General features: G+C 34.3%; 2 protein-coding genes across 6 annotated transcripts; one reads left to right on the top strand and one right to left on the bottom strand.

Moving 5' to 3' along the window:
* The first annotated feature begins 5,657 nt into the window (after positions 1-5,657).
* On the top strand, positions 5,658-66,910 carry SCAF11 (SR-related CTD associated factor 11). Of its 5 annotated transcripts, none has more exons than XM_088798944.1 (16): positions 5,658-6,085; positions 30,120-30,201; positions 32,557-32,717; positions 42,659-42,736; positions 45,813-45,910; positions 47,816-47,874; positions 56,540-56,595; positions 56,753-56,859; positions 58,304-58,405; positions 60,046-60,152; positions 60,781-61,380; positions 61,414-63,561; positions 64,288-64,634; positions 65,635-65,805; positions 66,210-66,329; positions 66,590-66,910. In XM_088798944.1, exons 2-16 carry the CDS (start codon positions 30,141-30,143, stop codon positions 66,734-66,736), a joined length of 4,362 nt encoding a protein of 1,453 aa, XP_088655070.1. In that variant the 5' UTR covers positions 5,658-6,085; positions 30,120-30,140; the 3' UTR covers positions 66,737-66,910. The 5 variants fall into 5 exon arrangements, with proteins under 5 accessions (XP_088655070.1, XP_088655067.1, XP_019603965.3 ...); XM_088798941.1 differs by having other exon boundaries at positions 65,635-65,853; XM_074325804.2 differs by adding an exon at positions 38,484-38,652 and having other exon boundaries at positions 5,887-6,085; positions 60,781-63,561; positions 65,635-65,853.
* Positions 66,911-80,998: 14,088 nt separating this feature from the next.
* On the bottom strand, positions 80,999-230,465 carry ARID2 (AT-rich interaction domain 2). Its single transcript, XM_074325806.2, has 21 exons — positions 230,043-230,465; positions 229,834-229,927; positions 228,675-228,772; positions 151,827-151,960; positions 146,945-147,163; positions 143,746-143,813; positions 137,438-137,504; positions 137,100-137,350; positions 136,635-136,731; positions 136,330-136,539; positions 135,396-135,563; positions 129,555-129,636; positions 127,473-127,607; positions 126,642-126,838; positions 123,538-126,395; positions 112,609-112,757; positions 93,745-93,883; positions 93,564-93,649; positions 90,902-91,025; positions 90,721-90,812; positions 80,999-81,360 (listed from the first exon to the last, which is right to left on the bottom strand). Exons 1-21 carry the CDS (start codon positions 230,132-230,134, stop codon positions 81,216-81,218), a joined length of 5,505 nt encoding a protein of 1,834 aa, XP_074181907.1. The 5' UTR covers positions 230,135-230,465; the 3' UTR covers positions 80,999-81,215.
* Between the last annotated feature and the right edge of the window lie 32,638 nt (positions 230,466-263,103).

The following is a 263,103-nucleotide window of genomic DNA, read 5'->3' as shown; positions in this document are numbered from 1 at the left end:
TAAAGAGTTCACTGTATTTGGTAAGTATGAGGTCACTGGTGACTTTTTCCAGGAGTAGTTTCAATGGAGTGGTAGTGATGTAAGCCTAATTGCAGTGGGTTTAAGAATGAATAGACAGATTTGACAATATAAAAAATAAAACCTTCTTATGACCAAAAAACACCACAAGCAACGTCAAAAGATAATTATGGGGGGAAAAATACCTATATGTACAGAACACCAAGAGTTAAGAGCTCTAAATAAAAGGGATCCTATAAAAAAAATCAGAAAAAAGACGAAGAAAAACAACTTAATATAAAAACATGTGAAGGCTATGAACAGCCCAAAAATACACATATAAAAAGAAGTCGAATCTCACTAATGGTCAGGGAAACACTAATTAAAATAACAGTGAATTAGCATTTAATGCAAATTACACTAACAAAAACGTAAAATTCATGCTTCAGTCTTGGCAAGAGATGGAGAAATAGACATTCTTTTACCTTTTAGTTAGAGTGTAAACCACAATAATTTTAGAGGTAATCTGCCAGCGTGTCATTCAAGACATCTTTGGTCACAAGTAGCAGAAAACCCAACTCAACTGTTCTCTCCAAAAGTCATTTATAGTCATACAACTGAAAAGCTAGACATAGCTGAATCAAATCTATCTAGATGTTATCATTAGACTCTAGTTTCTTTCTTTGTCTTAGTTCTTCCTCAATAGAAGTTATTTTCAGTAAAGATCTCTTCACGAAGAGAGCTTATATCCTTACAGCAACAAGCTCAGCAGAGAAGAAAAGTCCTTGATCTAATTCTTATTGGCCTGAATTGTGTCTTGCGCCCATCTCTGAACTATAAAACATTAAACTAGTGGGATAATATACTCTTATTGACCAAATATAGAAGCCAGTGGAGGAGTCATACCATTTGTAACTCCACAGATTAAGAGAGAAGGGGGACCAATTCATCTAAACAAAACTGAGGCGCTGTTACCCAGTAAAATAGGAGATGAACACTGGGTGGCAAAACAAAACAAAACAAACCAATATATACCCTCTACAGGCAGTATTTATTAAAATAAAAAATGTACATATCTTTTGTCTCAACAATCTCACTTTAAGGATTCAATTCTATAGAAAAAAATCATACAATTTAAAAAATATACATAAAAGAAGCTTTTTCAGCATTGTTTATAATGGCACAAAATGTGGACAAATCTGCATTAATCAATAAAGGAATGGCTTAAAAATTATAGTACATTAACACTATATAATATTGCTCAGTTAGTTAAAAGAATGAGCTAGCTAATAGTATCCATGATAAACTGTTGAGCAAGAAAAAGAAAGTTGCAGAAAAATATATGTGGTGTGATTCATTATTTGTAAAAATAAAAACCAAAACCACCCTTTATGTGTTTCTATAACCATTGGAAAAAGTATGGACAAAAACATCAATCTTTTAACATTGGTGTTTATCTAAGATTGAGATGGGGAGCAGAAAGCTATAGTTTTCTTTATATAATTCTGAATATATTTTATATACTTGTGTTGTGTGAATGGTTAAAATTATGCCTATTACTTTTTTAAAAAAGACAACAGAAAGTGAAATGAGGAAGCAGTCTTAAAATGTAAACTATTTTTAGGTTTGGAGAGAAGAGAAATTAATTTCCAGTAAAGAAGAGATAGAAAATATTGAAGACAGCATAACCCCTGGAGCGGTCCCTGAGGGGGTGGAGGGGATCTGTTTCAGAGCAGAGTCCCAGATGTACCAGGGCTGTGATGGCTTCACTGTTCCACAAGGAAATGCAAATAAACAAATGGAGTAGTTCATAAAATTTAGTTTTTTGGGGTTGCACATGCATTTCTCTTAGAAAATCATGGTGATAAGAGATGAGAGGACTGTAAAAGTATATACTGTTATTTGTCAAGATTAAAAAGCCAGCAGCCCTATGTCAGTTCCCAAACTGTTAGAAATGTTAATGGTCCATAAATCCCAAAGTATGGAAGAAACAGATCTACAGCCCATGTAGAAATCTAAGTCTTAAGTGAGAGAAGAGTTCATTCTTCCTTGGTGATGGAAGAAAACAAGTGTGTATGGTTATAGACATTACAGACAGACTTTGTAAGTATAGGGAAATAAGTTGAAGAAGTTATTTCCTATAAAGATTGTGGTAAGATCTTTTGCTGGGTTCAGGGTTGAAGGGCTCAGCAGGAGTATTGTGAGGTTGAGACTTGAGGGGAGTGGTAAAAATGTGGAGAGGTGCTGTGGGGACTAGGAGACCAATCTGAGAGAAAGTGAAGTCTTCAAGTTCAGAATAATATCTGACTATATAGTTGACTCTTGAACAACATGAAAGTTGCAGGCACCAACACCCCACACTGTTGACAATCTGTGTATAATTTTTGACTCCCCCCAAACTTAACTACTATTAGCCTACTGCTGACAGGAAGTCTTACCGATAACATAAACAGCCAACCGGCATATGTTTTGTATGTTAAATGTATTATACTGTATTCTTAAAATAAAGTAAGCTAGAGAAAAGAAAATGCTATTAAGAAAATAATAAGGAAGAGAAAATATGTTTACAGTACTGTGTGTATTATTGAAAATAATCTGCATATAAGTGGACCTGTGCAGTTCAAACCTATGTTGTTCAAGGGTCAACTGTATTTTGTTCAGATTTGCTGTTATGAAATTGTCCCTTGGTCCTTTTTATAGTCTTTCCCTCGTTTGACACCCCTTGCCCTTGACCCAGAACTTTGTTTTTATTCTTTTTATGGCATTTATATTCTTCCTTAGTTTGTTTTTGTACTTGTCTTATCTGTACCCACTAAGCTGTCTCTGAGATACTGTTCATTCATCTATAACCACAGCACCTCCCAGATAGTAAAACCCAATAGATTACTGATGAAATAAATTTAATTCCACAGAGAAAATAATTGGATAATAATCAGTATCATCCCGGTTAAAATTCTTCACAGTTGTGAACACAGAAATAAAACATTGGCTTTAATTCCTGTAAATTAACTTTTCTTAATAGCATGCATTTTTCATTCCTTACAAAGATATTGTATATTTGGTTATGTTTTGTTCATAAGAGTCTTAAACTATACATCTGTCAAATTTATACACTTCTGCTACAAAAGTGCTACAGAGGTCATTAAAATAAAAATTACTACAAGATATGGAAACTGAGGACCAGAAAAATTAGGTGATTTGTTCAAAACTGCTCAAGTCTTAAGTGACAGAGTCCATATTAAAACCACTTAATCCAGTGTCTTTATACCACGATTCCCATCTTAATTTGAATTTTGTTTTGTATTCAATGCATAATACTTAAATTAATAATAGCCGTTATCTCTGATAAAGCTCTGTCAAAATTAATACTGATTATCCTTCATTTGTAAAGATGCCACTATAGGTTTCTGTTTCTCTGTGACAGGTTTGATATTTTAAGTGTTGGGTAAAATGCAACATGCCAATTGGGCATTCATTCGAAGGTTATTTTATGATGCGTATCATTTGTGTGTTTTTTAACGGTTATAATAAAATCTAAAACGTTGATGGTGATGGTTGATATAGCGATCTTTACTCCTGCGTTTTATAGTTCATTTTTTGTTTATTTAAAACTCTGTATCTCTCTATTATAAACAAAAAATATTGAAACCGAGAGAATAATAAATTTTCACCATGCAAACATAATTAGGAGGATGCTGTATGTTCAGAAATATATATGTTCTTTTCCCTGGGGAGGCAAGAAAAGGGCTATTACAAACCACCACCCTCTTTTCTATTTGCACATGAAAGTAGAAACCACTAGTACATTAGCATTAAGAGCTTTTTTCTCTTAAAACATGCTCACATAATACCTAGGAGGCCAACTATAAAACAGTGAAAAATTTATGATCTGCTAGTGAATAAATATACCAAAAGATTCTCATTGTTTAGTTTTGCTGAAACAGTATACTGTTATTTTTAATTTAAAAACTATAGTTTTCTATTTGACAAATGTTATCATTTGACCTTTAATTAAATTTTAAGAGAGAACATTTTCCCCCAAACAAATGGATTTTTATATAAAACACAGACAGAAGAATGCTGCAACAGAAGCCTCTGTCTGGAGTTACACTAGTAGAGGTCAGATTCCCTAGGGTGAAGGCAAGCCATGTGTCTAGAACAAAGCTACACCCTTGTGCTGGATAGCTCCTAACAGTGCTTTTGATCTGATTACATCACATAATTCTTTGAACAAAGTTTTCGGTGACCGTCTTAGTCATCCTTTACAACATTTCTTATAATGTACTGTTTGCTCTGACAGTGACAGGGAAAGGCCCATCATAAGAATTTAATTTTTTTCCATCAGAAGAAAGCATTTTAACTCATCTAGATCTTTGTTCCTTCAAATATCCCAAACACATTTAATTAATGGCCATTTAATTCCCAAACTTCATATCAAAAACTATACATTGTAAAGCTCCAAAGACTTTGAAATAGAAAGACAGGCTGCCATTCATTCATTCCTTCAGCAATTAACTACCAAATCCTTATTGACAGGCACCGAGCCAGCAGCTGATGTTACACAAGTGATGAGACATTGTCCTGTGCTCACGGTGTGACACAGACACTGTGCAGACCAAACACCATGCACAGGATGAGGGTGCCAGAGAAACGACCTCACAGTGCGGGGAGCAGGGGACACGGCAACCAGCCTGGTCTGGGCGAGTGTGGCAAAGAGGTGACCAGTTGGCGGGGTCTGGAGAAAGTGGGGAGGAAAGTCATCGTGGGCAGGGCTCAGGGTAGCTAGCAGAGAGCACCGCGCACAGAAAGGGAGGAAGAGAACAGACGACAGGAAAAGGTGCGAGTGGCAAGGCTGGCTGTGACAGAGAACTGGGTAAGCCAAGTCGGGGGTCGGGGGGCAGCCCGGGGGCGACTTCATCTCATGGGAGCTGTTAGCTGGACAAATGGCCTTGACTGGGGGACCGGTAAAAGGGGTGGACACCGAGGGCAAGACAAGCCAGGAGCTTGAACAAAGTGTCCAGAAGGGAAAATACGAGTTTAAAGAGTCAGTGACTTTTAAAAAGTATGTAGAGGTATTTCTGAGGTAAAACAAAAGATTGGACAACCCAACAGGGAAGGAATAGACAAGGGCACACACGTTCCCCATCGCAGGCTCCGACAAATTACTGAATGAATAGTCATATGTTACTATCGGGCATTGTTTAAATGCCCACCAGGAGGGAAGAAAGAGGAGGGCTTACAAAAGTTACGGGCACTTCAATCTCCCCGCAGGATGTATTTCAGGTGGGCAACGCTGCTGGGTGAAAACTCAATCCGCCGCCAAACAAGATTCACATTAACACTCTTTTCAAAATCAGATTACCATAAAGATAGGCTAGCAAATGCTGCGCAAAGCCCCTCACGTCCAGGTCCACAAGAGCCTCCTGCATTGTCCTCATCAACTTATCCAAACAGCCGCCCAACAGGCGCCTACTCCAGCGCTACACGCACGGCGCATGCGCACACTCCACATAGTGTGTGGGGGGGGGGGCGGGGAGAGGGGCAGGGAGAATGTTTCCCAGAAGCCCTTGCCACTCGCCGCCTTTCTCCCTCCCGCTCTTGAGCCGCGTGACGTGACTCCGCCCGCCACGTTCCTCTGTCGCAAACAGTGGTTTGCCGGCGCCCCCCTGCGGTCTCGTCGAGCGCTGCAGCTGTGCACGCAGGGCCAGAGCAAGCGAGCGGGGAGAGTGCGGCAGGTTCTGCTGCCGCCGTCGTCACCGTAGCGTGTCGACAGTGGCGGCGCGGCTGAGCGGAGCGAAGGGAGGGAGGGGGAGAGTAGAGGAGAAGAGAGGGAGGAGGCCAGACAAGGCGGGGGGAGGGGGAGCAGTGGTGGCGCAAGCCGCGCGGAGCAGCGCAGCCCAGGTCCGCTCCCTTCACTGCGGCCGCCTCCCGACCCGGCCGGCACAGCCGGCGCCCCAGCGGCCCCCCGGAACATCTCAAAGCAGCCGAAGGAGTCCTTGTTGGGGAACTTGGCGGCGGCGTGACGGGGACCTAGGGACCTGCATTGGGGCCGCCGCCGCCGGAGCAAGCTCCTCGACCTCGGCCTGAGGTAAACACGGGCCGACCTCGGGTGGATGGGCTTGCGCAGCTGTCGGGGCGAGGTGGAGGTTACAGGCCAGCGCCGAGCGGAGGAGCGGGCCCGGGGCGACGGGAGGGCGGACAAAGTTTTGGAATCTTGGGCGGCCCAGGCGGCGTCCTGCGCTTGGAGGAAAGTTGGAGCTGCCTTTCCAGGTGGGGGAAGCTTCGGCGGGGAGGACCCCCCTCCCGTCTCGCTATCCCGCGAGGGAGGCCTCGCTCCGGCCGCAGCCGCCGTCTCACTGTCGGCACCCTGTCCCATTTCCTCCTTGTGGCCTACCCGTCTCCCGTCGCCTCAGCGGGCGAATCCTGTCCCCGCCCGAGTGTGGGGTCGGGAGTGGGGGTTTTGAGGAAGGAGCCTCCACGACTGAGTCCCCACACATACACCCCCTCCCTGCAGTGGAAACGTGTCCAGCTGGGCTTCCGGGAGCTCCCCGACCCCTGTGTCCGCTTTACTTGGGAGACTTGGCTTTTGTCAATTGCGTCCATGCCCGCCTGTGAAACCAAACTTTACTACGCCGTGACCTCTCACAAAGTGCGCGAATGGGGAAGAGCCGGCGCTTGCCTCCAAGCACCAGCGTTTACCCGATGCCCTGAATTTCAAACTCTTCTCCCACCCCCAATTTTTCAACCCGTTTCCTGGCCTGACAACAAAAGGCCCAGGAGTTCTAAACTTAGCTTAATCAGTTGCCTCTCCTCAGACCTACTAGGCGTTTTGAACCATTGGAGATATTCAGATTGCTGGCTGGCGGTCGTGTCACTTACACACACATTTTGAAAAATTGTTTTAAAACGAAATGCCTGACTTAGAGTAGTTGATTAAAATATTCACAGATTCAAGTGTTGAATTGTAACGTACCCCCAATATATTTCTGTCCCGTATTACGTAGTGTCTACGAGTTGAGCGTTTTTCATTCATTTTGGATTACATTTTAACCTCTTTATCATGCTAGTACCGGTGAGCTGAGATATTTAAACAAAATTGATCAAAAAGTTGTAATGGTTTGGCTAGGAGATGCTGATCGTAAATTTTCCCAGTTTGGGCATTTTTCACTGAATTTTCGAAGAAGCGTATTAAAATGTTTTTTCTTGTTTTAAAAGTTAATTCATGTATATGAGTACCTTAGCTTAGTAACAGAACATTGAAGGCAAAACGGTCTTAAATAACTGATTTCTTTTTTGTACTTTACTGGTAATTGTATTGAAATTTTGGTATGTAATCAAGTCTCTTTCCATACCATTACTTTCTCTTTCCTGTTTCTTTAGCAGTTAGCTTCATCGTCTCACTTTGTTTTGCTATTTAAGAACTGCAGTAAAAAGTTTGTGGGACTTTTGTTTTTGTTGCTGATCTTTTAACTTACTGGGCAGAAGAAATGAAAATTTGAAATTGTCTTTGAATTTTTTGTTTTATCCTATTATAGCACAGATAATTTGAATTTGTGTTTATGCAGTATGTTTTTTTTAAGTAGCAATTCTAGTTGCTACACTTATTCACTATTTTTTGGTGTTTGAAGTATATTAATAATCATTCAGTTTTACATTCAGATAGTGACTTTTTTGCCTGAGAATTTGAGTATATTTTGAGATTTGGGTGGGGTAAGGTTTGGGTATTTACTTAATCTAAGTGTACTCATGCTGTAAAGACATTCTTCAGTATGTTAAGGGGGCAGAAAACTAAAAGAAAATGAAAAATTATTCCTAAATACTCTGCCTGAAATATGTGTCAGGAAAAAAATGTAAGGGGAACTGTTTTGTCTTTCGGTGGTGGTCCATGGGTTCCATGGGTTAAGACAAACTCTTCAGGGGTCACTCACTTTTCTTGAAAAGCTGTGCTGTTAATTAGCAGAGAGAGGATGAATCAGTGCTATTACATGATGATGTTGATTTGTCATCAGTAGCATCTTTTAGTAATAAATAAAAGTGTGCAATATTATACTACTCTTTAACTTCATACTGAACTTTTAGGTACATCAGTGAGAGATGTAAAACCCAACCAAAGAGAGTGGCAGGCATAAATAATACAAAGTCAGCCCTAGAATGATTCATTGTAACGTCCTTTTAGCAAGCTCTCCCCTCTGTCCTTGTCTTTTAGTGATGTAAATTGGATCTTAACTTACTTTGCCCAGTGAAATAACAAGCTTAAAACCTAAATTCTTAATTATATCCTCTGTCCCAAAGAATAAATTAATAGCCCTCCACCTTATCTTGCATCTGAGTGGTGATAACTTAGTAGCACTGAGTAGAGCCCAGAGTTAAAATACCCAGTATTATTCTGTTGCTATTCCCAAGACTCATCTTTGCATTGTCTTTTTTTTTTTTTTTTTTTTTTAAGCTGTGGCCTTCTTAATTCCTAGTTCTTAGGGGCATAAAAACTCAATATAAAATGTGAAAACACCACCATCCTCTCTCACTTGCAAAATAGCATCTAAAAAGTCTCACTATGACCTTTGTTCACCTGTAGTCTTTTAACATTCAACAGGAGTGATCCTGTTAAAATCTGCCAGATCATGTCATTTCTCAAGTGGTTCTCTTCTCAGTCATGGTAAAATTCATAGCCCTTAACTATGGTCTACCAGGCTCTGACTGGTTTTTTAAAAAAAAAAAAACACAAAACACTTTTATTTATTTTAAGTGTGTTTTTCCAGGACCCATCAGCTCCAAGTCAAGTAGTCTTTTTCAATCTAGTTGTGGAGGGTGCAGTTCACACTGGCCCATGCGAGGAATCGAACCAGCAACCCTGGTGTTACTTGGGCTCTAACCACCTGAGCTAACTGGCTGCCCCTGTGTTTGTTTTGTTTGTTTGTTTTTTTAATTGGGGAATATTGGGGAACTGTGTTTCTCCAGGGCCCATCAGCTCCAAGTCGTTATCCTTCAACCCAGTTGTGGAGCACGAAGCTCAGCTCCAAGTCCAGTGGCTGTTTTCAATCTTTAGTTGCTGGGGGCGCAGCCCACCTTTCCATGTGGGAATCGAACAGGCAACCCTGTTGTTCAGAGCTGGTGCTGAACCAACTGAGCCATCTGAGTGCCCCTGAGTGTTTTGAGCCTCTACTTTCTTTCTGACTTCATTACCTCCCTCTTTGTCCAGCTTCCCTCCACTACCTCCCTCCACTCTTCTCTGCTACTGAGGTTTTCTCTGACTACTCTGTATAAAACAGCAGGCCGTCCTTCCACATTTCCTAATCCTTTTTAAGCCAGATATTTCTCCATAGCACTTATCATTTTCCAACGCACTGTATAATTTACCTGCAAGTTTATTGTATTTCCTCATCACTCTAATGTAAGTTCTATGAGAATAGGATTTGTCAGTTTTGGTTACTGTTTTGTCCCCAAACACCTGAACAATGTGTGATACATAGTAGGTATTAATATATATTTAAATGATTAACTGCTTTCAGCTGGAAACATTTTTAAAACATTAAAAATAGTAATTGGGGTTTGAAACTTTAGACTATGCAAGTCTCAGTCTTTTGCATAAACTACTAAGTTACTTAAATCCATGCATTATGTTTAGTTCAGGGGTCCACATTTTTAAAGGAGAATATGACAATATGACCTTTAAAAAGATTTGTCAGAATATAGAAGGAACTCATGCTTAGCTAAAAGGAGAGTGGTATAACTATCTTACTGTTTAAAATGTCATTTAGAAGCCAAGTTAGGCTTAATTTTGATAGTTCCAGAAGGCAGAACTAGTATTGTGGTGATGTGTATTGAGGGGAAGGAAATTAAGGGTGGATGTGGGAAAATTAGTTAAGGCTTTGCAGAAGAGATGAGAATAGCTTCAATTAGGATAAGAAATGTGGAGATAGGCAACAGTGAATGGGGATTTGGGATTAGTAGGTATCGGGATGGAATGAAGGTAAGAAAAATTTCAAAGATGACTTCTGAGTTAACTGCTGAGTTGATGATGGTACCAAATAAGGACCATGATTCCATTGATTCTGACATAAGGTTTGAAAGTACCTTTGCAACTTTCAAGTGGAAATTTCTGTAAGCAATTAGAGATATAGTTACAAAATTCAGAATAGTAGTATGGAAATAGAAATTTGGAGTCACATAGGTAGTTGAAACTATAGGTGGAATTACTTAGGGAAGGGTATATAACTTAGAAAAAAGAGACACTAGACTGGAATCATAATGGCTTCTAACATTAAAAAAAAAAAAAAATTGCTGGAGGAATATGAGCCCCCAAAGAATACTGTGAAAGAGAAGTAGGAGATGAGTGTGGTATTGCAGAAACCAAAGGAATAGAATATAGGCATACCTCAGTTTATTGAGCTTCACTTTATTGTGTTTCACAATTATGTTTTTTTACAAATTGAAGAAAAGACCGTCCACCAGCAAAAATATTAATGCCTCACTTTATTGCTGTGGTCTGGAACTGAAAGTGCAATTATCTCTGAAGTGTGCCTGTATTTCAAAGGGGAGAGGAGCCAGTAGGATCAAGTGTTGATGAGAGTTAAGTAAGGTTAAGAGCTAAAAGATTTTTTTCTTTGAATTTAACAACATGGAACTCTTTGGCCTTTTGAACAAACAGGATAGTAAGCTGTTTTCGTTTTTTCAAACTGTTGATCCTGTAATTGCTTAACTAAATTTAAGAAATTATCCATCCACATTACGGAAGAGACCTAATATTTATGAAACATTTATTGTGTGCCAACTGCTCTAGTCTAGACATTTTGCATACGTTTTTATTTGATCTTTTCAGTAGCCTTGTAATATTGAGTATGTCAGTCCATTTTACAGAATGAGGCTCTAGAGAACTTAAATGACTTCCTAAGACTCTATACCCAAGTCCATCTGACTCTTTTGCCTCTAGTTATCATCATATTAGTTGGCCTCCCAAACTCCAGACCAGTGTTGTGTAGTAGACCTTTCTGTGGTGATGAAAGTGTTCTGTATCTGTACTGCCCAATCCAGTAGCTGACAGCAACAGGTGGCTGTCTTTTGAGCACTTGAAATATGACCGAGGAACAGAATAGTGGTTACTGTATTGGACAGTGCAGATATAGATCAAAAGTTATTAAAAATGCCATAAATAATAAAGCAGTCTTTTCTTATACAGTAGTCCCCCCTTATCCACGGTTTTGCTTTCTGCGATTTCAGCTGGTCATCTGTGGTCCAAAAATAGTAAGTGGAAAATTCCGAAGTAAACAATTCATAAGTTTTGACTCCCATGCCGTCCCTCTCTGTATGCCTAGGACACGACATGAATCATCCCAGCATATTCACGCTGTATACGCTCCCTGCATGTTAATCACTTAATAGCGTTTTGGTTATCAGATCAATCACAGTATTGGAGTGCTTATATACCAATAACCCTTATTTTACTTAATAATGGCCCCAAAGTGCAAGAGTAGTGATGCTGGCAATTTGGATATGCCAAAGAGAAGCCATAAAGTGCTTCCTTTAAGTGAAAATGTGAACGTTCTCAACTTAGTAAGGAAAAAAAATTGTATGCTAAGGTGTACAGTAAGAACTGATCTACCTGTGAAATTGTGAAGAAGGAAAGAAATTCGTGCTACTTTGCTGAGAGATGACATTTACATAACTTGAATTACAGTATATTGTTATAATTCTACTTTATTGTTGTTAATCTACTGTGCCTAATTTTTAAATTAAACTTTATCATAGGTATATATGAATTGGAAAAAAACATAATATATATATACATGTCTATATATAGATTTGTATGTCTATATATGTGTATATATATACACATATATATGTATATATATATATATGGTTCTGTACTATTCATGGTCTCAGGCATCCACTGGGGAATCTTGGAACGCATTCCCCGCAGATAAGGGGTGACTACTATAATAATAAGCGGTGGAAACACATATTTTTTTTGAAAGGAATACTGTTTTGCTTATATGCTACTTTTAGGTGCTGTAAGTGAATATTGTAGGTAATCTTCGTTTTAACAATCTCAAACTTGCAGAAAAGTTCCAAGTGTAATGCAAAGAACCTTTTCCCCCTGAGTCATTTGAGAGTAAGTTGCAGATGCATTTGGACAAGAACTTTCTGTTACATAAACTATATCAAAATCAGGAAATTAAAATTGCTATATTACTACCACCTAACCCTCAGGCTTCATTCAAGTTTTGCCAGTTTTCATAGTAATTTCCTTTGCAACAAAAGAATCCCCAATTTAGAATTCTGTGTTGCTTTTAATTGTAATGTCTTTTTACACTCCTTCAACCTAGAACAATCCCTCAGTCTTTCTTGATGTTCATGACCTTAACAACTTTAAAATATTACAGGTAATTTTGTGGTAAAATGTGTCTCAATTTGGGTTTGCCTGATACTTCCTTATGGTTGGATTCAGATTGTACATTTTTTGGCAGGATTTTTACAGTAATAATGCTGTTTTCTCATTGTATCCTATCAGATGACATACAATTTCTATTTGTACCATTACGGATGATAGGTACTTTGATCACTTAATTAAAGTGAAGTCTCCCTAGCTTCTTATTTTTTTAAATTTTTATTTATTTTTTACTAAAGTTATTGGAGATGACACTGGTTAATAAAATTATATAGGTTTCAAGTGTACAGTTCTGTAATGCATCCTCTGTATGTTGTACTGTGTGTTCACCACCCAAAGTCAGATCTCCTCCCATCACCATATATTTTACTTCCTTTACCCTTTTCTACCTCCCATCCTCCCCCCTTTCCCTCTGGTAACCACTACACTGTTGTCTGTGTCTGAGTTTTTGTTTTGTTTGTTAGTTGCTTTTAGTTTTATATCCCACATATGAGTGAAATCGTGGTTCTCAACTTTTTCCATCTCACTTACATTGCTTGGCATTATGTTTTCAAGATCCATATATGTTTTCTCAAATGGCAGTATTTCATCTTTTTTTATGAGTAATATTCCATTGTGTATATGTACCACATCTGTATCCAATCATCTATCGAAGGACACTTTGGTTATTTCCATGTCTTGGCAACCATGAATAATGCTTCGATGAACATAGGGGTACATATGTCTTTATGTAAATGTTTTCAAATTTTGTGTGTATATACCCAGAAGAGGGATTGCTGGGTCATATGGTAATTCTATTCTTATTTTAAGTTTTTTCCCCCCCTCTTAGTAATTAATAAATGTGGGGAATTATTTTGAGACTGTATAAATTCATTCCTTATCAGACTTGCTTTTTTTCTCAAATTGTCCCAGCTTTGGCCAGCAAAAGCCTTTTCAAGGTAGTTTCTGTGTTCTTTTAACTTGCTTTTAGCACTTCCTTACTTTTTGACACAAGAAAATGTTCCAGGCTTACCTGTACTTTTCCTGCCACAACCTAGAATCAACCATTTCTCAAAGGAGTGTTTGTTTGTTTGTTTGTTTTTTGTTTGCTTGTTGTTTTTTAATTTTTGTTTGTGGAGAAAGGTATTTAGAAACTAAGATTTGGATGATATATATATCTGTATATAGAAAACCATGAGTTGGTACCAATTATCAATCCACAGTGTTTAAAGTTTTCTCCTTTTCCAAATTTATAACTCCCTTTTCTTACAAAGAGAAACCTGGCTCCCATTATCCTTAGTGTATTTACTTATATGATCAATCCTCTGTAGCTATTTTCCATCGCCACTGCTGCTCCCTCCAGAGAGTCGCATAACATTTTCACTCAACTTAGGCTCTGACACCTTGTGCCAGGATGCATGGCTGACTTCAGATTTCTCATACCTCATGCTGAGGATCTCACCATTCTGCCTGGGTTCCAGTACCTCACGCTGGGTTCCCTCACCATCCTTATAATGGACAGCTTGCTCACTGACTTGGGCTCTACCATTTGTAGGCAGAATAGCAGCATATACAGACATGTTCTTTTAAAGATTATACTAACTTGTTTTTATAAAAGGTTATTATACCAGAATTTTTAGTGAAAATTGGTGATCAAATATGTTCTGAACTTTTTTTTCATTTAAACCCTCTTGAGATTCACATCTCTATTAGTGATAAGACTAATCTTCCTCATTCTCCCTTTTATCCTTAGAGTTCTCAGATACACTTTTAGGGGAGTCTTTGTAATATAATTTTGACAATAATATAAAAAATTAGTTTACTTTTTGTATATGGGCTTTGGAGTTACACCTGTCTTTGAATTCTGGTTGTCCCATATACTGATTATCACCTTTTATAGGTGACTTAATCAGTGTCCCAATTTCCTTACCTATTTTAACTAAGTAACATTTACCTAAGTCCAATGGTAATAGCAGCTAACTCTGTGTTTCATATCCTTAGGTTAGCTCTGTTTACTGAATGAGTTTCAAGCCTTTTTAACAGTGTTCTAGTGTTCAATGTTGGTGATGTTTTAGTTTTTAAAATGTACTGTGGTGTGCTTTTCTGAGGATTCAATGTGCAAATGAGTATTTAGTCATTGCCTGATATAAAGTATGCATTCTCCCTACCCATAATCCTGTGGTGTATGTTTGTTGATACCTATGTGCCTATTTGGTCTGGGGATGAAACGTGGTCTTTGCTCATGGGGAGCTTAGTCCTAATCAGGCCTTCTTTATTGCTCCCCAGTGTTCTTTCTGTTTTTTTCCTAACTAGTTTTCCATACTTTCCTCTCTTCCCTCACTTTGTGCTGTTGCATTATCTTCAAAACCCCCAATTTAAGCATCTTTGAAACCACTCTCAAAATCGATAAATAGAAGAGAGGTGTACTTTTCCTTAGTGATTCTCTGCTTCATACAAAACAAAATTTAAGTCCTACCTTGGACTTAAACTTTAAGTCCCTTTACATTCTGGCTCATAATTATGTCTTTGCCCTTATCTCTATTGCTGTCCTAAATGAATTCATTCTGACTAAATCTTGAAAAATGCCTGTACCTCATATTTGGTACTTAGCATATGCTATCTTGTTCATCTTGTATCCTATTTCTCCACCTCACTTTTTGTACCAGGAAGGGGTATACTATCTTAATATGCCTTGTATTCCAATGCCAGGCTCAATATCCTGACAGTAGTAGTTCAGCAGCTTAAAGTGAACAAAAACAAATATAAATATTAAAGACAGCAGCCACAGCCACACTGCTTTGAAAATTCTCTGGGATTAGTGAAACAGCTTACAAATCACACATAATCTGTTAACATGAATATAATTGCAGCACATTTTGTATGTCTAGATGGCCTGTCAAGAAAATTGTTTCTTTAAACTACTTTTCTAATGGGGAATAAAATATTAATAACTTAAAAAATTTGTAAGCTATCATTCACCTGAAAACTTTATCGTGGAAAAGGCTTTAGATAGGACAGCTTTAGTGCATTAGGCCATATTCTTTAGGAACTGGTGTACCTGTCCAGTTACTTAGACATCAGCATATGAGTAATATGAGGGAGATGCATGCAACAAAATATGAGATGTGATCAACAAATACGGTGACTGCTGCTGCTGAGTGCCATCCAGCAGAAAGGCAGGGATCTTCAATATGGGAAGTGGCGCATCGAACCTTAGTAACTGTGTGACAGGTTTCAACTTACTCGGTGCAGCCAGTCAGGTGTAAGCTACGATTGAGAGAAGGTGAGTTTTAAAGGGTGTCGTAAATCACGAATCACAAACAACGCATTAACATGAAATAGGCAAATGGTTTCATCCTCCATCGTGACTATGCTCTGTGTCACACATCGCTTCTGGTACGGCAATTTCTGTCAAATAAAAACATTACAGTGTGTCCTCATCCTCCTTATTCACTGGATCTGGCACTGTGTGACTTCTGGCTCTTCCCCAGAGTCAAAATGACCATGAAAGGAAAACATTTTTAACCGATTCAGGACATTGAGGCAGCCACGACAGTGTAACTAAACACACTCACAAAAGAGGACTTCCAGAACTGCCTCCGAAAGTGGCAAGAATGATGGGATACGTGTGTTCAAAGTATGTGTGTGTGTGTGTGTGTGGGGGGGTATTTGGAGGGAGATTAATGGCAATGTGTCTTACTGTAATAAAGTTTTTTTTAATTTAAACATTCACTGTATTTTTTTATCATACCTCGTATGTTCAAGGCTATAATCTCCACAGGCTATAGATGTGTGTTGTTTGTCAGAACTTTCAGTGCTGTAGAAATGCGGCAACCGGAGATAGAAAATTCAAATACCTCCTTTCCTTTCAATCTCATCTTTGGTGGTATAATTTGGGTGGCCACTGTGTGTGATAGTATAGAACCTTTGGAAAGACTGGAGACTATGAAGTTGTCAGTCAGAAAGTACCTTTTTTGAAAACGTTAACAATTTATATTCTAGCCCGTAATTGTTCTCTGATACTAGTCTTTTAAAAATGTTTTTAAATTTCATTAACATACAGTAAAATTGACCTTTTTGGGGTGTGTAGTTCTTTGAATTTTAATACATATACAGATTTGTGTTACCACCACCAGAATCAATATTTAGAATGGTTCCGTCACCCCTAAAAAACTCACTTATGCTATCTTTGTAATCAAACCTTCCCCTAACCCAGGCAACCACTGATAATAGTTCCTCACCACCAGTTTTGACCTTTTGAGAATGTCATATGAATGCAGTTGAGTAGTATGGAACTTTCTGAGACTGGCTTCTTTCACTCAGTATATTGCTTTTTAAATTCATCCAAGTTGTTGAGTGAAACACTAGTCCATTCCTTTTCATGGGTGAATGATATTCCATTGTATGGATGAATACCATAGGTTTAAAAAATTTTTTATTATAGTTTACATACAATATTATATTAGTTTCAAGTGTATAACATAGTAACTAGACCTTTATATACCTTACATTGTGATTACGCTAAGTCTAATAACTTTGTCACCTCAAAGTTATTACAATATTATTGACTAATTCCCTATGCTGTACATTATATCCCCATGACTTAATTCTATAACTGTCATTTTGTGTTACCAGTCAGTTTGTACTAGTTTATTTTTATAAAATCTAGTATAGCAATTTGTTTCTTGTACTATCTTCATCTGGTTTTGGTACCATGGTAATACTGGACTCATAAAATGAGTTGGGAAGTATTTATCTTCCATTTTCTGGAAGAGATTGTGTTGAACTCTTGTTATTTCTTCTTTCAATGTTTAGTAAAATTCATCAGGGAAATTATCTGGGCCTGGAGATTTCTTTTTTGGAAATCTTTTAACTACAAATTCAATTTATTTAAATAGTACTAGGGTTATTCAGTGCTATTCTATCTACTTAATCAGTCTTGCTAGAGGTTTACATTTTATTGATCTGTTCAAAGAAAGAGCTTTTGGTTTCATTGATTTTTCTCTCTTTTTCTGTTTTTAATTTCATTGATTTTTGCTTTCTCTATTTCCTTCCTTCTGCCTGCTTTGTATGTGTTTTGCTTTTTTCTAGTTTCTTAAGGTAGAAGTTTAGATCACTGATTTGAGACCTCTTCTGATACAAGCTCTTTAATGCTATAATACTTTCACTGCATCTCACATATTTTAACTACTGATATATTTGGGTTTTGGTTTGCCATTTTATTTTCTGTTTGTTTCCTCTGTTTTTATTCGTCTGTAACCTCTTTCTTTGGGCTATTTGAACATTTTTTTTAGTATTCTATTTAAATTTATTATTTTTGTCTGTATATACATTTTTAGTGGTTGCTCTAGGATCCTTATATTCTTCTATATAATCCATATATATTATACTTATATTTTCATTAATCTTAGAATCAGTATTTTACCACTTCAAGAGAAATGTGGAAAAACCATACCACCACGTAGGTCTCTATTCCCTTACCCATTTATGTTGTAATTGTCTTCTGCTATGTCTACATATATCGGAAGCCTTACTAGAAAGTGTTATAATACTGGCTTTTAAGTGCCAAACATATTTTAAAGAGTTCAAGAGGAGAATAGTTAATTATATTTACTCAGATATTTACTACTTCTGTTGCTCTTCCATTATTCCTCGTGTTCCATTTCCTCTGACTAAAGAACTTTGTTTAGCAGTTCTTTTAGAGCTCGCAACTAATCTTACTGTTTTTCAACTGAGAATGTTCTTCTATTTCACATTTACTCCTTAAGTATAATTTTGCTAGATGGCAGATTCTAGGTTTACAGTCTTTTCCATTTTAGCACTTAAGAATGTTGTTCCACTTCCTTCTTCGTACATTTTTTTCTGATGAGAAATCAATAGTTGTTCAGATCATTAATCCACTTTCCCCACATAAGTAATGCACTGTCTTTTCAGTTTGCTTGCAAGATTTTCCTTTGTAATTTTCAAGTTTGATTGTGATATGTCTACCCATGAATTTCGTGGGAAGTACCTTGTTTGGGGTTTGTGAGCTTCTTCAATCTAGAAGTTTATGTTTTTCACCAAGTTTGGGATGTTTCAAGCCATTATTATTCTTGTTTCTTTCTACTCCTCCTCCTCTTTCTCCTCCCATTGCACTCATTTTCCTCTCTTTCTTATGTTCTTGACATGAATGTTAGGGTTTTTGTATGTCCCACACATCCCTAGGGCACTAATAAGTTTTTTTTTTAAATATTTTCTCTACTGTTCAGATTGGGTAGTTTTTATTAATCTGTCTTCATGTCACTGACTTTCCATTCTCCTGTTGAGTGTTCAAGTGTATTTTCTATTTCAGGTATTGCATTTTTCAGTTCTAAAATTCCCATTTGGTGGTTCTTTATATCATCTGTTTCTTTGCTGTGATTTTCTAGCTTTCCATTTGTTTCAGGACTATTTGCGCTTACTTGTTGGAGCATTTTTATACCTGCTTTAAAAATCTTTGTCAGGTAGTTCACCCAGTGCTCTAATATCTGTGTCTTGTTGTTGGTTCTATTGATTATATTTTCCCACACGAGTTTGAGATTTTCCTTGTTCTCTCTATGCCAAGTAATTTTGGATTGTTTTGGACATTTTGAACACTAAGTCATAAAACAGTGTTTTTTTTAAATGCTATGGAGAATGTTGATGTTTTTGTTTTAGCAGTCAGTTGAGTTTAGGCCACAGTTCCAACTAGCTTTCTGTAAGTTGTAGTTTTAATTTTAGTTCTGTTTTCAAAATATTTGCAGTACTATTTGGATTTTTTTTTCATATGAGCACTACCCAGTAGCCAATCTGTGACCTGCATGGGGGTTTATCCTTTATTTTAGTTTTCAGAGTCTGTGGTATGCTGCTATGGTTAAATTTATATATGTGAAGCTCAGGTGAACTAGGAGTTCATAAACAATTTATAGGTTATTTTCTCAAGCTCTTTTCTGTTATATCCATGGTATTTTCTAGATTCTTGGGGCCCCTTTTCTGTCTTTTAGCTAGAAAGTGTGGTCTTCATTTACTCCACTTGGCACAATTGCATGGAGAGCCCAGTGACAGAAAAACAGGAGAAAAATCAATGAGATTAGGCCAGAGTTCCTTCAGTTAGTGAGGATGGTTCCTCTCCCTCAGAGCTTGAGGCTGTTGCTGGCCCTGATGCTGCCACTGTTGTAGGTGTCACCACTACATGATTGTTTGGGGAAAGGGACATGGGGGATGAAAAACGGGGAAAAAAGAGAGATTTCCCTCACTTTTTTTCTGAGCGTTAGGAGACCCCTTTCCCACTCCTAGGACAGAGCTAGAGAGGTTTTCCTAGAGTTCTTGCTCTCTGTTGTTACAACCAATGGTTTCAGGCTCCATTAAGCCCAAACTAGGGGTACAACTGGATGGGAAAAAAAGAAACTCACTGCCAGTTTGATAATATATCAGATTTTGGGCCCTTCCCGAATCCACCTGCTATTATTTACTTTCAAATTTTCAATTAGCTGCTTCATTTATTCTGTCTAGGCTTTATAGTTGGAGAGTAACATGGTGGAATGTGCTTACTCTATATTACCCAGAACTGGAACTCCCCAGTCTCATTTATTTTCTATTTTAGAATGTAATGGCTACTTAAGTCTCCTTATTTCACAGTTAAATATGGTTTGTCAATTATATCCTATCATTTTTTTCAACATACATGTGATCCTGCCATGTGTAACAGTGTAAGCCCTGTTGAGATGATGTTACATTAAATGTATTAGGTTAGTGCAAAAGTAATTGCGGTTCCTGCAGTTTTTAACCTTTTAAACCGCAACTACTTTTGCACCAATCTAATAGAAGGAAATGGGAAAATTAATTTCTTTTAGAGCACAGTTTTCATGAACTCTAATTTTCCATGATTATATTACATTTGAAAAACTATTTTTAATAGTTTAATCTCTGTTTTCTGCCTTAGGATTTCTGGCTTGCCTTTCACTGTGGAAATGTTTTATTCTTTATTTAAAATAACCTTTTGAAAATGATTTGTTTCAGTAGTTAGGTTACTGGTCATCATGGAGCATAGTATGAGGTGACATGCTTCATTATTAGTGGACTCTTGGAATTCACTCGCTATTGCAAACACTGTACGCAAGAATTTTAGATATTATATGGTAAGTCTATTCTTAATTTTTGGAGGAACCTCCACACTGCCTTCTATAGCGGCTGCACCAGTCTGCATTCCTGAAGTATACAAAGCAACTACTAACAGAACTAAAGGGAGAAATTGACCAAAACAATTACAATAGGGGACCTAAAAACATCATTGACAGCTATGGATAGGTCATCCAAACAGAAAATAAGTAAAGAAATATCAGCCCTAAATGACACACTAGATGAAATGGACGTAATTGACAAATAGAGCACTTCATCCTAGAACATCCCACTATACATTATTTTCTAGTGTACACGGAACATTCTCAAGGATAGATCGTATATTGGGACATAAAACTAGCCTCAGCAAATTTAACAAGATTGAAATCATACCGATCATATTTTATGATCACAAGGCTTTGAAATTGGATATCAACTACAGGAAGAAAGCAGGAAAAACCACAGATTTAAACAACATACTTTTGAAGGACGACTAGGTCAAGGAAGAAATAAGAGGAGTGAGAGATCAGAAGATACCATAGAAACAAATGAGAATGAAAATACATCCTATCAAAATTATTAGGATGCAACAAAAGCAGTAATAAGCCGGAAATTTATATCATTGGAGGCCTATCTCAAGAAAGAAGAAAAATCCCAGATAATCAACCTCATGTTACACCTTAAAGAATTTGGAAAAAAAGAACAAGTAAAACCCAAAGTCAGTCGAAGGAAGGAAATAATAAAAATCAGAGCAGAACTAAATGATAAATAGAGAACAAAAAGACAATAGAAAAAATTAATGCAACAAAGGAAATACCATCACTTTTAAAGGTTAAGATTTCAACATATGAATGGGGGGGATAATAAATATTCAGACCCTAGCGGCATGTAAATGATTCCATGAAAAAAATTGAAAGTCTTCTGAGTTTCATATCCATTTCAGTTTTGCTATTGATTGGTAGTTATAAAGTTGAGTGTAAGAATTTTATTTTTAACTGAAAAATGTGATATGGAAAAAATATGTAACTACTGTGATCATGAATAGAGAGAAATTGGTGCGTTGAAGGGACATTTTGTTTATGAAAGACCTGTGTTATTTTTTTTAATTCATGGTGTTCAGGTCATTATACTGAGATAATTGTGTGAAAACATCCTATTTCATAAAATTTGAAGAAAAAGAAGAGATACTTTCAGTCTGAAAAGCTTTTTCTGGGCATAAGCCTTTTATGACATGGAGTCAGGCACCGTGTATCTCTTATATTTACCTAATGGTCATTTCCATAGAGGAAGTCTTACATGGCCAGAGCATCAGCTGACCTTTGTGCTCTAATTTGCATGTATCCTTTGGTTTTGAAAATTAAAATCCTAACTATTATGTTAAAATTGACAATCCAGTTCTGAGTCCTTTAAAGACGGAAATGCTATAATGGTCGGGGTTAGAAAAATACATTTTTAATCCATCTGTTCTCAGTTGGGAAGCCTACTTTTACAAACACAAATGTTGAAAGAATTTGGTTCTTATTGTGTGCTTTAGTAATGTCTTGTTCTTACCTCCATTACTGCATGTGCAGTGATACAAATGTTGATTTTTGTTTTTGTCAGATGTGTCAGTGCTTAAGGCCTAGTGGTACTTAGAAAATTGTGAGAACTGACTAAATATTTATTGAGTGAATAAATAAATTAGAGACAGGCTGTAGAAATGTGGGGAGTCTGGTGTAGGGCCTATTTGAAAAAAAAAAAGTGATGACTGGTTAAGGATACTTAAGATCTTTAGTTCAGGAAATAATTTAAATTCTAGTAGTTGTTGAATTTCTGGGATGGTTAAATATCGTTTTGTGTATCTTTTTCTAAATTGCCTTCTTAGGTGATATGACCAGTCTACGTGTTGGGATAGATGTTTTCTAATTCTCCTTACTTTGTTTTAAATTGTTTTTTTCCTGTATGCTGAAAGTGACTTCTTGTGCTTCTCCCTCACTGAACAAATGTTTTCATTATTGTTGGCCTTCAGTACTTACTTGTGTCTTCACATTTGAAGGCGTAGTTCCTCTATCAAAATGTCTAACATTCTATATAAATTGTTCTCACATCCAGCTGCCCTCTGTAATAAGTCATTCTTTATACTTTTCCTATTCTGTTTTCTTCTGAACCTAAGTTAAGTAACAGGAGCAGCTGAGTGAAAGTGAAATGAAATGGGACTAATTTTCATAATTCCCTCCCCAGAATAGTTTGATGAAAACTGATTACTTGACTGCTCAACCTGAAGAATATTAAGGGTAGGAAGGCTTACGAATATTTGTATATTTACTAAATACTTTAAATGACATTCTTAGCTACCACCTAGGATATTGTACAGTCTCACTTAACCGTGACTTTTTTTTTTCCTAGAGTTGCCACATGTTACAACCATTTAAGTGTTTCATCTCCTATAACTATATAAAGTATAAAATAGGATACAAAAGTCCTAGGACTATTTACTTCCAGTCCTAGATTTTGTGTCTTGGTTCAACATTTTTATTTGCAGATAAACCAGAATCTTGATAAATATTATAACTGTAGAATGAAGAACTTATTTATGTTTATACTATAAGATCTGTTTGAAAAACTGACAGTTTACATTTTGTGAAACTTTACTCAGCTTTTTCTATATTGATATTTTTTGCAATACAGTAGTTTTTTTTGAATAATGAAAATCTATTCTTAGAGTCATACAGATTTATCATGATATATCTAAAATCCATTTGAGGTGGGGAGGTTTTCGTATGTTTGTACATGTATGCTAGTTGTTGAGTACTTCTTTTGTGCTAAGCACTTTAAGTGGATTTTGTGACTATGTAGTTTAACCTTTACAATTGACTGAAGTGGTTACTACTGTATCTTCATTTTATAGATGAGGAAACAGCCTTTAAAGAGGTTACTGTCACACAACTAGTGACAGCCTAGTTGAGATTTGAACTCAGAGTTTATCTCAAATCTGTGCTAAAGGAACATCCCTGTCTCTATTATGAAGAGTACTATCGTGTTGCCCCGAAAATAAGACCTAGCCGGACAATCAGCTCTAATGCATCTTTTGGAGCAAAAATTAATATGACCTGGTCTTATATTAGATAAGACCAGGTCTTACATTATAGTAAAATAAGACCAGGTCTTACATGAAGTTTTGCTCCAAAAGATGCATTAGAGCTGATTGTCCGGCTAGGTCTTATTTTTGGGGAAACGGTAGTATTAAAGTTCCAATACGAAACATGTAGGTGAAGGATATTCTAAACAAAAATGTGTCAGAATAGGCCACTTGAAGCAAAGAAGTCTTACAAAATTGTTATATGGTGGAAATCAGGTAAGAAAAAAAAAACTTTGGGAGTATTTTGCAAGGGATTAAAAAATGAACAGTGACATAGCAGAAGCAGGAGTCAGTTGATTATGTACCAAAGAAGCTGGAAAGGAAATAACTTTCAAGCTGAAGGAGTTAATTGCCTTAACCTTACTCTGAAGTAAACAAGTTGTAGGCAGTAGAGCAAATATTCATGATAGTTTATTTAAGCTAGATTGATAAAATAAATGTAGATAAATCAACAAAATCACATACCCTTTGGGGGATTTTAAAGGCAATCAAGGACTACATTGCAGAACTATTGACTCAAACTGTGCCCGAGTACAGGTTGAATACAAATGTGGATAGATGCCTATACTTAAGAAAGCTGGAGAGGCCCTCTGTGATGAGAGACTGAACCACATCTCCAAATTAGGCAATCTTCTGTAGTCTTTAATAGGGTTGGCAAACTTTTTGGGGCCAGATTGTAATTATTTTTAGGCTTTGCAGAGTATATGGTTTCTGTCACAATTATTCAACTTTGTCATTGTAGCACAAAAGCAGCCATAGGCAATGTGTAAAGGAATGAGCGTGGCTGTACTTCAACAGAACTTTATTTATAAGAAACAGCCAGCTTTTTTGACCACTGGCCTGTACTAGTGGATAGTATCCCTCCCTAGACATCAATAAAAAATAGCCTGTTTATGGTTTCTCCAAGAGAAAATAACATTCTTACAAGTAGGATCAAATTTTTGAGTAGATAATTGGGAGGCACTTACTGGTTTTATTTAAGACGGGTTGGGATGGAAGTCCCAGCATTAACAGTAATGGTTAACATTTGAATGCTTCCTATTGCTTGACAATGTCATAAGCACAGGTTTGCCTGACACCAGTGCCCCAGTCATTAATCACTGCAATAGACCACTCAGAGTACCTTACTGATGAGTGTCCCATCTTTTTTAATTGATTTTTTTGGACAGAGGGTTGAATTTGGGGACTGGTTTATCTTGAATAGAAGATTGGAAATAAAGGATAAAGAAGAATAGACTATCAGAGGTTCTGAGAGTCACTGTGGATTCTCTAAAGACCTGAGCCACACAGATCAGTACAGTATTGAGCATCTTCAGGAAGTGCCTTGTCCTCGGCTTAGTGTTACCAACAGAGTGACAGGCCTTACTTTTTCGCAACATTCCTTTCATTCAACCCTGGCTCCTGATAGCATATCAGTCAGTGTTCTTCTGCACAGAGTCTGTAGTGGCAGGACTGGGTTTGGGAATGGGGTGGGAAATATAATCAAACTTCCTCATGGCCATATGTCCCTCTTCTTCTTTTTTTGTACCCAAAGGATTTGATTGTACGCTTTTGACAAAATATTATTAGATTTGATTAGTTAATCAGAAATGTTGATTTCTGTTTTTTAAGTCCTGTGTTTGTCTTTGTCTTTCACTTTTATTTAGGGCAAACAACAATTTTATTACTTGTCCCTATTTTTCTATTATTAACAGTGGTATTAATAACAGCCATTTATTGCATAGCAATGGCGCTGGGATTTGAATCTAGGTCTTTCGGACTCTAATTTGTAGTCGTAACTAGGATGTTGATATCTTTAGATACTGTAGGTTTGCTTGAAGGACAGGAGGAAGCAAGAAGAGGAAGTTTGAAGCGAACTGGAAAGGAAAGGAGTTTTGTTTCGTAGTAGATGAAAGGAAACAGACTTTGAAAGAGGAAAAATTGGAGGTAAGGGAAGGAGGATAGGAATTTCAAATGGAGCCAGCCAAAGCTAAAAAGTTTAGTTTCTATTACCAGGAACCTTTGGTCCTTTCTCGGATTCCTTGAAGTGCCCTGGCAACTACTACAGTGTTGGTATCATCTGTATAACTTGAAACAATTTTCTTTTATAGAGGGTGGTGATTATATGCTAGAGCTGCACTGTCTAGTACAGTAGCCAGTAGCCACATTGGACTACTTAATTAAAACTTACATAAAAATAGAGTTCTTCACTTGCATTAGCTACATTTCAAGTGCTTGACAGAACAATTCCCTATTGGACAGCACTATTTTGGAGAACTGAACTGTCTTATACACTACTGTTACTTGAATGCGCTGTAATGGCTGGCCTGGGACTCTCATGTCCCTGTATTCCAGGGTTTGTGTGGGAAAATGAGTTCTAGGTTCCTGAAAACTGTTTCGTATCAATGCTTTCTTTCATTCCACATTCTAAAAGTTGATGGCTTTTATGATAAATAAAATTTTAAGATTAGGTCATTCATTCTTCCCAAACTGCTTTATGAACATATTTGTAATAGTATTTCCAATACATAACAGAGGCAATAGGAAAGTGCAACGTGGAAGACAGAAGTACTTTAAGATCATTATATTAGGTATAACAGAGTTAAACGATGTTTTAGCTTGGAAAGTTAGAACCTGGGAAGAAATATTAAAGAGTGAAATTTGTGAATTAAAGTCACCTGAAAAATAAACAGTTTACTTAAAATCTAGACTGAATATCCATTCTTTGAAATTTATTTGAGGTAAACCAAAATTAAAAGAATTAGATTTGACTTATAGAGATAATTATTTTATAGAACTTATTAGTAGAAAGTAGTCCAGGTAGAATATGACGTATGATTGTAGAGTCATAAATAGTTAATCATGAAATTGGGTTATATCTAACTTTTCAGGAAACCCACAGGAAGGATAGTTCTGGCCACCCACAGCTTATTTCTTAAGTCTTTTATTGACCATCAATTACTGGCTAAAACCACGAGCTTGTATTGTATTCCTATGTCCCCGTTACTACAAGTTCAAAGCAAAACTGGTATTAAAAACTCTGCATTCTTAGATTAAAAAGTGGCGTGCAGGTAGAGAGAACAGATAAACATGAACAAGTCACAAATTGTTGAATTGAAACTTGTGACTTTCGTCTAGTGAAATGCTAAGACCCCATCATTTTGAATGAGTAAACTTGTAATGTGGAATAATTGTTTTTAGATATGGAAACAGTTAATGTGTTCTGTGTTCCAGAAGAAGCACACAACTTGTATATATTTGGAACACAGAGTTTTTTAAGCCGATTTCTAACATATAAGACTGGTCAGTCTATAACTTGATTGAAGTTTCTTAGCTTCTTGTAATAAACTATTACGTACTTCATTGCATGAGTTAAAATAGAGAAGACACTATTTATTGTAAAACAAATTATAACATTAATATTTAAATATTGTAAGTTAATCTTAAGGGAGGAAATGTGAAAATAGCATAGATTAAACTATCCAATGGGATATACATTATTTACCTGCATAAAAGGATGGTATATTACATCTTCTGAAAACTTACTAGTTTTTTAAAATATTGTTAATTTGAAAATTGGCCATTTTATCACATTGAATTAACTCCAACTTAAATATTTTTTTTTATTCTCAGATATTTAGGATAATGGGTGAGAGGGTATAGTATGACTTTCCCCAAATAAAGGACTGCACTCAATTATAGATCATACAGGAGCACAGTCTGACTCTAAAATCAACTAAATTGGGAAGTTGTCTAAAGCAGTGTTTCTTAGACTTTAACATATGTATGAATGATGTACAGATCTTGATAAAATGCATATTCTTATTCACTAGGTCTGGGGTGGTGCCTGAGGTATCCTGCATTTGTAACAAGTTCCCAGGTGATACTGATACTCGTAACCTATGACTATTTGAATATTTTTAAAGTAATCTTCTGTTTCAGCAGTTCCATCGTTTCTAGTTGCTCAGCTCAGAATACTTTGGAATTATCCTGTACTCTTGCTCTCTAATGCATACCCCACATTCGATCTTACCAGCAAATCCTTATGGCTGTATTTTGAAACCACAGCTGGAATCTGAGTACTTGTTACTACTACTCTGGTACAAGCCACTGTCGTGTCCCCTCTAGGTTACTGCAGTACTCTTATTGCTGGCTGGCTTCTGCTCTTTCCTTTGTCTCCTGTGCTTAAAATTTCCTACAGGTGCATCTCACTCAAAGAAGCAAATGTATTTACCTTAGCTTACAAGGTGTTGCATGATTTTATGTTCTGTTATCTTTCTGTCCTCATCTATTACTTTTTCTCTTTCACTCTGTTCTAACCACTTTTATCTCTTTTAGTTTCTTGAACACAACACACCAGACATACTCTGCCTTTGGACTTCACATATGCTGTTCTTTCTGCTTGCAATGCAATTCCTGTAGATACTCATACAACTCTCCATTGCTTCTTTCAGATTTGCATTCCCCATCCATGTTATCAGACGGCTTTTCCTAAATACTGTGTGAAATAACAGCTTTTCCACTTTCTCACTAGTTAGCTATACTAGTATGGTTTTTAAAATAATTGCATTGTCTTTTTCCAATAGTACTTCTCAACATCTAACATACCAGGTATTTTACTTTGTTTATTTTACCTTCCCCACTAGAAGGTAAAGGTGGGAATTTCTGTCTTATTCAGTTCTGTGTTTAGGGCATTGCCTAATACCGTGTTTCCCCCAAAATAAGACCTAACCAGAAAGTAAGCCCTAGCATGATTTTTCAGGATGACATCCCCTGTACATAAGCCCTAATGCTTCTTTTGGAGCAAAAATTAATATAAGACTCGGTCTTATTTTTGGGGAAACACAGTAGTATACCTGTAGCACTCAGTAAATCTCTGAGTTTTTTTTTAAAAAAAAAACCCACAAGAGGTCATTGGACCTCTCTTTGAATACCTTCATTAGTAAGTTATTCTATCTCCCTTCAGAACAGCCCATTCCATTTGAAGATAACTGCTAACCAGAAGCTTTCTGTTCTTCCATGCTAAACATTCTTACTACTTTACCTTTCTGCATATTAATATGGTTTCCAGGGCTGTCACCATTTTAATCATCTTCCCTGGAAATTCATCATTTCTTTGTTTATCCCTAAAGAACAGCACTAGGACTAAAACAATGTTGTACAGATAGGCTAAGTGAGAAATTTTCCTCTTGTTTTGACTTTCTGCTTTTATTAAAATAGGCAGACTTTGATTGAGTTAACTTTTGTTTTAGTCACTCTAATCCTGACTCATTTCAAATTTTTAATCCACTAAAACCTTTAAATCATTCTTATATGTGCTACTAAGTTTCTTATCTTCTGCTTTACAGTTGAATGTTGAACCAAAGTCAGGCCTTTGCATTTCTCCTTATTTAACCTAATGGGGAATTTTCCTGTGCAATAGGTAATCTTCTATATAGAAACTAGTATGTGTAAATTATTTAAGAAAACAATAGAAAAATTACTTCATATATATATAATATATATATATATATATAGGAGAATGATAACCGATGAAATTAGTGATTTCTTGTGCCTAGATATTCCAAAATGTATTTGAATGGGTCATTGCAATCACGTCTTGCATCAATTCAAGAAAGAATTCTAAAAGTTGATTTAAAAAAACAATTTTACCTCATAAATTTGTTCTTGACTAACAAATTAATTTCCTTTCTCATTTCCCTCTTGTAATCACCACTTTTCTAGTCCTCTAAGCCAGAATAATCTTTGAGTCCGTCCCTGTATTTATTTAGTTACCAAATCTCAGAGATACTTCAGCTCTTCGCTTTTCTATTCTCTTCACAGCCAGTTACCCTAGCTATGTACATCTCTCTGCTTCTAATCTCTCTCCACTAGAATTCATTCTGTGCTTTGCCGGCAGCTCATTCTTTTAAGAGACTCATTTACATCACTTTTATCATGTCAGTCTTTTTCAGAGGAATCTATAAGATTGAATTTAAACCTCTCAGTCAATCGTTAGAGATCCCTCTATAATTTAACCCTACTTGATTTACATTGCTCTGTGTATTGCGTTCATTATCCTTCACTGTAATCTTTCAGATGTCTTGGCATCCGTGCCCATCCCTCCTCAGTACACACACATACACACCTTATACTTTCACTCACTGTTATTCTTATTGGCCTAGCTAAATGCTGTTTTTTCCCTTCATACTACATTGCTCCTTAAATGCCTTGAACTTCTCCACATATATATAACCTATCACCTTCAGTGAAAAATCCAGTCCAAATTGATCTTTTTGTGTCTAAACTCCAATTGTATTTATGTCTGACCATACGATTTATCATTTAGCCATTCTTGCTTAATACTTACATAAGGCTTTTCCTTTCATTAAGACTGTGTACTTGATGACAAGGAATATAAAAGAGTATTGGATTATCCACAAAAGTTACTGGCTTGGCTTGTACTGTGTTCTTCTACGTGTAAAATGATTTCTTACAATTCTTATTTTTTATATGTTATTGGGAGATGGCAAACATAAAAAGTCTCTATTATAATTCATCCTATAGGAAACCCCTTTTCAAGGAGAAATGAAGAAGAAAACTGTATATACCCTAAGTGTGGGAGATCAGGAATATGAAGATATGGAAGGTAACTTTTCATTTACATAAAGCTTGTATGTTGAAAGCAAAACTTACTGTTTCCAAACTATATATTTGTATACATTGCAAAATATACAAGGAGTTTTTTGTTTTTCCTTATTTTTATTCCTAAATTCTGAAATAAGCTGCCTGAATAAGAAGTGCACAGAGTTTTTCCCTCCTCCTGTGTTTTATTTTCGATTTATCAAGGTTTTTGGTTTGTTGAGCTCTTTTCTTTTTCTTAAATTTTTGCTTCCTACTTATTTGGGAATTACATACTTTTTCTGTTTTTGTTGTTGTCTTTTGTGTTTCAAAATAACATTGATACTTTCCTTGGCTTCTAAAGTTAATATTTTAATCTCTACTGCCAACAAAAGAACCTTAAAACACTTTAACTCTGATCATCCTACTCTAGATTTATAAATTATAGTTAGCCATCATTTTGGGTTTTTGTTCCCAAGCACCACAAATTAAGTGGTACTTGATAACACATAGTATTTGGGCAGGGGTTTCGTTCTTCCCCATTCCTTTTATTCTTCCTGAAAAACCTTAAGTCCTTTTAGTGAAAAGTCTGTTGGTAAACTCTTAAGATTTTATACTTATTTTATCTTCTTAAAAACTATTCAAAGATCGATACAGATATATAATTCGGGATTGATAGTTGTTGTTTTTCCCTTCTAGCACATTGAAGATATTATTTAAGCCATTTTTTTTGGTTTTCTTTCTTGTTGTCAAGAAACCTCTTTTCAGCTTTCTCATTCCCTTGTAGATGTTATGTCTTTTCCCTCTTTTGCTTTTAATATCCTGTTTTCATCTTTGATATTGTATAATTTTGCTACATAGTTTCTAAGCTTGAGTTATTTTGATTTTTCCTGTTTAGCATACCTTGTGTGTCCTTTATCTGTTGGATCATTTTTGTCTGTTTAGTTATTTCCCAGTCATTACTGCTTTATTCCCTCTCTTTTATTCTTTTCTTCTGAACTTCAATCAGTATGTTAGACTTTGTTCTGACCTCATTTCCCAATAACCTCTCTTTCACAGGTTACATCTACTGGTCTGTCTCTTACAGTCTAGGTAGTTTCCTCAAATCTCTCTTCCAGTTCACCAATGTTTTTTTCTTCTGGATCTAATCTACTGTTTAATCATTCTATATTGTATTTGAAAATTCTGATATTTGAAGCCAGTGTGTATCTCAGTAAATTTATAATTAATAAATATAATGTATAAAATATACATATAAAAAGTAAATCTAAATAAATTCTTGTTTCTGCTCATTCTTACTCAAGGCAGCTTATTTTCTTAGGTTTGGTAATGTTTGATTATGAGTTCATATTTGATAAATTGAATCTGTGGAATCCTGGGGACCTAAATTAGGGATGCTTTCCTCCAGAGGATTTGTATTTGTTTTTTCCTGGACCCAGGCTGGGACCATGTTAGCCTCATTTGAGGGTCTTGGCTTAACATGGGAGTCGCAGATACAGTTTCCTTACCTGGCTTGGTCCTAAGGGTTAGTCTCTAGATCTGAACACTAGTATGGACGTTTGCTCCCAGGATGATTCCAGCTTTTCCATTTGGTTGGTGTGTACTGTTCACATTTCAGCTGACCAATTCTTTATTTTTGTTTTATTGTATGTCGAATTGTGAGTTTCTTTTATTTACTTTTGAGCCAGCAATGCATACTTTTGTATATTGATTATATTGCTGGTGGGTATTTAAATTAGTACAAACCATAAGGGTTATAATTTGGTGTATGTATTCAGATTACAAATGTACATACATTTTGATCTAGGAATTCCATTTTTTGGAATTTATCCTATAAATATACTATTATAAATGTGAAATGACAAAGTTTTTTTTATTGCAGCATTGTTATAATAGCCAAAGGTTGAAAATGAGTGATCAATAGATTAAAACAAAACAAAGCAAACATATTGTGTGTAGTGTTTCTAGCATTTGTTTGAAGGAGGTTTGAAAGAATATTAGGATTTTCTTGTGTATGCATTAAAAACATCTTTGGAAGAAAAAAGTAGAAATTTACAGTTGTTAAGCACTAGGTGGAAATGAATGGATGGGGTAGATAGAAATGGGAGATTTGTCACTATAACCTTTTTTAACGTAAATTTTTGAACCAGGTGACTATTATTTTAAAATTAAATTCAAGAAAAATTATTTTTACTTCCCCATTAAAAAATATAAATTAGTAAATGTTGAGGATATTGTGCTCAAGGAGTATGTTTGTTAAAATGTATCTAAGATCTAATTACTTTGTAGAGAAAGGTTCTTTATAGTATCTATTCCATGTTAGTGCCACAACTGTAAGTCATTTGGTCTGGAGAACTTGAAAGCATGTATGGCTTCTTTATAGGTGAAGAAAACAAAGATGATACTACTACTACCACTGGTCTGTTGTACAGTGAAGCTGACAGATGTCCAATATGTCTTAATTGCCTATTAGAGAAGGAAGTTGGTTTCCCAGAAAGCTGTAATCATGTCTTCTGCATGACCTGTATTCTTAAATGGGCAGAGGTGAGTTTGAGAATAAGTATTAAATATTATTGTATTTTAGTTCCCTACCATGATTTCATTCTACCTACTCTAAAGAGTTGACACAGCCTTTCATAAATTATTTCACAATAATATGTGTTCCCATACTTTGGTAAATTTCCTGTATTATTCAAATCATGTCAGTGTATTTCCTTCTAATTTTCTTTTATTCAGCTTTTTGTTCTTTTATAAAAAATGTAAATACGTGCCTTAAGAAAACTTAACAACTTATAGGAATAACAGATTAAGCATTTTTTCTGGTAGAAATGCAGTTAATTCATCTTCAGTGTACTTGACCCTCTTGGGATAAGATCTGATTACTACTAATAATAACACCTTCTGTCTGCTTTGTGTTTTATATTTTTCAGAGAACTTTTACATAGATTATTTGATTTCTTCTTTATATCAGCCTTGTGGGATAACCAGAGCAAATGTAATAGTGTCCTTCCATTTTACAGATGAGGAACTTTGGATTTTGCATTCTATAACTTGGCCAAGGTCTCATAGCTTAAGAGGCAGAAATGAATTTAGAACTGCATTTTCTAATTTCTCTTCTTAATTTAGTATGAACTAATTTCAGAGTTTGAGTTAGAGATATTACTGAATTTCTTCATAGATAGTAAGTTATTAAGAAACAGGACATTTTGGACTTTAATGTATTATTGGGCCTGCTTAAGTAGATCACGTACTGGTATATTGAATATTCATTAATATAAGCCACATTGTTATGAGTTGTAAAATAAAAATTCATTGTCATATTAATTTGTCAGTGTGTAAATATTAGTAAAGGAGGTAAATCTCAAAAATGTTTTTAACATTAGTTGCTTTCAAATTGTTTGATGTCCCTAAGCACATTGGAATTAATCACTTACTACATAATTGGGGTTTTCAAAGTTCTGTGTTTTATATTTTCATTAATAGTGTGGAAAGGAGAGCATACCTGTATACTGACTATGGCTGAGATTTGGGAGGAGGAAAAACAGATTAGTACCAATTGAACCCATCATAGTATACTTGGAAACAGTTCTATTTAGATGAAAATCCAAACCAGTATTTGGCAAGAAGGGACTAAGGATCGGTGAAAATGTATTTGGGGGAAAAGTATTTTGAGTTTCATTTAATTATTTAATTAATAAAACTCTGTGTGTTTGCAGGAACATTGACTAATGAAATAAGAATGCATATTTTTCTCTGCCACCCAACTAAAGATTTCATCCGTGATGAATTTAGTGCATCTTGGCTTGCTTTGTGATTAAATATTTTTAAAGTAGAGGAGATTTTGCGTCCAGTAGAAAAGCAGTATTACTGGATGGGTAGAAGGCTCCAGTTCAGTGCTTCTCATAAGGCTGTATTCAGTGACTGCGTAATCGTGAGGTTTAGCAACATAATCTGAGTATGTGTTTTTCTCTACGAAAATTAGAACTTATAAAATAGACATGATTCTCCATCCTTCCTTACGCTCGACATACATCGTTCACACAACCGTAAACTTTATTATGGTGTACGTGTTCCTGGTTTCTCTAGGGTATGTATCTAGAAGTGCAACTACTAAGGTTGTACACTATGCACATATTCAACTACTAGATAGTGCTAAGCTTATCGATGTTTTTAATTCTTGTTGAATATTTTTAAGTTGAAAATATTTGATAATATACATACTGCTGCAGTCAACACCTTTCTTGCATGTAATATTTTCTTTCTTTTGTGTTACTCCTTTAGATATAAACATTTTGTTGAAGCCAAATTGCCTTTAAAAGAAGTACTTATCTGTTGTACTACTGTAAATTGTGATTGGGGTGGGGGTGGGGGTATTGTGGTATTGTTTAAACAAAAGTAATCTTGAAACGAGAATAAATAATATTCTAAATGATGTCATTGTCCCTAGTGGGGAAAGCAGCCATCAGTTAAATAAACCATTAAGTGAGCAGTAACAAGAGCACAATCTACTAATAAATTGTTCATTATAAATAATAAATGAATATTGGTTAACAAAGTCACTTAGGCTTTGAACTAAAATGTCAGTTTGAATCTTTTATTGGTATAAAAATTAGATGTGTTTTGAAGTATATATGTGCTTTGACAAATAGAATCAGATTTCACATTCATTAGTGTTTTTTTTTTCATGGCTATTAGTTATTAAGCTCTTTTATCTCATGTTCCTCAAATCCCGCCTATTTTTAAATAAAGGCACGTGATTACTTTGGATATTCAGAGTCTCTTAACCAGCCAAGCCCTATGTTAAGTCTTTCTCATATATTCTTTCATTTAAATTACTATATCAGTGTTTATCTGATATTTAAGGCAAGGATTCTGAACTATAATTTGTTTCTAAATACTTCAAGGGATAGCCTAAAATTAAAATACTTTTTAAAAGCTGATACAGAGTTTATTATTTTACTAATGTTCTCTTCCAGTAGGAAGGCAGAAATCAAAGTTAGACTTAAAGTGGTTGGAAATCTACATAGTAAAAAAAATACAAAATATATTTAGGATCATCTTCCAAGTCGTATGTGTCTTTCAAAAATTGAGCTTAGCTATCTGAAATTTGTATTTAAGGTTCACTGAAATATCATTCAGAATGGATATCAAGAACCAAAAAGAAGGACTCATTTACTTTCACCTTAATATTTTAGGCATTGAAGAAATTCTACTCTGTAAGAAACAAAGGTATATAGAAATCGATATTTATTTTCGACACATTTCTGAAATTTTTTATGCTCTTTAAGTATCTATATCCAAAGTCAAAGTTAGTTGCAATCTCTTCGAGCTCTAAAATTTTGGTTCCTTGGTTATTTAAAACGAAAGTCATATAAGGACTTTAAATTGATTAAGTAACTGAACTTAGTCTCTAGGTATTTCAAAGAATCCACTTTACCTAGGGCAAAAAGATTCAAGATAATGGAAGCTGTGGTGGTCTTCATAGCCCGTAGCCTAATTGCCTGCCCTTGAGGACATTAGAACAAATTGAAGTCAAGCATGTTCACTGTCACTATATTTGGTTTCAGGGAACTCATAATAGCTAAGCTTGTTGGTTTATAAAATCCTAATGGTGATGTAGAAATAGAATATTGAATTAAAGACACAGTGACATTTAAGGAAAGTTAAAATTTTTGTTAAAGCATCAATATTGGAGCTGAGAGTCCGAAAGTAAACAAAAGAAGGCTTTTGAACTGATGAAATATGTATAGAGCCAATACACTAAAGTTTGTCAGCTACTCAGAAAGTCATTTATTTTACCTATACTGGGAGCAAAAACCGTCTACACACATTGAGAGTTTTTAACTTGCGATCAATTTAACTTTGATCGTCTGATCTTGCATGTTTTAAAGTACAGTCCTGCGCTGCATAATGATGTTTCGGTCAACTACCGACCGAGTATGCAATGGAGATCCCATCAGATTATAATGGAGCCGAAAATTCCTATTGCTTTGAAGTCACAGCCATCATAATGTCATAGAACAACGCATTACTCACATGTTTGTGGTGATGCTGGTGTAAACAAACCTGCATTGCCAGTCAAAAAGAAGTATATCACTTACAATTATGCACGTAGTACTTGATGATGATAAGATAAACAACTATTGTTTATGATTTACTACACTACACTTTTTATAATTATTTTAGAGTGTACTCTTTTTATCTATTAAGTTTGCAGTAAAACAGTATACTGTGTTACACTGGCAGCAGCCACATACATCTTATGTGTATCTGGTCTCTTGAGTGCATCATTTTCTCTTGTGCTTGCTTTAATCTGTTGTTTTGTACAGAAAAAGCTTATAGCCTAGGAACAATAGGCTATACCATGGAGCATAGGTGTGTAGTAGGCTATACCATCTAGGTTTAAGTACACTTACGACGTTCAAATGAGGACGCAATCTCCTAATGACACAGTTGCCTAATGACGCATTTCTCAGAACATGTCCCATAAGTTAAGCAGCATATGACTGTAGATAATTAGGCAAAGGCTAGAGAACTTTGCCGCATGGCTATAGTAGTGACAGCTGATAGTAATTACGATTCTTGATAGACAAGAAGCTACCCCTTCCCACACACACTAAGAAAATAGGATTTATGATTTGGCACATTGCCAAGAAGTGGTGACCGTTTTGGCCTTTAAAAGGTTAAAGTTTGAGAATTTGGAAACATTCCATGTTTGAAGTGTTCAAGAGTTTTTATTTACAGGGACATGCAATATATTTAATTAGGAGGTTCTTGATATCCATCGAAGTTCTTTTATCTTTTAAATAATATAAAATATTTTTCTTTTAAGTAATTTTTGAAATGTGATTAATTTTCCTCCTATAAGCAAATTATCCTCCCTCAACTTCTTTATCTCAGTCTTCCATTTCATATCAACTGCTGACAGCTTCAGTTTGAGAAAGTAAGGTTGATGAAATCAAAATTGGACAGTTGGCAGAGGTATGTTCTCTCTCATGAGACTAGAAATGAAGAGTCATACTATGGTGACATACAGTTCTTGAAGAAGTCAAACAACAATGTTCAATGCAGACAGGTGAGGGGTATGAATTAATAATACATACCAAAAAAACCCAAAATATGACTAATTGACTTATATCTTAACTACTGATGTATTTTATATACAGATCTTCCTTTATGCAATGAGTATAAATATACACATCATACTGGTGATTAGACTATTTTTCAGTAATGTAATTCAGCAAAGTTTTACTGTCTGGATTTTTCAATCAGTTTTTTCTAAAATTTACATTTTCCTTTATTCCTGAACTAAACCAAACCTCTCTGTTATGTAGTTCTCTGGGAATAATAATTTAAACATACTTGTGGAACAAGTATAAAGTCTTTATGTTTATAAAGCATTGTCAAATATATTATTTCATTTATTTATTACAACCTGTGCAATAGGTGATTCAGGGCTGTCTGTCCTCATTCTTAAAGTGAGTTAAAGAGGTTGCTAGTTCTGACTCCTCCAGAACTTGAATTTGTGTCTTAATTTTTCCAAGTCCTCCATTGTTTTCACCTTGTGGATTAATCCTTTGGTAAAACTTTCGGTAGAACGAAGAATATTTTCACATTTTTAACACTCATTACCTAAAGCATATATGTAATAGGTTTTCATTTATTAGCCTATTTTTACCAGTTGGGTAAATTAATGTGTATTTCCGTATGGCCTAGTTTTAAATGTCAGAATCTGCAAACTGATTTATACAGGCAGTTTACAGAATTTTATGTTTTTATATTAGAAAAAGAAAGTCTTAACTATTAAATGTCAAAAGAAATTAAGATTAAAACTAATTCTACCCAACTGTTGTAATGTATCTTTGAGAAAAATGAAAGGATTCCCTTGAGTAGTTAGAAATGCTCTGTTGGTGTTAATTTTGTCTCTGACAGCCATTTGTGCTTTAGGAATACATTACTGAAAGCTGTTATAAAGAACCACAGTTTCACTTATATGGATTGACAAGGACTGTCTTGAAAGAATTGGTTAAATGTCATAGGGAACATGTAGGCTGACTACAGGTGAGCACTTTAGAGGTCCAGGCTAGGTATCTTGGAACCATCAATGTGAAAGGATCGGTCCTAGTAAATAGCTTTAAAATAAGTATCAACCTCTAATGGTGTGCATTCCTAAATCAAAATCTTTATTTTGAACTGCAGTTTTATATAATGTGCTCTATTTGTTAGTAGGAGAGATAGAACAGACGTGAACAGACAAACCTGCCTGTAAGCATAGGTACTGAGATTTAACACTTGCTTCTCTCTCTCTAGGAGGGTCTATCTGTAGGCAGCCTTTGTGATTGAGGATAGAGCAGCAACAGGAAGCAAGAAATATTAGAAATCAAGAATGCTGAATTCCCAAATAAGGAAGGCTTCCTGTTCTTACATTTAAATATGGGTTTGTCTGAGCTGGGAATATACAACGCTTCAGAATACTAGGGTATGTTTTACTGAAATCATTAGGAAGATTTTTTTTTTTCTCTATCAAATTGCCTCCTTAACTGATACAACCTTAGTACAGAGCATTCACAGTAAAATGTGTGCTCTGTTGTTAAGTACATACACACTACGTTGTAAAGCCGTGGTCATATTCTATTATATTTTGTAGCTGTATCACAAAGTTGAATGGTAATATTGGACTACTTTGATTATGAAACTAATTAAATTAGATATTTTAAAAAGTACTGAAATGAAAGCCATATTGATTTAAATAGCTGAATAATGAAGGGTATTTTTGTTGTATCTAAGGAATCAAAATGGTGAATAATCAAAAGGTATTTATTTTCATTGTATATAAGGAAAACAGAAAATTTGGGATAATTTTCTCCAAAACTAAAATCACATTTTTAAGCAGAATAGGTGTATTAGTTAAAAATTGTCTATCAGTTTCAAATGTGAATTTTTAAAACTTCACAACTTAAAAACTAAAGTAGTTTATTGACACAGACTCTGAAAACGAAGATTAAAATGTCTTTTGAGATTTTTCCGAATGAGTATCTGCTGGATATAAGGGTGAAATACCCTTGGGGATGCCTTAAATGAGGCCAGTACAAACAATTTTTTAGTTTCTATTTGTAAAACTTTTCCATTAAAGCTTTTGATCATCACATTATGTGCAAATTTATGTTTTAGTGTCTATTAATGATGATGTCTTTGAACTTTGGCATGTGTTAAAGTAGCTTTATACTTTTCTTACAGTATACATTAACAAAAAATTAAAGATCTTAATTTTTAAAAATCTGTTTTAATTTATTGAAGTATGCTATGAAAACTTTATTAAGGATAACCGAATTTTTCTGTTTCCCCTTTGAAATGCTTTGTTAATCTGTTATAAGGTCAGAAGTGGATATCATCATTTCTCAGTAGCTGTAGCAAAGATATTTTTTCTACTCTAGGTAGCTTGTTTTCTGCACTATGCTTTTGTTAACTTGGAGAGGATAACTTGGTTTTAAGAAATTTTTCTGATGGCTGAGCCTGAGACAAAGAAAATCTACTAACCTATTTTCTAATGTTAACTAGATTATTTTGGGGAAACGTAAGTACATGATAATATATAGCAGTGGTTTTCCAGCAACTACTCTTTCTTTCCATTTTCTTTGTTTTTGTAATAGCAGTGGAACCCTTTCTTCCAGTGAAACCTTAGACAAATCCATGGCAATTATGCTTAAGGAAAAAAAGAACAAAACCAAAATCTTATTCAGAACCCCATTATTTGAAACCAATCAAAATGGAATGGCTCAGGTTAAAACTGTCAGTTTGAACACTGTAAAGCGGGGTGTCCAAACTTTTTTCAACATTTTTCACCAAGGGCCATATGCGGTAAAATACACAAATAGCCGGGCCACTCACTCGAGGTGAAGTAGGTATTGCCTGGTTTATTTAAGTAAACTAAATATATTTTTGGAATTTGCTGCGGGCCAATTAAAAATGGATTGCGGGCCGCAGTTGGCCCACGGGCCGCAGTTTGGACACCCCTGTTGTAAAGGAAAGAGTGCCATGTAGCTGATGTCAAGCGAGGAAATTTAATAAAGAAGAAAATGGGATTGTGTAATGTCAGAGTTTTTGAAAGATTCAATACATCTGATATAGAATAAATTTCTTGAACATAGCCAGTGGCTTTCTTTGGATCTTAGTAAGTGTTACATATTAAATAGATATAATAAAGTGATATGCTTTAATTTCCATATGTCATGAAGTTTGCAAATTCCAACAAAAAGTCATTGAAAACTTATGTGTGTGTGTGTGTGTCTCTCTCTCTTTTTGTTAATATACTAGGCTTTTTTATTGTTAGTATAGTGAAGCTAGACGATGTTTAGAAGACTTTATACAATAGTATATGCCACACACTGTTCTAAGATTATTAATTCCATTAATGCACATAAATACCTTGGAAATAAGTTCTGTTATTCCCATTTTCACTAATAAGACACTGAGACAGAGAGGCTATGTAACTCGCTCAAGGTTACACACAAGGACAAGATATGAAAGTAGAATTTAAATCCAGAGCCTCTACACATCTGTCTTAATAGTTTTTGAAAAGACATTGAAGGAAACATTTACTGTTGTTTTATTTTTTTAGGAATGTTTGTCAAAATTTACCTTAAAATAAAAATATTTTGAAACTTCGATAAAAATACTTGAAAACACTTGAAAGTTTTTACTTTTATATATTCTTTTGCGTTAATAAATATATTAACATAACCTCTAGACTTAAGAAATTACATACAATAAATTCTAATGTGGTAAACAACAATCACATAGTTAGGATGTTGAGTTCTTTGACCTAGAATTGCTGTTTGCAATGCATTATTAAAAAGATGTGCACAGCTTTGTCGCTACCTGTAGTAAAGCTTCTTAGAGTCAAGTTTTTTGTAGGGAAAGTAATATCATCCTAAATCCATAGTACTTGGAAGTAAGCTGAGCTGGCTTATACCAGTCTGAACCGATTTAATATATAGTAAGGTCACATTTCCTAATTCAGATGTGGTTAAAGCATTTTATCAAGGCCTACTTACTAAACTTTAGCAGAGTAATAAAAGTAACTCAATTTATATTTTGGCTGCTCCCAAAGTGACTCTTGAGCTTTGTGAAAATGCATTACATGATCAAGGGCCACACACAGTCCGATCTACCTATACTTGTATAAGCATATCTTGATAACTGCTGAAGTCCATAAAGGCAAAAATCAACATTTTTTTAACTAGGGAATATAAAATAATTTATCAAAATTCCATTATTATTTTGTGGTCTTTTAGATTATTACTATTAAATTGTTAAAACTCTGTTTTAGTTTTTGAATTATTTTAAAATTATTATTGACCTATAGGTATCACCTTTTAGTATTTTCTTCATAGGCTACAGAATATTCCCTTCTACCCTAGTAGGCAACATATTCCATCTTAAATTGTTTAAATAATATAAACCTACTCCTATACAAATATTTAATAGTATATCAAAGAAATAATTATAGTTGCACATTAATTTTGAAAGTATAGGAAATATATTTACATCAAAATGAAGTTGATTTGGAATCACAGAGTGGTCAAAGGACAATTTTCCTTATTCTATAAAGAATGCCTACAATTCAATTTGAAAAAGACCAGCAACCTAATAAAAAAATTGGCAGAGGGTATGAATAGTTTTAAAAATTCAACTTTGAATAACTTAAAAATATGAAAATGTGCTCACCCTAACTCATAAAAGGAAACATAAAATTAAAACTATTATAGCATACTACTATGCTGTTAAGAATGAGGCAGCTGTGAAATACTTATACAAACTAAGGTATATAATTAAAACAATGCAGTTCAGCATATGAATTGTAATACATTTTATATTAGAAAGATAATATACTATATGTACATATATGCATTGGCTAGCTCCAAAAAGATATGTGAGAAACTAGTTGTGGAAAGGGCATCTAAGTGGCATGGGGGAAGGAGTGGAGGAATTCTTCATTTTCTTCTTATCTCTAAAATTTTTTTATTTCTGGTTTAACTGTTCAAAATAATTTTGGAAGAAAATATTTTCATCGAATATTAAAATCTGTAAGGGACCTTTTACAGCTGATTTGCCCAAGTGCTTTAGATCCACAGAGCTGTTGATTAAAGCCCAATTCTGCTTTCATTATACCAGTAGTTCTCAACTGGACAGGCAGGTCTTAATAGGTATTATCTCGATAACAGAGATCTTATCTCTCTTTATCATTGTATTCCACTTACCTAGCATATAGTTGGTGCTCAATGCATATTTGAAAAAATTAAACAAATTTAAGGTATTACTCTGGCATGATATAGACAGAAAAAAGTATTTCATCTTCGAAAGAAGAAAAAATTATTTTTCTATTTCCTGTTCCAGTGGAAAACTTAATGAGTTTGTTATAGTTTAATTTTGATCTCTTCTAAAGAAACATTTGTAAAGTTACAATTTGTTACTCATTTTTTCAGAGACTGGCTTCATGTCCTATTGACCGAAAACCCTTTCAGGCAGTGTTTAAATTCAGTGCATTGGAAGGTTGTGTTAAGGTAAGGCTTATATTTTATTTTGCAACAAGAACGGTATAAACTTCATTCTGTTTTGCTTTAAAAGATTTCCAGTTTGAGTAAATTTGTGAATTGTTTAACTTTAGTTTTAATATGTGATTATCGTTCCTTCCCAGTATGACAAGTCCAGACTTTTCTACAAGGATTCAGAACTTCTGAATCTTTTTTTTTCTTTGCCTCCTAAAGAGAACATATTCATGGTGGTCACCTTATGATTTTCCACAAAATGTGTTAGATCTCTGATGCTCTAAAAGAAGTTTCACATAAAGTCTTAATTATATAATATTTGAATTTTTAGAATATTTTTAATGTTAGGACATCTGTATTTAAAAAACATTAATTGGCTAGTGCTTTGAATACATTTTTCTATTGAAAAAAATGTTTGAAATGGAATTTTAGATTCAAAGACACAACCCCTATACACCTAAGTCCAAAATATCTGAAGTGTGTTTTCGTAAAAAACATTGTAATATTATTATTAAGCCAATAAAATTAAATGGAAATGGTTCTTTGTCCTTAAATTCTGGGGCTTGAAAGAAAATGAGTTAAAGTACAGTTTTATTGTAATGTTTAATCCTAATCAGGTCCATGAGATGCACACACTAATAACATACCATGTTGATGTTAATTATTATGAACCACGATTATGATTTATAAGCATTTATTTTTGGCTTACAAAAACAGAAGAAAAAAGAAATAGGAATGTATTCCTGAGTTAATGAGTAAAAGGTGAAAAGAGAAAAGGAGAATAGTTAAGTAAAATGTATGAGAAAGATTTCTTGAGGTATCTCTAACAAGTCACGAATGATATATAGCAAAAGATGAGAATATTCAGTATATACATATGTGATGCCATTGATGAGAAAATCAAACTGTAAGTCCATGACAACTTAGTTGCTATCTATACGAGTAGGAAGGGATATGGAAGCAATATACAAATGTTTAAACATTGGATGTTCTTATAATTTGTTTTGATATATTTTTAACAGATGAGTCTCGATGTACAGATATGACTGCAATTCAAATAAAATGACACATGAAAAGTGATTTTGCTTATTGTAATTGTGTAACTTTGGGTATCTATGCAAATCAGTATATATCTTGGAGAAAATATATAAATGTGTATATTATAATCAAAATTAAAACATAACTTTTCTAAAAGACATGTTCTGTATTTTTCTAGACTATATTATGTTGCTAAAGATTTCATTAGCATGAGCTAGTTTCCAAAGATATTTTCCTATGAAATTTTGTTCCATTGCTTAGAACAAAAGGGTTTTATTTAATAGGGTTTGTACTTAAATTGAAAGTTTGGTGCACTGCTAATCTAATTTTTTCAAACTTAAAAGGTATTTCTTATATGTGATACTATCCATGTACTCTTAATATCTTTCTTTGGTCTTTATTTCTTTTGAATTTTCACTTTATTAGCCCTTTCCCTTTACAACTAAACATGAATGAGACATCTGCACTTGCTTACTCCATTTTCTCAGTCAATTCCCAGTCCCATTGAACATTCACTTCTATCATTTAGTTTTACTAAAACTGTCCTCAGTAAGGGCCAGAATAATCCTCTGACTGGCCAATCCCATGGTTTCTACATGTAGTGCTGTTGAGTACCTTTTCTCCGTTGGCTTCTAGGACATAATTCTCTTATGGGTATGTATGTAAATATGTGTGTATGTATGTTTTACTTATCTCATCTTTTATAATCTTTGCCATCTCCCTGCCCTCCTTACTTTGTCTTAAATCATTAGGATGACTCAGAGGATCTTCCTTTTAGTTCTCTGGGTATACTTTCCTCCTAAGTCTTCTCAGCTACTTCAGTAGCTTTTAGCACTACCTGTATTTGTATGGCTTCTAAAATTCTGTCCCTAGGCTAGCCTAGATCTTTTTCCTTAGGACCAGACTTGTATTTCTACTTGTTGGGCATCTCCATCTATAATACCAAAGGAATCTAAACATTAACAAATCCAAAAATCATCTGGGAGTTTTCCATTTTTTTCTGTTTGCCCCATTTTGCTATTCTTCTCAATGTCTTAAATTTGTTCCTTCTTCATTCCTCTTCTGTTAACTCTTTGTAGGCCCTTATACTTCATCTAAGCTGGTTCTGCCAATAGAAATAATACTCAAGCCACTCTATAATTTAAATGTTTTAATAGCCACATTAAAAGAGTAAAAAGATACAGATAAAACAAATTTTTATAATTTAACCCAGCATATCTAATATATTATTTCAACATGTCATATTTTTAAAGAATTATTATTGAAAGATTTTACTTTTGTTGTTCTTCTAAGTCTTTGAAATCTTGTATATATTTTACACTTACAGTACATCTCAATTCAGATGAGCCACATTTCAGTTGCTCAATACATGTGGCGAGTGACTATTTTCTCAGACAGTGTAGATCTAGACTACATATTATAACAGCTTTCTTCTGGTTTCCTGGCTTTTATAGTCTCTCCTGAACTGTTTTATTCTTCATATCACTGCCCGAGTTATCCTAAAAAACAAATTTGATCATCTCATTCACTTGCTTTAAAAACCTCACTTATTCTCTGATTCCTATACGAGCATTACCTTCTTGTACAATTATTTTCTTATTCAAGGCCCTTTATAATCTGGTCCTAATACTTGACGTCAACTTCATATCCTGCTAATCTTCCCCATCTGCATTGGCTTCTGTGTGCTTTCCTCAGAGATTTTTTTCCTTAGACAAATTCCTACTCATTCTTTAAGACCAACTCATAAATCATCTACTCATTAAAGTCTTCTGTAAACTTCTCAGTCATTACTGTATACACAGATCTGTGCTTATATCTCTGTTATGAGCACTTAATCTGTTTATGTGACTGTCTCTCACTATTTTGTTTCCCCAGAGTTTGTATTAAATTTATGATTTGGCATGCTTGAGTGAATAAGCATATGTGTTTGGGCAACACTTTCATTGACAATTTCGTTTCTTTAATTTTTTTATCTTTTCAAGGAAGAAGTGATAGTTTATCATTTGTGATGCTGGATTATCACTCTAAATAGGTGATTTTGCTTTTCTCATAGGTTCAAATAAAAAGACAGTTGAGAGAAACAAAAGACAAGAAAAATGAAAACTCTTTTAAGAAACAGCGCTATCATGAAAATTCTAAAAGCTGCATGAGGTTAGTGATGAACTTTAGAAGTGGTAATGAAATGTGTAGAACCAGAAGGGAGCTAGTAAAAAAAAATGAGTCCTTTTTTTTAAATGATGCAGAGTTAAAATGTATTTAATTACTTCTTTAAAGCACATATTTGATAATTCAAGGAAGGACAAGCTGAAATCTGAGAATATAATTTGAGTCCTATCTTTGATGAATTGTTTTGTTTTAGTTTTTTTCTAATCTGTTTTAGATTGATAATTTTTGTAAAATAAAAATGTTAGAGCAGTGTAAAATTTCTGTAGAATTTTCTGAATGCTTACTCATTTTTGTACATAGACCTATAAAGGATGAGCAATGGTGCAGACCACAGCACTGCTCTAGTCTGTATGGACAAATAGTAGAAAGTAATCAATGATATAGCTCACCATTCTTCATGAGACGGTTATATTGAAATCACTTTTTGTCCTCATTTTGCTTCTTTGTATTTCGCTGGCACTTGCTACCTACTGTAACAAATGTTTGTGTTTAATATTTTTTAAAGTGTGTTTGGATTTGTTTCTTTAACTGCTCTTAAAACATAATTGCCTAGAAATGCAGTGCTTACTGCTTGAGTTTAATAGGTACTTAACATATTTTTAAACTAATTTGAATTAGTAATGTACTGGAAATTAATTTTTTATTAATACTTAAAATAATTGTGCTAGTACATTTAAAATTTAAGCCCATTTTGATCTGAAATACATTTAGAGCTGTCCAAAAGTTGTATTAAGTCAACATATTGAATTCATAATGAAATCTGTAATTCATTAGTACCTTTCATCAGAACACTAATTTCTTAAGAGAGTAAATTTATATAGTTACCAAAATAGTTGACAATAGTCCCTGAGAGTTATTGACTCATGTTGCTAATTTATAACACTGTAGCTCTTTAGAGCTTAACTTCTGGGAAGTTATAGACCTCTTTGAGAATCTGAAGAATGCTGTAGACTCCTCTTTCCAGAAAAACATGTCATAAAACACATACTTACAGACAAAACTTTGTATGTGATTTTAAGGGATTCATGAAACATCTATAAGAGCCCACCCATAAAACCCAAGTTAACTGCATTAGAGCAAATTTTATTTACATTTTCTTTTAACTGTATCTTAGCTTTCATTCTTGCATTTATATTTACATAGTGGATAGTAGTACTTTTCCCAAGCATAATGAAGAAATACCTTTTGCTATCTTCATTCTTAAGATAACTTCTATCGCTGGCTGTGACAGTGTCATGCACATGTATTTTTGTGCTTTCTCAGAATTACCCCAGTTCTCTTGGGTCTTGCTAAGAGTGCAGTGGCCATCACTGTATGACTTATAACAGGGTCATCCAGTGGGTCTAACACGGCTAAGATAGTCCATATGCTAATCTGCTTTTTCTCACGGATTTATGGTAGGGGGATGGTATACGAAAATAACATATAAAATGATAATTTGCTTTTGCCCACTAAGTTAGACTCTTAGTGATTTCTCCCAAGTCCGTCAGCTATTGAACATGTATACTACTTTCTTTTTGCAGTCTTTTGGATGTTTCTAGCATTCCTCTCAGTCTTAATGTTTGCTGCATATGCTTGGTCTCTATAGCACTTTGACAGTATCCATTCAGTGTTGCCTCCCTTCTAAAGCAGTAAAACCCTGACCATCCTTTCTTTGTGAAACTTTCCACCAGTTCTAGAGAATGGGATTGCAATGGTATTTTGTTTCTTAGTAGTGAACACTCCATTGTAAGTCACTGGAGTGGGAAGGGGCAACTAGTCATGCTTTCTTTGCTAGAATTTAAAACTCAGTGCCTAATGGGTTTCATTTTGGTGGGTAGTGAATTGAAAGTAAATGAGAAAAATGACAATTTTCTCTTAATTATTTCACCTCTTTTTTGATATTTACAGAAGAAAAGTCATAGGAGAAGAGCTACTAAGTGCAAAGCTTTATGACTTGAAGACGCATAGTAAGTGGCTTTTTACTTTTGTTTTCTACCTTTTTCTGTTTGTTTCTTACTTTAATGTTTGTGCCAGAGTTCTTACTAGTGACATTTTGGTTTGGAAAAACACTAGTGCAGAGAACTCTGCTGAGGTCTGTACATTGTGCTCAATCCTACATAAACTGCTTTCATAGAGTCACTTATGTTATTCCCTGCCCTTTTTGCTTTTATGCCAAGCTTGGAGGAAGGGAAGAGGAGGGAGGAAAGAATTGGGGAAGAAGGGAGGGAGGGAGGGAAAGAAAAAGAAGAAAAGTGTATTTTTCAATTACTTAGTGGTTAGCAATCTACACTGTGGTCTTAGTCCATTCATTAGTACAGAAGTCCTTAGGGGAAATGGGATAAAATACCTTGTGGGCCAGTAACTGGAAGCAGTAGCAAGGGAAGTCTATGACAGTGAGAAGTTAATTCACAGTTCCCAGAGGAAGTTGTGGTTTGGCTGCTAGCCACACTTCTAATTTGAAACTTTGGAAATAAAGCATCTCTTACGTATTTATCTACATGAGCAGTTAAATATTCCTGTCTTCTGTTCTTATCTAGTACATAGGTCTCCAATATAGGAAAGGTTTATGGCAGGGCCTGAGAAAAATGGTAGAGGAGTGCTTTGTGACTCCTCCTTGGAGCTCAGGCTATTTATTCTATTCTAAAGAACAACTGAGTCTGAACTATTTGTAAACAAGGAAGTGAGCATTAATTTCCAGGCTAGGTTACAATGAATTTCTCTTTGTAGATAGAAGTAACGAATTCATTATTCTTAAAAGTAAATGATAATCAACTTCATTTTTTTTTTAAACATTATGAATACAGTTTGGTTATGTTTTTTTCTGATTGGAATTAACATGATCTCTCATGTTGATAGATCCCCAGATTTACAGATTAATAAATGTCCTGTCTTTGATAATTTGCTATTAAAGTGAAATTGCACTAAAAGGACTTAGTGGTTAGATCAGCACTTTTCTTTTTTTAAAGAATCTTAAATATCAAACTTCTTTGTTTTTCTATGTCATTGCTGTACATTAGCATCCCTTTTTTATGGATAGACTTTGCACGGTAACTATAGGATCTGATATAAAATTTACTGCTGAGGGAGATTAAATGATGTTATAGATTTTCTCTACAGAATTTGGCCTGCTCTCACTATGTTAATCTTAGTTTTAAGGCTATTGTAATTTTCTTTAAGTATATGTCTCTTGCCCAGACTTATTTTTAGAGAGAAAAACATAGGCAAAGCTGAAACCTAAATTGCTTCAGCGTAGTGAAGACTATTTATAAGAATCTGTGAATTATTTGGATTTGAGAATTTGTTTTACTATTCAGAATATGAAATAACAAGTTTCTGGTGGATATCCTAAGCTAATTTAATATTGAATAGCTAATTTATAGTTCTTAAAAAAGTTTTTCTACGAGAAGGTTAACATTGTCGAAGGCCTGTAACCTACTCTTACTGTGGTATCTACTTAAAGGAAGATGCCCAAAGTCATTTATTTGGTTTAGGGCAGAAATACTCATTGTACTTTATGAGTGGGTGATAACAGAGTACTAATACCTAGGTAATTGTGTGAAAATGTCTTAACTGAATGAGTTTGGATTTGAGGGGTACTGGGTACTTATTGGTTACCTATTTTACGAATAGTTAGCTTGTATTTACGTATCGTGTTTAATGAAAATTACTCAGGTTTAAATAAACATAAAAACTAATTGGTCTATTTTGGAGGATGCTAGGAAGTAAACTCATTTTGAAAACCAGTACATATATGAAAGGAAAGATCCAAACATCTGTCTAGCCTTTTCTAAATAAACTAGACATCAGGAAAATTGAACAGGTAAAAAAAGGAAATTTAAAATTTTTAGAAGTATTTCAGCAAATAATTGAAGATGGAATTACAGAATTTGAACATCAGCATTTTGTAAACTAATGAGTTAATAGATCTAGGAGGTGATCAGCATCACCAAAGGAGAGAGAACCAACCATTAAACACACCCTTGTGAAAGTAAATAACAAATATTCAGTAGTGTCACCAAAAAAAAAAAAAAAAAAAAAAAAAACACACAAAGAGAACTATGCATCTGATTAAGAAATCTAACTACTAATTTACAAGAATATACATGCTCTATATAAGTGATAAGGGGATGCAATCAGCAAAATTTAGACCACAGAGAAATGACCTGGTTTCTTTAGTCAAAAAATTCCAAGGAGTTTAAAAAGGGTGGAGAACCTGTAGATTTAAAAGAGACAAACATTCAACCAATCACAATGTATGGCCTTATTTGGATTCATATTCTAGCATGTACAAAGGAAGTTAAAAAAAAAATGTAACTTTATGGACAATTGGAGAAAATGGAACATTAGGTATTTGATATAAGTAATTATTGGGGTTTTGTAAATTTGTATTTGATATTAAGTAATTATTGGGGGTTTTAAATTTGTTTTTCACTTGTGATAATATTAAGGATTCTTTTTCCCAGCGAGCATTTATCTTTTATAGTTATACACTGAAGTATTTATTTATGCATTAAATGACATGATATCCAGAATCTGTTTCAAAATGATCTTGAGAAGGTAGTAAATTAACATTGGACATGAATGAATAATTGTGGAGGTTGGGATATGGGTATATGGAGTTTCATTATGCTATTCTTTCTACTTTTATATTTAAAATTTTCTGTAATTAAATGTACTATGAGAATTTAATTGGCCATTTTCCCTCCATAGTGGTACATAATATAACTCAAGCTCTTACAGTTAACTAAAGTACAGTATAGCATATTGTTTTGTGTGTTTTTTTCTAGTTAAAGTTTAAGTTTCTTATGGGTAGTAATTGTGTTTTCTTGTGGCATTTTTTCATGTTTCATACAAAGTGGTAATGGTTATTAAATACTTATTTTTTTTATTGAGTTTGACTAGAATTCCCTGATAATAAAAGGTAACTGACCAACAGATGTAACAAACAGGAAACTGAGATTTGGAAAACATAATAAAAACGTGGGTGACAATGATACCACCAATTCCAAGAAAGTAATATCAAAAGAAAGACACAAAGGATTATTAGAAAGTAAAAATGGCTAAATATTAATTAAACCTACTCTATAGGTGTCTTTTTTTTTTTTTTTTTGTATTTTATGGAATGTTCAAAATTGTTCATAATTATAAGCTTTAAAACAATTTTAAAAGGCTAAATATCTTGACCCACATTGCAGAGCTAACAATTAGAGCAGCTGGATTTGATCCAGTTTTCTGACTGCATATCCAGGGCCTCTCCCACTACAGCATGATACTGTTGCTGTTATCCATGCTAAGCCTCTCACTTTGTGGTCGTCTGTGACCTTTATGGCAGTAAACTCAAATTACTGCCTTACTCTGATGGCTCTTGTGTAGGTGTACTTTTGAGCTGAAAAATAATTCTTAACATAAAATTTACTATTTTTGATAGCATAATGTCTACTCCCTACTTACTAGACTAATAAACCTTGATTATTTTGCCTTACCATTCATAAATATGATAGATACCAGTCTTTTTTTTTTTTTTAGGCTGAAGTTCATAAACCGTAGGTATTATTAAGTATTAAAGGTTTAAGAATTGTAACCTTTAATTTTCACATTTCTTATGAGATTTCTTAGGTATTATTAACAAATGGCCTCATTAGAAAACTAAGAGAACTTGTAAATGTTACTTATAATTGTCTCAAAGTTTTGGGACAGTAATGAACCTGTCATGCAAGAGAGATGCAACCTTGGACCCTTAAATGTAGGTATTTGATGACTGAGCGAGACATAAGACAAAGTTAAAGTGAAGGTAGAGTTAGTGGGAAGTGTTGCAAATATAAGTACATCTTTATTTACTCAGTTACACTGAACAGGAACCACGATATACTAAGGAAAATTTAAATTTCTTTTTATAAAAGAACTTCTTGAGGAAATGTCCATCTCTTTACCTAGAATTGCTTGGTGAGATTTTAGAAGAACTCAGTTTTCGCTTAATTTCTTACAGTTTTCTGAAGCAGGAAGGAAGGGGTTTTGAACATTTATTTGTGACTTTCTACCTGAAGTTAATTATCTTTATTTTACTCACAAACTAATGACTAGAGCACATTACATTATGAACTTTTATCTGGAGCATAAATTACTAGTATAACATTAGTTAAATCTTAGCAGGCATAGTAGACAATTTTATTGGAAGTAGGTTCCTTGGATTTTGTACTGGTTTTTCCATTAAACCATCTGTGACGCTAGGAAAATGATATAAACTGTTTAATGTAGTTTTTTCATTCAATGAAGATGGTGTCGCCTCACTACAAGTGTTATAAAAGGTTAACATACTTTTTGGCAAATTGGTTAAGGAAATATCAATTTCATTCTTCACTCATACTAGATAAAATGAATTATCGTGCTTTTAAAATTGTAACCTCCGTTATGTACTTTGTTCTTGGAATGAATATTAATCTTTAGTTTGGGCTAATAGTTTATAATTGATATAGTTTATGAAAAGTATCCCCTTTTCAGGTATTTCTTAATGGAGTACTTCTTTAAGTGTATGCTAGATCCATTTAATTGTAGCTTTATTAACTGGAATCAATTAATCAAACTTTAATTGGGTGCCTGCCAAGCACTCAGTTCTAAGCTCTGAGCTTTTATTATACTGGTTTATATTGTAGAAAAACAAACTACAAATATCTTTTGGGATTAGTGTATCATGAAACATGTTTGAGATATGCTGAATTCAAACAAATAAGACACACTTTCAGTGAAGCATAGCAGATTGAGCACCTGTTTAATTTTCTAATCCCCCCCAGAACCCTATTAAAATGACAATAAAGGAATGAAAAGAAAATTTTAAGAGAACCGGAGAGAAGAGACAACAGATAAGAGATGTCCACAAAATAAAAGCTTGAAAGTGATTGTATTACAAGTTGAATGGTAAACTATCTTAGCAGAAAGCTGAAACCTACACCTTTCATGGGGAAAAGTTAAGAATCAAATCAGTTCATGTACCAAAGAACCTTAGACAGTCTTGGGTCTCAAGGACTCCATTATCTCTGAAGGCAGGGATATGAGGTGGTGCCAAAAAAGAATTGATTAAAAAATTTTTAAGGAGCAGTTTATCTTGTATATTCCTGGCCGAACAGGGTAGGGGAAGGAGTCTGTCCAGACAAAGACTGGAGGCATACTCTCTAGAGTGACTGGTTAAACCAGATTAAAGTCTAGCATAAATGAGTAGAGGAAACAGCAAAGAGACGGAAATTAAGTCAAATGTTGAGGCCTCTAATTCTCTACCTGTGGTTATTTTTCAAAGCACTGGCAGTCTTGCTTGCTTCCAAAGTGGGAGATAGGCATCTTCTGAGATACTGTCTTGTCTAAGAGCAAAGACTTAGAGACACATTTGGGAGTCTCTGGATGAAATAGCTGGATCACCGTACAGTGAAACCAGTTAGTTGAAAGGCTGTGACCACCCATCCACACCATTTTCAATCAGTATTTTAGTGTCCCACAAACAATCAGGGATCACCAGATATTTGAGGGAAACCTTGGTCCAATATAATAGAGATCAAAACAAAGACAAAAGGAGCCTGATAGAACAAACCTAGCGCTGGGAAATGGAACACCTTAAAAATTAATATCCTCAGAGATAAGAGAAGGAATATTTCATCAATGAAGCAAAACTAAACTTTCAGAAATGAAAAATCTTATAGCAGAAATTAAAAAAATTCAACAGGAGTAGACGACAAACTGAGAAATCTCAGAGTAGGACAAAAAGTCAAAGAGATGATAGGGTATTAATTAGTCCACGGGGTTCAGTAATGAAAAATACAATTTCAAAAAGGAAAAAAAGCAAATGGCAGAAAGTTATCAAGAAAAGTACTACAAAGGAAAGTTTCCCAGAATACTAGGGTGTAAGTATCCGATAAAGAAGTAACCTAATACCTAGTAAATGAGGAAAGAACTACTCTAAGTGTTTCATAAAATTCTAGAACTTGGCAGATAACAATATCCTAAGAGCTTCTAGAGAGGGAAAACAGACCATGTGTGAAAGAATGTTATCAACAACAGATGGAACAGTGGAGCAATGCCTTGAAAATTTGGGGGAACATAATTTCTAACCTAGAAAATTCTGTACTTTGCCAAACTGTCAATTGAATGTTAGGGCAGAATAAAGACATTCTCAAACATAAGAGCTGAAAAATTCATTCTGTACTTTTTCTCAGAATTCTGCTAGAGGATGTGTATGCTTCATTAAATGAGAAAGTAAATGAAGGAACAATGTGTGATTCAGAAAATAAGTTTCAACCCAGGGAAAAGATAACGGATTATAGAGGACAGTCCCAGAATAACAGTTGAACAGCAGCTTTTAGAGAGTTACTAGTTCAGATTGGAGCCCGACAAAGGAAGAATATTTCCAAGAGAGAGGGGAACAGACTTGAAGTATGAGTTGATGTATTTGCGTGTATTAAGACGAGATTTATACTTTTGTAGAGTTAGCTAAATTAATGATAGGTAATACAGGAAAGCAAGGAAAAGAGAAAACAAAGCCGTTGTTAACCCTACAAAAAGCAAGAAATTGTACAAGAAAAGTAATCAGAATTCAGTACATGGCTCAGCTGTGAATAATGTTTATATGTAGTTATAATGTAATACTGCATATATCAAATGTTGATAAATCAAAAAGAACATAGGGGGAGGCAGCAAAGGAGATAGGTAGGGCAGTGGTATAAAAGTCTTTATCTTCTATAGTAAAGAAAACAATAGAAAAAAATCAGAAACAAAAAAAAATCAAGGTAGGATAGTACAAGCATGTGATGTAGAAATAAAGAGGCTCATATTAGAAGCAGCAGCTAAAGGATTTGATGAGTGCTTTTGGGGAGCCAAAAGCAAGAGGAGAGATTTCTGTAGTTCTTCTTTATAAGCCTAGACATGCTGTTTGACTTCTGAAAGTATGTGCATGCATTACTTTGATAAATATTAAAGGAAAAGGCGTATCACTGCTGTCCAAAGCAGATAGATTAGTAGGGTGGCTTTCTGACATGGTCTCTAGGAAACCAAAATTTAGACAAATCCATCAGTATTGAGCACTTCTAAGATTGTTATTGGGGCTACTCAGTAATTACCTGAGAATTACCCTGAAATATGTGAAATAGCTTTTGGACTGGATTTTCACACTTAGCATTGGCCAGAAAACTAACAGTTCTTCCAATCGGAGCATTTTGTCAAATGGTGGCTTCCTGAGATAGGCTTCCAAGTGAAAGAGTGCTATGTAAACAGTACATACTCGTTAAGTATTGAGTGAATGAAACCTGAGGGAAAACAATTCTGCACCCTCAGGGTATAAAAGACACTGTATAGTTACAACACAGCAATTCGTTGTCTAGCTAAGGAAGTAGTTGTTTTTAAGAAAGTGGCTGGGTACCTATCACATTTTTATTTCTGGCTTCTTTGAGCAATTTTAAAAACCTGTATCATCTTTTAAATATACATCAAAGGGTAGGAAATAAGTTCCTGGAACTCAGCCATCATTCCTGTCCCCAACGTTGAAATTACATTTGTTAACAACAGTTCTGGGTGGTACATGTGTGAAGGATGGATAATAGCACCAATCCACAGCTGTTGTAGAGTAACTTAAAAGGAAATTGGTATGCTATTAAGTAGAAAGTAGGCTATTACCAATGGACTGACAGAAGAAACCCCAAATACATACGGTCTTGCAATAGCAGGAAACAGGCCTCCTAGTTAAAGTGATTGATTTTGAACAGTCAGTAGGCCCTTTATGAGGCAAGCAAGGATGAAGACTGAAAGAGATCCGTTGCCATTTACACTGTATACTTTTTTGAGAGTTCTAAGGAGAGAGCATTGACAGTACCAGCTGCAGTTTATTGCGGACAACAAGTGTATTAACGGGTATAGATGACTAATAACATAGGCTTGATGGTAAAGAAAAACTAAGAACTGTAATCTGTAAAGATGCTAACACAATTTTTGTGGTAAGCAGAAACTACCCTTTATCTTACTTAACCTGGAAGTACATATCCATAGAAATAAATTTCCAGATGAGATAGGTAAAGTCAAAAAATGAATCATAAGCAATGCAGCCAAAAACGTGGCTTTAACAGAAAGCTGTTTTAATCAACATTTCTAGTTTTCCTAATTCTAATTCTAAAGTTTGGGGAGGAAGGAGGGTACTTACTTGAAGTTGGTGCCAGTGATTAAATGGTAATGTATAGGGCCGGCCCAGTGGCTCAGGTGGTTGGAGCGCCGTGCTCTTAACACCAAAGGCTGTGGACTCGATTCCCACATGGGCCAGTGGGCTCTCAACCACAAGGTTGCTGGTTCGATTCCTGGAGTCCTGCAAGGGATGGTGCAACTAAGATTGAACACGGCACCTTGAGCTGAGCTGCCGCTGAGCTCCAGATGGCTCAGTTGGTTGGAGCGCATCCTCTCAACCATAAGGTTGCTGGTTCAACTCCCACAAGGGATGGTGGGCTGTGCCCCCTGCAACTAACAACGGCAACTGGACCTGAGCTGCGCCCGCCACATATTTCTACCTATTTTAACTTTCTTTTGTCAGTATATCAGTATTAATACTTGGTTTTATAGCCTTATAAAAATTAAGACAAGGAAATCAAGTCTTTTTGTGTCTTTGTACAGGAAACTCTAAATACAGTGAAATGGGAGGAAAGAAAAATGCAACAATAAAGATAAAGGTTTGTTGAACACTTTTTCTTAGATAACACTTCATGGTTGTTTAGTACATAACTAGTGCCTCAGGTATATCAAAATATTTAAATATAACTGTTACCAACTATTATGGAGGGGTTTTTTGTTTGCTGTTTCATTAATAACCTCTTTTTACTTTTCTAGCCTCAAAGATCAAATCAGTGTACAAGTCAGTGCTTCAGAAATCTTTTCTCCAATATGTTTTCTTCTAGTCACACTGGAGAATCTTCTTTTACCTGTAGAGCTTACTGGTTAGTATTTTCTACTTTTAATTTATACTTTTTATACTTGATGTTTTAGTTGTAATTAACTTTTGGTAGAAATTTAAACTCAGGCTCAACAAACATCATGAAAGCCCACTTTGTTTTTGTTTTCTTGGAAAATAGCAAAAAAAAACAACCCTGTTGTTTTGTGACCCTCCATTGTGCAGTACCTGTACTAGTGGGCTTTGTTTTCATTAATAGTAAATTAAGTTGTTCTACACAGGCTTCTTATGTGATAGAGAAGTAGGCTACTTGTTAAATTGTGGAGGTAGTACTTAATAAAGCAGAACCCTTTCAGAATACATCCAGTCATCTTTGATCCATAGTGACTGGCGGTAGATATGTAGACATATAAGGTCTGACAATTAAGTTCGCGAACTTGTTGCAATGATGTTGTTAACCTTTTTTGATATCAGAGGGATTATTCATTATGAATTAGTACCAACTGGACAAACAGTTAACCAAGTTTACTATTTGGAAGTGCTGAAAAGGCTGCGTGAAAAAGTTAGATGACCTGAACTTATCACCATTAATTCATGGCTCTTGCATCACAACAGTGCACCAGCTCACACAGCACTGGTTGTGAGTTTTTAGCCAGTAAACAAATAACTGTATTGGAACACCCTCCCTACTCACCTGATCTGGCCCCCAGTGACTTCTTTCTTTACCCAAAGATAAAGGAAATATTGAAAGGAAGACATTTTGATGATATTCAGGACATCAAGGGTAATACGACAGCTCTGATGGCCTTCTAGAAAAAGAGTTCCAACATTGCTTTGAACGGTGGACTAGGCACTGGCGTTGGTGGGTAGCTTCCCAAGGGGAGGACTTCGAAGTAATCGTCGTGATACTCAGCAGTGAGGTATGGAGCACTTTTTCTAGGATGAGTTCGCGAACTTAATAGTCAGACCATGTATGAGGAATTTGAAGACTAAATTGGAGTTTTAAAATCACAGAGTTTGTTGAACTAAGAGACAGATTAAGATTGTGTGATTTAAGTTTGGCAAGTCATCAAAGGAAACAATTATATCTGAATAGCCTTTTGAAAAGCTGAACTATACCCATTTTTTTGTTATAGTAACCATACCTTCTTTTATTTTCTTCTTTTGTCCTCCGATTAGTTTCAGGAGGAAACTGTTGCACCTACAGTTTCTGCCAGCACTGCTTGCTGCAGCTGTGGTTTATGGGATAGAAATAGTGTTGCTTTTTTTCTTCCATTAATAAGAATGTTAATCTCAAATTGACTTTTTATAAAAATTTTACTTATATTAGGAATGAGTTCATTTTCAAAGGGCTTAAATAGAAAAAGATTCTTTTAAATGCAATTTATAATGCTAGGTATGAAAACATCTGCTATATATCATGTAATCCAATTGTTACTCTAAACTTAAATTTTGGGGATTCTGATGAAGGTCTAAAATCTATCTTTTAGTACAGAATTTATAGAAGTCAATGAAGTCAGTGCATTGATTAGGCAGAAGAGACAGGAACTGGAATTGTCATGGTTTCCTGATACATTACCTGGAATTGGAAGGTAAAAAAAATGTTTACTAAAGTGTTTCAATGCTAACACGAGCACAAGATATTATTAATATATAAGTACAAAGGTATTTTGTTCAATATCTATGTTTCTGAGGAAGTTTTGTACAAATTAAATTGGTGTTTCAAATGCCTAATGAAGATTGCTATTTAAAAAACACCTGAAAAGTAAAGAATTTTTTATTTATCTGTTTAGTAAATGTAGGTATGTAATTCATTTAAGAGAGAGAGCACCTAAAAAAATAAAAATAAAAATGAAAAAACACCTAAGAGAGTCATTATTAATAATAGCATTCAGATCTGTCATCCTTCCTCTACTCTTTTTCCCCATTCCAATCTTACCTGTGTGCGGTTAGCTGAATTACTGCCTTTATGATGATATATCCCCTCTCAAAAATGTTCTTTTAAATAACTATTTGATCAGATCCCTACTCTGCCCTGGCATTCATGATTTTCTGTAATGTAGTCCTTTCTTAGTTTAAGTCCTGAAGCTACTGGCACATTGCTAGGGACATGATATGTACTTAAATCAAGTGCCAATGCAAAACATCGATCAAGGTCTTTGCCTGAATATTCATTCCTGCAACTTCTTGTAACTTTATATATAATCACTGTAATAAAGTTCTGCATAGGGCCCTTCTCCTTGTAGGAATGACAGTAGAACACAAATAGAAGTAAAATTAGGAAGTCCATATATGTATAATATGAAACCTTTTTGTAGAGTTATATATAATTTTGTACATGTATAACATGCACATTGTTTTTCAAGCTTCTCCACCCTTACTGCAGAATCTCACCTTATATTAAATAATATAGTCAAGCTGAGAATAGATTGGGTTTGGATGCAGAAACTTTGGGGTATTAGCAGGTCTGTATGGCCACTGGAAACTTTGAAGAGTTATCATTTTTAGATGGAGGGGTTTTAGAGTATAGTAATAGAAATCAGGTTTTTTTTTAATGTATATATTTTGATGTTTGGGGCCTTGACAATATGCTATAAAACAAAGAAATTAACAAAAACTGTGATACCTATGTTATACTTCAAAATTCAAGTAATATAGTTCTATTTCTATTATTTGTTAAGTTTTTATTCATGGACTGGTTTCCCTTTGACCTCACTAATTTTTTTAAAACCTTGATTAATTTGACTAAATTATCTCTTAGGTTGCCTGGAAAGGGATGGGGGTTGCAAGGGGCATGAAGGTTTATGGAGTGGTAGAAGGGTTCTATTTCTCTATTGGGGTTGTGGTTACACAGATACATAGGATTTTTTTTTTTTTTTTTTTTAGAATAGCAAAAGGAATAAAAGCTAAAAAAATTCTTGACAAAATAAATTATTTAAAAGAGAAACAACTGTTATATATTTAAGTTGCCTTTGATCTCCCTTTGCCCTTAATTTATCAGAAAAACATGCTTTTAAAGGTTTTTTTTTTTTCTTTGCAGCCATTGGTAGCCATTCTTGAACAATGAGTAACCTTGAATTTACATTTTTAGCTATTTGTGCAAAAAATAATTTAAGCATACTGTATTTTAATGTTGCTAACCTGATTTGGAAAATTAATGATTTTAAATTGCTGGTTTAATTTTTTTAAACCAGTTAAGCAAAAATGTCTTTATTTTGTTTTGAATTTTCAGAATTGGTTTTATACCCTGGAATATTGAAACAGAAGTCCTTCCTCTCATCTCTTCTGTGTTGCCAAGAACCATTTTTCCAACAAGTACCATATCTTTAGAGAATTTTGGTAAAGTTTATGAAATGTTTTTCTAGTTTTTAAAAATTATGAGCTTCCAATCTCATAAAAAGTGAGTGTTGGTGACTTAGAAAAGCTGTAAAATATGACATAAACAGTAATTCCTAAATATTTCTGTAATATTTGGACAGTGACTTGACTTTAAAATTGTTCCAACTAGAAAATCCATTTTACTTTAAGAAATTACAACTTCAAGTCTTCAAGGAACTGATTAGATCTTTAGAAGTAACATCTCCTGTTAATTGTGAACAAATAGTTTGAGTCCTTATCTATTTGTGGATAACTTATTTTCTCTTGCTTTGTGCCTAGGTAATACAAATTCATAAAGCAAATGGCAGTTATCAGACCAAACATATTCTCTTTAGTTTGTTTTTTTTCCTACAAAATTGCCTACATGGATTCAAATCTTGCAGTAACTCATTTCAGTAGCATTAAAAGAAGCTGATAAATACCTGATATTACTCAGATGTTACTAGCTATGCATTTGTTCATAATTTGATTCATAAATGTATTTTGTTTCACTGTTATACCTATTTTGTGCTAAAATAATCTGAAGCCAAACTATTATCATTTATTGAAACGTACTTACTTTTTACTTTTTTAACAAATACATTATTAGGTGCTTCTTGCAAGGGATATGCATTAGCACATGCTCAAGAAGGAGACGAGAAGAAGCAAACTTCTGGTACATCAAACACCAGAGGATCAAGACGAAAACCTGCAGCAACAACTCCTACACGGAGATCTACACGTAACACAAGAGCTGAAACAGTCAGTCAGTCTCAGAGATCTCCAGTATCAAATAATTCTGGGTGTGATGCCCCAGATAACAGTAATCCATCTGTAAGTGTTTCCTCTTCAGCTGAGGCAGAAAAGCAAACAAGACAGGCTCCAAAACGGAAGTCTGTAAGAAGAGGAAGAAAACCACCTTTACTGAAAAAGAAACTTCGGAGCTCTGTACCTCCTCCTGAAAAATCATCTTCCAGTGATTCAGTAGATGAAGAAACAGCAGAATCTGACACACCCGCTGTGTTAGAGAAAGAGCACCAATCAGATGCAGAAAGTAGTAATACTTGTACTATGCCGACAAACGTAGAAAATGAGTCTGCTAATGGCTTGAGAAGTTGCAGTGAGCAAATAGAAGAAAGTGAGGAACACACTGAGAACCATGATACAGAGGAAAGAGTGGACTCTTCATATTCTGAACCTTGTACCCAAGGTCCTCTTGTGCTAGTCGGAGAGGAGACCCAAGGTCCTCTTGTGCTAGTCGGAGAGGAGGAAGAAGTTCAGAAAGTTGAGGATACAGGTATAGAGGCTAATGTTTTGTGTTTAGAAACTAGTGAGAGTTCTAAAAATATTTCTGAAAAAGGAGGTGATCCATTAGAAAACCAAGACCAAATATCTGGACCTTCAGAATCAGAGATAAAAGCAGATCTATGTACAGATCGTCCTCCAGGTGATTTTATTACATGTTCCGCATCTGAAATTGAAGTACACCAACCTATACCCAGCGTAAGTGAGTTACCTGAGGATGCAGAGTTAGTAGTTAATGAAGAAAAAGTTATAGTGGTTAATGAAGAAAAGGTTATAGAGAGTCCTATAGTGGAAATTATTGATCATGAAAATTCTACAGTAAAAACAGAACAGCTTGTAGAAAGCCCCAAATTAGAATCTTCTGAAGGTGGAATTATTGAAACAGTGGACAGAACATCTGTTGAGAGCTCAGAGGTTCAGTTACCTGGGCATGTTGAAACAGAAGGTGCAGAAATAATTGCAATGTGTGGTACTTCAGGGAATGAAAATTTAAATAATATTCAAGACTCTGAAAATAATTTATTAAAAAATAATCTTAACAAGTTAGGCAAATGTTTAGAAGAAAAGACTGAATCTCTGGTTGAACATCCCAGACCTACAGAATTGCCTAACACACACATTGAACAGATTCAGAAGCATTTTAGTGAGGACAATAATGAAATGGAATGTGATTCATTTTGCAGTGGACAGAATGAATCTGGAATTGAACTGTCTGTAAATGCCGATGCTAAACAACTTAAAAATTCTGTGGAGCACAGCTCTCAAAATAATATGCCATCTTCTGGTCCTGCAAGTGAAAAGGTTGAAACTATATCTCAACCATTTGAAAGCCCGATAGATGTGATAGATAAAGCCAAAAAGCCTCGTACTCGAAGATCTAGATTTCATTCCCCATCTACAACTTGGTCACCCAACAAAGATACCACACGAGAAAAGAAGCGGTCTCAGTCTCCATCTCCAAAAAGAGAAACTGAAAAAGAAAGAAAGTCTCGATCACCATCTCCCAAGAAAGAATCTGCAAGAGGACGGAGAAAATCTCGTTCTCAGTCCCCAAAAAAGGATATTGCAAGAGAAAGAAGGCGATCTCAGTCTCGATCACCAAAGAAAGATAGCACCACTAGGGAAGGAAAACAATCAGAATCACTCTCCCCAAAAAGAGACACTTCTAGAGAAAATAGAAGATCACAGTCAAGAGTGAAAGATTCCTCCCCAAGAGAAAAATCCAGTTCTGGGAGCAGAGAAAGAGAAAGTGATAGAGATGGACCACGGAGAGATAGAGATAGAGACAGAGACAGAGATAGAGATAGAGAAAGGAGAGCCAGAAGGTGGTCTAGGTCCAGATCTCGTTCTAGGTCACCATCAAGATCTAGAACAAAAAGTAAAAGTTCATCATTTGGTAGAAATGACAGAGACAGTTACTCTCCTCGGTGGAAGGAAAGATGGGCAAATGATGGTTGGAGATGTCCACGAGGAAATGATCGTTACAGAAAGCATGACCCAGAGAAACAGAATGAAAATACAAGAAAAGAAAAAAATGACATAAGTCCAGATGCTGACTGTCCAAATTCTGCTGACAAACATAGAAATGACTGTCCCAATTGGGTAACAGAAAAAATAAATTCAGGTCCTGACCCAAGGACCAGAAATCCAGAAAAGTTAAAAGATTCTCACTGGGAAGAAAATAGAAATGAAAATTCAGGGAATTCTTGGAATAAAAACTTTGGTTCAGGTTGGATGTCTAACCGTGGTAGAGGTAATCGTGGTAGAGGCACTTACAGAGGTAGTTTTGCCTACACAGATCAAAATGAAAATCGGTGGCAAAACCAAAAACCCCTCTCAGGGAATTCAAATGGTTCAGGGAATGAGTCTTTCAAGTTTGCGGAACAGCAACCCTATAAACGGAAAAGTGAGCAAGAGTTCTCATTTGATACACCTGCCGATAGATCAGGGTGGACATCTGCATCTAGTTGGGCTGTGAGAAAGACTCTGCCAGCAGATGTACAAAACTATTACTCACGACGAGGGAGAAATTCTTCAGGTTCACAGTCTGGATGGATGAGACAAGAAGAGGAAACAACTGAACAGGGTAACATATTCTGTTTATTAGTACTATTTTATTTAAGGAAAGAGATTATAAATTTAATACCTAATTTGCATGAATTCAAATGATCACTGTTTATAGTTTTATAATGTTAAATTCCAGTGGTTTATAGGCCACTTTGCATTATGTAAATACATATACACATATCCCTCCCCTGACGCAAACCTTACCAAAGATTTTAATATTTTAAGTACAGTTTTTTACAGTAGAAAAATTTGGGATGTTTCTATGCAGGGTATCTTGTATTTCTTTTATTTCAGATGTGTTCACTTGAATTATTTTGATCACTGTTCTCATATAAATAACTTACTTTTAATGAAAATTTACCTTGGCTTTTCTCAGTAAGAACACTGCAAGAAAAAAGCTGTTGAAGATTTAAAACTTGATTAACTTTACTTTTAATTAAGTAACCTAAATACATTTTGTATTTAGTTAACCAGTCAGTAAGTTTCTTGAGCTACTGATTCTTTGCTAATATTGATAGATATTATCATGTCAACTTATTCTTAAAACTAATTTTAGTTGAATGTTTTCTTTTAGTTGAAACTAGCCCAAATCATCTAGAAATGACAGGATTAAGCTAAATAAAGATTGGTTTAGGTGTTCTCAGTCTGTTAATTGCTATTTAATTTTACTATATAATCAGTGGTTCTTCTCTATCTAAAGAAATTTATAACATGGTTTTTTTCACAAGCTTTTTTCTTTTGATAGATTCTAACCTAAAAGACCAAACAAATCAACAAGGTGATAGTTCTCAGCTACCTATAAATATGATGCAACCACAAATGAATGTAATGCAGCAACAAATGAACGCACAACACCAGCCCATGAGTATCTTCCCATATCCCGTGGGTGTTCACGCCCCTCTGATGAACATCCCGCGCAGCCCATTTAACATTCATCCTCAGCTGCCCTTGCACCTGCATCCAGGAGTGCCTGTCATGCAGGTCGCGGCTCCTACCAGTGTGTCTCAGGGACTGCCGCCACCGCCGCCCCCACCCCCGCCCTCCCAGCAAGTCAGCTACACGGCTCCACAGCCAGATGGAAAGCAGTTGCAGGTATGTTTTTGGCAAGTCCAGTTTAATCATCGTAGCTACTGTAACATTTAGCTATGGGGCGGGGGGAGAGGCTTCCTAGCATCCAAAACAATTTATTTGATTAGGTTTATGGTAAATCTTCAAAACATCACTTTCACGTCCTTCCCAAACCTCCCAGCCCTCAGGTACAATAATGAATTGAATGCGTATGTCACATTTAGGCTACGTTTTGCTGTTATACTGATACCCAAGTAGGTTTTGTCAGATTAAGACCAGAATCATGAGCCAAACTAGAATGAAGTCATGGGTGCGTTAAATTTTTTCCCTAATTTATTGGATTTTTTGGGGGGTGGGAACTTGTGATAAAATACTGTGACGAAGCTTATATTGTCTTGTTTGGACAAACACCAGGTAAAGCTGTTAATTATCCGTTAACCATCTGTGTTTCATTTTCACGAATTTACCATGCTAAAAAGAAAGGTGCCTCTAAGGCATATAGAAAATTTGAATAATTTATAAACATTGTGTTGCTTATAGTTTTACGTCTCCATTTCAGAAATTCTGTAATCCTGACAGCAAGATATAGTTGGAAGATCAGGGGAATGGGATTCCAGATATGGGATCTAATGTCTTTATCTGCTGTCAGCTCACTGCAAGCCAGTGATTTCACTGCCTCATCTTCTCCTATCTTTAAGGGCGGGGGGCACTTACTTTAATTTTCATGAAGAGCCTTGCAGGAAAGATGCTATTCTTTAAATGCTGTTCTTGTTTTTAGTGTTGGTGTCAAAACAATACACATATATAATTTAAAAGTCATACTGACATTTTAAATAGGGCTCTGTTTAAGAATATTATTCATTTTTCTTCAGATTTCTTTAGATACAAATGACCTGAAATATGCCTTTTTCTTAAGTACTAAGGTTGAATTGCTTTGAGTTTTAAATGTTATTTCTAATACATGATTAAAAGACTTCTATTGAGTACAAGTAATTAATTAACTGATGATAACTCTTTAAAACAGGGCATTCCTAGTGCTTCTCATGTAAGTAATAACATGAGTACACCAGTCTTGCCTGCTCCGACAGCAGCCCCAGGAAATATGGGAACAGTTCAGGGACCAAGTTCTGGTAATACTCCGTCATCGAGTCACAGCAAAGCCTCTAATGCTGCTGTAAAATTGGCAGAAAGCAAAGTAAGTGTTACAGTGGAAGCCAGCGCAGATAGCTCGAAGACAGACAAGGCAAGTTCAAGGTTGACAGCAACCTACATAATTTTGTATATGATAAAATTGAAAAAATAACAGCTTTCTATTATATAAATGGTGAAGGGACTTTATTGATAGTCTTAAATTCTAATATTATTTGAAGGGTTCTATCTGGATATATTGATGCCCAATGAGTTACTAGTAACATTTCATTTTTTTTAGAAATGTTTGCTATGTATGTTAGTAAATAACTATTTTGTGTTTATGACACTTGAAAAGTTCCTTCTAATAATGTAAATGTGCAGTGTTTTCAGTTAGTTTTATATTTAAAAAATTTTTTTTGAAAGTATGCAATTGGGCAAAATAATAATTATATATTTTCCTCTTATCAGAAATTGCAAATTCAAGAAAAAGCAGCACAGGAGGTAAAGCTGGCCATTAAGCCATTTTACCAAAATAAAGATATCACCAAGGAAGAATATAAAGAGATTGTACGGAAAGCAGTAGATAAAGTAAGTTATAGCTTTAGTGGAGTTAACGTACGTATTGTTCTGAACCATCTCTATTTTAGTAAAGGGATACTTAAGTCTAATTAAAATAATAAGAGCTAGCTTCTTCTAATTCTTGTCAGCTTTTTTACGTTTGAACAAGTTCACATGAGATATGAAATGGAAAAATGTCTAGTTATCTCTTTGGGGTTATTTGTTTTTTACAAAGCTTTCCATTTTGCTCCCTTTAACAAGAAAAAAAAAATCCCCTCCTTTTTTCATAGGTTTGTCATAGTAAGAGTGGAGAAGTCAATTCTACTAAAGTGGCAAATCTGGTTAAAGCCTATGTAGACAAATACAAATATTCACGGAAGGGAAGCCAAAAGAAAACTCTGGAAGAACCTGTGTCTACTGAAAAAAACATAGGCTGAAATGGAGAGCACTCTGAAGGACACTATCGCGATATCTGCAAAGTGCAATTTCAACATGTACCTTTAACTGAAAATCATACATAACTGTGATTGAAATTTGGTTTTGATAAAATTATTTTTTTTAACATAGGATATAATGTTTTGTTCTAAATAAATAATAGTTCTGCACTGCAACTTCTATATCCTTTCCTTTTCCCACCCCCCAAAAACTAAAAGCAAATTCAAGGGAAAGTAAAGGGGTTAAAGGAATGTGCATTTTTACTAGGACTGTGTTATAGTGTGGATACTGGAAGATGTACAGCTTTTTGATTTGAACAATGGAGTGCATAAATTAGAAATTTCTAAGTGCACTGGTTTTGGAAGAGAGAGATATATATATATATAATACATTTATTCTGTCAGGCTAAAAATAAAGTATGATCTATATGATTTTCCCCTCTAATTATAGGAAGTTAAGTAATGTATTACCATGAAGAATATTTCTAATAACAGAACATACCAATTGCAGGGTTCCTAATCTGTATTTTTAAAGCACACATCTGAATAAATTGCTTTGATAGAAAACAAATTATCACCTGAGTAACATTCAGTGTTCAAAACTTTGGAACGCTGTTCACCTATTGTGTCACCAAATAAAGGTTATGCTGCTTGTTTTTCTTTGTGCCTTTTTCCCTCCAATTGAGATGAAGCAATTTGATTTGCTAGATTTAAAACTTTGGCAGTCTAAATTCTTTGTTGAATTTAGAAGACCACTTTTGAAAAAGTGTTGACTTTGTAAAAATTATGTTCTTTCATAATATCTTCTACCTATCAGAGATGATAAATTATCTGTGCCAACCCGAGAACTGCTGTGAAGTGGGACCCTCCCTACTTCGGGAGGAAGGTAGAATAATGAGACTCACTTCAGTGGCCTCAGGTTGATGTTCATCTATCTAATCACTAATGAAATTCTTTTCACACTTGAGAAATCTCCAAATGCTTTACAATGAATAAAGTGTTAATTTGGTGACCATATGATGGCCATTAACCATGTTGGAAAAATCTAGACATTAAAATCTGTGTTTTGGAACAGGAGAGAAATTACATAATGGAATCTTGGTTAGGATTTCAGGGACTGGGGATTTGTTTTTGTTTTCAATAGTAAAATATGTTAATTTTTATAAAAGGTAAGTTAAAAATGTTATAGTACCATGATTTTAATTGGCATCTTGGAAGAAAAAATGGGTTATCTCCATGACAAACTGTCTTTCATTCCAGTAACAATTTTCAATAGATACCAAATAACTGGGAAGCTATTCAGATAAGATGTAAATGGCTCATAGATGCGTGCCTCAGTGAGACAGACCCTTTTACTAGCTAAACTGGCAAGAGCAATACTCCGGAGGACTGCTTTTCTGAAGTAAAGATTATGTGTTTCTCAATTTTATGTGCACAATACTTTCCTGGTGCTAGCTTTGATAGGCACAATATTTTGAAATGACAGTCCCAATAATGATTGTGCTAGTTCATAATCTTTATTAGATTATGAGTGTAACCCCAAAAAGTGTTAGAAATATTTCCAGGCAGTTTTTGATCTTTATTCTGCATTTCTGGACATTTGTAATATGGTATTATTATACTGATTTATATATATTTTTAATTAAAGTTTGTGTTTAGATTATGAAGGGAAAGAAGTTTGGAAGTATATTCTAATAAAATATTAAGACAGTGTTTTAAATACCAGTGCACACCTCATTTGTTTCAGTTTTGAACTCTGGAAACAATTGTGTGAACTTTCAATCTATTTTGAGTTAAAGCTGGTTCACACTTTGGAAATGGAGCAGATTGCCTAGGCTGGTTAATCACACAATGCATACTTTTCCTTCATTTTCTTTCAGTGACTTTTGGGAGTTGGGTGACATTTTAAAATGCGTTATACCATTTATCTTTTGCAAACATGTTTAGAAGTTTTGAAGAAAAACTGGGTGGTGTGGTCAAGAGTTAAAGTTTGACATCTTTAATAGCGTTGCCATGAATTACTTCCACCTTTCTTGAAAATAACAAGTGTGTATTCCGTATCTGGTTCGGTACTGGTTAGACTGCATTTAAAATAGCTAATGAAGAATGTTACTGGATTAGAATTCAAACTTTTAAAACGGAAATATTTAAGAATGTATTAGAAAGTGCATGCTTTATGTTAAAAATACATTGCATTACTATTCCCCATTCTTACTTTTTTCAGAAATTTACATTAATTTTGCATGTGCACAATCTTAATCAAAAACATTTTGTGGGGTTACAGATTTCTCTTGTTATTTATGAAGATTCAGTATTAACTTGACCTTTGAAACTTTGGTCCCTTTAACTTACTAGTCACATTGACCTATGTTTTAGGCTGTAGTGATGCCTAGAATTTTGAGACTGAAAATAGTTGTTTTAACATTCCAAAAGTTCTGTGATTTTTTTTTTTTTCCTGGTAATTACCACATTTTCTTCATTATCTTCCTTTAAATGGCCAGTGTGTACTGCTTGAATGTTCCATCCAAAAGATGTAGCTTCAGAAGCACAGTGGTTGCCTATGGTCTGTGAGACATTGTTCATAGTATGAGGATGGAGTGCTGTCTACTGAAATGATACTCAAACAGATATGTAGTATGTAATATTTTCTAATAAATCCTTTTGATAAACAACGTAGTGTCTTTAACATTTATTAAGATTCCTGGGAAATAGTAACTTTTACCTCTTTCCAAACGTGATTTCTTGGATTTGTACCAATGTAACTAGCATTATAGTTACATTAATGTCCAAGTTATAAAGCAAGCTTAGAGTTAGCTGTAAGCATCTGTTTTAATAGCAGTCTTTCCTAATTACATAACCATTGCAGGAAATAGAAAAACATCAGGGAAGAAGCCAAAAAACTGAGAAAAAAATCACCTCTATGTAATTCTACCATTTAAAGATAACAACTACTAACACCTGTCAAACTGCACGTAACTGTTGCAACATCCTTTTTACTTAATGATGTATTGAGAAGTTTCAATTAAAAAAAAATTATTCTATGGCATGGTTTTTAATGATTACATAGTATTCTATTACATGGGTATTCTGTTATTTAAAACAGCCGTCTAATGTTGGATATTAAATTGTTTTCACTAATATGAGTAAATTAATAAAATATACACTACTAATTAAGTCAGGTCTTACTACATAAATTGATGTACCCAATTTAAATTGTTTTCTTTGGTCAATCAGTTTTTATTTCCCCATAACAAATTTTAAAATGTAATTATATTTAATGTAACACCATCATTTTCTTAAGCTGATTTTTCTATCCAGAGAAAACCATCAGAAAGGTCTTTATGTTTACAAACTCTTCACTGAGTTTACAAAAATGCTTTTTGAAGTTCTAGGGTAATACTGGGTTTCACAGATCTTTTTCCCCAGCACGTGAATTATATTCTGTACTGTTCTGCATCTCTGGTCCCCTTAAGAAATTGAAGACACATTCTGTTTTCCGTGTTATTTTATAAATGGCTCTATTGCGTTCTGTTGATAGACATTTATATGCAAGTTTGGGCTATTAGAAACAATACTTTAATGAACACCCTTTCTGATTTATCTGTGAACCTCTATTTTTGTGTATGAGGTTGCACTGAATTTCAGGATATGCACATTTTTAATTTGGCTAGATGTTGCCCAGTGGTCCTCTAAAAGGAGTATACTACCTTATAGTCCTACCACAGTTCCTGAGCTTAATGCTTTACCTTTATTTCCACCTCTGATACTGTGACTGAGCATGTAAGGTTGTGCTTATATTAGGTTGGTGCAAAAGTAATTGCGGTTTGTACAATTTTTTTTAACCTTTTAAACCACAATCACTTTTGCACCAAACTAATACATTCTTAACATTTATTTCATCAAACATTGCACACCTATGGTGTCAGGAATTCTTGGATTCTTCACATATCAGATTTATTCATACCTCATTCTTCTAAAAGAATAGTACAGTATTAACATTAAGCTTATAATATGTGCCAGGCACTCAGACATTTTATGTCACCTCATTGATCTGTAAAACCAATTCTAATAATTGGTTCTATTGATGAGAAAATATAGGTGCATAATCATTAACTGAATTACTTAGTTACACACAGGCTTAGTGATAGAGCCAAGACTCAGACCTAGAATTGTAGATGCCAAAGTAAGTTTTTTTTTGCCTTGGTCCCAGAGAGCCTGGGGTGTTACACTCAGCTTACAGATGCAAAGTTTACATGACGTATGGGAGTAATGATTGAACTAAAAAGTATAATTGGAGCACGAAGAGGACACAACGGATTGCTTGGGAAGAGGAAAGGATATCCTGTATCTAAGGTCTAGACCTCATTTTTGCCATTTTAATAGCACTCCCATTTTTTCCTATCTCAGATACTAAGCTTTTAATCTTGAAGCCATCTTTCATGAATTAGCTGTTCTCACCTCCATTCTCTCACATAGTTGCTATTCCCTCTGTATCTTCTTTTGCAATAGTTCCCAGCAGTGTTACTATCTGACCTCTTCATAGTCTCAATGTTAGATTCTATACACACACCAACCAGTTCATCTCAGACACCACCACATCTTCCAATAGCACAGCTTTGGTCATAACTATTTTACATCATTTATTTGACACGGCGCCAGCCTGTGTGTGACACACTAGGGAACAGTGAGCAAAGCAATACTGTTCTTGCCCTCATGGAGCTATATAAATAACATGGTAGGACAAAACAGCTATTCATATCCAAAAACAGCCCTTGACATGGTTAATACATTCTTAGAAAATGTGTCTTTAAGCAAAACAATGTATAAGGAAACAAATTTTACTATACACTAATTGATAATAGACAAGTGTCTACAGCATATTTCTGGTCACGAGAACATAAACTAAATAAAGACCCAAAGCACTTCTAATATTAAACATTGAAATACATGTGAGCTATACATTTAAGAAAGATTAATAAAAAAGCATTTTCCAACCCACCTCTTCCAGTTCAGGGTCACGGGGGCGGCTGGAGGTTCTCCCAGCAGGTCAGGCCACAAGATGGGACCCCACCCTGACAGGACACCCCTCCATCCTGGCACATCACACACCCACACTCAGACTGGGACAACTTGGACACAACAGTGAACCTCATGTGCACACCTTTGGGATGCGGGGGGAAACTAAAGTACCTGGAGAAAACCCACGCAGACATGGGGAGAACGTGCAAATCACACAGCCAGTGGCCCCAGCTGGGAACCAATTTTCCCTCATCAACATAAATTGAAGCTGACCAAAATGACATTACTTGAGGACCTGCTGTATATTTATATAACTGAAAAGAGGGCACAACAGGGAGAGCTACAAGGTGCTCCAAAAATCTATGATAGGATAATAGATAATAGGATAATAGGACCTGAGAGTTGTCAGTGAGTGTCTCTGGGAGAGGTGGCACTTCAGCTAAGAACTCAAAGATGAATAAGAACGAGGCAAAGAAGGATGAGCTGGCAGAGGCAATAGCAGGTGCAAAAGGTCAGTAGCCAGCGAGCATGGCAACTCTGAGCCTAGACTGGCCGTAACCAAGACTGGTGGAGCGCTTTTACAACATATTATGCAAAAGAAAGCCTTTAAACAGGAGGTGTTTGGCATGATCAGATTTGAAGTTTTAAAAGATTGCTCAAAATCTTTCAAAGCTCAATTAAAGTGGTTAAGCGGAAAAAGTGCTCGATCTTACATTTAACTTAAACAATGTAGTAAATTTTCTCAAACTGATAAAAGTTTGTTTTGTTGTTTTTTTAATTCTGGCATGTCCCATGAGGAAACTCAGTACTGGTGGGAATACAAATTTGTACAATTTTTCTAAAAGGCAATTTGAAAATAAGTATAAAGAACCTTGAAAAGGCCATATACTCTTTCCATAATGATATACTGGTCCATATCTACCATTCTAGTATTTAATAGTCAAAAATTAGAGGGGGTGGTTAAACTATGCTTCATTTATGTGAAGGTATTTTGCCGGTATTTTATTTTCAGGAAAAAAAAATAGAATAACATTAAGTTAAACGGAGAGAAAATTGGACACAAACTGCACTATTATCACCTTATTTTTTCTTAATACCAAAAAATACGAATTATTAATAGGGGTTATTCCGGGTAGCAGAGGATTTTTTTTCCCCTCTATGCTTTTCTTTGCCTTCCAAGTTTCCTGCAGTGAACAAGAGTTGTATGACCAGAAAAAGAAATTGTTTTTAATTGCACTCCTCACTGCTTGGGGCTTGAAGGGGGCGGGGGGGCTTGTTCTAGGCTCAGAACGGCCAACTTCCCACTGGTGCATTGGCCTAATGGCTTGGCTGGAGCCACCAGGTGACTGTGACAAACGTCTGATGACTCCCCACACATCTCCAAGAGAAGAGCTCAGCCTCCTCTGGTAGCTGATGGTTAGTTAGCACCCACTGGTTTTCTGGCTGAGAAATCCCTTAGTCATAAGGAGGTGGACTTCCCAAACCATAACTAGCTTGAGCATATTCCCCTCAATCCTGTGAGCACTGGAGAAAACAATCCATTTGTGGTGTTTAAGTAGGGGTCTTGGCTTTCGAGCTACCAGAGAGCACAGTTTTGTGACCTCTGATCTGGAGTGACTTACATAAAAAGGGCTGCTGCCCACCTACCTTGAGATAACAGAAGTCAACAAAAGTTGCTGCCACCAATCCATTGCCAACAGGAGTCTCCAATCTGGGGTGCAATGAAAGGAGAAAGTTCATTCAGGTAAACAGCTTGCAAACCGGGAAACACAGCCACCAGCGAAACAGAAAAGTACACTGTGTGGAGAGGCACGTGAGGCCACTTATATAGAGAAAATCCCGCCTTGGTCCCTGATTGCTCAGAATTGCGTGATCTGATTGGTCATTATGGAACCAGAGTCAGTTTGGTTGCAAATAAGGATATAGCTGTCCAGATCTGATTGGATGGGTCAGGTCTCAGCCCATTGGTTGAAGTATGGTTTCAGGAGTTGGTTGGTAAGGTTGAACTCAGACGGCACGAACCCAATGTAGGAGGCTTGGTAGCTCTGCCTGTGGCTTTTCCTTGGTATGCACTGTGCTTGAGAGGCCTCTGTAAACAAGGGCTGCTAGACTGATTATGAATTTGGGCCCTGTTAACCACAAGGCGTCCTTTTTAGCAGGTATATTCCTTCTTGGAATCAACAATGAGAATGTCAAAATTTATTTACTTGGAGAATTTCTGCCCTTCTAATCCGACTGGCTTTCCCACTGTCTGCTCTTGGATAATGATGGAAACGCAACTTATTTGTCCAGTGGTTTGCCATCTACTTGAATATTTAAGGTTGAAGGGAGAGCTCTAAAAAGGCAATACATGCGCTCACCTCAGACAATTCAATGTCTCTGGGTAATGGGATAGTTTAAAAATCTCCCTAGGTGAAAATTTATGTGCAACCAAAAAGCAAACCACAGCCAACTTTATTGATATCCTGTAGATCACAGCTGTTCTGTTAGAACAACGTTCATTAATTATATCACAGCTTGTCTTACCGTATTGCCCCGAAAATAAGACTACGCGCGGACCATCAGCTCTAATGCGTCTTTTGGAGCAAAAATTAATATAAGACCCAGTATTATATTATTATATTATACTGGGTCTTACAGTAAAATAAGACCAGGTCTTATATTAATTTTTGCTCCAAAAGACGCATTAGAGCTGATGGTCCGCGTAGGTCTTATTTTCAGGGAAACACAGTAAAACCATTTGGATTCCATCCCTGTTCTCAGAAGCAGCAGTAGCACCTTTTCTAAAACTTTGTTTTCAAATTCTGACCTACTACTTTATCAGGTTTAGATCCCACTAGGTAAGTAGGGAGAGAAGGTCTTGAGCATTTCTAGGGAGTTCACACAGTTCCAGGGTGCTACCAGACTCTTGTATAAACCCAGGTGTTGGTAAGGTCAGGCTGTGCGTGTTTAACTCAACAGGATATTTACACACTTGCCTAGAGGAATTACAGACACTTCTAAAATTATTGTAACATGGCTTTTTCTAAATCATTTCAAAGAAGTCTTTTTCTTTTACACTTTAAAAGCTGACATGTTCTCCTCAGCTTTAGCAAGTACAATTTTGATTACCAATCACGGCAGCAGTGGCTAACATTGAGTGCTTCTTAACTGGCTCTGTGTGTGTGTGTGTGTGTGTGTGTGTGTGTACACACACACACACACACACACATATACCTTTAAAGATAACTTTTTATTTTTTACTGGGGAATATCATGGAACAGAATGTTTTTCCACGACCCATAAGTTCCAAGTCAAGTCATTGTTTTCACTCCAGTTGTGGAGGGCGCAGCCCACCATCCCATGCGGGAACTGAACTGGCGACCTTGATGTTATGAGCACTGCGCTCTAACCAACTGAGCCAACCGGCCGCCCCTCTGTGCTAGTATTTTATTCACGTTATCTCCTTTGTCATAACAACCCTGAATGTAGATCCTATTATCAACCGCATTTTACAACTGGAGAAATGAGGGTGAAGTTACTTACCCAAGATCATTCAGTCAGTGGACAAGTCAGACCTCACAGGGGAGCCTGAGCCAAAAGCCTATTCCGGTAACCATCTCTCAGTGCTACCTCCTAGCTCATCACAAGGTCTACCCAGCTGTCTGTGCCCCAATACTTCCTCTTCCTCACTTGATCTACCTAGGCAGGCTGGGCACCATAAACGGATCATCCGTATTTCTATTTCCCTTACCCCTCTCCAGAGCACATGAAGTTATAAATCACTCAGTCTACTATGCTAACCAACCAGTCACCCTATCTAGTCTCCTAGGTAAGAGACAGAAGTTCGTGTGTGCACCCTTAAAATTGTGCTTCCTGTATTAGACCGTGGCAGCTTCCTGCTCCCTTCTTTATTTCACTAAGCTATTATTTTAACAAACCATGCCAGTTTTCAAAGGTTGTACAACTCAGAAAGTTGCATGTTCCCAGGCAACTGCCCTGCAAGAGGGAATTTGTTGAGATGGTTCAACCCAAAAATTAGTCTAGTCTTTTCAGACAGTTTAGCTGTAAAAAGGGCAGTGTCTGATTAATGAGAATTTATAAATCCTCTCTAAAGCAACAGCTAAATGTTTTCACCATCAGTTTAGGGAAGTCATACAGTCCAGTCCAGGGATTCTGGAGCCCATCTCAACCAAATATGGTTCCACCTATTTGTTACCTTTGATTTCTAGACTGCTTTGTGGAGCTCTTTAGGTTCTCATTACTTGGTGGCTAAGCCATTTCTCTGCTTTAGCAACACCTCACTCACTCTTCTCCCTGGAATTCTGTCAAGTTTTATTTCTGTGCCTTTTGTTTGTGTGTGTGGACTGTTTATAGCTTTGATCTCTCACTGATTATTTAAACCCTGCAGTTGTAACCTCCTCTCTTTGTGAGCAAGATTTCCCCAAACTTAAACACTTTCTTGCTGCTATTAGGTCTGTCAAATTTCTATTGGCCTTTAAAATCTCTAATTAAAAATTTTTTTTTCCTCCACAAAGCCCTTACTATGCCTTCCCCACCCATCAATCAAAGGATGCCTGTCACGTTTTGAACTCTCCAGTTTTTAATTCTCTTATGGCTCTTGTTTTGCCTTTTACTGTGTTGGGTAGCATCTGTCAGCTTGTCTTAGCCTTCACCTTCCAAACAAGCAGCAGAGGTACTCCATCGATACTGCAAGCTGAATGAGATTCAAGGTATAAAAAGGGAAAAAATCCTATTAACATCCTAAAAATGTTTAAGAGGAATAACTGAGCAAAAGAGTCAACTAACAGTTGTTCAAACTATACACTGGAATGGACAGTAGTTGATTGTAAACTGTGATTTCAATTTACTATAAACATTTGCCTTAGAAATATTCCTAAGGGAATTCCTGGAAAGTTTTGCTGGCTTTAAGAAGTTGAGTGATGCCAAATAAATAAATGAAACACTTAGAAAACAAATGAGGAATCATGGAAAACCTTAAAAAGACAACAAAATGCATAGAAAATACTAGAAACAATGAAGCAAATACGAAAAAGAAAAGATTGGTACCAATAATAGGTGTCTTATGTATATATACTAGCAGTCTGACTCTCGGTGGAAAGAATTCTCCCCATTACTCTATAATTAGGCTCTATGTGTGCTGGTGAAATTACTTGCCATATGACCTCGGTCAAGGTACTTACTATCCTAACCCTCTTTATCCCACTTACTAAACATTAGCTATTACATTGGATTGTGAAGATTGAGACAATACATGTAAAACGCTTAGCACAGCGACTAACAGAGGAAAGTGGTTAGCAAATGTTCGTGACCAGCACACTTAGTTTGGAAACAATTTGTCCATCGATAAGGGATCTATTAATAGTAAAATCATGGTACACACATAAAATGGAATACTATAGTACATAGCTGTAAAAAAAGGATGAGAAAGCTCTTTACATACCAATATGGAAAAATCTTAAATTTTTAAAAAGTGCAGCAGTTTATGGTATGAAATATTTTGTGTAAAAACGAGAAAATATTCCTATTTGCTTATATGTAATCAACACCAGAGATGTACTTCTGAAACATGAACAGTGGTTCTCTGGCAAGTGGAGTTGGGATCTAGCCGATCGGTGAAGGGTGGGAGACTTTTCATTGAGTATCTTTTAAAAACGTTTTGATGCTTGCATTGTATGGTTGTATTACCTATTCACAAAAGTTATTTTTTAAAAGGCAGTTTATCTTTTGAATAAGTACATGTATCCAACGTGGACTGTATTTCAGAATGAAATCCACAGGAACCAGGACTTGATAGCTTTTTCTTTTAATATTTAAATGTACGCCAGGCCCCTCGAGTAACGCCATTTTGGTCGTAGTTTTTGTAATAACGATGAGTTGACGGAGGAGTTTAACTCGTTTTTACCAATTAGCCTATGGCATAATTGGTTTCATTACCCGTTGTTTCACCAGTTCCAAGAACCTACAGACGATGTTAAGTGAGGACTTCACTGTAGTCTTATCAGAGGAAATGACTGCGCAGCTACGTATGTGACAATGTGCCTTAGCCTTTCTCATTTACACACAGTGCAATCCTGGACTTAATTTTTACCAATGGAAGCATTTGCTCCTTTTCTTCATGAAATGAGGATACACGAATGCAACTGAAGATTCAACGATAGCAAGGCAGTGGAGAAAGTGAGCACCGCTGTCATTAGAAAGTAGCATGGTCTTCGTTTGTTTTGTTGCCCTGGGAGAAGGTAGTTAAAATTCCGAGTTAGTCCAGTGACGGTTTTATGTACTGTGAAGAGTGAAAACAATATGAGAGTGAGAAGCTAAATTCTCCCTTGGATACTGAATTTCTTTTCTTTTAACGTACTACTCTTTGGTCAAAATTATCCCAGAATAAAGTGCTGGATGCCCCGTGTGTTTAATACCCTGGCTGTGCTCCTGCTTCTTTGCAGCTTCGGTTTTGTGAAAAAGCACACCTCAGCACGATTCCTCTGGAGCTCACTACGTCAATCAGTGATTAAGGTCAGGACAGAAGTCACTTATCCAAAACATTCTCATTTTAAAAATCATTTTTATTGTCATTTTATGGTTAAAAAAACATACACGGCATGACTATAAAGTAATGAGACAAGTTTTCATGTGTGGTTTGAACTACGGAGTCTCATTAGTATATAGTCACATCCTCTCTTGAGCTTGGAAGAAAAATATGCCTTGGCTATAAGATTATCAATTTTCTTACTTAAAATTTATTGAGTGCCAACAGAGCACTAGGCACATATATAACACAGAATTGTACAGTCTCTATTGTAGACTATATTATTTACATAGATTTCTTAAAGATAACATTAAAGCATGTATTTACAGAACTTTAGACAAAAATAACAATACTGGAAATCAGCAAATTTCTGTCTAGCGAGGAGCACCTTTTCATGAATGAGAGGGTTCTGCAAAATGAGTGCACAAGCACTTTAATTCCATTACCCAGCAAGTCCATGTTATTTCATTATAGTCTTATGACGCTACAAGAAGAAAAACCTAAGTGGGAAGCCATAATTGGTTTCATTAGGTCAAATACATTTAGAAAATTCTCTGCTGAGACCAATGCTTGAAGGTACTACAGACATATTTACATATTATAGCACAAAAGCTAGAACTACAGCATGCAATTCCAATGAGGTGGGAGAGTGAGTGGTGAATATGAAAATCATTTTTCTAAACGTGGAGTTCTTCCCTTTTCTATTAATTACCATTGCAATTTGTTATTTTGCAAAGAAACATGTACCTTAAACACAAACACTGATGTCACACAAAATTACTGATGTTACATAAAAATATTTTAGAAAAATTCAAGAGATTTTTAGATTAGTACAATGAATAGAAAATTCTCCAACTGATGTCAACCTTTGGGTGCCTCGTACGTTTTGGGGGTTTGAGGGCCATTTTAGTGTCAACCACATGATCTCTGGCAGGTCTGCTGGGCAGCCCCCGTCTTGGGCAGTAGGTCAAGAATGAACCCCACAAACCTAGGAAATAATCGTGACTAATGCTGGACAAAAAGTTTCTTAAGCATTTATTAATGCATGGCCGAGTACAGTGCCAAGAAGCCCCCTTCAGGGGGAAGCTAGTTTCCTTTGCTACTAGTTGAATCAAAATATTTTTAATAATTTTGTATCCAAACCGAGGCCCTTTTACTCCAACAATCTGCCCCCAAATTCAGGTTGACTTATTTGGATGCACTGTGGTTCTGAAAGAATTGTCAATGAAATACCGTATCAAACAATAATCAGAGTTTGCTTTGCAATTTAACAAATGGAAAATAATTACTCTCAGTCTCCCACTTATCTCATGCAAATTTGTCATGTAAAGATCCTCTCTTATTTGTTCTCTATTTAATGTATTATAAATCAACATATAATCAAATAGGTGACTGGACCTTGCCTTCAGCTGAATTTAAGAGTCTCTATATTTTTTAAGAATGTTTTAGCATACTCAGAAATGAAGGACTCAAGAAAATGTTCAGTCTTTTATTTAAAAACTATAAACAGTCACCAAAGTAAATAAAGCCATTCTATAACATAAACTGTTAGGTCTATATTTTTTACTGCACATCCTAAGGACACAGCAGAAGTGGTGGTTGGGAGGCCTTTCCACATTTTTGGATGCTAATAGAACAGGCAATAGGCAGTTATAAATGGATACATTTCACGCTGAGGGGAAAAAAGACAATATAAGGAAGTGAGTAGTTTCTGAGCAGGAATGTGGTACAGTATTAAGAATGGAAGAATAATACAATAAAATTCCACACTATATTAAGATAGAAAAAGTAGTGAAGAAAATATCATACCTGCACATAATGCATATATAACACAGGAGAAAACCTGTATAAAATTCCATGTATTTAAACCAATTTACAAATACAAAAAATTCTGTCCAAGCTCTGAGCTTGCACATGACAAACGTTTACAGTGGATACATGTTAGGGAAAACCAAAAAATACCTTCAAATAGTTTTTCTTCTACAAAAATGACATGAGATATATTATTCCATACTCTTTCATCCAGCAAAATGAGTTCTATAAGGTGTATAATACAAAAAAAAAAAAAAAAAGAGAAAAGAAAAAAAAAAAATCACAGTTCCACAAAACTGTTTTGACTTTACAGCATCAGTACCTTTGCAGAAGTATTTACACAAATTTAAAGAACATTCATCCACTGCGTAGAATATATCACAATTACTTACAATTGACAGGAAAGTCTAGAAAACTTTAGAACCTACCAATAATGCTCCTAGGACACCACAGAATGTATTTCCAGTGGCTGCAGTGGCATGAAAGGTGTTCATTCTATTCACAAATATTTACAAGATCTATTCAGACTGGTAAATTTTTATGATAATAAATAAGTGAAAATATATTGGCTCAAGTAAGAAAACCAAGCTACTGATTTCTAAACAAAACACACAATCCATAGCTAGATATTGGTGGCCCCCTTTGAGATCGGGGGAATAGGTGTGCTGAACTTTTTTTTTAATTATTCAAACCAGCTTAAACGGTTTTGTAAATATAAAAATGTGCTCCTTTTTGGATATAGATAAAAATATTTAATGCTTCTATTTCATTTGCTCATGTAGGTTTTACAATATTCCATGTATATTCCAATGTGGATGGTACTGAATTCTGATCATACCAGTTTCCATCAGGATTTATCAGATCTGAGAGACATCCTGCAGATAAGCTGGTTGACAATCCCACAGCAGTTTTTTTTCTTTTTCTTTTTAGATTTTTTTTTAAACAGAGAACAAAGGGATTCGCTCAGAGATCAGAATACGAAGCTTCCTCTCAGCATCATGGGAGGAGATAAAATAATTCATTCTATGGTCTCTGTTCCATTAAGACTTGGTGCTTTCTTCAGTAACAACATGTGAAATGTATCTGACTTTCTTCGAGTTCCCCACTATAGAAGTGGAATTATTTTCACTGCAGCATTTCTGAGTCTTTTTCTTGTTCTTTACTCTGAACTGTAAAATTAAGTTCATAAAGGCATTTGGCAAGGGTGGAGGAAGCTTCCATATTACTAATGGCTAGCACTGATAAGTTGTTTTCATGTCTCTTTAACAACCTGGAAAAAAAAAAAAGAAGTGCGTCAGTATCCAAGGTCACAGTGCTGATTCCTTATGGATTTTATAAGTCTAAAAACTAAAATTTTTAAAGAAACAATACATAGTTTCACACCCAGTAAATGTTAACAGCACTGAAGAAAGAGGGATCTCGGAAACAATTTTAATCTGTTTAATCTGTTCAATCTACAGATGAGTAAACTGAGGCCAACTTGAGGTATCCCAAACTGAAATGACTTTCTAGCTTAAACAGTAGAGGCAGAATCAGGCAACATTTCTGACTATTTGCCTTTACTCCAGAGTACCTTTTTAAATACAGGAGACTGCCCAGCATAATTCTGTATCAATCTTCATTCACGTTCTAGAAAACCCAGATCATGTCTCTAAAATAGTCAAATTCATAGAATCAAAGAGTGGAATGGTGGTTGCCAGGGGTTGGGGGAAGGTGGAAATGAGGAATTAGTAATCAATGGGCAGAAAGTCTCAGTTGAGCAAGATGAAGACACTGTAGAGATCTGCCGGCAACACTGCCTACAGTCACCACCGATACATCATACGCTTAGAAGTTTGTTAAGAAGGTACATCGCATGTTAAGTGACCTTGCCACAATGAAATGAAATGAAATGAAATAAAAATTCAGATCATGTCAGAAAACAGCTGGAGAGAAACAAAATGGTTGCTTTTAAGAGATGACTTGAAAATAAAGATTATATTCAAGGTATGATTGAAGTTTCTTTCTCTTCATTAAGTGAAACCAGGCAACATTTAGCTTAACTGTAAAAGAAGCTTTTTTTTTTAATTTATAAACTTACAAAAAAAATTATAGTATTGATGTGGCTGGGTATATACAGAGAGAGATTGTCTACTAAAGAAAAGAGTGATGCTTAACCTTGAGGAGAAAAGTAGTAAATCAGCCAGAAATGGAAGGATGGATAAACATATAATAAAGAAAGGTTTGAAATGTTCGAGTCCACTTATACACTAATTTTTTTTCAGTAAAAACTGTAAATGTATTTTCTCTTCCTTATTATTTTCTTAATAACATTTTCTTTTCTCTAACCTTATTACAGGAATACAGTATACATAATACATATAACATACAAAACGTGTGTTAATCCAATGTTCATGTAAGATTTCTGGTCAACAGTAGGCTATTAGTAGTTAATTAATTTTGGGAATCAAAAGTCATACGCAGATTTCGACTGCCCAGGGGTCAGTGTCCTGATCCGTGTTGTTTAAGGGTCAACTGTATTAGTAAAATGTCCCTGGTAAAAGCAGGTGACTGGTATGAGTGTTCACTGTGAAATTATTCCAAGTTTGCCTTACGTATGAAATTTTCACGTTATATGTTAGAAAAAAGAAATCAACCAGCAAGAAATTACCTAAGAACCTCAGTGCCTTCATTAAAATAACCATGGGTAAAAGGAACTAAAAGAGCAAAGAAAGGAAATGAAGACTTCTAAATTTTGAATGAAAAACATTTTAAGGAAGCAGTTTATGGGAAAAGACAGAAATTCAAAGCCAAAATTTAACATGTGGGGACTATAGTCATTTTACCACAGCAAAGCAAAGCTAAAAAAAGGAGATTGATGACGACGGAGTTGGGCATCTTTTCGTGTTTTTGGTTATTTGGATATTTGCTTTTATGTATTTTTCATACGTAGATACTCCACACACTGAAAAGAATGACTAAAATTAAATACTAAAATTATAATACCAAATTTTGACCAGTATGTAGAGCAACTGAGACTCTCTCATATATTGCTGGAGGGAATGTAAATAGATAAAACTTCCTTGGAATGTTTGGCACTATGTACTAAAGTTGTAATATCCTATGAATAACCAATCCTTCATAAAAGCTCAATAGAAATATGTACATATGTGACCAAAAAACATGTATAGAATGTTTACAGCAGCATTCTTCTTATAGCCTCAAACTGGAAAACAACCCATATGCCCGTCAAAAGTAGAATGAAAAAAATAAATTTGAGTATATTAATACAACAGAATTCTATACTGCCATAAGGTGAACAAAGTCCTGCTACATGCAATAACATGAATGAATCTCACAAACAATGCTAAGAAAAAATAGCTACCACAGAGAATATATACATACTACATGGTTCCACTTATATAAAGTTCCAAATCAGGCACAATTAATCTGTGGTGTCACGGATCAGGAGAGTGGTCCTAGAGGAGGACGGGATAAAAACTGACTGGTAGGGACTCCAAGGGACTCTGTCTGTGGCACTGCTGTTCTATGTCTTTACTTGCATGGTTGGTTTTATGGGTGGTTCGCTTTGTGGTAATTCATTGGGCTTTACACTTCTGTGTTTTGTACTTTTCTTCAGACAAAATTTACTTCAAAAGTTTATTTAACAAAGTTTTAAATCAAATATGAAATTTCTGTAAAAAAAAGTCATAAAAGCATGATTTAAAAATAACTTACAAAGTGGTATCAAATTATTTCCTCTCTATAATCGATAAACATTTTGACAAAGAAAAAAGCCTTTAGTTAAAAAAACTTAATAAAATCATAATATTTTTCAAACTGATAAAGTTTTTATTTTTATGTCACATGTATAATACTAAAAATACTAAATTTAACCACCAGGATGATTTTAAGGTAACAATTTCATTTCTGACACTAATTTATATCTTTTATTTTGGGGGAGGTTTAAAAAGTTAAACAAGCACTCACTAGACAAAAAATGAAATATTCCTGCTTTGTTGTATAAAGTGATATTTTTTTAATTTTATATTTCAAAAGTTCCTTTTTGATCTTTAACAAAGCATAAACAATGTGTCACTTTAATGCACTTGGTGAAAATAAGAAATAATTTGTAAGTAGCATTAGTGAAAACAATTTAAGACACAAATCAGTTTCTAGGAAAACAGCAGCTTGAACACAAGTTTATCTCCTTTCCCTCCCAAAATAAGTAAAATAAATTTATTTTCTAGAGAAACTAAACCAGGAAGGCTTAGGACTTACAGAGACGTAGACACAGTGAAGGTTAGGGGTGAGGGATCAATTGGTCAGAAAATGGGACTGGGTAAAAGGGAACATACTTGAACGCAATAGCCTCCTGGGACCCCTCCTCCACTCTATTTCCAGAACGCAGGACCTCACATTGACTTTCCTCCAAACTGCCCACCTCCAAAGGCAAGAAAATCAGAGATTCATTTCTGGAGAAACAATCTCTCCACCGAAACTGACAAGGGGAAGGGGCTTCTAATAAACAGATTGGCTCATCGGGGGTCACCCTAAAATAGCAATCAGCAGTGACAAGTAGAAATCACCCGCCTGGAGGTTCCAACTTGTAGATATTTTATAATGAAGCCAAAAATCCTCAGACATTTGAAGAATTTTGAGGAAATGGGAGCTATACCAGGAGCAGAAGAAACTTCAAAAATACTAGCAATTAATACCCTCAGAGAGAGATGAGAAGGCACTATATTCAACATATTAACAGGATGTTATAAAATAGTAACAACTGGCAAGTCAGAAAAAACTCTTAGAAATTAAAGCAGGATAGCTGAAGTAAAAATTCAATAGATTTGATGATAAAGTTAAAGGAATTCCCAGAAAATAGATTAAACAGAAAAAAATGAAAGCTAAGAGAGAAAAGGAAATTAGAAGATCAATTGACAAGGGTCTAGCATCCAAAAAATGGGAAATAGAAACATTAAAAAATGGGAAATAGAAACAATGAATTGCAGGGAATTATAAAAAGAAACATTGAAGAAAATTTCCCATTACCAAAGGACATGAATCTCTTGATTGAAAGGATCCACTGAAATGAAATGCCCCCTTCAGTGACAAGAAAACACTGACATCTAGACACACCATCATGAAATTTCAGAAGAGCAGACATTTAAAAAAAAAAAAAAAAAAAGATCCTAAGAGCTTCCAGAGCAGGGAAAAATAGATCACATACAAAGAAATGGGAACCAGAACGTCACTGGACTCAACTGCAAAGCTGCATGCTAGAGACATAGGAGCACTGCCCTCAGATTTTTAAGGAAAATGATTTTCCAATCTAGAATTCCATATCTAGCCAAACTACCAAGAGTAAGGGTAGACTAAAAACATTTTCAGACATGCAATATCTTAAAATTATTGAAGGATGTGCTTTAGCATGATGAGGGAATAAATCAAGTAAAGGAAGTGGAATTCAAGGAAAATGGATTCAACATAGAAGGAATTCCCAATAATAGCTGTGTACTAGACTGGCAAAGCAAGCTGTCTAGACTATAAAAGGAATAAGATGTAAAACTGACAGGGGTTTAACAACTGTGTTTGAGTACTGGATAGCTTATATATAGGCTTCAGAGATATTGATCGAAATACATGGAAATATCAGCATTAGGCCCACAGAAAGCTAAACAAAAAGCAAGGCAACCATTAACCCCAGAAAAACACAGAGAAAGAAAAATGTAATAAGAGTAGTACTTGCTTGGCTTAGCATCAAACAACCTGACAACAATCTTACTTAAGATTTAATAAAAAACTGATGTAACAATATTATGAGAAAAGGAAAAATAGGAGCCACAGAGATTTTAGGAGTATTCAGTTCTTCAGAAAGAGAGCCAACTGGTAATGTGTAAAATTGGTAAATAGTAACATTAAGCATATTATTTTTAAATATAGAGGCAAATACCAGAAAAATTACCTCAAATTGTTGAAAGCTTTCCCTGGGAGGTGGGTAGGAGTACGGGACCACTTATGCTTTATTATATACTTTTTAGTACCATTTAATTTAAAAAAATTAATTTTTACAAAAGCTTTATTGAGATCTAAGTCATATACTAAAAAATTCACCCATTCAAAGTGTACAATTCAGTGGTTTTGATATAGTCACAGAATTGTGCAACCATCATCATAACCAATTTTTGATCAAATACCCATTAGCAGTCACTTCCCATTATTCCCCAAATCTGTCCTTTGTCATTGTTGTTTTTAATTTTAAATTGTGGTAAAATACATATAATACAAAATTTACTATTTTAACCATTTTTAAGCGTACAGTTCAGTGGCATTAAGTACATTCACATTGCTGTACCACCATCACCACTTTCGATCTCCAGAAGTTTTTCATCACCTCATAACCAAACTCTGTCCCACTGAACAGTAACTCCCTATTTCCTCCCTCCCCCCAAGCCCCTGGTAACCATTGCTCTATTTTCTATCTCTATGTATTTCATTCTTCCAATGAAATATATGTGGAACCAGATAGTATTTGTCCTTCTGTGTCTGCCTGATTTCATTTTGCATAATGCCTACAAGGTTCATCTATGTTGTAGCATATATCAGAATTTCGTTCTTTTTTAAGGCTAACGTTCCATTATATATTCCACATTTTAGCTTTCCATTCGTCTGTTGATGGAGGCTTGGGTTGCTTCCACCTTCCACTTTTTGGCTATGCTGCTATAGCTTTATGACTCCTTGCTTTTAGTTCTTTTGTGTATATACTACCCCTAAGTGCAATTGCTGGATCAAATGGTAATCCTAGGTTTAATTTTTAGAGGACCGCCATACCATTTTATAGTTCCATCAGCAATGTGCAAGGGTCCCAAGTTTTCCACATCCATGAGAACATGTGCACGTGTGTGTCTCTGTGTGTGTGTGTGTGTGTGTCTGAGAGAGAGAGAGAGAGTAACAGCCATACTGATGGGGATGAGGTGGTATCTCATTGTGGCTTTGATTTGTATTTTCCTAATGATTAATAATGTTGAACATCTTTTCATGGACTTATTGGCCAGTTTATCTTTTTTGGAGAAATGTCTGTTCAAGTCCTTTGCCCATTTTTTATTTGGTTTGTTTGTATTTTGTTGTTAAGTTTTAGTTCTTTATTCTCAGTATTAACCCCTGTATCAGATATGTGATTTGCTATTATGTTCTTCCATTCATCTGTTTTTAGTGTCCTTTTTCACCACAAGTTTCTAAATCTGATGTTCCATTTGTTTATTTTTTCAATTCAATTTATTTTTCTTTCATTGCCTGTGTGTTCAGTGCCATATCCAAGAAATCAATGCCAAATCCAATGTCATTAAGTTTTATAGTTTCAACTCTTACTTTCAGGTCTTTGATTCATTTTGACTTAATTTTTGTATATGGTGTTTGGTAAGGGTCTTACTTCATTCTTTTGCATGAGAATATCCAGTTTTCCCAACTCCGTTAGTTGAAAAGACTGTCTTTTCCTTATTGAATGGAGAACTGGCATCCTTACTGAAAATCATTTTACCATATATGTGAGGACCTATGCCTGGCTCTCTATTCCGTTCTGTTGGCAATGTTTTCTTTTTTTGCCAGTACCACACAGTTTTGATTACTGTAGCTTTGTAGTAAAATTTGAAATCAGGATGTGTTGAATCCTCCAGCTTTGTTCTTTTTCAAAATAGTTTTGGTAATTCAGAGTCCCTTGAGATTTCATATAAATTTTAGAATGGATTTTTCTATTTCTGAAAAGAATGTCATTGAGATTTTGATTGCGGTTGCATTGAATCTGTAGACTGCTTTGAGTAGTACTAACATCTTAACTATATTATGTCTTTCAAACCATGAACAAAGGATGTCTTTCCATTTATGTATGTCTTCTTTTGTTTCTTTCAGCACTGATTTATAGTTTTTAGTGTACAAGTGTTTCACATCCTTGGTTAATATGATTCCTAAATACTTTATTCTTTTGATTTACTGTAAAGTGAATTGTTTTCTTAATTTCTTTTATTGACAGTTCATTATTAGTGTATAGAAAAGTATCATTTGATTTTTAAATAAGACCCATGTATTACACTGATAAAAGATAGATACATCAAAAAAAAAGAAAAAACAAAAAACAAAAGACATATATTCTCCAGAACTCAAGCTTAATCAGAAGGGAGATAAACTGTATTTAAACATCTTATGCTATCCAATCAAATTCTGAATTTCAAATTTAAAAAAAAAGCTGATATTTCATATTGTTCAGTATATTGTACTGTAAGAATAAAGGTAAATTTCCATGTATCTTCCTATTGACCTGACTTTTCTTATTGCAAATAGAATTTGCTTTAGTCTAAAAAAAAAAAAAAAAAATCACACCATATAACTTATTCCCCTAGAGATGAGACGTATGAACAGAGAATTATCTTTTGCAGCTATCTGATTTCCTACACTCTCTTCTTCACATATGTGAGTTTTGCCAGACTATGTCGGTATTTTCACTCAAGCAAAACTTCTTATCACTGGAAATAATTTAATGGATTGCTTTAATTCTTTTGCTTCTGCTATTCCAAGATCATAGGAACTGAAGATGCCAGAAGATATTTGGGATGTTCAGAGTTAAGTAAGGTAACAAAAATAGTAAAATGAAAACTTTTGGCTCAAAAGTTATATTAGACCCAGCCAAAGCGGCTTTACTGTAAGCCTAAGAATATGCAATTAAAATGTGAGGGAAAAGCCCTAAGCAAAAGTTATTAAAATTACATTTAGAATTCCAATTGCCTACACAAATTCCAGACAGAACTCTACGAAAAAAATGAATTTGTGAGACTTCTTTCTTTCCATCTATCAATCAAATACTTATTGAATCACTATTACATTCCCAACATTACATGTTAGGCACTAAGGAATAAAAACAAACAAAAAATTCAATCCCTGCTTTCAAAGATCTCACCATCTAAGGTGGTATTGGAATGTGTGGGGAGGTAGAGAGTACCTGTTGCACTCTAGGTCAGGGGTAGGGTAGTAAGGAAGATGTCAGGAAAGGAAGAGGTCACCCTGAGTTGAAACCTAAACGATGAACAGGAAGTAGTGATTATTTATAATGTATTGGGCATTGTGTTGGGCTAGGTGTTCAGGCTACAAAGATTAACCAGAGAAAGTCAGGACACAGGTCAATAGGGGGAAAAAGCCACATTAAAACTATTTACAAAATATTAAGATTAAATGTTACAAGGCAGACATGTTATTAAAATAAAGAAGAATAAACTTGGTGGGGAAGGGGAACACAGCAGAGGAAAGGTGGCATGCAGAAGCTAATGTCAGCTTAATCATGAAGAGTTTGCAGATATTCACTAGGCCGGCAACACAGGAAGAAGGACATTATAGGCAAGGAGAATAGTGCGAGCATTGGAACAAAGGTACAAACGTTTGACATGAACGAATCTAGCATGATAAGGAGTCTGCATGTTGTTTGGATTGGCTGAAATTGAAACGTAGGTTGTGAAGCAAAAAGAGAGGTGGGGAGGATAATACAGTGAGAAGGTGGGAAGAAATCAAGTAACAAATGACACAGAGAGATGCTGGTATGGTTACTAAACCTGCATATTTCTTTTTTTTTCTGGAAAACCTTTGCTTTTTAAAAATTTGCGTGTTAAGAATTTTTCTTATTCATCTGAGAATACTTGATACAGTAAATATGGTAACTTTTGTCATTACAAATACTTTTTCTTAACTTTAGTTTTAATCATCTTTAATTTATAGCAGTTTTCAAATCTGATATAGTCAAATTCATTGCTTTTTTATCCTTTGCATAATAATTGATACTACTATTTTATGTTTGGAAAATCCACTTGGAAGGTTATTGGAAGAAAATATAATAAAAGACCTACTGCAAGGGAAAATGGCAGGAAGGAGAACTAAGGTAGATTCAAGATATATTTAGGGGATGGGATTAATAATAGTATGTAAGAGGAGAAAGACTCAGCGAGAAAGTCATTATCTGGACAGCAAGACGCCTCAGAGGACAACTTTTCAACAAAGGAGACTGAGATGTAGGAGGAATACTAGAGAATCAGTTCCAGCTTCAAGGAAGACAAGATCAAAAGGCATCAGCAGAACATTCCACGTCTGCTCTCTCTTAAGGATTACAGTTATTATTTCTAGTTTCTATAGATTCATAAAATCCTGACTTCACTGTAGGTTAAGTCCATTAGAAAGTAACTTTTAAAACTTCAGTGTATTATAGTGAATCTAATTAATATCCATGACTTTGATAGCTTCATTAGCATGCCAATTATCAAACTGAATTTGACTCTCATTCCACACAATTCAAATGCCCATTTCCCCCACCCCCAAGAAATTCCCAAGTCTTCTCTTTTTCTCTAATTCTAAATATACTTTTTCTCTAAATTCTATGGCAAGCAAGAAAATTAACCAAATAAAACATGTTAAAGGAACACCTTTTAGTTATTTCAACTTGTGTCTACTTTGGTTTTTAAGAGAGCATGATGGACTTCCTGACCTTGGGATGAGCTTTTGGACATATTCACAAAATTTATGAAAACACAGTGAATAAAATACAGATATCTAATCTTATTACCTGGTATGTAAAAGTAAAATAATCTAAATTCGCTTTGGCTATAGAAAACAGGTTACTCACCTACGACCGCATTCTGAATATTTACCAATATTTTTTAATATTAAGGCAGCTGTTAGTCGGATGTGTTTAGTTATTGGTCCCTCTTTTTCATCCTTAAAAAGAAAGGAAAAAGGAAAAGAATAAAGATCTAAATCATACAGTGTTCACACCTTTACAGATAAGGCTTTCAAGGCTTGCTTACTGTAAAATCTCGAAAGACAAGGTTTCTTGATCCTCTCCTAAGAGCCATAAGGGCAGCACTGGGATGGTTCACAATGGCCTTCTGTGCTCTAGGAGTTGAGCTTGTGCCCCCTACAGCTGGCTGCCTAAATTGATCAGAGAAAGAAACAGACAGTTAACATGACGCTGCAGACAGACAGACAATGCCCAACCTGTCAACCCCATGGTGGTTACTTTGAAACTTTAGATACAGGATGAATAAAAACTCCCATTGTCCAGCATTAATGTTTATTCTTTGTGTCAGTCTAGGCAAAGGGTTTCTTAGTATCAAGGTGGTTTCAAGTCTTTTATTTTCCAATCTACTCATTTTAAAGCAAACAACAGATGTTCCAGTATAGTCCATCTTTAAAGTTACTGTGCTGGTAAACATGCAATCAAAATAAATACGACATTAAGTCAGATGGAAAAGGACAAGACTGCACTCATTATGTAGGATGTAAAACAGAAAGCAACAAAGAACAAACAAAACAAACACAAACTCGTCCATATGAACAGTATGGTGGTTACTAGAGTTGAGAAGAGGGGTGGGGGGAGTACAAAGAGAGTAAAGCGGGTTAAATATATGGTAACGGAAGGAGACTAGACATTGGGTGGTTTGGGTGGTGAGCACACAATGCAATATACACATAGTGTATTATAAAACTGTACACCTGAAACTTATAAAATATTATTAACCAATGTTACCCTAATAAGTTTAATTAAAAAATGAAACATAGCATATCATAGTTGTGGAGTTCACATTTTTTAATGTAATGTGAAGATGTTAATAAAGAAGAAAACAGTCTACAATTTGAGCTGCAGATTATTTTTACTGAACAGTACCTAAGAGTAAAATAGTATTACCTAGGAAAGTATTGGTACAGGCATAGGTCATCCAGGAAAAGATAACCTACTACAATAATATGAAATTATGCTAAACACTACATTTCAAACTATTGCTTTGTTACATAATCTTATTTTCATCATCATTTAATAATTTTAATCCATCCGTTCAGTATAGTTCTACTGTCGTTTATGAAAGACATAGAATGGAGGGACCGCAGAGATGGATTTTATATAAAATCAGATTCAAACTACTCCAGATTTCCTTGGCCAAGCAGAAAAAGTGCATCAATAGCTGTTGTATCCGGGTGAGGCAGTGGAGGAGAGAACTGACTTGCATGTGAGGAAACCGTGTCCATTTCCGACACTATTTATAGTGCGTGACTTAGAATATTTCAGTTTGCCTCACTAGACTTCAGGTTTCACATCTGTAAAGTCGGGATATTTCTGGTACTTTTTTAGAAAACTAATTCAGAATATTAAATAAGTTAACATAAAAGCAATCTTTACGTTGTACACCAGTTTGTATGTATATCTATGTCTATAGAAAAAGGTATCTATGTATACATATAAACTTACTAGATGTGATGTATAAGTGACAGATTTTTGATTGATAGTAACTGATATACCAACAATCACTTTCTCCAAACTTGAGCAAAACCAAACATATTCCAACATATTCTTTTAATCTATATAATATATACAAATTAAATACAGTGAAAATTATAGAAAAAGGTACCTGGCAGAAAAATGTCTTTCTATTGTCTTTAAGATAAAATTCAAACTCATGATTATGGCTTAGAAGACCCTCAGCTATTTACTCCTTGTTCTTTGGGTCTCAGTTTAGATGCACTTTCTGTCAGAAAGCCATCTTGGTCTCCTAGATTGACTTAGGTGAACTCTCGTAGCATTTTGTGCATATCTTCACTTTTGTATTGTATAGTAAGAATTACTTAAGAATGGCAAAATATATCTTGTTCACATATACCCTATATTTTATCTTAGTGTCTAGCACATAATAGATGTTCTTTAATAGAAATTGAATGAATAAATTATGTAAGGAGCTTCTGTGTTCCCGTATTTCTAGTTCTCTGTATTTCTAGCTTTGTGAAGTTGCAGACTATATCTTGTTCTCAGAATTCCCTAATAAATAGTGACAAACTAATTTTAACATTTTGGGAGTTAAAAATATTATTTAGATTACAGAATCTACAACTAAGGGCTTTAGTTAGAAACAGGACAGGAGATATTATTTAAATCTAACAAGAACCTTACAGGAATATACAACCAACTCAGAATTTGATTGTATGCATTACAAGTCTGTGTTCATGAAATAAAAGATAAATGAAGAGCCATAGAGTAAATGTGAAATGTGTACTCTTATATAGGACCTTTACTTGCCACCTTGGTTTCCACTCAAAGGGATAGCTGTAAGAAGAAATCTCTTTGCCATTATCAAATACATGTTCAATTATTCTCTGAAAGGACAAAGAGCCATATACATAGTTCCAGTTTACGAAGCATCTGTCATTACTTCCAATGACTTGTCTAGAAAGTAGAATCAGAATGTCAGAGCTATATGGTACTTCCAGACCATGTGGTCCAATCAAATATGAAAAGCAACGCCTAGAGAATTTTTAGCAATTTAAACAGGGTCACATAGCTGGTTAATGGGAGAGCTGGACTAGAACCCAGGTTTCCCCTCTTCCAATATGCTCACTTGTCTTTCATTTGTACTGTTTTGCCTAGTTTCCTGTTTTACTTTTTGTACATACAACAGGAGGTAAACTCATGTTCCTTACTTGGTAGAAGGTTTTTGACTTCCTGCTTGTCCTGGTTCATCTTGTTTTAATCCTGCAAGCAGGGCATCCTTTGAACAGTGCTTATCCTTTTTGAGAAAGAGGAAGGAAAAGAATATGCATCAAGAACTTTAATGCAACCAGATGAGTTACTGACCAAAGAAAGAGTATTAAGAAAGTGTACCTGTAAGTGGGTAATAAAAGAAAACCTCTGTCGCTGAAAAGGCTCACAACCTTCCCAAAGACACTGCCCTGGATATACATCTTTTCCTCCATGTTCAGTTGCTGCGTGGTAGAAAACCTGTGAGGGTGTCTGAAACCACCTACAAAAAAATAATAGTAGAAACTTTCTGACACTTGGATACATTCTTTAAAATAGAAATCTTGCTCTGCTAATACAAATGCTCCAGCTCAACATACAGAAATATTAAGCAAAATAGTGCAAGCAAATCTCAAGTTCATTTCATTTCAAAGAATATTTTGAAACAAATTTCTCTGCATATATTTCCAAGTTAAATCATTCAACTGTACTGAACACTTTTGGTAATTTGTGTTAAGTTTAATATACTTCATTCTCAATTACCTACATTCAATGAAGGTCAGCTAAGAATCTCTTGAAAGTGAATGAAGTATCATTTTAAAACACAATAGCACATTATTTTATAACTACCATACCCTATTGTACTTTTAGAAGCTGTTCAAGCATTTACTAGGTTTCATATTACATATAATAAACTCCAGCATATTCAATCTAACAATCTAAATGCTAAACATTTTGGGAAGTCTGGCTTTTTCGTTGAATTCACATTTCATACTCTATGTTGAAGAAGTCCACATGTCTCTCATTTCTCCAATATCATACCCTACTCACTATATACCCTGGGGCTTAATAATACAAATGTCTGAGTAGGTAAGTGGCCAAGTACACAAACCTGAAGAAAGCCAGATACTATTCTCTCTTATTAATTACAATACATAGCAATGAGAAAGAATACTGGAATCCAGATAGCAAAGAATACATTCAAAGGTTTTACTTACTAGCTAGTAACTCAAATATTTGTATAATCAATATCTTTAAAGTTTACGGCAGAGCTCTTTTAGGATTTGTTTTTTATGAATGTCATATAAACTTGTCTATCTGTATTTGAACCAATTTTTGATGTGCAGTATATATACAATATTTCAAATTCATATTCCTTAAGGAAATGATGGACATATTAAAATGAATTTTAATAAGAGTAATCGCATACTGAATTATAAAACACAATGTAAAAAATCATTATAGATTACTAAATATTTCATACCACTCATATTCATCTATATAAATACCTACTAAAAGTTTATTGTGAAACTATCATAGAGTTGAAGAATTAATAGTTTAAATGTCCACAGTACCCAAAGCAATGTACAAATTCAATGCAATCCCTGTCAAAATTCCAATGGCATTTTTTCACAGAAATAGAACAAATAATCCTAACATTTGTATAGAACCACAAGAGACCCCAACTAGCCAAAGCAATCTTGAGAAAGAAGAACAAAGCTGGAGGCATCATGATCCCTGATTTCAAACTATATCACGAAGTTATAGTAATCAAGTAGCATGGCATTGGCATAAAAACAGACACATAGATCAATGGGACAGAATGGAATGCCCAGAAATAAACCTATGCATATATGATCAATTAATTTATGACAAATGAGTCATGAACATACAATGGGGAAAGGATAGTCTCTTCAATAAATGGTCCTGGAAAAACTGGATAGCCATATGCAAAAGAATGAAACTGGACCATTATCTTACACTGCACACAAAAACTAACTCAAAATGGATTAAAGACTTCAATGTAAGATCTAAAACCATAAAACTCCTATAAGAAAACACAGATGATAAGTTCCTTGACATTGGTCTTGAGAATGATTCTTTGGATTTGACACCACAAGCAAAGGCAACAAAAGCAAAAATAAACAAGTGGGATGACATCAAACTAAAAAGCTTCTGCATAGCAAAGGACACCATCAACAAAACGAAAAGGCCATCTACTGAAAGGAAGAAAATATTTGCAAAGAGAAGCTGTAAAGTGCTTTCTTTGAGTAAAAAAGGTGAAAGTTCTCAACTTACTAAGGAAAGAAAAAAAATTGTATGCTGAGGTTGCTAAAATTTACAGTAAGAAGGAATCTTCTATCCATGAAATTGCAAAGAAGGGAAAAAATTCCTGCTAGTTTTGCTATTGTACCTAAAACTGCAAAAGTTACAGCCACCGTGTATGTTAAGTGCGTAGTTAGTATGGAAAAGGCATTAAATTTGCGGGTGGAAGACATGAACAGAAAATGTGTTGCAATTGATGGCAAGGTGTTGTGCCAGAAAGCATTGAACAAGACTTCAGCAACGAATCCCTTGAAACAAGCCCTTGTATCACGTAAGGGATGGTTAAGCAGATTCAGAAATATGTTTGGCATTTTATTATCTCACATCATCACAAGAAGAAGGGTGAGTACAGTACAATGTATTCTCAGAGAGGGAGAGACCACATTCACATAACTTTTATTATAGTACATATTATAATTATTGTATTTTATTTTTAGTTATTGTTAATCTCTTATTGTGCCCAATTTGTAAATTAAACTTTATCCTAGGTATGTATGTGTAGGAAAAAAATATACTATATAACAGGGTTTGGTACTATCCATAGTTTCAGGCATCCACTGTGGGATCTTGGAAGGTATCCTATGTGGATAAGGGGAGGTCTACTGTACTCACAATGCTGTTTCATTAATATGAAATAAATATGAATGGAGCTCTGTTATACAGACTAATAACTGTCACAAGGAGGCATTTCTTATTATGTTTCTAAGATTTTACCTAAATACTATTAAATTATTAATTGAAAAGGTAAAGCTGTTTATATACACACAGACATACACATAAACCAAAACTGAAATGTACTACTACTAGTAATGACTAGTAGTATACTAGTCAAATGATAGTTAAAATGACAGTTATTCAAAATGATAGTTATTTCTAAACTACTTTGCAATATATTAAATGAATCAAGTTTATTTACAATACACAAAATTAATTAATTTAACAGCCACAAGAAAAAAGGATAAAGTTGGTGTTTCTTTAAATCAATTTTAATTACTAAATATATACAACTGTGTGTGTATGGTTTTAAGACAACAGGGATTTTTAAGAACTCATCACTACCTCCCAACACAGAGTCTACTATTTCCCTCTTGTCTACTGCCCTTCCCCTCAACCTAAGTCTATTTTCTCTCTATTTATCTAACCATTTACATCATACAAACCATTCATAGAGTGCAAGGTGAAGTTCTAATATAATAAATGAAGTTAGTTGCAAAAATCATATGAAGGTGGAAAGAAGTTAAGGTTTCCAAATCCATTAAACGGAATATCTGGATTTAAAATGTTTAAGTGCAATTTCAATGTAAAACAGATACTGACTTTTCACAATTTTATGGATTCCTCTGGGATGGAGCAGGGAAAGAATAAGAGACACAATGGGACGCCACTACTGCTTATCAGTATGTCTAGAACAATTTTCCTTTCCATCAATAATCAACCCTCACAAATAACATGTTCATTTCTGGAAAAGCTCAAGAGTGTCCAAATGAAAATAAAAATTCCCTGTGATTCAATTATCCAGGTTGCTTATATTTTGGTGTATTTTCTTTAATCTCTCTCTCTCTCTCTCTCTCTCTGTTACTGATATGCTTTTATATGCTGCTGCCGCTGTACAAGCCATATGTTTCCTTTGTACAAATGAAAAGAATGGCCTTCCTTATGATACTTTACTGCTATCTCCTGAGAAACTGTTACAAATACACAATTTCTGACTTGTACAATGTGAATAGTGCCCCTTCCCCTTGATGAGGATAACCACAGGTGGAAGCACTGGTTAAATAACATTTCTCTGAAACTCCTTTTACTTACTGTTAATCTAGCTTTCGGGATGGTTATGAGGCTTAAATTTGATGATACACGTAAACTTATTTGGCAAAGAGTAGGCCAACAATAAGTGAGAGCTATTATCATCATCAGTAGTAGCAGCAGTAGTAGGAGCAAGAGTAAGTAGCAGCAGTCGGCATCGTGGCAGCCGTCGTAGCCTCTCTTCACCTTGCCCATCTTACTGATCAGCTGACCTGAGACCTTTCCCACAACTATTCCAAATGCTCCCTACTGTCAAGTGACCCTCACCATCACTCACAACTAATTTTATTAATTTCTGCTTCTGAATACATTCCCCATAGAAACTGCTTCAAACTTTTTCACCTTTTATTAAACACGAACTTCAACCTTATTATTTTAGAGCTTGTCTTCCCCTGTATTAGTGTGAGTTTGCGAATTTGAGGGCAATGTCTTACACTTTTATGGCTCTGTGGGAAGAGAAGGCTTATTACCGCAAGACCTTAACTTGACTAGAGATTCCTTAACTTCCTTTTTTTCTGCATTAAATATTCTGTGATTACTCATCTTTTCCTTTCCTTTTCTTGGATCCTAGTCAGAAGTAGCCACTATTTCACTTATATGCTGAATTCTATTGTGTTCCGTTATAAACAATCCCCTCTTTTGAATCCTATACTTAAGTGTGATTATATATATGCTACTCTGATTAAAATCAACAGAAACAATACTTTTTCTTTGATCCTGTTACTTTTTCAAGAGAGGAACTAGATTTAAAATATCTGGCAAAACAATGCAAAATTTAATAAATATTTAATACATTAATACAGTAACTATATCTGGCACTTTTTTTTTCTCAGTCATTGGCCATCTTTCAAAGATATATATTATTTTCAATTACATTTACATTATCTGTATAATTTATAATGGCTAGTCCCCTGCTCGTTACTTAAATAACTGCTGCTGAAGCTCAGGATTAGCTTTTACTTGTTCATTTAAATCCCCTTTAGCCAAATTCTTTTTTCTTTCATTCTAGTGAAAACCTATTTGTTTCAACAGAACAAATTATTCACATAAGGCTACAAAGTGCAAGTTTCCTGATTCCAGCTACCTGAAGCAGATGCTTAAGGTTAAAATACTTTCTACCTGAAATAAAATACAGCTAACAACTATTACTTTATTGGTGTAATTTATATTATGATTAATATTATCACATTTACTGCTATTAAATAATTTCTTAGGCATCCTAAACACATAAGTGAAGTAAATAAAGTACATTTTTCCTACTACCTTAAGACTTTATTATTTAAAAGCCTACAATCTGTGTAGGTTATATTAATAATACATAATATTTAATATATTTAGTAATTCACCATATTTAAAAGAACAATTTAAAAATAAACGTGTGTCTATACAGCTAAAATTGTTTCGTTTTTAAAACATAAATAAAAGGGCTGATAACAGTTAGTTCAGATAGTTTTATTTAGAGTTTTCCTAGTTGCTTAAGTTCATGGCAGGCTATTTTTCTTTGCTGACCAAAATGTATTCCATACCACTCTATAGCCCTCCTGCTGCAGCTGCTGCTGCAAAAAAAATTAATTTGACTTAAAATACATGAAATTTTATATATATATATATACACACACACACATACACACATATGTGTACATATATGTATATACATATAACATTTTGCAGAAAAATTTTAGTTTAAAAGTTGTGCATTTAAATGTTAATAAATGCAGATAAATGATACTACTATACATCGAAAATCTACACTGGAAACATATTCTAGTTAAAAAAGCAATATTATTAGTTGTAGAACAATTACTTTTTCCCTCAAACCTTAACATCTAATTGTTTTACACAGATAATATTCTGTGACAAAAGAAACATCAGGGTAGGCATTATTTCATTTTCAAATAAGATTCAGTAAAAGCTGCTGTAATTTTTTGGGAAAAAACCCAAACCAACAATCTTCCTGGGAGACTAACTTAATTTTGTCATATTCAGTTGTAAGGGTTCAAAACGAAAAAAAGGCGATTAACTTCACCATTAAAAAAACTTAACTTATTGCCTTAATACAGGACTGAAAATTACTAGTGCGAACTGGATAGCCGAAAATCAGTACTGGTGTTCTTGGAAACTAAATGTTGCTATTGCTACAAGAATGAATATTCCACCCTCAGCTTCTTTGCCAGTCAGTTCAGATTTCAAAGCCACAGGGAGGATCAACTGATTGATTGGCATATCTGGGAGAAAGCAATGTGGGGGAGGAAGCAAGTATTCAGCCGTTTTTGTTTCCTTCCTCCTAGTAAGACTCAAATTATGGGAAATACCTCAAACATAGGAAGAGGTTTCCAAAGGAGAACAGCCAAAACCAACTGTCTTGGCTCCACCTCCTTTCCTTCTAATAATTGATAATAGTAATAACAATATTAGTTATATTAATAATGATAAAGGAAAGGATTTCTGTATTTGCTCTTTGATCCACCAGCTCCCACTAACCTCTGTGAAGCAGTCACATATTTTACACAGCAAAAAAGAAAATGTATTCTCAAGGACTTTGTTTAAATATATCTTTAAAGTATGTACCCTCCATTGAAATATAGTATGGGAGTGGATTTCTACAATTTAGCCTTTACAAGAATGTTATACTTAATAAACTAAATATAAGCTTGGAGATAAAATAAAAATTGAGTGGTGATATGTGTATTTGTGTGTTTTTAATGAGAATTTGAGACTTTGGATATTCTCTTGGACTCCTTGAAAGATATGGCAGTGTACCACCTCACACTGTTCTTGACAAAACAAATCTTAAAGTATATTATGTTTAAGAAATTAGCATTGGTACATAATTCTCCTTATTCTATGCAGTTTCCAAAGAATAAATAAAGTTTATTAGTGAACTACAAGCTAGTTTCTCATCCTAGAAAATTCTTTTCCCAAATATTTTAACACTGAAAAGGACTTAAACACAATTTGGTAAATTTGTCTCATGGTACTTAACTTTTTGGTTTTGGGTACCATCTTTAAGTATTCTTTGGCATCCAGTGTTTGGAAGAATGAAGATTAAAAAAAAGAAATTCTGCCATCAACTATGGAAGAAACTTTGGGTTTTCCTAATATATTTTTATTCATGGCAGATCAGTAGGTAAGCCCCAAGGAACACATACTTCTCAAACTAATGCTACGCAAAATACTATTATATGAAATTAATTTCACATTTATAAAGGCTAATTACTAGTTCAAATTCTAAGTATGATAATATTAGCAAAATACCTAGTGATTCTAGAGCTTTTACTTAAAATCTTTTATAAAATGTAAAATAAAAACAGCCAAGATGATGGACTGTTATCTTGACAGTTGAAACATAAGATGCCAACAAGGTAGGTCAGCAAAGAACTTTTGACTACAGAATCAAGTTGGTTAATCTTTATTCATTTAACTCACTCAATAAATATTAATTAAAAGCCTTTTATGTGTCAGACAGTGTGCTAATGTGATAAAACTTTCAGAGGGCAAAGCATCAATCCTCTGAAGGTACTGGTTTTATGATGACAGAAGTCAGACAAGATGCTATCATATAAATTTCAATTTTATTCTCCCACTGCCATGTAATCCAAGCTGTTGATCACTTTAACCATTGATTAATTTCAACATAAACTGGCAACTTAACTAGTTTAAGCAGTCATTGATGAAGGCCCAGTATCATGAATTACAAATTTCCACTCTGGATATCTTATCAAATATTTACAAATCATCAGAATGGCAGTTTTATATATCAGACTCAACTAGTCTTAAATACTTCTTTACATTAAAATAAAATGTATAAAAGTGCCATATGTTTCTGTTAAACATTTCATTTTTTTCTCATTTAACTCTTTAAATTGACTACATTATTTCTGAAATTTCAATTACCAGAAGAAATTAAAAGATTTACTATGAATTTTTGATGATAATTCTAGAAGTAGAAATATCTTTATTGAGAATACAAATTCTAGCTACCTATAAGTTTTTATTAATTTGTAATATATAGTGAGATTGATGTCCATTGTTGTTTTCTGTTATTTCCCATCAGAGTAACCATTATTCAGACCTTATCTTGACACAAAAATATTATTCATGCTTATACAGAAGTAATAAACTCTTACGTTAGAATCTTTAGGAGAAACTACAACTAAGTTTCAGTAAAAACGTACTGGTTTGAACCTGAACATCACCTGAGTAGATGTCTGGCTGGCAGGGAATATCAATTTTATTAGTACAGATCAAAGTCCCTGGTTCCTAGACAGAATAGCTTTGACTCTGGAAATGTTTGTGTAGAATAAATTTGAGGTCCTCCAAATTCCTGGTATGACTTTTAATAATGCAATTCTAAATATAAACACAATATAGATTATGTTCATCTTTTCTGTAGCAGCTATTAACTAGGTATCTATGAGGAGCAACATATTTTTAAAAAGTTTCTTTCAAATGTTTTTTATAGCAGCAGAACTCTATTTTCAAACATAATATGACTGAAAACCCTTATATATAAAGCAAAAAGCAGAGATTCTACGGTTAAAGGTAAGCTGGAGAGCCTCTCTAAAGTGTCCCCTTTATCCTGAGGCTCATTCAAAGAACACTGTGGCCAAGAAACATAGTACTAAAAACAATGAATGTAAATTCTTGGCAACCCAGAGAGTCAACATTGAGTCCTTTCCTCCAATTACACAGAATTTAAAAAAACAGTTTATAGGTATTCTTTTTTTTTTCCCCCACCGGATATTTTTTGGGTCCCATTTCTTAAAAAAAAAAAAGAAAAAGATAAAATGTCATCACACATTATTTATATATTTCAATTATAAACTAAAAGTCAACATCATGCTGACAACACACAAGCAAGAAAAATATAAGGATGAGGACCTTCCAATTTCTGCTTAGGCACATAAAGAGCTTGAAAGTTGTCACTCCCATCCTCAGAACAAGAGAAGCTAAACAAACTGAAAATTCACAACTCTTCTATAAATCATCAGAGAACTAAACTCACAAGGCCTCCCTGAATACTGGAGAGACAGTTGAATACAGGGAATCACAAATAATTTCTGGAATTAATAACCAGTAGGAATACTTAAGCAGTAACTGACGAATTGATCGAAGCTTAGTATGGACTATCTTGAAAGCTAAAATCTCCTGGTGGTCCAAGTCGCTGAGGAGAGCCCACACTTTAAGTTTTACTTCCAGGAATCCTACCAGGTTCTCATAGCAAAGACTGGAAAAAACTTCCTAGCACTTCCAGCAGGAGGAGGAAGAAAGTAACTGTTTTTAAATATGCCCCGAGTTTTCTTTTGTCCTTAATAAAGGCCTGCCCTCAAGGAAAATTACTTTACCAGAGCCTTATCAGACTTGAGGAACTCAAGCCCCCTCTAGACTTCATCTCACATAAGAAAAATAAAGGCTAAGAAACTCTTCTTAAAGTTAGTCCTTACATTCAAGCCCACTACAAAAGTGAAATTTTATCATGAGATTATAGAATACTTCTCCCCAATACCTCATCACCACATCAATAGGGCTCTAGCATAATAACAGTGGATTAGAACTGAGAAAGCTGTAAGATATAGACTCTATTTATTTATAATATTTTATTTTTTCTAATTTTCAATTATTATTGAATGTCACTATTATTTTATAGTAGTTTCAGGTGTACAGCATAGTTAGACATTTATATAATTTATGAGGTGATCCCCCTGACTAGTCTAGTACCTAGTACCCACCTAGCACTATACATAGTTACTACCATATCCTTGGCTATATTCCCTATGCTTTACTTTACATCCCTGTGACTATTTTGTAACTATCAATTTGCACTTCTTAATCCACTTACCTTTTTCACCTAGCCCCCCAAACCTCTTCCCATCTGGTAACCATAAGTTGGTTGATACAAGCTCTGTTTAAAAAGGAATTACTAAAAGGAACCCAAAGACAACGAGGGGGAAAAAAGGTCATTAGAGGAAACTGAAGCCTTTAACACCTACAGTTAAGGCACACATTAAACGCAGCATAACTCATAGCCACATAAACATAAAACCTCACACTAAATGTCTATTTACCTCAGTTCCTATTAACTGATGCAACCGGTCTTGCTTTCAACAAAAACTTTTAAGGCATGCTAAATATAAACAACAGCAACCACCACCACCACCACCACCACCACCACCACCACCACCACCATCACCCAAACCACAGACTGAAGAGACAAAGCAATAATCAGAACCAGACTGAGATATGGCAGAGATTTTCGAATTATCATATTGGCAATTTAAGGTAATTATAATTAATATGCTAAGGCTCTAATAGAAAAAGTGGCAATACACAAGGAAAGAAGGCTAACCCAGGCAAAGAAATCGAGACACTAAGAATAAAAAATTTAAAAAAATACTAGAAATCAGAAAGACTGTAAGAGAAATAAAGAATGCCTTTAAAGGGATCCTCAGTAGATTGGACATGGCCAACCCAAAAACCTGTGAGCCTGAAGATAAGTCAATAGAAACTTCCCAAACTGAAGAACAAAGAGAAAAAAAGAATTAAAAAAAGGAAATAGAATATCTAAGAACCATGAGACAATTGAAAAAGGTGCAACATATGTGTAATGGAAATACCAGAGAAGAGAAAAAAAACAGAAAAAATATTTCAAGGACGGCTAAGAATTTTCCAAAATTTATGACACATACCAAATCACAGATTTAGGAAATTCAGAGAATACTAAGTATGATAAATGTAAAGAAAACCCAACATGTAAGCATATCATATTCAAACCGCTAAAACCAAAGACAAACTATCTTGAAAGAAGCTAGAGGAAAACACACCTTACTGAGAAGAGATAGGGTAATGTCTCTTGCAATGCCTCCTGCAAGCAAGATTGAAACATTTAAAGTGTTGAAAGAAAAAGACCCACTAACTTAGAATTTTGTGTCCAGAAAATTATCTTTCAAAAGTGAAGGAGAAATAAAGACTTTCTGAGACAAACAAAATCTGAGGGCATTTGCACAGTAGACCTGTCTTACAAGAAATATTAAAAGAAGTTCTTCAGAGAGAAGGAAAATGATAGAGGTCAGAAACTCAGATCTATACAAAGAAAGGGTGTTAGAAAAGGAATAAATGGAGGTAAAATACAGTATTTTATTTTTCTTACTCTTAATTGATCTAATAAGTTAGTATTCAAAATAATAGCAACAATGTTATTTGGTGATTACAGTTTCAGAATAAGTAACATGAATGACAGCAATGGCATAAGGGGCACTAGGGAAGAAGTAAGGATACTGTTACAAAATACCTGCACCACCACGAAGCGGTTTGAAAGAGGACTTACATCAGTTGTAAGTATGTATTTCAAACTCTAGGACAACCACAAAAATTATTAAAAGAAGTATAACTGACATGCTAAGAGAGAAAAGAAAATGGAAACATATACTCAATTAAAACCAAAGAAAGCAGAATAACACGGGAAGACAAAAGAAGCAAAGAACAAGTGAAATGAACAGAAAACATTTACAAATATGATATTAATGCAACTGTATCAATAATCACTTTAAACGTGAATGGTCTAAATACATGAATTAAAAGACAAAGAAACTGGCAGAGTGGATTAAAAAAAACCCACCCAACTCTGTGTGGTTAAATATAAAGACACAGATGATTAAAAGTAAAGGGATGGTGAAAGATACACCATGCTAACACTAATCAAAAGAAAGCTGGAGTGATATTAATCTCAGACAAAACAGACTTCAGAGTAAGGATATTACGAGGGATAAAGAGGAACACTGTGCATAGTAAGAAGGTCAATTCTTCACAAAGACATACAGTTCTTAAGGTATATGCTCCTAACACAAAGCATCAAAATACGAGGCAAAATCTGATAGAACTACAAGGAGAAATGAAGACATACACTATTATACTTGAAGACTTCAGTGCACCTCTATTAGTAATGGACAGATCCACCAGGCAGAAAATCAGTAAGGATACAGTTGAACTGAAGAGTCCCATCAATCAACTGAATCTAATTGACATTTATACAATACTTCATCCAATAACAGCAGAAAATACATTCTTCTCATGCTCACACAGAACACTCACCATGATAGACCACATTCTGGGATGTAAAACACACCTTAACAAATTTAAAATAAATCATATAAAGTATGCCATCAGATCACAATGGAATTAAACTAGAAGTCCCTAAGAAAAAGATAGCTGTAATATCCCAAAATATTTGGAGATTAAACGACACACTTCTAAAATATTTTGAACTAAGTGAAAATGAAAATACAACTTACCAAAATTTGTGGAACATAGCTAAAGCAGTATCTCGAGGGAAAGTTATAACATTGAACGTATGTATTAGAAAAGAAGATCTAAAACCAATAATCTAAGCTTCCACCTTAGAAAACTAGAGAAAGAAGAGCAATATAAACTCAAAGTAAGCAGAAGAAAAGAAATAATAAAATAAGAGCAGAAACCAATTAAATGAAAAAAGGGAATCAATAGAAAAAATCAACAAGACCAAAAGCTGGTTCTACTTATAAAGGTCAATAAAATACATAAATCTCTAGCTAACTTAACCAAGAAAAAAAACGGGGGGAAGTCACAAATTATTAATATCACAAATAATATCAGTAGCCATTGCTACTGAGCCCATGGATATTAAAAGGATAATAAAGGAATATTATGAAGAACTCTATACCACAAATTTGGTAACTTAGATGAAATGGACTAGCTCTCTAAAAGACACAATCTGCTAAAGCTCACACAAGAAGAAATATATAATCTGAATAAGCCTATGACGATTAAAGAAATTGAATCAATGATTAATTGCCTTCCAGAAAAGAAAGCACCAGGCCAAGATGGTTTTACTGGTGACTTATACCCGACATTTAAGAAATGATACCAATTCTAATTTTCCTACCCGAAAATGCAGAGTAAACACTTCCTAACTCATTCTATGAAGCCAGTATTACCCTGACACCAAAAAACAAACACAAGTAAGCTACAGTCCATTATCTCTCATGAACAGAGATGTAAAAATCTACAGGAAAAATATTAGCCACTTGAAGCAAACAATGTATAAAAATCGCTATGTAACAATGTAAAATGACAGATGGACTGTGTTGCTGTGTGCCCTTACCCTGCTCTACCCCTTTTCTGAGCCACTGAGTCTAACTGTGAGAGCATTGAATCAATATATTAAGCTAAGCTGAACATTTTATTTATTTATTTATTCCAGGTATACAAAGCTGTCAAATTAACATTCAAAAATTAATTGATATAATCCATCACATCAACAGGTTAAAGAAGAAAAATTATATAATCATATCAACAGATACAGAATCTAATACCCAAGGATTACTAAAAACTCGCAAAAAATGGGTTAAATCACTCCAACAAAGATAATATAGAGATGGCAAATAAGTATATGAAAAGATGCTCAACATCTTTCAATGGGGAAACACAAATTAAAATAAAGATACAATACACATCTATTGTACTGTATGAATGGCTAAAACCTAAAAAACTGACAATGCCAAATGTTGATGAGGCTATGGAGCAACAGGAACTCTCAATCATTGCTGTTAAGAATGCAAAATGGTACAGCCACTTTGGAAAACAATCTGGCAGTTTCTTAACAAGCTAAACATATTCGTACCATATGATCAAGAAATTGTGATCCTAGGTATTTGTTCAAATGAGTTGAAAAATTATGTCCACACAAAAACCTGCACACAAACTTTTATAGCAGCTTTATTACTGACAAAATCAGAAGAAACCAAAATATCCTTCAATAGGTGAATGGATAAGCAAACTGATACATCCATACAATGGAATATTATTCATCAATAAAAAATGAGCTATCAAGCCAGAAAAGACATGGCGAAACCTTAAATACATATTACTGAGTGAAAGAAGCCAGTCTGAAAAGGCTATATATTGTATGATTCCACCTGTATGACATTCTGGAAAAGGCAAAACATAGGGGATTTTCAGGGTGGTGAAACTATTCTGTATGATTCTGTAATGGTGGACACATGACATTATATGTATCACATAATTATGTAACACAAAAACTGAAACCTAATGGAAACTATGAACTTTAGTTAATACTATATAAATATTACTCATCAATCATAACATATACAACACTACTTCAAGATGTTAATATTAGGGGAAATTATGCAGGGAAGAAGAAGTATATGGGAACTCTCTATACTAGCTCAATTTTTCCATAAACCTAAAACAGCTCTAAAGATAGCCCATTAATTTTTTTAAAAGGTAAGGATGAATATTATTACTATTATATATCTGTTCTGAAAACATTAGATACTACAATTGGATGAGATGATAAAATAAGAGGTATAAATATAGAACACCACCATCAGTCGAAAAATATAATAGATCATTTATGATAGCAACAACAACAAAAAAGAACCACAACTAGCAATAAACTTAACAAACCTACATAATTTATGTGAAGAAAACATTAAAACTCTACTGGGGTATAAAATATTATAATACTACATACAGGCTGGTACCTTTTTCTTGTAAGGGAAGAATCAATATTGAAAAAATGTTCACTACCAAAAAACAAACAAAATACGTATTCATTAAAAGCAATTGCAATGAAAATCCCATCGTGTTCTTTTTTTGGGATCTCTAGGAACATTCTAAAATTCATTTGAAAGAATAAGTACCTGTGTAGGTACTAAGTCTCAATTATACGTCATTCTAATTTAAAAAGTTGGGGAGGCTGGTTGGCTCAGTTGGTTAGAGCACAGTGCTCATAGCACCAACATCGCCAGTTCAATTCCCACATGGGCCAGTGAGCTGTGCCCTTCACAGCTAGATTGAAAATAACGAAAACAATGACTTGACTTGGAGCTGAGCTGCACCCTCCACAACTAGATTGACTTGGAGCTGATGAGTCCTGGAAAACCACACTGTTCCCCAATTAAAAAAAATAAATAAATAAATAAAAAGTTGTCCAGGGCCTGGTACAGGTATATGCTTAAAAAGATAATGAGAAACACTCTGCAAAAGAAAAATTAGGAGGAGGAAATTGCCATATACAACATTAAAATTTAAAGTGAAGGTATGATAAGGACAGAGACAAGTAATCCAGAAACAGAAAAAGCATACATGAATTTAGTATATATCCAAGGTAGCAACTCAAATGCTTAAGGGAAAGATGAACTTGTCAGTATATTAGCCACTTGGAAAGCAATAAAGCTGGATTCATACTTCACTTTATACACAAAACCAATTACAGATGGAACAAAAAGTTAAAATATTGAAGTAGTGGAAGGCAACAAAAAGTGTATTTTATGATCTACTAAGAGTTGAGAAAGTCTTTCTGAACATGAGATAAAAACCATTCGTTTTTCTGGTCTGTCAACTGAAAGTCATAGAAATAAAAACGAACTTAAAAGCAATGGGTACCCCTAGACTAAATACCATTTCCCTTTAAAACATACCAGAATCCTTGGAAAAATAGTTTATTCCAGGTATAGAGCAGGAAATGTACAAGATAAGCCTGGAACATTTTGTCTAACAGAGACCAAGGAAGCTATCAAAGACATATTAAGATCACAACCAAGGGACTTGGGAACCAGCTTCAACAGGCCTTCACTGGCCAAAGATGGGACAATTTGGACATCAAGAAGGACATAATAACTGCAATAGATAGAAATACCTCAAATATGTTTAAATTCATAACTTTGTTTATGATACTAAAATCAAAAACAAAACTGCCAAGGTTCATGGTCACCTTTGTGTAGTGTTAGCTAACAACTCATTATTTTGAAAATTGGTAAAAAAGGGAAATAATCAATAATCTATCCAGCCTTTTCTCTAGGAACTAACTGTTCTTCAGAGAAATCAGTTTATATAAGGGGAACTTTTGCATTTTAAAAACCTTAATGAAATAATGGACCTAGGCAATGACGCTCAATGACTGTTTACCCCTAAAAGAGAAGAAGTTATATATCTCCTGATGGAAGTACACAGCACCATTTCTAAAATGGTTGTTAGAAAAAATCAAACCAGAATCTGATAAAAAATCTGTACCTAACTACCAACTTACAGGAAAAACAGGATCAGAGCAATATGCCAACAATACCAGCAAAATCCAGATGTGATTTTCTGTGGGATAAATGACCTGCTTTTATTAAGAAAAAATGTCAAGGAAAAAATTCAAAGAGAGATGGAGGGGTAATCTACAGATTAAAAGAGACTTAAAGGACATTTCAACCAGAGGCAATGTTTGAATCTGGATTCTAATTCAAACTCTAAATAAACAAAGACAACGTAAACACTGACTGGATATTTGAAGAACTCATAATGTTGAAGGGATTATGTTATTTTTCTGCAGATGCGTACATTATGTTTAAAGAGTGGAGTCCCCATTTTTTAGAGATACCGTGTTTCCCCGAAAATAAGGCCTAGCTGAACAATCAGCTCTAATGGGTCTTTTGGAGCAAAAATTAATATAAGACTCGGTCATATATAACATAACATAACATATAATACCAGGTCTTATATTAATTTTTGCTCCAAAAGATGCATTAGAGCTGATTGTCCAGCTACGTCTTATTTTCGGGGAAACACAGTACATGCCTGCAGATTAAAAAGAAATTACTAACATGAATTGAGGTAAGAGTGGGAGGCTCAATAAAAAACATCTGTATTATATACAGAAAAGAAGAATTACAAATACAAAAAGACCATGTAAAATATGGTAGTATCATAGAACTAAAAACAGGTTAAATGTATGATTCAAAGTCATTTTTAATTCTATGAAAGGAAAAAAGTGCACAGTGATTTCAACTTTAAATATTAAGCATTTCACAGTAATATATCAGTGAAGGAAATAATTTTAGTTCTAAATCTTATGAAAACAAGAAAGGTTGTTAAGATTTTTGATCTGACGTTAAAATTAGAGCATAGCCACTTAGTGGCCAATAGCCATGACACGTATTTTTCCACTTGCAGTTTAAACTAACAACTCTCTTCATGTCCTTATGCTCTTGGTATCCTAAGCTTCTCCTAATTCCATGGGCATACTAGCCTTGTTCTATTAATTCCCTGCACTTGCTATTCTGACTGGAATTATTATTGCATGACAAACTCCTACTCATTCTTCAAGACCCAACTCAAAAGTAATCTGTAGTGAAACTTTCCCAACCATCTATCCCAGCAGTGTATTAACTGTCCACCTATGCTGCCAGTAACACTATGAAACTATCTTGTTACAGCACTGGTTTATACCGTAATTTGATTGTTTTTGGGGGGGATCTGTTTTCCTAAAGGCTGAGTGTGATCTTCATATTTGTAGTTCCTAATACATGCACTGTCCTAGAAGGTGTTCCATAAATATTTGCAGAATCAAACTGAACTGATTACTAATGCAGTATCTAAAAATAGCTTAAAAATTGGCTCTAAGACTTATTGAGCCTGTCTTATTCGGAAAAGACTTACAATAGAAAGGTACATCATCGAATTTTATAATGTTTACCCTACCAGCAAGATAGATAACTGTGCTGCCCATTTAATCTTTCAGCAAAATTTCTCTTTCTTGAAATACTCTAAACACTTCATGTAAAGCAGCTATTCACAAACTTTTTAGTCAATAAACAGCATTAGCTCATGACCTACTCTATCAGTTAGTATTTGCCATGAAAAAACAAAAACAGAAATTTCCAAAACAAAAGAGATGGATGAATTAAATGAATGAAAGAAACAATTAGAAGACAATCTAAAGCACTGATTTTTTAAACAACCTTTTTGACAAACATTATCCACTATGATCTAGTACACACACATATATATAATATACACATATAACTGGAAACAATACTTACCTTACTAACATAATTGAATCTGATGTATTTTATTCATTTTTTTCATTGAAAAGAAAAACAAGCACTGGTAGAGAGAAACCTGCCAAAATGATCTGATAACCTTATGACTGGGTTGAGATTTAAAGTTTGATAAACACGGTCCAAGGAAATTTTACATACTATTAACTAATCCCTAGGCTACAGTGATAGCCACAATCCTACAACAAATCTTTATGTGAAGTTTACAGTGAAATACAATACCTATAATACAATCATAAAAATTATGAATAGCAAATATAATTTATAAAAGGATGTGATAATTTCTTCTATCAGTTAGTTAGGAAAAGTGAAACAGAATCTTTGATATCTAAAAGATGAGAATATTAGTCCATTAAGATAAGTGCCTTGGTCCTTGAGCTCTAAAAAGTGACAAGGCAAAGGGTCTTGGCTGAGTACAGCTAAAGGAACTAAGATTTTATTTTAAACATTTTAAACTATTCTCAAGTTTTCCTTCAAGTCTGAGAAAGCCTTGTTTAAGAAGTTCTGTTCTACTCATATTTCTTCTTAGTTATTAAATTGTAAGATGATACGACTTTAAAAAGAATTTTCATGGGTGTCCATCCCAAACTCAAATTTAAGACAAGCCGTTCTTCCTAATAGATTACCTGTAAGTTTCTACTACTACAAAGAAATTCAACAGCCGCTACTAACTTCAAGTCACTTTAAAAAAACCTATCTCTTGGGGCCTCCGGATGGCTCATTTGGTTAGAGCGCGAGCTCTCCATAACAAGGTTGCCAGTTCAATTCCCTTATGGGATGGTGGGCTGCGCCCCCTGCAACTAAGATTAAAAACAGCGACTGGACTTGGAGCTGAGCTGCGCCCTCCACAGCTAGATTGAAGAACAATGACATGGAGCTGATGAGCCCCAATATTCCCCAGTAAAATTAAACAAACAAACAAACAAAAAAACCTATCTTTTTTCATAGGTAAATACAAAATCAAATTCTTTTGTTAAAAACTAATACTGAAACACCTTCCCTAATAACCTACCACTATGCAATGAATTCTTTCCACCATTTATATAAATTTCTTTGCTTAGGTGCCACTGAATCTGCATAAACATCACTTTTAACATAAAATATTTTTACTAAAAGTTAGTGGCTTCAAAATAAAATTTCCATGAAACTATAGATATAGAAATTTAAAAGCATTCAAAACAAAGAGCATTTATGTATATCAAATAAAATTGCCATTTACTTTTTACAAGACTGCCACAGACACATGAAGTTGTGTCCAGGTTTTCTCACTGAATCCCCATGTTGACTAGATGCACTGAATGGAGAAGGCTGAGAACTGTTAGGCTGGTTCTGCACTTGTACAGCTGGTGAAGGCGTCATAGGAGTGTTCTGTGAAAAAGCAAAATCGCAGTTTGTGAGATGACATTGATAACCATTTACAATTTATAGTATAAGCTTTGAAGTTTGATTACATTTAGAGTTACGTACTTCCAACATGAAATTTACATTTGTAGTTTCAATGATTATTTTAAAAAATAATTTAAATTTTTAAAAATTCTTTAGAAATATAACTGTTTTTACAAAAATATTTAGGGAGTCAGATTCTTTTATTTCATATGAACCACAGAGGCAAGACCACATTGTTGTTATTGTTATAGAATATACATAATTTAGAATTAAGATATTTTATATTAATAAAATTTGGTAGAAACACAACTATAGATTAAAATGAAAAACAAATCTACTACAAATGTACCCATTTGATTTACTTACGTATATTCTTCACAAGAACTGCAAATTATTATTTCTTTGCATAATACTTCCTTTAGATTTTTTAATGAACGTATATAGTAAAAAGCAAAGAAAATTTCAGAGTTAAAAATGATGTAACCCTATAGAGTAGAATGTTGTAAATGTTATTTTGCAGTAAGCTGTTTTAACTAACAACTTTAATCTTTAAAGTTGCTCAGTTACAATTTTTAATGAATACTACAAGTAAAAGGTTCTTATTGTAGGTATAAGCCTTTTAAATATAAGCTCTTTTAAATTTCTATATCCCATCCCTTTCTCTCTGAAAAATGTATAATTATAATGTAGCTTAAACTAATTTGAGGAAATATATTTTCTTTGAATCCTTAACTCAGATTTCATTCATAACATACCTCTAAGGGAAAAATAATATGGAGTATGTCATAGAAATGGTAGCATGCCATTTTCAAAGCATTGTTCAAAGGCAATAAACTTAAACTTTGAGAAAATATTAAATATACTTGTTCATTTATAATATGGGAAATGGTTGGATAAAACTAAGTTAAAAATTACTGAAAACTTCAGATTAAAAGCCATAATATTTTTAAATACACAAACAGAAACATGTAAGGCTATAGCATAAAAATGAAAAAAGAGGATAAAATGCTGAAAGAAAAAGTTCTTAAAAATGTGAAGTCCTAAGAACTTTTGAGTTCTAAGCTCTAAGAAAAAAATCTACTTTTGGTTAGAATTTGATTGAAATTATTTCTATAATAGGATCCTACCCTTAAGATTTTATAATATTGTTAGTGAGAAAACATACATGCATGAAAAACACTTTAGGGCAGTACAAGTGTGTGTCATGGATAGGATGTGGACTGTCCAGCTTGACAGATCAGGACTCAAATTCCAATCTGCCTTTTAACTAGCTATGCAACCCTGGGCAACCTACTGAAGCTCTCCGATCCTCAGTTCCCTCATCTATAAAGTGTAAGTAATACAATCTAACTTATGGGATGGTGGGAAGACTAGAGAAATTATACATGAGCCTAGCTCTATATTTTCAATAAATGGCAATTATTATGTTATTATTTTGCTAGTAGAGAAGTCCAGAAGGGAAACCAAATTTTGGAGGAAAGATGATGAATTCACTTTGCTTTGGGGACAGTGACAGATTAATAACTACAAATGTCTATCAACAGAAGCTAATGCTGGAAACATGAATCTGACAATTATTCACCTTCAAATTCATACAGGCATAAAAACTGATGGAGAGAACACCAGACAAAAAAAAAGAAAAAAAAAGAGGGTCAAAGAGAAGAGAAAGGACGATAGCATCAGAATCAGTCTATTTATATTAAAATAAATCAGCCAAACTATTTTCTTGAAATGAAAATATTACATTAAAAATTCTGGAAATTCTGGGGGTGTCCAGTTAGCTCAGTTGGTTAGAGCATGGTGCTAATAACACCAAGTTGCCAGTTCAATCCCCGCATGTGCCCTCCTTAAAAAAAAAATAAAAAAAAAAATCCTGGAAATTCTAATAAGTGGGAGGTACCAAGAGGATCAGTTACAGACAAATACAAATACTGAAGAGTGACAAGTTACAAATATCTCAAAATTTTAAAGGGTAAATTTGTCAGAGGTATCATATTCCCTCAGAATGAACTTTCTGATTCTCTACATTACCATTTATGTTAGGTATTTTATTGACTATCTTGTCATATATACGTAAATTAAGCTTATGTTTATTTTGATAAGTGCTAAGAAATCTTTATCCTATTTTTTTTTTTTTAAATTGTGGAACTCTTACTGGTGTCACATAGAAAATTTAATAACAGAAACATAGGTGTTTTAATCCCCAAGTGAGAGATACGGCATGGATGACTCAAGTTAATCCAAACTCTTAAATTAAGAATAAATAAAAGACCTATTAACTAAATGCAGTGTGTGGAAATCTGGTGGATCCTAATTTGAGCAAGTTGTGTAAAAAACAAACCAGTTTTTAAGACCCCTAGAGAATACTAAACATGAACTGGGTGTCAGATAATATTAAGAAATTACTATTTTTGTTAGGGGTGATTTGGTATTGTGAAGATATATATTTAGAAGTTCTTAACTACTAGAGAAATAGATACTGAAGATTTATTGGTAAATATTTGGGATTTGCTTTAAAGTACGACAGAAAAAAAAATGATGGTGGTGGGGAACAGATGAAACTAGAAAGGCAAAATGGCAGTAACATTTGAAGCTAGGTGATAGATACATGGGGAACTTATCGACTCTACTTTTGTGTATGTTTAAAAAAATTCAAAATAAAAAGTAAAGAAACAGAAAAAGAATTAAGCTAAATATATCAATGAAACAGAAAGTAACTACAAAACATACCAAATGAGAAATTTCAATACTCATATTTTCTTTGACCATAGGACTTAATATTTTTAGGTTTCCTCCTATATTAAAAAATTACACATTTCTTTCAACAAAACTAATTTTCAAATAGGTTGTTTATATCATACTGCATGTTTTTCAAAGTACCATTTAAATTAGTTATGTTTTGAGAAGTAGGTCTTTTACATGAGAACGCAAAATACGTTTCTTTTAGGATGTAAAAGTTGTAACCGTACTGAAATGTAAAAGTAGATTTCAAAGTCATTGAATGATCACTCTTGAGGAATATTCTGTACCATTGCTCTACTCTATTGAGATAGAGCTAATTTTTAATATTATAGTTCTTTTTAATCAAGGCAGAAAAGGCACAATTCCCATAGTGAGTGACCAGAACGGTAAAATTACACAACGGATACGAAACAATTCTGTGATTTCTTTTGTATGTAAAATTAACTAAAAATCTTAATGTAGCAGTTTTATTTTTGGCAGACAGTGCTCTTTTTCTTAAAATAAGAAATTATAATCTTGCTTTCCTGTATCACCTTTTCTAGAGTAAATTATGGCTGAAAATCCTAGATTAATAATATTTTCTGTTATAAACCTTGAGATTTGAGGCTTTTAAATCTTTATTTTTTTAATTAATATTACATTTTAAAAACCTTAGAATAAATTTAAGTTTATTCTAAAACTTGAACATTTCAATCTGTGTTAGAAAAACTATAGTCATAATCAATTCTCCTCAAAATAAATGCTTTACTAAGTAGTAATGAAATACCATCTTCAATTCTAGCTACACATGTTGAAAGCCACTTGTAAAATGGAACTGGTTGAGGTAAATATGTTGATGAATAAACCAGACACCACGACACCTAAGGTCTAACTGAAAGAACTGGGACAGTGTATTCTAAATGAGAGAAGTAAAGAGAGATACTTTCTAATGCTTGTAAGAAACAAGAATTAGATTTACTCTAAATGTCATGTGAAAGACATTATACTTAGTCTAAATGTATAGATGTTTATAGAACAGAATTAAGATAGTAATAGAAATTACTGGAAGAGAAGATCTTTGTGCGTGTGGGAAAGTTACTTCGATGCTTAAAAATGAGGGTTTTGGACAAGATAATATCTAAAGCTCTTTCTGCTCTAACATTCATTATTTTTTTAAACCACCAAGTTTTTTCCCCTCTAATTAAATATAAATCTAGAGAATCAATACATTCCAAGCCTCTCTTGTAAAAACACAATGAAATGTAAACACAAAAATTATGTTTAGTGGTAATACCTATCTTAGTTATTACAATGTGCTACTAGTCTACAAATCTGGCCACTAGTACTCTTAAAAAAAACACTCAAATGATATTCTTGTGACTCTTGCTAAAATGATCTATGGCTGTGACTAAATGCTGCCCCTTTAAGGCTACCAATCTGCTTGCTAATGGATTGAGTAACTTTTTAAGCTCCAATTTCTACATGCCAATCAAATACCAATTTTAGAAATCGAGAATGTAGCTCTTCTAAATAAATTACATTCTTGGGGAAAATACATAGAAGTTTAGTACACAAAGAAAGGAAGGGAGCAGAAAGATATCAATATTAACACTGTCACACAGCACCATATCAGGAACGATTCATTTGTGAAGGACAGACAACTGAGGAACAGCATATGTAAAATACCTTATATATAATAGGTACATCCTTATTTTATATACAAGAATTTAGTATGTCATCAGACCATGGGATTAACAGATATAGGTATGTTCAACAGGTGTTTTACATGATCCTAAAAAAGACAATCTTTAGATATGTATTTATAACTAAAATGTTTCATTTTTCATTCATTTTCATTTTTTTATATGCCAATCAAGTTTTATACCTCCAGAAGATATCAACTCATAAATAGTGGAAGAGGGTAGGGCTTTCAGAAACAGTATGCTATACACTGCACTTTAACTTGCAAATGTAACAGAATGAAAATAAACAATTACAAATAAAGAAATTTGCCTTGAAATAGGTATAATTTATTTGTATTTATGTATGCTACCCAGCTAAATACTACTTAAATGCAAAATCTATGGTTACATCGTTTACATTCATATATCTTTCTTCATGTGTTGCTAATTTCTTTTTGTAATGAAATACAGCTGATTAATGGGAGTGAGAAGGAAAAACTTCGAGGAAAGAATGAAATAACAATGGTATTACGAAGGAACACCTGTTGGTCATTCTCAGCAGGGACATTTCCCTGCAGTCTTTCCACCACTGAGCACTCTGCAAGTCTAGAAGCCCCTTCTTGGGGTCCAGGTGTCTCCTTAACATGCCCAGACCTCTAAAATGGTGGAAATAACAAGGTTTGGCTGAAAAAAAATCACATTTAAAATCCTCTATTTTATCTACCCATTTAAAGTACCGATTCAAATGTAAAATGGTGTTAAACCAAGGTCTAAAATGAAACTTTATGAGTGTATAAAGAAATCTAGATTGGTGCTTCCGGTCAAGATGGTGGAGTAGGTAAACGCTGTGCTCACCTCCTCCCACGACCACATCAAAATTACAACTATACTTCAGAAAAACCATCATTGAGAACCACATGAAGTCTAGCTGAACAGAAGTCCTATAACTAAAGAGTTCCAAAAGTAGCCACATCAAAACTGGTAGGAGGGGCCGAGGTGTGAAACTGGCTGATCCCACAACCATGTGTGGTGGTTAAAAATCAGGAGTGATGTCTCAGCTGTGGAGGTCCCCCCTGAGCAGTGAGGGGTCCCAGGCTTCCCAACCAGGGTTCCAGTGCTGGGAAGAGAAGTCCCCATAACTTCTGGCTGTGAAAACTAGAGGAGATTGGGGTTGAGCGAGACAGAAGGCAGCTGGAGTCCTAGGCGTTTCTCTTAAAGGGCCCGTGCATGGACTTACTGACAGACTTGCTCTGAGCTCCAGCACTGGGCCAGCAGCTCAAAAGGCACCAGGGACATAAGGGGAGGAACTGTATTGTCTGGCTTCAGGGCTTCCTACCAGACAGAATTGCTGGTAGGTGCCAACTGTTCTTTGTTGAGCCCTCCCTACTCCTGGTGTGCAGACTCAGGCTGTTCTCATAGCTGAGTCACCCCATGCTAGTGATTCACTGAGACCCCATCCCACCCAAGCTGCTTCCAGTGGCTTTTCCATACAAACAGCCTGTCTTGACTCATGCTTCAGACTTTCCTAAAATCTTTCAAAGGTGACAAACCGCAAAGAAGCAGCATTTGGCCTCGGTATGCCCTGTACCTCCTGCTAAGTAGCCCCAAACCCAGCACTAGCCCGTTCCCAGATAAACCTCTCCCATGCACCTCTAAGCCCAGTACAAGTGGCAACCATGTGCAGATCACTTTGTAACTCATACCAACTGGGCCAAAGCAGGGCACAGGCAGTGGATGACCTTGGCCTACACCAGAGCCCCTCCCAAGAGGTCCCAGAACAAATACACCCAGTGGCCAGCTTCAGACCACACCAGAGCACCACCCAACTACCTCCACAAATGACATACCCAAAAGGCAGACTGGGCAGGCACCAGAGCCCCACTAAACAGAATCCTGCTCCGTAGGACCAGCCCCTGCACAACAGCTCCTCCATTGTAGTTACAGAAGGTCCTCACAACCAATCAGCCTGACGGTCAATCCTTCCCACTGATATGCCAACCAAGTTGAGCAACCAAGGCTCAACTCCAACAGGAGGGCACACACAATCGACAGAAGGGACACACCTGCAGTACCCAGCTCAGGTGACCAGGAATACTGCGCTACTGGGCCCCAAAGGACAGCTACAACATAAGGCCACAATACCAAGACTGGGAGACATAACAGCCCTACCTAATACATAGAAACAAACACAGGGAAGCAGCCAAAATGAGGAGAGAAATAAATATGTCCCAAATAAGAGAACAAAACTCCAGAAAAAGAACTAAACAAAATGGAGACAAGCAATCTACCAGCTGCAGAGTTCAAAATATTGGTTATAAGGATGCTCAATAATCTCAGGGAGAACTTCAACAGAGTTATGAAACATAAAAATGGAGCTAGAAAACAAAAAAAGAACCAGTCAGAAATGAAGAATACAGTAACTGAATTGAATAATACATTAGAGGGAATCAACAGCAGATTAGATGAAGCAGCAATCTGGAAAATAAAAGTAGCAGAAAACCCCCAATCAGAGAAGAAAAAAATAAATAAAAAAAATGAGGTTTAAGGGGGCTTCTGGAACAACATCAAGCATCATAGGGGTACAAGAAGGAGAAGAGAACAAGGAATTGAAAACCTATTTTTAAGAAATAATGATGGAAAACTTCCCTAACCTGGCGAAGGAAACAGACATATAAGCCCAGGGAGCACAGAGAGCCTCAAACAAGATGAACCCAAAAAGGCCCACGCCAAGACACATCATAATTAAAATGCCAAAGCTTTAAGACAGAATCTCAAAAGCAACAAGAGAAAAGCACTTTATTACCTACAAGGGAACTCCCGTAAGATTGTCAGCTGATTTCTTAACAGAAACTTTGCATGCCAGAAAGTACTGGCACGAAATATTTAAAGTGATGAAAAGCGAGGACCTACAATTAAGATTACTCTAACCCAGCAAAACTATCATTTAGAATCGAAGGACAGATAAAGAGCTTCCCAGACAAGAAAAAGCTAAAGGAGTTCATCACCACCAAACCAGTATTACAAGAAATATTAAAGAGACTTCTTTAAGAAGGAAAATGAAAAATAAAATATGAAAAATAAAATGGCAGTAACTACATATATATCAACAATTATTTTAAATGTAAATGGATTAAATGCTCCAATCAAAAGACATTGGGTGGCTGCATGGATAAGAAAACAAGACCCTTACGTATGCTCCCTACAAAAGACTCACTTCAGATCGAAAGACACACAGACTGAAAGTAAAAGGGGTGGAAAAGATACTTCATGAAATAAAAAATTAAAAAGCTGAGGTAGCAATACGTATACCAGACAAAATAAACTTTAAAACAAAGGCTATAACAAGAAAAAAAGGACGCAGCAATTCCACTTCTGGGTATATATCCAAAGAAACCAAACCACTAATTTGAAAAGACATATGCATCCATGTGTTTACTGCAGCTTTATTTATAATAGCCAAGATATGGAAGCAACTTAAATATCCATCAATAGATGAATGGATAAAGAAGTGGCACTTATACTCAATGGACTATTAGCCATAAAAAAAGAATGAAATCTTGCTATCCATAACAACAGGGATGGACCTAGAGAGTATAACACTAAGTAAAATAAGTCTGACAGGGAAAGAGAAATACCGAATGATTTCACTTACATGTGGAATTTAAAAAACAAAATAAATGGACAAACAAAAGAGAAACAAACTCATAGATACAGAGACCATTTTCATGATTGACAGATGGGAGAGGGTTGGGGGATGGGTGAAAAAGGGGAAGGGATGAAGAAATACAAATTGGTTGTTACAAATAGGCATGGGGAAGTACAGCATAGGATATATAGTAATATTGCAATAACTACGTATGATGTTAGATGGGTACTAGATTTATTGGGGTGATTACTTCGTAAGTTATATAAATATCTAATCACTGTTGTACACCTGAAACTAATATAATAGTGTATGTCAACTGTAATTGAAAAAAAAAATTATTTAAAAAGATAAAATTGGCCATAAAAAAAGTATATAAAGAAATGTAAAGAATCTTGGCAACAATGGATTGTTTTCTACTAGCAGTCTCTCAAGAAGGCCCAACAATCTGCCCTTTAAAGGAAACTTACGATAATTCCATCTTGAACAGCTGACCATTTTTTAACCTTTACAGGCACTTTATCCTATATAGGAAGATAAATACCTGCACCATCATTGAGTGCCTAACTATGCAGTAGGCACTGTGCTAAGCACTGTACGTAAGAATCGTAGTTTCTGATTCTCATCCTCATAGACACCATGTATGCTACATCTCTTTTTCCTTGCAAAGTTTTAAATTTCTACATGCCAACCAAATACCAATTTTAGAAATAATGAGTGTAGCTATTTTAATTAAATTATATTCTTGGGGAGAGCATATGGAAATTTAGTACCCATTTTTCAGATTAGGAATAAAATGAATTGATTTTATGGTTTGAATTAGATGCATGCATGTCCAATGTGTTAAGCAAAGAGTTTTAGCATTACTATCCTACGATTATCATTTGATGGTACTCACATCCTATAACATGATACTTCAAGTAATCAGTATGTTATATATAAAAAGGCTTTCTAGAAATTTATAAAGGAACATTTTAGAATAGTGGAGAAATGGGTTAAGAGCATTGAGTGTTGGTTTCAGACACACACACAGGTTTCAGTCCTAGCACTATTACATTGGTGGTGACCAGTATGAGGTGAACATATTGGTGATCTTGGGTAAATTATTTAGCATCTTGGAGCCTCATCTCTAAAATATAATTACAATATTTACTTATTAAAGAGCTGTGAGGATTAAATGAAAAAATGCTTTAGTGTAAAGCTCCTAGCACAGGTCCTAGTCTTAGGTAGTATTATTGTTTGTTTTTGTTACTTAGTTATCATTACATAATATAAGCACACTGGAAGATTCAAGATACCAAAAATAAGGGTTGGCGAGATGAAGCAATTCCTCCTAATGGGAGTTTTTCTCTAATTTGGCTTGGTCTATTATAACTATTTAAGATTAAAAAGGAAAGTAAGAGGAAAAAACAGGCACGTAATCAAGATGAATTGAGAAATTATTAAATATAAGAAAAAATATAAAAACCCAACTAACTGAATGTTAACTATAATGCTACACATTGCACTCTTTACCATTTTTTGTGTAATAAATGAAAAACTCAACTTGTAAAAGAGTGAGTAAAAATGATTTAGTATTTTCCACCAAAACTATTATTGCCATGTACCTAACATCCACTAAAGAATACTCAAACTATTTAGGTACCATGAAATATATCTAAGCAATACTACAAATGAATTACAATTTCATTATGCCACCCGAGCAGCACTGTCCAGCTTTATCCATTCACATGAACAAATATGTATATTAGTGCACGAAGTGTTCTGAAGCAAGCGGTTTCTTTGTTCTGTCATCTCCCATTTGCTGCCCTCTCTTTCCCCACACCTAGATTTGGAACACCAACAGTGGCCATAGATCTGCTATCATTACCATAAGCACAGAGAAGAAACCCAAGCCAGAAGAGTGCTAGCAGAGTTGGCAATAGTCACAGAAAGTTCTGGCCACGTAGTAATTAGGAAAGAGAGAGTGAAGGAGAAGTAATCCAGGAAATAGGTGAGAAACAACTGTTAAGTGAACCCCTAGTTTCAGTGGAAATAATACACAGCTATCCTTAAAATCTCTACAGGCTGATTGGACCCTCAGTACAGTAGCACTGATCATAGAAAACACATTTATTTACAAAGGCATGCAGAGGGGTTAGTAGGTATTAAAAAGGGAATAGCAGAAACATCACAATAGAGCAAATGAGTAAGAAACACAAAATTAATAATATCAGAATAGTATGATTATACTTTTAAAGAATAAAGGTTACTAATTCAATACATAAATATAACAAGAACACACTTCATAAAATTCTTACGAGATTCATCTTTTTTACAAAAGTACTATGAAAACCCCTCGTGTCAAAATCAAATACAGAAATTCCCTTTTGGAGTACTCTTCGTAACATCCCCCTCACCGCAAACTACAAAAGGTTAAGTTACATTTCAAAAATTCTCCAAAAAATGTGAGATTAAAAGTGCTTCTCTATCTTGGGTCTACAAAGTCACTAATTTAGGTCTATAACAAAATAGAGTCTTTAAACTATATGCTAAAGTTAACAACTGGAAACTGTTTAACATTACAAAAAACGGGAAAAAAGCACAAAAGTTTGAGTACATTGGTGATCTAGCACGATTAACTTCAAGATGAGACATGGAAAAAGGTACTTTTCCCCCTAAAATCTTATTTCCAAAATCAGAACTTCTGTAAGTGCAATGTGACAGGAGGACTTACCTGTGGGACCACATTCTGTATGTATGACGGTGGATGCTGCTGCTTTTGCTGAACAGCACTTTCTATTGCTACTTTAGCTACAGTGCTTGGATCTGCTCCTGCTGGCACGGCAACCATTGTTGCACTACAGCCAGCATTGTTGGGGTCACTGATTGTAACAATTCTAACGCCTACTTTATTTGGAATTCCTGTGGCTGTTTCCCTGTCATTATCCTCTGCTGGCCTCTTTACAGTTTTGCATTCTGCTGTGCCATTTGTAGACCGAACGTCAGATGATAGGGCAGGAGAATGGGACACTCTTGATCCTGAGTGGGGAACTGCTATGATTTGATGCCCCTGTATAACAGAGGTTGTAGAATGTGGTGAGACAACTACACTTGGGCGTTGCTGAGGCACATCTGAATTCAAACTTGAAGCTAGAGGTCCATTAGGCAAATCAGTACCACTAAATTGCTGGGTTGCCACATTTGAAGCCTCCTGTATACTGCTCACAGATGGTGAACCACCCAAAGTTAATATAGGTCCATTAGAAATTCTTTCTAGTTGATCACCTTTGGCAGTATCTTGCTGAGTGGCATCTAAAGTCCCCTGTGGTTCCACTGGAGATATCTCACCATTTCCTACATGATTGGAAGTTTTGTGATTTGGAATGTTTTTGCTTAAATGAGAACCATCTCCTTTATCAAAATCGCAGATTCCATTAACTAGAGGTTTTCTCAAATCATTTTTGATATCCTGCATGTCCATTTGTTCCAAGTTCTGTTTTCCAGACGCTCCATTCTCACTTAATTCTAACGATGGCCCATTACTGATTAGTGAGCACTGATTAGCCTCACTTTGAATTTTCCCTGAGTTTGAAGGAGGTAGACTTGAGTCACTGTACTTTCTCCCATTTAAAAGACTTCCCACCTGCATTTCATTTTCCTTTGTATCCCCATTGCTGGTGTTCGTGGTACCTCGTCGGCAGGACGGGTTCTCCATGACTTCAATTTTACGTTCATGAACATGTAAACCTGTTGCTTCTTTTGCTTCCTCCTCCTTTTGGCAAATTATTTTATCACCTTTGAATGGGGGAGTAGCAGTAGTACAAGATGATTGTCCAGCTGGAGATGCTTGAGTGGCTGGAAGCGTTTGCACCTGAAGTCCAACTCCTGCCTGGGTCCCGCTCATGGTAATTCCTGCTGGAGCAATGAGCTGAGTTGCATTTCCCTGACTCACAGTTGCAGTTGCAAAACTTGTATTTGGCACAACTGTTATGGTTACCTGGTTGCCAGAAGTCCCTTGAAAAATTGTTGCTGGGCTATTTGAGATCAGTGGGCCTGGCAATATTTGTAAGTTCGAGATGGGCACGGTTTGCACTCCCCCTGTGGGTGGCATTGCACTTTGGACCAACTGAACATTTTGCTGCCCAACCAATAGCTGCTGCGCTGGAGTTTGCCCCTGCACTCCAAAACCTGCTGCTTGGTTGTTGGCCACCTGGTACACCACCTGAGGGCTGGGAGCTCTTGCATTATTAGGGGGAGGAATCTGTGGAGCTGGTAGAATCAGCTTACCCCCTGGAGTTGAAGGACCACGCTTTGGAAGCAGCAATTGTTTTATCAGACTCGACTCACCAGAAGCAGGCTGACCAACTCCAGCATTTGTTTGTTGTGGTTGAACTTGCATCTGTACTTGTGGCTGCTGAACTTGTACTTGTACCTGTTGTGGTGGGGGTGCTGGTGAATGCTGCTGCTGTTGCTGCCTTTTCACAGATAGCATTTGACTGACAGTAGGAGGTGGTCCCTGTGATTGAGGGGTGGAAGATGACATGGCAGTAGGGACTTGGTTATTAGAAGCTGGGACAGGTGATGGTGAGGAAGATGGAGTTATGTTTGGTTGTCCAGTTAGCTGAACTGTCTGACCAGCTGGAAGAGCTGCTGGATTAGCAAGAACAATTTGGTGAATGGCTGGTGCGTAAGTTTGACCTTGTTGAGCTGGCTGGCTTACAATCACTACACTTTGTTGGGTTGGCTGCTGTGGTTGTTGAATAGGTTGTTGTACCACCGTTGATGACCCTTGCTGAGAAGGGAGAGGTTTTGGTGCAATGTTCTGAAACCCTACCCTTGAGGGTTGTGGACTTGGGACACCAGCAATGGTAACCATTTGTCCTGTAGCTACCTGAAAATTCTGTACTGAAGTTGCTGAGACAATATTGGATGCAGAAGTTGTTACATACTGTGGGGGTGCTATGATAACAGTGTCTTGTGGCTGGCTACCAGCTGATGTCTGTTGAGATGAAGTTTGCACAGGCTGGGGTGATGTGGTGATTAACTGTTGACCCTGTGAAACTGTAGAAGTACATGCTGGTATGCTCTGTACTCTGCCAAATATATGACTCTGTGGGACAGCTTGTTGAATTACCGTAACAGGAGTGCCAGAAGGTATCTGTCCCGGTACCACTGTGTGTAATGGAGACTGTTGTGGAATTACAGATGGATGGTGAAGCAATGTCTGGGAATTGACAACTGTAACAGGTTGTGGCCCTGTACTATGATTCTGAACCACAGAACTCTGTGCAGCTCCTCCTCCCACAGCAATACTAACAGGAACTGCTGTCTGGGGTACAGAATTCTGGATTACTGTAGCCTTAACGACTTCACAAGGAATTGGAGCTTTATTCTGAATGACAGTCACCGGAGCATTTTGCTGCTGGTGGGTATGAACTGAAGGATTTGGTGGAATTCTTGAAACAGTCTGTGCCACAGTGTGAACACCTTGTACTGGAAAAGACATTTGTGTTGCAGTCAAATTTGAAGATTGGTTGGTAACAGGAGTCCTCTGAAAATGGTTTCCTACAGTTTGTGGTCCATGAGGGATTCCTGAAAATATAAGGGAAAAGTCAAAATTCACATTGAAATGACTGAAAAGCTGCATATAGGAATTAATTTACTTAATACAAGAGAAAATAGTTTTAAGAAATTCATATCTAACCACTTTGTATCATATGATTAAATAACAAAACAAGCAAGAAAATGCTACTGGAAAAACAAGGAAAAGTTATCCTTTTTAAATGTATATAATTTTATTATTAACTTGGTAATACTTAAAACAATAAAAATTAATACCTGCGGGAGAAGGAGTTGGAGACACATCAGGAACAGAATCAACACGAACGACAGGAGTAGAGACTGGTTGCTGCTGATAGTACATCTGAATAGGAAGTGGTATAGCCCTCCGTTTCACTCCTACTACATGAATATGCGCCTGCCCGTTGTTACTGGAATCCTCCACTCTCTTCACTGTATGATTTGGAAAGACCGTTCTGTAAAGTACACACACACTCAGTTTGGATAACTAGCACACTAGGAAAAAACACTAACTTCTAACAACGTTTACATGAACAGCAGCAGTATATTAACTGCTACTTATGTATGAACCAGTATGATTCACAATTATATTCTGCAAGGGTGGGAAGCAAAGAAAGAAATACAAAAGATCAATTCTCCAATTTTTAAAATCATTAACACTGTTGGGTTTTAAACAATTCTATTGCACATATAATTAACAAAAGGGCTACACCTAGGCAATGCCTATTTTATGAACTTTGAAAAATGTCAAAGAACCTGGATATTTGAAGAGAGCATTAGTTATAGACTATTATTCAAGATTGAAAAGGGGAAAAGTCATGTCTTTAACATACAAAAGTAGGTATGAAAAAAAGGTAAACTTAATTTCTTCCTTCTCTTTCTTTGATAAACCTCAAAATGTTCAAACACAAACACCAGATGTGAGGTCCAAAATTCCCTTGTATTTAAACTTCTACCACACTGCAACCTAACCATACAAAATTTCAAGTAGTGGAGATGTCCGAAACTAAATAGTATTTTCTCAAGAACAAGAGGTGTTGTAAGTGATGTAAATTAATTTTATTTAAAGTTAAGAACTATGTATCCTACCTAAGACATTTATAAAATCCAGTTGATGTTAGGATTCCACCACGAGCTAATTTACTGCAAGTTGAGAGGTACTCAGAATACATTTCTGCTCGAGAGACAGAACAATCTGGATTTATTTCAAAATGAGCATTTAGCCTAAAAGAGAAGAAAAATAAATGTCATTATGCAATATACTATAGGAAAGTCTATGTTTAAGCATGCTAAAACCATTTGAAGGCAATGTATTAAAACTGATAATTATGCCTATTAGTCAAATTTCACTGCTTCATGGTATTAGCAAAAATACAAGCTAGGTTTTAGACAGACTAAATCAAATAAAGAGATCAAACAGAGATTAAAATAAGTACTCAATCATACTTATTTTAGTGTAAAAAAATCATTAACAACAACATAAAAATTGTGTTCACATCCCAGTGAGAGCAGGGTTGGTCTGCTGGCAACAAACATTCTACAACAAATAGTTTTATTCAGTGAATATCTACTCAGGTTCCTGTCTTATAATAATAAAAATATAACAGAAGTTCCCAATTATGAGCTACTGGAGATGTGGAAAATGGAGGAAAACTGAACTAAAGTAAAACTTTTGTTGGCTCTTGAATCAAATTCCTTTGGAAAAAAACAAGCTTTCAACTGCTCCCTAAAACAATGATACTTCCCATGCTGCACACTCCCATTCCCCACTTCAGACTTCTATTCTTAATCCTATACAAACTAATTCAAACTTTAGTTTGTCATTTTCATAAAGTGACTTCTATCCATAAAGTTAGGATTGGAGGCCTAGTTATCCTTATAGGACTTTCTGGGATTCACTGTATACATAACAATCCAACTTTCAGTTGTTTCTTTAAAAACTGCATGAAATAATAATTATAATAAACTAATTGTGAAATGAATCTCTCCTCTTCTCCCCCTAGAACGGGCGTAAATGAACAACTGCGATTTAGAAGACCAAATCTATTCCTAGCACCCACACATTTTACAGTGGATGTGGTACATACATTTTCCAACTTTTATAATCCTTTGAGCACTGAGTTTTCAAAACTTTTTTTGATACAAAAAACTTCTTTGGTTCAGTGTTGAAGAAAACCATTTCCAAATATTATTGGAAGAGATTTATCAAGTATAAAGGGTCAAAGTGTAACAATACAGTACGTAAGGAATAAGCAAATAATTAGAGATATTTAAAACTATAAATCGGATTTAAGCAAAGTGGGAAAGTCTAGAAAAAACTGTCATAGGAACAAAGATATGAAAGCACCAAAAATATGGAACACAGAGTGACAGAGGCATAGAATGGGAGACAAATAATGTTAAGAGAATAGGAGAAAAGGAATCAAGGAAAGAAAGTTTTAAAAGTATTACATCATTGGAAAGTGAGCTTATATTTCAATCTGTTAATCTTCTAAAGAATTTAAGTTGAAATTCATAAATAACATAGAGGCAACCTCCAAGACAAAATGAAATCGAACCAACCCTATATTATTTTTTTTCAGAAAGTGGCTGAGATATAACTACTCAGTTTTTTCAAGAAAATATCATTTTCAAGTTGCTTATTTCAATATAGACAAACTGGCTAGTTTATCATTTGATTAGTTTCCCCTCACTACTCACAAACAGGAAAAATTAACTAGCAATGAATAAGAAGTTTTCTTCTGATGAAAAAGAAGGTACATTTAACAACAAAATCAGGTTTTATTTTCTTAAAATCAGTCCAATTTAGTTTTAATGAAATATTAAGAAAAGTAAATTCTATAATCTGACAAATCCTATTTTATACAAAGTCAAAGATAACTTTTTAACACAAATTTTACCCTGAAAAGAAATTAGGCAGTGTAATTTAATGAAATTCTTCTATTCAAAGATCTTCTAATTCTGAAGATTCAGATTTTTTCCCCAAATTATTCTAAAATACAGGTGAAGTGGTTTTACATTGTTGTTTCTTTGTATAAATGATATTCTATTCTAACTAAATAGAAATACAGAATAAAACATTCTGGATGACTGTTGTAATACGTTTCCTTTTCTCTTTTGCTTTATTCTTCCCAAGGATAAATAAAGCCTTAATAGAAATAAACCACTTACCACTGACAAGCAAACTTCTCACTATCTATTTCCACTATTCCTGGAGGTGGAGCAACATGCTGTGCTACAACTGCTCTGGAAGCTAAAGAAAAAGATACATTAGCTACATCATTTTAGAAAATTTAGTCACTATATAGATGCTATATTTAGTTCATGGATACTGAACCAATTAATACTCACAATGAATACCTTTTAAAAAGGTATATAAACATAATGAAATATACAAATTTGAGAAAGAAACTTATAATGGAACACATATTATACCAGGCACTGTCTTAGATGAACTATTTTTTTTTAACCTCATAATCATTCAAATAATAACAATACATGGATTATATCGCTAATGTGAACTCTATTTTTCCCATGGGTCAGACACTGGGTTAAATACTTTACGTACATTATCTTTCTTAATTCTTTGGTAATATGGGTACAGATATGGAATCTGAGACACAAAGTGATTAAAACAACTAGCCCAAGGTCACACAGCTCAACATACCGGCAAATAAGCACCTCTCATTTTAGTTATAGAAGCAGACTGTATCACCAATAACTTCACTTCTGAATTTAAAAGATAAATATTTATAAGTGGAATACATAAAATTTCTGGGATCGGATGAACAAAAAGCTGAAATGCTATGCTATATACAAAGGAACTAATAAAAACATGAAAAATATAAACTTATGATGTTATAAATAAGAACCTTACATATTTATAGTTAAAATTTAAAATTATACTATTTCACCACTGAATCAGCATGATTTTATAGTTTCTAAACTTATAAATGTACCCACTTTTTTCAGGTGACATTTTTAACAAAACTTCTCAGAACCCTCAAACAGAACAAATGCATTTCTAAATTATTGGAACTAGCAGAAATCCACAGCACAATCAAATCTGCAAATGAGCTGAAGCAATTCTAACCTTTTGTCTGATTAGGTCCCAGGCTTTAATTGGGATAACAGCTAACAGCAGTCACTTAATGAACATTTACTCTGCATTAAGCCATTTACTTTATTTGTTTTGATCTTATATATAGGTCTAAATTTCATTATCCCCATTTTGCAGATGAAAAAAACGCTCAGAGATTAAGTTCACAAAGGAACATATAATGGAGAGTGGAGCTGGTATAGCTGGAAAGCCTTCATTCAGGAGTGCTGAATTTGAATCCAGGTCTGTCACGTTTCAGAGGCCATACTGTGATATGCTGCTTCTTAACAGAACATAATTAAAACCAAAATTATTTCCCAGTGCAACCCCCTCCTCCTAACTTGATAACACTGTTACAGAAAATACCTTTCTAGGGCCTGAATCTATGTATAAATCTTTCCTTTTCTTCATCAATTGTACTACAAGAGTATATCCTACTCAGACTGAAATCTCCTGAATCAATTAACAGTCAATTGCACGAAACATTCAAAATTATGTTAAGATTATGAGAAACTTTACAAACATTAAGAAGAATGATGCAGCCACAATTAAATTAAGAATATAAACCGAAAACATATAATTAGTATAAAAGTGGCTACAAATTGAGAAGTATTTTCCTCAGGATACCCAAAGACCTTCCGAAAGATACAAAGGCACTTACACTTTAAAAGGAATCAATTTCCAGGTACTCAACTTTTACATATTTCCTTCCTAAAACTGTTTTGCCCGAGCACATCACCTCCTGTTTCATAATTGTTCTTATCCCAGTTTGGAACAGAAAGTCTTAACTTTCACCTATCCTTAATAGCATTGCAGGATTATGGTTAAATATATGACTCTGGAGCCAGAGAGGCCGGCTCTAGAGTTTTTCATCACTCAGCACTAGCTGTGTAACTACAGGCAAGTTACTTAACCTCTCTGTCTATAGAATGGGGAAAAGTAATAGTACATTAACATCATAGCTCATGAGGATTAGAAGAGTTTATATGAGCCACTTAAAACAATGCCTGGCATACCGTAAGCACTACATAAATGTTCACTATTATTACTACTACTACTACTACTATTATTTAAAAACCTCTGGAACACCTACAGGAGAATTAGAAACATTAGTGTCTCCAAAGTTTCCTTTTACCAAGATCTTAGAGAAGGGCTTCCTGTCTATCCCAGTGTTTTACATATTATAGTTAGGGGCAACATTGGGCATTAGAAATTGACTATTTTCGCCCTTTGATGTGTTCTGAATTTAGATATATTATAGAGTGATGCCAATTTTTGTTAATGTCCTTCCCTTAGCCAACCCTCAACCTACTGTCAAAGAGTGCATTACTTCTGAAGGAGAATCTTGTGTCAGTAAAACACAGGGACCATTTTAAAGAAATACTGAAGGTGGTGGCATCTTAGTTTATTCAGATGACAATCTCATGGCAACTTTAACTATCACAGAATTCTGAAGGAAGGGGGGAAGATACACTTTCTTGGATTGAGAAATACTTTTTCTGAGTAACAGAAAGTAAGGCTGATTAAGCAAGATACTTTTGATAATAAAGACTACCTTTATCAGGTAGGTTATATGCCAGACATTTTCTGTTATTGAGTGAGGCCAAGATGAAGTGCCAAATCAAGATTTTGACAAAAATTATGTATTCAAAACACATGATAAAAGTACTTTATCAAAAAACACTGTATCAGTCTTGAAATGAACAATATTTCAATTTTCCTAACCCATTGGTCTTCTACTGACCTGCGGCATCACAGTCTCACGGGAACTTGTTAGAAATGAAAATTCTCAGCTCAACCTGAATCAAAAACTCAGGGTACTGGAGCCTAGAAATCAGTGTTAAAGCCCACCAGGTGATTCTGATGCACGCAAAAGTTGTTAACACACTGTGCTAACACTTCTTGAATATATTAGGTTAAAAAGATGTATTTAAGTAAAGGTAACAAGTATAATTTACAGTTATATCTTGTTAATATCTTTTTGATATATTTTTCAATAAACAAAAATAAATGTCTCTAATGACTAGGCAGCAAATACTTTTGTGAGTCAAGTATTGTTAATTCTTTGATCTCAACAAAATCATAGAAGAACTAAAGTTGTCAGAAGATCCTAATTTTAATAATTTTTTGATAATTCTGGAGAATTTCAAAGAATTGTTAAGTTCTATCTTCAGCTATTTATTGGCATAAACTAAGTTTCCAACTTACATCTATAAAAAAGAAAAACAGAGATACAATTGATACTGAACTCATTTTCATTCTAGCAATAAATAATATTCATTCAGAGACACAGTGGACTCATACTTTCCAGAGAACTAGGGGAAAAAATCTTGTCCACCTCATTACTTCCAATTTTACTTTTAATAATAATTATTTATAAAAATTTACAATGTATTTACTTTTGTTTGATGTACTATATATTACTAAAACTGGTAATGATAAAATACAATTTTAAACAGTTTTATAAAGTAACAGGAAATTTAAAAAAATTAAATTAAAATGGCTACATTTATAGCTGAGAAGTATTGATAGGGTGATGGATATGAATTCAAGGAGAAAGAGGGATATCATAAAATTGCTGATATTAAGCGTTTATGTAGTTTTTAAAATGGATGATGGTAAGTATCAAGATTCCACCAGATATAAAAAGTGTTTCACTCTTATTTTAAAATGTTAATTACATATATACATAAAATATATATTATTTGCAACTATTTAAATTATTATGAAGAAATATAGATGCTAATTAAAAAATGGGTGAAAGATTATATAAGTTTTCATAGTGATAAGAAGAACTGAGAAAAAATTTGAAGATGACCATTCCCTAAGAAAGCAGTATTAAACAAACTATTGGGAGGAAAAGCCAAAGTATGAATGATAAAATAATCAAATAATTAAAAAGCTATCATTCATAATGAGCAAATAATGAAATGCTCATCAGATCAAAAATGAACTTTTTTTTTCAGTTCCTTAGAGACCTATCCCCTCTTCTATCAATGAATTACTACATATATGAGTGAGCCACAAACTCTCAATATTTAATTTTGTCCATTTGTCAAATGAAAACCAAATCTTAGGTCGGCAGTGAGTTCATCTGTTAAGGTCACAGGTCAATGCCAAGGCAAAAAATAGTAGCTTTCATCAAAAATACCCTTGAATATTATTCAAATGGCCCATTATAATTCAGTGTATCACTGATAATTTCTTAATTCTTCTTGTTGGACGTAGTTTCTCTATGGCCCTCAATTAATTTAATTTTCAGTTTCTTCTTTGAGGATAAGAACATACCTCTACCACTCACTTAACTGGTAATATGAACCGTTTCATTTCTTTTTCAAGGTTGAGAAACCATTAATATCCTGATCACTGATTCCCCAATATGCACTGGCTGTTTAACATCTGTTGCCTGTGGGTGAAAGCTCATTGGGTAGGTTAGCAGTGAAAACTATCAATTTTTCCATGCCTTCGATTATTTGTCCAGTTCTGTTAGTTGAATTCAAGTAAGTTAAATGCATGCATGACATAACAATACCATATACTTGAGAAGGACATAATGGAAGTCAACGAAACATGTGATATATTACAAACTTTCCATAGAGTATAAAATTTTGATTCTATGAGTTAGAGTAGAAGAGAGATTGGGACTATGATTGAATGAAAGGAGAACAACGTAGCTGGAGATATGAAGATAGTCTGAACAGAATCATAAACACTGGCAATTGAAGAGGCCACGTTATTTAGGAAGACTGAATAAGATTTGGTGATTAAATAGATGTGGTAGTTAAAGACTAAGGATAATGAGATTCTTGTTTTAAAGGTAATATGGGAGGTTGAGAGAGATCTGGCTTCCTTTCTAGGCTGAAAGGAAGAAGCAGGTGAAGAAAGAGAGGTTTAAAACGTGGGAATGAGAAAATGGGAAAGACGGATACTCAGAGCACTGATTCAAAAGAAGCTAACATCTCTTCCTGAGACAAGGGGAAGTTGAAGGAGAATGTTCAGATGACAATAATTTTGTAAGTGAAGGATTAACAAATTGAAGAAATTCATGCCACATAGCTTCCATATTATCTGCAAAGTAAGTAAGAGGTAAGATCAACTGAGAAAACGAGCATACTCCATTAAAAAAAAGTACAAGGAAAGAGAAATATCTTGGGAACAGTGAGAGGTGGGAGAACAGGTGAGGTAAAAGATGGACTGTTTTCGTTAGGATAAATGAAGGTGGAGAAAGTATTCTACAAAAAGGCTGAGATTGCTAAAATATAAAAATAATGACTCAGTCAGGAGAAAGAAGTCCAAGGACTGAAGAGAGTGCTGGTTATTAGACAGGCTCAAGTTCTGATTAAAGATATTCGAGTTAAACAGAATTGTTCCAAAGGACTCTAAGAAGGGTGCAAAGTGGCTTGTATATGTGCTTATGTATGTATGCACATGTAACTGATCCTAGGCTCTGATTCTGTGGTGTTTGGTCCAAGATTCAGAAGTATTAGGGAGGTATTATACTTATGTATTCTTATGACCACCTGAGGAAATTATAATGTAATATATGATTAACCTATTCCTGGTACATCAATTTCCAATGACCAAAATCACAAATAAGAAGCCCATTTGGGGCACTTCTTATTACTCTCACAGTGTGAATCTAATTCCTCCAACTCCTCTAAATCCTGCTCAACTTCATTTCTCTATTATACTATAATAGTATAAGGACATAGCATAATTCCTCTGTGCTCTCCTTGATCCTGCTGCTCTGGAATATATAATATCTAAGAAATTAAAGTAAAATACTCAAGTTTTCCTTTAGCTTACTATACTATAAAATATCAGTTCCCTATAGTACATATTTAAATTTATCCTTAGTATTAAATTTTACATACCAATAACCATACTGAAAAAGAATCTATAAAAACACTAACCTGGGGCAGATGCTACATGGATCTGCGTTTGAACTTGCTCTACAGCTTGTGTCCTAATTTCAGATAAAACTTGATGACTAGAACTTGGATGTTCGACGAGTTTTACTGCAGCTAGTGCATCAGGCCCAAACATCTGAATATCCATAGAAACCAGACATACTAACATGTCTAAAATAAATTAAAAACCAAGTTATCAATCAATAGTATTATAAAACAATCACATCACTTAAAACACATGCTGTACAGAATACTACTACTCAAATGAATCACTGTACGTCAGAATTATCTGTGAATCTTTTAAAAAAGATTTTTAGGTTCAATCTCTGAAGACTGATTTGGTAGCTCTGGAATGGGAGTTAGGTATCTTTATTTTTAAAAAGCTTTCCATACTGACATGGAAAGTGACATCTTAATTTCTCAATAATAATTTTATTTAGTCCAAATCTTTATTGACTCTAATTTTAGTATTTATCTGAAAGAAATCACTTGAATGACTGAATGTTAACACGACATGCTCCACTATGGAGTTGAGTTTACTGATTTTAAGGATAGTACCACTACCAGAAACCTCTAGGAACAAAAAGGAAGCTTGTTTTACTTAGTTTTAGTTGCTTAATAGTAGCAGCTGATCATCTGAAACAGAAAGACCTATTCTCCAGAAAGTCAGGTATAGCAGTTTTGATTTCAAATTTCATATATAGTAATAAAGAAAAGGAACAGGAATTACTAACAGTCACATACATCCTGGTCTCTATATGATAGAAGTTTCTTGCTCATCTAAAATAGGCAAAAATAATAATAAAAACAAATGCGTGTGAAAGGGTAAACTCCTCAAAATATCAAATATCAATTGTGATTTTGTATAGCACCACATTATGTATTATTTTCTTAATAAAGAAAATAACTTAAATGTTTCTTTGGTTTTCAGTCTTACCTATGCTCTTTTCTACTTTTGCAATTTTTGTACAAGCTACATCTCCCATTTCTGTGAGCATATATAGCACCTCAAGTGTTGAGATTACAAGCAGCACATCAGGTAAAGTGAGATGACAAATGATCTCTCTGTATGAGTCCTGATCAACATATTCACAAATCAAAACACCATTATCTTCTGCTTTGCAAAGATTTCCCAAAATTTCCATGCCTAAAAAACACATACAAAAACAAGTATTTGTTTTTTTAACAGATGTTAAAAAGTTTGTGCACTTTAGACAGGGAGAAACTTAAGTGAGCACTTACCCCTCATCTTCAAAAACCTATCCCTTGACATTAGGCATTTTGTAACAGTATGAAACATCAGATGAGTAGTTTTGAAATCAACAGGGTCCAATAAAAGCTGGAAAAAGAAAGGACACTATTACTGAGATAGGCTTCTTCCAGTGCTGTATATTTTACATTTAATAAAAGTGAACAGAGTAATGTTGTATAACTTTTAAAAATGTAATTACTGTGAGCACAGCCATTAACAAATTTGAAGCATCATTTCAAATATTTATTTTCTTTCACAAAAGTATTTTCCACAAAAATATTTATTTTCTTCCACAAAAGTATGTGATACTTCTATAATCATTTTAGGCAAAAACTATATGTAAGCATTGAATATTCTGTAAATACGGCAAATATAATAATGCCATATCCTAAAATTTTAAAGTAAATATTGTCACTAACTACAAAAACTGTTTTAGGTTACTGTCACATGCTTACCTCAGCTGCAATATTTCCTAATGTATCAAGGCCTAATTGCCTTAGAGAAATAAAATGACTATGTGCAGAAAGTAATAGGAAACGAAGACAGGTACGGTTAGCTGCCAAGAGCTTAACATTGCCCTCCTCAAAAGAAAGATTTCGCAAAATCACTGCAATCTGAAGTACCCGTTGTCCTTCAATATCATTAATGCCCAGCTTTCGAGGTGGATGAAATAAAGATTCCCAAATCCATTCTCCTGATGTACCTTCTACAACAGAAAATATATATTTTACTTATTAATATTTATTATTATTGATAGTTCAAAGTCATTTAAAACTTTTTCTCATTAACTTACCATGAGACTTGTTTCTGTCAGAAATGAGGTCACGTACTTCATTATCATCAACGATGTCTTTCCAAAACTATAATGAGAAATAATTATACTTAATTTTGACAATTTGAAACAACTATTCTGTTACTTTAAATACAGTTACACATACTATAAAACTATAACATTTCTATTTTAGTTCATGCAGATATCATTGTATTCTATGCACTTAATTTTTTGACATAAGTGCTTGATTTTCTATAGTTAAGGAAGTTATATAATAAGGTATCATTTGGACCAGGAGTTCTTAGCCTAGGATCCACAGGTCCCTAAAAGGTCTGTGAAAGAAATTTGGGAATATATGAATAAAGGGGAAAATGACATCTTTATGCTCATTAACCACTAACTAAAAATTAGCAATTCCTTAGCATTTTCTTCAACAAACCACAGTAATATGAGCAGTACCTGTGACATTGTCAACAATAGGAATCATAGATATTTTCAGATCACTTTACAGCTATGAAAAATATCTAGAAATAGTGTTTATGCTCATCAATACTTGAAAATTATGATAGTCATTAAACCTGTTAGTAAATTGCACATAATTACAATTACACCTTCTGGTATGTATATGTCAAAATAATTGTACTTTATTTTATAGAATTAAGGTTCTTTTATATTTAAAGTCACTAGTGTGAATAAAAGTCCACCACCAAAAGGACTCACTGCAAAAAAGACTCATGATAAAAATGTTTGGTAACAATAAAAAAAAAGAACTAGGTATATAAAGAAAAATAGACAATTTTCAATAATCAAGTAAAAAGGGCCACAGGGGATTCAAATAATAAAGATATCAGACATGAAATTTAAAATGATCATGGATAATAAAGAAACAAAAGATAATAATGAGATTTTGGGCAAATAAGTGAAAACTATAAGAAAGAATTAAATAGAAATCCTAGAACAGAATATAAGAACTCAATGGATGGATTTAAAAACTGATTAGATGTGATTCAAGAAAGAATCAGTGAACTGAAAGAGAGAGCAGAAAAAACATCAAGTTAGAAGCATAGAAACAAAAGAACTAACAGGAAAAAGAACACGCAAGACAAAGGGCATATAGTGAAAAGTTCTAACATAAAAATAATTGGAGTTCCTGAGGAAGGAGAGAAAGGGCAGATACAATTTTTGAAGAGGTAGGACAGAGAATTTCTAAGATAAGTAAAAGATGTCAACCTATAGATATAAGAAGCACGCCAAACTCCAAGAAAGATAAACGGAAATGTGTAGAAGGAACATCATAATAAAATTCCTGAAAAGCAAAGACAAAGAGAAAAATGTTAAATGCAAAGAGAGAAAAAAGGACAGATAAGCCTGAAAAGGACAGATAACCCTGAAAAGGACAATTACTAAAATGACAGCAGACTTTGTAAAAGTAATAATGGAAGCCAGAAGACAATGGGGTATTTTCAAAGTGATGGAAGAAAATACCTGCCAAGCTAGAATTTTTATATAGTGAAATTGGTCTTCAAGAGTGACTTTCCGACAAATGAAAACTGAGAAAAATTCATCACCTGCAAATCTGTACTAAAGAAAGGTAGATGTGATTTAAATAAAAATAAATACTAAATTAATAAAATACCATAAAAAAATCTTACGGGGTAAAAATATATATAAAATTATAATCTAAGAAAAATGCTTGGAAGAAATTTTTGCTCAGACCACAATGGAGTAATTGGTACTGCAGTTGCCATCTTACCATAAATTGATATGTATGAAACGACTGTTCTTAGAGAAGGAACAATAAACAATGCATAAGTGTTATAACTGATAGATGGGAAAGAAATGAGGTGAGCTTAATGACATCCCATATTTTCACATGGGCACTCTTTCTAGACTATGGCACACGGACAATAAACCCAAGAGATCACAGTGGTTGCTAAGCTGAGGAGACAGATCAATGCTCGGCAAGGCCAACACAGCTAGAATTTGAGAGCAAATTTGCAAGAAAGGAGGGGCAATAGAGAGAAAGCGCCACATGAATCTGCAGAGGGGTGCTTGAGTTGACTGCTAAGTACTAAGCTATGCATGTGTATGGTCAAACTCCAAAATACCAGGCCAATAAATGGACAGAACAACTACTGAGGAGCTGTAACTGAAAAATTTCCCAGAGAAAACTCTATATACCCAGCTAATTAAATAGAATTCCAAAAAAGGCTATGCTTTAGGAGTAGGGATAAACTAGTCTTAGAATAAAGGGTAATTTATATCAGTCCTAACAAAGCTTAAAAACAACCTTCTGAAGGAGCAAGATCACCCAGATACCAATTAAAAGCATGCCACAACAAAGTCCATAATTCTTGAAATACACCAAAATCTAAACACTAAATAATATAACTTTCCCAATATTCATAGCTAATAAAAAATTACCAGATACACTAAAAAAAGTAAAAAATGTGAACCAAAACTAAGAAAAAAAAACACTGGTTTAAACAAGACCCAGAAATAAGAAAGATAACGGAATTAGTAGACAAGTACTTTAAAACAACTATTACTAAATATGCTCAAGGATTTACAGGAAAATATGAACATAATTAAGAGAAGTATGGAATAATATAGGAGAGAATGAAATAGAATTTCTGGAGATGAAAAACATGACATCTAAAATAAAAAATATGACTAGATGGGCTTAACGGAAAAAAGAAAATGAAACCATAACAGAAACTATTCACAATAAAGTACACAGGGGAAAAAAAAGGTCTAAGTCTAAAAACAAAGAACAGAGCCACAGTGGCCTGTGGAACAGTATCGTGGTATACGGACTATATATTCCCAGAAAAACAGGAGAGGAAAGAAAAAAATTGGAAGAAATAATTGCCAAAAACTTTCCAAATTTCATGGAAAATAGCAAACCAAGAACTTCAATGAACCCCGAGCAAGAAAAGTAAAAACCACTAGGCACATTAAAAATAAATAATAAAGAAAATACCTTAAAAGCAGTCAGAGAAGTTACATCACACACAGAAAAACAATAAGAATAAAACTGACTTCGTCAATAACAATGCAGATCAGGTAGCAATAAAATGTTACCTTTAAGTGCTCAGGTAAAACCCTAAAACATACAATATTTTCTCCAGCAGAAACATGCTTCAAACATAAAGGCAAAATAAAATTTTCAGGAAAGTAAAAGCTGAGTACCCAAACAAAACCACATCAACAATTTCATAAAGTATAAATGGTCTGAATACACTGATAAAAAAAAAAAGAAACTGTAGAAAAGACACACTGAGGGAAGGGGTGGAGCAAAACCCAACCACAAGCTGTCTATAAGAAATATCATATATAAAACCACAGATGAAAAGCACAAGGATGGAAAAAGTTATGTCACGAAAACCCTAATCATAAGAAAGATGGCATAGATTAATAGCAGACAAGAGAATTCAGGACAAGGGATTATTAGAGGTTCGGGGAGTAGTTCATGATGATACATAAAAGCTAAATCATCAAGAAAACATAATAATACTAAACTAATGACAGAGGCTCAAAGTATATGAAGCAAAAAATGACAGAACTGAAAGGGGATATAAACATTTATAATTATAGTTGATAATTTCAATACTCATCTCTCAGGAAATCATAGCATAATTATATAGAAAAGAAATAATGATACAGAAACCTTGAACAACACTGTCAAAAACTGTGATTTAACTGATACCAATAAACAGTACATCCAACAATAGAACACACATTCAAGTGTGCATGGAACATTCACCAAGAAAGACCATATACTGAGCCATAAAACAAGTCTTGATAAGTTTAAAAGAACTGAAATTATAAATATGTTCTCTGACGACAATGAAATGTAATTAAAAATCAGTAATAATAATAATGGCAACAATGCTAATAAAAGCTAGTTTGAAAATGAACAGTCAGAAACTAAATAGCACACTTCTACATAATCCATGACTCAAAGATGAAATCACAAGGAAAATAAAATATCTTGAATCAAATGATCAAAATTCAACATAACAAAATTTGCGGGACAGAGCTAAAGCAGCGTGTAAAGAGAATTTATAGCTTTATATGCTGACATAAGACAAAGAAAGTTTAAAACCAATGGTTTAAGATTCTATTTTAAGAAGCCTGAAAAAGAGCAATATAATGCATAAAAAAAGTAGTACATAAGTCAAACGTGAGTAAATGGAGTCATTCTAGTTTCCCTGCATTATTTAAGAAGTACAAATTAGTAAAAGTACTAATTTACTAAATTAGTAAGAATTAAAATTATAATCTCTAGTGCAATGAATGAGAGAACTGAAAAAAGATGTAAGTCCCAAGCTAAGTGGATGAAAAATAAAATAATAAACAATAGTCAAATCAGTTCCAAAAAAGGGAAGGAGAAAGGGAAAAAACCAAAACTGAACAGGCAGGATGACATCTATAGAAAGCAACTCAAAACGTGGTAAATTTGAACACAATTATATCAAAATTACATTTAACATAAATAGAATAAATGCAGTAACATAAAAACAAAGTTTTTCACACTGGAAAAAAATAATGCCCCCAAATCTGTTGTCTACAAAAGGATATCTAAAATATTAAGGCTAAGAAAGGCTGAAAGTAAAATATGAGCCGATAAATACCAAATGGAAGCTGATATAGTTACACTAATAATCAGACACACACACACAAAAAAAGAGTAGGCTTAAAGGTAAGAAAAAGACACTTTATAATATGTTTAATTAACCAGAAAGCTATAACAACTATAGTGAAGTTCAATTAGATATCAGTAAGAAAAAGAAAACTAGAAAAACTTCATGTATTTTTAGAAATTAAGAAAATTCCCTTTTAAATATAACATGTATTAACAGGAAATCATAATGAAAATTAGAAGACATTTTAAACTGAGTTATAATAAAAACATGAAACATCAAAATGAAAAGAATAAAGTTAAATGTGTGCTTACAGGAAATTTCATGGATTTAAATGTAATAGAAAAAAATAACAAAAATCAGTGAGTAAGCTCCAGCTCAAGAAGTTAGAAAATGTTTAGCAAATTAAACCCCCAAAATATAGCATATATAAAGAACTATAAAGAGCAGAAATTAATGAAAACATACAAGAGAGGCGATCACCTAATCATCTTTAACTTATTTATGTTTTCTTGATTTCATGTGATTACCTATTATACTGACAACCGCCATGTCCCTTTGTAACTACATGTGTAAATATATAAACAAACATTTTGTGCATCTTATATATTTTAATTACCAATATTCTGGAGTTCAGAAAATGATCTTCCTAACTACAACCAAGAGACTTGGCTATAAATGTATAGGGAGAGGGCAGGATATAGAATCTTGGGTGAGCTTGTGAAGTGGGGAATTTGAAATCCAACTCCATATCATGTGAGAAATGTGAAGGTCTAATAACCTTATAGAAAGCGAGAAAAAAGGGACTGTCTCTACTTCAACTTTGAGTTAAAAAAATCTCCTAAATATTTTATCTAGCCTGCCCCGCAATCCCCATAGTTTTACTATCAGCGTTATCAGAAAATGTCTAATAAAGAAATTAACGTCATTCTGACCAGTATTTCCTTTCAGGTTTTTGGCAAATGAAACACAAAAATGGAGGGAAAAAAAAAACCACTCCATCCAATCGGGAAAAAAATCTGTTGCAATTTATAAACCAACATTACAAAACCCAAAGGAATAATCCACCCTAAATCAGAGTGAGTAGAATTGGAGTTGAAAGAGGCTTAGATATTAGAATCATCAGGTATGTGTACATATATTTAATTTGTATATATTATATATATTTACATTTATCTTTATATATTATATATAATTTAAATTATATTAGTGAAAATATACTTAATTTATATTTTAAAAATTAGAAGCATAGAACAAAAAAGGCTACTTTGAAAAAACACAAAGTGAATTTCTAGAAATTAAGTCACTAAAATAAAACTTGACAAATGTGTCAAGAGGAATATTAGACATAGCTGAAGAGTGATTAAGACAATTGAAAAACAACCCTAAGGAAGTTATCCAAACTGCTGTTCAGAATCTGGGTATTCTCAGATTTATTGCTTTTGTTAGAGATTTATAATTTTCAGAAATCAATGTGGAATTAAAGAACTTCATTTCTGATAATTAGCTATTCTAAAAGATTTTTTATTCAACTTAATCACAACTCTTAAATAGGTATCTATATATTATGATAAAGATTAAAGCATAGGTTACTATGTATATGAAATGAGCAACCATTCATTAATCCTTGACCCTTGGCTACATGTAATTCAATGGTTCAATATTTTAATTTATTCAAATTACCTTAACAAAATCTCTATCAGTCTTCTCCTTCCATTCTTGTCCAAATACAGTAGAAAACGATCCTAAAGCTAAAAGAATAGTACATTCAATAAAATGGAATTATTTCTTTCACATAATTCCTTAATAATAGATAGGTTTGAAAAAAACAGTAAAAATACATTTTTAAGATATCTCGTTCACTAAAATTTCATAGTAAATGATAGAAAGTCATAAAAATCTCTTTTGAAATACGTTTTTTTAAAATTATGGAATTTAAAGAAAATCTGTGTCTCTATAAACTAAAAATACACAACTCATTTTCATGATATTTAGATAGATATATGAAAAGAAATGAAGAATATTGTAATAGTTAAACTCATTAGTTTTCATTCACTTGTAGAAGAGAAAAATATTAAAAAGTCAAACTGATGCTATTTCTATTAAATTGTCAAATTGTTACAATTTAAAATTTTCATACTAATTTCAAAAATAATTGTGGAATTCATATTTCAATAATATATGGCAAGGCATTCTTTGGAAATAATTCCCATAAATGAAATCTCCTTTAAGAATCATTCTCAGGCCTACAGCTTGTTTCTACTTCTTGAATTAACATTATTTTAGGAGGAAAAATCAAACCATCCACTTTCAAAAGGTTCTTCTTAGTAACACCCTGCCCCATCCCCCACAACAAAGGTTAAGACATAAAGGTACGTGTTATATTATTTTTTTTCTCCTTTATGCTGCCAGCTGATATTGTCAGTTATAGGACCAGACAGTAAAAGAGTATGATACAAATGTCTAAACTGTGACACTATGTATCTCCCTTTAAAAGTTATGTAAGTGCTTTCATCAACTATCAGATTAATTTTATAATGAAAGCTACTGCTTTTGGAATGCAAAAAGAAAACTAGTGGCAACTGTTAATAGAAAAAGTAGCTTTAAAAAAAAAAAAGTAAACTTCTTTAATGGATATCTTGTGACACATAATAAATGGATATATTTTGCTGTAAAAAATTTATTGAATCTAATGCCTTTAGGTATAGACCTAATATTTACATATTATTGAGTAAAATAAAGTTTGCAAAGTATTTCTTTGGAAAAGTATTAAAAAGGGTGAAGAATAGAAACATTTTAACATAAATTATATTTATCAATGAATTTTATTATTGCTATTAGGATCATAAGGAAATGATACAAACAATAGATGTGAAAATTTTTAATAAAAATTTAACTATAGTGACTTAAAGAAGAATTTCATAAAATAACAAACTTACATATAAATAGTGGCTTAATCAGAAAAATGAAGTTTATATACCACTAAAGAGAAAAGGTTTTGTTTGGTTGTCCTGAAAAAAACTTCATAATGAAAAACTTCACTGGAAAACAAATATTGGATGGAAATACAAGATGGAAAAACTAAATTTTTGTCACATGGAATATTTACTATACTTCAAAGACACAAAACGAACATTACACATTTTCAAAGAGAGTGGCATCTATATTTATCTCTCAATTAAAATTCCATGTCCTAAAAAAATAAATCAAAACCCTTCAAATGTCTAATCAAATCAAATTTATCCATAATCCTCAAACTTGAAGAAATTATTTTTGTAATGTAAAACCAATGTTTTAAGTTTAGGGTCTTCATGAAGTCTCTATATACTCTGGAATTCTAAAATTCTGACTGTTGGAATGGTAGAAACATTCCTTAAATAGCATTTTCTAAATTATTAATGGTTTAGTTTGCTACACTGCATAATAATTTAGTCTTTTAGATAAATAAAAATGCCTAAAGAATGTAAGAAGATAAACTGGGTGTAAAGAACATCATGCCTCAATGCACCAAACTGATAAAGATTACTTCTATCATACATACGTGAGCAATGCTTATTCAATGATTAAACGGTAAGACTTCAAAAAAAAATTGTTCTGGTTTCAGAATATTTCTTCTTTCTAAAAACTTCACTTTACGTTTTCTAAAAATGTGAAATAATTTTAAACTCCATTCTATATTAAATGCTAAAAGATGTCTTTAAAAGATCAAAATAAATTATTAGGAACCAAAGAACATGAAATTGAGATGGAAATTCACCAAATTTAGATCTTCAAGGTTACCATACAAACTGAGAAGTACTGATCTGTCCTTTCCATGTAACCAAGAATAGTTTCAGGCAAAGTAAGAAATTAATTTTCACTTTTGTTTAAACTAATTCCAAATTGTCTTCATACAAAATAAGTACATATCAAATTTTAAGGATTCCTATTTAGATAATCTCAAATAAATTTATGTTTGAAAGTATACTACTTGACACAACTGAAATTGCAGAAAAATAAACTAATACGCAAACATGTTGTTACTGAAAGATAAAAACATAGGGTCACGAATCTATAAATTATGACAAGAAATTCTCAGACTGTGTCTATGGTATTATATATATATAGTTTCCTGTATGATAAAATAATTTCAATATATGTGAATATTTTATCCCTTAATAAGATACACTTCTGGCAAAAAAAAATATAATGATGTTGGTGTAGGAGGGTGGAGAAGCAAAAAAATTTTTTATCACTAACATTCAGCTAACATAGATATTTTAAAAAGAAAAACTATGAGCAGGAAAAGATTTCCAAACATATTTGGCAAATTCCTATGAATCTATTACACTACAATTAGAGAACTGAGCAATTTGGTTTGAAGAAAAGATTTAGTAAGAGATAATGCCACAGAAAACAAAAAATATGATTTATAAAAACCTGTAACTAGCAAATCCTACAAGTAAAAGGGGTGTGAAATATTTGATAAATCTTATCTTGCTTATTTAGAAAGCAAATTTTCAAATGCATTGACTTAAACAGCTTAAAAAACTATAAACATACAATAAAGAGACTTCAGAAAAATAATTTCTTCTGGATCCTAGTTTTTAATCAGAATTTTGTATCAAACAATCTTCTCAAATCAAGAAACCCATATGTAACTCTAAGAAACACCCAAGATTTTTATTTCAAAAGCTCTAGTGAGACTAAGTTACTATTCAAATATTTAAGATTTAAAAAAATCCAAACATTCATTATTTTAAATAATGTTTAATATAATAAAAGCAAATAAAGAAAGCTATAATATTGACTAATAAAAGTACTTTTCTCCTTAAATACCTTTTTAAAAAGTCTATAACACCTATATAGAATGATCACACAATATGTTCAGCTTAAAACTTACTGTCATCAAACACCCCGGCATTAGCAAGTAATAAAGTGATGATTTTAGGGTCTTTTTCAAGTTGCATGACGTGTTTGCTTTCATTTGATAGGAGAGTGCATACATTAATAGCAAAGTCCACTTCATTTGGGAGTCCAGATAACAGTGAAAGCACCAATTTATTATAATCATTTGGCGAATTGAAGTCCATAGATAGCCCATAACTTTGACGCAGATAATCTAACAAAGATAAAAAAAAAACACCTTAAGTTTATCAAGGAATAGAAACCATTATGGGTAATGGTTCCATAAAGGAAGAATCTTTTTTTCTTTTATAAATTTTAAACTGAGTGGAAGGTTACAGAGTTCAACTTTCTAAACTTCCTAAGTTAAAATTAAATTCTTCAAAAAGTATTAAAGTACAAAAATGTATATACCCTCTTGGATGTCAATGCCAAATTAATTGCCATTATTTTAATTTATCTAATCTATACTTTTTACTTTTGCATTTCAAGGGACTTAATCTTATTTTTACATACTACAGTATAAAACTAGGGAGACTGGTTCCTTTGAAATTTTTAACAGTATCACATTTTTAGATAACACTGCCTACCTTACCTTCTTTACCTAATTTTAGAATTATTACTTCTTTAGGTCATATTTATTATGACATAATTAACATAGCAAAATTCCTAATTTTTAGTTCTATAGTTCTGAGTTTTCACAAATGCAGTCTTTTAACCGCAACCACAATGAAGATATAGCATACCATCACCCCAAAGTTTCTTCATGCTCCTTTGTAGTCAATCCCCTCTTCTACCCCATAACTATTCGTCTCCTTTCTGTTCCGAGACAGTACATTGTCTTTTCATTTTCTTAACAGCGTCTTCGGAACAGAGGTTTTAATTTACGTAGTCTGATTTATAAATTTTCACCTTTACGATTCATGCTTTTGACTCCTAAAAAAATTTTTTTTAACCCAAGATGACAAAATTTTTCTGTAGGAGAATTAACTTAAAACATTTTTAAGACTTTGAAGGTAGCGAAGATGGGGTTACAGAACATAATACATAATCATAATATATACATATAAGAAAATGTTGTATTTCTAGAAATACCAACTCTTGGAGCAGTTTAGACTTCGACAGCTAGGTCCTAAGACATATACCGAAGTACATTTTTTTCACATAAAGATATAGCGAATGGGAAGAGGCAAGAAAACAAGAGTTAGAAAACTTCTAGATGAAACATTTCAGAAATACATGGATTTAAAAAAGATTTAGGATGCAAAGTAGGAATTTATTGCTACAACATGACACAGAAGAAATCACGTATGTAAAGAAATGTCTCCATTTCCAATGTAGACACTTGAGGGTGCACCTCTTCAATTCTAAAATATTCTAGAAATTTCTCTAATAGTATAATGGTGAAGTGCCACAATACAGCTATAAATGGCTCTGAACAGATTCTTTACCATAATTAAGGTTGAACAATAACATATCGTTTATTTTAATAATCTTGAAATGAAAGTTCTCATAAATAGAAAACAAATTATCTGGAAAAGTAACAAAACTTCTATGAATACAGGAATAAATTTTGATATTACTCTATACTATACACTAGAATTGATCATAAGAACCCAAGTCTCAGCAATAATTAAGTTTTAGTATGCACGAAACTTTCAAGCAAATTCTTCAATAGAAAAAATTTGGAACCCATATTCAATGAATAAATACAATAATTATGAAAAGTCTTTAATTATATCAGGCTTGATAAAGATTCCTAAAATAACGTAGCTTATAAAAATGTTTATAAGATTTGAAGAGCTTCCCTTTCCCATGGAGATAGAGTCCAGTAGCTACAATTTTATAATCAGAATGGGACTGGAAATTTATTTTCAGCATTCTTGACTCAAAGTTTATACAAATGGATCACTGCTAACAAACAATTTAATCTGAGGCAATCACTTCTCTTTCTTTTCACTTCAAAGAAAGGGAGTATTGCTCCTGGAGTGATGCTTACATTGAGGAATTACACAATACTTTCCATTGATACTGGCAGTGATTGTAGTGCAAATGTCTGCTAGAATATGGAACATTCAAGGGAAAATTTTTGCTCAAATACAACTGATAAAACCAAAAAACAAAATCTTCCTGTATGAAACTATTCCAAATTTAAGTACCAAAAACGTAAATGGATAGAGTGCTTGGCCTCCTTTTACCAAAATGATTGGACTGGATTAAATAACCACTAAAGTCATGGTTAGCTCTAATATTCTACAGTTCAATTGATTTCAAAGTGTTATTTGTCAATTTTGCCATTCACAACTTTTTTACAAGATATTGCAAGTAAATAGTTTTATTTTAATTTAAAAAATAATTGAAGTGTTAATTTTAATTAAAAAATGTAAGAAGATGAACAAAAAGTCCTACTATAATCTACCCTATAATACTGCAGAACTGACTGTATCCAAATCAATACCAAGGAAAAAAGAACAGAGAAAGAAAGAAACCAAAGGATTAGGTATTTATGGCAAGGAAAAATATGAAAAACCATGCAAATAAGTGACAAAACCACCATATATTGATGCCAAAGTTTAATAATTCTAACGTTCAAAGCAAAATCTGCTCAATAATTTTTGCTATTTAAAGTTATCGGGCAAAAGGAACCAATATCCTTAAAGGAAAATTTGGTCCAATATTAACGTACAGTATTCCATTTATTCTATTCTGACAATTGTAAGCAGAATTGCACTTTATACCAAATGCCCTGGAGCTACTGCCAATTGAAATTTATTATATTACCTTTCAAAATATTGTTTAGAATAGTTTTTCTTAATATCAACAATAACTATCTCTAGATAAATACATCTATCCAAATACATTTATCTAAACATACAAGGGAGAGTAAGGCTGTATGATCACAGATGTAAACACAAATCTTTCAAAGGTTTTAATTAAAACAGCCTAAAGGCTCTTAATCTACCCCTACCTAATTCTATTTTGGTGTTTATTTAAAACACACACACACACACACACACACACACACACCTATAGTGACACTTGAAAAGAATCATCAGTGAAGGATTTGTTTTGTATATTGATAATCAAGTTAATTTTTAGAACACTGTCATAATGTTGCTATGGCTCCTTTTAGAAAAATAAAAAACATGTTCAAATTCATAAATGCTGCCCTGAAATACTACCTCTTTTAATTATAGTCTGATATTCCCCAACAATTCCTAATTTTTTCCTTTAATGATTCTCCAATCCTGCTTTTGTCAAACATATAACATGTTATATAACTGCTCAGATTTTCCTTAAAAAACAAAAAAACCCAGACATGACAGGCAGCTTATCAGGAAGAAGTTATTACACCAGGTTAAGCAATTCTTTCATTCCCTTAACTAGTGTAGATCTATCAATGACTTTCATTAGACTTCTGAAATACCAGAAATATTTTACATCTTCTTTCTTGAAGCAAATCTGTTTCAATTAGAGGAGGAAAAAAAGAACCAGATGCAGAAAAAATTTTATTTTAAGCAAGGTCAAACAGATGTGGGTGAGTTTGGGGATCTGTAATAGCAGGCATCAAACTCTAAGCTACAATAATGGACAATTTGGATGTTACTGTAATATAGGAACCAACCACAGAGTTATAAAGCTGAAAATGGTCTTAAAGGTCATTAGTACAATGTTGCATTCAATGTAGAAATACCCTCTGCAACAACCTTGAATGAGATAATGGTCATTAGCCTTTTTCAGGAACAGGGAGCACGATCACCTAACAAGTCACCCCATTTAATTTTCAGCTTAAACTATTAGCAAGATCTTCTACATGGTGACTTACAATGTTCTCCTTTAATTTTGGTTCTTGAGGTAATAACTACTCATTAAAAACAAAGCTAGGTTTGATTTGCACTCATCACCACCTGGCCCCAATTATACAAAACCATCATATGAAGCCTCTCCTAATGGAGACCATAGATTCTGTTTCTTTAGTTATTACTGATTGGGGAAGAAATATGGAGTCAAACTCAACATGAAAGAAACTTTGAAAATAGATAGTGGAAAACAAAATAATTAGTGATATGGCACAAATGAGAGATCTTAAATGTAAGAATTACCTACAAGAGATAGGGACTAGTACCAACAAAGAATAAATATCTAGATCATTATATATTTTATAAAGAAGATACCGTTGAAAAAGACATTATCTCTTCTTTTTTAGGCTAAATGTTGGCGATTGAAGAAAAGAGATGTTTATCTCTTCAGAGCTCTTTTCCTAGTCATCACAGACCCAACACCCAGAGTCTCTAAACACTGGAACCTCCAGCCACTCTGCCTCATGAACCTCTTTATTAGACTCTCAACCTGATTATTTCCAATTTGAGTCCTGTTCTCTTTAGCTGCAGATTCATCTATAACCATTACAAGAATGACAACTGCATGAAAATCTTATTCCTGGGACCACGGCAGGAAAATAGTTGAATAGTTAGAAATATTTCTGAGGAATTCTGGTGTCGGGAATTCCAATAATTGTAGAAAATCTGGTAGATGCTATCTAGGTATTCTTGGCTTCCATAATTTTAACAGAACTTTCCTCTTTTCAAGGTCGTGACTATTCAGGTTAAACAAATCATTAGCCAAAGAAATAAGGAAAAAAACTTCCCTTTAAAAGGATAGGTATTATAACTCTGGAAATTCCTGCAACTGAAAATCTTATGCAGCCTATGATAGAAATGCCCTGATACCAATTAGATGTTGATCTTTGAAAGTTGCATTACCACAAGGATTTAAGTGTTCTCAAGCGCAAAGTAAGGGACTAATTCATTGGATGATGACTATTTTCCTAATTCAAAACTCTGGACCTACACCCTGTTAATTTCCAATGACATTTTTACCTGATACACTGTGTTGCTGGTAATTGTAGGAAGATGGAATTGCACCAATAGGAAGCTGTGGCTTTGGATTGCCTGGTGGTACCTCATCATCATCCTCCCCAAAATGATGAACTTTCTCGTACTTTTCTAGGTAACTGAAATAGAAAAACAGCACAGCAGAGATTTAAAAATAAATTTACATTTTGTTTTTTAAAATCCTATCACATGTACCTTTTTTTCTTTTCTTAGAGGCCCTAAAATGTTAAAAAAAGTATTAAGATACTACAAACCTCTTATATTAGTGGAATAGTCACTTCAGCAGTAATACTGCAAACTCAATGCAATGATTCTAAAAGTGTTTCTGTATTTTCAGATAAGATCACACCACTGCTCAAATAAAAATATAAAAGTAAGAAATATCAAAGGACAACTACCTGTAGATGCGTGGCAGTATTTTATTTACTGATTTTTAAAAAATTATACACGGTCACTGTAAAAACCAAGTAAAAATGAGAAGATTCTCTAACCCCTGGCCTCCCCAATCTCACTCACCAGAGATAACCACAAGTTCATGTGCATATTTCTATGTATTTTCTGTGCATATTTTTATTTAACAACATATTTTAGACATCTAAGCATGGCAATACATACACTACTAATTCAGTCTTTAACAGCTGTATAATATTTGATCCTACTGATCATCATAACTTAACTAATCTCTAGTAATACATTTAGCTAGTCTCAATTTTGTTTTTTGGTATTACAAATCATGTAGCAGTAAGCTTAATGTGTGCACAGGCTTGAATATTTTTCTCTGGATAGACATTGATAGACATACCAATAAATGGTATACAGCCAAGTTCCCATCTAAACGTCATGTGCCTAATACATTCTGCCAATTTGTGAGAGTTCTTCTATCCCCTACTGTATTACCAGTAGCAAGTATGATCAATCTTCTTAATAATTAGAATTTCCAAATTCACAATCTATCATTACCTACCAATTTATAGTAAGATTCTCAAATAAGATTTTAAAATGGGGAAACTGGTCAAATCCATCAAAGACAACACTGTAACTAACAAACTTGTTACTGTACTTCACAAATAAGTTAAGCTGATTAATACAATGTCTTGTATTTATCATAGGAAAGTTCTAGATTATTTTACAGATCAATCCTTCTACCATTCTTGATCCAGGCAGGTATTAAGTCCATTAGTAGCTATTTTAATTTCTGCAGCTCCCCACCCCTTCGCTTTTGCAGTTACAGACAGCAGAGATGAAGGAGGGGTGTATCAAAGAACATACAGGATGATCTCAGAAATATTATTTTGTTTTTAGTACCAAACTTTAATTTTCAAGATGGAATGAATGGAAGCAATAATTTTATAAATATAAAAACTAATGCCATGGAAAACCTTTACCATTCATCATTTTCCCTTTCCAGCTTTACAAGCCATGTGTTTAAGCCTGGAAAGGAGGTAAACTGTTCCTTTCCATTCCTTTCAAGTGCTCTATATAAGTTCAATTCGAGCAAGGAATTCTTTCCTAGCAGGCAGCTTGACAGCTGATGATTCCAACACTTTTCTTTATTGTTAGAGATATGATATACTGAAGCAGAGACATATGCACGTATATTAACACTTGAGCACCGAGGGGTGTATGCAGTTGCATACATTTAACCCTGATACCGGGATGTCCCGCAGCAGACAGTATTTACAGTCCAAAAACATTTTAAAAAGCCACACGATGATTAAAAAGAGGCAGTTTCTCTCCAGTATAGACCCACAGAGGACTTAAATAGATAAATAAAACAGGTCTATTCTTTTTGAACTTCCAATGCACAAATAAAAAGAAGAGTAAACACAAATCTAGACACAAATAGCTGCTCAAAAATTATGTGACATTTTCTGCAAATGAGGGATTACTTATATTACATGAAATCACTCAGGCAATAATATTGATAGACATATTTTGGAGAGTACGCTCTTTCAGAATTGATTGAACTCACTGTGCAGTTGTTAAACATAAACTAAAAATAAATAATCTTTATTAAATAATTTTTATCTAAAAATAACAGTGAATATGTAAATTTTAAAATCAAAATCTTACACTAACAATATTTTTAAGATACTCTTTATAAATTTGTTACTCATAATTGAGCAGATTTAAAATTTGTGTTTTTTTATTATGGCTGGGGGAGAAAGCAACATTACTAGACCATAAGTATGACATTTTCCCTCCCACAACACCCAAAATGGAGAGTTAGTTATATGGAGTGACTGACAGAAACACAAGTACTATATAGTCATAATAAATAGTATAAATTATTATATGCATTAAAATCCTTAATAATTCAAATTTTTATAACATTAAAAAAATATATATATACATATATATATGACTTTTGGTCCCTTGTCACACATTCTAACCATATCCCTCCAAACACATTCTTTACATAATTCTAATCCTCAGAAATTTATAGTTTAGGCAAATTGTTATGATTTTTGAAGTTTTATTTCCCTGACTTGAGAGCTAGTACTTGTTCTCACTGTCATAATTAAATATTTCCAATTGAGACTCAACCTTTCTTAGTTCAGCTAAAGTTTTCACACGCAGTCTGATCCCTTCCCCAGTCAATAAATACAGTCTTTTTTGATTTTTCAAGGAGTTATACTTCTAAAAACTAAAAAGCATTAACAAACAAGAGAAAGCAGCTAAATTACAAAATTAAAATTTAAAGTCTAAGTCTTCAGATTTAACTTTGTATCATGACCTTGAGTTTACACAACGACAGATATATTGTGTTCACTCATTAAACTACAAAAGCTAGACTGCACATTTCTTTTTCTTCTCAAAGTTGATAACATCTCTTTGAATAGTTAATATATTAATCAAACAAGTATTTACTGAGCTCTTACAATAATCTGCCTATTACACTATATATTTAACTCAAGACTGGTAAAACATTGGAATCCAGATGGAAGTAACTTTCCGATCAGCCAACTACAGAAAACTAGGTTCCATAGTTCAACATTAGGAATAGATTCAGGTAGGGTGAGTTATATCTTCTTCTTCTTCAACTCTGCATCAATTTATTTTGTGGTGGATTCTGTGCCATAGATCAGAGAATTAGAGAATGGAGGCAAATATCAAAGTTGGCATATAATACAGAAATTATTTTAAATGGCACTTTTCAATTAAAAAGCTTAAGTGTGACCAAAACAATGGGGGAAAAGAATCCATTCAAAATAGCATCAAATTATAGGGGTAGCATTATTACGAATGTGGGAAAATTTAACCTCTTGCAGTATCTGACAGATTAAGTACACAAAAAAAATGTTAGGTTATAGAAGATTTGAATATAATCACCAATTAGATTAATTTATTAGAGACACACAATGATTTTCTTTTCAAATCTCTACAGAAATTATAAAACTGATCATATATCAATTCATACAGAAAACCACAATAAATTTAGGATTAAATATTATACAGGGCACATTCTCTATTAGGTTGGTAAAAAAGTAATTGCAGTTTTTGCAATTATTTTTAACCTTTTAAACCGCAATTACTTTTGCACCAACCTAATACATTGCAATTCAAAGACTTTTTTTTCTAAGAAAGAAATTAAACTCTTAGAAAATTAAAAATAAATTTCATGATGTAAAATGCCAAACTCATATGCAAAAGTAGAAACTAGTTTAATGGTACCCATCAGCAGATATCAATTCATGGTAAATCTTGTCTCACCTATAACCAAAATCAACCATCTTCATATTCCTCTCCCAGATTATTTTAAAGCAATTCCCAGATATCATAATTTCATCTGTAAATATTTTGGTAGAATCCTTGGTAATTAAAAGCAACAGTAACAACAACCAATCAAGAAAACTCCCGATTATTCTTGGCTCAAGGGAAACAAATCAAATGTATAGGATTAGGAAAACTTCTACGTAAAAACTTTTAGTTTTAGGAAAAGATGGCAGCAGTTCAAGGACCCATATTCATGTCTTCCCTTAAACACAACTGCAACGAACTTTGAAGAGTAAAAATAGAGGGATACTGCATGATTTGTAAGTTAAAAACTTACAGATATTCTAACGCATTAAAAGCAACTTCAAGGATCTACAAGACTAACATGCAAAACACTTTCTTGGGAGAGTAACGGGGTCTAGTGGAAGAGATCCTAGGCGAAAATACATAAAAAAGCAAGTTCAATTTAGATTTCCTTTAGCCACTAAGGATCAATAGAATGTGAGTGTGTCTGATAATGGGATCCAGAATGTGACAATTATTAAGAAAAAACTTATAGAAAGTTGGGCTGAACTCAGTGTTTATTCAAGGAAACAAAGTTTTTTATAAACATCACCTTATAGCTTCTTTGCCAAAGACCCAGGTATGTGGCCACCTATGAAAAGCACCACCATGGAAAGACAGGTAATGGGAGCTCCATTGATGTGGTGTGCAAGTAACTTAAAGAAGAAACACCAGGCACAAAATCAAGTATGTGGCTTTGAAACCATAAAGTAAATGAAATTTCTTTGCGTAGAATCATCCCCAAAGGGAGGAGGGGCATTAAAGAGTAGATTTGACAATGTAGAAGATATCCTTGGTAATGTGGAGGGTAACCTTGAGAAAGTGTTCTACAAGAAAAACAAACAAACAAAAAACTTATGCAAACAATTGATGGACAAAAATGAGATATGTATGATAAACAGAAGAATTTCTTTAGCTAAAACGCTTAATGTGTACATCAAAAATGTCTGTGAGGCTGAGATGTAAGGGGGAAGAGGTCACCAGGCAAAAGTTAATGAAAAGAGAAAACTACTCAGACACATCTTAATGAAAAATTTAAGCTTCAAAGATGAAGAAGATTCCTACAAGAAGGCAGAACCACCTCCCCACTCACCAAAAGTTGCACAGAAAAGTTGAACTAGGCTTGACTTATCTTCAAAATTAATTGCTAGACAATAGTAAATATCAATAAAAAACAAAGAGTTTTGAGGAGAAAAGTTATTTTACAAAAAATCCATACTCAATCACGTTGCTCAACTAAGAGAATAGAAATTCATTTTAAGATATGTAATGACTCAGAAAGAATAAAACGACATAGCTCTTTTAGGGAAAAAATCCCAACAATACTCAAGTAAGTACTCTAACAGATAAATCAAAATTAAGGAATGGTTAAATAGCAATGTGCACAGAAACTACTTAAACTCAGGTATTAATTGCAACCATAACCATTACATTATAAAAGAGAATGCAAATGTCAATGATAATTACAAAAGAACATAAAAATGTAAAACTATTAGAATAATGTAAAAATGATACTGCTGATATGAAGTTCAAGAACTTTTCTACAAAAATGAAAGAGAAGGCAGTAGTAGTTAATAATTAAAATTGTACACTGCGTGTTATTTATACAGGAAGTGTGAACAAAACAGGTTTATTCTCATAGTTAATATTAAGGAAAATATATTCTTCGCAATGTTTCCAAGTTTTTTCAAGTGTTTAACAGCAAAAATGAAATTAGGATCATTACTTTCCAAATAACAATAGAGAAATAAAAATATTAATGTATATAATATGCAGAGAGAAGGAAGAAAGCAAGAATACCCTTTGATGTAGCAATTAGGTCCTTAAGGATATACACTAGCTAAAACTGTAAACAATGCAAATATTCATAAATGACAGCATGAATAAAAACACTGTGGTGTATTCATGCAATGAAATATTATATGGCAGTGAAAATTAATAAACTAACATGGATTGATACACATGGCCATCAACAACAAAATCTTAAGTAAAAAAAATCATTTCAGAAGAATATATTATGATTCCATTTATATGACTGTCATAAACAAGCAAAATAATGAAATATATATTTTTAGCAATAGACGAGGTATGTAGTAAAACCACAAAGAAAAGCCAAATAATAATTATCACCAAGAAAAAGCTGGAATTTTTCCTCAGGAGAGAATTCCAGTAACAAAGAAACATAAGGGGCTTCAAAGGGATTAGCTGAGGCTTTTTTTTCTTGTTTGGTGTAAACTTGCCTGTATTAAGCTTCTGTTGTGTATACAATATGCATCATAATGTAAAAAAAAATTTAAAACATCAGGAAAAAAGTGAGTTATTTCAAATTTTCAAAAAACAGATATTTCCACTGTTATGTAAAATATTTCCAATTACAGGAAAAGATTAGAAGCTCCCTGAAAACTAATCTAGCAAAACTCTGACAAACTTCATAAAATTGCAGTTAAAAAATACTACATACATAAATACTAGGAAAAACAATCTATTACCATGTTTCCCCGAAAATAAGACCGGGTCTTATATTAATTTTTGCTCCAAAAGACGCATTAAGGCTAATGTTCAGGGGATGTCATCCTGAAAAATCATGCTAGGGCTTATTTTCCGGTTAGGTCTTATTTTCGAGGAAACAAGGCAATATATATTACACACACACTCAAGATTGAAGATTTTATTGCAGAAATCCAATGATAGTTCAATATTGAAAATTTCATAACTCACCTGTAGATTGAAGCAAAACACTATTATCTAAACAAAGAATGCCAAAGGTTATTTAATAAAATGAAAAACCCATGCTTCATCGAAAAAAGATTAATTAGTAAAGAATTCCAGAATATCTCTACTTTTGTATCTCTCATATGGCCCCTTTGTTATGCCATATACAAAAAAGAATTCTTAATCTACTTCTATTACCAGTACAGACTTTCTCAGAACATTAAACTTGATTCAAGGTTCTTGCTTCTGTAGAAGAGTACCCTTCAAATTGGGGCACACACACAAGATACTCCAATAGGGAGAGATGTTTAACTGACAGATGGACACTGCCTCCTCCCTCCCTTGCTCCATGTATCAGGCAGTGTGACAGTGTGGAAGGACAAACAGTAGAATCCTCATTCATTGATTAACCTTTGACCAGTGGAACCTTAATCATTCATTAGATTCTATGTACTAATGTCAGTGTGGATTTAAGATAACACCTAATTTTAACTAAACTACCTCTCACAAAAAAGGTAAGAAAATTAGATTCCTTCAAAGAAACCAGTTTGAATAAAACAAACAAAAATAAATAAGAAAATGGCAGAGCTTACACATCTCACATAAGCTCATTATCACCAATACTAAGAAGTAAAACAATGGCAACTCAATCAGATATGAAAGTAGGCCAAAAAATGTATCAATTATAAAAAAAACAACAACGATCTGAACTTTGGGTTTACATGCCCTGACTTTGACGATGAACCCTATCCTAGGCTAATGTGATATTTTTATGTTACTCAAGATTTGCCAAGATGTTCTAAGTATCCAAATTTTGAAGACAAACCTCTATATTTTCTCAGCAACATTTTTCAAGTCATTGAAACTTAATCAAAACTTCATAAAGTTTAAAGATATATATTATTTCAAGTATGTGTATTGATAAATATTTACAGGAGTCCTTCAAAAGCCAACTTCCACATTACTGGGGAAACATTATTCTGTCATGATAAAAATGGCTAAGTTAACATATGAAAAATATGGCAACAAAATGCTGTTGGAAAACGATAAGAAAACACTACTGAGAAGATGAGGAAACAAGGAGTCAAGCAAATTATACTGTGTCGGAGGTTTTCTATACAGCTGAGCTCAAGTACAAATGTTTCTAAGATATCTGAGCTTATAGTATTTACTAGACTCTCTTTCAAAAGTGAAAATCATGAAGAACTTTTTGATGAATCATTTAAAGAAAGTTGTGCCAGAGAAGATACAGTCTCAGAAGTAGATGATTTTTCTTAGAAAATTATTTTTCAGAAAAACATGTTAATTCTACTTAAAGCCATAATGCAGAAGCTGAGCTACTTTAACTCGGAAGGGGAAGAGGTAGGCGGAGGGAATAGAGGAAGATGAAAAAAAGGGTAGAGGAAAGAAAAAGGGAAAGCAGTAAGGGGGAGAGAAGGAAAGATTAGTAAGATGATGTGAAAATCATTTATTGCATCATTCACAGGCAGGGAAATGCAGCAAAGAAGTTGAAGTCAGAAGTGCCAAAAGTGCTACAAGATGATTTCAATGTGGTCAATGATATAAAAATAAGGTCTTTGAAATACAGTGAAATTTTTAAATATATTCCATAATGAGATGTGAAGTGACTAAAAAAAAAACAGTACCACAATAGTTGAATGGCTATCTTAGTGAAGGGTGCTTAAAAGTACTGCTGATCTTGAGAAGTTATATACTTTACTTTTCAATCTGCTGATTTTTCCCCATGACAACATTAGTTGATGAGCAGTATCTTACTTAATTGATAATTTAGAAAATGAAACAGCCAATATACCTTTTAAAGTAAGGTGACATTTTAATAATGAAGAGAAAATAATTACTTTTAAAAAGGAACTCATGCTATGGAGAGAGTATTTTTTTTTAAATGTTTTCTTAAAAGGATTTCCTTCCACCATGTGATTTCGTTGCTGAAAATACTGTCTGTGCACATACCTATCATATTAAAACTCTCATCTACACTGAAGTAGGAAAAAGAATTTTGCAAACTATTTAAAAATATCCCCAAAATTCTATGGGCTCTGAACCCTTTAAAACTTTTATTATTCAAATATATGGTGATGGAAGGAGAACTGACTCTGGGTGATGAACACACAATGGGATTTATAGATGATGTAATACAGAATTGTACACCTGAAATCTATGTAATTTTATTAACAATTGTCACCCCAATAAATTTAATAAAATTAAAAAAAAAACTTATTATTAATATAGTTTCATACTTAACATCACAAGAATAGTACAAAGAACTCATGTCCTCACTCAATGCAGATACGAATATGCCAATTGTTTTTATGTTGCTCATTTGCTTTATCATCTTTTCATTCTTTATCTCTCCCCCCTCGAGTTGCGCTCATACATACACATGTACGCACGCGCGCGTGCACACACACACACACACACACACACACACACACACACATTTTCCCGAACCATTTTAAACTATTTTCTTTTCAGACAAAAAAAGAGACATTTTTCAAGAATAGTGGGCAGTTATTTTGTAGTCCTTCAATTTAGCTTCTGATGTCTCACTATAATTAAATTCGATACAGAAAAATGTACTTTTGGCAGCAATACCACAGAAGTGAATGCGCATCCTAGTGCATATATTAGGAGGTACATCGTGTCAAATTGTCCCATTGATGGTACTGTTAACTTTGATTATGATGTTAAGGTTGGGATTAGGAGGTTAAATCACTATGAAGTTACTCTTTTCCTTTTGGAAATAAGTAACTTATGGGAGACCACTTTAAGGCTATGTATATATCCTGTTCCTTGTCAAACTTTCACCCACTAGTTTTAACATCCACTGGTGATTCTTGACTGAATCAATTATTACCGTAATGGTGATTTTTCTTAACTCCATTATCCCTTCTATATTTATTAAGCTGGTATTCACTCTACTATAAGTGAGCTCTTCCTCTCTTTTATTCATTTATATACACAACATGAACTCGAAGATATTCCATAAATATCATATTCCTATTATTTATTCTAATGCTCAAATTGCCCATGTTTGGCCAGTGGGAGCCCTTTCAAGCTAGCTTCCATATCCTTTGACATGTCCCTGTAAATTTTTGCATTCCTTGCTTTATAGCACAAGATATAACTGTCTCATATTGTATTTTCCCTTGTTCTTGCCCTAGAATCACCCTTTTCTTCAAGGAACACTACTTCTTTATAATGAGGAATGGTGTTTAGAAATCACTAACTGCACCTCAGGTGTGCTCATTGCTTATACAGGTATCTTTGTTTCTAGGCCCTTTCAATATACGTAAGTAAGCAATATAAGGATATGCATGCATGTGTGCATAAATCTGTATGTCTACCTTTATAAAAGCATGAGATCATTCTAACACCGCTACAGCCAATTTAATGCACAGTTCTCCCTTTTCATATTTTAAACTCTCTTCTCTGAGAGAAATCTGACTCAAGTTTTTCTAAAAAAATCAGACATTTGCTCAATCCTACAGTAAATAAACCTAGAATTCAATATAATTTTTACAGTTCCTTTTGTCTTTAGATCAATGATATACATTTGAACACAGGTTCATTTGTTTTTGTTTGTGTATTCCACTTTAGGCTTATATTCTTCCACATTCTTGTTGATTTTATCTTTTAAAATTTGTTATTATTTACTTATTCTAATTGACTCTCTATTTTCAATATGAAAACTAAATTGTGGGTTATAGCTACAGCAGTGATTAGAGGTGATTTATGTGACACATTTTCTTTATTTTTCTTTTGTTTTTAAATTGCTTTTGGTATTTAGGATGGTCTGTATTTTTTTCTATTGGTTACTTTTGTACTTACACATTTGCAATACATTAATTCCATTTTCTTATTATTTTATCATCTAATATGTCAACTTGTATCTTCTCACTCCCATCTATTACTTTTACAACAATCAGTAAGTTTTTTCTACTTTTCTCTTCACCTCTTCCTTTATAAATTGCATTATTTCTACTTTGCAAGAATATGTAAGATTTACATATTATTCTCTCACCTTTGTTGCTACTTATGTTTTAGTCTTAGATCTATAATTAAATATATTTAATACTCACCATGGTCCTTCTGCATATATTTTACTACTCAACTGAGTTGGGTAAATATCATGCTATAGTAGCTTCCTCAAGAAGGATTCATGTGTATAGTGTTCTCTGAGTTTTGCATGTTTAAAATGTTTTCTATGCTTGGATTTGATGAACAGCTTTATATAAAATTCCTGGCTCATTTTTTTCCCCCTGAAGTTTCTGGAAAGCACTGCTCCATTGTTACTTTGCTTTGTATGTTACTACTTAAAAGTCTGTGCCAATTTAACTCTCCTGTCTTGTAGGTTATTTGGTCTACCCACCACCCCATCCCACCCTGGAGGTTCTCAGAATTTTTATCTTTAGAAAGTCTAAGTTTTTACAAGAAAATGACTCAAAATTGACCACTTAAGACCAATATCCCCAGATATTCTACAGTCCTTTCAACATGTACATGCAGGTGCTCTTTCATTACTGGAAAAAATTTAATTATAGTCTTAAACATTTCTCATTGTTCAGTTTTTGCAATTCAGTGACACATGTATATTGAATCTTTTTGTCTCATTTCCATCTTAACCACTTTTGCTTTTACCTCCTTTTCTCTAGTTTTACTTAATTCATTTTATTTTTTCTTAATTATTTTTCTACCTTTCTTCAATGGCTTTTATTAATTCTTCAGTTGAGTCCACTCCTCCTTAGGCATCTTGAAATTTAGAATTTCTATGATTTCTGTCTTTGTCTTCCATATCTTCCTTGGGTTCAGTCAACTCTCTTCCCATTTCTTCCTAGGTTTCTTGGTGATTTAGTTGATTTTTAGGGATATTTTCTTTTGCTTTTAAATTCATGAATCTAGTTGGTTTTTCATGTCTCCAAATGCTCATTTGAGGTTATTTCATTCAGTTTGTAGAGCTGTATGATAGTTTTCTTCTGCTGTGCGGTTGTTTTATTTTGGGGAGGGGGTTTCATCTGCTATTTTGATTCTCGTGTTTTCTTATGGTGGCTTTCCATAAATTTAGGAGGCTTTCATCTATTGTGATTCTGACTTTGGGGTGGGTCACAAGATTCCTATTTCATGAGCATCCTCTTTTGTTAGTGTAGTAAGCATGATTTATTTAATTCTTTTTTTCTTTTTTGATTGTGATGGTAAGGAGGGTGGTTGCCTGTCCTCTAAGTTGGGGGATGGCTTTCTATTTTATCTTGCAGGACCTTAAATTTCCCCCTTTGGCTTCTTTTTCCTTCACCATCCAATCTCCAAAGGGTGCCTTCCCTTCTCTTTAACTTTCTTCACCCTCAGATAAAAAATACCTTTCAAAGCCTACCATCTCAAATCACATGCACTTTTAAGCCCAAGACCTATGGACAGTGCTCTCATCTACCAGGACTCTTTTGTACTTATGGTTTGGTTTCTCTTTCTGATGGTGATTTTAGAGCAATCCTAGTTTCCTCCACAGTTTTTCTGAACTTCCCTTGTTCTCCATAAATGCTTGTGTCAAGAGAGAGAAGTCTCTCTGCTGGGATTTGGTGCTTACTTTCCCACTTACAAAAACCTTGAAGTTTGTAGTATAGTCTCCTAGTTACGTTGAGGGGATTGATTTTGTACAGTTTTATTTGTTCTTCTGGTTGATCTTTACTGATTTGGGAGGATAGAGACTTGGATTTATTCTTACCTATTATTATTCTTACTTGCTCAAAAGTTGATTTGAATCTTTTTACAAAAAAATGTAAAAATGTGTCCCAAAATTTACAACAACAACAACAAACAAACACATGAACAAAAAAATCCTGATTAGGCAAGATGAAAAAATGTTCAATAAATTTCAACAGAAAAACACTGCATAATAGACAGAAGGAATTTGAAAAAGAAGGATCGTGATTTCTTAAGTGTACATAATGATGTAGTTGTTCCATTTTCATCCTTTTATCATTCTTCCATGATGGAAAAGCAAGTATCAAAATAAACTGAACATAGAAACAGACTTTTGATTCAATGTATGACAAACTGTTAAACTGACATTTTTTTTTAAAAAAATGAAACTAGCTTTTCTCATAAAATAGTAATCAGTTATTCATTCAACAAAATGTTATTAAGCATTCACTATGTGCCAAGCACTGGTCTAGATGCTTGGAATACTTAGTAAACAAAGCAGACAAATATCCCCATCCAAATGGGGCTAAAATCCTCATGGGGGTAGACAAACAATGAAATTAATAATATACTTTTTAAAAAGATCACAAAACCTTTTTACATGGTTAATAAATAAAATTTAAAATGATTTATTTCACTTTTAGCATATCAAAAATTTCCTTTTGTATATTTCTATCTACACTTAGGTTATATATTGGGGAGTATGCCCCCAGTTTTTCACTTTTAGGAATATAATTATAGTCTGAGGAGCACAGATGTCTAGAGGATATCAATCACCAAGAGATCTTGGACATAAAGCTAGATGGAATAGCTTATAAAACATTGGGTTGTCTCTCCTTGGAGAGTGGATAATAAGTATATTTATAGGTATAAGAGGAATCATTGCAATTTATTAGGTTTTTATTGTTTGCTTCAAGTATATGTGTGAGAAGAAGGGTTGTATAATGGTATTAAGCAACCAAAAATGAGAGCTGCATTAAATGTTTGTTGCCTGATATCCAGCATTCAAGAACCCTACTATTTAGGGAACGCCCCAAAGTAAAGAGCAGCCAAGTTGGGCCTCACTAAAGATGCTAAGAGGGTGGAAAAGTCTTCTCTCCACTTCATGGTAGCTACAACATGGACGTACAAAAAGGTCTGGTCCAAATGGAACTTTGAATGAAACTATAAATAACAGGTTATTTATAGTAGTAACTGCAGGAATTGAGAGAATTGGTTTTCCAGACTTCCTGCAAATTCCTTTTCTTCAGAAATTAGCCAGGACTGAGTTATGTTGTTTGCAAATAATTACAGTTTATAACCCAGTAATCTATTTCTAGAAATTTATCCTATATTGCATATTGGCAAAGAATAGGATAAGGATGTGTAACATTACAGTAGTTTGTAACAACAAAAGACAGGGAAAAAAACCTACATGTTGAAACAATGGGAAACTATTGTTTTAGATGCTTAAATTGGATTTCTATGTAACTGTAAAAAATAAGTTAGACATGTTTATGCTGATATGTAATAAAAAAGAATGTAGAATAATAGTGTATATGGTATATTTCTGTCTGTGTAATAAAATGGATATACTTGCATATGAACAAAGTATTTCTGGAAAAAAAATAGCGATTACCTTCATAGTGGTGACTTTCTCATCCTTTATGTTATTTGAAATTTCATTTCTTTTTAAACAGTGTTCTTGATTACATCTTTAATAAAAAGACTAATTAGAAATTGCAAATCTATTAAAAGGTACAAGATTTAAAGTGGAATGAAGAGATGAATTAACAGAATAGGATAGAAAAAGCCATTATCCAATATAAAAAGGTAGCATTTCAAGTAAGTGTGGGAAACAAATAGTATATTCAATAATTAATTCTGGGATACCGAATTCATTATTGGAAAACAAAAAATTAAATTTTTACCACATGTTATACAGACCAAATTAATTTCCAGGTGAGTTAAGAGATTTAAATAGAAGTTTAAAAAGACAGAAAAAAAAAACACCCAAAAGAAAATACATGTTAATATATTTTTAATATTAGAATGGGTAAATGGGTAAGGCCCTTCTTAGCATAAGTGGACGCACCAAAAAGGAAGAATAATATAGTTACCTCATAAAATTTTAAAAACTTGTATAAGGCACAAAGTAACATAATGCTAAATAATAAACAACCTGGAAAAATATTTCATATATATGTATGTATATAAATATGTATATTTTGATATTTAACTATTTCAAATCATTGTGAAAAAGACCAGTATCACAATTTTTAAAAGTGAGCAAATAATATAATTTTTTAAAAAACAAAGGAATACACTGGTACAACCTTTCTGAAGGGGAACTTGACAGTATTCATTAAGTATTAAAAATGAGTATCATTTGATTTTGGAATCTTTCCTTTAGCAAACTATCCTAAGTAGATAAATATGTTATTCTAAGACATATTCAAAGATTTACCAAAGAAAAGCATCAAGCTCTCCATCACTATTTATGTGGATGAAAAATACTTACTGTAAGTACATATGTAAGAACATGATACTATAGTAAAAATTCTTTTAAAAATGCAATGGAGAGTATGATTCTACTTATTTAAATAAAATATACATTTCATAATTAAGTATATGCAAAGAAAATATGTAGTATTAAAGCTATACAACAAAATGTTGACAAGAATTAGTGTAAATAGTATGTGATTTAAAAAATTTTTGATTTTTAGTTACTAAATTTTCTACAGTAAACATGGTTTATCTTATCAAGAAAAATAATAGAGTATAGGTAGAGAAGTTATTCCTTTTGAGTCTAGAGTGAGAAGAAAATGAGTTAAGATATAGATCATTTTGAAGTGGTAGGAAAAATAGTATGTAGAGAAACGCCAGTTTCTACTTTCTTAGTATATTAGAAAGATATCTAAAAAGAGCACAGAATGCATCAGTGGGAATTGGGGAATATAAAGCAAAGTGACAATCTTTAAAACAGCTTTTATTAGAAAAGGAGAATGTGGTCATTTCTTGAGGTGGTACCCAGGTAGTAGCAGTGTTATCTGGACAAAGACAGTTAGTTTAAATTAAAAGGAAGAATATTGGGGGAGACGGGGAGTGAATGGGAGCAACAAAACGGGGAATAAGAAGGAAGAGGAGAGCAAAGGGATGAGTAAAAGGGTAGAGAGAGATGAAATTAATGGGGAGGCATGAAAGAGCAGGGGGAGTAAAGGCATAGGAAGGAAGAAAAGACTGAGCAAGAAGAGAGCAGTGCTCTGAGGAAAGGTTTAGGATATAAGACAGTTTACTATAAACGAAATGGGTTCTCTAGATGACTGCAGTTTCAGAATGTTGTGGTTAGCCAGAGAGCAGTGACTGTAGGAAAAGAGTAGTCTTGAGGTGGTTGTAAAGTGAGTAGAAATAAATTATCCTTTATAGGGTGAAGGTTCTAGATGGAACTTTGACATCGGCACATGAAAGGTCCACAAGATGTAATATCCCTATACTAAAATGTACCTTTCATATATGTGTGGATTTATTTCTAACTGATTATAAAAGATAACATTTACTTATATTTCTTTTTTTAAAACCTAGTAAAATATAAAAAATTCCAAGAAAAAAGAACAGGGATGAAAAATTACAAGAAAGTAAGTTTCAAACTGAAATGGAAAAAAGAATGGCATTTGTGGTGCAAAGTCCTCTGGAAAGACGAGAGAAGAGGGGGTAAATATTATTATGCTAAATTATTTAAGACAAAAATATTAGCTAAGTAGGCAAATATTATGGAATTCCTTTTCAGAATCAGGTCTACCACATACTAATTAATTTCATTACTGAATAGCAACACTTTGTTTTCTGATCTCAGACAGTAAAACTGAAGATTCTGGCCAAATGAGGAAGAAAAATCTATTACTTTCAGGAGAGCTGCTCTTGTTTAACCAATTAAAGTACACAGGACAAATGCCCTCTATCATTAGAATCACACCACTAGAACAAAGAGCACACTTGGAGCTCTCCCTGGTGCTGCAATTGAATTGGCCCTGGCTGTTTGAGACCTAACTTAAAGACTAGTTTTTCTAATCACCGTATCCAAGTTTACTACTTCTATGCTGACCTTTCTGCCTGATTTCTCATTAGCCTTATTTCAGCAAGCTACACACTTACTTGAGCCTCTATAAGTGCATTCTTTCAAACTTTATTAGGAAATGCATAAAATACAGAGATAGAGCAAAGGGTTCTATTCTAGGTCATTTGTGTAAGATGTTTTCTTTATATTTCCCAATAATTTAAAAAAGTAATTAATTACCAAAAAATAAAAGCATAGCAGTACTAATGAATCCAAATAAAAGTGTGTGCGCGTGCGCACACATGCAAACACACACACACACAAACACATAGAGAAGCACTAGATTAATCATACGCTACATAGTCAGCTAAATATCTCTAGGATTTAATCTTCCTAGAAAAAAAATTCACTTTGATCTTTATTTTTTGCTCTACCTATTCTTACAAAACCTGTAAAACCTTAGTTGTTTCCCCCCTCTGATCTATAATTAATTGACAGCAATTATTCCACTGCCTAAATATTATACATTTTATTACATTTACTTCTTAAAAAAGAAACGACTTATATTAGGAATCCTTCTAGAGTCTAATCACCTACCATGAACTAAGAAGGATAACCAGAATTTCCTAAATCACAGCGTATAAATCACTAAGAGTAACAGTTCTGAACTTAGGAAATAGCTACTATCTATTTTATTGGGGAAAAATAGATGGTATTTCTTTGTTGCACTTACGCAGAATGTGCAACAAAAGTAAAACCCACAAAGAATCAAGATACTGCAATGTGAAAGTTCATCTGAATGACTTGGGCATTCCAACCGACATCGTGATTTTAATAAAGTTTACAATGGAAACCTTATTAAATTAAAAAATAAAATTATTAAGTTTACAATGAAAACAAATAGGTTTGGGAAGGATGGTCTGATTTAAGTGTAATAGAAATAAAGAATTCTCTTCAAATGTATCATTTTAGTTCAAATGGCCTGTTAGGTAATTTAATTTTCCTTTGAACTGGTTGGTCCTCTAAGAAACAGACGATTCCTCCCATAAAGAACTTAATCTGAGGCCCTAATCCAGGCAGTCAATTGTGTGGGAATCTATTTGTCTAAAAACACTTACAATTAATACTCCTTATACTATCTAGTGATCTGAAAGCTATACATCTGAAAAGTTCTGGACATTTTTGTCACTAAACCATGTTCCTTATTTTTAATTATTTGTTCCTATTAACGCAGAGGAAAGAAAATATAGCTTAGGATAGCTGAACTCTTTCTCATCTGAAAGCAAGGTTTGTAACAAGTAAAAGGAAACTGCACCTAGTACTGGAGAATCCTGTCCACTTCTCCCATTCCAATGCCATCTCCCTTGTGGCCTAAGGTATCTTTGCAGCACACTGAGCAGCTCTACAGAACAGTCTGAACACTACTGCTTTAAGAATAAAAAACATTTTAAGCTGCTTATTGACATATTATTCAATGAATTAGAACAAATTAGAATCAAAGGTGAATAGGCTTTTAGTACTAAAAAGCAATAAACATGTCCAGATTCTTACGTTTCTAAATCTAAGAATTAAAATTCTGTTAAGCGGTAAAAAGCTATTACAAAAAAATTGATGATCTAATACGGTGATTCTCAGTTGAGGGTGGTACCATGGCAGGGATAGTCTGGCCAAGTATGGAGCCATTGTTGTATGTCACAATGACTAGGGGAACACTACTGGCTCGTAATTAGGAGGCAGGAACCAGGGATGCTAAACATGCTACAATGCACCACGATTTGTACAATCCCAAATGCCAGTAGCAGTTCCACTGAAAAATGCTGATCTAATTCAACTCTTAAAGTAAACATTAAGAATTCTCAATAAATTTCCAATAAATTGGGAAACTCCCAATGAATATTTGACTCATACCAAACAAAGGAAATGGGGACTCGAGAGTCCAGAAGCCCTGTCTCTAATGGAAATAAAAATCCTAGAGTAATCCAATCATACCATCTAGAAAATGACTATACATTCTTTTTTGCAGAGTTTAACAAGAGGATGCTTCATCTTGTTAAAGAAACACCAGATCTGAAATGGGTATTTTTATTTTCAGAAATGGCAGAACAGGTCATTTAGACCAATGCTTCTACTGAGAACCAGAAAAGCTGAAAAATATATTCACTTTTTAAGTTGCCCAAAGGCATTAAATGAGGATGTAGTGGAGACTTCGACTAAGAGAGACGATAGAAATCCAGAAAGGCAAATTTAGCATTTGGGGTCACGTTTGCTCAGAGAGAACTGTGTAAAAGGTGGTTGAGACTGAGAAGTATGTTTGACAGCCTGGAGAGTCTAGGGAGAAACAAACAAAAACAACTGTTTTTTACCATGACCCTGAAAATTTTCAGTGTAGTAGTAGGGTGAACAAGTAAAAGAGCCCCACAGAGGCTGTAGACTAATTTGGAGTCATCTAGGGAGCTCAGAAAATTTTAATCCCTGAAATTGGATTAAAGTGATCCTAGATTGCTAATGTCTTCCTCCCTCCCCGACCCCCCAATTCCTGTCACAAGCAAGCTTCAAAATAAACTGCAGAGTAAGACAATATAATTCGAGGTCTCAAATTATGTCTGTAAAACGTTTTAAAGTACAACCCAGTACACAATCAAGAGACAACCAGAAAAATCATGAAGCAGCAGATACAAGAATCAATAAAAACAAAAGAGTAAAAATACACTCAAAGGAGATCCAGATATTGGGATTATCAAACATGGACAGTACTAAAAAAATCCATATTTGATTACCACATATAAAATTACTGAAAACCACAGATAAAAAAAATTAGTAAAGACAGTCAGAAGAAAAATAAGAAACATTTTCTTCAAAGTAGCAAACAAGAAAGACATTCAAGTACTCACTAGAAACAATGGAAAGCAGAGTTAATGAAATTCAATTTTCACTGTGCTCTAAGAAAATAATTACAAATTTAAAATTTGACTTCCAGAGAATATATCATACAAAAATAAAAACACGATCTGATAATCAGAAACTAAATATTCTAGGTTTAATAACTATTTTATTTATAAATTTCCACAAAGTCCTGCTAGTCATATTACTCTGGATAGCAGAGATGAATTATATTAATATAACAGTATTATCTTATGTTTACTTGTATGAAAATTAGGGGAAAGAAGAGAAGAATTTTGAAATTAAATCGCAAATTCAATCCAAATCAAAATTCAAACTGAAAGATCATGACAAGGTGAATCAATCTGACACAAAAAATACAAATACAATAATCAAACAAAGTTACGGAAAAAGACAGAAAAAAAGCAGAAGAAATTATCTTGATTCCATCTCTTTTGCAATGTCTTTCTTATTAATTGCTTCAAAACAAATACGGGAGTTAGTACAGAATAAGGGATAATGTTAACTCAGCTAAATTGAATTTGTCCAGTCAATAATTTATATTATTTCCACCGAAGTTTATATCCTACTGATACTTTGGGGTAACAATGGGGGAGGATAATAATATTCTGAACACACAGTAGGTATTTAATAAATGCTTGCTGAGTATACAAATCACGGTTTAAGTTTATTTTCTAGATTTAAAAAAATTTCCATTTCTCTACTTTTCACATATGGTTTATTATCCAAACTTTGATCCCTTTTGGATACATTCGAAACTCCTTTTGTTACATTTTATTTCTCCCCAAATTAGGCCATGTATCAGGCTTAGGGGATCTAAATTTAACCTACTCACAAACAAAAGATAAATGTACTGAGAAATTCTGGTATTTTTATTCTACATTGAATATAAACACTACATAGAAATCAATAAATACTTCTATAAACAGAATATTGGCAGGTAGGAGTAGTGTAATTCATTGCCTAACAATAATACATACAATTAGAAAGAAAGTATTGAATTTCTTTTGCTCTACACTTTGAGGCTGATCAGGTAATGATAATCCAGTTCTGTTTTAATTAAAGATAGTGATTACATAATATTATGATAGTTCACATTTTCTAGTATATGTTGAGCTTTAATTGCCTCCTACTCTTGATATGCTTATCCTTAAGCTTTTAAAAATCAAGATACAAAATGATTAAGTTACATGGAATATTAGAAACATAACGACAATGATCTTCTACAACCCAGTTACAGGCATAATTCTTTTTTTCTTCCTTACGATGATCCAGCAAAGTGGCTAGCAAAAATGACCAGCAATAAAATAAAATATATAAATACAGCATACAAAAATATCAATATTTTCATTTTCAAACAAAAACCTCATAAAGATTCTTGAGAAAAGTTATCAGCAAAATATAAACTGTCTTTCAATATTGTCTAAAGAACTTGTTCATAAACCACCAAAATGCTAAACTATAAAATAATTTTATAAATATATTTAAGTTGCTTCATTCCAGACAAACTTTATATTAAACAGTAAATCTACCTATATTACTAGATATAGATACGTGTACACACATGAGTACACATGCACACACCTGCACACACATGAACCAGGGAAGCATTTCACAAAATGACAAGAATAAGAAATGATCTGGGGATAATAGGCCATGGCAAACAATTAACATTGGCTCCTGGCTATAAAATTTGTTCTCTTTCAATCTTTATATTAACAACAAAATCCCAGTTTCATGCTAGTATTTCTTTGGTACCTAACTCTAACCTCTCAAATACTCACTGCTGCCTTTTCACTCTACTGATTTATAAAGTTCTCTTTCTTCTGGTAGGTATTACCATATATTTACTGTGACAATGTATTATTTACATTTAAATACAGTTATATAAGTATTATTGGATCTAACATAAATAAAAACATTAAGGAAATAAGAGTAGAGGTGAAATAAAGCAGATATTAAATCTACCACAGTAACAAAACCCTTAAATTTTCACTGGGCACATGCCATCAGAAAAAAGAACACATTTCACAGGCTTTTCACATCTGTGGCCAAATGCCTAAATTCTGGACAATTTAAGATGTAAACAAAGTTACCTATGGCAACTTCCAGGAACCTTCCTTAAAAGACAGCTGGTATTTACCCTCTCAGCCTTCCTTTTCTTCATTCCTTTCTCCTTCCTGCTGGATAGAATACAGATGATGGCTGAAACCAAAGAAGCCATCTAGGTTTGTAAGGTGACCTTGGCAATGGAAGCTATGCATGGCAGAGTAATGAGATAAAAGGAACCTGGATCCTTGAATACTCTGTTTAACAGAGCTACTACACTAGCCCTTTTTCACCTACTTCCAGACTTTCAGGTGATGGCAAAATAAACTTCTATATTGTTTAGGCCACAGTTGTTTGGGAATCCAAATCTAACCCTAACTGCAAAATAGGAAATATGAAAAATATTGTCAAAACTGTATGTAAATTATTTAACTGGAAAAACAATGAAGTAAGGCACTGAAGTATTCAGGATACATCACTTGTCAGTCCCTAGAATTTATCAAGTGATCCACAAGTCAGTTTGAGACAGAAAAGCAGTTTTGTACATATATATCAAAATATAAAGTGTAAAATTATTTCCACAGAAATCCTCTTACGGTCTATGTTCTTAAAGGTTGAAACACGTTACAAAGACTTTCAGTGCACCTTGACTATATTTGTAGTTTAAAAATTTGGTTAAATTTGTACCTTTTTATTATTCCTATTGTGTTTCATCATATCCCCAATTTACAAATTTAAATGGTTGTCTGAAAAATAATTCACTGAAGTGTAAAAATATTTCTGAAAACAGTATCAAATGCTAACACACAGATTAAGATAATTAATGTCAATAGGGACTGACTCCAGTGATAGAGAATATGAATACTGTTGAGACAAATCTGTGTGATACTTTCACATACACAAAGAAAGAAAAGCTCAAAACAGAAGTTACAATCACTTTTATGCATTAGATGATATTTAACTGACTATCCACATCACCCAGAGCCAACCGTGTGGTCATTAAGACTTTAACAAATGGTGATGTAAGGCTGCTGAAGCCTTAAGTCACTTTCAAACAAAATAACGACCACTTTAATAAACCAACTGAATTTCAAAAACACAACCTCCCATTCCCCAAATCCTTTCCAGATGAAAACTGGCAAATTTTGCCCAAAAAATTGAGGAGAAACCCAGATTGAAAGGCACCCTTTTAAGTTATACTTCTCACCAGAGAAATAAGCACACTCAATTGCCAAGATGCTTATAAACTAAGCACAAATCTCTTGACAAATATTATGATTGGAGAAAAATCAGAAGAAACCATTGGCACAAATCTATCACATTATAATGCATAATGTCATACAGTATCAGTTACAACCATCATTAAGAATCACCTAAAGTCTAGCTGAACTAAAGATAGAAGAAGTCACATGGAGACTGGTAGGAGGACTGAGATGAGGAAAGGGCTGGTCTTGAACCCACATGTGGAAGTTAAAAGTCAGGAGAAATATCTCAGCTGTAGAAGCCTCCCCTGAGGAGTGAGATATCCCAGCCCCACATCAGGCTCCCCAGCCCAGAGTTCCAGTGCAGAGGAAAGAAGTCCCCACAACTGCTGGATGTGAAAACCAACAGAGATTGTGGCTGAAATGGAGGGCTGCTGGAGTACCAGATGTTCCTCTTAAATGGCCTGCACATAGACTTACTCGCTGACAGACTCACTCGATCTGAGCTCCAGTGCTGGGGCAGCAGCAACCAAGGCTCAATTAAAATTGGAGGGCCCACACAACCCACAAAAGTGACACAACTGCAGCAACTGGCTCAGGTAACCATAGAAAGTGTGCCACTGGGCGCCACAGGATACCTACGACCTAAGGTCACACTACTAAGACCTGGAGACATAGCAGCTCTACTTAATACATAAAAACAAACACAGGGAAGCAGCCAAAATGGGGAGAGAAGGAAACATATCCCAAATGAAAGAGTAGGACAAAGCTCCAGAAAAAAAACTAAACAAAATGGATACAAGCAATCAATCTGATGCAAAGTTCAAAACACTGGTTTTAAGGATGTTCAGTGATCTCAGGGAGAATTTCAACAAAGAGGTAGGAAACATAAATACAGAGATAGTAACATAAAAACCAGTCAGAAAAAAACACACCACAATAACTGAAATGAATAATACATTACAGGGAATCAACAGATTGGACAAAGCAGAGGATCAAACCAGAGATTTAGAAGATAAGGTTAACAGAAAACATCCAATCAGAACATCAAAAAGAAAAAACAACATAACAAAAATGAGGAGAGTTTAAGGGGCCTCTGGGACAACATCAAGCATACCAATATTTGCGTCATAGGGGCACCAGAAGGAGAAGAGAGAGAGCAAGGAATTGAAAACCTATTTGAAGAAATAATGATGGAAAAACTTCCCTAACCTGGCGAAGGAAATAGACACACAAGCCCAAGAAGCACAGAGAGCCCCAAACAAAATGAACCCAAAAAGGCCCACACCAAGATACATCATAATTAAAATGCCAAAGCTTAAAGACAGAGAATCTCAAAAGCAGCAAGAGAAAGCACTTTTTTACCTACAAGGAAGGTCCCATACACTGTCAGCTGATTTCTCAACAGAAACTTTGCAGGCCAGAAAGTACTGGCATGAAATATTCAAAACGATGAAAAGTAAGGACCTACAACTAAGATTACTCTACCCAGCAAAGCTATCATTTAGAATCGAAGGACAGATAAAGAGCTTCCCAGACAAGCAAAAAACTAAAGGAGTTCATCACCACCAAACCAGTATTACAAGAAATATTAAAGGGACTTCTTTAAGAAAAAGGAAAAGAAGATATAAAATGTAAGTAATAAAATGGCAGCAACTTCATATCTATCAACTATTACTTTAAATGTAAATGGATTAAATAATCCAATGAAAATCATTAAGTGGCTGAATGGACAAGAAAACAAGACATATGCTGCCTACAAGAGACTCACTTCATATCAAAACACAAACAGACTGAAAGTAAAGGGGTGGAAAAAGATATTTCATGGAAAAAAAAGGTGGAGTAGCAATATTTACCAGACAAAACCAACTTTAAAACAAAGGCTGTACTAAGAAACAAAGAAGGACGCAATAATCCCACTTCTGGGTATCTATCCCAACAAACCCAAAACACCACTTTGAAGGGACATGTGCATCCCTATGTTCATTGCAGCATTACTTACAATAGTCAAGATATGGAGGCAACCTGGGTGCCCATTAATGGATAAATGGATAAAGAAGCAGTGGCATATATATATATACAATGGAATATTACTCAGCCATAAAAAAGAATGATATCTTGCCATCTGCAACAACATGGATGGCCCTAGAGAGTAGTAGTGTGGTGAGTAAAATAAGTCAGACTGAGAAAGACAAATGCCACGATTTTACTTATATGTAGAATATAAAGAACAAAATAAACAGTTTCACTTATATGTAGAATCTAAACAACAAAATAAACAAACAAAACAGAAATAAACTCATGGACACAGAGAATATTTTCATGACTGCCAGATGGAAAGGGGGGTTGGAGGGATGGGTGAAAAGGGGGAAGGGCTTAAGTACAAATTGGTAGTTACAAAGTAGTCATGGGGATGCAAATCATACCATAAGGAATATAGCCAATAATATTGTAATAACTATGTATGGTGTCAGATGAGTACTAGATTTATCAGGGTGATCACCTTGTAAGTTATATAAATGTCTAATCACTATACTGTACACCTTGAACTAATATAACATTGCATATCAACTATAATTAAAAAATAAAAAAAACATTTAAAAAAGAATTTGCTTTTCTACATTTAAATGTAATCTAGCCATCAAGGGAAATACATAAGATTTTGAAACAGTGAAAAATTATTTAAATCTCATGACATCCATATGTGTAAAAACCATTTCTGTGGTTTTACACATTGTTCAAGTATCACATCTTGTGTAACATGTGTAGTATTTTGAAATATCTAAGAAGTACTTCAAGGTTGAAATACCATGTTTTTTAATGTTGAAGTAAGTTATAATTTCTTAAGAAGTCCGAATATTAAGCTGGGGACTCTGAAACATAGAAGTAGTTCTAGGCTAGTAGTAACCCGACACAAATCTTTTTCCAAAAAAAAAAAAATTTGCCTTGTGTTGGATACCCATGTTTTCTGAATAGTAATGATGATGATGATGATGGTATCATAAGCAAAGATCACCAAACACACATGGAAACAAACCACCGTGAGTACTCTACAACCTAAGCAATAACCAATTCATCAGGCATAAAATATAAACATGCAGAAAATATTTAAAGAAAATGTGGAGTCAAAAAATTAAGCAAGCAATAAGAAATATATAATGGTATCTAATACATGCCATATATGCCAGTAAAGTCCCCAAAGGATGAAATAAATAGAACAAAAAGAAATTTGAAAAGATTATGACTATAAATTTTCCAGAGCTGATGGAAGACCCAATGATACAAGAAAACATATCCAGCAAAATAAAAAGAAATGCACACCAGGTAGTTGTAATAAAACAGAAAAATCGTAAAAGCAGCCAAAGAAAAAAATGCAGATCACTGACAAAGAAATGACAGACTGAAGCTGACTCATCACCAATAACTTAAGGCAGAAGATGTAGAATAATATCATCAAAGTTCTATTAGAAAAAAACCTGTCATAGAAAATCATGTCCTCAGCAAAATTACTTTTCAAGAACGTGAATTTAGAAAAAGGATTTTTCAGACAAACAGAAACAGTTTATCACCAAAAGACCTTCACTAAAGGAAATGTTAAGGATGTATTTCAAGAAGGAAAATAATACCAGGAGGAAGGTCTTAGAGGGCCAATAAATGGTGAACAAATAAATTGGTAAACCTGCAAGTAAATATAAAAATATTCAAGTGTTCAAATAAAAATAAATGGGGACCCCTGGGTAATGGTTATACCTGACAATAATTCATTGAGTGGTACACTTATACTTTGTATACTTTTGTTTATAAAATATTTATTGACAAATGTTTCCTTAAATAATTAAATATTTTCCCCCAAGCCCCATATCATTCAAATATAATAGGGAAGATAATAATGTCTCTTCTAAAAAACAGTAGAACTGTCCAAGAATAACAGCACTAAGAGCCATTAAAAAGTAAAGTATAATCAAAGATCTGCAAGGAGATTAGAAAAATGAAAGTGTGCTAAGGTCGTTTTATTGTTCAAGAGCAGATGAAGTTATAACTTAAGACTGTTAATACATATGGCAATATTTCCAGAGACAACTCTAAAAATAACAGAAATGGAGTATACATTTTCTAAGCTAGGTGTTTTTATAAATAAAATAAAAAACAAATAAACCAAAAATACATTAAAATGTTTTTTTAAAGTCATATTCTAAAGCAGGAAAAATAAACAATTTAAAGTAAGGTAGCAAAAACAAGTCCAAATATACCAGTAATCACAACCAATAAAAATGATTATTAATGAACTGAGAGTTTACAGCCAGATAGGATTGGATTAGAAAAAACAGAAAGATATGATGTTATTTATAAGATACTCAATTCTTAATTATGGAGAAAGGTTCAAAAGTTGTAACAGTTATATTCTAAACACATAAACAGAGTTGCTATATCAGTAAGAGACAAAATAGGTTTAAAACACACAATATTATTTGGTTTAAAGAGGGTCACTATATAATGATGAAAGATTCAATTTACCAAGACAATGATAGTTCTAAACTTGTAAGCATAATAAAATAACCTCAAGATATGTAAAGCAAAAGTCGTTAGCATTTACAAATTTACAGAGAAATTTACAAATCCATCACTAGCAAGAGATTTCAACACATCTCTTATTTATTTAGTTCAGGCAGGCAAAAAAAAATTAATAAATATGTAGAAGAGTAAAATGATTATCAAGTTTAATCTAATAGACATTTAAATTACAGAATACACATCTTTCTGAAGCACATGGGGAATACTTATAAAAACTGACCACATACTAGGGCATAAAGAGAGTCTAAACAAATATCAAAACTAGGATCACACAGACCACATTTTTGACAACAATGAAAATATATAAGAAGTCAATAACAAAAGATAAAGAATTATTGGCTCAGTGAAGGGCTATAAACTACAAGAATCAGCCTGAGATCCCATGTCCTAATTTAAATATAATCTAAAATGCACCAGTCTTCCACCAGGCAAACAAAAAATTAATCCTGTACCAGCATTCCCAGGGGGGCATCTGAATGAGGATGGTGTTCTACTTGGCTTATAAAACAAGCATATGTTGTCAAGTAATATTTTACAGATGAGGAAACTGAAACTTCACGTAGTGAGTTTCAGAGCCAGGATTTGAATCTATGTAGGTTGTTTATTTATTGAACTCATAAACATATCCACTATTTTAAACTTTGTAGTAGGCATTTAATAAATGTTTGTCAAATAAGTGAATAACAAGTTATCAGACTTGCTTGAGTATCAAATCAGCAGAACTGATTAAGGAAAATGAACAGAATAATTACATTTTTGATGTGTGCTTCTCTGATCAAGTTTGTAGGATGGAAAAGTCCTTTTGATATACATACATAATCTTTTCCTAAGAAGAAACTACTTTATGATAGGTGACTATCCATCTCAACTCTCACAAAAGATTGTATTTAAGTATACATTTATTTTCCATAAAACAAAGTTCCTAAATAACGCAGATTGTTACATGCTTTAAATAATATTCTTTTTTACAAGATTCCTTCTCTCACTGCTAAAAAAAAGAAAGAAAGAGATGCTGGAAAACCTTCAAGTTGTAGAACACAAAAGAAAAGGAATTTCCTTGAAACTTCATTATGTGAAATTATAAACATCCATACTCTAAGATAGAAAAAGAACAAAGAGAAGTTTTCAATAAGAAATATTAATAAGAGTTTCCTCTACATGCCTTTTCTTGAAACTCATTAGAGAGGTTCTAAAGTTAGACGACAGTTCCTGATAACATAGTAAAAGACCTCTTTAAAAGAAAGGAGAAACTAGGTAAAAGCATGAATTATGGTATATATCCAATAGCAAGTATTCTTATAGAAGTTTCTATAAGATACTATGCATGGCAGGAGTGAATACAACCGTCTACTTCCCAGTTATTACTGGAAAGAGAATTCTAGGTATGAAGACATCCATTAGAAATTTATGTATCTGTAGTCAATGCACAATTCTCATGAGTGCTATTAATGATACTACATTATTTCAGACACTAAATACAGATTTTATACAGTAACTCAAAAGTTATTCTTTTTTAGTACATAAACAAGTATCAAAGAATTCCTAAGGAAACTATTGTTAATTTTTATTTTTCTTTCTTTCTTTTTCTTTTTTAAGGAGGGCGCAACTCACAGTGGCCCATGCAGGGATCGAACCGTTAACCCTGGTGTTATTAGCACCATGCTCTAACCAACTGAGATAACTGGCCACCCTTATTGTTAATTTTCTAATTAATATAAAATTTCTCTGAAGCTGATGAAACTTTTCTTCCAAAGGAACCACGGTAATGCACTGTTCATATTCCTATGCATTAATACTCAAGCAAGCAAATGCTAGCTTTAAGTTTAGTCTTTTCCCTAAGCCAAACAAATTTAACCTCAAATGGCTGATCATAAAATAGCTTTATCAACTTACAAAACTAAATAAACTCAAGCATGAAAACATAGTGTGAATGGACTTAGCGCTCAATTTTATAGCTCTTAATCAAGAGAAAAATTTTGTTCCAATACCTAAGGACTACAACCCTTTTTCTAGTAGTTCATTGCCTAATCAAACTCTAGTTCATTTCCCTCATATTTATAAGTATATACGGTATAAAAAAGTAATCATTTACAATACTTGGAGGACTACTGCTGAGAGAAGAAATAAAAGATTTTCATATAGCTTATCTTCTAAAAGATTTCATAAATTTGTCTATAAAATACAGACATACTGGGGCCATAAAAATATGCTTAAATACAGTGTAAGTATGGGTTAAGAAATCAAACTTAGATTTGAATCCCAATGCTGCCATTTATTAGATATATGAACTTGAGGTACATAACTTCTCATCCTCAGTTTCCTTATATGTAAAACGAATATACTATCTACCTAACAGTGTTGTTGTAAAGGAGACTTATTGAGCTTAGCACATAGTGTTTTGCATATAAGTAGTAGCTGCTAATATTATGTTAATATTCTCAATGGTATCTAACAAAGTAATGTTACAGAATCAAAGCTACATGCTATCTCTAAAGTTGTAAAGATGAATGCTGAGTGTACATGATAAATGCTTGATTAGATTAGAAAAGCAAGGTGTATAAAATAAATACGAATAGGCAGGGTAGAGAAACAAGAATAGAAAATTCGGGAATAAGTTAAACCTTGTTTCAGATTCTAGCTTTGTCTCTTAAAAGTTATATGACTGGGATGCATAAGTAAAGTGGGGATAATAATCTATACTTTCATATGATTATTTTGAAGCTTGCTTAATTAGGATAGTATATCCTAAAAGCCTAGCTTTAATATTATGCTTACCCATTTAAAACTTACCTAGTTTAAAGAGAAAATAAACTTTAGGCAGCTTGAAAAAATTTTAAAGATTGGCAAAAGCATTAATCAATATCATAATTGTATTAGGTAAATACATCTGGATCAGAAATAGGTCCAGATAGATTTGGCTTATAAATAAATAATGGACTGTTTTCTGTAATTATAGGTTTATAAACAAACTTTGTACATCTTTTTATAAATTACCAGTTTAAATTGCCCAACAAGGAACAGCACTAGAAGTACTCTGAGGACTCCAGTGCTGTAGATAAATTAGACAATATATGGGGAAAAAAAATCATGTGCTAAACTCTTAAGCACTATACAAATTAAAGCCATTACTATCTTCTTTTGGAACGACTGTGGCCCACACCACATCTTTCCACTCTTTTCCCTTTCAGAAAAACTCTTTTCCCTTACTACAACTACTCTCTTTCTCCAGACTTGCACATGTCCTGTGGAATAAAAGATCTGAGAAGTACTATCCTTGCTAATACCATGTATACTTACAGTGATCTGATCTTCCATTTTTTATAGGGCAATACTAATTTCCAATAATAAATCATATCAGATTTATCAGATATGTATTCTGGTTTGGTTTAAAGAGTATAGTCACTATACTTAGATGGATTAATCTATATCCTGACCCTTCTGTGCAGCTCTCTCAAGGATTCTTTACTTCGGGATAGATTTTTTACTTTAACCAAAAGGATCAAATAAACTTGTTTATTACCCTTATTTTTTATTGGTGATAAGCTAGAAAAGCTGTATTTTGTAGAAAAAAGTACAAATTACATTTACAAATATGAATTGTATAAAAGTACAGTTATAAAGGATTGTAACTGTACATCCTTTATAGTGATTCAGCTTGTATGCCTCCACAGTGCTATACGATGTTAGTCATTCAATAAATATTTTTTGAAAGTTTTTATTTTCATGGTCCTTTCTATATTATACACAGTTTATTAACATCCATTTATCTCATTGCAACTTCATATATGATGAGATTTTTATTTTAATAATAAAAATAAGCCCTAACCACTAGTAAATAATCTAAGATTTTCCTTACTACCACAAGGCCCTTGCACTTAGGCTTTCTGAATCATCGATCATTTATCTTTGCTATGACATAAATTGCAGGTTATGATGATTTTTCCTTATGCAGGGGAAAAGGCAAAGATACCTGTGTCTTTGACAAAGAAACTCAATTCTAACTGAATCCTCTCACTTAGTATAATTCATGATGATGACGATGACACTATTTACCAATTATGAAACACTTACTATGAGGTAGGTATTATTAAAACTATTTAAGTCAGAAAATTGAGGACTAAAGAAGTTCAATAATTTGCCCAAGGTCAAAACTAGTTAACTGATAGAATCAGGACTTAAACTTGTTCAACTTCAGAGCATTCTAGTGCTTTTATCTCTATAGTTTACTACCTTCATCTTCTCATGTTCCATTACCTCCATTCTAGCAGAAGAAATAAAGACAACCAGAAGGCAAGCTTAACAGCCTGAAAGACTTATAGGAAATTCTCTGGTTAGAACAAGTTTTCCTTTCTTATGTCCATTACAAATTTCAGCTGTCTACTTAATATTTATTATAATAGGAGGACCTAGGTTCTAGCTTCTGAAATAGTTATATGGTATTAAGCAAGTCACAACCTTTTTAATCCAGTTTCCCCATATGAAAAAGGGATGAAATCACTAACACCGAATGTGGAGATTAACATTTGTGTGTAAGTCAGCTGTCTAAAGAAAGTTAAGAGTTTAAATAACTTTTCTTTCCTACGCAGTTTGCTTCTACATGAATTAAAAATATTATAATCACAAACAAAATCACTGAAAATATATACAAAAATAATATAAATGTATAGAATGGATAAAATTTTCTTACAAAATGGCAAATAAGGTTAATAGTAATACCCTTATCAATTCAGTATTTAAATAGTATGTAATGTAGCATATGCCAACCTTGCTAATCTCATAATTTCAATTTACAACTAGTCATTTTTTTAAACACTCTCTCCCTTTTTAAAAACTTACTGGCATCCTTTCTTCATCCTCGAATTTTTCCTTTAATTCTCCACAACTTCTATGTTAATACTTTTTAAACCTCCCTTGCACTGGTCATTTAACAGTTGCTGCGGAACAGCAGTGCTTCCCAAACTGGTCCACAAAATATTTACTCCTGAAGATGTTAATAGATAATTCCACCAAAAAGGATTCCATGGTCAATTGACTTTGAGGAATACTGGGTTAAACAGGTTTTTGTTTGTTTGTTTGTTTTTAGCTAAGAACACTTAATATGTTAAGGTGTATAATGAATCTCTAAGTAAAATACAATATGCAGCTTTTCTCAGATTCACAGATCCTTCCAAAAATCACCACTCCAGACCAATTCACATGATATGGGGAAGTTTGTAAAATGCTGCCCTGGAAAATTCAGGACTAAAGGAGATGAATCATATTAAATCAGCAGAGATCACTTCCACTTTTAAAAGCCTAAAAAACAGAATTATGGTGAGGCCCCTCAAACCAATCCAAAATATAAAAACACTTCTACGAACAATTAGCTTATAAACAGCTGTGAAGTTACCTTATCTTGTCTGAAATTATATCCCTTTACCTTGTAATAGTTGGCACTTAAATGGAAGGCTATCAAATAATGACTTGATAATCTGATACTTTTCCAAAATATAACAAACATTTTATACTTTAAAGGATTACTTTTACTGAGCAAAATATTCAATTGATAAAATTTGAGACCTGAGAGTTATCCTTAGCTGAAAAAACAAAATTCCAGAGAAAACTGAAGTTAAAGCAAACTTCAATTATATGAACTTTATTATTTAATGTGTGTTTATAATGAAATCAAAGAAATTTAAAATAAGAATTCTGACCTAGGAGTGGCATAATTTGTGATTTTGGTACTCAGGTGTAAAAGCTCCAGGAAATGTCATGCACACATTGAGGGGTTGGATAATACCCCTACATTTTGTATCCCTTTATTTCAGTGTTATGCCTAGAAGAGTGCCTTTTCTAAATATCTTCAGATAAGTAGGCATTTATAAGTAAGTGACTCTCTTATATACTTACAAATACATATACCTAAAAGGTACCTTTCCTATATACCAACAAGGAAATATTCCCATAGAAACAGTATAAGGTACAATCAGAAAGACATTTTAAAAAAAGTTTTGATGTTGAAAATATACAGGGTGACAGTGTAAAATACTGAAAATAACTTGGTAAATTTAAAATTAAGGACTAAATATAAAAATGGAACAAAAATATGTTTAATTTTGAAATTCTATTCATCAAATTTTTGTTATATCCTACACTGACAATTTACTCTGAAACTAGCATATTGCATGCACCTAACTTAATTTCAAGATTAATCCAGTAAGTAATTATTAGTTATCGATTGTGTGTACACACACATACAACTTCCCATTTCAAAAGTAAAGTTTATAAAATATATAATCCAATCTATAGTGGCACTATCCTGGCTGATTAATTTCTTTTATTAGGTGTTTTTTCTACTACAATGTGAAGGTAGATCTTAATGGTTGATCAAGTTCAGTGGTGTATTAAGAAGTTCTTTGTAGCAATATTCAACATTTCTCTATAGAGATAGTTCTCTACTAGGGCTGACTTTGTCCTTTAGGCTACATTTGGCAATGCAGAGACATTTTTGGTTATCATACAGAGATGAGGTACTAATGTCCTCCTCTAGTTGGTAAAGACCACAGATGCTTTTACACATTCTACAGTGTACAGGACAGCGTCCACAACAAATAATTATCTAGCCCCAAAATGTCAGTAGTGCCCAGATTGAGAAACCATGCTCTATATAGCAAAGTAGTGTGTCCATTCTTAAAAGGAACCATTATACCATTATACCAGAAATACTCTAAATAAAAAGACCTATTACATTACTCTTCTTATTCAAGGCTGCTATATTAAAGAATGTAATAAAATTATGAACATTTATAGCACAATACTTGAAATAATTTGAGCCAATGAAGGTGCCTGTAAGTTAGGAATCTTCAAGAGAGAAGAAAGGAAATTAAAGTTAGCCACCAATTCTTATGTCCATACCTTGCTCCTGATTTTATATGAAACTTATTCTCTAGTAAAATTCTTCAGGAAAAGCTCATGGGAACAACATTCCCTGAGTTTTTTTATACATCAAGATTTTTCATAGCTTTCACACTTTCAAAGTCATTATGTTAGATATAAATCCACATATTACCCCTTGGCTCACATTTTCTTTCCTTTAATATCTTAAGTAAGTTACTCTACTTTCTTCTGGCATAAGGCATTGCTGTTAAAAAGTCTGATGACAATCTTCATTTCCTTTTCTTTCCTTTATAAGTCATTTAGTCTTTTTGCCTGGTGCCCAAACAATTTATTTTCTTTAGAGTACACTGATATCTCTAGCATTGTATCAATTATCACTGTTCTGTTTCAAAATTCTCAGGATACAGTGTGTCCTTTCAATAGGCAATTTCAAATCTTCTTTTTAAATTTCAGGAATTTTTTTTTTGAATTATAGTTTTTATTAACTTCAGTTTCCTTGCTTTGGTTTTCTTCTACAGGGACTTTGTTGTCCATACTTTGGATTGTTTTTGTTTGTAACATTTTTTTAAAAAATTAGTTTCAGGTGTACAAAACAATGTAATAGACATTTATCATTTATATCCCTCACACAGTGTGTTTGTAATATTTTTTGCTTCCTCTTGAATATTTTATCTCTTTCTTCATTTATTTTTTGATTAATTTTTTCTTTTTTCACCTTGTATCTCTACACATTACCCATCATATTCACTTACTGTTAAATTTCTACTAGGGTTCATTTCTGAAATTTTATACTTTTTTTCTATGTTTTCTTAAGTTCTATTACCTAATTTCTGAGTTTTTCTAATTCCAATTTATGTTTTTCTTTCATATATTATTTCAGTTTCTTCACAATTTATTTCAGTTTCTTAAATTGATTATAGTACTCATTTATTTTGTGGGTACAACTTCCTTATGTCTTTACACGATGCTTTGTAAAGACAATCATTGTAATGTAATGTAAAGACAACGATTGTCTTTACAAAGCCATCTTGCTCCTTATTCTCTTTTTCCTTTATAATAAACTTTGGGATTTTTCTTCTACGATTTTCTGTTATTCATTTTTAAATAAAATTTTCCTGAATTTTTAGGAACTTTGGTTCAGCAGAGCTTTTCTAACATCTCAACGCTCATTCTGATGTTACTGTGTGGTCTTCAAAAAGCAGCTTGCTTTCTGAGTTCTCCTGGCTGGATCCCCCTCCTTCACTTTTATATCAATCCTCTTTTATCTCTATTGTCCTTGTATTGCTCATTTTGGGCATTATTCCAGCAATTTCCTCTCAGTGTGGGTTTGTCCTAGAAGAGAGTTATGGCTGCAATTTGGGGAGTTCATAATGTCTAGGTGATCCAACCCCTTCAACCTTACCATATATCATTTGTACCCAGTCTAGTTCCACTTACTTTTCTCAGATTGGTCCACTGTGTTTTCTAGTACTTGTAGAGTATTTCGGTTTGTAGAGTATTTCAGAGTTTCCTATTTTCTATTCAGTCAGAGGATCCACTATTTCTCTATGTTTACTTTCTCACAGATTGCTCAGGTCTTGTAGCTGTGATTTGCAATCAGTCTCATGTATTTAAGGCTTATATGAATATTTTTTCATTTAACTTTTCACATATGCTGTCCATGGATGTTTTGCTTTGCTTTCTGGGGTAGACAGCTTCTAAGGAGGCTTCCAATGAGTCTTAACTCCTGAAAGCTATTCGTGTTCCTGTGTGATTTCCTAGAATGTGGGCTGAACCTACTGATATGCTTCTAAGAACAAAATACAACAAAAGGGACACGGTTATCACTTCAGAGATTAGTTACATAAAGATGCTGGCTTCCATTTTGTTTACTTTCTCTTGCTCTCCCACTTACTCACTCCAATGAAAGCCAGTTGCCTACTATAAGCTGCCCTATAAGAGGGAGGCCTCCAGCCAACAGACAGTAAAGAACTGAGGCGCTCCGTTCAATAGCCCATGAAGAACTGAATTCTGCCAACAACCACTTAAGTAAGTTTGGATGTAGATCTTTCCCCAGGTAAACCTTGAGATGACTATAGACCAGGGCAACGTCTTAACTGATATCTTGGTTGCCAGATTGACTGAGACTTTTAGCCAGAGTACATAGCTAAACCGTCCAGATTCAGAACCCACAGAAACTTTTAAGATAATAAACATTTGTTGTTTTACGTACTACGTTTTGGGATAATTTGTTATGCAGCAATGGATAACTAATACTTCCTCTTGTGGCTCTGTTTCTATTGGGGTGGGATATTTAGAGAGATGCAAAACTATTTCATAAGTAATTTTTAAAACAAATATTAGCCTTAAAAACAAATATTACATTTCTCTTTTTGAAACCAATTTTATAATACGGCTATTAACTAAGCAAAAAAAGCAAATATTTTCTAATAACGTATTTCAAAATGTACATGTACTCTGTTATTTAGTTCTCAACAAAGCATCTCCTTCTTCCTTTTCAGAGAAATAATTATTGCATCATTAATTCCAACATGCATTAATGTAAAAATCAGATGCTTTATTTTCCAGCAGCCTGAGTTTGCCAAATAAAGAAAAGCAAATACTAATAATAACACTTTCCAAATAAATAAAAATTAAACAGAAAACAAAACAGTGCAAAGGTATTCCTCCCTCAAAAAGCAGAAGTCATTCTTTAGCTAACTTACTTGTAAGGCCATTTATTCATATGAAGTCATTTATTTTAAGTTTTAAAAACTCTTATTTGTGGCTACTCTATTTTATAAAAAATAGTATCCCCCCTCAGTCCTACTAATAATATAAGTTCCGTTAGGGATTTTTTTTCAGTTTGTTTCATGGCTTTCTCCTCAATGTCTAGAAAGTGTGTGTCACACTGTGAGTGCTCAGTAAATACCTGCTGAATAAATAAATCTATCAAAAACAGCCAAATAAAAACTGGCATTTATTTGGCATTAACCAACTGCCAGACACTTTGTAAGTAGTTTACATGTATTACATTTTTAATCCTTAGGAAAAGCTTTTTTGAGTCTTCATTTAACTGATAAGGAAACTGAGGCCTAGAAACTAGATAATTTATCCATATAAACATAGTGAGCAAGAGGCATAATCTTAATAAGACACTAAAAAGTGTACTTTCGAAGCAGTTCTCTTAAACTCTTTTCCCATAACTGCTATTCCTACAAATTGATAAAAAAGAAATAGCAAGCACTTATTTTTCTATAGTAGCAAACTATCTTCTTAATATGTATTTTGTCTTGCTTTAGCTGCACTGTTTCAATCATAATAACAAGATGTATTACTTTGCAGTAAAGTACTTCAAACAAACTCATTGACCCTTAGAGCATTACAATGAGTGAATATTTCCAAATTTCCTATTGTTGACGTTTTTTCCTATTAAATTACATTCTAATTTAAATTGCTCAAGTTCACAGGTATGGTTTTTCTCAAGTCCAATTAATCCATTTTAAACTATAATGTAAAATAATAGTAATTTTAATATTTGACAATATTTGAAAGAATAAGATACAATTTTTCATGAAGGAAGCTAACAATGATTTTTAAATGCAATAATGATACCTAGTGCTGACAAGGTTATTCTGTAATAGGGATCTTATATACTGCTGGTGGAAGTTAAACTGGATCAGTGTTTTTGGATGGCAATTTGGCCATACATATTAAGAATCTTCATAACATTTATATTTTCTGACTCAGTAATTCCCCATCTAGGAATCTAGAAGAAAATGATCAGACACAGATATTTACAGATTTATACAGATAGAGATTTATGAATAGCAAGGTTCACTGCATAATTTATAATATTAAAGACAGTAACAATTTTTTGACAACATAGAAAAATCAAATAAAATTGACATAAAAATATGTAGTTATTAAAATTATTTTAAAGACTAAAGAGGTAGAGAAATTTTTGCAATTATAACACATTAGATTAAAAAAATGAAGATATAAGTGATCTCAATTTTAAAATTTTATTTCTTAAAAGACTAGAAGGAAATATACTAAAACATTAACTTTGATTATATTTGAGTGGTAAAATCATATGATTTACATTTTCTTCCAAATATTTTTTTCAGAATTTTCCATGTATTCTACAATTAACAAATGTTAGCTTCAAGATGAAAAAGAGTTCATTATTTTCCAAAGCACTGAATTGGATGATTAAATAAAAGTCATTGAATTTTAATTTGGCAATACAACAAATTGTTTTATAAATAAACAGTAATTTATTTTAAAATTTTAATGAATTTAAATTTAAAAGTATTAAGTAGAAATCCTGAAAAGACTGATTTTCTTACTGATTTAAATAAATACATTGCACAGTAACGTACATTTACTGTATATAACTTCAGAGCAAATACAGATCAATCCAGACCCTGTAGTCTTTTTATTACTACTTCTCTCTCCCTCCCCATTCCCTCCTCCTCCCGATCTTTCTCTCTCTCTCTGCCTTCTGTCTATATAATACTAGTATCAAAAATAGCACTAAGTAAGTATTAACCACATCCAACTTAAGGACATTCTTTTTTACACTGAATGCAAATATCCCTGACCTCTATCCAGAGTTATGGAAGTTAAGATGTCCCCAAGTTAGAAGTAAAACAAAAACAGAAAATTAACAACATACGAGGTTACCCCACTCTGCCATCAATGTCCTGAATCTATAATAAGGTGGTCTCTAAAAAAAGAGAAAAGCCAGGCATTATCTGGGGTTGTAATCATTCTTATTACCAAAATTAATGAATTGTCCGGTTTGTTAAAATCTTACTTGTTGAGTGCAACATAAGCTTTAGAAATAATAGTCCCTGGACCTAGGACCTTACAATCTGAGATATCACTAAGAACGGCTAATATATAAACTAAACTAACCTTAACATATAGCTAACTGACATTAACATATGAACTAATACACCAACGAAAATAAATATAACACACATATATATAACACCTGTACTGAAAGAGAATTAGGGATCAGACTCAAGTTTTAGTTTAGTAGTATAACTTGCTTATGAAAAAAATATAACTTAGAGAGAAAAATCAAGGTCACTAGTTGAAATACCTCAATATTCATGCACTGCTTGTGCAATAAGAAGCAAGGACCAAAGATTTGGAAGCTATAACTAGCACAGCTTTATAAATTTAATGTTGTTATAGCTCCTATATATTATAGGTAACAGACTATCATTGCAATGGTAATTCAGCCATTATGGATATAGCAATTAGAGCATTAATACTAATTAAACTACGATTTAAAAAAACATACTAAAATAGGCTAACAGTGCTTTTATAGGTATCCAAACTTGGGATTCTTCTTTTACCACTATTTAAAATAACAACTCTACATAATATACATGTATTACACCATGACCTTTTAGAGTACAGTTTAAGACTTTTAAAAAAATACAGTTACAGTTTTCAGCATACTCCCTCTTTGATATCGTAATTTCCATTTTAAAAGTTACTATGGGAGCATGTGTGTGTGTGTTTAATATTCCTTGATTTCATGCCTCAGAAGTCTGTTTAACTCAGCAGCCCCTGAGTACCAAACAATTATACTTGCACAATGCAGGATTTTTGAATTAAATCTCTTGAGGGCTTTATTTTATTATAATTTATACAAATACCTATCTTGATCCCTTGAAATAGTATTTCTCAAATATGCTTAAGAAGTCTTTCTTTAAACACTTTATATGTTCAGTCAATAATTTGGACAATTTGTCTCCTCACAAATAATACAATTTTAAAATGTGGTAAGACCAAAAAGGGAACATGTGCATTGCATTAAAATCAAGAGAACTCAATTCAACAAGACACTCTCTGTAGAAAGGTTCCCAAATTTTACCAAGCATCAGAATCACCCGGAGAACTTTTTAAAACACAGACTGCTCAGCCCCACCCCCAGAGTTTCTGATTCTGCAGGTCTGAGATGGTTTCTGCAGGTCTGAAATTTTGCATTCTGACAAGCCTCTAGATGTTGTCGATGCCACTGGTCTGGAGGCTAGAGAACCACTGCTAGTCTCATAAACTAGAATACTGTCTGAAATAAAAATTTTGACTTATATCAGAGTTCTCTATTTAGAAATAAAACACAAATTTAAATATTTGTAAGTAAATACTCTTGCCTCACAGTGTATTAGTTACTGGAAGTAAATTCTTTCAGAGAAAGACAGTGCCATTTGGATTTTCACCAATCACTACTATAACAACAGAGGTTAGTGACATTCTTCAAAAGGTTAACAGTTCACCTGCTAGAAACTACTGAGATAAATGTTAGCGGTAAAGTACTTCAAGCAGAACAGAAAAAAAAAAGTCCTGAATAACTTATAAAACAAAAAGATTAATTCCTTAATATATTTAAACAAAGTTCTATTTGCATCTGAGTGGCAGTAGAATAAACATAGTATGCTTTTACGTCAGACACAGAGAAAGGTTGAATCATGGCTTCACCAAACACTTAGTTCATGTGAGGTTGGCTGAGCTAATAAGACTTAATATCTTTTTCCTGCCTTATATGTAGAGATTTCCAATATGGCAGAGCATTATGATACTTTATAATGCCTTCCTTCCTTCCATGAATCTACTGATGTTCAGAGCAACAAGTTATGAAAGTAAGAATGAATAAATTTTCATAAGGAGCCAGAAGCTTCTATGAGAGAAGAAACTGAAGTTAATTTTTTTTTTCCTTTCCTGGATTCCATGATTGATCCTATTAGGTGGAATGAGGGTGCCTTAACCTAAACCAAAGGGCAAAAATGGCACCTAAGTCTCTTGGTTAAAGTCATCCAGAGGGTAGAAACAGACATTTTGGTAAACTGGGTCAGGCAATGTAGAGCGGTGACCAAAAATAGTTGTTCTAAGTCTTCCCTGAGATGACAGACACCTAACCCTTTCCAGAGTTAAACATTCTGGTGGTCAATTTATGTCCTGAGGCATACTGGCATGGAAATACCACAGTTGAAACAAACACTAAAAGAAAACATCATTTTCCCTCAAACTTTCATCACTGCTCAGAAGATAAGGGCAAAATCACCTTATCCCAGGGATTCGCAACCTCAGCACTACTAACATTTTGCGCCAGATAATTTGTGGGAGGCCACCCTATGCGCTGTAAGATGTTTAGCAGAATCCCTGGTCTCTACCCCTAGATGCCAGAAGTACTTATAAGTATGGCAATCAAAACTGTTCCAGACATTGTCAAATGTTTCCTGGGGTTCAAACCTGTCCTTTGTTGAGAACCACTGTCCTAGCTTAAGATCAAGAACAGCAGTAAATTCAGAATGTCTTCAAACGATCTATGTTTTAACTAGAACAATTATCTGGCCACACTTACTGATACTTAAGTACTTACTCAATAAATGTTAGCTATTACTATTATCATTTTGTAATGATTATATGGTTGTGTGTACACTGGCAACAGCAATCTGAACAACCAGCTTCCTGTAACAGTTAACAAAAAGGTTTAGGAACCAGGAAGGGAAGGGGCTCAGGGCTCAGTACATTAGGGGGCTTAATGCACTGAGTTCCACCACTGTTGTTTACTGGGACACTAATGGAAGCCATTGTTTATAATCTAAATGGTAAAAAAAAAGTATGCCACAATTCATATATTCACACACACACTCAAAACACATGCACACATATGCGTATACGAGTGTATACACACAAAGCAAAAGGGTAAGAGTTGACCTACCAACCTCAAAAACTTGTGAGGCACAAATGAGATATACACAAGTGATCTTTGACAAATATGCTATATAAATGTAAATAAGATCCCCTGGAAAAAGTGTTAAACTCAGATATAAAGAAGATGAAAACATAAATGAAACAAAGAAAATATAAATGAAAACAGAATGAATCAGCAAATTTAGTGTTGGCTTATACTCTAACCTTACCCAAAATGATGCAAGGGACATGCAAGGGTACTTTATTCTTATAATCATAACAGTAAAAATTAGGTCAATTAAAAACCTGAAAACAGAGAACTTACTAATGCTTTCAGACTGAACATTAGACCCAATTAATACAACTAGTATTTGGTATTCTCTTATAAACTCAAAACGCTGCCTATTTTGATATAAATTCAGATTCAATCATCAATGGATCTGCCTTTAAGGGTTTACTTCACTAAGGCAATACAATGTTCTTTAACGATGTATAAAAATTGAAGTCTTATAAACTAAATGCAGTTTAATGAATCCAGGAAGCCACTATATGAAAAAGAGTTTCTACTGAAAGCAGAGATCCCTAATTCTCCAATCACAGGGGAATACCTCACTGCCTTTCGCCTGATACTCTTGTCACCCTCTCCACTTTACCAGGGATACAGGGTACAGGTGCCCTCAACTAAGTCTATTTTTTGCAAGAGTTTATGGAGAACTGGTATTAATTTTTCTTTTACTATTTGATAGAACTCACTAGTGAAACCATCTGGGCCTGGGCTTTTCTTTGTGGATAGTGTTTTAATTACTAATTCAATCATTTTACTTAAATTGTGTACTTTTCTTGAGTCAATTTTGATAGTTTGTGTCTTTCTAGGAATTTTTCCATGTTATCTAAATTATCAAATTCACTGACATATAATTATTCCTTTATAATTTTATTTCTGTAAAATAGTAATATTCTATCTTTTATTTCTGATCCCAGTAATTTGAATTATTTTTTTTGATCAATTAAACTTTTCTAGCTAAAGGTTTTGTCAATTTTGTTTTCAAAAACTAGCTTTTAATTTTATTGATTTTTCTCTATTGTTTTACTATTCTTTATTTCATTTAACTTCTGCTTTAATCTTTATTTATTCCCATCCTCTGCTTGCATTAGGTTTAATTTGTTCTTCTTTTCCAATGTCTGAAGGTAGATTAGGTCATTGACTTGAGATCTTTCTTCATTTTAAATATACATCTACAGCTATAAATTTCCCTCCAAGCACTGCATTAGCTGTAGCCATGTTTTTGTATGTTATGTCTTCATTTTTATTCATCTCATACAGTAGTATTTCCTAACCTCACTCTTGATTTCTTCTTTAACCCACTAGTTATTTAGGAGTATGTTGCTTTTTAAATATTTGTGGGCTTCCCAAGTTTCTTTCCATTGATTTCTAATGTCACTCCATTGTGGTTTGAAGCCATGCTTTGTATTAATTCTACCTTTTTAAATGTATAATATTAAGGTTTGTTCTACAGCATAACATATGGTGTACCCTGGAAAAAGTTCTAAGTGCGCTTCAGAGAGTACATACTCTGCTACTGTTTTGTAGTGTCCTATAGATGTCTATTAATAACAGTTAATTTATATGGCTATTAAAGACTTGTATTTCCTTGTTAATCTTTTGCCTAGTTATTCTAGTACTGAAAGGGGGATATTGAAATCTGTAACTATTATCATTTAACTGTCTATTTCTCTTTGTCAGTTTTTGTTTTATGTATTTTGGTGCTTTATTGTTAGATGCATACATGCATAATTGTTGTATCTTCCTGTTGAATTGGCACTTTCATCAATATAAAGTGTACCTCTTTTTATCTCCAGTAATATATTTTTGTCATTTTAAAGTCTATTTTGTCTGATATCAGTATAGCCACTCCAGATTTCTTATGGTTGCTATTGGCATGATATACCTTTTGTTATCCTTTCACTTCCAATCTCTTTGTATCTTTCAATCTGTCTGTATCATTGCATCTAGGGTGTCTCCTATAGAGCATATGGTTAGATACTGTATATACTTTTTATCAAATCTGACAACCTCCGACTTTCGATTGGATTGTTTAATCCATTTACATTTAATGCCATTATTGATATAATTGGATTTGTCTGCCATTTACTTTTTGTTTTCGATGTCTCATGTCTTTTTTTGCTTATCTTTTCCTCCTTTACTGCTTTCTTTTGCATTAAGTGAATATTTTCTAATGAAGCATTTTAATTTCTTTAGCATATGTATTTTTTTCACTATATATTACATATATGTGTATACATATACATACATATATATATATATGTTTTTACCTTCATGTTTGTTCTAGAGCTTCCCATACATAACTTAGTGGATTCAGCTTCAGATTTACACTGACTCCAGTGAGATACAGAAACATTATTCCTATGTAACTCTATATTCCCTGCCACCCCCTTTTATGCTATTATTTATATATTTATTACACCTATAAATGTTAACAAACTCAACAATAAAATAACTCAATCTATAAGTGCTATAGTTGTTATAACAATTGTAATTACATAATTTATGAACTTTTAAAGAAGCTGAAAGGAGAGCAAACATATATTTATAGTTTTTGTTATATTAGCCTCATATTTTTCTCTTGATTTGTTCCTGTGGATTCGAGTTACTGTCTGAAGTTATTTTTTGGCTCAAAACAGCTTTGCTCCCATAAAACTTCTTTATTTTGCTATTGGTATAATGCATTTCTATGTGTTATAGGCCCAGAATATATTATATACATATTGTTTTATATAACTGCTTTTTTAATCAGTTAAGAGGAGAATATGCATTATTATGTCTTTTATTACAACATAATTACCTTTAGTGGTGTTCTTTTGTCTGTGTCTGTGTGTATTCAAATTACTGTGTGGAGACACTTACTTTCAACCTGAAGAGCTAGTATTTCTTGTAAGGTGGGTCTGATAGCAACAATTCTGTTTTTTCATCTGGAAATGTATTTCATCTTCATTTTTGAAGGAGAGTTTCCTGGACATAGGGTTCTTAGTTGACAGTTTTTTCTTCAAGCATTTTGAATGTGCTATTCCCCTGCATTCTGGCCTGATGAAAGTCTACTGTTAATTTTATTGGGGTTCCCTTGTTAAGTAATGATTTAGTTTTCTCTTGCTGCTTTAAAAAATTTCTCCTAATCTTTGATTTTCAGCATTTTTACTAGACTGTGTCTAGATCTTTTAGAATTTACCCTACTTTGAGGTCACTAATGTTCCAAAATGTGTAGATTTATGTTTTTCAATAAATTTGGTTAAGTTTTCAGCTATTATTTCTTCAAATATTTTTTCTGCTCCCTTTTCTCCCAGTACTCCCATTATGTGTATATTGGTATACTTAATGGTGTCCTACACTACTCTAAGACTGTTCATTATTTATTTATTTTTCTCTCTGTTCTTCAGATTATGTAATTTCTATCAATCTATCTTCAAGTTGGCTAATTATTCTTAGTTCAAATCTATCCTTGAGTCCCTTTACTAAATTTTTCATTTTATTTACTCCTTTTCAAATGCACAATGTCCACTGTTCTTTTTTTATAATCTCTATCTCTTTATTGATATTCTCTATTTGATATAAATTGTCATTATACTTTATTTCTTTAATCATGAATTCCTCTCTTTCACTCACTGGAAAAATGAATTCTCTCAGAGTGAGTTCTCTGAACATATTTATAATGGCTCCTCTGAAATCTTTGTCTGTGAAATCGACATTTGGTCAATTTCACTGGAAGTTTCTGTTGCCTGCCTTTTTTTCCCTAGTGGATGGGTCCTATTTTCCTGTTCCTTTGCATGTCTCATAATATTTTGCTTGAATCTGGACATTTAGATACTCTATGATAACAACTCTGGATACTGGTTGCCTCCCTTTGGGATTTGTTATTGTTATTCACTTGTTTCTTTATTTAGTCATTGTCAGGATTGTTTCAGTGAAGTCTATCCCCCACTTATCCCATGTTCTCAGTGGGAAGCCCCTGATATTTCTCTTCGGGAAGCACAGCCTTGGGTATTCCCAAAGTTACCATAAAATGACAGTGGTTTGGGTAGGATTCCCTATCTCTTCCCCTAGTCAAACCCAGCTGTCAAGCACCACTACTTGCCAGCTGATTGCTCTCCTGTTTTTAACAATGCCCCAAAGCATAAAATATTCTACAGACTGATCCAAACAAATCTGGGTTCCTTTGGAGGGATATTTCCCAAGGTTAGTGTCTGAGATCTATTCTGACCTCAGGAGACCTTTCCATGGTTCTTTGCAGCAAACTAGCAAGCCTGCCCTTTATTTATCTCCAACGCATACAACCTCCTCCTAATTGCCTTTCATAACCTCCACTGTTTTTGAGAGTACCCTTAAGCTTGAACTTCTCCACATACTGCTGCAAATGAAGTCAGTTCCTTTGGAAAGAGATTCAGAGCTCTCTATTTTATAGCCTGGTTCTCCTCCAAGCAAAGTCTCTGAGAAATGGCTAAGGAACTGGAAGTGGGGATATTAGTGCACTTCTGAGTGATAACCCAGCTTTGGGACATGAATACTTGGTGGAGTGGGGGGACAGTAGCCTCGGGTCTTCTCAATTGCCTCTTTCAGGGTAGAACTGCTGCCTTAAGAGCTGTGGCATGAGTGATTCGGATACCAGTGATTTTTGTGGCACTGGTAGAGCCTCGTGCCATGAGTGAACCCTGCGCAGAAGAATCGAGCACCTGCCTATCATCTCCAGTTGCCCAGAACTTAGCCTCAGTAATAGGTAGCTGGGGACAGAATGAGAAATGCTGATGTTTTGCTCCTTTCAGGAAGATACCCGCTAAGTAGGAGGTGGAGAGAGAGGGAATCCGATGTTCTTGGCTGCACCACTCTTAAGTTTCCATCTTACTGAGCTAGGAAAGGGGAGAGGAAGCAAATCTTGATTCAAACGCCACAGACTTTGGCTGTTATTACCATGTTTTAGTAGATTTTCTTTCCTCATTTGCTGTATGCCCTTAGTACCATTTCCAGAGACTTTAAATGACTGCTTTAAAAAAAAAAAAAATTCATACCAGTTTCACTGGGAAGTGGGTCCACAAAGAATCTCATGCTGTCCTGCCAGAAGTGGGCTGTCCAAACAAAGTCTATATACCTCAACTGTCTTTTAATAATTTCTTAAATCATCTTCCTCACTCCCTGCCCCCACAACAGATCACTACCAGCAACACAGGTGAAGAAATTTTTTCCTCATACCCATGACGAGAAAAATGTACGAACTATATTTCCATAGATACATCCCATACTACACACAACCACCCTCCCCAAAACCCTGAGATTGTTGGTATTTTTAGTTACTTGCCATTCCTGCCCAGTCATTAGAGATTTCCTCATTTAGTGGATTATTTAAAGCATGGAAAAAAACTTGTTATTTTAAAGTAACTCTATAAGGAACCATTTAAACAAAAATTGCAAGTTATACTCTCCTAAATAGACCTCTTTCTGTAAATACATTTTCACCCACCTAATTTCCCCAAAGAAGAAAATATCCATTTATTAAAACCAGACTTAAAGGTTGGCTTTAAGCCATTTAGGATACAATTATTTGAATTAAACTATTGAGGGAGACCCTAAACATATAAAACTACATTTTGTGTAATAAATTAGAGTTCATTTCTACTGGAAATTCCAATTTATCAAGAGGAACTAAATGATCAGTAAAAATATATTCAAATTTTTCTGTATGTAGCAAAAAGAGAGGGGAAACAAAATAACAAGCATGTTATTTTGAGGCTGAAGTGACAAATTAGTCTTATGTTAGAATACTACATACAGTTAGCTGAATTATATATAGGGTTATCTATAAAACACTAACTAAATTCAATATTGAAATTTCTAGGTTAGCAGTTGATATATACATATGAAGGAATAAATCTCATTTATTTTCACTATCTTTAAAGAATGAAAACTACCTTTAAATGTGATGTTAAGATCTGAAAATGTCTAAAAAGCATGAAGTTGGGGTTACCAGCACGTTCACTAACCAACTGAGCTAATGGGCTACCCGGAAAGCATGAAGTTGAGGCATCTAAAAGTATGTCAACTAGAGCCAACAAATCATATTAATAAATACCCAAAGCAAGGAATATAGGTATAGATAGATAAAGGTTAAAAGGAAAAACTGAGACTTCTACTTTCAGCCCAGATAGAATATAATGATGAAATATTATGGAAATTTGGATCTACAACAAACTAATGAGAAGTGGATATGGGGATACGGTGACAATTTGAAAAAATACGTAAGATGTTATATTAATATTTAAATCTCTTTAAAAGATAACTTTTTTTCCTAGTTGATGATTATTTCTAATATTTTGCAGTTGAAATTTGGGGTGCACTTTGATGACAATTTTAGCAGTGGCGCTTCTCAGTGATTTTTTTAAAATACAAAATTATTCATTTATGCTTTAAAAAACAAACAAAAGATAACTGTTTTTTCAAATTAATACCATGTAGTGCTTAGTTTACAACATACATAGAAGCAAAATATAAGAAAATAGTGGTATTAAGGTCAGAAATGGAAGTATACTATTAGGTTGATGCAAAAGTAATTGCGGGTTTTGCAATTATTTTTAAGCTTTTAAACCGCAATAACTTTTGCACCAACCTAATATAAGGTTTATACTACACCAAATGTGTAATACTGTTAGAAAACTACAGAAAGTTAAAGCAACCGCTAAAACAAAGAGCTCTAACTAATACACAAACAAAGGAGATAAAGTTTAACCATAAACATACTCAACCCAAAAGAAGGCAGAAGAGGAAAGGGGGAACAAAGAACAGACAAGACAAACAGAAGAAAAAAAACTAGCAAGATGGTGAATTTAAACGTAACCAGATCATTAGTCACATTAAATGTACATGGTTTAAACACCCCAATTAACACACAGAGATTGTAAGATTAAGGAAAAAAAGGAAAACTCATACATGGTACCTACAAGAAATGTACTTTAAAAACACAAATAGGTTAAAAGTAAAAGAATGGAAAAAATATATACCATGGTGACATAAGTCAAAAGAATGCTGGAGTGGCTATATTAATATCAGACAAAGTAGGTTTCAAATCAAATTAATATTACCAAGGGTAAAAAGGTGATTTCTTGGACAAAAAGGGTCATTTTATCAAGAGAACATATCATCCTAAATGTTTATGTACAAAATTAACACACTTCAAAAATACATCAAGCAAAAACTAATACATTGCAAGGTGAAATAGACAAGTTCACAATTACAGACAGAAATTTTAATACTCCTCTCTCAATAACTGATAGAACAAACAGACAGAAAATCAGGAAGGATACATTAGAATTGAACAACACTATCAACACACTCGACCTGACTGACATTTATAGACTACTTCAAAAAACAACAGCAGAATATACTTTCTTCTCTACTGCACACAGAATATTTACCAAGATAGAACACATCCCAGACCACAACTCAACTCTCAATAAATTTAAAGGGACTCAAGGCATAAAAGGTATGCTCTCTGACCACAATGGAATGAAAAAAAATAATACTCAATAACTATCAATAATAGTAAATAAAAGATATCTGCAAAATCCCCAAATATGTGGAAACTAAATACTTCTAAGTAATCCATGGGTCAAAGAACTAATGAAGGGAAATTAAAAAGCATGTTCAATGGAATTAAAATAAAAATACAAAATATCAAAATTCAGGGATATCACTAAGGCATTACTTAGGGAGAAACAGTATTAAACAATCCATGTATGATACCATATGCAAAATTCAAGTCAACATAGATCATACATTTCAATGTAAAATCTAAAACTATATATCATTCTACAGTGTACATGTATATCAAATCATCACATAGTACACTTTAACTGTATACAATTACATGTCAATTACTCAAAGTTTTTTAAAAAACAACCCTAAAACTGTAAAACACCTAGAGGAAGATAATAGGAGAAAATATTTGTGACATTAGGTTAGACAAAGATTTCTTAGATACAACATCAAAAGCATGAATTTTGAAAGAAAAACACTGATAAATTTACAAATTAAAAATTCCTCTTCTCATAAAAAACAAAAGGACAAGCCACAGACTGGGAAAAAATATTTGTAAATCATTTATCTAATAATATTCAGAATATATATTTAAAAAAAAAACTCTCAAAATTGAATATAAGGAAAACAAACAACCCAATGAAAAAGTGCACAAAAAATTTTAACTGACACTTCACCAAAAAAGATACACAAATTGCAAATGAGTACATGACAAGTATTCAATATCATTAGTAATTAGGGAAAAATAACTTCTAATGACAATAAGCTATCCCTAAATACCTACTAGGATAGCTAAAATGAAAAGACTGACCAACTGGTGGTGATAATATGGATCAACTACAACTCTTAATACACTGTTCATGGGAATGTAAAATGTTATAATCATTCTGGAAAATAGTTTGGCAGCTTCTTAAAAAGTTAAACATACACTTACTGCATTACCCAGCCATTTCACTCCTAGAGAAATGAAAGTAGAAATCCATTAAAAGGTTAGTATACAAATGTTCATAGTGGGGTTTCTTTGTAATACCCCCAAATCAGTAAATAACCCAATTGTGGTGTTATCCATATAACTGAATGCTGCTCAGCAATAAAACAAGAATGAACTTAATGAACTTTGATACATGCAACATAGATGGATCTCAAAATAATTTTGTTGTGTGAAAGACAACAGACAAAAAAAGCACGTATTTTATGATTTCATTTACATAAAATTCTAGAAAATACAAAATAATTTGTGATTAAAAATAATTAGTGGCTGCCAGAGGATAGGTGGAAGAAAAGAATTATAAAGGGGCAGCATGAGACTTTTGGGGGTGATGAATATAGTCTTTCTCTTGATTGTGGTGATGATTTCACAGGTATACACATTATGTCAAAATTTACCAAATTGGATACTTTATACATGCTAAGTTTATTGTATATCAATTATTGTTTAATAAAGCTGTTTTTGAAAACATACGAAGAGAAAATAAAAAGACAAGCAATAGTTTCTGAGAAAATATTTCAAATTACGTATCTGATAAAGGATTTATATCCAGAATACTTAAAGAACTCACAAAATTCAATAATAAGAAAACAACACAATTAAGAAATGGGCAGAGGATTTGAACAGATACTTCACCAAAGATGATATACAGATAGTAAATACACATAAAACATGCTTAACATCATTAGTCATGTAGGAAAACACAAGATAGTACTACACATCTTTTAATATGGTAATATTTTAAAAATAACTAGTATACCAATGCCTAGCAAGGATGAGGGGCATCTGGAACTCTCATACACTACTGATAGAAATACAAAATGGTTAAGCCATTCTCAAAAACTGTTTAGCAGTTTCTTATACAATCAAATATATATTCACAGTATATATAACCCAGCAATTTTTTGGTACTTACCCAAATGTAGGAAAAATTTATGTTCACCTAAAAAATTATGTGAGAATATTTATAGTATTTTTGGTATTTACCCAAATGTAGGAAAAATTTATGTTCACCTAAAAAATTACATGAGAATGTTTATAGTATTTTTAATCACCAAAGACTGGAAACAACCCAAATCTCTATCAACTAGGAAATGATAAAGAATCTGCAGTATATCGATACAATGGAATACTACTTAACAATAAAAAGGAAAAAAATATTAATACAGGCAACATGTATGAATCTCAGATGCAAGCCAGACTGAAAATCATACATATGGCATGATTCCATCAATATGATATTCTTAAAAACAAAATTATAGGGGCATAAAATAGATTATTTGGTTGCCAGGGACAGAAGATGGAATGCTGGATTACCTACGGAGGACACAAAGCAATCTGGGGAGAGGTGGAAATGTTCTGTATGTTCACTCTGGTGGTGCTTATACAACTGTTTGTATATGTCAAAACTCGCAGAGCAATACACTGAAAAGGGTGAATTTTACTGTGTGTAAATTAATTTATTTTAAAAAATGTGAAAAAATGATTTCACAATTTCACTTAAATAATGTCAAACAAAAGAACTAGCTACATAAAGCCAGCAATTTTCTCATCTGTCTCTCATTCTTCATGTCATACAATCATTGTTTTGGCCCCTACTAGCAAGTATTATCGAGAAGCACCAAGATAAGAGAAGAAAAGTAGGCTTTCAGGTAAAGACTAGATCTAAAGGTTTATTACTAAAAATAAATTTAAGTAGTTACGCATACTAGTTTTGATAAAAAACTAGATGAGAAAGAGTGATCATTCAAACTGCTTTAGGAAGCTGGAATAATTTCTTGTTTATTTTCTATTTTCACATCTGAGTGCAAAACATACAAGCACACAGTAAATAGCTTTTCAGTGATCATTTCTATTTGTAATAGTCTATAAATATTAAATACTCTAAAACAAAATGGTTCTGTATAGTCATCCTACATATACCCCCCAAACCAAACCACAGAAAACACCCATGAACTATATATAAAAGTGACAGATTTGTGCTCACTTCGGCAGCACATATACTAAAAGTGACAGATTCTTTAGGTCTCAATTCTCTCAATAAAGAAATCTCTTAAGTTTTCTCCTTCGATTATTTCCCTCTTCTACAGGCAAAACATCTTATGAGTTAAATGGAATATATTGTTTCTAAACTATGTGAGTACAATTTTTATCTTAAAGAGTCAGTAGTAATCCACAATTCTTATAAACCTATTAAGTTAAGACTCCACATTGCAGTAACCATCCTGGTCTTTCCCCAACATTACACACATAGAACACTTAGTGCAGTACCCAGGACATAGCAAGCACTCGATAAATAATAGCTGTTATATATCACAGTACTTTAAAAGTCAATTATATTCCTATCATAAAAAGTTTTCAAAATGTACTGCAACAAGAACAGCACAATTTTGTATGTGAGGAAAGAGACATAAGTTGTTAAAGATACATTTATTTCCTTCTTTTCATAAAACTACTCTAATACTCTAAGATGTTCTGAGAATTTGAAAGCAATGTAATAATCACTTTAGCCACTACTTGTAAAAAGTAAGATAAAGAGTTTTGGTTCCTGAAAAAGTTAAAAGACCAGCACCATCTGCTGGTGTTGGCTCCTTCCTATGAATCCTACTCTGGAGATGACACTAAGATGATAGAAACATTGCTGGATCTAAGAATCCAGTTCCACACAGTTGAAGACAGATAATGGCAGGACATGGTTAGGGAGCGATTGAGCATATGAAAGCCAGCATCCACTGATGGGGAAAATAAATTGCCATTAGAAATTCTAGTTGCATGCACTTTTATTAGCCTCGATATTCTTAGGTTATTTACTGTCCATGCTACCATTTCCTTGGTGTAGGAAAGCAACAGAAACGGCCAGATATCAGGACTAAAACAAATAGATGAGGTGGAGGTACTCTACTAATGTAAGCAGTGCCAGCAGAAAAATGTCCCTAAGAAAAAAAGAGCCACATGTCAGTAAAATGCTAAGAACGGCTAAACTCAGTGTATGTCCATCTCTCACTATCTAAATTCACCAGCATCTCAGGATTATAAAAGAGCATCAAATAGGAGGAAAAAATAAGGAAACATTTGAGAATCACTAATATAGGGATAGGAGACAAATACCTAGACCCACACACAAATGAACAAGAAGTAACCTAATCAAAGGTGCAGCAGAATTAATTGAAAAGAGAATTTTAAACAGTCATAATAGTCTTAATAGTCATAATAGTCTTAGATATGGGAAACAAATACCTAGACCCACACACAAATGAACAAGAAGTAACCTAATCAAAGGTGCAGCAGAATTAATTGAAAAGAGAATTTTAAACAGTCATAATAGTCTTAGATATGGGAAACTATCAGAAGCATGAAGCAGAAATAAGCAGTTAAAAATAAAGAAGATACTGGCTACAAAATACACATAAAATTTTTTGGAATAAACATTTTTTAATGGTCTGAAATACAGAATGGATAGAGCTGAATAAAAAATTATTTATCTTTAAGACTGAACATAGGAAATGTCCCAAAGAGCATCAGAAAGGGGTAAAAAAATGAATACTAAAAGAGCAAGTTAAAGTGATGTAGGAAAGTAGTATAAGTGTCAATATCTACCTGACATAAATTCCATAAGCAAAGAAAAGAATGAGGGGAAGAATGAAAAAATAATGGCCAAGAATTTAATATATGAAATCTCAGACTGAAATGGCTTAAAGTGCTAAGAATGTAAAAAAAAAAAAAGTCTGTACCTAAACACATTAGAGTGAAACGTAAGCCTGCCAAAATAAATAAATAAATAAATAAAAATTAAAAGCTTCCAGTAAGAGCGTAAAGAGGGGAGATCACGCACAAAACAAGATCAAATTGATAGCCTTCTCAAGAACATCACCAGGGCAACAAAGGACAATGAAATTTTATCCTCAAAATATTAAGGGAAGAAACCTATACTTAGAATTTTATATCAAGGAAATTATTACTTAAATGTGAGTGGTAAATAGAAGTATTCTAGGCATACAATATCTCAAAGTTTACCACAAAAAGACTTTTGAAAAAAATTTTGAAGAATGTAATTTCGTGAGAAATGAATCCAGAAGAAAACAAAATACGGAAAGTAAGGGGAAAATTTCTGAAGATTTATCTTTTTAAAAAAGTATATTAATAAGAATAATGAAAACATCACATGACCCTATTCCAACAAAATAGCGGTAGCAAAGGGAGAGAGTAAGTATGCTAAGGTTCTTGAAATTTCCTGGGTAGAAAGGAAAAAGGCCACAGAGATTAAATTTAGACACTGAAAAAGATACAATATAAAATGGCAGAGCTAAGCTCAACATAACAATAATCACATTAAATATAAATACATTAAATTCAGAAGATATATTCTTAGATTCAATGTAAAACCAAGATTCAATTAAACGGAAAATAAAGGGATTAAAAAAAGTACCTGAAAAATATGAACCAAAAGAAAGCTGCCATTAATATCAAAAGAATAAAAATTCAAGAGCGGGTTGGGACAATAAGAGACAAACAGGAATATTAGATAGTGGTAAAAAGAGAAAATGAGTATGAATACATAAACATAAAAATATATACTTATATATTTACATGTACAGCCTCAACATACATAAAACAACAAATGAAAACTTGGGTACAGAATAAATAGACAATCCTAACTGTAGGTTTTAACATGCTTGAAAAATTATGAAGCAATAAAAAAAGAGCACAGATTTGAAAGATTTAAAAATACTAATTTGAAAGCCTGATGACATGTGACATATATGACATTACAACATAGAATATATTTTCTTTGAGCTTCTACAGAAACTTCATAAAAATCGATCATATAATAGGCCACAAAAGAAAACCTGATACATAAACCTTCCAAATCAACAAAATACTGTGTTCACAAAGTACAAGCCAATAAAGTTAAAATCAAATAAGATAACCAAAAGAGAACTTTAAAACTCTCTTATCTGGAAATTAATCTGTGGATCAAAGAAGAAATTTTAAGTATAATACTTAGAGCTGGATGACAGGAAAACAAAACACATGTCAAAATATGTGAATACAGCTAAGACTTAAAAAGAAACTTAAACATTTGAAAAAATTTGTCAGAAAATAAGAATAATTAAAAACAAGCTCTAGTACCAGTTTACTATCAAATAATACCATGCACATGAAAAAGTACCTGTTAAACTATAAAACTTCACAAATGTAAAGTTTAATTATAAAATGTAGTTTTCTAAATTTGTTTTAGTTGGAATTCAGCATAAAAATTATTATATTAAAAGGAATTGTTATTCATATTCATGTGTTTACACACAAAATGTCATGGAGACTATAAAAATTAATGTATTTATCTGAATAGGTTCATTTCCCTCCATTTAAATAAGATGTGTGCACAATTATTTTTATAATTTCAAAACTATAATTTGAAACTAATTTCCTAAATACACAGGTTACTTATTTACAAAGAATTAGAACACAATATACTAAAGTTCTACCAAACACAATCTATTCTTTTTTGTGATAACTCAGACAGCATCTAGAAAAGTATCTTAGAATAATAAAGACTACTGTCTACACATACCTATATTCACACTCTCTATATATCACATATAATGTATAAATGTATATATGTGTGTGGTGTATGTGAATTTTTTTATCACAACAGAAGTTTCTGCAAGACATATCTGTATGTGACTTTTGGGGGAATGTATGATATGTCCTTTATGACTTGTTACATGATCAGTTTTATGAATGTTTTGTAAAAGCTCAAAGACTGCATCCCCCATCCCTTCTTGTGTGACAAGGTTTTGACCAATGCTATGTGAATGAAAGAGACAAATGCCCTTAAGACAAAATGAGTTCCTCTTTGCTGTTTTTACTCTATCCTGTTGGCTAGAATGAGGATGTGGTGGCAAGTACTAGAGCAGCCATCTACATATGGCACCATAAGACGGAAAGCCATATGTACAGGACAGTAAACAGGCTGAAGGGCTCCTTTACGGCTACATTATCAGTCTGGACTACTTGTGTTTGCACTGTTACATGAGAGAGAAACAACCTTATGTCATGTGTAAGCCACTGTTATTTTAATGTTTATGAAAACAATGAAACCAGTATGCTAATACAATTTGGAATATAAATTGTTATCTTACAGAGTATTAGAAAGTCTAAAAATCTACCCTGACTTAATGAAATGTCCTCAATGTTTGTTTTCCATATTAACAATTTCCTAGTATTTTCCCAATTATGTATTTACCTTTTACATTTTTTTTCAAGAAAGAAAATGTTTTATGTCAAGATACAGTGTAAGCTTTCTGCTTATTTAGATTCCAGAGAAATAAAACTTGTATCTTGAGGGATCACTTTGTCAATGGAAATAGTTATTCATAAGGAATTGATAAATGACAATTCATTATTGTGATCTTTTCATATTCACTTAAAAGATTATATTAGAAAAATATTGCAGAGCAAATATATTTTTCATTGGATGTCCTTACTAATGGTTAATTGAAGGAACCACCCTGGCTATTCTTCAAGTTCAAGAATATAAGATAATCCAACAACAGGTCTAATTGCATTGCTTTCTCAAATTGTGTTCAGATGACAATACTAGCAGGGAGAATTTGCAACAAAGTGTTAAAGCCTAATCCTAACAACTCTCCATACTAAATATTTGTTGATTCACTTACCAGGGTTCATAACCTTCGGACTTCAAAAGATTCCTCAAGGCACCCGTATGCTGTTTTAACATAGTAACTGTATCTTAAATCAAAGCCATTAAAATTTGGCTTCTCTCTGTTTCAACCAAGCTGTCTATGATCAATTATGTTTCCCAGGCATCCCAGAACTCCAAGGGCAATGCGCTTTCACATCTAAGTCAGTAAGCTAAACATTTTTCAAGACTATCCCAGCTGTTTGTATTTTATCTAGAAAGTTTTTTTGCTGACAGCAGCATTTCCTAAACTGTTCACAGGAACCATGTGAGTGACACGCATACTGGGAACTGTGAGGCCAAAAATGGGAAAGGATGGAATAATATGTGCTCACATGTGTTTGGAAAAGTCGATGGACAGTCACAGCACACATTATAAGCATGTTAGTTTTGAGAAGTGTTGCAGAAAAGAACCATGTTTAACTCTTATAACAAAATTTTCAAATTATATTCAAGTCAGAACACTTTTTTCTACAGCCCACCTAATTAACAGTTTGAGAATGCTGGCCTAAGGATCTTTGTGAAGGAAACCAGTCCTTAGCCAATCATCCCAAATTGTGCAATGAAAGGGGACTTGGTGGTTCTTTAGGAGTTTAAACTTCTTTTCCTAGTTATAATGCAGAATAAGGGAATGGAATGGTTATTTTCTCCTTAATTCAGGCTGTAGTTTGGAAGGCTAAATCCTCCCTGCTCAGCAGCAAGGGAAATATTCCTGAATTTCCTCTGGATACATGGAAGGAGCTCCATATTTTGTCCATGTTATAACTTCCTCTGCTCTTAGAGGCAAAAGTAAACCCATGCTTTGGATGTTACAGATAAGGAAGCTTAGGAAAAATTAACTCCATTCTAAATGCTGGATCACCATCATTTGGGAATACCTGTCTTTACTTTGTAGTCAGTTGCATATTTCTTCATATATTAAGATGAGTTAGGATGGAGACAATATTTACTAGCCCTAACCTTTGTGATCACTATTTAAAAATCACTTGTATATGGAGAAAATACAAAAATGTCCAAACCAAATTAAATCAATTTAGTATCAAAATAAGATTCCAAGTAATGGCAAAGCCTTTTCAGAAGAATTTTAGTATATCCCTCTAAACCATTCTCATTCCCAAGCAAGCTTTGTAAAATAATCCTTTTTTCTTAATACACATACTAATCAAATAAATGGGTGTCCAAGTATACCCAAGATTAGTAAACATATTCTAAAGAACTAATATTTGATCTACTCTACATATCAAACATGTACATGTCTTCAGTTCAGACTGTTTTTCTCATGTGTATATATCCCACTTATCCCCACTAGACACTATCTGACATGGTTTTAGAAAAATAGAAAGAAAAAGGATGCTAAATTATTTGAGCTAATAAACAGAAATGCTGAGTTCCAGAGCTTAAGAAAAAAAAAAGTGAAGTGAGAGATGAAGTTGTAAAAAGTTCCTTCCAGTGTAGAGAAAGATAAAATAAATTATTAATATACATATAATGCAAATTTTTACATGACTATAAATTAATGATGGTGGACCTACACTGAAATAAAGTACAGCAACAGTTGATATATCAAATTTGCCAGCAACTAGAATTCTCTATTAACCTGCTGTTCTGTGAAATGACAATCCAAAGAAAATTGGTATTTATAACAATAACTCTAAAGATACTACAAGATTCTGAAGTTCTTTCTGAATGACTTCCTTGTCTATTAGTTTTTAAGACATAACGTTTTCCAAAGAAAACAAAAACACTAGTTTAAAAAGACATATATGCACCCCTTGTTCATTGAAGCATTATTCACAATAGCCAAGACTTGGTTATAACCCAAATGTCCATTAGTGCATGAATGGATTAAAAAAAGACACACACACACACACACACACACACACACACACTCACACACGAATATTATTCAGCCATAAAAAAAATGAAATCTTTCCATTTGAGATAACATACATGGATCTTGAGGGCATTATGCTAAGTGAAATGACAGAAAAGAATATATATCATATGATGTCACTCATATAAGGAATCTAAAAAAAAAGAAAACCAGCTCATGGATATAGAAAACAGATTGGTGGTGTCTGAGGTGGGATAAGAGGTGTTGGGCTAAATGTGTGAAGGGGGTCAAGATACAAATTTCCAGTTATAAAATGAATAAGTCATGGGGATGTAATGTATAGCATGGTGAGTAGTTAACACTTTACTGCATATATGAAAGTAGGTAGGCGAGTGGATTTTGAAAGTTCTCATCATAAGAAAAACGTTAAATATGTATGGTGACAGATGTTAATTGGACTTATTGTGGTGATAATTTTGCAATATATACAAATATCTAATCATATATTGTACACCTGAAACTAAAGTTAATTATACCCCAACTGAAAATGCAAAAACAGAATTCACTTTTACCTGAATATTCAATAAAAATAATATCCCATTTTCTGAATAAACCAGGCAGATAGATGTTTGCCATTTCCTGCCACTACTTTCCCGTATCTCAAATCTATCCCACACAAATGTACAAATCTTACAAATGTAACATTAATGTTTCCCCAACATCATTTTCATCAAGAAATTGTTTTGCTAAAAAACAAACATAACAAACTTTACATCCTCACTATGTATAAAATAATAAAGCTCAAACACTTTGACCTGATTTTCAAAATCCTTCACAATCGGATACAGATCTTTGGTCCCATCTTTGGTCCCATCTTACCCTCCACCAATCACATGCAGCAGGGTTCATTTACACAAACAAAACACACTAGACATACCCTCATTTCCCCTTTTCCTTGTACCTAAAAAGACTTCCTCCATCTCCTCTTTTTTCTATCTGAATCCAACCAGTCTTTGGATGAATTTATGGAAGAGGCCAAGCTCAAAGCCTCTTCCATAAACTCCTTTCCACCCTCAAACCAGTGGTTGCCTTCTCTTTTTCTTTTCAGTGACACTTTCCAGCATTCATTCATTGATTCCTTTGCACGCACAAATAAGCACTGTGTTATGAGGATGGGGCTACAAAGATACATAAAACTAAGTCCCTACTTCCTTGGGCTCACAGTGCAATAAAGGGAGACAGACACAAAAAAAAGTCTTTACAGGAGGGTATACAACAGAGCGGGGAGAAAGTGGGATCATAAAAAAGGATCACTTCAAGCTATTTGGGTAGATATGAATTTTCCTTTTTGGAAAAGGTTACATTTATGTTAAGTTTCAAAGATGGGTAGCAGCATATCAGGCAAAAAAGGGAAAGGAATTCCAGGCAGAGAAAACAGCATATGCAAAGGCCGAGAGGCAAGAAAAACTTGGAATGTTTGGAGAACTATAAATAGATAAGCATGGCTGGAGTTCAGAGTACATTATTAACTAAGTATACCAACACTTACTGACCATAAACCTCTTTAGGACAAACCACCATCGTATTATTTTCACCTGGGCTGGTTTATTAGGCCTCTAACATGCTCCTGTGCTTCTGCCCTTGATCCTTCTCCCTCACACAACTTCATCTATTTATAACAAAACACCCAGAGGTGCAGATAATGGCACTTCACTGCTCAAAATCCTCCAATGGCTTCAGTAAAAGGCAAAGACCTTACAAAGGCCCTACCAAGATTTGCTACAGCTCTCTTATATCTAATTCTAATCTTCTCCAGCTTCTCTCCTCTTTGCTCACTAACTCTAGCCACTATGGCCTCCCTACTGTTTCTTGAACATACCAAGTATGCTCCATTGCTGTTTGTTCACTCTTATCTACCTGGTTTGCTCCTTCATCTCCTTGGGGTCTTTATTCAAATGTCACCACTTTAGAAAGACTTTTCCAGTCCACTCTATCTAAAGATAGAACACTCTCCCATTAGAAAACTATGTCCTTTATCTGCTTTATTTTTCTCCTTGCACTTATTATTATCTGATACATCGTTTACTTTTTTTTTCTGCCCCCTTTCCCTAGATCCAAAGGGTAAAATATTTTCTCTGTTTTTATTACTCATGTAGGTCCAGTGCATATCATAGTGTCTGGCAAATGAAAAATGATCATTCATTATTCACTGAATGAATGAATGAATAAAGAGCATATTCTGCATATAATGGTTTCCAGTTTGGTCTCTGGAGGCAGAAGACCTGGATTAAATTCCAGACCCACCACTCTGTAGTACAGTGACCTTGTACAAGTGACTTGAACTCTCTAAATCTTAGTTGCCTCCTCTATAAAATGATGATGATGGCATCAATCTTACAGGATAGTTTTGAGGATTAGAATAAGGCAGGCTGAGCACAATACCTGGCAAATAGTAAATGTTCAATAAACATTAGCTATTGTTGTGATGATAATGAAGATTTCTGACTGCCAAAATTCAAAATGCCATTGAGTTATCACATCATTCCCAGTATCCATTTTTTTCAGAAATCGTGGTTACTTTGCAAAATCCTTATATCCTCACATCCTAGTTTCAAACAAAATCAATATTACTATGGGTCAACTCTTACCTTACACAGATTCTATTCTGATATAGCTTGTAAGGAGAGATGGGGAAACATTAGTGTCTATTTTACCTAAAAAGGTTATTTTTAAGTGCTATATAAAATTGCACAAAATGGCACATTTACCACAATGTTCATTTATATTCTACAATTAAAATTGACCCTTGGTGCTTATTTTGTAAAACCACATAAGAAAAGGTTAAGCTTAGGACCAGATAAATGTAATGCTATACTACTAACTATATTTTAGAATTTTTCAATTTTTTTTCACAATTTCCCAAACTAGATTTTTCGTTTGCTGTGAGGCCCACCATACCCACCTGAGTTCATAAACACCTCCCCAGTGTCAGGGGATCTGATTCAGGTCAACTATAATGTATCAAATGTTGAATTATGGGCTGTAAGAGATACTTAAATGTTTAAAAGACAAAGTCCTTGACCCAAGATTTTGGTAATAAGACCAGTGAATTATAATTCACAAACCTAAACTATTCCTGGCACCACTACTTACTAGCAAAGTACTTAAAGGCTTTCTCTTATCTATAAGATAGGATAATACCTATCTTGTAGAGTTGTAAAAATCCAACAAAAATGAATATTTGTAGAAATAAACTACACCATAAACTATACTGCAGTACACAAGTTTTATTGTAAAAAGATACGTTAAAGAATTTTTTTAAATAAAAAGTCACAATTCACAACTACCTTACTAATTTTCATATTTTGCTTATTCCCTTCAAGTCCTGTCTTCATGTACTTTTTGAAATAAATTTGTAATCATTTGCACTTTGGGGAAGACAATATAGCACGTCTTTTCTCGAGCTACGTGGCCCAGGTTAAAATACTAGCTCCTGAACTTACTGTGTGACTTTGGGCAAGATTTTTAAATCTCTTTGTCCTGTTTTCTATAACATCAGAATAATAATAACAGTACCTATGATATAGGGAAGTGTGAAGAAGAAGTAAGTTATTGTAAACCATTTAGTATACTGCTTGGCACATGGCAAATATAATAAACAGTTAAAAAAAACACCCTCAAAATATAAACTTAGTATTCTGCTTTTTAAAAAACTTATGATGTCATAAACCAAAAGTACACTATAAAGTATAATAAAATACTTTTAAAAGGACTCTAGGATACTTTACATTCACTATTTTAAAAATACATCTCCCTACCATCCATTTGTTCGACTATTTTATAATGCATAATAGAATCCATCTATTGCTTCATACTTCCAGTAGAGGTCTCCATCTAAAACATAATGTACTAGACTGAAAACCTTAAATTAGCATTCCTGGTTATTAAAACACACACACACAAATACACACACATTAGTGGTCAGCTTTACCAATTATGCAAGTTTAAGTTTTTCCTAGCAAAGTATTTAAAATAAGTAATATCTGAAGTAAAAAGAGATTTTTTCCCACTAATTATTATGCTTTGCTACAGGCTCTCAAGTAATACTCACCTGTCTTAGAAACACAATCCTTTGGACAGAAAGGGGAAAACAGTAAGACTGTCAGATACGAAGGATAAATCAAAGACATTTATCACCTCTACTGGCCAACAATTTAATACCTGTTCCTCACAGATGGTATACTAGGTGTGATAAAAAAATACAGTGAATGATTAAATTTTAAAAATTTATTACAGTGAAAGACACATTGCCATTAAGCCTCCTCAAAATACTCCCCCTGGCTTCCAACACACTTATCCCATCGTTCTTGCCACTTTCTGAAGCAGTTCTGGAAGTCCTCTTTCGTGAGTGTCTTTAGTTACACTGTTGTGGCTGCCTAGATGTCCTGAATCATTTTGACTTTGGGGAAGAGCCAGGAGTCACAGGGTGCCAGATCTGGTGAATAAGGTGGATGACAAAACACTGTAGTGTTTTTACTTGACAGAAATTGCCGTACCAGAAGCAATTTATGACATGGGACTTTTCCATTGTGATCACAAAATATGGTGAATGCTGCTGCCGAGTGCCATCCAACGTAAAGGCAGGGATCTTCAATAGGGGAAGCAGCGCGTGGAAGCTTAGTAACAGTGTGTGACACGTTTCAACTTGTTCGGTGCAGTCAGTTGGGTGTGAGTTATGGTTGAGAGAAGGTGTGTTTTAAAGTGTGCTATAAATCATCCTATCATGACAATGCTCCATGTCACACATTGCTCTGGTATACGGCAATTTCTGTCAAATAAAAACATGACGATGGGTCCTCATCCACTTTACTCTCCTGATCTGGCACCATGCAACTTCTGGCTCTTCCCCAGAGTCAAAATGATTCAGGACATCGAGACAGCCACAACAGCACAACTTACGGTACTCATGAAAGAGGACTTGCAGAACTGCTTCAGAAAGTGGCAAGAACGATGGGATAAGTGTGTTCAAAACGAGGGAGAGTATTTTGAGGAGGATTAATGGCAATGTGTTTTTTACTATAATAAATTTTTAAAAATTTTGACATTCACCATATTGTTTGATCACACCTTATATGTCAGTAGAATCGTCTTAACGTAAAAGCAAAGGTCATGTTTTATAGTAGCAAAGAAATCTGACAATCTTCTACATTTATCCTTTTAAAATCAGAATAGAGAGGCTAGAGTAATAAAGGCAGCCCTGAATTGGCTTCTACTTTCCCCTCCCATCATTCAGTAATCGTGACCTAGGGCAAGTCAATTATCCTTATGCAGGCCTACCAGAAAAAATATCCCTATTTTGTAGCCTACCAGAAAGCATGAGGCTCTATAGACCACCTTCTTAAAATCCCTTCTAGTTCTAAGAATGGTGATGCTATGAGTTGATAGATTCCGTAGCCATATCCAATTCTTATGAACTACATACTTCTTGCTCCTATCTTAGTAATCTAAGTTTTAGGTTCAGTAAGCTCTACTACTAGGCCTCTATAAAACATTACATTTGCATATAATACTAATGTCTACCTCAATTTAGCCCTTTAAATGTGTTAAGATAAGATTTGGTATGCCCAGGAACTGACCAAGAAATTACCAAGCAATCTGTTTAAAGCTAATGGTGCTGTATGCACGTATACATGCGTGTGCATGTGCGCACACACACACTTAAGCTAACCACCACAGTTTATAAAGTTTATAAATACAGAGATAATAAAGGGCAGATATTCTAAGCAACTCTTAAAACTAGCAAGACTTCAATATCCAAATTAAATCTAATTCTGAAGATCAAATATACAATGTAAAAACACATTTAATTTGGTGGTAAGGGATTTGAATGCATTCACCCAAACAACCATGTAAGATTTCTGATTGTAACTAAAGTATAAATTTGCTTTTCATTTTCACAAGGTGGACAACCTATAAAGACTTTTAAATTAAAACAATTACTATTCATCTTAAGAATATAAAAATCAATTATCAAACCACAGTTTATACAAGTCTTAATATAAAAATCAAGCAAAAAACTAAATTATTGCCTTGTTTTTGTATAACAAGTGATGCAATGGCCAGCAAAAAATGAAATAGTAAAGACTGCTTAATGGATATATTGAACAGGAAAGACAATTTTCCTCCAAAGTTATCATTTAGCATTTTAGCTGGTTTTTATTTATATGTTAAAAATCCTGGAATGTGAGAAATATTCACATTCAAATATAAGCCACAAAATGGGATTTTAAAATTTAATATTCAGTATTAGCTCCCTTCTTGAATACAGATAAAGAAATAAAGATTTTAAAAATTAAAACCAAACGCTAGTAGATAAAACATGAAAAATATCACTAAATCTGATTTCTAAGACCAACAGTATTATTCATTCAATAAATAGATATAGAAATACTATATTAATGTAATATATAGAATTAAGACTGTATCAAGAACACATAGCAGGCAGTATCTCATTCAATGGAAAGGAAATGCTAGAAACATCAAAGTAAGTTCAGCATCAAGGCAAGGTAATGATGCCCTCATCTTCCCAACTATTAAACAGTGGCCAATACAATTAGACAAAAGAAAATAATTAAAGGCACAAAATTTAGAAAAGAAATAAAATTATCCTTATTTGCAGATGACATGCTAGTACGTCTAAAGTTTTTTTAAATCTATAATAAAACTAATACAAACAGTAAAACAATTAGTAAGGCAGATTACAATATATAAAATCAATCTTTCATACAAACAAATGATAACCAACTGGAAGATATAATGAAAGAGAAAACCACAGTTACAATCTCAACAAAAATGATAATATACTTAAGAATAAAGAAGAAATGTTCAAAATCTGTAAAAGTAAAATTTTAGATTAGAATGACACAAAAAGATTTAAATAAAAAAAAAAGATTTAAATAGAAAGACTTTCATTGTTCTTGGATAGGTCAACTCAGTATCATAATGATGTCAATTCTCCTAAGGTAATTTATAAATTTAGTGTGATACCCATAAGAAAAAACACCCCACAAAATTTCTTCTGGAACTAGAACAAACTGACATTAAAGTAATATAGAAAAACAAACATTAAAAAATACCTAAGAAAACTTCATAAAAAAAGAACTATGAGATGATGGGAGTAGCACGACCCAATATTAAAACAAGTATTGATATATATAAAGGCACAAAATATAGTGATATACCATTTCTTAACCCTCAAGATTGGTAAAATTTAAAAAGCTTGACAACATACGACAAAGCTGTGGGAAACAGGCACTTTCATATTCTGCTTGTGGGAACAGAAAATAGTTTTCTCCTACAAAGGGAATTTCACAATATTTAATAAAACTATTCTTTGATTACTGCATCAATCCCTTACTCTGATGATACATTTCCAAAATCTGAAAATAGGTTTGCATGAGGTTACTAGATTTCCAAAAGATTACTCATATGGCATTATTTGCTATTAGAATATTGGAGAACACACACACACACACACACACTCACACACGAAAAAACAAGAAACAGAATTAAAAAAAAAAAGAATACTGGCAACAACCTAAATGCCATCATACAGGGTAGCGGTTGAATAAACTAGGATAGATCCACACAACGGAATACTATGCAGCTGTAAAAAAAAAAAAAAAGAATGGGACTTTATGGATTTATTTAAAGTAATATTCAAGTGAAAAGGAAAAATACAAAAAAAAAAGTAGTGTTCTTAAGAAGGGAAGAATACATATATGTATTTCCTTATTTTTGCAAAAAGAAACACAGGAACGATAACCAAAAACTAATGATATTGGTTAGCAACAGAGCATGGAGGGGAATGGTGTAGGAGAGACAGGAAAGGGAAGAGGGTAACCTCCCAAGTATATCGTCACTTAAATTTTAATTTTAGAAACATGTTAAATGTTTTACATATTCACAAATAAAATTAAAGGAATAGAATGGGGAGAAAACACAAAATTGAATACAGATGGAAAAAATATGAATTTGACTATATTTTACATAAATAACAATAGCCAGAAAAAAAAGGAATCCAATCACTGTGAATTTTTTAACACAGTACTTTACTGATGTTATAGCTTCAGTATGAACACAAAAAGAACTGCAAACAAATCTTTAACTCTACTTGGCAGGTTTGTTGTTTGTAGTACCGTGTTTCCCTGAAAATAAGACCTAGCCGGACAATCAGCTCTAATGTGTCTTTCAGAGCAAAAATTAATATAAGACCTGGTCTTATTTTACTATAATATAAGACCGGGTATAATATAATATAATAAATATAAATACCGGGTATTATATTAATTTTTGCTCCAAAAGACGCATTAGAGCTGACTGTCCAGCTAGGTATCATTTTCGGGGAAACACAGTCGTATGGGGGTAAAATTCTGCAAGTATTCTCCATGTGTTACAGAACTGACAAGATGAGTTAATATACTGATGCTGGGAACTAGGATTCTCAATGCAGATGAAGAGAGATACATGGAATGGAAGAAGGCAATAAGAAACTTGTGTGGACTAATAATTAGGGCTATCAGTACAGCCTTATGATTTTCAAAGTATGTTTATTTATATTTAAAAGAAACTTCCTAGCTCTGTCCTCTGAAAGGGTCTGAAAGAAAAGATAACCCAATAACAATGAGGACACCCACCACTCAGATCTTGGTTCCTATATACCATTCTACACTAAAAGGAATTAGGACTTCTTGGAGAAACAGATGAGGCTAGAGCTGGATAAGCAAAACACAGGTTGACCCTGTAAGATCTTAATCTTGATTGTCTGAAAAAGCAAGGGAAGAACTCAAAAATAATGGGATCATGTTAAAAAGACACAGGAGCCAGTCTGAAAGGGCTTCTACTGGCCAAATTTAAGCAGCAAAATGTATAGCATAATAGATTTTAACCCATTGTACAAAATAAAAATCTAATAAATAAATAAGAATGAAAATATTTTTCTTATCAGATTGTCAATAAATATATATTGTGTATAAAGAATAGTAGAAAATAAACATCATATATCCTCCAAAATAACTGATTTAGGCAAGAATCATCAATGGATGTTAAAACTATTGGGTAAATGATGATAAGCAAGATATTTACAAGGTCTCAAAGTATGTCCTCACAGGTTACTTATTAATTACAAGAAAAAAATGGAACTTCACAGTGAAGAAACCAGGAGGACGCCACCTTAACCAAAGATAACATGAACAGTAATGGAACAAAGAAAGTGACATCACACACCTCCTGCCAAAAATACTGAACTTAAACTTAATCCTGAGAAAACTTCAGACAAATCCAAATTTTATATCACAGTTGGCCTGTACTGTTCAAAAATGGTAGTATCATGAAAGTCTGAAGAACTATAGATACGTAATACAAGATAGATCATGGATTGGGGAGGTGGGTATGACTCCTACAAAAGACCTCTTTAGGATGATTGGTAGTATTCAAATAAGGTCTGATATTAGACAATACAATTATATCCATGATAAGCTTTCTGAATTTGATAACTGTACTATTGTCACATAAGAGAATGATTTTACTCTTAGGTAATATACACTTATATTTTGGAGTAAAGGGCATTAATCTGCAATGATATCAAAGGATTAAAGAGTACTGATAATAATAATGTGTGTGTATATATACAAACCATCACATAAAAATAAAAATATAAAGCAAATGTGGCAAAATTATAATAATTAGTTTATATCAATTAAGTGTAAATGAGTTCACATATACATAGCAAAAATAATTTAATTAAAAAAATATGGCAAGGGAAAAAGTTTCACCATTTCTCTCAAACAGATTTTTTACTATTAGATTGAATTAATACATTGCACATGAGCCTCCCAGGAAAAACTAGATATTCACAAGTATGACTTCTTAATGGTGTAAACTAAAAAGATACCAAACCACTTAAGCATTCTTGACCTATTACTTGTGAGTGCACTTGGAGGTACAGCCTGCTAGGGTACTAACTACTGTTTATGAAGTACTAAGTGGTCTGATCTAAGCTCAAGTACACTGAAAATTCATTTAATCTATAAGCCATTATGGAAAGTGTGATCAACCTGGGCATTATTACTGACAAATTTAAATTCAGCCTCATCTCTAAAGTACCACAAGTTAGGTCTTTTCTGCATAAAGCCCTAACTTAGTCTTTTCCTTGTTCTGTTTTAAAATAATATTCCCACTGACCTCACGTATGTTTAACATTTTACTTATTTAAAATTAACCAATGGGCTAGGAGAGGGACAAAATAAAATTTCATCCAAAAACATGAAAAATGTGCATGTTATAATCATAAAACAAACATCATCTTTGTGCACAAAGCAACTGACGACTAACACTATAAGAATTTACCAAGTATAACATTAAGAACTCAGAAAGATAAGAATTACAGATACTTTCCATATTTCACAATAAGATGTATATTCAAACAATAGATTCTTATACAACTTTAACTGAATAATGCTTCCTAAAAAGCAACATTTCTTTTGGTCCCATTATGTAGTAAAATCATTTACTGACAAAAACAAAAGGTAAACATACCTAGAACATGGACTAATACCTGAAGATATTTAACAACTGTGGATAACGGACGGTTATGTGTAAGACAATGCTTTGCAAAATGTAAAGCAGATTTATCACCAGGGAAGGGATAGGAAAGATGAAGTGTGGCCTGAAAAGTTGTAAAATATACTTTCCTAATTGGCAATTATGGCTGACACTTAAGACTGAGAATTGGATATAACCTACAACCTTTTTTTTTTTTTCAAAGAAGTTATCCCATATGCTCCAGAAGAAAAGTTTGAGTAGTATAAAGAATTTTTTTCTAAGTGTTATTTTTCTAAGATTAAATAATAACAATTACTTCTGAAATTTGAAATGATAAAAATAAAATCTCATATATGAAAATGGTTTAAAAATGAAGACAAAGTGCAATAAACAAAACAGGCTATTGTTAGTCTTGTTATTTTTATAGGTACTTTTACAATATAAGTTAACTCTCCTAAGCAGTACTAGGACAGACCAACAAAATCCTCACAAAGAGAAAAAATAAACATTCAATAAATTCAATAAAACAAGTGGTATCCCAGTTGGGAAGAATATTAGAACTATATAGAAAAAAAAACACCCTACATATTAAGGAAAACTTATTTTTAAATAAGTTTTTAAAATCCAACTAATACAAATACAGTTAGGATAAGTTCGAATTAGTAGTTACATTTAACCTTTTTTGCCTTGACTGAAATGGAGCCCTTGTAGTCTCTAGGGCTCTGAGACAAGTGTATAGGGTGTGTCTCGGCTCTGCTTGGAGATGACAGGTGCAGCTTGAGCAGGTGCCTTAGACCAGATGTCACCTAGAGGTTTTGTTCTAGATGTAGCACTGGCCAACATGTTGATGCCAAGTTAAACCAGTTATCTCAGCAACTAAATTGGTTTCATTACAATACATAGATCAGCTGTTCTCAAACTTCAGCGTACTTAAGAATTACCTGGGGCACACTCTAAAAATATAGTTTCAGACTATTAATTCCTAAAACCATTGATCAATCTTTGCACCGCTAAGACAACTAAACATTATATACCTCATGATCTGATGAAGAGCACAGCACTACCTATTAAGTATGCCTAAAATAACAAACTTGAATGTTTATCAACCTTTAGATCTAACTATCAGTTTTCAGGAAATAAATACAGGGGATAGAGGAACAGGTTAATGACACTGGAGGAAGGGATCAACCAAATCCAGAATTTGGGACATTCTAAAGGACAAATGACCCTAATACTTCAATAAATCAATGGCATGATGGGAAAAGGAAAAAAGAACTGTTAAGACACTAATGAGATAAAACAGCCAGAACACCAGAGTCAGCCCCAACAAAAATTCTCTTGCATAAGATGGGACAGACCCTGCAAACACTGACTTAGAAATATTAATAGAATTATAGATCTATCATTTTTTACCAAGAACTCAGAATGTGGAGGCTATTCCTAGATATCACCAAGAGATTTCAGTTCCAGCAATAGGCTATTGCAATGTACTTCCGCAACAGGGTATGTATCTTGCAGAAAGGAATTAACTTCAATTTACAACATAATGAATATGTAAAAAGTATCCAAGCACAAGTGAAATTTCTTTGTTTTGAAACAGAAAAATATGTTAGATTCTATTTTAATGACAAAATTCTTGGAAAGCTTAATGAAATTCATAGATAATCTAAATGATACTGAGAGTGACAACTTGCTCTAAACCATCTATTCTAGGTCCCCTCCAAATTTTATTTACTAAGTGGATGCATTAATAAATTTTATGATAGGTAACCAATACTACTATCAATCAGCACATATGTATCTTTGTGTACTTCTGAATAAAGAGAAACAACCTGCTTATTTCCTTGGCTCTACTATGATAACTGAGCTAACCATATCATTTACATTTGTTTTAAATTCAAAAGCCAATACTTTCACTTTTCATAAAAATTATACTTACAATTTCAAGACATAAACTATTTGAAGATAATCTTTAACCATAATATCTCTATTTTTAACTATAGTAAGTTTGGTCCTTAAACCAATATCTACTTCTAAACAGCTTTCTCTAACATGAAAATTCATGACATGACTTCTCAGTTTTTCAAGTTGGAGAACTGAAGTAAATTTTTAGCAGGACTATCATCATATTTCAACAAAATAATTACTATTCCAAAATACAATGTTCTAAAACAATGCGATCAATGATTCTGTACAATTTTTTAGAGAGGCTTGTTTAAACAAATTTGAAAAACAAAATCTTAAATACAAATATCCTGTTAAAAAAGAAGCCTCTAGTTAGAATGTCAAGGGATATAAACAATAGTTACTTGCCTCTTGGGGCCTGCTGGTTCAAGTAAGAATCTTAAGTTAAAGGGAGAGTAACCAATCAAATAAAATTAACTGTAGACTGTTTTGTTGTAAAGAATATCACGCTAATATATAAACCACTGCCTGAGACTTAAAAATCTTTATCATGATCATATAGGTTTTTGTCACATTATAGCCTAATCAGCAGAAAAAATACTGTTATGTATCTGCAAGGGCAGCTTTCCCCATTCCGGACCAATGAAGGCCACTGCTTATCTTATAGATTCAACTTTCTTCTTCTATTTGGACTGCAATATTTCTTTACCTTTGTTTTCCTGGCAATGAGCATAAGATAATTTTAACATCCCCCTATTCGAACAACTATTTAACAAGTATTACTAATATAAATTTGTACAGCCATTGATAAAGATATGCAAAATTACATCTCACTTCCCTCATTATTTTCCATATTAAAAAATTTTCTTCCTTAATCCTAGTATCTTCTAGCTCAGAGTTTACCAAACTGTGCTCCACAGAACTCAGTAGGTATTCCTCAAAATTCGGGTTTCACACCATACCTCTGCAATGTGTGGTGCTGTTTGGGAAATACCATTTAATATGGGTGGGAGCAGCGGGGTAATAACTAATATTTTTCTAAATTGTCTACAGATCAACAATACACATTAACAAAATAAAGTCTCTAAGAAGTACTGTAATACAGTAACAAGAGTTTAGCTATATTGCTGAAATTCATTTGGCCTTTTTTCAAGGAAACATATTGGCATTTCAGGAAAATGAGTATTTCATACAGTACAAATTGAGGGTTTCTACTTGAATTGATCCTGAATAACAAAAAGTACGGTGATGATCATGGTGGTAGATCAAAGAAGCAGAGACAGAGAGAATCCTCCCAACCCTGCCTCACATGTCTAATTCTTAATTCAGACAAACCCCATTTTTACCAGTAAACTTTAGTAAGATCTTGGATCTACATACACCACTCTGGAAAACGCCCAATAAGCAGCCTTCAACAAACAGTAATACAAATTCTAAATACCTAAAAATATGTATTGAGTACATGTTCACTGATGAATGTACCTATATTCCAATGAATTAAAATTTCCTTCCTTTCCAACTTTCAGTATCATTCAGTTTGGGAATAAAAAAGATTCACAGAAGAGATACACTTTTTCTATCAAGTTATTGATTTCACATATGTCCAACTATGAAAAGACTGAATTACAAGAGAGTAGAGGTAGGATTATAAAAGACTATTTAGAAAGGTAAGTGCAAAAAAAGCACATGAACATTTTGGGGCAATAGAGTTCTGAGTCTGAATCCTCAGTGAAATTTGTATATTCAGTTAACTATCTTTGGAGCAAATTTAAACTGCTTAAAATATGGTTTTTAAGACACACCACTAACCAAAGTAAGCTCTGATTAGTCTTTCAACTTTCTCCACTTTTCACTCCTTTTAAGAAATCTGCATGCCCTTTAAAATGTAACAGAATACCAGAAGATATCAAAATCAGGATTGTTCCAAAATGAAAGGATACAGTTCATAAAATTAAATTTAAAATGCATATTTGAATAATTTATTTAGATACAGTTGTTCTTCCAGTCTCCATATTATTATTTTCCTTCCTTGAATGTTTATTGTTTATCAATTCACAAAAATGTACTATTTTATTTACGTATTTATTAGTTTTAGCATTTTAGCATTCTTTCACTTAACCTGAAGTGATTCATAAAAGGCTTTCTCTTAAAAGAAGTGATATAAAAAAAAAAAAAAAAAAAAGTGATCTACATAGTGGGCACTAACCACAGAACACAGGAGTATATCCATTCTATTTAACTGATAAATGTAAACTCTATTGGTACATAATTTATGGGAGGGCTTTATCTACCAAGGAAAATAGAGTAAATTCACAATACAATTGAAAATTCACTATGGTGGGTGGAACTCTACAATTAAGTACGTACGTGTAAAAAAATCATTTATATTATAAGAAAACCAGTAATATAATTTTTTACAATAAATTTTTTTGAGATATTTCACCTCCTTTCCAAAAATTCAAGTTTTCTAATGGAAACATCGAGTTAACCTTGCCAATAGTTGTAGTACTGTAATCAGTAAGATAAAACAAAATTCTTCAAGTATTCGGAATATTTACATATTCATACCAAGACTTCAAATTCTCAACAGAAATAAGAGTAGCAACTTGTCCCCCAATCTTAGCACCAAATAGAACAACAAAAAAATGCAGAGTAAATCAGGTACACACTGGGTATAGATACAGTAGGGCATAAATTTAACCACATGTAATTTCCAATTATATTTTAATTTCTTAAAATCATTTGTGACTAACAAACTGAATTCATAACAGACTGATTAAACATTACTAAACATGTCAGGAATACAACTTTTTTGTTCAATTAATGAATGCCCCTAAAGTCATTTAGATTTTAATTTCTCCATTAACAAAATGTGGGAAACTATACCTTTTATACTTTAAGAATAATCTAATAATAAGCATTTATGGAATATATTGAGATGTACATGACAAGAAAGGAACTAAGTGGAAACAAAATATATAGACATCAATAAATGATTAACATCCAGTTTTTAAATAGAGTACTTTTACACATCATCAGTAAGCACTTACATTTAAAAAAATTAAATGCCAACATTGAAACAAATAATCTACTGCACTTTCAATTTTAGATTTTGAGAAATCTATTGTGGACACTCTACAACTGAATAAAGGTATGCCTGATGCAAGCAAGCTAACTTTTGGCAAACCACTAAACTCAAGTCCCTGTATTTAATCACTGTTTATATTTATATCAAAACAAACATAAAAATGTTAAAATATATACATGGCCAGAGTACTAGTTTGCTCTTCTTTATTTAAATGTCTGTAGTATCATGAAGATGTATCATAAAATAGTAGGCTAACGGCCATCCATCCAATTAATAACAAAATTACAGAGAAATGTCAGTAAATATTAAACTTGTAGAGCAAATGAGAACACATGTAATGACAGTCTTACAATAGGTGAACTGAAAGAGCAGTTCATATTAAAAAATTATTCCAACTATGATTTATAAAACACATTATCTGCTCATCAGAAACCATGGTATTCAATTTGATACATGAAACAGGGAACTTACAAAGTCACTTGACTTCTTACTATGAAGAGGTACTCTTATGGTTAAGTAAAAGGATTACTGTGAAAGCTTTGCATCCTATCAGCTAGTTAAGATTTTTCAGAGAAAGGTGTAAAACCCAGCATAATACATGTCCTCTAACTGTGCAATATTACACCACTATGGAAAAAAAATCTTTCAAGGTTGGTAGTACCCAATTTTTGACCAGCATATTTCTTTTGTATTTCTTTAGAGGCCATGCAAATCTTCACATGGCTTTATTTTCCAAAACAAATGCTTCAACTTTTTTCCTAGTAGCCTAGCTACAACTCGACAAAAACAAACCTAGAGAGCGACATATGGAGGAAAAACAAGTTTAGCTAAAGACAGTTCAAAAAGCAGCTTCTAATAAGAGTATAAATCTCAAATTGATCTGAGAACAACGTAAAAAGTTGCAAACAATCTTGAAACTATATGGTTAGAAATAGCACCTATAAGTATAATTAGTGGATGGTATGATCCCAGGACAGAGATCACAACTGGATAAACAAGATTTATGTAACCTGTAAAAAATTGGAAGTCCAATCATTTAACTCATTATGCTAAAATGCTGTTAGGATAAATGTAAATTCTTCAGAAAAACACACATCTCATGAATCATATATATCATTTAGTACCTTATGGATATTAAATTTCAATCAATCAATCAATCAATCCATTAAGTATCAGACATAACTTTAAATGTGCATTGTAAACAGTCTAAAATCTAAATTGTTCAAATTGATTGCCAGAAAACCAGGACACATATTAACAGTATTCCTCTCAATATTATAATGAACAAGTGAATATCACCATAAATATAAAATTTTCTACTTCTCATCACATTACTAAGTCAACAATTTTGGAGGTTAATTTTGTTTTACTTTGCTTCTTGTTTTAGTTCTTTATTTAAAAATGTACACTAATACACATCCCATCATACACACAATAGATAACATAGACTTCTAGATTTCTGTGTAACTCAGTAACTACCACAAAGTTCTGTGAACTCTTTAGCTTCAAGCCTGAAGTCAGTGTAAGATAGCCAATAGAAAGTACACCTGTGCAATGACTACATTTCCTATTTCAGAATGCTAGACATAACATAGAATATCTACTTTGATATTGCATTTGGAGCAATAAATGCCAAACTCAAATGATGCAGAAGCCACGTTATCTAAAAACGGCCATCCTATAATATCATTATTAAAAAATAATAAATATGAAGAGCATTATTTTAGTTTTAAATAACAACCACCAACTAAGGACCCTTTATGGGTAAGTAAACATTAAAAATAAAAGATGACCTAATAAATTACAGTATAAAAATAACCCTGGGAGAAAAAAATAAAGCTAAATCACAAAATATATCATCTAAATTGTATCACATACCAACTGAATAAGAAACTTACTTGGTTTAAAAAAAGTAAAAACAAAAAGGGGTGGGGGGTAGGGAGAATGAAAGAAAATCCAAAACATAGTATTTCCTTTTATAGTATCCCTAATTTTCCTAAATATATAATAATCATTTTGAGCATTTTTTACTAATTCAAAAAAAATTATTCTAAAAACAATCCTGGTCATTAAGGCACCAACATGTTATGTTATGCTATATAGAAATACTCTACTGAAAAACTACTCAGTGACACGGTTCCACACAAAAGGTTTCATTTTTTTAAAATCTTAAAGTCAGAATTTAAAAAGGCAAAGGAGTTTCCAAAACAAAGAAAAGAATTCCCAGGGGATACAAAGTTTCATTAACTATCTTAACTCTTTTACTAAGCATCATCTTTCTGCTCCTCTGCAATCAATAACAATGTCACAAAAGAATGTTTATCAAGATGGGGGGAGGGGTGTCACCTGTAATAATTCTGTATGAAAAATGTAAACAATACAAAAATAGGTGAGGAAAACTTTCACGATCCTACAACCTCACTTTATAGATATTTAATGTTTTCCAGATTGAAATGAACAAGTTCAGAAACTGGCATGCAAGGTTTGTTTTGTGTGTGTGTGTGCGCGTTTGTGTGTGTTTCCTAAAAACAAATCTCCCCATAAGTCCCTTATTTCCAAATACTGTTCAAGAGTCACTACTACTCACCGCAAGTAATACTGTTTTAAAGCAAAGGCAGCGTTAGAACAACTTCTGGGAAAGTTGAACTCTTCAACAATTTCTCCCCACTGATTCTTCTCAGAAACCTGTTAAAAACACAGCCACGCTTGTCTGAAAATGCACAATCCAAGAAAACTCTAACCTAACTATGAAATAAATACCCATTCTACAGAGATCTGTAGATACCCAGGCATCAATGGGTGTTTCGGATCGATCCGTAAGAGTTACTAAGCAAGAGCTGCTTAAATCACTGTGTTTTCACCCAGGAACCCTGTATTTAATAGCACTTGTTTTGTTTGGGGGGTGGGGGGGTGTCTGGTGGGTTTGTTTTGTTTTTGAAGCCCGGACAATAACCAATCGCAAGTCCCTCTGTCGCCCCCTTTTAAATCTCAACGCGGTCGGTTTACACTAAAAAAAAAAAAAAAAAGTTCAAAAGGATCAATACTGTTCCGGACAGCGACGTCCGCAGGTTCTGGGGGGGCCGGGGCCGGGGCCGATTCACATCCCTCTCCCAGATCTATCCATCTCCATAGGCCCTTCTTTGAGGCCTACAGCTTCTGCCTAGCCTTGAAGCCTAAGATGGCTATTTGGAGACAGGTCCTGGTTTCTTTTGTTAGCTGTATAAACCGAGGGCGACGGGGCCGAGGCTGTGCCCCCGGCTGCCGGGATCATTTCGCAGCCGATTATCGATGTTAAACCTGCCCGCGCTAATTTTGAGTTGCACGAAAACTGCTCTCAGAGTCTGTGTCTCCGCCTGTGCTAGAGCGGCAGCGGCGGCAGAACTGACTCGCGAGCGAGCGGGCGGGCGCGGGCACGGGGCGGACGCGGGGCTTCGGCGGGCGCCCCGCACGCCCGCACTCCCCGCCGCGGCGCTCAGACCCCGCCGGGCCGGCGGGGCAGTCGGTAGGGCGCGAGCCGGCGCCGGGCCGCCCGCCCGCCCGAGCCCCGCGCCCGCCGCGCGCACGCGAGCCACCAGGCCAAAAACAGCCCCGCCGCCGTCCGCCTCCGTGCCACCGGCTGCGAGCGAAAAGAACGCCTTTTACCCCCGCGAGCCACCCCCCTAGCCCCGAGCGCCCACTCCGGGGTCAAAGGAGACTTTTTGGAGGAGGCCAGCGAGAGGGAAATACAAATTAAAACTTCCACTCACCTTCGCGAATCCGCCTAAAGTAGTGACTCTGGTGTAGAGATCGTGAAGATCAAGCTCCTTCCCACCCACCAGAGGGATTTTTTTAAAAGGCGACCTGCGGGAAAGAGAAAGCCCCGCACTTGTCAGCCGGGACCCCACGCCCGGCCCGGACGGGAGAGCCCCGTTCGCCCCGGCTCGCCCCGGCGCTGCCCCCCCGGTTCTGCTCTCACCCTCTGCTGTGGTGGAACTGCCGCAGCTCGTCCAGGAAAGCGAGTCCCTTTCTCCGCTCGTCCGGAGGCGCCTTCCCCGTCGAGTTTGCCATTATTTTTTCAAAGGAGGTTTTAAAAAAAACCCAGATCGGTGTTTTAAAAGCGCCCCCCGCTCCCTGCGCTTCCTACCAGAGCCCGGAGCCCATTCCTCGGCCGGCGGCGGCGGGGCTCAGTCATGGGCCGGCGGTGGCGGCGGCGGCGGCGGCGGCGGCGGCGGCGGCGCAGGGAGGGAGGGAGGGAGGGGGAGGAGGAGGAGGAGGAGGGGAAGGAGGGAGCAGGAGGCCAGGGGGAGAGGAGGGAAGGAGGGAGGGGAATTTCTAAAAAAGTTTAAAGAAATCGGAGCGAAACTAGAGGGGCAGGCGACTGCCGGATCCGCGCGAAGCCGCGGGGCGAGCGCGGCCCCCACCCCTTCCTTCCCTCCCTCCCCGCGGCCCGGCTCTCGCCCGCCTCTCAGTGCCGCCGATCCTGGCGGCTCGGCCTGGGGACGCGATTCAACATGGTGCTGCTGCCGGGGGCGCGCGAGCGAGCGAGCGAGCGAGGGGAAAGGCGAGCCGACGGTGAGGGGCCGGGGCGACCGGAGGCCCTGGAGTTTCGGCGGCCGCGGCGGCAGCGGCGGCGGCGGCGGCGGGGCTGGGGCAGGCGGGGCTGGGGGTGGGGAGGGGGAGGTCTGTGTGGTGGTTTGTGGAAAGCGGGGTGACAGCGTGTATTCCGGCCGCAGCTCCGCGGGGCCCTCGCACACATTCACGCGCGGCCTCGGCCGGGGCGTCCCCGGGCAGAAGGCACCGGCGGCAGCCGAGCCGCTGCGCGCCGCCTGCCCGCTTCCCTCCCCGCCAGCCTCCCTCTCTGCTGCCGCCAGCGCCGCCGCCACGGCCGGGCTGCCAGCGCCGCGCAGCGACCCCCGAGGGCCGGCCGCGGCACTGCGCCTGGCTCCACACCGCCCCGGCAGCTCCTCGCGGGGAACAATAGACTCGGCTCCGGGTTTAGGGTTCATCTGCAATGTGCCGCACATTTCACACGCACACAAAGCCGGCGGAAAGGGGGGCGGCGCGGGGAAACGGCCACTACCGGTTGTTCCAGGGTTAGGGGTGGAGGCAATGTTCGCGTCCTTGGCCCGGCTGTTGGAAGGGCTGCCTGGGAGTCCCCCGCCCGCTCGACAGAACCGGTGTGGCGCTCGGGAGGGAAAGGAAGCTCAGAGGGGCAGCTCCTCACGATACGCAACGTTCACACATTGGAATAAAGTCAATTTGTTACCTCCTTTTTTTTTTTTAAGGTGTAAATGAATCGGCTTTTCTGAGCCTTGTACTGGTGTTTTGGGGCCTGGTTAGCACATTTTCCACGAATTATCCACAAACTAACTTTAGCAAACTATAAATTAAATACAATGTGAACTGTCCTAGTTCTGTGGAAAAAGAGTAATGCTCTTAATTCATCTTGCCTTTGGTTTTAAACTAGATTATTCTATGCTGAGTTATGCAAACTGTAATTAAACTGGTTGGGAAGCAATCTTTTGAACTTTGACAATAATAATTAACGTTTATATTGTTGTATTAAGTATCTTAAAGATAGATGGGCTTAAATATTAAATATTGAAAATGTTTTTCCTTTCTCTCAAATGTCTTCAATGTGATCCTCGTTTAGATATTTTTGGTTAAGGTTAAAAAAAAGGCTGCTTAAAAGGGGAGATTCAGCATCTCAACAAATACTACCTCCTAAGTTTGCAAGGGGTACTGGAGTCGGGCCTTTGCTACAAGTGTTAATTATGCTTCACAATATGTGAAACATTATTATTCCCATTTTGCCACCATGGGCAAAGTCACTGACTAATCCAAGGTCACAGGCTAGTAAATGTCTGGATGGGTTATTATTTCAGGTGGTGGTTCCAATGGGAACATTTATTTGGTGGTGAGAAAAATTATGTAACATAGTCCAGCCTGCTTCCGGCGCTCACTCTAGGAAACGGATTTATTTCTCAAGTAAAGTTTATCTTTTAAGTGGGGTCGGAATAAGGCTGTGGCTAGGAGGTTCCAGACACCCAAGGGCCAGTGAATGTCTCGGAAGCCTGTGAGGGGCGGAGACCCGTCCGGGGGAGTGGAGAAGCCGGGCCGGACGGAGGCGAGGGGGGCGGGGTAGGAGGGAGACCTGGTCATTTGTCCTTTCCCCAACCGGTCCTCTTAGGGGTGGTGGAGATGTGGGCCGCAGAGCTGCGTGGCCTGGGCTGTGCGGATTCCCTAAACGCCGCACTTGTGCACAGCCCCTTACGTAACTGTCAGCGCCGGGGATTCCCTAGAGGGGGTCATTCTATTCAACCATTACACACACCCCGGGCTCCTGCCGCCGCGCCGCCGCCGCCTCACAAAATGGCGGCGCCCATAGAGGAGACAGCGGCCGCCTCCTCGGCCCCATTTTGTGGGAGGCGAGAGATCTGTCAACATGGAATACCTCCGCTGAGGATGCATCCGACTTTGGAAATCCTGCTTAAGTGATGGAGCCGAGGGGATCTCCTTCGACAGAAATTGTCAGCGATTTCTAACACCTCTTTTACTTTTTAAATTTTTTTCGAAGGAAACGCCGGAAGCCTCTGGGGTAATTGTAACTAAGGAGAGAAGAGAAAGCTGCAGCTGACTTTTCCGGGGACTTGCCTCGGCGTCTTTGGTGGCTTTGGTTGCTCTTCTACGCTCTCGGGAGCTGAGTGCGATATTGCGGAGGGTCGCCTGGGCCGCCCGGCCCTCTCCGAGGGGACAGGAACCGGGCGACGCGGTACGGCAGCAAGGTTCTCTGTCGCGCCGCTTGTACAGCGAGACTTTTTTAGTAGTTTTTAAATGTCACAGTCTATGGCCCCGTCGGGAACCCTAGTCTGAGTCGTGGGCTTTGGGATCTCCGGAGGCCACTGCGCCGGGAACTCGCGGTCGGCCGGGAAATCGCGGTCGGCCGGCAGCCGGGGAGCCGTGGTGCCCGGAGCGGGCGGTACGCGCGGATTCCGGCAGTCCCGTCGCCCCGGGTGGTCGCGCGGTCGGGCCCCGGGCCCTGGATGGTGTCGATGGGGCAGGATTGGGAACGAAGGCACATGCACTGAAATTTAAGTCACACGAGTCGGGACCTAGGATTTCTATGTTAACAGTGTCTAAGGTTAGACGTTGAAACGTCCTTTCTGGTATCCCACTCTGCAGTGGGCAAATCTGGTTGTCTTATCTCTCATCCAAAGCGCAGAATGGAGGAGTGACATTTTATATTTTTGTTTTTCAAGGGGAGGTAGCCACTTTTAAGCTACTAACTGCTTCCTATTAGTGTGTTTTTGTGTATATACGCACATGTATATACAAGAGTGTGTTTTGCTTTTCAGTACAAGTGTCAAGGCTAAAGACCTGGAGTGTGATCGTAACGTTTTAATGCCTTTCTTTAAAAATTTAAAATGTAACTGGAGAATTGACTCTGAAAAAAAATTCCTTTTTTCTACAAAATGGATTCCGACAGATGTCTGATGGCTAGAATTTAAATTAATAACACTTTGAATATGCTCTAGTCAAAGAAAAAAACCTGATGTTTGTAAGATTATTACATGGTTCTACTTCCCCAATACTAGAAAAATGAAAGGCAAAAGTAAGCTTAATATATTAACGGTATTTGCTTTTAAAAGGAATAGAAAGGTTTAAGGAAAAAGGAGATTCCTCTGCTGAAACTTAAATACGTGTTACATGAATAATTTATTTCAAATGTTTTTTATCCAGTTGCAGCAATCATTTGTATTTTCATATGATTTTTTGAGGTGTTTAAGTTGATTTTGACCTTCATATTTTTTTTCTGACGCACAACTGCATCTTTATGCAGTTTGCGCCTCAATCACTAAGTTCCATGCCCCATCCTTTGCCACACCCAGATTGCTACTCCTGGTGTGTGAATTACCAAGATACAGTTACTGATCATGTCTGTTGCTACTGATGTTCTTTTTATTTAATAAATTTGGTTACCACTAATCAGCCTATCTCTTGCAAGAATACCTTATCTTAGCACTCAAAGTACCCAGAGAATATTTTTTATGGGATTGCACTAAAAGTAACCTTAGTGCATACCGGTAGTGTAACATTTCTTTGTACCATATTGCGTTTCCTGTAGTGGGCAGCATAGAGCAGGTGGATCCTGGAAAAGAAATGTTAGAGATGTCCGACAGTTTTACGATATTCTCTAATTTAATAAGATATAAAAAATGAAATGTACTTTGTAGTTTTCAAGCATTAATGGAAAACATCCCTATAAAAATTACCAATAACTGAAAATTGTTGAAACTATTTATAATTTACTGTTCTGATGAGAAATGTTGGCAAAACCTTTTGGGTGTGAAAATGCAGTGTTGTTTTTAATAATAACTGCAAACCCTGAACACCCTAATTAGAGTTTTCTATTATTTTATATAAATCTCTGATCCTTATCTGTTTTAATATTATTTAACCAAGAAGTTGTGATGTTTAAAATTCCTTCATTCATTCAAGTAAACTTGAAAAAAAAAGCTTTACCAAATTTCAAAACAACCATGTCAGGTATATGATTACAACAGCTGAAAAAACTTAATTAAGGAATTAATATGTCAATTCATTGAAGAAATTTTTGGAGTTTAGGTTTTGCTAAGTTTTAAAAGAATTGGTTGAACAAGGCTATTGAACTTAAATTTACATGTATTTTTAAAGATGCTCTTCAGAAGAAAGGTAAGAATGCTTTCACCACTTGTTGCTCTTTGCCTGTGTCTACTACTGTATTTTTTTTATGTAAGCTAACTTTCTGAATGATTTGGGAAAGCATCTTGGATAAGCTTTTGGGATTTTTCATTTGTTTCTTTTCAATAGACATTAGAAGTTATGCTTTGTACACAAATCCAGTGCAATTTATATAAAAAAAATACAATTTTTCACTAAAAAATGGTTTTTAATGAAATAAGACAATAACTAAAAAATTACATTTTAGCCAATTAAAACATTTTTTTGAGAAACATTCCCAAATGTGCTTTTGACTGGGAGTTGGTCTCAACACTTGTTTAGGTCAATTGTCTAATCTTGAATGTTCTAAATTGTTAGGGTTTAAGGTGCTCCGTTTGTGCATTTTTATTTATTTATTCTGTTTTGATCACTGAAAAGAAAAGAAGGCCCCAAAGTAACTGTGCTCATTATAGTATCATCATATTTTATAGTAGTTTAACACTTTGTGTATAGTATTGAATAATTTTGAAAGCTAAGAGAGCATAAATACTAAACCAAGGAAATATTTATTTTTATCAATGTAGATTACTAAATCATTGAGTAAATATTTATTGAATGCTTACCTTGGACAAAAGGTGAGGGAGGAGAAATTGACTTGGCCCAGAAGGAAATTATACTCCAGTACTAGATTTTTCTTAACTGCTAGCTATAAAGATTATAATGAAATATTCAGACCATAGGGTTCTTATTTTTTAATACTTATGCAGGATCTTTCACATAGAGTTAAATTCAAAATTCTGTTTCAAATAGAGACAGTTAAATATAATTATGTACAAAACAGCATTACCTTAATGTTAGGATCAATATTAGGAATAGTGTTATTTGAAGTGCTGTAAAAATATTAATAACAGCTTTTAAATCACATTGTTTAAAAACTCAGATCCTCAAAAAATCTGATTCCAATAATTAACTTTTTAATTATGGGAAAGGCAAGGGCATGTTAAGTGAATGTAAAAAAATACACTACTGAGCAAATAAACAGGAATTGTTTTCATGAATTTTGATTTTCTGTTTCAATTTTTTGGTACATTGACTCTTCTGACATTGCATTTGCTATTAATTAAAAAAAATTAAACCCCAAAGACACATTAATTCTTCATTTAATGCAGATTTAATTCTCGACTAGCTGTAAAGCTTAAGGAGTTGGCAGTCTTGGTGGTGAAACAATAAAATAGGAATTAAGCTGAAATGCAAAACTATGTAATAATTAGTTTTCATAAAACTATATACAGTTTTTTTTCTTTGTAACTACATGAGTCAGAGTAGTATTGACTTAATAGTATTATTTAATTTCTGTAACTTTTGTTTTTCCCTGAAAACATACCACAAACGATTCATATATAGCAGGGGTGTCCAAACTTTTTTCAACGTTTTTCACCAAGGGCCATATGCGGTAAAATACACAAACAGCCAGATCACTCACTCGAGGTAAAGTACGTATTGCCTCACCTGGTTTATTTAAGTAAACTAAATATATTTTTGGAATTTGCTGCGGGCCAATTAAAAATGCATTGCAGGCTGCAGTTGGCCCGCAGGCCGCAGTTGGCCCGCAGGCCGCAGTTGGCCCATGGGCCACAGTTTGGATACCCCTGATATATAGCATCAAAATCAAAAGTTATCCAGGGCCAGTGTAAATTGTTGAAGCTTATTGCTGTACATTAAGGGAAATGCTAACCAATAGTTCAGTGGCAACAATTTTTTTAAAGGGCCATGGTTTTTTAACATAATTTGTAGTATGTGGAACTCAAAGCTCTCTAGAATAATCTTTGTGTGATAATGTACATGAGAAAAACAGTTGTTCGGAGTACAAAATAACTGACAAAATTTTGCAGTTAACTGCAGTGCTTCCAGATAGTTTAAATAAAGATTAAAAATATAAAAGTAATGTGCTACAATTTTTATAACCAAATTTCACTCTTTTTAACAATACTAATATTAATAGCAGTTAGCCATTCGTGATGATTGATAACCTAAATAAACAGGAGTTTAGATCCTATTCTAACGTCTATTACTTTTACCTGCATTTAAAGACAGATTTCCCCAGGGTTAATCAAGGGTTAAATGATGGCCATCTTGTTACTCTGGAAACAGAAAAGAAGCTTCCCTCTCTTTAGGGTGTGCAAGAATTTGCTCTGTTCCCACTGAACTAAATTCGTCCTTTGCATTGCCATTTGCTGTCCTCAATTGTTTTTCTGCTCCACTGAAATTGGGGCCACCATAACTAGTAGTAATACCAAGACTAGGCCATGTTGAGTGGGCGGGCTGGTGCCCATGGCAAATACTCTCCTTCCTACTCCATCCTTGTTCTCAATGTCAATTTCTAAAGAGACTGTTGAAATAGTGGTGTACATATCCTCAGCTAGATAAGAGAATCAACTTGTGGTCTGTGTATGATGTTCAAGGAATTCAGGAACCCTGTGAAACAAGATGTGTTTATTGCATTATTCTAAGGGAGGACGTCTCAGTAGACTTTCTCCCTAGAAAAATGCACAGGCCCCTGGCATGGGCATCTTAAAGTGTCCTGTGAGACCCAAAAAGTTAAAGTTCTATTTGCTAAAGACAAGTACATTTCAAGGATCACTTTAAGTGCTGCTTTTTATTTTGTGTGGTGTTGTCCTGAATGGAAAGGCATTTTGAAACTTTAGTTACGGGATACCACTTCAGTTCATCAAATTGTAAGAATTACAGCAAATAAACAAAAATCTATTTCTATTTCTAAAGAAGAACTGCCATAGGTTTTTAAAGAAAGTTTAATTAATTGCATTTAACTCTTTTTCAATTTGCCCACTATTGAAAATGTATATAGATAAGGGATTGTTTATTCAAAATAGGCCCCAAATATAATTCTTCAACTAACTGGGAAGCCTAGGGATATATGTGAGTTTATTACCATTGTGTACATAGTAGTGTGTGCTTTGTGTTCTTGGGTGGCACTGATCAGAATGTTTCCAATGGTGTGGCCAGGTCACACTGCCATCTTCCTGTGCTCCTTTGTGTTTACTTGCTCTGTTTCTCTTTGCTGCAGTTTCTGAGGAATGTACCTAGGAGTTGGCCCAGGACCTTGCTTTTGTAGAAATCTGTCAACAGGGCTCCTTTATCCCACAGCAGCTTCTTGTAGCTATCTGTGGGCCCAATGTATGATAATTGGAACTTAAAGGGTACTGCATCAGACTGCAATCCAGCATGACCCTTTAAAAAATGCTAACTACTTCAGTCCTTAACTGTGTATGTTCCAAACTGCTCAGTGGATATTAGTATTACATTAATTATGTCTGTGCACTTTTTTGGAATGTAGTTCCTTATATGCATAATTATTATTTAAAATCCACAATTCCATGCATTGTTTGAGAAAGAGGGGAAGGTTAGCACCCCCTCATGTTTTACATATACGTTAATAAGATTTTGGCCCACTCCCCAGTGAACCAAAGGGAGAGGGCATATTTGAGAGAAAACATGTGTTTTATTCAGACTCCAATAATTAGTCTGATGCACTTGATTTATGTTATACATTGAGCTCAGCCTTAAAAGGTAAACATTTTACAATAAGCCTCCTGGCTCACAAATCAGTGCTTTTTCTACTGAACATTCTTTCTGTCTTGCTAATAAAATCCAGTTTCCGGAATCATAGTTGCTAAGCAAATATGTACAAAACCATAAATTTATCCGAATCATTTATTATTTAAAGAGTAGTATATAAAAATTTAAACAGAAGTCATTGATCAGTAAAAGTGACAGAAAATAAGGAAAATAAAAATAGAATTATGGTAGAATAAGCTAAAAGGCCTTTCTTTAGGGAATTATTGGGAAAACAGCTCAAATATGAGGTCTGGGACTTCTTAGGCAATACTTTACCTTAAATTAGAATCTGTAGGAACTCCCTTATCACTTATTCTTAGACTTTCTTTGCCAAAGTGCACTACTTGTTTAGTAACCAGGTGGGAACATTTGAAACGAGTCTTTTAAGGCTCTACTTTATACATAACATATTTATAAATATTACTGCTACATATGGACTAACATTTTTGGTCTCACTACAATACCTTGTACAATTGTATAACTGCTAAATTTCCTGTAAAAGGCTACCAGCCCATGTAAATCTGTCCTAGCTCTCGATCTGGTGCTGTTTAGCAAAGTCTTTCTGACATAGCTTGAATTGCCAGGAACATAGGGGCATCATTCCTTACCAGTGAGAGCACACACCCTTTTTTGCTTGCTAAGGTGAAATCTAAGCCATGTGATTCTATAGGACCTAATGCAGTGGCCATCCTCTCAGTGAGCAGATTTAGAGAAGTAGTATTATCGTTACCTTATTTTAATAGTTTTTTATCTTTCTGAGATTATATATAATCTCACTCGAGAATATTATTTCCCTAAATTATTGTGCTTCACGATGTGACTATTTCCCCCTGGCAAGTATTGGAAGATACGAAGCCAGGCCGAATGTGTGTGACCGAGAGTGCACATGAGCTCAACAAATGAAATAGGTATCTTCAAGTTACCATACTCACTTAAATGGCACAAGTTAAAGCTGGAGGTTTCACCCAGAATCAAAGTGCTAGGTAGCATTTTTTTTGTATAGCCTAGGATAAGCGGTTCACTTTCCATCAACATGGTATAGAATTCAGGGACATCAGTCGCTAAATGTAAGGCAGGTACCTCTATATTTTCCTACAAATTTTACTGTGATAAACCAGTACCATACTGTGAACATTAAAGGAGGTTTTTACCTTCATCTGTCTAAACATTCAGGTAAAAGGCACATGTCAGGATTTTCTCCATTAGTGTTTGTGAACAAACCTACATTTAAGGCATGTATATTGTTATTGTATATTTTGAATTATAGCAAAAAATACAAGAGCAATAACTGTTTAGGTCCATTATTTTTACTAAAGTTAGTTTTACTCAGTCTTTGGTAGTAGATGCATTTCACCTCGTAATTGAGACTCCGTAACCAAACCAGAAAGTTCAGGGAGGGTAGCCCAGCAAATAACCCTCGGTGCTTGTTCAGTGTCGTACACTTAACATTCTAGGGTGATCATTTCCCCACCTTCTTTGATGAAAGAGAGATGAGCAGTCATTCTTTCTCTTGTGTTGACTGACAAGTCTCAAGTAAAGATGTCTTTTCAAGAGGAAAAGTGATTAAATAGGTTCCTTGCAAAAAGATTTTCAGAGTAGTAGATCTGCCTTCAAAGTTCTGTAGTCTTTGCACCCAGTTCAGAAGTAGCCAAGGCCAAACCTCAAAGCATGAAAGCAAAAACTTGACTGTATTTATGGGAGACTAGTTGTAATCTAGTTAAGAACCATCAAATAAAGTCAGAGGCAGACAAGCAAGTGCTGTCTTCTGGAGATTTTAGTTACTTCTCGATTGATTCTCTTGGAGCAGGTCTGTAAGGTTTTTTGGACATGTCTGAAACATGAGGTTGAATTTTCTTGACTTGTAGGCTGAGGTGACGATAGAAGGTCCACCAGCTATGTAGATAGACCTAGCACTACCGGGCGCTGTCTGTAAGCTGCCACCAAGAGTCTGGTGATTCAAGTGAGAAGTGTCCAAGAAACTTTCTTGTCTAGAAGAAACCAAAATCTAAAAAGAAGAAATTGTTTGATTGGTGAGATAATCATCTTAAACAACAAGCATAGATCCAAGACAGAAGAACTTCATGCCCGAGTGAGAAAAACTCGAAAAGGCCCCCTCAGGTGAGATTCAGGCTGTCTCTTCCACTAGTGAACCTAGATAGAGATGGGGTGGGGTGGGGTGGATACCTGGACATCTCATAGTTCATTAATATTTTAGGAGTTAAAAAAAAAATCCAGGTGACTGGTCAAGATTTCTTGAAACCATGGGCAGTGTGCCTGGCCACGGTGGTTCAGTTTCTTTAGAATCTCATCTAGGTGTTACACTGTCCCTATCTCTAGATGGAGGGGCAGGAAAGACTGAAACGTCTATAGGACTTTATAAACTCCTTTACAATCTACCATTAGTGTATTCCCTGATTATTATCAATAGACAAAATGCTATTGTGAGGTTTTAGCTAGAAAGACTTTTGCCAATAGTCATATCAACTCTTGCATATAAGTATATTTCTGTCTATTCTGCCTCTGTACACCTAATCACTAAAACATATTCTTATGAAAGAAACATAACATTAACCTGAATTTTTGCATAAGGCTTCCTGGGAGGTGGTTTTGTTTTATTTTAATTTTATTTTATTTATTTATTTTTTAGTTTAGTTTGTGGCTTGATCTTGAAAAAGAGTAACATCAGAATGAGTTAGCAGAGGAAACGAGTTGGTTAATAAAGATAAGAGCAACAATGCCTGTTGAACAAGAAATCGCCACAGCCTTAGTTTAGTAAGATTAACAACATTTTGTAATAGCCACAGCCCAAGAGACTAAGGATTACTAGATATTTTAACTCCTCCAGAAGTGAGGAAACTTTATTGTTTTTATAATTGTCTACAAGAACCACCCAAAAGCTTTAGGAGAATTAGTTAGGATTTTTGAGAAGTAAAAGTATAATCTCAGGTGAGGACACTTTTTTTTCTGCCACATAGGAAGAATATAGAGAAAGTGAAACGTTTTACTACCTTGTGTTGAAAACAGACTGCATACCAGAGACTAGTTAATTTTTTTCTCAGAGCTACAATTACCTCTTCAATACTATATACAAGTGTTGGTTTTGTTTTGGTCATAACACCTAATATTAATTTAAAGATGAAATAGTCAAAACTTTTTCTTTAAATAAGAAATCATACATAATCAAAGATGTATGTATGTGTGTGTGACCATTTATATGCAAGAACGAGGATGTGCCAATGATTTTTTTCCCCCTCAGCTTTACAAATCAATCTGCAAAGAAACTTTCAGATATAGGGAAAAGAGTATATTTTCTCCTTTTAATCTTGCTAAGATTTTTTTAAACCGGCAATTAGAAGTGCCTAAATACTGGAATTCCACTAGCTATCTTATCATCAAGAGAGAAGAGCAGGTACAATCCTAAAGTTCATCAAAGGGCAGAAAGGTAATAAATATTAGCAAATGGAATATGGAGCATGTGGTGTCTTGCCTCTTCCATGTAATTAAGAATATAAGTAAAATTTATCATAGATTAAGATATATTTGTTTTAAACCGTCTATATTCACAAGAGTAGATTTTAGTAAAGGGATTATATATTTAAATCACCTATTTTTAAAATCTTATGGCTTTTGTTTAGTCTTTATAAAACATAATTTACAATTACAAATAGTGGTTTAGGAAAGCTATTCTATTTGTTATTCTCACCCTACTACCTAACCCCATCCCTCTAGTTTTATAATACTTCCCCAAGAATTTGCAATCTTGCTCATTTATTTTCTGAAAATGTAAAAAGTGTTGAAAGTATGTGTTTCAGTGCCTTAGGAAACATATATGAATACATTTTTTAAACTGTGTGCTCAAATCAGCATTTCCCAAAGTGTGCCACGATCTCTTTATAGGTGTTAGATTAAAAAAAAGAAAGAAAAAGTGTTACGTAATTTTGGGAAACGACAAGCAAAGTTAAAATTCTTTTCTACAAGACTTCTCAGAGCCTTTGATGTCTTCCTATGTTATTCTCTGGCTATATCCTATTTTCCACATGTGTCTGGCCTGATAGGATTGGTGTTCCAATGGAAAATCCTGGAAAGTGCTGGTCTAAATATTGTTAAAAATTGAATCCATATGTCCAAAACAAAAAGGGCCTGATCCTTTACTAGAGTGTGAGTTCCTACTCATTCTTTGTAATCTCAAATGCATATAACCAATATAATGCTCAGTATGTATTATAGAGCAAGTTAATATAAATCTAATAACTCTTGAAAATCTGTTTTTAAATGCAAGCCTAAGTAAGCTTCTGATTTGCTAAAGTTAATTATTATAAATAACTTGTGTATATTCTTGTGTGTTATTTTTTTCTTTGTATTTGGAAAAATAGGATTTCTTTAAATGGTCTATTTTGTAGTTTTACATTTAGAATAGTGACCAGCTATGTTTTTGTCTGTTGAAGAGCTGTAGACCTAACCACATAATCTGTTCATAAACCAGAAAGCACTTCAATATTACTAGCTACAGAAATCAGAATATTCACTGGTATCTTCATTTTATTTTACCCTAACATTTACTCCTCTGGAAATCTGAAACTACTTTCATATCCTTCATCACTCCGAACTCCTACCTCCCAAGAAGACAATTTATCTATTTATGTTCCCATTCCTTTCTGGATCCCATACAGTTTCCCAGAATTCATGGAATGCTCCAATTCATTTCCTTTTGCCTCATATTATAGATCTTCTAGTGTTTTCCCATAGATTTCCTGTCTCATCTGCCAGACGCTACTTAGAGCTCTTGAGGATTTCCTGGATGTTCTAAAGAGTATTAAACACACATACACCAAAGTGAAGAGACTTTATTACTGTGCAAGTAGTAATAAGCCCTCAGACCTCTGAAGGGAGGACATTTTGGAAAGGCTCAGTTACAAAGTAAGATGTATATTTATAGGGCATCTAGTGAATTTTGTCACCTTCCTTATTAGGGGAAAGGGAAATTTGGGAGTTCCCTGGAGATTTAGGGGCTTTTAAAGTTTTGTAGATTTCAGTTGGAGATCTAATTGATGTTAAAGACCCTAGCCATAATACAGTGCCAGGAGCAAATAGGAAAAGGAAAAATATATGAACAAATTATTTGAATTTAAAAGACAAAACCGGAAAGCATACTTCTTGTATGTAATCAATCAGTTTCAAGATAGACACATTTGGAATGTCCAGCAAAAACATTTTCTTAATTGGATTATAATGCTTTTTAGAGGACCCTCAATAAGTAGTGTGAAATTCATGTTTTATTAGAAATCTTTTCTGCAGAATTTTCTAAGAATTTCCTGACTCAGAGAACTTTCAACAAGGGCTTTCTTATACAGAAAAGTGTTCCTAATGAAAATTATAAGATTTTTCTGTCTTGAAGGGCTTTTAAAATAGGAGTAGAGAAAATGGATGTTTTATCTTGTAATTAAGGAGAGTTCCTTAGGGTCCTTAGAATAAGATATTTTGTTGCTGTTGTTTTCTTTTATCTCCATTCAAACTACCATTGATTGAAGGCTATCAGCCAGGCAACTTGTGCTGACACTGAAAACTGTTTGAAGAAAGTGCAGGGCCTTCTTTAAGGTTTTGGGGTTCATGAGTGATGCGAGGGAGCAGTAGACATAGAAATAACTGTTTTGCAATATGACCAGGGAGTATGACGGAGGCATTGGCTGTGCCTGTAGAAGTCTGGAGCTTCATAGAATAGGTGGTATTTGAGTGTATCTTAAAATAAGAATGTTCACACTTGGTGGTAAGGCTATGGAATTCAAAGGCTCAGAGGTACGAAGGAGATGGCATGTTTTGGCAGTGATGATTAGCCCACTGTGGATGAGCCCGTTTTGCAAGGATGAAGAGGAAAAGGAATATTAGCCCAGAAGCTACATTGTGACCAGTTTAGAAGAGGCATCTATGACTTTATGGAATTTGTTTCCGGAAGGCTGTATTTTCAGTTATTTTGCTTTTGCCACATAAATAAGAGATGTACATATATGTAAGGATACATACAATTCCTAGTCCCTAGCTTTTTCTGCAGTCATTTCCATTCAATGCAAGCATATGGAAATGCAAGAAAGAAAATTATATTACAGATAATTACAGATAGATACACATTTGACTTTTTAAACATAGGTTTTGACTTTTTAAATTATTATTTGTGCCCAACTGGTGAAAATGGTTGTCTTGACATAGGTGGAGAACAGGAGGTGACTACTGGTAAGGAATGTAGATAAACCACTATCACAATGTAACTGGAGACTGGGAAGCAAGGGCTGTATTAATAGAATGAGAGGAGAGAGGATGGGTTCGAGCAATAGTGCAGAAATAGAACTATGAGGACTAAACTAATTTCCAAGACTCACCCACACTCTGCATGGGTCAATTCTAGTAATACTGCTTCTTCAGCAGGCACTCCTGTGTTCTCGTTCTCTCTCTCTCTCTCTCTCTCTCTCTCTCTCTCTCTCTCTCACACACACACACACACACACACACACACACACACACACTACACAGCTACTGTCTCTACCAGCCTCCACACTGCTGTGTCCAATACTTCATCGCCACCATTCAAACTAGAACATTTTCCTGTAGCTGTTTTGACGTGGGGTCATGCCTCTTTGAAATGACTACTTAAAAACACACACTTTTAAAAAAACAAACAAATATGCAACATATATCCTGGCCCTCATATTCCTTATCCTTGGTTATCACATCCTTCCCTCTAGCTCTGAATTTAAAAGATGAAGTTCAACTAGAGAAGTGAGGATAAATAAAGAGTGTCTGTTACACACATTACTTGGTATACTTGTTTTTAAAACTGAAAACAAGAATATAACATTTTAGGCGTCCTTACCATGTCCCTTGCGTCACAAGGAATACTTTAGAATGTTACGTACTTCTTCACTGACAGTTTCTTTTCCAAACATGAGTATGATTTCTTTTTTTTTCTTCTTCATTCAGAGCCCCATTTTTCATCCAGATTCTCCTGATACCCCTTTTATAGACTTATTCCAGCTCTGTGTTGTCTTTCAAGGGTATAACACCTGAAATTGCCTGTTGAATTCTTTGTACAGAAACACCATACTCTGGTACAAGAGTAAAACGAAACTTTCCAGTTCTTATATTCTTAATGCTAAGCAATTTGGCTGGTATTTAGATTTTAATATCACATTGGTTTAGTTGTTTTTGGCAATGATTTATAATAATTGATAGTTCACAGTTCATCATAAAACACAAAACTTAGAGATCAGCTAATCCTACCTACACAGTTTTCTTTGCATTTTCTTAAATAATTTATATGCACACGTGTGCATGTGTGTTGTGTAGATGGTATTTTTTTTGTCACTCACTAACGAATTTTTCAGTGTACCCAGTCATTCTGTAAGCATAGTTGGATTACTTTTTACAAATGTATGCCTTACATTGCACACACAGAAGCAAATCTAACACTTATCTGTCCTCTCCTGTAGCCTCATTGGATGTTTGTCCATTTATTCATTCAATGAATATTAAGTGCCCATTGCATGCTGCCTTCAAGAAGTTTGTTACACTTATGAAAGTAAAAAAGTGCAAAGATAACTAGTCTCAAATAACAAATGCCCTTAAAGATGTATAAGGAGTCATTCTGTTTTCTATCTCTTTACTTGGAAGAACTGAATATCATAGGAAAACAATTTTAAATACATTATAGAAACTCTTTGTTGTCATTTGTTAAATTCAATGTTTGTTTAGCTTAAAAGTATTTTGAGAAGACTCCACTTCAGTTGACCATAACTGGAATATTAAAGCATTATAACTGAGATTCCAACCATTTTTTAATTTAGGTAAGTTTAATTAAGGCTTAGCTTAAAATTGTCAGTCTTAACAGCTATTTTATTTTATTTTTTATAATGAACTCCAGAGCCAGGTAGAATGTAGTCATTTCAGAAACTAACTGCAACCAGGTATCACCCACAATAAAAAAAATTATAAGTAAAAGAATACATTTGTTTTAGAATTGAGTGTGACAGACTCATGCAGGGGTGAGAAATAGTAAAAACTTGGATGTTTACTGATTTGATAGCTCATTCTATAACTGCATCCTGATTCAGTCATGGCATCTGGGTATCTGAGCAGAGGAAATCCTGGATCATGTGAATTCTCTTAAAGAATAGAACCTAGATTCAGATCTAACCGTGTGCAGAGTGCCTACCCTAGGTCAGGCACATTTGTGAATGAGGTTTCATTCAGTCATTCAGATGATTGAATCGGCTCCAAAAAGTTAAAATGATTTTACTTGACATGAGATTAATGTTCCCTGAGACCCAGCACTATAAAATAATTCTTTTCTCAGATTGGTCCTGGTCATTTATTACAGATAAATGGAAATATATAAAACATTTGGATATTCCCCATATTCTCCTTGTACAGAGTGAACAAATTTGTATTTCTTTCAATATGATCAAACCCTAGAGCTTAAATGCTTTCTTTTGCAGTTATTATAATTTATAATAATTCTAGTAATAGTAAATATTTAAATACACAAGAGTAGTCTAAAACTAAAATAAAAGTTCTGGGTTTTACTAGCTCCAGTACTAGTTTAAAATATTGAGTGAGCAATTTTATATTTCTTGCCTCATTTCTCTTTTAAATAGGGAAAATATTTCCTACTGAGTATGGTAAATGAAATTTAGAACCCTAGGTATAAGAGGCTGTATAAGTATGAACTGATAACTGCTGAAACTATATCCTATAGGGAAATGGTTTAGTTTGAAAGACATACGTAAGATGGTTAGTCATAAAGAACATGCAACCTCATTGGACTTAAAAATTACTCTTTTGCTAAGCCTTTATTTAAAACTGTATTTTTAAAAGCAAATATTGGTCTTTAGTTCTTTAAGAGAAAATGGAAACGCAGATGTTTTTATGTGATTCCCATGTATTGACTCCACAATGGCAGACTAATAATCATTTCTATCATTGGATCTGAACCTGTCAAGATATCAAATGTTAATTAGGGCCCTTGTGTGCCTATGTTAAAGCATAGAACGTAATTCAAAAAATACTCTAATTCTCAAGGTCTTGAACTGAAGCTAAAGAGAAAAATAAACATTGGTAAACCAATCTATAATAAATATAAAACATAAAATTCAGTCATAATCCTTTTCTATTAATACATATTCTGCTGTTTTATAACTTAAGTTTCAAATCCTGGCTGTAACTTTAAAATTGCTAATATGTAGTGTTTAATGTTATTTATACTAGATTAGGAAAAGCTTTATGGAGGAAAAAGAAAATCAGGACAGTTTAAATAAGATGAAGACAGCTTGGCATGTATGAAAAAATATTATTTTGGTTTATTGAAGGAGTGGAGAAGTAAAGACTAATGAAGAGTTAGAAGACTGAACCAGTAGACTTGAGAGAGGTAAAGGCAGGGAAGAAAATTAGATGATTAAATTGACATATGTTTCTTCACAGATTTGTGAAAGATTTTTAAAAAGAAAAAATGACTGATATGATACCTAAGAACATTTTAGTTAGTAGCTTATATGCATGGAGGACAGGAAAGCTAGAAGCTGGAGAGGAGGTCAAAGCAGTTGGTAACAATTTAAATGGGGAATTTAGACAACAGGACCTTGAGAAAGGAATGAATCTTTAAAGTGTTAAGGGGTTACTGCCAAAATTGTCCTAAGGCACATTGAGTGGCACCAATGACCTAAGAGCCTAATACTTCCACTGTGATGCTGTCCTGTTAATTTTGCCACTTCCTGGCCTCTTCCTACCTTTTTTGGACACTTTCTATAGAATAATCTTGTTTATCATTTGTCTCCCACACCCATACTCCAGTAAAAAGTAAACTCCCTGAGGTTAAAAATTTCCCTGACTCTTTTTGACAGCTTTATACTCAGTGCCTAGAATAGTGTTTAATAATAAATGAATTCTAGATCTAACCATCAATGTCTTGAAATATAGCCTCTTGATTCGATATTTAGGATCAATAAATGAAAATAAAATGATCTTAAATTTTGCAGGGACCTCAGAGGTCATGCAGCCCATTGTTTCTTTACTACCTGTCTGTACATCTTTGAGGAAGATTTTTACTATGAATCTTGCTTCAGTCTTAGAAATGACTATTGTGATGTAGTGTTTTTCTTCTCTCTTCCCTCTTTATTTCTCCCACTTTGGGGATCCAAAGTACATAATTTAACTAGTTTCCCAGTGTAACAGTACTAGTCTGGGCCAATATCCATTTCCATCTAATGGCACATGGTTCCGTGATACCCTTCTAGGAATAAAGAGCACACTCTTGGGGTAGGTGTGTATATGTGTGTTTCATCCAACAAATATTTATTAAACAGCTATTATGTGCTAGGCCAAGGATATAAGATGATAAAAAAAGATACCTTCCAACCCTCATAGGGTTTATAGTCTGGTGGAATTTTACAAACAACAAATGAAGTCTCTCAATTCTTTCCCTATCCTCTCTTTATTCTCAAAGCTCCTTGGAAAGAAATACAGAACAATGGGAAGAAATAAAGACCCATGGGAGTTAAACTTCCAAAGAATGGTATTAAGGGTTAAATATCCACTTTTTAGTTTCCAGAGCCTTTCAATTCCTTTAACAAACACCTACTGAGCTCTAGCCCTTGGCTGGATTCTGAGGATGAAAGCCAAGGAAGATATAGCCCTTACTCACAAGGAGGAAATATGCAAATGTGTAAGTACTCCTCAGTGTGAAAAGTGCCACAGTAACTATCTTTTAAATGATCCATCCCATTGGACAGCCCTAGCTAATGCAAAGTCCTATTTTAGACTAAAATCTGCCTCTAATTTCTATTTGTTGATACCAGTTTTGTCCTCTGAACTCTATTCATTCATTTGACCCATAAACATCTATTGGAGAACTACCATGTACCACACATCACCAAGTTCTCTTTAGAGACAAATAGGACATGATCCTCACCCTCAAAAAGGTGAGAATATAATTCTACATTGCTGAGGAAGTTACTTAACCTCTCTAAGTTCAGTTTCCTCCTCTGGGAATTGAGAATGGTATTAGTATCTACTTCCTAGAATTGTTGTATTAAATGAATAATGCATGCAATACACTTAATACAGGGCCTGGCACACAGCTTTCAACAAATTCTAGCTATTATTATTCCGGTGTTTACAGAGGGATCCTGGTATGTAAATTAGCAGTTGCAGGATTTATATGAATGCCCTAAACACAGGGTGTGACCGGGATATAACAGAAGAACACCTAATCTCTGCTAGAGAGGCTAGCGAAACACCTTGCAGGAGAAGACATCTGAACTCAGTGGAGCAGGACTAAAGAGGGGGGTTGGAAAAGGTACACCTAACTCAGGGAAATTGGTGAAGAGAGCAAGGTACATTCAAGGTACTTTAGTTGTTTAGACTGACTGCTTTCAGGAGAGCTAAAATATGAATGGCCTTGGATGCCATGCTGAGTAACTAAAGATGTGTCATGAAGATAATGGGAAACTATTGAAAGTATGCTGCACAATTAAACTTTCAACCTGGTAAGATCTTACTGGCAGTAGTATAGATAAAGTGGGCAAGAAAGAAAGTGGGAAAACCAGTTAGAATGCTATTGCTGTGTTCTTATTGAGAAATGTCTTAAGTAAGGCAGTGATGTAGGAGAGACGAAGACTGATTCAAGAGAGAATTAGGACTTAGTGACCAATTAAATGTAGATGTAGGAGAAAAGGAAGAGGAGGAATTGTCAAAGATAATTAAATGACTGCTTTGAGTAAATGAGTAAAAGGTGATGACATTGGTTTATAGGAGAATGGAAGGGGGCTGGGAGGTTTAACTGTAGATATGTTGGGTTTGAGAAAGGCCAGGCACTTGAATATTCATATCAGGAGTTCAGAACTGGTGTCGGGCTGCAGACTTGGGATTTGTGGACAGGTGTTACCTGAAGCCACCATGTACATATTGGAAAGAGGAGGGCCAACATTAAGGGATGATCAAAGAGCCCACAATGTTGATTGAGGATGAATGTCCAGGCATGTTAGAGGAAAATTGAGAAATAGCACTATCCCAGAAACTAAGAGAGGGAGAGTTTTAAAATCAACGGTCACAAATGCTCTGATGATAAGAGAAAATTGTTCTTTGGATTAAGCAACTAGGAAGTCATTGGGCAAGAGCTATTTCAGAGTAGGGAAGGGACCAGAATCTAGATTGCCAGAGATGGTGGAGTGGAGATAGGAAGTGAGTGAGGAAGACGTGCCTGGAGGCTCCCTTTTCAGAAGCTGTGAGGAGTAGAGGAGAGATAGTGGAGAAGCTGGGGGTGGGGGAGTTCTGGTTTATTTAAAGATCAAAGAGACTTGACCTTTCTTTGTCCACAGAAAAAAAGCCTGGAGAAAAGGAGAGTCAAAGATGTAGAATAGAGTGTAAAAAACTAATAAAACAGGATTTCTGAAGAGGCAGAATAGGAGACATCCTATGGAGGAATGTGTCTTGAATGGGAGGTGGGACACCTCTTCCACTAACTTGAGCCATGTGGACACAGGTACATCTAATGAGGAGAGTGGCCTTGAATTGTTTGATGATCTCTCTGAAGCCAAATCAACTTTTGAGAGTTAATAAGGGGAGTGGGAGCAGGACTGAGGTGCGGGAACGTGAAAAATTCCCTTGAAAAGAGGAGAAACCTGGAAATAATGGGAAGTAGCAGCACTGCCATTTGGGGCCCTGTTCTGTCAATCCCTCCCTTTAGTAACGGAGACGCCCACACTGAGCTGCAGTGAAAGTGAGGCTACTGTCTCCCTTCAACTATTACCGTCATTCCCTGGTTTGGAATCTTATACTTTTACTAATATAGCCTCTGATTGGATGAGCTGTTTTTTAGCAGCTCTTTCATACTGAAAGACCAAGAAAAAACATTTCTCCAGAAGCCATGGTCAGAGGAAAATTTGAGTTAGTAGTGATTGCTGTTCAAAGAATGAGCTACTGACAAAAGTCAAGAATTAATTCAGAAATTGTTGTGGAAATTTAATTGGGAAACTTCCTAAATATTTTCAACATACTAGTGACAAACACAAGCAAGAATTAGTTGGTAAATGAAGGCCTGATTAATGTTTAAAACGACTATTGAATGTTGAATGCAGATGGCATACACATCCAATAAGCATGCTATATGGATATGCCACTATTCCCAACTGTCAGTGATTTAGTTGGAAACTAAATTCAACTATAGAAGGATTTTGTTTTTAAAACATTGTTTTAAAATGTTTGTCACACACCATTTCCTATTATCTTGCACCTGGCCACTTGACACTCTTACATTAATTTCCTCACCACTGAACCCATCTGAGTTTGTTACCCTACTCCAGTATGTGCTCAAATCTACCATTCAACTAGATCAGCTGAAAGTTATAACCAATCATGTTATGTTAACCTGAGAGTTGCTTTTACTGAATTGCTATTTTGTGTGCAATCATCAGCTTGTATTGAGCATGCAGTAATATAATAAAATGTCTTCATAAAACGTGATTTGTTGAGTTGTGATTAATATAAGCAGGGTGAACATACATTTTGATTTTGGGGGGACAGTCCAGTTTAAACCTGTTGTTCCAGCACGTGCATGATGTCTAATAGTTCCCCTTTCAGTCTCAAAAAATGCCACAGATCAGAATGTTGTTCCTTTCTTTATACAATGCCCTCTTTATGGGATGCTTTGTGAGACACTTCTGATCCTTTTTATAGGGATCAGTCATATCTGTAATTCTTCTGAGCAACTGGGCTGTTTTTATTACACAGAGGGTGTGGGGACAGAGCCCCAGAAAGTAGTTTACAGGCTCTCGGCCTCACGTGGAAGGGTGCTGGCTCAGGTGGTGAATGGCTGTCGGCTGTGGCTGATTGGCCGTTGGCTGTGGCCGGTTAGCCGATTGGCCGCTGGTATAACAGCTGCGGCTACAGAGGATTGCCGAGGAGCCGAGCAGAGCCGAGCAGAGCCGAAGAGAGCGGAAGAGGAGGGCCGAGGAGAGCGGAAGAGGAGAGCCGAGAGAGAGGAACAGAGTCGAGAGAGTGGAGGAGAGTTGTCGGTCGGTCGGTTGGCGGAAAGGCGGACGGCAGGTCACGCGTACGGTGGGCCCAGCCTCCAGTGAGACCATAGTGGTATGACTCCCCTACCTATGGCTCCGTGGGTGTTCCTTTTCAGCCTCACCATATCCTGCGTTCTTGTGTGGGGAGCGGGAGCAGAGACCCCACAGGCCGCCCCGCCTGAAAGATGGCGTGGCGAGAAGGCCTCCGCGCACGACAGAGGGTGCCAAAAAATGTGTATACATTTTAAGAAAGGAAAAAACTGTATTAAAATTGTAATACGGAATATATACCCATAACAAGACACGAATACAAGTCACATTTGACTTCTGCAATTACAAGAGGTGCTCAAAGTGGTTACATTAGCATAATTTTAATACAGTTTTTTCCTTTCTTAAAATGTGTGTACATTTTTTTGGCACCCTCTGTACATATAGGGTGACTCATGACTACTCAGGTATCCCTTTTTAAGTTGACCTTAAATAACTTAGGGCCCAATTTGCCACCTGCCTCATATCAAGCTCAATGGTATACATTTTTATTATTTTAATCTCACATCTTATTTTTCCTCACCTATTTCTAATTTATATTTTGAATTTTGTGCATCCTGGTTGGCTGTCTTAAATTATTTTTGAGATAAGGCGGTTAATAGTTTTTGAAGCAAATAACCAAATATATTGTTTCTAGAACTTACCCGATATTCTTAAATGACTGAAAAACAGCTCTTTTTCAGATCGACTAATGTTTCCCATTTTTATCTTTGTCTTTGATCCATGATAAGTTTTGAAGAGATTGTCAGATTTTAACCAAATTTGATACATTATTAAGAAATGAAGATACTATGCTTTCAAGTTGATCTCTGATCAGTCTGCCATCTTTGAACAAAATATAGCTGGTAACGTTTTTCAAATGGTTATAACTTCTATGATTGCAGAGCTTGAATAGAGAGGCAGTCCAGCTCAGTGGGGAAAAAAAACCCTCAAAACTTTGTAATCAGACAAACCCTATCTGCCACTTATTATGCGACTTTGGGAAAATTACTCACCTTCTGTAAGTCTCACATCTTTCATCTGTAGCTTACACATAATGTTACCTCATTCTTAGAGTAAATGAGGCAACATACATAAAATGCCTGGCATATAATTACACATGCAGTAAATTTCACCTACCATTATTGTAGTTATCATTACAATTTTACAAATCACTAATACTAAGGATATTGTATATGGTAAGATCTCTAACTTTTTTCTTTTTCAACAATAACAAACAAAAGGTTTGAAAATTAAACTAGTTATTACTTTTCTACTGGCAATGCAGTAAGCTAGATGTTTTGAAAAAGGCTCTCCCACAGCTAAACACCTATACACTGGATAAAGTACAATAAACAAACATACTATTATTATTATTTTTAATCTGTATTAAGTTTGTTGGGATGACATTGGCTAGTAAAATTATATAGATTTCAAGTGTACAATTCTGGAATACATCATCTATGTATTGCATTGTGTGCTCACCACACAGAGTCAGTTCTTCCATCACCATGTATTTGACCCCCTTTACCCTCTTCTATTCCCCCCCCCCTTTCCCCTTACCCTCTGGTAACCACTAAACTGCTGTCTGTGTCTACGAGTTTTTTTAACAAACATACTTTTAAATGCCTTGTGGAGTTTGCAGGAAAATCAGGAAAGTCCCCAACAATCCTCACCCCCAACAAAAATAAACAAAATAGAACACCAAGCTGACCCCGGATGCAGCTATTATTTGGGCTCCTGGACAAGGTGACAGCAAAAGACAACTCCTTTGAGCCCTTTGAACTTCAGATCTGTGATACTATAGACTGTGCTTACAGTAATGAGGAGGTGGGGGTAGGAAAGGGGGATGAAAGTGGTCAAGAGGCACAAATTTCCAGTTATAACTAAGGACTGGGAATGTGATGTGCAACAAGATGACTAGAGTGACCCTGCCATGTGGTATATTTGAAATTGCATTTAATAGAGTAGATTCTCCGAGTTCTCATTACAAGGAACTTTCTTTCTTCCTTTTTTTTTTCGGTAATTATAGAGGTGATAAACGTTAACTTGCTATGGTAATCACTCCACAATATACGTAAGTCAAGTCATTATGCTGCACACCTTAAACTTTTGCATCCAACATAAACTTGTGTTGTATGTGATATCAATAAAACTGGAAAAAAAGGAAATGTGATATTTAGCTTTTACAAAAAAGGATATCGTGCTACTTGCAACATGGATGAAACTGAAGGACATTATGCTAAGTGAAATAAGCCAGACACAGTAAGACAAATACTGCATGATATCACTTACACATGAAATCTAAAATGTTGAACTCATAGAAGCAGAGAGTAGAATGGTGGTTGCCAGGGTGTGGCGGGAAGGGGGAAATGTTGGTCAAGGGGTTCAAAATTTTAGTTATGCAAGATGTGTAAGTACTAGAGATACAATGTACAGCAGTGTGACTGTAGTTAACTATATTGTATACTTAAAATTTGCTAAATGGATAGATCTTAAGTGTTCTCACCACAAAATTTTAAAAAAATAGAAAATGGTAACTGATGAGGTGCTGGTAATATGCCTGATGAATATGTTAATTAGCTTGACTGGCGTGATTACTTCACAATGTATATGTATATCAAAGCATCAAATTATACATCTTAAATACATAATTTTTACCAATTATATCTCAATAAAGCTGAAAAGAAACACTATTAACAGTAAGCAAAATAGTGTATCACCTCATTACATAAAGATATTCTTAATTTGAAAAAGAAAGAGACAGGCTAGTCTCTAAATAAAGACCTGGCTAAGAAAGCAGAAAACATCACTACGGTACCAAACACAAGGCTAAGAGCACAGGTGCCCCATAAATATTTGCCATTAACTATTAACTTTCGACAAGTCGTCATTACCTTTTTATGCCTCAGCTTTCCTCTCAAGTCAAAATGGTGAGTTCTACCATTTCCTAACTAGCTAAGCATCAAGAGTTAACATGTTAGTGTTTGAGAGTGCTCTTATCTGAGCCCCCAGAAAACAACTTGGAAGAGCAATGCATGTTTTTTTAAGAGAGAAACTAAAAGGAGTGAGGAAAGACATCAAATTTGGATTGTACCCTGAACAAAATGAACTTTCCCAGAAGGATCAACAAGATTGGAAATGAAGCCACGCAATTGCAGAAACTGTAGAATTCATGTGCCCTGGACATGGTAAAGCTAGTTCGCGATTTGAGGGACAGGAAGAAGAAAATCAAAGTAATATCTCTGTTGAATGATGTCATCCACTCCAGAATTTCTGGTGTTTTTCCTGCAGTTTTTAAAGCAGGTCATGGAGGAGTTTTCAGCTACTGCAGTTTTTTTGGCATGCCACTGAATGAAACTACTGACATGTCTGAGGGCAGACGGCTCCTGGTTTCCAGCTATTATGTGCATTGTGCACGTCATCCAAAAACAAAAGAAGTTTGTTTTAAGATCCCCTTTTGGAAACTTTAAAAGCCATCAATATCTTTGAAATAGTGAAAACCTCTTTATCAAGCAAAGCTTCAACTATGCATCTCAACCTTTTCCCTTCTGTCCATGGCACGTGCTGATATCGTGATCTTTGTATAGTAAATGGGACAAACGTAGAGGGTTGCTTCCAGAGGAGACCGTCACCATCCACCTGCTCCAAGGATAGAGGGGATTAATGTGCTGGAACACCTGTAAGGCACAAAGGTTAGGATGCTCTAGAATATACGTGGTGTTTGGTGAAGGAAAAAGCTCCATGCATCACCGTCTCATTTTTGATGCTTTGTCATCAAAGCCTCAGTCAGCAGTCCTGCAAGAAATCTTGTCTGTCGCTAGGAAAACCAGTGAGCCCCTTGAAACAATTTTGTCAAGAAATGTGCCCCCTTTCTCAACTACACAGAAATTGGCTGACTTTTCCCAAGAACAGTCTTGACAAGTTTGATTGAATTTCAAAGAGACATTTTACTTTTGTTACTGTTTTTGTAAGGAAAACAAAGCCCATTTTAAGGACAGAATAAGAGCAAAGTTCATGTCTTTCGTCAATTACTGAGGTAAATTTTTTAATGTTGCTTAAGTTTGTTAGAGAGGAGATTTGAGAGAAATAACCATGTAAACTGCCCAGTGAAGGAGGAAGCGCTTCCACCACTGAAGTTTAGGGGCAGGTATATTAAGGGAGATATAATAAAGCTTTATCAATTTTTGTGTAGGCAGTAATCCGCATTACCCAAGAAACACTATAAAACTCTTTTGAAAACTACTTACTCTGAAAGTCTTAAAAATTGTTACAGATGATGTATGTTGCTGTGGCAAAGACCACCACCCGTCAGTGTCAACTTCACAAGACAAACACAGCCTTCTCAATGAAATTTTCTTTTGAGCAGATTAAAGCTAATTTTTTGTTTTCTCCAAACAATTTAATTTTTCTTTCAGAACGAAGCTTTAACTTTTGTGTGCAAAAACAAGAAAGACAAAGATTTATTTGTTATTTAAGGAAAATCAGTGTTCAATGTAATGAAATTAATTGTATGTGAACATTTTGGTGCATTCTTTATGTATATTTTGCTGTACAGAGAATCCATAGTTTTCATTTGATTCACATGAGGGTCTGCCCCCACTTCCTTCACCTCAAAGTTTATGGATTAAAATATAGAGTATCAGAATACTATTCAGGTCATACAACTTTTCTTTTCATCTCTCAATAAACGAATTGTTATCAGCAGTCCTTTGGTATCTTTTAGTAACACTTTTAGAGTTGGATATATTTTTTTAGGTTTATGTCTTATTTCTACAACATGCACCTTAAAAGTAGAGAGATGCCTTTTCTCCCAGTTTAACTGGCTGTACAGGGCAATTTTTTATTTTGTTGCTAGCTTAATTTTTAAAAATTTTGACCAAATAATGCACTGCTACATGTATTGCACTGATCTATATGGTGTACTAATTTTGCATTTTTGAGAATTTGAATCACATTGGCCACAGATTAGATCTTAAGCACACCAAACCTATTTCTATTGTGTATACCTCATGTAAATTCCAAGTATCTTTATAGTATATGTTCCTGTTCCAGTAAAGGCAAATTGCCCTAGATTTTTGCCTGGATTTTCTCCAGCACATAGACTTGCTTTGCATGTAGTAAGTTCTTAATAAATATTTGTTGAATGGGGCAGATGCAACAATTCAATGACAGATGGGTTGCTTAAAAAAAGGCATAAAGTTCTTTGCTTTTACATAGTGTAGTTGTAAGGATAAGATGAAGCGCGCATAGTACTTACTTTACTATTAACTTTGCTATGCCTTACTTGTCTCTCTTCTTGTTCACATTTTTGATTGAAGGCATTAGCAGGACATAAAATAATCAACTGTGAAAATTGTAACTGAAAGCTCTGTCACCATTGACCCTGTACATTTTTGTTTGTAATATTTCTATACCAAACTTCTTTTCCACATCAGAGACTTTTTTGTCTCTCCATCAAATCTGGCCATCTGTACAACAAACATAGTAACCAAAGCTAATATTTATTGCACACTCACTATGTGCCAGGTGTTGTATTGTGTTCTTTACCTTCTCATTTAATCCTCACAACAACCCTATGAAGGAGGTACTGTAATTATCTACATTTTATAGATGAGCAAATACGGTTTAGGGATGGTGAAGTATTTTGCCTAATATCACTCCCATAAAGAGACACTGGGATTTGCATCCTGGCGGCCTGGACCCAGCGCCAACACTGTTGACCACTTCCAATCCTTTTGTTTAAAGTTGAGGCGTGACAATGGCAGAGGGCTTTCTTCCTCTGCTTCTGTTTTAACAAAGGCAGTGTCGTACTTTTCAACTGCCTAATAAGAGCTTTGGGGCACAAGGAGGTGTATACCTTAGTTTCCTAAAGCCTTTTTTTCTGTGTGCTGAATGTGCAAGGTTAATTCCTTAGTACTGCCTCTTATTCTAACATGTGCAGTTAATAAAATGCGGGCCAGTGTTTGAGGTTGAAGTGTTATTCAATGTCATTTTAATACTTTTCATTTTAATAGGATAAGTTTCAAATGTATTTCAAGATTACCATAAATGCCCTTCTTCATGACTTTAAAGGGTCAATGCCAAGCAGAGTTTTGCTATAAATAGGATTTTCTAGAGTAAGCATAACATCAATAAGATTATTTCCTTTTATTCCTTTTGGGAATAATAAATTGAGAAACTCAAAACAGTATACTTTCATTTTTCCCCTCCGGACTTCTATATTATTGTTGAGTATGTTTTTATTACAGAAATATTAAACTTATATTATTTAGATCTACATATATCATAAACCCACAATACAGTGTTGTTTTAGTTTAAACAGAATTTTAATACATAAAGCTTTACATATGAAACTAAGTAAATGCTCAATAGATATTAATTTTTTTTAGAGGTTGTGTTTTACGTTTTTCTTCCCTGAATTGTTTAAAGGTAACATTTTGTATAAAACATAGCAAAATAAACCCCCCAAAAGGAGATACTCAAAAAGTGTCAAGTTCTGTTACACACTATTTTAGTAAAAATTAGCTTGATGTCTATCAAAGAAGGTTTAAAAATACTATGTTTTAACACACACACACACACACACACACACACACACACACACACACTCACACCTCGAAAGTATTATAAGAAACTCTCCATCGTCATTATGATCTTTTAATTACATCTCTGGTTCTTTCCTTACCATTGGTTTGACATTTGAAGGATTCCTTCAAAGTAGCCATGACTTGATATTTTGCAGGAGAGTGTGCATACTACACAGCCCCCAAAACCTGCTGCTGTGGAGTAAATTCTCTCCTTTTCCCACAGACTCAAAAGAAGTTGGGCAAAAGTCACTGAAAATGGCCATTTAGTGGCCCAATATCAGAAGCTACTAATATTTAATCAGCTCTTCTATTCTCATCATCCATGATGATGTCAAGTAGGAAACAGGTCATCGTGTTAGACCTATGAGATTTGAAAGGCAGTTGTACATCAACATAAAAAAGGTACTTGATAAAATACAGCTCCTTTTAAAAAAAATCTATGGAGACCTAAAAATACATATGAATACAGTATTTGATTTGCACATTAAATTTTATAGGCACATAAAGAGTGTCTATTAGCAACTGATTTCTCTTAAAAGTAAGGATCTGGCATGCTGATACGGCTTGCAGAATTTCTGAGAAAGAGGCTCTCCAATGGTATAATTCCTAACAAAAATAACACTAATTCTAAGTAATTTTAAGACAGAATATATGGTGGTGCTCTTTCTATTCTCCACAGTACCCCAGCACAAGGCTTGATGTGGAGTAGGAGTTTAGTACGTATTAAACACATAAATCGGCAGGTCTCATAGATTGAGCTGCTACCTGGTGTGTTTCTTTTTATTTGCTTTTGATTGATTTTATTTGCTATATTTGAATAAATTCTTTCGGAACATTAAACTTAAAACATCATAGTACTCATTATGATTCTATCAGACATGAGTCTCAAATATTTCTACATTTTGTAGGGTGGCCTACATAGGGTAGGCTGCTGTAAAGATCCATCACTCACATTTGTCCTGATAAACAAAATGGCTTTAGCAAAGTTAAGATTTCGTTAGGATTTAACTGTTTAAGTGCTTTTTGTTTGTTTATTTTGTCCCTATTCCATATGTGAACTCAAGAAGTTGAGCATGCTAAGTATTTAAATCAGTGCCAGGTGCACTATGTGCTCAATAAATACTGCATTTGAGAGCAAGGCTAAAACTGATGGTATAAGATTTACTCTATTGAATGACACCAATCACACTATCTTTCCAGTGGATTCTTTGTCCTTATTTGTTATAATTCCTTATTCTTTTAAAACCCTCTTACTTTTTTTTTATTTCTTTGAAAAACCGTGACTGCTGTGTTGTATTTATCATATTCATGATGAGGGCATGGCATGTTTTCATCTTCTTGTTCTGGTTGCTGTGGAAATGGAGATGTTAATATATTTACAGAGCTGCCATGGATAGTTTCCCAGGATGAGTAATGAACAACTCCAGGGTGGGTTATTCCTATAGACTGCAGTATGAGTGAAGACCTTCCCCTCTCCCATCATAGTTTGGGTTCCCCCAGAAGCAGACCCCGAGACAAGGATTGAGAGTGAGAGTTATTCGGGAAGTGGAGAAAACAATAGGGCAAGAAAGTGAGAAAGTGATACCAGAAGGAAGATGGCTAGTCAAGGATGCATTGTTATGTTAGCTACTCCAGTGAGTGGCTGGAGCTTAATTCCATGGGGAAACCGGAAAACTGTTCAAAATACATACTTCGGAACTATCCCAACTGAGGGGTGAGGAAGCTGTAGTATTTATATACCAAATTCTGAGTCATTGGATGAGGGCTGTCAGGGTTGGTGTGGGAGTGTTGATTCCTTGGCACGTTGGCCTGCTGCAAGCAAGGGCTGGGGCTTTCTCTGGTTCTGGGATGGGGTGGGGAGTGGAGGGAAGGAGCATTCGGAGGCAAAGAAGATTAAGACACTGAGAGAGGAAGTCAGCCAGAGTATGACAAAAGGCCTGGGCTCGGATCTCTTAGAGTTAGGTAGACACATGTGTATATATATTTATCTTTATTTAATCTAATATTTTAATTCCATATCATTAATCTAATTTTACCTTTTTCCTTTTTATTTTATTTTTATTTTTTTCATAAATTTTATTGAAGAATATTGGGGAACAGTGTGTTTCTCCAGGGCCCATCTGCTCCAAGTCGTTGTCCTTCAATCTAATTGTGGAGGGCGCAGCTCAGCTCCAAGTCCAGTTGCCGTTTTCAATCTTAGTTGCAGGGGGCACAGCCCACCATCCCATGTGGGAATCTAATCGGCAACCTTGTTGTTGAGAGCTCGTGCTCCAACCAACTGAGCCATGCCGGCTGCCTCTCCGGAAGCTCAATGGCAGCTTGTTGTCTTCAATCTAGTTGTGGCGGGCGCAGCTCACTGGCCCATGTGGGACTCGAACCAACAACCCTGTTGTTCAGAGCTCGCGCTCTAACCACCTGAGCCACCTGTCCGCCCCCTTTTTATTTTTTGTTATGTGTTCTAGGCAAGTTATTGAATATTGTATTTATTTTTTATGGGGGCTAGACAGTGTTCAGTGCCCAAGTACTGTTTCACAAATGTTGCATTATACAGTACTATCTGCTGGGACTAAATGTATTAAGAGCCATTATCCTGAGTTTTGACATATACTACATTTTTAAAGTTTCTATTGATCCCTTTTTATTTCCTTTGTAGAAATCTTAAATATGTGTGCTCAATTCAACCCTGTTTAAATCTCTAGCATATAACCAGGATTTCATTACCTTACATTTCTTTAGCATTTCTCCTCCCATGCCCAAATATTTATTTAAAATGTAATACAGCCTCATAGTAATAATATAAAAACCAAACTGAATTGAAGAATGTAACCCTCACGACAATTCCCCATTACCATCACCATTCAGAGGTAGCTATGCTTAATATTCTGGATCCAACAGTTAGTTTTTGTGTGACCCTGGACAAGATATGCTATGAAATCTGTGTTCAATTTCCTCAGATGTACAACAAGGATAATAAATTTCCATACCTCACAAACATATTTTGAAAATGTATGGAGATAATTAGGAGAAGATCTTAGGACAGAGGCATGTTTATTAAATGTTAACTATTATTATGCCTCTTTCCCACATATGCAAGCACGTATGTCAGCTTTTTATTTTTTTCACACAGATGAGACCATAAATACAGGTGGTTCTGACATTGGCTTATATATACATCTGCCTTGTTCTTTTTAGCAATTGCATAGTGTTCCAGGCCTCTATTAATGAACCATTTCATAGTTTTATAATGATTGTCACTATAAGGTAATTATCTTAATATCTCAATAAATTGAAAAATGGGATTTTTATATATCACTCTTTTCTCCTGCCAGATTGTCTAATGTCTAGAATTTAGCATACATGTGGAATTTGTTCACTTTATTATAACAATCCATGTGTGTCTAGACTCTGAAGGTTATTGCTTATGAATACTTGGTTTATAAGATACATATATGTCTACATATATATGTTGTATCATTTAGAATTAGCTTTGTTTGCAAGTAACACAAATCCAAAACAACTGTGGTCAAACAAGACAGACTATTTCTCCTTTATATAAAAGTCTATATATTCTATGTAAATGATACCCCTTAGAGTTGTGCAAGGCACAACTTGTGAGGTCCAAGGACTCTGTCCCAGACCCAGCATTACAGCAAGCAGGAAAGGAGAATGAACAAAGAAGAGAGGGCAAAGCACGTACCAAGTACATTTTTTGTGCGTGTGGTAAAATACACATAAGATAAAACTTACCATTTTAACCATTTAAGTGTATGATTACTTTAGTGGCATTAAGTACACTCACATTGTTATGCAATTATCACTACCATCCATCTCTGGAATTACTTTTCCGTCTTTCCAAACAGAAACTGTTTACCCATCAAACAATAGGTCTCCATTCTCCCCTCTCCCAAATCTCTGGCAACCACCATTCTACTTTCTGTCTCTATCTATTTGACTACTCTACATACTTCAGATGAGTGAAATCATCTTCTTGTCATTTTGTGACTGGCTTATGTCACAATGTTTTCAGGGT

Source organism: Rhinolophus sinicus, chromosome 1, assembly GCF_057876585.1.
Source record: "Rhinolophus sinicus isolate RSI-liver-muscle chromosome 1, RSI-T2T, whole genome shotgun sequence".
NCBI classification, from domain to species: domain Eukaryota; kingdom Metazoa; phylum Chordata; class Mammalia; order Chiroptera; family Rhinolophidae; genus Rhinolophus; species Rhinolophus sinicus.
The sequence above is the reverse complement of the archived record's forward strand: the minus strand, read 5'-3'. Positions and strand labels throughout refer to the sequence as shown.

Coding starts and splice junctions, on each gene's coding strand:
- SCAF11 (XM_019748406.3), top strand. CDS start 30,141: ATGAAGAAGAAAACTGTATATACCCTAAGTGTGGGAGATCAGGAATAT. Junction 56,860..58,303: donor TTTACCTGTAGAGCTTACTG/GTTAGTATTTTC, acceptor TCTATCTTTTAG/TACAGAATTTATAGAAGTCA. Junction 58,406..60,045: donor ACATTACCTGGAATTGGAAG/GTAAAAAAAATG, acceptor TTGAATTTTCAG/AATTGGTTTTATACCCTGGA.
- ARID2 (XM_074325806.2), bottom strand. CDS start 230,134: ATGGCAAACTCGACGGGGAAGGCGCCTCCGGACGAGCGGAGAAAGGGA. Junction 228,773..229,833: donor CTTTAGGCGGATTCGCGAAG/GTGAGTGGAAGT, acceptor TGTTTTTAACAG/GTTTCTGAGAAGAATCAGTG. Junction 151,961..228,674: donor TTAAAACAGTATTACTTGCG/GTGAGTAGTAGT, acceptor TTTCTATTTCAG/TTACCTAGAAAAGTACGAGA.